This window comes from Aulonocara stuartgranti (assembly GCF_965226115.1).
Source record: "Aulonocara stuartgranti genome assembly, chromosome: 22".
Classification (NCBI taxonomy): domain Eukaryota; kingdom Metazoa; phylum Chordata; class Actinopteri; order Cichliformes; family Cichlidae; genus Aulonocara; species Aulonocara stuartgranti.
Genome location: NC_138957.1, coordinates 31460901 through 31670077, shown reverse-complemented (window position 1 = coordinate 31670077; position 209177 = coordinate 31460901). Strand labels below are relative to the sequence as shown.

The window sequence follows — 209177 nt, the reverse complement described above, 5'->3', positions numbered from 1 at the left end:
TGGCTCTTTCCGGCGTTGTGTGTTAATCAGTGATTGTGTGTGTGTAGGTGTATTGGATCCGGGCGCTGGCTCGCCGGAGACGTCATCTACTTGATCCGACGCCTTAGGTGGTTTGGTGGGGCTGGTCTTAACCCTGCTGGCATGAATCCACTGAGGTTGTCCGTCTGTGAGGATGCTGGTTCTCGTCACTGCAAGTACAGTCTGGGGGCTGGAACACGCGGCCTCCCCGAGTGCCCTTGGTTTTAGCGACTTTACCAATACCGCATCTCCTGGTTTCCACGGATGGGTTGGATCTGTGGAAGGGAGAGGCTGAGAGAGACAAACTTTCTGATAGTTATTATTCAGTGTTTCTACCAGGTTATGAACATAGTCAGACAATGCAGTGTCTATGTCCCCTTCCAATAGCGGTGCCCCTCTGGAGGCTGACCATGGTGTTGGAAACGGTCTTCCCATGATTATTTCAAATGGAGATAATTTGGTTGCTGCGGATGGAGTCATTCTAATCTCGCAGAGGATTTGAGGAAGTAGTTTGATCCAGGTCATTCCTGTTTCTATCATTGCTTTAGTCAGGCGATTTTTTTATGGTCCTATTCATTCTTTCTACAACTCCTGAACTCTGAGGATGGTATGGCACATGATATTTCCAGTCTATTGCTAGAGTTTTAGCACACTTTTGAATTACTTCTGATGTGAATGAAGGTCCTCTATCACTGTTAATTTGGTGAGGTATTCCAAATCTGGGTATTATTTCATTGCACAACTTTTGACAGACTACTTCTGCAGTTTCTTTTGATGTTGGATAAGCTTCTACCCATTTACTAAATTGGTCCACTATTACCAGTAAGTACTTGATGCTTCCTTGTGCTGGCATGTGTGTAAAATCAATTTGTAATGTATGAAATGGGAAATCTGGTTGTGGTAAATGCTGATGTTTTGCTTTTGGTTTTCCTACATTAGTTCGTGCACATGTTAGACAGGTTGCTAATATGCGTTTTACTGCGTGTGATGTTTTCTTGGTTACAAATCTTGATTTTATTGCTCCTATTACCCCTCTTTGTCCGACATGACTCACACCGTGAAAATGGCGGACAAGGATTGGCATCAGGGAATATGGGAGGGCAATCAAACCCTTAAGATTTTGTATAAGCCATCTCTGTCATCTAAGGTACAGTCATTATTCTCCCAACAGGTGTAATCACATGCAGAGGCTTGCTCTTGTATAAATTTTAAATCAACATTTGTCTCTAAATAGTCTGGGAGTGTAACAAGTGGCAGCTGTAGGGGCACAGATAATACTTCCTGCGGAGGTGGGAGCTGCAGCCTTGGCTGTCACGTCTGCTAAGGCATTACCTGTTGCTTCGTCTGTGTCAGCTGTACTGTGTCCTTTCGTTTTTACAACTGCAACGGCCGATGGTAGCTGTATAGCCTGAAAAAGTCTTTGCACAAGATCAGAATTAGCAATTTATTTTCCATCAGCAGATCTAAATCCTCTCTGTCTCCACAATGTGCCAAAGTCATGCACCACACCGAATGCATAACGGCTATCAGTGTAAATTGTTACCCGCTTATCCACATGTAACTCACAGGCGCGTATTAAAGCCATGAGTTCTGCTTTTTGTGCTGAGTGAAATGGTAATGAGTGAGCCTCTAGTATGATGTCAGGCAATGTCACCACCGAATAGCCACAAAGAAATAAGTTGTCATTTGGTTTTGAACAGGACCCGTCCACATAAACAATGACTGAGTCTGGGATTGGTGTCTGCTCTAAGTCTGGGCGTGGTGCTGTGGATTCCTGTATACGTGTCATACAATCATGATCGTCAGGGTCGTCTGAACCATCCTGTCGGTCAGAGGAACACAGCATACGAATGAGTAAGTGTGCTGGCGAATTGGGTGTGCTGCTTGCTTTTATAGTGAGATTTGCTGTTGAAGTCAGTGTAGCTTCATAACCTGAGCGACGTTGTGCGGTCATGTGTTGTGTAGTTATGTTTGCTAGAATGGTCGTGACCTGGTGATTGGTGTGTAGAATAGTGTCATGTGAGAGTGTGAGCTTCTCGCAGTCCCTTATCATGATAGAGCAAGCTGCTACTGCTCTCAGGCAGGCCGGCATTCCCTGAACAATTCAGGCAGCACCTTTGAGTGGCGGAGGTCAGCACTCCCTTTAATGCATTGAAAGAGGCAGTCATTTCTGTGGACCACAGTATTCGAGGAGGCTTGTCTTTTTTACAACAGTCACGCAGAATGTGGTCATGAAAAGAACAGTCTGGTATCCACTGTCTGCAATAGTTCACCATGCCTAGGAAAGACAGCATTTCTTTCTGTGTAGTGGGCTTAGGGACAGAGGTCACAGCTTTGACCCTGTCTGTAGTCATAGAACGTTGTCCGTGAGACAGTGTAAATCCCAAATATTGAACAGAAGTCTGACAGTACTGCATTTTCTTTGCTGATGCTTTGTGGCCAGTCTGTTGGAGGTGCTGGAGTAGCATGTGTGTGGCAGTTTGACATAGTTTTTCACTTTCAGCACAGAGGAGGAGATCATCTACATACTGGATCAGAGTACAGCCCTCTGGAGGAGTGAAGCCGTCCAGGGTAGCACGTACCACCATTGAGAAAGCCGCAGGGCTGTCTACCATGCCTTGGGGTAAGCGAGTCCATGTGTACTGCTTATCTCTATGTGTAAAAGCAAATATCGGCTGTGTGTCCTCATGCACAGGTACTGAGAAAAAGGCGGAGCACAAATCCACCACAGTAAAATGTGTAGCTGTTGCTGGAATAGATGTCAGTATGCTGGGAACATCTGGGACAATAGGTGGCAGAGGCATAATGACTGCATTAACTTGCCTTAAGTCTTGTGTGAAACGCCATATGCCAGGTTTGTTAGGCTTTGGCACAGGATTGACAGGAGTGTTATATGGAGATACTGTGGGCTTTATTACTCCAGCTGTCAATAAATCTCCTATGATGATGTCTAAGGCTGCGGCTTTTTCAGCGGAAATGGGATATTGCTTGACATATACCGGCTTGTTGTTTTTCAGCTGAGCATGATAAGGTGTACAGTCAATAAATCCTACATCATTCTCACCTCTTGACCATAATGTCATGTTTTGATATTCAGCTGGCAATGTGACAGCAGAGATAGTACAGTGTATGGGGTAGGTTAGATCTATGTGTTGACATGGTGCAGTGATGTCATAGCCTATGTCTGAGTTATGTGACAAAACCACTGTTTGGCCTTCACTGGTGTGAGCAGTTATCATGTTGTTGAACAGTGTGAGAGAAACAAATATGTGGCTTCCAGGCATGGGGCTACCTGGTAACGGTGTTTGCACATGTTTTTGACACAGTGTGTGACGTGGGGTACCAGTCAGATGGATATTGAGTTCATTCTCCGCTGAGGCGTCCAGCTGACACAGAGGATGTTCCTTCTCCATGGTGTCGGTGCATAGGGCAGAGAAAACATAGCTGTTATCAGTATCTGCAAACATTTCACCCTTTGTGTTAAATGAAATACACAAGTTCATTTTTGCCATTAAATCTCTGCCTAATAGATTCACAGGCGAGTTTGGAATAATTATGAATGGATGATATGTAATTTCGTCTGGTTTTGGGCCCCAGCGTGTTTTTAGAGAATGAGTTTTGGGGCATTGCACTAGAGTTCCGTTTATTCCCATGGTGTTGATGCACACAGAGGAAACAGGCCCACTATAGAATTTTCCAGACAGTGAACTTTTAGTGGCTCCACTGTCAACTAAAAAAGAATAAATCTTTTCACCTATTTCTATATCTAACATGGGCAAGCTTTCTGTGTTACGGGACAATTGCAAATGCAGCATCGTGTGTAGTGCTTCACACTGTCCCTCATCTTCACCTGGGCCTCCCTATTGTCGGTCCAGTCTTTCGTTATCATGTGGGTGGGGATTAAAATGTGGATTATAAGGTTGCTGCCTAAGTGCAAAGGGGCCATTATTTTGATGTGGTTCCTGTCTGCGTTGCCAGTTACCTTGTCTGTAAGAGCTCTGCTTACGCCTAGTGGCAGGAGCTGGTCCTGTGTTTTGTGGTTGAGACCTATGTGCTGCTGATTTGCATTCCGTCCTCCAGTGTCCTATTTTTCCACAATAAAAACATACGTCTCCATTCCTATCTCTCCTTCTGAAATTTCCCTGCTGCGCTTGTTGAGGGGGCGGGGCCCCTGCATACATCATTTTTTCACTTTCCTCTGAGCCTTCAACATCAAAGTTCAACAACATCTTAACACTTTTAGCCTTCGTGCTGTTGGGAAAAAGATCTGCACCAGCTTTTGTTTTGACAAGTGTGATAAAGTTCTTTATTTTCATGTCATAGAGATTATCAGTGGCAGTCAGCTTCAATAGTTGTGAACATTCTGGATGAATATTGTTTAAGAATGTTGTTATGAAAATCTGATCATTTCCTCCTTCAGGCATGCATGCCTCATTAGTCCAGCAGTGTGTGAAACGTTTCATAAACACTAGAATGGATTCATCTGGCTTTTGCTTACACATGGTTACTGCATTTAAATCAATTTTATCTCTAGACATTGTGAGCAGAAATTTCTTTAGATTTTGAAAAAAGGCTGTGATTTTGTCATCATTTATCCACAAAAACGAGGTGGTGTTGGCTGCTTGGTCATTTTTAGGGTCTAGTTCCTCTACTTCTTCAATAAGCTGAGATTCAGTCACACCTGGGATTCGTTGACATAATATATATCTATAGTCAGGCCCACCCAAGTGGTGGTATCTGGTACTTCTCTGTAATGCAGAAACAAAGGCTGTAGGATTTTGTAGAGGATCGGGAAGTTCTTTAATGGTTGCTGCTAACTCTGAAATTTTAGGGGGTTGAATGCAACACATGTCCCCTATTATCATGAACGGGAGGGAGGTGCTGACGTCATTAAATTGTGATCCCTGCTTTTCTTTATAACGGGTGTTTTTGTGGGGGCCCTCTTGAGTTTTTTCCTCTTTTTTCTGCTTTAAGTAGTTCCTTATTAAATTTCTGGTGTTAGTTATTGCTTTTGGCACAGTTAAACCATTCGCTACTCTAGTGTGGCGCTGAACATGATTATCTATGACAGAAACGGCTTCCTGCAGTTCAGCTTCCGTACGTTCAGTTAAAGGATCTTTCATGATTTCCTCACACTCTGTCATTAACTGTTTTGTTTGCTTTTTATGTTCCTGTAACTCTCTTTCTCGTTCAGTGTATTCTCGTTCCTGTCTTTGATCTAGGTTAAACCAGTCATCTTCTTCTGATTTAGGTGTCATTTCAGTGCCTTCCTCACTCCTTTGGGATTCTGCTGTTAAATCAGGATATACGCGCTGATGACGTGCAGCCGCCGCAGCAGCTATTAATTCTGTTTTTTCATCATAAGGCGGCGGAGCCGTAGGTTGAACGGATGGGCATATAAGGCTAGTTTTTTCTGCAGTGGATTTACTAGAGCCTACACTGGCTTGATTTAAAGCATTTACGTCTGGCTCGGGTCCTTTTTTCCATAGTGGTAGCATGCGATTGGTCACATCACGACATTCTATCATATATTTTTTACAGGACTTTTTAATCAGCCTACTTTCCTTATCACAAATAGTATTTAACATTTCTACTGACCTGTTTTCTGGCGATAATCGTTCGGGATAGGGCTCCGGAAATACATTAGGATGCATTAAAGTTATAGTTCTTAAGTTCGAGACGAAATCAGTCACGTAAGCACTTCCGCATGTTCTGGATACGTAATCATGGAAGTCTTCATTGATTCGCGAGCGTGGGTTAAACGTAACCGGAAGTGGGAGTCGTACTGAGCCGCTATTTGTGATTTTATATTTTATTTTTTTCGGTTTTACAGTTAATTTTGATTTTTTATCGGACCCGTCTAAGGTCTTTGAATTATTCTGACCCATGGTCAGTGATTTCCAGAGGGGTTTAGACGCTTTGAAGGATTTAAGTTAGTTTTTATTTTTGCTGTGGCACACCTGAGGTTACTTGATTTTTTGCTAGCAATTTTATGTTTTTAGTGAGCAACTTCTCACTTTTTAACGAGCAACTTCTCGTTTTATGACCCCAGGCAACTTCCTGTGTCCTTTCTGCTGGTGAGCAACTTCTTAGTTTATGACAGCAGGCAACTTCCTGTGTCCTTTCTGCTTTTATTTACAAAACAACAGGCAACTTCCTGTGTTTCTATGTGGGCCACTAAATAAGGCTCCTCAGTGTATCCCACTTGTTACTATGTGGGCCACTGAAGAAGGCCTCGTCAGCGTATCCCGTTTCTATGTGGATCACTGAGAAAGGCATAACACAGTCTTATAAAATAAAAAGACAAGTGCCTACCTTCGTCAGGATCCCACTTCTCGACACCAAAATTGAAGGAAACTGTTTCCAGGGCCTACTCCGTGGATTGGCTTCCTCCGAGGCGTGGACGTCTATCAGCAGAGAATGTACCTTCACCTATCAGCAGAGAATGTCCCTTAGTCTGTAACACAGTCAAATATATTCTCAAGTAATATTCAAGCATGCCATTCAGCGTGTTAGTACGAGCAGCTCGGGAGCAGCTTGGGAGAACAAGAAAACAGAGACTGCTTTAGATTGTCTTCCCAAAGTGACTCAACTTTATTCACAAGTACAACAGTTTATATAGAGGGTAAAATTCATGAGACAGCAGATTATCAGTTTAAACCAGTACAGACCAAGATAAGGCAGCGTCTTCCTGCCCTTGGGTGAAGAAGCATCCTTTGTGTAGTTTATTAGCTCAGCTACAATTGTGATTATCTCAGCGACATATTTTCAAGGCACAAAACGAAGAGTTCTTACATTAGTGAAATCTGAAACAAACCATTTGGCCTTCAACAGGCGTCTAAAAGATTAAGAAACTAATGTAGCTGAGGGAGTGATCTCTGTGGTATTTCAACCTTGTACCAGCCTGTGATTCTCACACATCAATTCTTGGGTCAAAGAGAAAAATAACTAAAACAAAGGGGCCTTATTGAATGACAGAGTTTTCCTGTATAATGTCACTATAAAACAATATCCAGTAAATGCTACCATGGTACTAAAATACCTAACACTAACCATAACTTTTAAGAAGTATTGCGGATGGGTGAGAGAAAAAGAAGCTAATTTGGGATTGGTGTTCTGCACATGCGCGGCGGCTGCGCAGAAACATTGGGTAGGATGTTTTTTGAGGTAGGATGGATTCCCAGAACACCGGAATTGTGTTGTTTGTGTCACTGTAAGTATAACCCCCTGCACTGTGTCCAAAACATGTCTGTGTGTTCTGCTCCCGTGGTCCACCCGCATCGTGTCATAACAAAGAGACAACTCATTTTAAATTGTATTTTTGAGAAATTTGTTACTAGCAACTTCTCACAAACAAACACATTTGCTGAAATTGTTGAAGTGGACTGAAAATCGGTGGCAACAGGAACGGTAACAAACAAGTCTCACACTCTTGAGTCCAATCAATTAAAATGTCCATGACAGTTTAATCGACAGTTTAATCGTATTCCTGCATAATGTGAATGTGACATAATGTGAATGTGAATATAAACAATAGGTTTTTTTTTTTTAAAGTAATTACATAAACATCGATTAAACTGTCATGGACAGTTTAATCGATTAACTGAGAAATTGTAGAAAAAACAGGAACCTGTAAATATTTGGAGTTTAGTTGGATGAAATACTTTCATCATGATTTAATCATCAAACCTGCTGTTGGTTAATTTTCCTTTGACCATCTAATTGAGTATTTGGTTCAAGACTAAGCCACTGTGGTCAAGGCAAGTTAATACCATCTAAACAAGAGTTTGGACTGTGATCTAAATGACAAATTTTCAATGTACTGCAAAAACAAACAAGAAAACATTGACAGCATGTGTCAGTAAAAACATCAACAAACCTCCAGTTTGGTTGAAGCGCTGCTTTAAATTATTAATGGAGGAAAAAATGCAGTGTTCCTCTCCCAGTGCTGTGTATCTGCTGCAACGTTCATCCACTGCTGTTTGGGTTCAGCTCTCCTGGTGCTGCTGTCATAACGAATCATCTGAACTTCATCAATCATCCCTGTCATGGACTCTGGGGTGTGTTTCATCTGCACTGCTACTGTTCTCTGTCCACATTTGTATGTAGGCAGGTGTGTGTGTGCATGTGTTTTCTGTGGCCTAGTCACAGCCACCTTCAGGCCTGGTGGGTGTGGCCCTGCTAGGGGACTGGCCACACCCGAAGTCCTTGCCACACACCTGCTGCTGATCTGGGCTCGTCGGGGGAGCTATTTAGGAGAGCGATGGAGCTTCCACCGATGTGGGATTATTGCGTTAGACTTCACATCAGTCTTCTAGTTTAGTTTTAAAGTCAGTGAGTGTATGTCTGCTGGGATTAAGTGTTTTATATTGTTTTCCTCAGGAGGAGTGTGGGACGAGAGAGCAGTGAGCATGGGGAGTGCAGAGACACAGGAGCAGAGAGCACTAAACAGGGACTTTTTGGGAAGAAGGCACGACGCGGGAGTAAAGGGAGAGCACGGGGATTTATTGTCATTTTCGCACTGTAAATAAACAAACCACTTGCAGTGAAGAGTCCACCGTTCTTTGTCCTCCTTTCCCCCACATCCCCACGGCTTGCCCTGGCAAACCGTGACAATCCCAAGTGTAGAAATACTTCATAGAGTGGGTCACTGTAAGAAATATTCAATGTAGTGAGAAACAGCTTTAAAAATCAGCACATTTTCAAAATAAAAAAACTATACCCACATAGCAAGCAGGTGTGCCCCGGATCTGGTGTGAAGCCGGCACTGCTGGCTGACTTCTGGCATGATAAGATGTATGTCATCCAGGTATGGGCCAAGCCTGGCATAGATGACACTGTTTATGTGATGGCATGCCACATCTGGCCCGATTGTGGTTTGGTGTATGTGGCCCAGGCTCACAGAAAACGGGTCTGGCCCGGATCCGGCATCAAGCTGGCACTTCTGACTGGTGTCATGGCAAAGTGTATGTCAACCTGATGTGGGTCAGGTCTGGCAATGATGGCACTATTTATGTTCCTATTTTCCTATTTTAGTTAGGAGACCCAAATGCCATGTTGCAATACTATACTGCTGTAGTAGCCAACGTTCCAAATGCAGGTTTGACAGGTTTGTAGTGTACACTATACAAAACCTAGTGACGGTTTACTCATTTTTGCCAGTGGGTGGCTGTAACTCAGGAGGTAGAGCAGGTCACCTACTGCTCAGAAGGTTAGCGGTTTTATCCCTGGCTCCTCCAGTCTGCATGTCAAGAGTGTGAATGTAGTTAGGAAGCACTCAGTTTAGAGAAAGCATGTGGTTGGGTGAATGTGACATGTTGTATAGACCACTTTCAATAATCTGGGAACGTGAAAAGCGTTGTATAAGAATCTGTTCATTCACTGTCTGAACAGAGTTTTGTCATGTTACTTTTGCACTACTATGCACATGTTTTTATTACATGGCTTAATTAAGGTACACATTAGGCTGACATCTGGGGCCAGAGTTGAAACTCTTCTGGGCCAGCAAAGGACCACCAGTGTGTCTGCAACTGGCCTTGTGCTGGCCCATGTGTGGGCCACCTCTGGCGAACCAGATCTGGGCCACTAAAGCGCCGTCATCCTTTGCGGTATGTGGGCCACGTGTAAGCACATTGTGTGGGCCAGATCCAGGCCACACCAATTTTGCTATGTGGGTAGTGTCTCCTCTATAAATACAAAAATAGATTTATGAATCAATGTTTTATCTTTTCAGATTATCTTATATTAAAAACTTACATTTTGTAACTACAATATTGTTTTGTAAAAACTGTTGTTTGTAGGTCATTTTGATTTGGTTATACTTTCATGATGCATCAGTAATGATTTACAGTCCTTATTATGGCATTAACCCGACCATAGGCTGCCAGTAAATTTTTTTTTTTTTTAGTATTGTGCAGATTACAACTGTTTCTTTCCCTTTTTGCTAATATTACACTTCTATACCTTAATAAATAATTTCCCCCAGGGATCAATAAAGTATTCTGATTCTGATTCTTACACCATAAAACATTATGAGCAGCTTAAATTTTTCTTCTACAATTAGAAATTTAATTTCAACAAAAATCATTTGTAAACCAGCACTCATTTAGGTTTTGATGTTTGTAGCTGTTTGTAGGCTTTCTGCAAACAGCTACAAACATCAGGGACCCAAACCAGCCCTCTCACGGCCTGTTCTCACTCCAACATCTGGAAAGAGGTGACAGAGCACCAGCTGCAGAACCAGCAGGATGCTTGAAGACTTTTCACTAACAATCCTTATTTTGGATTTGTTATTACTGTATTTTATTTCTTTTACTGATCATTGTAGCGTAGAGGCTGGTGAGAAGCAACATTTTGTTGAAGCCTTTGTACTTCTGTAAAAAAACAACACCAACAACAACAAAAACAAACAAACTGCGAAATAAAAATAAACTTTGAATCTTGAATATGTGGAAGCCGAGAGTCTGTTTAAAGTAACACCTGAGCCACCTGAGAGCAACACTATCTCTAAAGAACAGTTTCATTTTATGAAGCTTACCTGCAGACACAGACGCTGTCCAGTAAAGAAGCAGCATCATAAACGTCCTCATTTTCAATTCAATTCTCTCAATATAAGAAGAAAAAAATAATACAACCGTTTATTGTTTTAATTTTGCCACAAAATGAAACTACATCCTCTGAGTCCGCACGTGCTGTGACTCCTCTCTGACCAATAGGAATTCAAAGCTGGATGCGCCTCACCAGTAACCAGGCAAAATGAGAGAACCCAGGTTTATTTATTTACTAATTTATTTTGGAAAGTAAAACGCTTCAGGCAGAAACAAAGAGCTAGTAGCGCCTAATCTGTGATTAGAGACCTAAAGTGACGTAGGGATTAAAGACACATACCAATCATGTATATTTGTGTCACAGCTGTTATCACATATTTTCTGGAGTTATTTGTACTTAATCATATTCTTACTAATTTCATTTTAAAAGTAGTTTAAATTATGCTCGTGTTTACACTCATATACAAATAACTTCCCCAAGTAATCCAGATGCAATTATTAATCCGCCCACAAATTCATCTGGAAACCTATTCCAGCAAAATCAGCTGGAATAGCTGTGTGTCCTTCTCTTTCTGCAACGTTGCTGCAATGATAAAATAATGAAACGATCAATTCCTAAAATCAGAAATGTTGAATTTTATTTAAAAAAACAAAAAAAAAACAAATAAAGAGGCAATATTTATGTATTATTGTCTAAACCGAAAGGCTACAGACTGGATATTATGTATTTACATATAAAAATTAAAATATAATGTTGGATTTTAAGACTTTCTGTTAGTTCTGGTAGTCTTTATTAAATAAAGTATGAGTTTACGTGCCAACACATGCCAAAGAACCCAACCCCTCTAAAAGCAGGTGGGCTCCTTTTATACTCTACCTGATTCAGGCGACCATTCTGGAATAGCACAAGTCTATAAAGTGTGAAGGTTGATTCTGTTCATCTGGACGTAGTTTTCAGTGGGAGAAACATTTCGTCACTCATCCAGGTGACTTCTTCAGTCTCAGCTGACTGCAGGTTTCCCATAAACAGTGCATTTGCACAATAGCTGAAACCAGCCCACTGAAGGAACAATGGGCTGTGAGGTCAGTTACTTCATCATATGCAAATTGTCAAGTCTAGTGTTGGTAAACCAAATGAAAAAAATAAACATCCACAAAAGCAAACATCGAACCACAATACGACACACACACACACACACACACACACACACACACACAATACTTTTGTCACAAGGACACTTAATGGACTGGAGCTGGCATCATTACACCTAAGCTTACTGAGCTACTATCACAAGTTAAAGTGTAGCTAATCCATTAATATTTGGGCTGGATTCATGAAACTTTAGCTAAGTGTACATTTTATTTTTAAAAAAAAAAGTCACAGAAATTTGGATTATTTGGGATTTTTGAAAAGCAAAAGTACAAAAAGGAGAAAAAGAGCAATGCAGTTTTACTGATATATAAACAGAGACACACCCACCAATGTGTTAAAAACATAACCCACACAACCCTCCAGAATCTCAACTTGAACTAAACTCTAGAAGAATGAGATTCAATATGTTTTGGACCAGAGAGCAAAGCTTCATATTTTCTGGGAGAAAATTTGCTCCAGGCCCAGGAACATCAGCAGCGCCTGTACAACAGAGGGGCTAGACTCAGTCAAATTTCATCCATTTGGTTTGTACCAATTTGTCACACTTCTGTTTGGATGAGTCCCTGCCACCTTCCAGCACCTTTTAGACTGGGTGCTGCACCCTCACGCTGCATATTCTGTTACTTTTTGGATGATGTCATCATACACAGTGACACCTGGGCAGAGAATGTGGAGCAGGTGCAGTCCTGGAGTCCCTGAGGCAGGCGGGTCTCATGGCCAACCCAAAGAAGTGTTGATGGAGGGAGGTACAGTATCTGGAGCACCACTTAGGAGGCAGGCAGGGCATCCCAAGACCAAAAAGGAGGTGAGTCACTTCTTGGGGTTGGCTGGTCAATACCCCCGGTTTGCTGTATACTGTGCTAGAGACAGCCGCTGCAAAGCTGCACAACCAAAAGAGTGGAGACAAAAAAATATATAAACATTGAACCATCTTGCAACGCTGTGTCCGTGGGGTCCTTTGTCACAAGGACACTTAATGGACCTGAGCTGTCACTATGACACCTGAACTTACTGAGCTACTATCACAAGTTATATTGTATCTAGTCCATTAATATTTAGGCCGTATTTATGAAACTGTAGCTAAGTTTACATTTTATAACAAAAAAGTCACAGCAATTTGGATTATTTGGGACTTTATTGACAACCAAAGTACGAAAAGGAGAGAAAGAGCAATGCCGTTTTACTGATACATATTCTACTAATTAATTTTTTAAAGTTTACAGACAAATGAGGAAAACCTTGAAAAATCCTGAACTATAAGCAGAAACACACCCACCAATGTGTTAAAAACATAACCCACACAACCCTCCAGAATCTCAACTTAAACTAAACTCTAAAATCAAAAAACTCAAAACTTATCTTAAATCAAACAACAGAGAATAAACATCATCTTCATTAATTAAGAAAAAAATTCAGACATACAGAAAAATCTTTTAAGGTCTCCTGGAATTCAACACAAGATTGTCTTTTAAATCAAATTTTACGAAATACACAAGTAAACATGTACAAAATTTGAAAAATATTATGATTCGTTTATCACTGAGAGTGAGGGAATCTCAGCATTCATGAGTGATGCAACAATTTACAAGAAAACCCCAGAAACACTAAACTATTGGATTTTTGAGTTAAGATGAACATACAAAGGCTTAATTATGATTGTACTACAACTGCTGTGATGATTCCATTGTTTCATGTCTCTCCAGGCGGTCACATCTTTGTTAAATCTTTCAAAGAAAGACTTTTTTAAACTGAAAACAACAAATTCAGAATAATTTCGTTTCACCATTATGATGTTTATGTTAAATATTTGCCAGCTCATTTTCAAACTTCTTGATTAACCAGCATCTGCAACTATATTTTAAATTTTTTTTTTAAACAGATTTTATGATGTGAACAATCAATGAATTCTAGTTTATGGAGAAGAATGAGCTGAACCACATCTTCTTTCAGCTCCAAACCTACAGAGATAAAAAGAAACACAATAAATGTTAGGATTGTTCAGATCCACAAATAACCTACTTACAGTTTCATTAAGATCTAAAATTCTGATTCAATCGAGTATTTACTTCATATGTTTCTGAATGGAATTAACACATTTGTTTTAATTTTGTTAAATCATTTCATGAAACGTTATTTTGAAAGCATCTTTCTCTTAATATGATTTAAAGTTATACTAAAGCACTTTTTTTGGATATATTTAAACAGGAGATTTTACTACAGCCACTATTTTACATAAGTTTTAAAAAGAAAGCTAAAACATGAGACACAAATATGAAGTAACTCACTGTGTGCAGAGCTGTTTGTGGTTTAGTCTTGAGGAAGCATTTGCTCCTGGCTCTCTACAGCTATAGGTCAGAAACACAATGTTAGTCCACATCCTGCTCACATCTGTCACTTTTACAACAATCGAACACAACAGGAAACAGCCCTGAAAGACTGTTTAGATTAGAGTACAGAAACCCTTTTTAATTTAGTGTAGACAAGAGATTAGAGAAAAGGGACAAAGTTTAACTTACGAGATGGGGGACGTTTGTCTGAAGTAAAAAGGAAAAAATACATCATTTTAATAATTTGTTATAAATGTTAACACAATTTTTTCACGTATTATACAAGGCGTGAAACATAATTTCATATTTTTATTTTGTAATCTGGACAAAAGCATTAATTTAATTTCTAAAATTAAAAACATAGACACTGGGCTTACTCACTAATGTGTTTATAGATATATTCTGACTTTTCCCACAAAATGTGCTCGTGTTAAATTTATAAGTAAAGCGACTGAAGGTAGAGAACGTACACATTTCTAATGCAGGTAAAGGTGTACCTTAGGATGTGTTTGTTTGGCAGAGTTGATGGTTAAGAAAAGAGAAATAATGTTTGGGTTTCAATAACTGAGTTGGTGGTTATTTTGTTCCCTGACACACAAACTGTAGCTCAGGTGTAAAAAAACAAAACAAAAACAAAAAACAAACAAAACACAAAGACAAAAAGAAAAATGATGCAGAAAAAGTAAATAACAGACAAGAAGAAAAAGTGAAGTAACTGGACAAAAATCTACAAGTGCAGAGAAATGAAGGGGCAAGTTATGAAACACAACGAGCATGATTAATGAATATTGTTGTAATATATTGAGGATTTAAAAGAGTCTGATCATCCTGCTGGCAGAGAAAGTGTTAAAATACTTAAATATTAACCTGAGGACTCAGCTTACACTGCTTTTGGTTGTTACCTGTTTAATCCTGTGTGCATTGTTTTCTTTTGAAAACTGTTAATAATGACTTCAATTAAGTCATATTACTCTTACTATCATTATTATTGTTTGTACTATGTCATCATTGTTGTTTGCATTATACAAGAAAAATCCAGGAAGTTTGTTTCTCACCTGTCCTCTTTTTGTAAAAAATGAATGTGATCACAGCGATGGCAGCAAGAACAACAACAGCAACAACAACAGGGATGATCAGGGAGAAGGAATTTCCTGTGGATCACAGAACAAACAAAAGGTGAGAACAAAAAGTTTCCAATCAGATAACAATCATGTACAAGAGCTTCGTTTATGGTCACTACATGTTTGTCTCACTAATGTTTGTTTTCATTCCAACAATAAAAGTTCTGCCATTTAATTTAATTTCAATACATTGCCAATAAATTTGAACATATGTTTCAAAATATACATTTTCCCCAATTTACTATTTAATCTTCTAAAACTGTCCATTAGTCAGATAATCAGTGGCCACACACGAACATGTTTTATATTCATCAATGTTCAGCAGGAAAAAATGTGGTGGAAAAACACAAGTTGGTCTAAACTGATTTAGGTCTTAAAATTATTCTGACAGAAAGAATATAAAAGCAAACAAACTTTCTCATCCAACATGAACCACAGGGTATTGCAGTAATTCAAGTGTGTGTTTCCCATGTTCATCACTCATCTGATCCTGATTCCAGACTCACTTTCATTGGTCCTGATCTCTGATTTGTCCAGTCTGGTGACGATGTCCTCGTTCACACCAGAGAGCTGAAACACACATCTGTATCTGTGCCAGTCTTCAGGTTTGACTGATGATACATCCAGATCAACACTCATCTGGAAGGTCCCGTCATTGTTGGTGAGAATCTCTCCTTTGTTCACACCCTCATGAAACTCCACTCCATCTTTTTTCCAGACCATCTCGGCTCTGTTAGGATAGAAACCTGTAGCGTGGCAGCTGACTGGAGAGGAGGAAGACTTCTGGAGGAGAGACAGTGAGGGACGAACTGGAGAGATATTAAAATTATCATAAGGAGTGAGAAGGATTAGAAATGAGTATATCAGAGCTAAAACTGTGGAAGATGATCTGCTATGACGACCAGGAGCAACTTTAAAAGATTATTATTATTATTATTATTATTAAAACCATACCAATGTCTTTTGATGTGATGTAGTTTATTAAATTAAATTAAATTTAAAAAATGTATCAAAATGCCACGCGAAGTGCAATTATATTAACCCTTTCACACATAGTGGTCACTACAGTGGACAACTATTCAAAGGCTGTTTTCTTGTATTTGTGTCAGTGTTGATGGTAAACTTGCACATAAACCACTACATTGGACACTGATGTGTCACTCCATAGGCAGGGTTATAGTTGTTATAATTGTTACATATATTGTTATACTGTTATAAAATATTTTTAAAATATATTTTAAAATATATTTTTGTTATATTATAGTTTTTACACAGTGTATATTAATTATTCATTTGTCAAATTCATAAGTCAAAATGTTTGTTGTACAACTAAGTGGACATGTAAAAATACTCTTTGAAAATGAAAAGTACGTTTAAAAAAATGAAGTTCAAAAATCTTTTTTTCATGCCTTATGATGAATAAAAATACTCAAGAAAAAAAAGCCCTGATTGAGGTTTTCATAATTCATGCATATAAAGGTTAATTTAATATCATATTAAGTAATAAACTGAGACATATAACTTTTGGTTAACAATCTAATTCTGGTCATAGATTTTACCTGTTTTCATCAGAGAGCTCCTCCCATAGGTCACATACTTCTTCAGCCACTCAGGACAAATCTGGGTGAGGTAATTCTTATACTGTGTGATCGTAGCTTTGTTACTGTCCCACTTCGTCTTTGTCATGACAGCCTGTTGTTTTGGAGCGACCCACGTCTCTGTCTTCAGGTCAAAGCTTATGAAGTCCTCTCCATCATAGCCGTCTTGGCGATATCCATTCACTTCACCTGTTTCTTCATCCCATTCACAGCCGTACATCCGCTGGACAATGTGAACACCTGAGAGAAACACAGAGACAAAGACTGCAGTGAACCAGAGAGAGGCTGCACTAAAGTCTTACACTGACACAGAGACGTGATCAACATATAGAGGATCTACATTTATGGCTGCTTTTGTCTCAGTGGAAGATTTTTAAAACAAATCATCATTAACAATGTAGATTTTACAGAAAGACACTGGGGAAAAACAGAATTAATTTTCTCCCGTTAGCACATCTACGTCCTGCCTGCAGAGATATCACTGCACAGGTTATCTATGCTGCTGTAGGTGGAGAAACTTCCTGTGAGCTGCAGGATCAGACAAACACACTAAGCTGGATCCTGAGCAGCCGACACAGATCCTGATTCTAGATTTACTTTCCATCCTCTGAAACTCTGCAGCCGTCATCAGCCTGTGAGAAACTAAGCACCAGACTGTCCTGAGGTTTTTCTAGAGGTGTCTGTTTAATATGATCATGTGACATTAATCTAATCTGGAGTTCTACTTACAGCATTTCAGGCTCCAGCAAATGCTTCATGTCATCATTGATGACTATGCAAGAAATAATTTTTGATAAATCAGTTAAGTTCTCTGGTAGCACGGTGGCACAGTGGTTAGCACTGTTGCCGCACAGCAAGAAGGTCCTGAGGTCAATTCCACCATCAGGCCGGGATCTTTCTGTGTGGAGTTTGCATGTTCTCCCCGTGTTTGCGTGCGTTCCCTCCGTGTGCTCCGGCTTCCTCCCAGCGTCCAAAGACATGCAGCTTGTGGTGATAGGTTAATTGGATAATCCAAATTGCCACTAGGTGTGAATGTGAGTGTGAATGGTTGTCTGTCCCTGTGTGTTGTCCCTGCGACGGACTAGCGACCTCGCCTCTCGCCCTATGACAGCTGGGATAGGCTCCAGCGCCCCCCACGACCCTGAAAAGGATAAGTGGAAGCGAATGGATGGACAGTTAATTTCTTGTGCTGTGACCTGACAAAAAGGTGAAAAAGGTTCCTCTAAGATTTTACAACCATGTTGTCATTTTTATTACATTTACTAAGAGCAGAGGACTGAAACAATAACTCAGACCTTGAATTCGACTCCATGCTGGGACACTTTGGTGTTTTTCAGCGCTGTGACCAGATCAGATTTTGCACTAAAAATATTAAAACATTCATGTTAATGATATTATTGGATGTGTAGCACAGAGATCTGTGGGTGTCTTTCAGTAGGAACCTGAGCGCCGCTGATGCTGTGATGAGAGCCGACAGTCTACAGGTGAGAAACACGAGGAGTCATTCCTGCTTTTATAACATCGCTGCTCTCAAAGCCACGAGAAACGCCTCGGTGCATCATCACAGGTATTTTCTTTATATGAACATGTGGAGTTACACACCATCTAGGTTCAAATTCCACACTTTTCCAGCCCGTTTGGTTAATAAATTATATTAAAATTGCTCATCAATAAATCAGGACGCCGTGAATGTCCATGGAAATCTCGCAAAAACACCTCCTTATAGGCGGCAACAAAGTGAATGTGGGATGAGCTGGTGTTGTCTGCACTCCTTTGATTGGAGTGTAGATTAAGTGGAGGAGAAACATGGGGAGGCCCTGCATGAGTCAAGAAAACGCTCACAGCTGTCACTGAGAGAGGTGGGCGGGTCGATCCAAATATCGATAGTATTGATACCAACACTGGTATTGGTTACGGATCAATACTAGCATGACTGGATTGATACTTTGCTTTTATCCTTCAAGTTCAGTATGTAGCCCGCTGAACTGTGTTAATTATTTCTGTAGTGGGGATTCCCTTTGTCCAACCAAACATCCTACAGCTTAAAATTCACAAGCCACTGCTGCACTGTAGTAATGTTTTGTATGCAGGCAAAAGAAGTCCAACTATCAAACTCGAAAGTTGCATTTTATTGTTTATTTTTCCAGTTTGGAAAACAATAACAAAGATCCATCTTTGTTCCTCCCCGCTGCGTCTCCTGCTCTGGTAAAAAACCATAGGCCCACCCCAGTGCATTCTGGTCCTATACCAGTCCCTTTATTTATATATAAAAAAAAAAAAAGACCTTACAGTTCTTCCTGGCTGACTTAGCAAGATAAACAACAAAACAAAACAAAACAAAGCAAATATTAACCTACAAATAAACTTGCAAATAACCCAAAAATATAAACAAACCAACAACAAACACCAACAAATTTTAGAATAACAAAAATAAAGAATAAATAGCTCCAACAATTTCTTTGGAAGAATAAACCTCAAACATGCACTATGAAAAATGTCCAAACCTTTTTGTGTGCTTTAGAGACAGAATTTACATCACAGGTCTCCAAAAAACTGAGTTTCAAAAAGCATGAAAAGCTGAAAAGTGTGTTTTGTTGTGTCAACTAATTATTGTGGAAAGTAACAATCACAGTGATATAGTGGTCATGGCTCACTACTCTCCCCCAATTAGCTGCCTGAATAACTTGAAATTATTGGAGCTGATATCGACAATACTGCCCCTGTTGAAAGTGTGAATGTTGAATGTTTTTGTTGAAATGTCCAGGCAAGTATACACATGTTAAATGACCAGATATACCTGTTCAAATAGCGTCAATTAACTCACAACTATATGATAATTCTTCATAACTAAACAATAAGAACAAGTAGTCTGATGTCCTGTGATCATTATGAAGCTATAATTTGAAATACAATAACACGTTAAGTTTTTGTACAAAGTATCAGTATCGGATCAGTATTGTTGATACCACCCTGAATATTACATCACTAGTCACTGAGCGCCGGAAAAAGCAGCTCAGTGATCCGCCCAGTACGCTGTTATTTTCCGCCGCTCTTAAATGTTGCGTAGATGAGTGACCAAAGCTGTGTTTAATGACCAAAACAACCCGTGGGTTTTTTCACCGCTCATAGGGAGGCTTTCTGGAAGGATTCTTGCTGAATTTTACGGCGTCCTGATTTAACGACACCACCTTAATAATCAACCTTCAGCCAGTTTATGGGAAAAGTGAGACATTTTAACACTTTACTTTCCTTGATTATATTTTCAGGTTGTTGTTTATTAGTAAAAAAAAAAAAACCCATTAAATTTTAAATCTGGGACCAAAAATATTAAACATCGACTGAAACTCATATTTACGGTCTTATTTTTAAATAGGACAAAAATCAGTGTAAAATTTAGAGAAACTGTTAACTGTTAAACGTCTGTCTGTTAGTTTGTGTTTCTTATTTTTGGTCTATCTACTTCTCACCAAACTGTTGTACTATTGAAGTAAAACTAAAAGTTAAATATTTATTTATTTTCCACAGAGTAGCTTTAAGTTTGTCACCGATTTATTTATGGAACCTCTGCTAATGAAAGATAATCCTGAAAACATTTCCTCATGAAAACGGGCTGAATGTTTTATTTTCATGCATTTAGTTAAATTCATTCATAAAGAGGCCGTGGACAGTGAACGGGTCATTCAGCTGTCTCTACTTTCAGCCAGAGGCGGAGGCAGACATATGATACACCCGGGGCTTAGCCCTAAAGGGTAGTATGCATGTGGGATTGGGGGGGGGAGTGTTTAGAAATGACTGAAAGATTAATAGGCTCTGTTTTGAGTTTTGTTCGAAAAAGAATGACTTCATATTGGGAAAAATATATATCACATATACAGGACACCTTAAACTAGTTATTTAATTAAGCAGCAAGGCAGAACAAGGTCAGGGCTGCATCAAGACACAGGGACTAAACCCCAATTCAACCAGACCCAGAACTGATCCGGAATTAAAACAGGACTACAACAGTTCAAAATCAGGACTACTGAGGACTTAACCAAGACAGAACCAGAATCAGAACTAGATGATAGTAGCACTAAAAATCATCATAGACCTGCACTACACTATTTTTTTAATTCTACCAAAGTACACTATTTAGATTAAGAAAAGTTTATATAATTATTTAGCCTTGTTGTGCAAACAAGCCTGCATAACTTAATAAATATAGAATTTGAAAAATAACAAACCTAAAAAGAAACACTAGGTACGAGATACATGAGTACCTATGATACGGTGATACTTTGGTAAACAACCATTTGACTAACATGTGTGTCTCACCTGCTCTTGTTCATCTCTGTTCTGTCCTCATTCTCCCTCTCTGTTCCTCTCTCTCCCTCTTTGTGCTGACAATCATCAAATATACAGTTGAAACCAGATATTTACAAACTCTTCAGATAAAAACACAACACTTTTTTAATTGTAACATCAAATCAGACTAAATGTTTATTTTTTTAGATTGATAAATATAAAAAACATATTTGTTAACTTTAAGAGTAAAGAGAGAAACTATCTGTATTTCTTAATTGTAAATGGCACCAAATTGTATTCAAAATTGAGCCACACTTATGGAGCTCCACAGTTCTTTTTCTTGTGTTTTGGTTGACATCTCTTGATTTTCCCATGTCAAAGAAACAGGCTCTGTGTTTTGCCTTATATGCATCCACAGCTGTGCCACCAGTTTACTCACATGGACTCTACTAACCTATCAGAAGCTTCTTCAGCTCAGAATGGAATCGTCTTGAGTTTTCTTATTAATTAACAATAAACTTAGTGTATATGTACTCCTAAATTTGATGAAAGTGATAAAAAAAATAGACAGCTCTGTCTCTCTTTATTCTGACATTTAACTAATTCAAAAGATATTTCAATATTTATTTATCCAAAACAAAACAAGTTTACTCTAAATTGATGTTGTACAGTAAAAAAATGTTCTTGTGTTTTCCCTAAAGTGTGTGTAAATATCTGGTTACAAATGTGAATATACTGCTGTGTATTGAAGTTCCTCTTGTTTTGCATAGAAATATACTGAACAACATACAAAGCATAATATATAAAATAACATCTACCAGAGTTTTTTCTTTGAAAGAAGCTCCTTATGTCCATTCTTGTATATCAGTGCATTACTGAAACCGATTTATTTAGCCGTGGAGGGAAACAACTAAAAATATGAAATAAACACACATGTAAGCTGAGACTCTCTAAAGAAACAGCATTGTTGTTGTTCGGCTTTTCATTTCGCCATTTGTTGATTCACTTGAAGAGCGAGTAACGTAATATGGGTCAAGTGATCAGTTTGATATCAATCTTTCGTGATTCACCGTCATATTTACATTATTTGTACAGTACAAATGATTTGCTTTGGTACCTGGTCGAACTTCAGTTCTCCTCTGTCTGCCTGGCTCCGTTTCTCCAACAGCGCACTCGCAGGCAGCAGCTCCTCCCGCCCCCTCGCTCAGTCGCTTAGTGTCTGAGCTCGGATCATACCAATATCAGGGGGGATTTACGCACAGTCGTAAATTCCCACAGTGTACACTATGTGCTTCGAATATTGTGTGTAGTTTTTGTTTTATACAGTTGTCAGCCAGGCATCTAACTATGAAAAAATTACACTCCAAAAGACCCCGGGCTTCTGACAAAACAACCCGGGCTTAAGCCCAGTAAGCCACCCGCTCCGCCACTGCTTTCAGCCTGTTACAAAGTCAACCCTATTTGATTCTACTTTTTGTATTAAATATAACATTATTATTATTATTATTATTATTATTATGTGTTTAATGGAATCTGGAAAAACTGTTGTCATAACTGTGACATCACAGCACATTTAACATCTCAGCTAGATGATAAATTATTTCATCCTAAGATGCTGTTGATGGTGTCTGACATATTTTCTTTTTCTATAATTTATTACAACATGTGATTATTTGTGAGGGACGTCTGAACTGAGACACGGAGCGACTTCCTGTGAGCTGCAGGAACAGACAAACACAGTAAGATGGATCCTGAGCAGCAAACTCAGATCCTGATCCTGGGTTTAAGTTTCCATCCTCTGAAACTCTGCAGCCTCCTATTGTTCTAAAAAAAATCGTATAACTGCGGCAAAACTACACACCAGACTATGTTGAGGTCTTTCTAGAAGCTTCCACTGAAGGAGAGTTTCAGTCCAGGATTGTTTTTATTAAAAGTCAAATATTAGTTCACAATAATTGTAAAACAAATACATCTCAGACTGATTATTTAGATCCAGCTGATTTTCTGGAGATTAATTTCTGAATAATCGATTATTAAGAAATTGCAGCAAAAACAACCATCAAGGTTTCAGAGGCAAAAAATCCTAAATATAAACCGAAAACTTCAAATATCATGAATTTATCTTTATTATTTGATTATTGTACTGTAGTTCTACATTCATTATGAATTATTATGTTAATAATTTTAATCTGTAATCTGAATGAAACATTTAATATGTGTGCAAACCTGTTTACTACTGTAAACAAAACACACTGAAAACATTAACAGCAAATATCAGTAAAAATGAAACATGAACAAACCTCCAGTTTGGTTGAAGCGCTGCTTTGCAGTGTCAATGTTGGCTTTGAAAGACTGCTGGGAACCCCAACAGTTTGCAGTCTCTCTCTCCCAGTACTGCTGATCTGTGTTCTTGGCAAACCAGTCCTGTTTGGGCTCAGCTTTCTCCGTGTTGCTGTCATAATAATCAATCTGAACATCATCAACCATCCCAACAACCACAAACTCTGGGAAGTTTGGGACTTGAGAGGATCCAGTAAGGAAATACTTCAGCGAGTGGGTCACTGTAAGAAACAGTTAATGTTGTGAGATCTCAGGAACACAGACTAATAAATTCTTTTATTTTTTAAATAACACAATAAGAAAAACTACAGCACATTAAGGACATCCTGTAATAATCCTGCTGTCCCTTCAATAAACACAAAATAGATTTATGAATAGATATTCAGTGGTTAATGTAATTTTTCTGATCCTCTTTTCTTCAAAACTTCAAATTCTAGTTTGAACCTGATTATTCACAGAAAGTTTTAAAACTGGTGTTTATCCTTCAGTTTGGTTTAATTCAGTTTTCATGATTGATGGTTTGAACTCATTATAGGTTTTAATTTAACTATATTTTTATTTTGTTTTCATTGTTAAACAAAATACATATTATTTTTAATCTGTGACTTCTGAAGTGAGTTGTTCTCTTTTGCATTTCAATTTTTGATATTTCAAATTATATGAATTGATTGAAGCATATCGATGCTTCTTCTTTGTTTATATTATTTTTATAGATTTTTTTAAGCTTAAAATTGTTACAGAAAGTTTTACTTCCAATATCTTTGATCGATAATATTATCAATAAAACCAACGCTAATGTTAGGTAACTATTATTTGGGGAATATTATCTTAGCAATTGTTATTTTATGGTTTATTCTGTAATCAGGTTTTCAGTTGAGTTTTCAGTTATCAAAAGTCAACAATATTTGTTAGTTTAAAACGCTTCTCATTAGCGCTCCCTGGTGGAGATTGTTTATAAATTGCAAAACTTTTCTGGTATTTCTCTATGGAACGCCAGGACTGCCATAATGAATTAATTAAATACACCATTAAATAATTAATTAAATGTGGCAATAATTAATTAAAATTGGAATTAATTAATTAAATAAATAGTTATGACACATGTAATTAATTAATTATTGACACATTTAATTAATTATTTATGTATTTCACATTTTAATTAATTATTGACACATTTAATTAATTATTGACACATTTAATTAATTATTTAATGATATATTTATTTATTTCATTTTGGCAGTCCTGGCGCCTGGCTCTCGTCATGAAATAATTTTATCTGTCAGCCTCACCCATCAAACTCAGGGGGCGGGGTTAACGCTGCCCATGCAGCTTCTCTAACATTTGATTGGTTGCCATGCAAAGTAAGTCAAAACAAGTCGATCCTAGAAAATCGATTGCTTGTGTAGACTTGGGGCAGCCAGTTATCCCAGAATGCAGATCAAATCACAGGCAGCAATGGTGGTGGTGTAGTTTTAAAATACCCCGTTTTTCTGTCACCAGCTACACTTTTAACAGTGTTTTAGCCGCGAATGTCGCGACGTATGTCTGGTCAGGTTGTCAACATAGAACATGTTTGCAAAAGTGCTCAGATGTTTTCAGAGATTTCACTAGCTCTGCTAACAGTTAGCATGCAGAGCGCACCGAGGGGGTTACGTTAACCGGTTTGTTTACATATTCCACTCTCCGTGTTCCACATGTTGCATTCGCAGATTCTCATTTTCACCGAACGATCGTCTCTTTCCGCCTGGTCTTGTGTCTCTGTGCTTCTGTAACATAAAGAACGAGCTGACATTTTTCTCACGAAACCAGCGATCAGCTCAGCAGACCCTCAGTTTACCTGCATGCATCCTCCTCCTCATCTGTCAGCTGTTTAACACCTGCTGCTAATTCAAGAAACACGCCTAGTTACCTGGTGATAGTCACAGTTTAACTGGGCAGCCGGTGCTCGATATAACGCAATGTCAGCGCATTTTTCTGCACAAGATAAGTAAATATAGTGTTTTCCCCGAGCGCAGAGCTGCTGGAGCTCGTTTCCTTACAGAGCACTTTATAGGCGAACAGCTTTATCAGCGGCTGATGTCCAATCACCGGCACACAGCTTTCAAACCTCAGCTGAGTTTTAGCTCTCAGTGGTTAAACGCTGGACTTCATTCACTCAGGTTCTGTCTGTCGGGTCACGTTTACTTCGCTGTTTTATTTACAACTGAGCAAATCGGTTTGGCTGAGGTTAAAGTTTCGTTTCATAACTGCATAGTTTCACAGACGTTTAATGGTTCACTGGCACATGTGTTAGACTGAACTATCATCTAAATATCATCTGTTTTTTAATAGTTATTCAACTGTATTCTAAGCATCAGCTGTCTGTTAGAATGTGATTTTTTTTTCTCTCTCTGTTGGCAGAGGTATAAAAATGCGCAGGAAAATCTGACATGCATGGCGAACTTCACCGACGATATTTGGGGAGGAATAAACACACATCAAACATAAATGAACCATTTGTCTGTCTCCATAATTGAGAGAATTTTCTCTTCTTATGTCAACACTCTCTCTCTTTTTTTTTTCTTTTTTTTTGCTTTTTCGGTCATGTTATGTTTACCTGTCAAAGGCTTGTTACAAACTATGAAACACATTGTGCAGACTTCTGGATGTTAGAAGAAAACTAATACTGCTCATGAATGAGACTAAAGGCAGGAAGGTGTCCTTTAAAACTAAAAATGTTAATAGGACCTCCCTGTTTATATCATAGTTTATGATATAGCACGTGTATTTCAGTAATAGCCTGCTGAGGCCACTATACGTGCTGGCCTCATATCAAATGTGAAGGCAGACTGAGTCTATGTTTGACGTTTTTTATATCTAATCTTCCTTTTCAAACATTTAAACAGCAGCGAGTCTGCAGCTGAGGGAATACAAATTCAAATTGTCGGAACAGGTTTGCTCGTTTCTTGGATTCATTTGGTGATTTATTAAATGTATAACTGTTATTCTAAACTGCTGCTGAGTCTCTTACACTTTTCTTTATGCTGTATATTTTCACGTCTCTGGAATAGTTGGCAGTTAGATAGTCAGCTGGGAAACTTTGTGTTAACTCATGGAGCTGAGGATATCGTGGATATGCTGACCTCGCTGCGTGGTGTACAGAGCGAGGTCAGCATGATTAATATTCACAATAAAAATATTAGCCGAACATCATGAAGTCTGTATGTGTTTCATAGTGTCGAACAACCTTTGTACAGTTAAAGCCAGCAGTTACTACATGACGGAAACACCAACGTTATCTCTTTTATGCGTTTATACACAGGTCACGCTGATTACTGAACAAAAACCCAAAGATCAGATGTTAAACAGATTTATTTGCTCTCTCTCCTCCTTAAACATGTTTTTAATGTTAGTTATAATTCAGAATTGGCGACTGAAACACGTAGGACACATAAGAACATCAGGAAATAAAACACCGATAAATATAACCTCAGTAAAAGAAGTCAGCGGGGGTTACTACAGCTGTGTACCGGGGCCTGCGCTTTGTCGGTGGGATTGCTTGCGAGGCGAGCGGGTCTATCCCACGCTTTGCCGTGAGACTGGGACGACATCTCCGAAATCATCGAAACACTTTTGCAAAGAGGCTGTATCTTGACAAACCGACCAGACACATGAAGATTAAACCACTACATTCTCGGCTAAAAAAATATTAAAACGGTATTTGGTAACACACAAACAGGGTTTTTCAAAGCTCAGTTCTGTTAGCTTCCACATGCCGGTTGTTGTGTGCTAGAAACAATGGCCACCAGGCCAAAGCAATGGTTTTGACTCGATCAGCGTTAACCCCGCCCCCTGAGTTTGATGGGTGAGGCTGACAGATAAAATTATTTCGTGATGAGAGCCAGGCGTCAGGACTGCCAAAATGAAATAAATAAATATATCATTAAATAATTAATTAAATGTGTCAATAATTAATTAAATGTGTCAATAATTAATTAAATGTGTCAATAATTAATTAAAATGTGAAATACATAAATAATTAATTAAATGTGTCAATAATTAATTAATTACATGTGTCATAACTATTTATTTAATTAATTAATTCCAATTTTAATTAATTATTGCCACATTTAATTAATTATTTAATGGTGTATTTAATTAATTCATTATGGCAGTCCTGGCGTTCCATATTTCTCACCTGCAGCTTCTTATTGATCATTCAGCAGTGATACAAAAAATTAGTTCATGATGGTATGTGTAGTGTATTGGCACTTTACATACATAAACTATCTGATATTATTAAGTAATAATGATTTAATTTGCATCTCAATTCAGTTCAATTGAATTCTATTTTATTTTATTTATACACCTCACAACAAAAGTCACCTCATTGCGCTGTTAATTAAGCAATAACGCCAGAAAAACAGTGAACTTTATATCCGGGTGTAACTACTCGTTAGTTACGATATGTGTGCGCATGTTTGTCAAACAGAAAATATTCACAAGCATAACACTGGTGAATAATACTGAAGACAATACAAAGCAGGAGTCTTTTAACTTTTAATAGACTACATCAAATGACATGTGGCTCTTCATATACTGAACAAATAATTTTTAAATAATAGTAAAATAAAAATAATATTTATAAAGATACTTAAATGAACTTTAGTTAACTTTAATAAGCAGCTGTTGTGTGAAAATGTTTTAAACCCTCATGAAAATTAAAATGGTACTTAGTTTTTAAAATAAACGTTTTAATTATTGTTACCAGATTATCATCAGACCTCCTCACTGATGTTTTATTTGTTGGACTGTTTGGAGAGACAGCAGAGTCACAATGCTTAAAAATGCGTCACGAACGGTTTAAACCCGGAAATCATCAAATAGTTTGGGACATAAGTCACCTTGTTTTAATCTTTGCCTTCATCTAAACTTTAATGTTTATTATTAGGTATTGAAGAGATAAACAGACGATTTAATTACCTGTATAATATAATCGATTGTTTCTAAACACTGACATTATCTACACTGTAAAAAAAAAAAAAAAGTAATATAAAAGTATCTTACTGTATATTTTACAGTTTTGTACTGTTTTTCTGGAATATCATTAAATTTACATAAGTAGACTGTGATTTTACATGTCAAATGTAAAATAACATAACATCACTGTAAATGTAATAAAACACAATTTTCTTGTTTTTTAAATATATTTTTTGTACATATGCATTCAGTGGGGCAAAAAAGTATTTAGTCAGCCACCGATTGTGCAAGTTCCCCCACCTAAAATGATGACAGAGGTCAGTAATTTGCACCAGAGGTACACTTCAACTGTGAGAGACAGAATGTGAAAAAAAAAATCCATGAATCCACATGGTAGGATTTGTAAAGAATTTATTCGTAAATCAGGGTGGAAAATAAGTATTTGGTCAATAACAAAAATACAACTCAGTACTTTGTAACATAACCTTTGTTGGCAATAACAGAGGTCAAACGTTTACTATAGGTCTTTACCAGGTTTGCACACACAGTAGCTGGTATTTTGGCCCATTCCTCCATGCAGATCTTCTCGAGAGCAGTGATGTTTTGGGGCTGTCGCCGAGCAACACGGACTTTCAACTCCCGCCACAGATTTTCTATGGGGTTGAGGTCTGGAGACTGGCTAGGCCACTCCAGGACTTTCAAATGCTTCTTACGGAGCCACTCCTTTGTTGCCCGGGCGGTGTGTTTTGGATCATTGTCATGTTGGAAGACCCAGCCTCGTTTCATCTTCAAAGTTCTCACTGATGGAAGGAGGTTTTGGCTCAAAATCTCACGATACATGGCCCCATTCATTCTGTCCTTAACACGGATCAGTCGTCCTGTCCCCTTGGCAGAAAAACAGCCCCATAGCATGATGTTTCCACCCCCATGCTTCACAGTAGGTATGGTGTTCTTGGGATGCAACTCAGTATTCTTCTTCCTCCAAACACGACGAGTTGAGTTTATACCAAAAAGTCCTACTTTGGTTTCATCTGACCACATGACATTCTCCCAATCCTCTGCTGTATCATCCATGTGCTCTCTGGCAAACTTCAGACGGGCCTGGACATGCACTGGCTTCAGCAGCGGAACACGTCTGGCACTGCGGGATTTGATTCCCTGCCGTTGTAGTGTGTTACTGATGGTGACCTTTGTTACTTTGGTCCCAGCTCTCTGCAGGTCATTCACCAGGTCCCCCCGTGTGGTTCTGGGATCTTTGCTCACCGTTCTCATGATCATTTTGACCCCACGGGATGAGATCTTGCGTGGAGCCCCAGATCGAGGGAGATTATCAGTGGTCTTGTATGTCTTCCATTTTCTAATGATTGCTCCCACAGTTGATTTTTTCACACCAAGCTGCTTGCCTATTGTAGATTCACTCTTCCCAGTCTGGTGCAGGTCTACAATACTTTTCCTGGTGTCCTTCGGAAGCTCTTTGGTCTTGGCCATGGCGGAGTTTGGAGTCTGACTGTTTGAGGCTGTGGACAGGTGTCTTTTATACAGATGATGAGTTCAAACAGGTGCCATTCATACAGGTAACGAGTGGGGGACAGAAAAGCGTCTTACAGAAGACGTTACAGGTCTGTGAGAGCCAGAGATTTTCCTTGTTTGAGGTGACCAAATACTTATTTTCCACCCTAATTTACGAATAAATTCTTTACAAATCCTACCATGTGAATTCATGGATTTTTTTTTCACATTCTGTCTCTCACAGTTGAAGTGTACCTCTGGTGCAAATTACTGACCTCTGTCATCATTTTAAGTGGGGGAACTTGCACAATCGGTGGCTGACTAAATACTTTTTTGCCCCACTGTATTTAGATTGTAAAAATACATTCAGAAATGTATCATAATTTCACAAATATTTGTCTGTTATTTGAGAGATTGATCTGTTAAATTCAAATGTAATACTATGGAAAAATATATAAAATGATTGACAATTAATGAGAATAATTAATAATTAAAGGAGTATTTGAATTATAATTTTGCTGAAAATTTCATGTCATCTAGGTCTGTTTCAATAATTCAGAGGTAACAAGTGAAAATATAATTAATAGGAATAAAAACTAAAAAAAACATATAAAACATTGCACGGCCACGCTGTGCTAATTATATATTTAAAAAAATAAATGTAGAGGTAGGAATTGCAATTAATATAAATCTCAAAGTATTCACAACATTCCTGAACAGAAATAGGCCTCTGCACCTGGGGTGAGGGCGTGGCCATGAAAACAATGTTACATGCCATTGGATGTTGGGACACATAATAACATGACGCTAAGCATCGGCCAATGAATGTGAACTAACAACCACAAGGTCGCGGGTATGGCTGTGGAAAGTAGTGATGGTAAACTTGATTATTTTTGCTGAATCGAGTTTGAATGAGTCACTCACCAAAGTGAATCGGGTTTTTTGAGTCATTTGAGTCACTGAGTCAGTTGACCAGAGTGCAAAAAATGTACATTTTCACTCAAACTTAATTTGTTTCTCTTGTCATGTATATCCTACTGCTAAGATGAGTGATTGAAAAAGAAAAACAACTATTTTTATGGAGCAAAAAAGAGCAAAAAGAATTCTAAAGGGAACATTTATTTTTATTTTATTTTAGTAGTATTTTCCTCAAATGTGTCAAATATATATTTTCCCATCTAAATGTCCACTGAGCTGTGAGCCAGGGGGCGGTAATGCGCCTTAACATTGGTTGCCAACCAAGAAGAAGAAGAAGAAGCTGCGAGCCAGGAGGGAGGGGGTGAGTGAGTCCTGAGTGATTCGCTTACGCTATGATTCAGCACAGGAAGGGAGGGGGTGAGTAGCTCAAATGTGTTGTTAGCATGTTAGCAGAGCGATGCTACTGTGAACCGAGGAGCTATTGTCTTGATGTGAGCTTCTACTCAGGGTTTTTTCTTCCAGTTCAGAGCAGAAATGTTTTTGTTAAGAAACTGGCTGTTGTTTTTTTCCCCACAGTTTTAATTATAAGCTAGATATATTTCTACTAATGAAATTAGTTTGCTAACAGCAACAGGGATGAGTCAGTGAGTCAGTTGGGCTTGTGAATCATGATTCACGAGTCAGTAAAGTGATTCTCGAGTATTGAACGATTCATTCATGATTCGCGCATCACTAATGGAAAGCGCGCTGGAAGAGATAGGTTGGTGAAAGATCATCCATGCAGTGCTGCAAGGCAAGTATATCAAACTCAGCTTAGTAGATTTAACTTGGAATTGCTTGACCACTATGAAATCAAATTGTAATAGGCTATACACTGACACTTGTGGTGCTTGCTCTGCAAACACAGTCCCATTCGTTCAGTTATTTTGGTAAAAGTTTGTGTTAAAGTGACAACTTACAACATATCAATACTTATCAGTTAAGTATAATCAGCATAACAATGAGGCTTTTGTTTTACTCGAGTTGTTCTTTGCATATGATTACTTTGCAAATTTCTCCAAGGGAACCCAAATGGCCAGCAGCAGCCCTGAATGTGAGACTTTCAGAAAGCTAGAGCTACTTCTAAACCTGCAGGTTATGTGCCTCAAATATACCCCTTTTCGTTGCTCCAGATGTGGGGAGGCAGATGAACGTTCGAGGTGGCATCGTCCCCTTCTTTTGTGCTCAAATGTGTGTTTGCATTACATTCTTTTTTCTACGTGCTTTTGTTTATGCATAAGTGTTAGTTGTTCTTGGATTGTTCCAGGAAGGGTTATCTTTTTGTCAATAAAATCCATGTTAATGATTGAAACAATGTCTCATGTCTTATAAGTAAAATAAACATCTACAAACTGCTCAAACACAACATATGATCAAGAACTAACATAATCTTGATGTAATTATAATCAGGGGTTTTGTTTAATAAGGGTTCTTTGGGTGTTTTGTGACAGATAAAACCCACAATCTTACAGGGAGCACACTTAATTCAAACTGAAAGTCCAGTAAATATTCAGGAAATTTATGTTAAATTACACTTCAAATCTAAATTTACATGTGATATTATGTAAAATTAACAGTGAATTGTAATTTTAAAGCCAATATCTAGTTTTTTGACATGTTTTGAAAGATAAATCAAATTATTTTGTGCTGTATAATGTAGTATTACATCAAATATAATTGAATATATAACTTTTTTACATCAAATAATGTTATTTAACCCAACTGTTAACTGTATATTTCTGTAAATTTAAGCATTATTATTCATATTGCCACATTCATTGACCTTGTTTATAGGAAATTTCATTGTTTAATCACATTAAAATGTTCCTAATTTAATGTTTAAAAGCACTTGAAAAAGGCAAAATCCCATGTAAAATTAGGGCAACAAATTGTATTTTCATTACTGAAAATAACCGTATTTTTATGAGGAAGTTATTTTCTGTTATTTTACGGTATTATTTTGGCGCCCCAGCTGCCGGAATAGTACTGTTTTTTTAAGATGTTTTTTTAACAGTGTACTAGGATCCATTACAACTAAATGTTTAGCGTATTTCTGGGGAGCAAACAGTCCGTCCATTTGTCTTTCAAATTACATAAATCTGACATATAAAAAGACAGAAATATAACAGTCAAACTGACCTGCTGCTGCCCCCTGTATTCCCAGGAGAAGAAAGAAGATGAAGGCCTTCATCTTCTTTCTTCTTTCTTCATCTTCTACATTGTGACCATAAACATCCAAACCTTTAACAGACTTTATGCGCTCGCTTGTCCAGAAAAAGCTAAAGCTAAAATGGAGAACCAGGAGAAACGTCACCATTAGCCTAGATCAGAGCCAATAGGGATTTACTCTGAGAGTAAACGTCACTTAAATCAACGAAACTGAAAGTAAAATATTTTCATATGAAAAAAAGGTTAGTTTCATCTGGTCTTTATACATTTTTATGTTATGACAGGTGTAGTTCATGTTATGTTGGGTATACACTGTATAATTTATTTTCTATTCAGGGGATAAAACCTTGTTAAGTTTCTCAGTGGAGTGATTTGTATTAATTTTAAACGCATACACTGTAAAAAAAATCAAACTTGCAATTGCTGAGCTTACAGTCATTTCTTTCACAATTCAACAATAAAAGCTGAGTTGCCCCATAAACTCAAATACATTAAGGGTTTCAACTAATCCTTTAACGTTTTGGAGCAAAAGTTGGTCTCAGATGAAATTTATTGCTGGCAAAATGAATGAATTCAAGTTTTACATGAGTTGAAGCTGTTGGCGCCTTTCTGTGCCTGAGCACGCATGCGCATCTCATATTTTTGGATACTACGGGGTCTACTTTGCACTTTTGCAAGGACTGAAAGCCACCTGGCCGTCTGCCTTAATGCGAACACGAGGCTTTTTACACCAGGAGCTGGATGCTAGTGATGGGATTTCTGGCTCTTTTTAGAGAACCGGCTCTTTCGGCTCGGATCACTAAAAAGAGCCGGCTCTTTTGGCTCCGAACCGGCTCCTCAGGTTGTTTTGTTGCTTTAATTAATTTATTATTAACAATAATATAAAATTATGCATAAAAGGAATTACTAATGTAAAAAAAAAAGTGGTTTTATTTATATATGTTTATATATAAATATATGCGGTGGCCCCTAGAAACAAAGCACGTGCAAACTCCAAAACACATTTCTAGTGTTAACTGAACTTCCAAAACAGAGCTACCTAGATCACTTAAATCACACAATTGAAAGCATGTGTGTATTGTGTATTGTTTGTGTATTTATACACAAGCACTCGTAAATATTCAAATAATTTACCTTTTACTACCACACACCAAATCCGGTCGTTGGTACTTCCTGGCTTGTGTAGCCACTACACTGCGCCTAGCATCCTGGAGCACTTCTGTTGTCTTTTGTACGTGTTTTGGAGTTTTTATGTGTTTTGGAGTTTTTACGTGTTTTGGAGTTTGTACGCGCTTTGTCTCTAGGGGCCACCGTAAATATACTTTTATTTATTCGCTCCACATAAAATGTAAGAAATAAATCATATAATACAAAAACCACCTATTTATATTTCAGCTTTTAACTATTTAAATTTTCAGCTTTTTCCTTTTAAACAACACAAAACACTGCAAACCACAACACAATTAAATATAAATTAAAATATGAAAACAAAAAGAAGATGCACATTCTCTGTCATATGGGCCTGCATGAATAAACTTTCTGAATTCTTTATCATCCGCAACTGAAAATAGTTGTGGATGATTACTATACCTTTCAAATGTGATGTTGTTGTCCCTGGCTCTCTTTCTCTCTCTCTCTCCCTCCCGCTCTGTTCCTGTGCTACTGCGAGTGTAACTACCGCCCCTCCCCCCTCTTCCCAGCGCAAAGCACAAGGCTCGCGTGCGGAGTGAAGCGGAAAAAAGGTGCGAGAGAGAGGGTGAGAGAAAGAAAAAAAAAACAACCCCACGGCTCCCAATAAGGAGCCGGTGTTCTGAGAAACCATCCTACTTTGACAAATCGTCCTACCCGTATTATGATTTTACGGTGACTTGTGACTAAACCTAACCCTACCCTTAACCATAACCCTAACCATAACCATAACCTTAAGAAGTATTCCGGATGGGTGACAGAAAAAGAAGTTAATTTGGGTTTGGTGTTGTGCGCATGCGCGGCGTCTGCGCAGAAACATCGGCTAGGATGTTTTTTGAGGTAGGATGGATTCCCAGAACACCGGCTCCTCGTCAGCCCGGGCTAGTAATCAGGTTGTGACAAGTAAGCTCTCCAATTCTCACCCTCTTCCCTCGTATTATCCTTGCTTTTGCTTCCCTGTACACTGACACTAATCTCTACTCTCCTTTTTCCGTAATAAATGCTAATTATTGGGAATTAGCATGAAATGCAGGATTTGTTTGTTTTATGCATTTATGTATTCACCTCACACATGAACAATCCCCAGTTCAAGACCAGGAGGAGACACAAACCCAGACTCAGGGAGTCATGAGAAAGTCTACTCCTTGTTTCAGTCCAAGCAGGAATAAATGGGAGGCTTGTGTCAGGAAGGATATTCAGTGTAAAATCTGTACCAGTTAAAGCATGAAGATCGGTCCACATTGGCGACCGTTTGGGAAATAAGATGAGAAGTACATTAAGGTTATAATATAATTATAATCTACAGGGATTTATTGCAGCGGAAACAGGCTGCAATTCTCTGGGGATCAAATGATGCAGAAAAAGGCTGCCACAAAAAAAAAGACAAAAACATAAAATTCCTAGATAACCTGTCGTCACCTCCTGTATTCCCAGGAGAAGCAGGAACATTAAGACCATCAACATGTAAACGTTTAAGAGACTTTATTAGTTTTATTGTCCACAAAAAGAGACTCAGTGCTTCCTGCTCAGGTGTCAAAGGTCCATCAGAATAAATAGGAATTCATCCTGAGAGCAAACGTCAGTTATATCTGGTTTAAACTCACACATTGAACCGGTTTTTGATGGCATCATAAAATCTGTTCTTTGTGGCTCATGTTGAATTGGAAACAAAAATATCACAAATGAATTCACTGAATTTCTGTCATGTGGCGCTCTGTGGAGGGTAGAGCAATAACTGTGTGATCACAAATTTGTGTAGTTATTGAGTCGTGATATTATATTGATTATATGTAATTATATTGTCGAAAGCATCATATTCTTTTATCCATGTCTTCTGTGGTAGTTATGTGTTAGCATTTTAAGGTACTTATTTAGTTTCAGTACAAGTCTAACGTTGGACCTACTTTCAGCTCAGCCTGCTATCTACTGTTATCATTCTCATGTAACACGCTATTACCTCTGTACTTCTCAGAAGTGAGACCCAAACAAACAAAAGGATAAAGAGTCAAACAATGTTCTTAAACATAAACGTTAGCTCCTGTCAGCTTTTTTCTGCAGCTTCAACACTGAAAACTGTTTGACTGAAGAGAAATTTAAAACCCCTGCAGATGTTTGAACACCTGATGCTGTTCTTTTCATTTCCTTTTTTTCTTGGTACTTTTAATATTTAAGTTCTAGTTACTTCATGGTTTAGTGGTCAACACGTTTTCTTTACACAGAAAACATCAATACTTTTAGACTTGAAGGTGACACAAAAACCAAATCAAACACATGGATCCAAAAACATAGTATAACACAATAGAAATGTGTTTGAACAGACAAATTACAGCCGCTTATAAATTAAAGTGAAAGCAGCATTTAACATAAGAAATGTTGAACAAAGGATAGAAATGAAAGAGCATCGTCCAGCCTGTTTTTAGAAGAGAGCTGTTCCCATAGTTCCAACAGAGGTGGAGCAGCTGCTCTAACAACATTTTTTTTGTTTCCGTTACACTTCATTTTAGTTTTAAAGGCACATTATTTTGGAGTGATCCATGTCAGTGTTTGTATGCAATGCTATGACGTCTTCTCCAACATAACCAGATCATTACTGATAACTGTTAACCTCCTTAGAGACTGCACCAAACCAAGTGAGATTCATCTAAGCTGATATCACATTTTTCCATCATTTTTTTCATGTGAAAAGTCAGATCTCCCCTTTAGTTACATATTTTATAGTTTATAGTTTAGTTTATACAATAGTTTATAATATTAAAGCAAATATTCATGAAACTGTAGCTACAGTCACATAGGAAGAATAAACTCAATGTGGATTCACAACAGGACAAAAATTAAGAATATTGTGGATTTTATTAAAAAGTCATCATAACAAACATAGAAAATAAATTAACAGCAATACTTACATTTATCTAATAAACAAACACCAGATATAAAAAATTGTTTACAAGAGAGAGAAAAACACCCTTAAAGTACTGAAGTACGAGAAGTATTTCATCAGCATTCATTAGTGCTGAAAACACACTTCAGTCTCAAAACATTTGAAATGACATTTGAAAGAAAACTAAACAGGTTTATATAAAAAGGTGATAAATTTGTCCAACAAAATAAGAATAAAGGTAGAAAAAAATAATAAAAACTAGGAAAACCAGACAATACAGGAGGCAAAGTCAGTGAGCACACAGGGAACAAAAGGAATGAAAAATGTGTTCACAGCATTATTGAAAAGCTACTAAACACAGTGACAAAGAACTCCATCCATCCATTTCCTGTCCTGCGTTCTCACTGAGATAAAATAAGACAAGAGTGGAGCCAGTCCTCACACACCAGGGCAGAGACGAAGTAACCTTTATCATCAGATTTACAAGTTAAAAAATAGTTTACTCTAATAAATTCGGTGATTTAAAGTCTCCAGTTAAAAATGTGAAAATCCACAAATGTTACGTTAAGGGAAATAAATCACCAAACCCTGTGAGTATATAAGTGTCATAGATGTAGGTGGACCTGTGTGTTTCTCTTTATGTATATTTACATTTATACAACTGATACTGGAAATATTTAATTTAAATTAAAGTCAACAAGCATGATGGAAAAACAATGATTCACAGTTTAGAGGTAACGAGGTAACAGTCCTCGTTTCAGCGCAAAAATTTACACAGAAATTTAAAAAGAAAAAACAAGAAAACATTATTTTCATTTCTGCAAATCAGCATATTTACATTGTAATACATTAAAGTCATTAAAGCAAAAGAACTGCAAATTGAGAATTTACCCACAATACTGTTAAAGCAAAAACATTTGTTCTAACTTTGTCAGCTTGGTGTTTTTGTAAACATTCTTATTGGTGTAAATATTTATCCAAACTACAGAAGTGAAACATCTGTCCTGTTCTCTTAAAAATCTCACCTAAACTCACATAAAACAGCAACAATTGTAAAACTAAATAAAAAATACCTTGTGATTTTTTAAAATCAAATCACACCAAAAAAAAACAGATAAAAAAAACAGATAAAAAAAAGGGGGGAAAGCGGAACACATTTTATGAAAGCTTTACAGTTTCTGGCCAACAAAAGTCACACTAATGTTTCACTGAACTGCCTTTAACTTCAATGATGGCATGCATTTACTTCATTAAGCTTATACTGTTTCACATATTTATTTAGTGGAATGCACATGTGTGAAAATGATGTTTCATGAACCACTTCAATAGTAACTTGAGCCTGATGACTCCTGGCATCAGGATCTTGGGATATGCCCGTGTCATCAGGGAAGACAAAATGTATTAATGGAAAAATCTGTTCATTCAGTGTAGCCAGGTAGCCAGCTGACCCCACATTGATGAACCTTGACCTCCAATACATTGGAAGGCTGTTACACTACCCAGGAAAAAGTCCATTTAATGTATGAACTCACTGTGAGCAGTGATGTCTGTCATTTAGGCTTCATAAGGAATCATTTTCTCTTGGACCTCATGGTTTTCTACAGCTGTAGGTCGGAAACACATCGTTAGTCCACAACACTTTTACAAACAACTGACAGATCTGAAAAACTTTTTAATCTACAGAGTGCACATATAACTCAAAGAAAACAGATCAGAAACATTTCACTTACGAGATGGAGGTCGTTTGTCTGTAATGAAAGAAAGTAAAAAACAGGGTTTGTTAAACATTATGTATTTAACTCTGTGATCTTGTCTTATTATCCAACAGTCATTCTCAGTAAACTCTGGCTCTGAGCCTTACTGTAATAACTGCTGGATGAAACAGTGTGATAAAGTCATGACAGACTCGACCACATCTGTATGCTTTTCAGCATCATTTTATTCACACGGTTGCTGTTAACACGCGGTTGCGGCTTTCCAGTTGCTTGCGAACATACACACCAACAACAACACTGAAATCCAGGACCCAGCACACTTTTAACCCGGCGAGGCATCTTTGCAGATGCCCTGCAGGTGCGTTCACCTCCCCTGCAGCAGCACCGCCAACCACACCCCGCCACAAAAACTCAAAACTCAAAGTCCTACAAAATCTGCTTTGTCCTCTCACCTGTCTTCTTTTTGTAGATAATGAATACAATCACAGTGATCACAGCAAGAACACCCAGAGTAAGAATCATGTGGATGATCATGAAGAGGGAATTTCCTTTAGATCAAAGAAAAACAAATCAGAACCTGAACAAATGAAACAGGATAGAGAAGATCACCAATCAAAACAGATAACAGCACTGATTATAGACAATATGTCTGTCACTATATGCTTTACCTGTTGTTCATATCTGAATATATTCACTGTGTCTGTGCTTATTTACCCACATTTAACTCTGATGTCTTTGTGTCTTTGTGCCCACTGAACTTCTGAGAATAAAAATATCCTTTTTAATTTAGTCAGTAAACTTGATTCCAAAATCAAATCATTACCTCTACTCGTCTTATAAAACTCTGGAGTAACTATACTCTGTTAACTGTGGCTGCTCATTCACAAGGTAAAACATGATTTGGGAAAAAGCATTAGTGTTTGGTAAAGAGTCTTAAATTCCTTTTATGTTCTTAGTTTGGAAATACAACTCACTTTTATTTTCAGCAGGTTCACATAATTATTTCAAGATAGGAAACATGTCCCAGTCTAGACTTTAAGTGTGAAATAAACTGACAAAATTGTTCTATTTTTAACACATAAAACTGCATGAACTGCTCTTTACTATGCACTATTATATTACAGTAAACTAAATGTGTGCTTCTGACCTTCATCACTTCTGAGTGCAGACTGACCTTCATTGGTTCTGATCACTGCTCTGTCCAGTCTGGTGATGATGTCCTTATTCACACCACAGAGCTGAAACACACAATCGTAGCTCCTCCAGTCCTCAGGTTTGACTGATGAAAGATCCAGATCAGCAGAAATCTGGAGGGTCCCATCATTGTTGGGCAGGATCTCTCCTCTGTTCACACCCTCATGAAGCTCTTTCCCATCTTTCCTCCACAACAGTTTGGCTTTGTGTGGATAGAAACCTGTAGCGTGGCAGGTGATTGGAGAGGAGGAAGACTTCTGGAGGAGAGACACTGAGGGAAGAACTGTTGAAAAAATATAAGTGTTCGTTATTGTTATTATTACAAATTGTATGTTTGTTGACAATCAATCAACCTATAGCTGATTGATTGTCTTTCCAAGTCCAGTTAAAATCCAGTGTTATTGCACCTGTTCTCCTCAGAGAGCTCCCTGAATAGTTCAGATACTTCTTCAGCCACTCGGGACAAATGTGAGTGAAGTAGTTCTTCTGTCTGGCTGAGAGAGCTCTGTCAGAGTCGTACTTCTGTTTAGCGATGACTGCCTGTTGCTTTGGAGCGATCCACGTCTCTGTCTTAAGGTCAAACGCCAAAAAGTCCTCGCCATCGTAACCCAGCTGATCATAGCCGGTCACATTATTTGTTTCAGTATCCCATTCACAACCATACATCTCCTGATAAACATGCACACCTGAAAGACAGAAACAGTACAGTGAACCAGAGCAAAGCTGCAGCACAGTCTCATCTCAATACAGACACATCAACCAATCGACAGTCACTGAAACAGAGGATCTACTGTTTCTCCTGCTGTTTACTGGTTCAGTGGAAACTAATTAAAACAAACTCTCATCAACACAGTTTAAACTTTACAGAGAAAAAACAGAAACAGACTGAGATGCTACACTCTGAGTCCCTATCTAACCTGCACTTCTATAGACATATATAAATAGGACTACAGGTTACACGCCTATATACATAATATATAGGCACATACAGTATTTAAAGCTTAAACTAATCATGACAGCACGGTGGTTAGCACTGTTGCCTCACAACAAGAAGGTCTTGAGTTTAATTCCACCATCAGGCCAGGGTCTTTCTGCATGGAGCTTGCATGTTCTCCCTGTGTTTGCGGGGTTCTGCGGCTTCCTCCCACAGTCCAAAGACATGCAGTTAGTGGGGATAGGTTAATTGGAAACACTAAATTGCCCATAAATTGCCGAATGGTTGTCTTTGTCTATGTGTTAGCCCTGCGACAGACTGGAAACCTGTCTCTTGCCCTAAGAGAGCTGGGACAGGCTCCAGCAGCCCCTGCGACCCTGAAAAGGAGAAGTGAATGGATGGACTAATCGTGCTCTTTATGATTTGAGAGATGGGAGCTGCTGATTGGTTCCCATCATCAAGTGGCCGCTTTAAAAACCCTCTGCAGCAGTTGTTCCCTGGGAGTAACTGACATCAGCAGCAAACCTGTCCTTGGCCTCCAAACCCTTAGCGACAAATTGTCATGTGTGTCTTCAGTGAACTGTTGGGTTTGTATATAGTGTTGTAGATACTCTTTTAGTGAAAGGTACTGCCTGAATGCTAACAGAGGTCTGTGGTCACATCTTGTCATTTTGTCTGTGTCCTGTTTTCCTTCTCTCACCCCAACCGGTCGCAGCAGATGGCCCCGCCCCTCCCTGAGCCTGGTTCTGCCGGAGGTTTCTTCCTGTTAAAAGGGAGTTTGTCTTTCCCACTGTCGCCAAAGTGCTTGCTCATAGGGGGTCATATGATTGTTTTTCTATCTATCTATTATTGTACGATTTACTGTGCAATATAAAACGCCTTGAGGCGACTGTTGTTGTGATTTGGCGCTATATAAATAACATTGAATTGAATTGAATTGAATTGAATTGAATTGAATCTCAGAGCTTACAGTTTATTTGACCAATAGGAGGGGAGCAGAGAAAATCCTCCATCCAACTTTTTGTCTACTAAAAACTGACATGTGAAAATAAAATTGATAACAAACCAAAAACCAAATAATAAGACAGCATCCAAAGTCCTAATCAGGCCCCATCAAATCTGAAAGCCCTCATCATATCATATTATCGTCCTTCTCACACTACAGGCTTACTTGTGGTAGCAGGCCGAGCTTTAACCTCACTACTATAGGAGCGTTCCCAGTTTGGATTGCAGAGAAAGACCTGCTCTACTTTTAAGATTAGACTTCCTCTGTTTTTATAAACCACTTCTGCACCTCATTAAACTGTCTCCTGTGTGTTTGGTCCCTCAAAGTCACTGCTGCTGTCAATTAGTGCTAAACAATTAAATTAGTGTGAATGGAACATTTTTAAGTTTTAGTGGTTGAAAGTTGGATTTTATAGAAACTGAATCACAAAATCCCAGATGTTTCTAAACGCCTGTTCATTACTCACCCCCTGTTTCATTTAGGCGCTGCTTCACAAATTCAATGTTCCCTTTGAAGATCTGCTCATCCGCGATGGATGCCCGAGTCTGTATGTCCCAGTACAGAGCTCCTTCACTCTTTGCCATCCAGTCCTGCTTGGGACTCTCTTTTTTTATTTTACTGTCATAGTACGTGAATGGCTGCCCATCTAACACGCCCACAGTCACAAACTCTGGAAAATTCCTGATGATGCCGTGTAGAAGTACTGCAGCAAATGTGTAACTGTGGCACAAGAAAATAACACACAGAGGAGTATACTGTTAAACATCAGAAACATGATTGTGATTATCATTAGATTTTCCATCATCATAGTTTTTATTAGAAACCTTAAAACTTGCTTTCATTAATACATTTTTGCAAACACCTCACAAATATGCAGATTTATAATAATTTGATCCATTTCAAAATTTCTTTTTATTCACTTTATCTGTGAAATATTATGTAGGTGACTATTAACATATGATGTTCACATCCTGAAATCTCTCAGCCATTATAGCATACTTTGTACAGGTGCACACACATGGTGTAAATGTCATGCTTGTTTTTTGGTTTTGCATGAGTTGTTTTATAATTTTATAGTTCTGTTTTTAATCCCTGTAGTTGTGACAGTCATTGCATTGCACTCAGTTTATATTGCCCAGGACAGCCCCATCCTGCAAGAGTTCATGCCCCAGAAGGACTCTGGCTTTGACCTATCAGGGTGAGCCTTACCAACAATAAGAGAGTGTAGCGGGAGGGATGATGAGCAAGTCATGGGACGGTTATATTTTAAAGAGATCTGGCCATGGGGGCAGCAGAAAATGTAGCAGAATTAAAATATTAGAGTTCTATAAAGATATTTTAGTGCGCTAAAAAAGCTATAATGTAGATACTATAATCATAAAACAGTCATAAATATACTCACAAATGCACCTCTTCATAAATCCTGTTCACTGTGTTAACCAGTTTACCAGCAAAACCAAGACGCTGGCTGTTCCACTCATCTTAAACTAACTTTTATGGTTTGGGATTATAACTTCACCCACAGCTGAATTAGTTTTTTGTTTGTTAAATATAATTTTGATATTTTGTTCTTTTCTTCAATGTTTTGACCGCCTTGGAAGAGGTGTTTACGTATTTGCTGTTAGTTTTTTAAATTGTAAATACATTTTTTTTAAAGTTGTTTGTTTGTTTTTAAACTTGCCTCTGCTTCCTTGGCTACACACTGCTATCCACCTGTTCAGAAGGTTTTTCCCTTCACATAAACACAATGCTGGTTCGGCTGTTATTATAGAAGATAACTACATGGGTCAACTCACCTGCTGCTGCTTCGGATAGTCCAAGAAAAATCACACTCAGAACAAGGAAGGTCTTCATTTTTGCTTAAGAGCTGGTAGATGGACAAATTGGGAATAACTTAGAGCATCGATCTTCCAAGATTAACCTCTACTCATCCAATAACAATCAGGCAGAGCGGAGCGTCACTTAATGCAGAGGGAACGTGTTCAAGAAGATCGTTGATAAAAAATGAAAATGAAAGTAGTTTATAGCTTGTTTTTTTTTTCGTTTTGTGGCCAGAGACAGTTGAGGTGTTATTATCATCTGTGACAATTTGCGCATGTCACACGTTGTAAAATTCTTGGTCTTGTGTTTATCATCATCTCAGTATGTTTACCACAGTTCTGATAAAATATCACATTTCGACATGTACTGAAGTGTGACGTCAGCGATTTCAGTGACTAAATTTGAAAAAAGCTCCACCTCCGCTAAAAACCTGAAGTGCAGTTTCTGGAGGCAAAGCTTATATCAAGGAATTATTTCATTCCCAAGCTCGAGTATTGTTTGGCCCATTTCTACCGTTGGCAAACTGATAATGTTAATCACACGCAAAGAAAGAAAGAAAAAGAAAAAGAGGTGCTGTTGTGTCCAGGTCATTTCAGTTCGTTGCTAGGTGGTTTCCAGGCAACGTGGTGGCGCCATAATGTTTAACATTATTTATGCTTTTTTGGATATTAATTTGACTGTTACTCCCGTGAATTAAAATACGATGTTCAGTAAAACAACAATAACCTAACATCGATCATAGTGTTTTCTGTTGAGAGGTTGCTGGCTGATCTGCAGACATGAAAACATGGTGTTTTCTACTTTTCTGTGTGAAATGTTCATGTAGTTGATGGGAAATCACCTAAACATGACACAATTAACGGGTGCTGAATCAAATTTTTGGGAAAGTGCACTACTGTTTGGTATAATTTTTTTAATTGAAAAATGGACTGAATATGAATGTGTATTATGGGTAGATAGAAAGCACTTAACCAAGTGCTATAGCAGTAAAGCACCTAGTCCATTTAACAAGAACTTAGTCCACTTAACAAAATGTTTCGACTTGTTATTACACTGACATTTGATGCAGTTTTTCCTTGATCACCTCATTCGCTCACATCAGGAACGTCATTCTCTCAGCCTGGGCGTCTATTGTCTTATGTAGTCTGGAAGATGAGTGGATGGTGGGGTGGGTGCAGTTTTCTCTGCGGTGGGGTTGGGTGGACTGTCCCAGGCTCTCTGGGGCCGGGGGGCACTGCTGCACTGGCGGGGTCTGGATGGGCCTGGGGCCATCAGTTTTATGGCCAGAGTGAGTCCAAAAGTCTACAAATCTCACAGATAACAGTTAATCATCTTGACAACCTTGGCAAACTCTGGTTTGAGGTGGGCCACTATATTTGATAAAGAAAGGTTTTTCACAACTTTGGGAGAAAAGAGTCGAGTCTCAGGTGCCTCCTCAGCAGTGCCAAGTTGAATTAACCCTATGTTTGGATGGGATTGGCCATAACACTATCAGAGGTTACTTATTGATCCCAATTATTACATTTCAAACAGTATTCATCAACATGTGCTCATACAACAAGTGGCACAAACTTTATTAATATAAATGTAGATAATATTTGACCTCAATTTATGGGTCTTGTGATTTCGAGCATGTAGGTTAAATGCTTAACACAGTGATTCCAATATATAAAACACTACAGTATAGGTGTGTATGGTGTATACAAATATATGTGATTCCATAGTATATACATGTGAGTATATGTCCAGTGTATACAGGTATATATGTCATAAAAAAATCCACAACATAACTAGATCTTAACACTTCATTTTATGATGTGAATGATGAACAGCTGATGAGGTCACAGTTTATGGGGGAAAATGAGGCTTGTTGATGCTTCTTGTTTCAGTCCAAAATTTGTCCATAAACCTAAAAAGACAAAATAAGATATATTAACATTCCCAGTTCAATCTAGCAATCATCTCTTGTGATTTTGAAGCACAAAAAAGAAGTAAAATAGTAAATGTAGTAATCTCACTGTTTGCAGGGCTGTTTGTCATTTAGGCTTTAGGAATCATTTGCTCTAGAGACTCAGAAAGTCACGTCACAAACACACTGTTAGTCCACATCCTGCTCTGATCTGACATTTTCTCAAGAATGATCCTGAAAAAATTATTTAACATAAAATACAGAAAACATTTTATTCTACGCAGGGCATAGGGGATCAGCGAAAACAGAATAGAAACAAGTTTTACTTATGAGATGGGGGACGTTTTTCTCAATTACAAAGAAAAAATAATTTCAGTTACATTTATAAAATGTTATATATCGTATCTTTTCTCACATTGTCACACAGCTCCTATTCTTATGGAACGGTGACTCTGGCCCTTGTGGAGCTTATTCTGTTTTGGATAAACCATCGAGTAAAAGGGATTTCTGTTTTTGTCTCTCACCTGTTCTCTATTTGTAGTCAATGAAACCAATTACAGCTATCACTGCGAGAACCATTGTTTCATGGTCGCAAAGATCCTGGCGAGGAAATTTCCTATAGATGACACAACAACAAATAAACCATAACCTGAACAAATGAAACACGTTAAAAGAGACAAACTTCAGTTTGGCAATTAAATAAAAATACGGGGAAAAAAGATACTCGCAAATTTAAATAAACAGTGAAAAGACAGCAAAGTGGGCAATAATTTGAATCAGAGTGCTCAAAACTTTAAATGTTAATATTTATTAAGAAATTAACAAATCAGTATCAGTATGAAACACTTAATAAATCTGTATACAAGGGGAGGAATTAAACTTTTCATCAAACTCAAATAAAACCACGTGAACTGCACCATTTTTACAGTAAACTAAATGCGTGTTTCCTACCTTCATCACTTTTACCCTTGTTGGTCCTGATCACTGCTTTGTCCAGTTTGGTGACGATGTCCTCGTTCACACCAGAGAGCTGAAACACACAGTTGTACCTCTCCCAGTCTTCAGGTGTGACTGATGAAAGATCCAGATCAACACTCATCTGGAAGGTCCCGTCATTGTTGGTGAGGATCTCTCCTTTCTCCACACCCTCATGAACCTCCACTCCATCTTTCCTCCAGACCATCTCAGCTCTGTTAGGATAGAAACCTGTAGCGTGGCAGGTGACTGGAGAGGACGGAGTCTTCTGGAGGAGAGACACTGAGGGAAGAACTAAGGAGAGAAGAGAAAGATAGATGCTATATTACTATTATGTACATACTAATGTAATTCCTGTGGGATGTAATGTAATTTCAATGCCTTAGTTAAGGCTTTAAAAAAGCCTATTAGCATGTGTATGTATGATAAAGAAATGGAGGCTGGGAGAGACTGGTTATAAATGTCAGTGTGTAAATGGTGGATAAATTGGGCCAGAGAAAATTGGGGCAAAAGGAAAATATGACAAAAAAAAACAAAAAATAAACAATTGTAATTAATATGTAGGAGTAACAGAGAAATCAGGAGAAAGGTAGAAAGAGGCAAATGTCAATGTGTGAATGGAAATGAGAGAAAGAGAAAATTTAACTGTGATGTTTTTTTGATGGGGCGAGGGTGTCAATGCTTTTATGTTTTAATGGTCAGAAAAAGAAAAATATTAAGATTGTTCTGGCCAAAAAACAGCATGTTATATGATTTCACCTGTTTTCATCAGAGAGCTCCTCCCATAGTTCACATACTTCATCAGCCACTCAGGACACTCCTGGGTGAGGTAGTTCTTCCTCTGTGCGATGAAAGCTCTGTTACTGTCCCACTTGTGTTTGGTGATGACAGCCTGTTGTACAGGAGCGACCCACGTCTCTGTCTTCAGGTAAAAGCTTATAAAGTCCTCTCCATCATAACCAAACTGCTCATATCCGTTCACTTCACCTGTTTCATCATCCCATTCACAGCCGTACATCTGCTGCACAATGTGAACACCTGACAGAAAAAAAAGACTTTACATTAGGAACAACTGTAGAACACAGCATACATTAAGAATTGACAATATCTTTACAAGAAAACACTGATCCACGGTCATTTATTAAGAGAGGATATTAACATCTGTTGTTTTTGGCTCAATGGAAGCCACTTACAGATAATCATCACTGAACAGTGTGAGCATCTTAGGGAGATAAATACTGGGGAAACATTTCTACATACTCTCTTTATCAAAGAAAAACAGCCTCCATAAAGACCAACACACATGTGCCTGTGCCTCGGAGCGACTGAGGGACCCTTTTCTCTTCAAGCAACTCCAAGAGTGTCAGTACTCACTGACTGGCTAGCTGGAGACTCGTGCCAGCCCTCCTGTATGCAGATTGCAGTGTGTCAACCCTCAAAGACAATTGGCTGCCTGGGATCCTGTGATGCTCCAAGAAGCAATGACTGGTTGATTGTACTCACCTGTGGCTGCAAAAGGCTGGAAATCGTTCACTTATTGGCTGCTGCTTAGGACTAAACATGCAGTTTGTCCTTCATGCCTCCCTCTTTGAACTTTGTTTGTTAACCTTTGTACATGGTTCACTTATCCTGATCCTGGGTATTAAGTTTCCATCCATCTGGAGGTTTTTCTAGAAGCTTCCACTGAAGGAGAGTTTCAGTCCAGGATTGTTTTTAATAAAAGTCAAATACTAGTTCACAATAATTGTAAAATATTCAAACCTCAGACTGATTATTCTGATCCTGCAGATTTTCTGGAGATTATTTTCTTATTAATCAATTATTGAGAAATTGTATCAAAAACAATCATCAAGGTTTCAGAGACAAAAAAAATCCTAAATATAAACAGAAAACTGCAAATATCGCAAATTTATCTTAATTATTTTGATCAACTAACCAGTTAATTGACAAATTATATCAGTTCATACAAACATGGTCCTTAAAGCTGTTTGAATTAAATTAAAGCTTCCCAGACTGTAGTTCTACATTCATTATGAATTATTATGTTAATAATTGTAATCTGTAATCTGAATGAAACATTTTCATTTGTATACAAACCTGTTTACTACTGAAAACAAAACACACTGAAAACATTAAGAGCAAGTGTATCATTAAAAAAATTAAACATGAACAAACCTCCAGTTTGGTTGAAGCGATCCTTTACAATCTCAATGTTGGCTTTGAACGTCTGCTGGGAACCCCTGGAGATATCAGTGTTCCTCTCCCAGAATTGTGGGTCTACTGCACCGTTCACCCAGTCCTGTTTGGGCACCTCTCTCTCCGTGTCACTGTCATAATAATTAATCTGAACATCATCAACCATCCCAACAGTCACAAACTCTGGGAAGTTTGGGACTTGAGAGGACGCAGTGTAGAAATACTTCAGAGAGTGGGTCACTGTAAGAAACAGTTAATGTTGTGAGATCTCAGGAACACAGATTTTTTTGATTTTTTTAAAATAACACAATAAGAAAAACTGCAGCACGTTAAAGACATCCTGTAATAATCCTGCTGTCCCTTCAATAAACACAAAATAGATTTATGAATACCCCGCCTCTCCCCCTATGACAGCTGGGATAGGCTCCAGCGTCCCCCGCTGCCCTGGGTGAATGATTTGAACTCATTATAACTTTAATTTGACTATATTTTCATTTTCACTGTTAAAGAAAGTACACATTACTTCTAATCTGTTTTGCTTTTGTTAGCTGCTGAATTAACCATAAACTCGATTAAGTTTCTTCTTTCTTCTGAATAAAGCAGCATGACTTCTAAAGTGAGTTGTTCTCTTTTCTATTTCCATTTTTTATATTACAAATTATAGGAACTGATTTAATTCTTTTGATGTGACTGTCCAGACTTTGTTTTTTTGTTGTTGTTTTTTCAGAATTTCAGTGTTGGGTTTTCTAAATATCAATATCGATGCTTTTCTTTGTTTATTTTATTTCTCATGGATTTTGTTAAAGCTTAAAATTGTTACAGAAAGCTTTAATTCCAATATCTTTGATTGACATTATCAATAAAAAGCTAATGTTAAGTAACTGATATTCTGAGAATATTATCTTAAGCATTTTGGATTTTATCTTTTATTCATTAATTAAGTTTGCAGGTGAGTTTTCAGTTATCAAAAGTACATGGATTTATCTGTTAGTGTTAGTGACCAAGGCACATAGTGAGTTTAAAACTTCTCATTAGCGCTCACTGGTTGAGGTTGAGTGTCTTTAAATTGCAAAACTTTTCTGGCATTTCTCACTTCCAGCTTCTTATTGATCATTCAGCAGTGATACCAACATTAGCTCATGCTGGTATGTAAAGTGTATTGGCACTTTACATACATAAACTGTATTCAATTATAAAGAAATAATTATTTAATTTGTATCTCAATTCAGTTCACTTGAATTCGATTCAATTTTATTTATACACCTAACAACAAAAGTCCCCGCTTGTGGGGATAGGTTAATTGGATAATCCAAATTGTCACTAGGAGTGAATGTGAGTGCGAATGGTTGTCTGTCCCTGTGTGTTAGCCCTGCGACAGACTGGCGACCTGTCCAGGGTGTACCCCGCCTCTCGCCCTATGACAGCTGGGATAGGCTCCAGCGCCCCCCGCGACCCTGAAAAGGAGAAGCGGGAGCGAATGGATGGATGGACAACAAAAGTCACCTCATTGCGCTGTTAATGAAGCAATAACATCAGAAAAAAACATAAAGTATTCACAATAAACTCCATTTAATGACATGTGGCTCTTTATATACAGCTTATGCTGAACAAATAATTAAACATCTAAGTTTTTTACAGATACTTTGTGTCAAATGAACTTTAGTGAACTTTAATGGTGAGCTGTTGTGTGAAAATGTTTTAATTCCTTGTGAAAATTAAAATGGTATTCCGTTTTTAAAATAACAGTTTTGATTATTGTCACCAGATTAGCATCAGGCCTCCTCCCTGATGTTTTATTTGTTAGAGTGCTTGGAGAGACAGAAGAGTAACAACGTTTAAAAATGCGTCATGAACGATTTAAAGACGGGACTCGTCAAACAGTTTTCGACAGAAATCGTCAGTCAAACTGACCTGCCGCTGCTCCCTGTATCCCCAGGATAAGAAAGAAGATGATGACCTTCATTGTGACCATAAACATGCAAACCTTTGACAGACTTTATGTTTCAGTTGTCCAGAAAAAGCTAAAGCTAAAATAGGAGAAAAGGAGGAGAACTAGGGGGTACGTCACCACTGGGCTCCATCTGAGCCAATAAGAATTTACTCTGAGAGTAAACGTCACTTAAATCTGGGGTAAACGCACCCTTTAGGGTTATCAACGAAACTGAAAGTAAAACATCTTCATATGAACCATGAATGATGAAGGGAAGGGTTAAAGTTTGGTTCATCTTATCTTTATTATTTTTTATGTTATGACAGGTGTAGTTATGTTGGGTATACAATGTATAATTTATTTATGTATTTTTAATCTGGGGTTAGCTGTTTGGTACAGATTGCCTCTGGGGTGAGGTTACAGCGTCTTTAAAGGCACAGAACACATTTTAAAATTTGTTTTTGTGCAACTGATGAGGAATACATATCAAATATGATTTCACCGAGCTTCACTGAATCGTGGTGGTTTGGTCTCCCTCCAGTGGATAAAACCTCGTTAAGTTTCTCAGTGGATTGATTGGTATTAATTTTAAATCAATATGTGTGGCGAGGGCCGCCTGTAAGGGGGAAAATGATGAAAACTTTCTATTAGTACGTAAAAAAAGAAGAAAAGAAACCATAAAAAATGCTTCACAAAGTACTTATAAACGTGTTTGTTTCCTAGCATTAGTTTTGTTTTGTTTTTGGCAACACAGAATAATTCCAGTCAGCCTCTGGCCCCGCCCTCATTATTTCACGGTTTGGTTTGGTCCAGGTATACGTTCCCAGCTGATGAGCTGGAGGGGCATGATGGTGGCTGAGTTGAGAGCACAGCTGGACTGGCCATCGGGCTGTGGGCAGACAAACAGAAGAAAAAGGTATTGAGGTGAAAAGGAACACAATTTGTCCCGTACTTCTGCTAGAATGAAAAAAAGACACAAAGCTGGAGTTATTCTGTGTCTTTACGCTGCACAGCTGCCTCTTCTCTCCCCCTCCTGTTGCTAATTCAATCATGAAACTGATCAATGATCAGCTGATCGGCTTTTCTGATGCAAGTCCTGTCTCTCTTGCTTGTTTACCGCCCACTTTGCGCCAGAAAGAGGAAACCAGCGGATGTCGCGCTAAACAACAGCAGCACGTTTAAGCTTGATCAGCTGTTGTTAGAATTTATTTAATATTACTTCTTAGTATCAGCTGATGTTTGCTGGAGCCACAGCTGCAAAAAAGCTGCTGGTCATGATATCGGATTGGATATCTGGTGAGAGGGAAACATGAAGATGAAACCAGGAGATGTCCTTACTGAACCATCAGAGCTGAACAGGTGATGGAGAAACAGGTTTACCTTTTAGGTGACATGGATGAGTTGAAGGGAAGTTATGAACTGTTTCTGAGAGACAAATAACCCCAGGATCCTTTCTACATAGCTGACAACTGGGTGATTCTCTTTTTGCAGCAACATTTCATGTCCTCATATGAATGTGCCAAATATGTAAAACAAAGTAATTCAATTATGTGTTTAAGTGTTTGGCATTATTGAAACATAATTTAAACATAAATAGGTTCAATTCTGTCCCAGACTATTTTCTGCATGTCATCATTCTTTTCCCACTTTCCTCTCACTTTCTGCACTGTCCTATCCACACATTCTATCTACTTTCAACTGAAGGCCAATTTCACTAAAACCACTGACAGTGTGTAACTGGACTTGTTCTTTTACACATAATGCATATGGTTCATACAAAAAGTTTGAATTAATCTGATTGAAAAGACAAAATCCAGTGCTTAACAGTATCTAGGTAAGTGAGAAATCTGCAGTTTTGAGTGACAAAAGTACAAACTGCTTTGATGAGCTGTGACATTCATATGGAAAATTAATTAACACAATAGTGGTGTTTACAAAAACAATGAGAAAGTCTGCTGTGGATGAGGAAATACGTCACTGATTTGAGAACTGCATTAAGAGTGCTGAGTGTGCAGCTGTGTGAAGGCAGGAATAGGACCCAAATGCAAACTCGTGGAGGCGGAACTTAAACTCAAAGACCTCAGCTTTATTGCTGGCATAAGACAAAACAGAAACTAAACTGGGAAGGCTAGAAACTGAGCTTGAAACAGAACACAGAGACAAGTATGAGGGACGACGCGATGATGAACAGGAGCACACGCAAACACTAAATACAGAAGGGGAACGGGCAAAGAGCAAACACCTGGGAGACATGGCTGACACTAATTACAAAGACGAGATGGGGAGGAAGCAAAACAGAATACATTGACCTTCAAAGTAAAACAGGAAACAGTGGGCACAGAACTAAACCTATACTAAACAGAAGGGCACCAGAACAAAACCTAAGAACTAGAATACAAAAACAGAAATCAACACTACAAGTCATATAAAACAGAGAAATCACAGAATAACAACAACAACAACAACAACAACAACAATAATAATAATAATAATAATGATAATAATAATAATAATAATAATACACAAAATACTTGGGTCACCAACCTAGGACTGTGACAAGAACTGCATCAAAACAGTGAAGAAAAATTGTGAACTTCTGTTGCAGCAGAAACTTTTTCTCAGAAGTTCAGTGTTGAAGATTCCTTGGTGAAGTTCACAGGCTCATTCAAACTTTTTCTGTCTTCTGTTCAGATAAAAATCAAATATTTATTAATGAGGAGGGTTTTGAAAATATAAAATACATCATGGAATGAGTGAAACCTACTGGTAAAACTCATTCATCGTGCACATAATTAATGTTTATTTTAAAATCAGTCAATACAGCACAAACCTGACTGAATGCAGTACTTGTATCACTTACCGTTGTCACAGATAATATCTCCAGCAGAATTACCAGGTGTCTTGGACACTAAAGAAAAAAAACGAAAAACATCCAGATGAAGGACTATAAATAAAAGACTGGACAAGATAAATAAATAAAAAGATACAGTTACTTGATCACTAGTAATATGTAACATATATAATGATATACAGGATTCACTTTAAAGCCATGACTCTGACTGCTGTAATGCCTGAGCTTTATGCCAGTACTTCTTAGCAAGATAAGAACTGGCAGCTGGAGAGGTGTCCCTGATGTCTAGAGCTGGTGGGTCAAACCAGTTCCAGTGAAAAATGCAGAAATATTTTTAATTAATATGTATCAAAAAAAAAGATTGCAAAAGCATTCTTAGAAAGATGGCTATATGTAATGTTAACAGTTAATGTGTGAGCAGAGATCAAGTACACTTAATTTTAATAGTTTGTGATTTGCTGTTTATATTTTCTCTAGAAGGATGATCAGAAGAAGTCTTTGAACCTGGGGAGAAAAAGTAAAAGACCACGACTGTTGTTCATGTTTTTATCATGTCAGTGACTTATTGAGGGGCATTAAAACTTTAAAAAAAATGCATTTGGTTAAGTTTCTGTCTTTTACAGGTTAGCTATCCCAGTGGAGGTGATGAGTAACAGATAATAAAACAACGCAAAATTGACATAAATATTTTTGACATGTCAAAAAAAAAAAAAGAGTGACCAATATAGCCACCCTTCTTTTCAATAACTGTCACAAGCCTTGCATTCATGGAGTCTGTCAGTTTCTTGATCTGTAACTTTTTGAGCAGCAGCAACTACAGCCTCCCAGCAGTGGCGGTCCTAGCCCGTTTGGCGCCCTGGGCGAACACTCCCTCACCACAACATAACCTAACAGACCTACACCTTAGTTCACAGATTCACTTTGTCTAAGGTGTATTTCTGGGATTTCACACAACCCAGGATTCAAATCATGAATACATAATGGGCTTGGATTTACAACATTACGAATGAAATGTGCTCTATTTGGAAGCAGCCGCCCCCTCCTCCCCTTTCGACGGGTTGTGTGTGAGACTTTAAATCATCAAACTGTAAATTATAAATTTTAAATTGTTATTGATCCCTTTACCCCTAGTCCTAAAGTGTATATTTATTTTCTTACTCTTCTTATATATATTGTTTGTTTACTTGCACTGCTGTAACTGGAGCCTCGTCGTCTCCTCTCTCTATATACTGGACTGTATGCAGCGGAGATGACAATAAAGTTTACTTTGACTTCAGCAGCGAGCAGGCGCACCGAGGGCTCTCGCGCTCACTTTTCGTGTATAGAATTTCAAAAAAACATCCGTGCAAATTATAAGTCTGTATCATAATGTCTGGTGTTTTTGTGTTTGTTGGTTTGTTTTTATTTTGTTTTATTTTGCGAGTTGGTTATTAGATGCTGCTCCAGCCGGCCAGAGAATCCCCCGCCGCCCTGCCCTCTCCTCCCTGTGCCGCAAGCAGCAGGCGCACCTCGCAAACGGAGGGCGCCCTTACTCCCAGCAAATGGGCGATCGGTGCCTATGCCATTCCCAATATGCGCTGGCTGACGTCGGGGCAGCATGAGTACGAGCAACTTTTTTTTGCCGATGCCAGTGATGCCGCCCCGGGCAACCGCCCGTGTCGCCCGTATCTAAAACCGCTACTGCCTCCCAGACACTGTTCAGAGAGGTGTTCTGTTTTCCTACACTGTAAATCTCCCATTTAAGAGGGCCCATAGTTTCTCAGTAGGGTTTAGGTCAGGTGAGCGAGGGGGCCATGTCATTATTTTTTTTTTATCCTTAAAGCCTTTACTGGCTAGCCATGCAGCTAGTGCTCCATGCATATGATGGAGCATTGTCCTGCATAAAAATCATGGTCTTCTTGAAAGATGCAGATCTTTTCTGGTACCACTGCTTAGAGAAAGTGTCTTCTAAAAACTGGCAGTAGGTGATTTTGAGGCCATCTTCAACCCGAAAAGGTCCAACCAGCTCATCTTTAATAATACCAGCACATACCAGTACCCCACCTCCACCTTGCTGCCGTCTGAGTCAAAGTGGAGCTCTGTGTTCGTTACTGATCCAGCCACAGGGCCCTCCATAAAACCTTTGAAAAATCTGTCTTCAGATATTTCTTGGCCCAGTCTTGACGTTTCAACTTGTGTGTTTTGTTCAGTGGTGGTCGGGTTTCAGCCTTCCTCACCTAGGCCATGTCTCTAAGAACTGAACACCTTGTAAATCTGGACACTCCGGGTAGGCTGCAGTTCTGGAATATGGCAGCAGGAGGATAATGGGTTCCTGGTAGCTTCACGTTTGATTCTTCTCAAATCTTTGGCAGCTAATTTTAGTCTTTTTTTTCTCAAAACGTTTCTTGCGACCCTGTTTGCTATTTGCAACAAAACGATTGATGGTTCTGTGCTCACACCCCAATATCTTATCAATTTCAAGAGTGCTGCATCCCTCTGAAAGACTGAGAAAGAGAAGCTGCCTAACAATTATGCACACCTTTATATAGTGGGTTAATCTCCTTAGGCCACACCCTCACTCATTACGCAAATACACATCACCTGATATCCTTAAATCCAATAAGCACTCAAGTTTATACAGCTTGAAGTTGGAAAATAAGCATAAAAATTATGATATGGCCAAAATTCCGTAAATGGCCTGCATTTGTATAGCGCTTTTCTAGTCCATAGGACCCCAAAGCGCTTTACACTACATTCAGTCATTCACCCATTCACACACACATTCACACACTGGCGATGGCAAGCTACATTGTAGCCACAGCCACCCTGGGGCGCACTGACAGAGGCGAGGCTGCTGGACACTGGCGCCACCGGGCCCTCTGACCACCACCAGTAAACGGACTAGATATTACAATCCTGCATTGCTTTAAGTGGAGAAAATCTTGAGGGATGGCTGTTATTAGGAAAGGCAGCCCAGAAACTTTAACAGCGGATCCCATCGTTGTGTGCCTCAATTTCACAGGCTTGAATTGAGATTTACTCATTACTACAAATCTCATTATAATACGGTCATTAAATTAAGTCAGGTTTTCAAAGAAATTTAAAATGTACTTATAAGTTTGAGGACATTTGGCTGTAAAAACAAGAAAACACATGTCAGCTGTAAATACAGGAATACTGATACCCAATCCTTCCTACACTACTGGTTACCTTTGACCATATAAATAATTATATAATTATGACACTGGTGCCCTAAACATCACTTTTGCTTCGGATGTTGCTGTGTCTGAACCCGAAACTTATTTCAATTTAGAATCTGGACAAATAAGTAAAATGCTTAAGCCATGAACTTTTTTGTCTCACCCGTTTTCTTTCGATAAATAATGTGTCACGGACCCGGCTCTGGAGGACTCGGGGGTCCGTGAGCAGGATGGATTATTATTAGAAAGTGTTAAAATACTTAAATATTAACCTGAAGACTCAGCTTACACTGCTTTTGGTTGTTACCTGTTTAATCCTGTGTGCATTCTTTGTTTTCTTTTGAAAACTGTTAATAATGACTTCAATTAAGTCATATTACTCTTACTATCATTATTATTGTTTGCACTATGTCATCATCATTGTTTGCATTATACAAGAAACATCCAGGAAGTTTGTTTCTCACCTGTCCTCTTTTTGTAAATAATGAATGCGATCACAGCGATGGCAGCAAGAACAACCACAGCAACAACCACAGCAACAACAACAGGGATGATCAGGGAGAAGGAATTTCCTGTGGATCACAGAACAAACAAAATGTGAGAACAAAAAGTTTCCAATCAGATAACAATCGTGTACAAAAGCTTCGTTTATGGTCACTACATATTTGTCTCACTAATGATTGTTTTCATTCCAACAATAAAAGTTCTGCCATTAAATTTAATTTCAATACATTGCTATGTTCAAATTTATTGGCAATGTTTCAAAATATACATTTTCCCCAATTTACTATTTAATCTTCTAAAACTGTCCATTAGTCAGATAATCAGTGGCCACACATGAACATGTTTTATATTCATCAATGTTCAGCAAGGAAAAAATGTGGTGGAAAAACACAACTTGGTCTAAACTGATTTAGGTCTTAAAATTATTCTGACAGAAGCTGACAGAAAGAATATCAAAGCAAACAAACTTTCTCATCCAACATGAACCACAGGGTATTGCAGTAATTCAAGTGTGTGTTTCCCATGTTTATCACTCATCTGATCCTGATTCCAGACTCACCTTCACTGATCTTGATCTCTGATTTGTCCAGTTTGGTGACGATGTCCTCGTTCACACCAGAGAGCTGAAACACACATCTGTATCTGTGCCAGTCTTCAGGTTTGACTGATGAGAGATCCAGGTCAACACTCATCTGGAAGGTCCCGTCATTGTTGGTGAGAATCTCTCCTTTGTTCACACCCTCATGAAGCTCCACTCCATCTTTTTTCCAGACCATCTCGGCTCTGTCAGGATAGAAACCTGTAGCGTGGCAGGTGACTGGAGAGGAGGAAGACTTCTGGAGGAGAGACACTTTGGGGAGATCTGTGGAGTAAAGACAAACAGTTCATTCTTTCTGTATTATTACTATTACTTTTATTTGAGCTGGAGAAGTGCACAGTGCAGACGAGACGTGAAGAAGAGAGTGCAGACAAGGTGGACACGATCAAGAGTGGAAAGGAAGGTTTACAAGATGGCAGTGAGACCTGCTGTGATTTAATATCTGAGGATGGTGGCACTGAGACAAATACAGGAGACAGAACTGATGATATTAAAATTATCATAAGGAGTGAGAAGGATTAGAAATGAGTATATCAGAGCTAAAACTGTGGAAGAAGATCTGCTGTGACGACCAGGAGCAACTTTAAAAGATTATTATTATTATTATTATTATTTAAACCATACCAATTTCTTTTGATGTGATGTAGTTTATAAAATTTAATTTAATTTAAAAATTGTGTCAAAATGCCACGCGAAGTGCAATTTAACCCTTTCACACATAGGGGTCACTACAGTGGACAACTATTCAAAGGCTCTTGTATTTGTGTCAGTGTTGATGGTAAACTTGCACATAAACCACTACATTGGACACTGATGAGTCACTCCATGCCTTGCAGGGTTATAGTTGTTACATATATTGTTATACTGTTATAAAATATTTTTAAAATATATTTAAAAATATATTTGTTATGTTATAGTTTTTACACAGTGTATATTAATTATTCATTTGTCAAATTCATAAGTCAAAATGTTTGTTGTACAACTACGTGGACATGTAAAAATACTCTTTGAAAATGAAAAGCACATGTTTAAAAAAATGAAGTTCAAAAATCTTTTTTTCATGCCTTAAGATGAATAAAAATACTCAAGAAAAAAAAGCTCTGATTGAAGTTTTCATAATTCATGCATGAAAAGGTTAATTTAATATCATATTAAGTAATAAACTGAGACATATAACTTTTGGTTAACAATCTAATTCTGGTCATAGATTTTACCTGTTCTCATCAGAGAGCTCCTCCCATAGTTCACATACTTCTTCAACCACTCAGGACACTCCTGTGTGAGGTAGTTCTTCCACTGTGTGATCGTAGCTCTGTCGCTGTCCAACTTGTTTTTGGTGATCTCAGCCTGTTGTTTTTCAGCAACCCATGTCTCTGTCTTCAGGTCAAAGCTTAAGAAGTCCTCTCCATCATAGCCGTATTGGTTATATCCGTTCACTTCACCTGTTTCTTCATCCCATTCACAGCCGTACGTCTGCTGGTAAATGTGAACACCTGACAGAAAAACAGAGACAAAGACTGCAGTGAACCAGAGAGGCTGCACTAAAGTCTTATACTGACACAGAGACGTGATCAACATATAGAGGATCTACATTTATGGCTGTTTTTGTCTCAGTGGAAGATTTTTAAAACAAATCATCATTAACAATGTAGATTTTACAGAAAGACACTGGGAAAAAAACAGAATTCATTTTCTCCCATTAGCACATCTATGTCCTGCCTGCAGAGATCTATGCTGTTGTAGGTGGAGCAACTTCCTGTGAGCTGCAGGATCAGACAAACACACTAAGCTGGATCCTGAGCAGCCGACACAGATCCTGATTCTAGATTTACTTTCCATCCTCTGAAAGTCTGCAGCTGCTATCAGTCTAACAAAATCTTTCCTGTGAGAAACTAAACACCAGACTGTCCTGAGGTTTTTCTAGAGGTGTCTCTGTTTGTGACCTGACAAAAAGGTGAAAAAGGTTCCTCTAAGATTTTACAACCATGTTGTCATTTTTATTACATTTACTAAGAGCAGAGGACTGAAACAATAATTCAGACCTTGAATTCGACTCCATGCTGGGACACTTTGGTGTTTTTCAGCGCTGTGACCAGATCAGATTTTGCACTAAAAATATTAAAACATTCACATTAATGATATTATTGGATGTGTAGCACAGAGATCTGTGGGTGTCTTTCAGTAGGAACCTGAGCGCCACTGATGCTGTGATGAGAGCCGACAGTCTACAGGTGAGAAACACGAGGAGTCATTCCTGCTTTTATAACATCGCTGCTCTCAAAGCCACGAGAAACGCCTCGGTGCATCATCACAGGTATTTTCTTTATATGAACATGTGGAGTTACACACCATCTAGATTCAAATTCCACACTTTTCCAGCCCGTTTGGTTAATAAATTATATTAAAATTGCTAATCAATAAATCAGGACGCCGTGAATGTCCATGGAAATCTCGCAAAAACACCTTATAGGCGGCAACAAAGTGAATGTGGGATGAGCTGGTGTTGTCTGCACTCCTTTGATTGGAGTGTAGATTAAGTGGAGGAGAAACATGGGGAGGCCCTGCATGAGTCAAGAAAACGCTCACAGCTGTCACTGAGAGAGGTGGGCGGGTTGACCCAAATATCGATAGTATTGATACCAACACTAGTATTGGTTACGGATCAATACTAGCATGACTGGATTGATACTTTGCTTTTATCCTTCATGTTCAGTATGTAGCCGCTGAACTGTGTTAATTATTTCTGTAGTGGGGGTTCCCTTTGTCCAACCAAACATCCTACAGTTTAAAATTCACAAGCCACTGCTGCACTGTAGTAATGTTTTGTATGCAGGCAAAAGAAGTCCAACTATCAAACTCGAAAGTCGCATTTTATTGTTTATTTTTCCAGTTTGGAAAGCATCAGCTCGAGGGTCGTCAGGTCCTGCGCGGACCAACTGTGTGGGGTGATGGAGCACCTCTTCAACCTGAGCCTGAGGTTGGGAAGAGTCCCACAGCTCTGGAAAACCTCCTGTGTCGTACCAGTGCCAAAGACTTCACGCCCCAAGGACCTCAACAGCTACAGGCCGGTGGCTCTGACATCCCACCTGATGAAGACCCTGGAGCGGTTGGTCCTGGCTCAGCTTCGGCGCCTAATAAGCTCATCACTGGACCCACTTCAGTTTGCCTACCAGCCCGGCATTGGAGCGGATGATGCCGTCATTCACCTCCTACATCGTTCCCTCGCTCACCTGGAGACTGCTGGAAGCACTGTGAGAATCATGTTCTTTGATTTCTCCAGTGCCTTCAACACCATTCTTCCCTCGGTTCTAAAGGACAAGCTGGTGAACTCTGGAGTGGACCATCACCTCACTACCTGGATCCTGGACTACCTCACCGACCGACCACAGTATGTGAGGACTCAGGGCTGTGTGTCGGACAGGGTCGTCTGCAGTACGGGGGCCCCACAGGGAACGGTTCTGGCTCCGTTCCTCTTCACCATCTACACTGCAGACTTCTCCCACAATTCCACCCAGTGCTTCCTGCAGAAGTTCTCTGATGACTCTGCAATAGTCGGCCTCATCACTGATGGGGACGACAAGGATTACAGAGGTCTGACCCAAGACTTTGTGGACTGGTGCCAGCTGAACTACCTCCAGATCAACGCCAGTAAAACCAAGGAACTGGTGGTAGACTTCCGCAGGCACAAGCATTCTCCACTGCAACCACTGAACATCCAAGGTATGGACATTGAGGCTGTGGACAGCTACAGGTACCTTGGTGTTCATCTGAACAATAGACTGGACTGGACTCATAACTCAGACGCCCTCTACAGGAAAGGGCAGAGCAGGCTGTACCTGCTGCGGAGACTCAGGTCGTTTGGAGTGGAGGGCCCACTCCTGAAGAAATTCTATGACTCTGTTGTGGCTTCTGCTATCTTTTATGGTGTGGTCTGCTGGGGCGGCAGCATCTCTGCTGGGGACAGGAAGAGACTGAACAGGGTGATCCAAAGGGCCAGCTCTGTTCTAGGATGCCCTCTGGACCCAGTGGAGGTGGTGAGTGACAGGAGAATGGCGGCTAAGCTGTCATCCCTGATGGACAACATCTCCCACCCCATGCAGCAGACTGTGACAGCACTGAGCAGCTCCTTCAGTGGGAGACTGCGGCACCCACGGTGTGGGACGGAGAGATTTCGCAGGTCTTTCCTCCCCACTGCTGTCAGACTCCATAATAAAGACTTTAACTGAACAAACACACACATCCACACATGTGCAATAACACTAAGTGCAATAATCCTTTCTGTCATCGTTGTATTTTTACTCAGTTGTATATAGTATTTGTATTTGTATTCTATTTTTATCTTATTGTATATTTATTTTTATTTTATTCTACTGTATATAGTATTTTATTTTATTCTATTCTGTACAGTTGTGTACTGTATTTATTCTTATTGTATTCTAATTTTTGCGTCATAACTTTTGCACTGTCCACTTCCTGCTGTGACAAAACAAATTTCCCACGTGTGGGACTAATATAGGTTATCTTATCTTATCTTATCTTAATAACAAAGATCCACCTTTGTTCCTACCCGCTGCTTCTCCTGCTCTGGTTAAAAAAAACAAAAAACAACATAGGCCCACCCCAGTGCATTCTGGTCCTATACCAGTCCCTTTGTTTATATATATATAAAAGACTTTACAGTTGTTCCTGGCTGACTTAGCAAGATAAACAACAAAACAAAACAAAGCGAATATTAACCTACAAATAAACTTGTAAATAACCCAAAATATAAACAAACCAACAACAAACCCAACAAATTTCAGAATAACAAAACTAAAGAATAAATAGCTCCAACAATTTCTTTGGAAGAATAAACCTCAAACATGCACTATGAAAAATGTCCAAACCTTTTTGTTTGCTTTAGAGACAGAATTTACATCACAGGTCTCCAAAAAACTGAGTTTCAAAAAGCATGAAAAGCTGAAAAGTGTTTTGTTGTGTCAACTAATTATTGTGGAAAGTAACAATCACAGTGATATAGTGGTCATGGCTCACTACTCTCCCCCAATTAGCTGCCTGAATAACTTAAAATTATTGGAACTGACATCGACAATACTGCACCTGTATTTACTTGGTTGAAAGTGTGAATGTTTTTGTTGAAAGTCCAGGCAAGTATATACATGTTAAATGACAAGATATACGTGTTCAAATGGCGTCAATTAACTCACAACTATATGATAATTCTTCATAACTAAACAATAAGAACAAGTAGTCTGATGTCCTGTGATCATTATGAAGCTATAATTTGAAATACAATAACACGTTAAGTTTTTGTACAAAGTATCAGCATCGGATCAGTATTGTTGATACCACCCTGAATATTACTTCGGGAAAGGAAATCAGTAGTATCGCACATCACTAGTGTTGTGTTTACAAGGTTCTATAATAAGGGAAGAAAATTAGTACATGCTGTTACCCTGTCAGACCAGGGGTGTCGCTAATGAGGCTGGCTAAGAGAAAGAGGAGAAGAAGAAAATAGAGCGCGAGAACAAGATGGAGCTCCGCTGTAAAGCCTAAAATAAAGTGTTGAACCCAGAGGTCGCCTCCGCTGCCTGATTACACACCCAACAACTAGTCACTGAGCGCCGGAAAAAGCAGCTCAGTGACCCGCCCAGAACGCTGTTATTTTCCTCCGCTTTCTGGAAGGGTTTCTGCTGAATTTTACGACGTCCTGATTTAACGACACCACCTTAATAATCAACCTTCAGCCAGTTTATGGGAAAAGTGAGACATTTTAACAATTTACTGTCCTTGATTATATTTTCAGGTTGTTGTGTATTAGTAAAAAAAAAAAAAAAAAAAAAAAACCCCACACACATTAAATTTTAAATCGGGGACCAAAAATATTAAACATAGACTGAAACTCATATTTACTGTCTTATTTACATTTTCTCATGAAAACGGGCTGAATGTCGGCTTCATTTTCACAATGGTTGATGCATTTAGTTAAATCCATTCATAAAGAGGCCGTGGACAGTGAGCGGGTCATTGAGCTGTCTCTACTTTCAGCCTGTTACAAAGTCAACCCTGTTTGATTCTACTTTTTGTATTAAATATAACATAATATTAATATTAATATTATTATGTGTTTAATGGAATCTGGAAAAACTGCTGTCAAAACTGTGACATCACAGCACATTTAACATCTCAGCTAGATGATAAATTATTTCATCCTAAGATGCTGTTGATGGTGTCTGACATATTTTCTTTTTCTATAATTTATTACAACATGTGATTATTTGTGAGGGTCGTCTGAACTGAGACACGGAGCGACTTCCTGTGAGCTGCAGGAACAGACAAACACAGTAAGATGGATTCTGAGCAGCAGACTCAGATCCTGATCCTGGGTTTAAGTTTCCATCCTCTGAAACTCTGCAGCCTCCTATCGTTCTAACAAAAATCGTATAACTGCGGGAAAACTACACACCGGACTGTCCTGAGGTCTTTCTAGAAGCTTCCACTGAAGGAGAGTTTCAGTCCAGGATTGTTTTTATTAAAAGTCAAATAGTGGTTCACAATAATTGTAAAACAAACACACTTCAGACTGATTATTTAGATCCTGCTGATTCTCTGGAGATTATTTTCTGAATAATCGATTATTAAGAAATTGTAGAAAAAACAACCATCAAGGTTTCAGAGGTAAAAAATCCTAAATATAAACCGAAAACTTCAAATATCATGAATTTATCTTTATTATTTGATTATTTTGATCAACTAACCAGTTAACTGAAAAATTATATCAGTTCATACAAACATGATCATTAAAGCTGGTTGGATTAAATGAAAGTTTCACAGACTGTAGTTCTACATTTATTACGAATTATTATGTTAATAATTTTAATCTGTAATCTGAATGAAACATTTAATGTGTGCAAACCTGTTTACTACTGTAAACAAAACACACTGAAAACATTAACAGCAAATATCAGTAAAAATGAAACATGAACAAACCTCCAGTTTGGTTGAAGCGCTGCTTTAAAATCTCAATGTTGGCTTTGAACCACTGCTGCTGATCCCTGGAGATATCAGTCTGACTCTCCCAGTACCGCCGATCTGTGTTCCTGGCAACCCAGTCCTGTTTGGGCACAGCTTTCTCCATGTCGCTGTCATAATAATTAATCTGAACATCATCAACCATCCCAACAGACACAAACTCTGGGAAGTTTGTGACTTCAGAGGATCCAGTGTTGAAATACTTCAGCGAGTGGGTCACTGTAAGAAACAGTTAATGTTGTGAGATCTCAGGAACACAGACTTATAAATTCTTTTATTTTTTAAATAACACAATAAGAAAAACTACAGCACATTAAGGACATCCTGTAATAATCCTGCTGTCCCTTCAATAAACACAGAATAGATTTATGAATAGATATTCAGTGGTTAATGTAATTTTTCTGATCCTCTTTTCTTCAAAACTTCAAATTCTAGTTTGAACCTGATTATTCACAGAAAGTTTTAAAACTGTTGTTTATCCTACAATGGTAGTTTTTAAAATAAACGTTTTAATTATTGTCACCAGATTATCATCAGACCTCCTCACTGATGTTTTATTTGTTGGACTGTTTGGAGAAACAGCAGAGTCACGACGCTTAAAAATGCGTCACGAACGGTTTAATCATCAAATAGTTTGGGACATAAGTCGCCTTGTTTTAATCTCTGCGTTCATCTAAACTTTAATGTTTATTATTAGGTATTGAAAAGATAAACAGACGATTTAATTACCTGTATAATATAATCGATTGTTTCTAAACATTGACATTTTCTACTAGGATCCATTACAACTAAATGTTTAGCGTACAGGAACTTTCTGGGGAGCAAACAGTCCGTCCATTTGTCTTTCAAATTACATAAATCTGACATAGAAAAAGACAAAAATATAACAGTCAAACTGACCTGCCGCTGCCCCCTGTATTCCCAGGAGAAGAAAGAAGATGAAGGCTTTCATCTTCTTCTTCATTGTGACCATAAACATCCAAACCTTTAACAGACTTTGTGTATTCGCTTGTCCAGAAAAAGCTAAAATGGAGAACCAGGAGAAACATCACCATTAGCCTCGATCAGAGCCAAAAGGGATTTACTCTGAGAGTAAACGTCACTGAAATCAACGAAACTGAAAGTAAAATATCTTCATATGAACCAGTTTATCACGAAGGGAAGTTCAGTTTCATCTGGTCTTTATAAATTTTTATGTTATGACAGGTTTAGTTCGTGTTATGTTGGGTATACACTGTATAATTTATTTTCTATTCAGTGGATAAAACCTTGTTAAGTTTCTCAGTGGAGTGATTTGTATTCATTTTAAACGCACACACATACACTGATACACACTCATCCCCCCTCCCTTTCCAAACGCCTTCGATGCTTGTCCCCTCCCGGGACAGATGGCGGGTCGACTGGACCAGCGCAGACATGCAGGACCGGATGCGCTGCCTACACCGGCTCTCTCTCACCCTTTACCCACCCCTGTTACTTGTCTTGTGTTTCTGTGGTGTATTGACTGTCATGTGCTTTTTGTGCTGGGGTGTTTTTTTTCTGTTTTCAAACTGTTCTACCTGTTAACCATTCCTCGCCGTCAGTCCCCTGACCGTAGTCGGGAGACGCGAGGGGAGATGCTTCCTCCAGGGCCGAAGTTTGTCCTCCTTCGGGGTTAACTCCCTTCACTTTTGTGGAGTAGTGAGGCAGACAGAAATCAGCCGAGGCACCGGAGAGTACTGAAGAGATGAGGCTTTAATAACAGTACTGCACACTTCAAAAACACACTGCATAGCCTGTAGCCCGTTAGAACGCTGCTCCCGGTTGCCCTCTCTACCCATGACACACTCTCTCTCTCTTTTTCCTCTTTCGCTCCCCGCGTTTCCTTCACGCGCATGCTCACACACACATCACATACACTCCTTACTGCACCCAGTCACACACAAGACGGCAATTCCTGCAACATACCATTAGGAGCTCAGTCTGAGTGGAGGTTTTTTTCTCCTCCTCTCACCTCATGTTGTGTATTTTTGTTTTTTTGCTTTTTCTATCAGCCTACCTCTCTGACATGTCTCCCCAATGTGATGTTTGTGTAAAGCAGTGGTTCCCAAACTTTTTTTGTTAGGCCCCCCTTTGTTTTACAAGAAAAATCTTCGCCCCCCCCCCCCCACCATTTTTGAAAACGCAGCTGTTTCGTCCACACGTAAACGCAGTTTCAAATCACCGAAAACTGAGATTTTTTTAAAACTCCTTTTTTGCGTTAATGTGTGGACGAGGAATTCACAGTTCATCACACCACGTCAAAGGTATGTGCCTTTTTTCACGTCACGCTGTGCGCCACAAATGCGACCAAATTTTTCAGTGGTGCGACTAAAAAGAATATTTGGTTGCACCTGTGCCACCAACTGTTCGGTAGCAAAAAAAAAAAAAAAAAAAAAAATCTGCAACCTTCCCTGTGGTCAGCAACAGACACACATTATGCCCCTATCGTGGACTAAACCAATCAGAGATAGTAAGGGGTGGGACCTCTCTGATTGGCCGTAGTCCAGTTGAAAGTGCAGGTGGAAGTGGGAGGTGAGTAGCTTGAATAAAGCGATATCAATTAATTAAATCCTGAATCGACTTTTAAATATAACTGTGTTTTGCCAGAAACGCCAGATTCTCAGATTAAATAGAATAGAATAGAATTCAACTTTATTGTCATTGCACATGCACAGGTACAGGGCAACGAAATGCAGTTTGTATCCATCCAGAAGTGCTTTAGTGATATACACTCAACAAAAATATAAACGCAACACCTTTGTTACTGCTCCCATTCCCCATGGGATGGACATAGAGACCTAAAATTCATTCCAGATACACAATATAACCATCCCTCCCAAACAGTGGTCACAAATCAGTCCAAATGTGTGGTAGTGGGCACATCTGCCATATTGAGATAATCCATCCCACCTCACAGGTGTGCCACATCAGGATGCTGATCTGACATCATGAGTAGTGCACAGGTGTACCTCAGACTGCCCACAACAAAAGGCCACCCTGGAATGTGCAGTTTTTTGCGCTATTGGGGGTCTGGGGACCCAGAACCGGTCAGTATCTGGTGTGACCACCATTTGCCTCATGCAGTGCAACACATCGTCGCATGGAGTCTATCAGATTGTCAATTGTGGCCTGTGGAATGTTGGTCCACTCCACTTCAATGGCTGTGCGAGGTTGTTGGATATTCGTGGGAACTGGTACACGCTGTCGTATACGCCGGTCAAGCACATCCCGAACATGCTCAATGGGTGACATGTCCGGTGAGTATGCTGGCCATGCAAGAACTGGGACATTCTCAGCTGCCATCTGCCCTGAACAATGTGAACCATGATTCATCCGTGAAGCGCACACCTCTCCAACGTGCCAGACGCCATCGAATGTGAGCATTTGCCCACACAAGTCTGTTACGGCGACGAGCTGGAGTCAGGTCAAGACCCCGATGAGGACGACGGGCATGCAGTTGAGCGTCCCTGAGACGGTTTCTGACAGTTTGTGCAGAAATTGTTTGGTTGTGCAAACCAATTGTTCCAGCAGCTGTCTGGGTGGCTGGTCTCAGACGAACTTGGAGGTGAACCTGCTGGATGTGGAGGTCCTGGGCTGGTGTGGTTACACGAGGTCTGCGGTTGTGAGGCCGGTTGGATGTGCTGCCATATTCTCTGAAACGCCTGTGGAGACGGCTTATGGTTGAGAAATGAACATTCAATGCACGGGCGACAGATCTGGTTGACATTCCTGCTGTCAGCATGCCAGTTGCACGCTCCCGCATTGCTTGTGGCATCTGTGGCATTTTGCTGTGAGACAAAACTGCACATTCCAGGGTGGCCTTTTGTTGTGGGCAGTCTGAGGTACACCTGTGCACTACTCATGATGTCAGATCTGCATCCTGATGTGGCACACCTGTGAGGTGGGATGGATTATCTCAATATGGCAGATGTGCCCACTACCACACATTTGGACTGATTTGTGACCACTGTTTGGGAGGGATGGTTATATTGTGTATCTGGAATGAATTTTAGGTCTCTACGTCCATCCCATGGGGAATGGGAGCAGTAACAAAGGTGTTGCGTTTATATTTTTGTTGAGTGTATAATCATAGGTAGCACATATGTTTTCATCTATTTCCTTGTGTCTATCAGACAAACCCTGCTGCGGCTTTTCTGGTGTGACTTGGATACAAACAATGAGGAAATCACATCAGTTAAAGGTACAGTGGCAAGCCTCACTAATTCTGTTGGTGGTGTTTTGCAGAAAGATCAGTCACAGTGTTAGAGCGCCACCACTGGACTCAAACGGCACTCCATTTCCACCTCTTTCTGTGAAACCACGTGATCACTCTGTTAAGTTTCGTTTTTGTGTTTATGACACCCGATCTGGTTTGATTTGCAAGCGTTGGCGCACAAACGGAGAACAAAGAATAGGCTGTTATCTAATATATGTGCCAAGACGTTAAGGCTTCTTGTCTGACTTGTTCTGCAACGTTCCTGCAAAAATAAAGAAGTGAAACAATCAATTGACTGAGAACCTTCACAGACAAACAATCAATTATTAACATCAACATTTTAGACAGGTCAGAAGGACATACATTTAAAAATAAAGTGTACAGCTAACTTCTAATCTGTAAAGAACAAGTTACTAAACTCACATAGATTAGTAATTTATGATGAATTCTGTATGCATTAAAAAACATAAATAAAAGAAGAACTTCTATTACTAAAACCAAGGCTTATACACTCAGTATGCTGCTTTTACAATATAAAAACAAAGGTTGTATGTTTAGATTTAAGACTTTTTATTTTTTCTGTTTCTCTTGTCCTCATCTGACCCCTGCCCTCAGACTGGGTTATCTTTCTGATGCCTTGCTGCCACTGACGTAGCACGTTACTCCACAATTTGCCTTTGGTTAATTTTTAGTCAGAGGGCTCCATCTAGCGGCGGGATGGCAGTACTCCTGAATGCAATTTTGAAGACGTATTCTTCTAAGCTACTGTAAAATCTTTGTTTTTAGGCTTCCGGGTACTTTAATTTTTCAGATACACATTCACTCTTATGTCAGCTAATACTGATATATTATAAACTCATGGCGTGTTTTTGTGTTTTTCCTGGATAACTGTCGGACTCGTCTGTATGTGAAAGTGAAACTGAACTTGATCTCGGACTTGAAGGGGAAAACCAGCCAACTAAACCTTGTTTAGTCCGTTTGGTTGCAGCTAGACGAGGGTACCTGACTGTGAAGAAACACGGATAAACATGACGGAATTATCTACCATCTATAAACTGTCTCTGATCGCCGTTACCTGCTTTATTCAAGGTAAGCTAGTCGAGCTCATTGTTGCTCTGCTGGTCTGACAGACAAAAATACATCTATGCATGCTGTGTTACTAATATTATAAACCGTACATGTAAGAAAAACCTTTTTTATATGCATGGAAGTCCTCTATCTGTTCAATAACATATAAAAGTTGAAAAACAGCTGGTCGAAAATGTCCAAAAAAACTTTGACAATAACGTCAAGTTTAACTCTAAACAAACATAGTAAAGTTCATATTTGATGACCCTTTTACAAGCCGAATTTAAAATAAAGCCCAAATGCGTCTTAAAACATGTAAGTGAATGTTATAGGTGGATGCATGATTACGTTTAACAAAAATAACATAAATTTAATACGTTTTTAACATGGAGTTCTGCGTGAAACCCCGAGTGAGTTTAACTTTCTGTTTCAATAATAATTCCTATAAGTGCCTTGTTTATTGGTTGAGCTTGAAAAGACAGTTTGCACAACAATAATTTTCTGAGTGGATGATGTCGAGAAACGTAATGGCATAATATAACGTGGTCTGATATTTACAGAGGTTTTACTACCCATTAATCTCCTGTTAAACTTTTGTCTGAAGCCTGCAGCAGCAGCTGTCCGGTGTTGGAGTGCTGGTTTGTGCAGGAGAAGGCGGGACGAGGAGGAGGTTTAACTGGAGCTACGACCCAAGAAAAATCCCTGCTTCACATCAGAACCGACGGCCAGAATGACGAGTCCCAGCGCGCTCCTAAAGACATCAACCCTGAAAGAGTCTACTCTGTGATCGGTAATGAGTAAAATACAATCCAGCTTAGTTAAATAAGTTCTGCAGCTCGATAAAAGTCATATTTTATCAGAGTTTACGTCCACTTTTTCTTCTCCTCTCTCTTATCTGGATGCATTTACATCTGATTGAGTCCCAGTATGTCTGAACCATGGCTAGCAGATTTTACCGCGGCTAAAGCCTGAGGCAGATACTTAACGTCCAGCATGACAATAAAATTGGCTCAGTTAACAGAAAGAAGTCCATTAGGCATAAAAATGATTGAAAACCATAATTATTTACATGAGAACATTTTAGATGATCTGTTGAAAATAAATGAAATGGTTCGGCCGAAACAGTCACACTAACATTTCATCATCTATGATGGCTCCATTCCTTCGCTGTAGCATCATTTTGATAAGTCACAGCAAAAATCCCACTGATGGGTTGATCACCTGACTATTCAGTAATAGTCAGGTGATCAACTGACCTCATATTCGTGAACACACAGGGTCGCCAAACCTCCAGTACAGGGGAAGGCTCTTACCTGTTTCCTTAGTGAAGTCCAGGTGGTGACTTTCTTTGTCTGGCAGTGTGTAAGAAACATATAGATCAAATGTTCTTCTATAAAAAATCCCAGCTGCTCGTTTTAGTCACGAAAATGTCCTGGTGTTTAAAAGTTACTGCACATAAAGTGTGTATTTAGCACATTAGTCTGGAAAACATGTATTTCCTAGGTTGTTAGTTTGACTCCATCAACATTTCTCTTTGAGAATATTATGTAAATATTATGATTACATAACAATTTAGATAATAAATCTAAACATGTATTCATAGCAGCTCTGCATGTTTCTATATTTTTCTTTTTGTATTTTTATGGATTCCATCATTGGACAAAGCATCTCTTTTTAAGATTTATTTGTTATGTATTTTCAAAATGTGTAGGTTTAAAGGCATATTTGTTTAGGGGCAGGTATGTAACACAAACCACCCTCCACAACATTTACAGCATAAAATAATTTGCCATATCTGTCCCATGTGGGCCTCTGAATAAGCAATACTGAGCAACACGTACAAAAACTATACAAAAAATATAAAATGAAAAGCAAAAGAAGAAAATAAAATTAGGTAAAAATTGTAATTCCGCAAACTGTGTTACTTTGTGGGTTAAATTATTCACTTAAAATTATTTATACACAGCTGTTCATCTTATTTTCTTTTATTTATAAACAGATCGAGTGTCTCAGACATCTTACATGTTGTATAAGCGTGACCTGTGACTCCTGTTTCTCAGACCCAGCTGGCACTCTCTGCCACCGCTCACTCAACCCTCCCAGAGGCTCTGTGACGAAGCCCCAGTGTGAGATCAACCCCTTCCTGCCGCAGCCCTCCAGCCTGGACTGGGTTTCCTCGCTCACAGAGTCTGGCCTCAGCCCCGTGTACCTGCAGGCTGAGTGGTTTTCATCTGCATTTCAGGGCCTCAACGAACAGCTGGGCATCTCTACTATCACCCGCGCCCCCACAGGATCTAAAGAGCACAGTGGTAAAGATTTGATTTTAACCCAACACATTTATATGTGGGGGTTCACAGATCAAAAAATTGATTGGCCGACAATTATAAAAGTTTATTATCTCACGTGTGTCGGTCTGACTCTGTTTCCTCAGTGATCCTGAGCGTGACGACTAAAACGGTCTCAGTAAAGTCCAGACTCGGGGAGCCCGTGCAGCTGGACTGCGGCTTTTGGATCAACCCTTCCTCTCCTCTGTATGGGGCTGGATTCGCCGTCGAATGGCGGTACCAGTTCAGAGGCCGCGGACGGCTGATTCTGGCTTACGATGGGAAGACTGACCGCCTCGCTGACACGCAGGAAGAAGGAGCCACGCTGGACTTTGAGGCTTTGCACGAGAAAGGAAATGCATCCCTGCTCCTGCAGGAGGCTAAAGTGCTTCACTCTGGGACGTACATCTGCACGGTGTATCTGCCACACCTGCTCGCTCAGGTGGCGCTGGACCTTGAGATTGAAGGTGAGGAAAATGTATTTCTGGAGCATTACGCACATGTTTGCCTCACTGAAATAAGCAGATGTGTTTAAAATAAACACTCAGCTCTGTAAAAACTCCAGATTTAACTTTTAACCTCATCTTGTTTTTCTGCTCCTCTCTCCACCCAGAACCGCCATCCCTCTCCATCCACCCCTCCCCCCTGCCCCTCGCTGTTCCAGGTCAGACTATAAACGTCCAGTGTGAAGCGTCCGGCTTTGCGCCCCTCCCCGTGGAGTTCAGCTGGGAGATTAAAGGTGCCGACGGGAAGTCCAAGACCCTGGATTCATTCAGCGTAACGGGCCACAGGCAGGCCTGGGACCGCACCTTCAGCCAGACCTCCCGGCTCGAGATCGACACCTCTAAGCTGGACCTGGGCAGAGGAGGGGAGCTCACCTGTGTAGCCGCCCACGCTGGAGGCACGAGACGGACCAGCGTGACCCTCAATGTCATCGGTAATGTGAAGCAAACCTGGAAGACACGCAAGCAAATTAACAGCTCAGTTTATGTTGAGTTAAAGCAGTTTTTATACAGTTGGAGAAGGTACTAATGATGAAATAGAAAGAAGAAAGGTAGAATAGTATAGAAGTGAAACTGATATAAGAAAAGATATTACCACTAACATAACACTTTCCTTTAAATGTGGCTTATTAGGTTAGTATCACATATAAATGACTAAATATTTAACTAATCTTGAAACACGTTTACCTGGATAACTTTTGAGTTATCGTAGTTTGACACATTCTTAGATTTAAGTAAACAGTTTGAATCACCAGCTTCTGGATTTAAAACAGTTTGATTTTGTTAATCACAAAGTAACCATGTGGTACCATTTATGACCCACTGTGATATTTTATTTCTAAAAAGATTTACTGCATCACAAACCTTCAGACTAACCTGAACTGTTGCATTTAAGTAATATTTAATGGCATTAGAACATTTTAGTATATCTGTTATAGATGAATGAAGCAGCACAGATATGATAAACACCATGAGAGCCATTAAAAATTGACTCCTGTTAGTACCTGAAATGACTCGGTTGGTGAAATAACTCTTAAAGGTTTAATATTGAAGTATATATAATACTGTGCAAACGTTTTAGGCAGCTGTAAACAAAGAATGCTTTTAAAAAAGTGATAATTATCTATTTTTATCAATCAACGAAATGCAGTGAATGAACAAAAGAGAAATTTAAATCAAATCACCTTTGCCTTCTTCTACACTTGCACAGTTTTTGAAGGAACTCGGCTGGTAGGTTGTTCCGAACATCTTGGAGAATTAACCACCGATCTTCTGTGGATGTTGGCTTTCTCACATCTCTCTGTATCTTCATGTAATCCCAGACACACCTGAGTATGTTGCTATCAGGGCTCTGTGGGGACCGGACCATCACTTCCAGCACTTCTTGTTCTTCTTTACACTGAAGATGGTTCTTAATGACTTTGGCTGCATGTTTGGGGTCGTTAACAATAATTGATATTTTTCAAAAGCGTTCTTTGTTTACAGCATTTTTTCACACCTGCCTAAAATGTTTGCACAGTACTGTAATAATAATTTAACTGATATTAACAAACCTGTTCAGATCAGATGAATCCTAACGATCTTTTTTCCTTTTCAGGTTTCAGTTCTCCGTCCATCGAGGACTCTATGGCGATGGTCGGCGTGGCGCTGGTGCTTTATGGGCTCATCAAGTTTGTCTCGTGGACATTTACCAGCTCAGGTAGCAAATATTGATGCAAAAATATCGTCCAACAGTTTTAATGTGTATTGAAGGTTTTTTTTATCATTTCAAGCTGGAGAAAATTTTGTCACCTTTTGGATCAAATAAAAAAGAATGAGTAATATGTTTCAAAAAGTAAGATGTTTATTAAACTCTGTGTCTGACTTTTTGTTTTTTCATTTGTATTTTCTCTGTAAACAGGCTCAGCTGAGGCTGATAAACAAGATAAGGTAATGTCACTGTAATATTTACTGCAGACAAACATATAAATGTGTTTACAGAAATCTCTTATTAACTTATTTACCTACTGTATGTTTCATCACCCTGGACGTGGTGCTTCTTGGTGTTTCCTCTGAATTTAATTTTACAATTTTTTCCCATCACAGAAAGAGAAGTGAAGATGAAAGAAGGCGACTGACCAACAGTGGCATTGATCCACTCAATATGTTTGATGGGATTTCAGGAGGGGCTTTCCACATGTTCATGGGACAGATTTTTTCTTTTTCTTTTGTTTTTTTTACTGCTCTGGTTTGAAGGTAAACTTGTATGTTTTATGCTTGTTTTTAGCAAATTTGTTTATTATAAAATGTTTGGATTCAACTTTTTGTTCTTTAGAAAGGGACAGGGATATCTCGAAGACGCTCAGTTCAAACACGTTTCTTGTGACGTTTCTTTAATCTTTCTTTATAGAGCTGTGTGGTTTTGCCTTCCTCTGTTTATGGTTTATATGTCGTCACAAACACTGGAAAAAAAAACTATGAGAGGAAGTTGGGAGGGATGTGTTGAAACATCAGCTTCTGTTTTTTAAAGGTTAATCCTTCCATTCGATGTTCCCGTCTGTCTAAAAACTCACTCATTAACTCACGCTTTTTGGAACCAGAGATCGGACTGTATTTGTTGGTTTATAAAGAAAAGGAAATGCTGTTTTAATTAAGTAAAAATAATTCAACTAATAATAGACTCATTATTTTAAAAATAATATTTATAATAATAATAATAGACAGTTTAAATTGTCCGTCTTATTTTTGTTATTTTTGTAAATATGGAGATTGTATTTCTGTTTTCATATTATTTTTAGGTGTGTTTGTCTTTTTCTTCATCACATGCTTGCCCGGGATAATAAACATTAAACCTGTGACTGAAATGGAGATTTTACAAACAGAGCACAAAATTCTGCTGTAAGGAAGATTTTAAATTAGCAAATGATTTAAATGGACTCTGAATTTTAATTAAATAAAAAAAATCTCTTGAAACACACCAAATAAGTCCTCTTCTTGTTTAACACTCTGCTCTTATACACGCTTTAAACCACACATTCACTCACACTTACTGGTCACTTCATTAGGTACACCTTAATAATACTGGGTTAAATACTTTTTTGTCCTCAGAGCTGCTTTAATTCTACATGGAATAGATTCAATAAGGTGCTGCAAATATTCTTTGGAGATTCTGGTCCATATTTACATTTAGAATCACACAGTTTCCATGGCATGTCTCTCTCGTTCTGCTACATCCCAGAATTGCTCTATTCGATTGCAACTTGGTGACTGTGGAGGCCATTCATGTACAGTAAACTTATCCTCATGTACAAGAAACCAGTTTGCAATGTTTTGAGCTTTATGACATAGTGCATAAGTCTGCTGGAACCAGCCATTTAAAAATGGGTACACTGGTAACAAAGGGATGGACATGGTTAGCAACAATACTCAGGGAGCCTATGGTGTCTAAACAATACTTTGTAACAAGGGGCCTGAGGTTCATCAGGAAAATTATACCCCATCACCAGCCCGAACTGTAGACAGACAGGATGATCCATACTTTGATGTTGTTTACCCTAAATTCTGATCCTACCATCTGAATGTTACAGCACAAATCAAGATTTGTCAGAGCAGAAAACGTTTTTCCAATCTTCTGCTGTGTAGTTTGGTAAAGCAGTGTGGTAAAATCCAAGCAGATCAGCATTTTCTAAAATATTCAGAGTCAGACTGGCTATAACCCCCTACGACGTCGAAAGTAGCTTAAACCATCTTTCCTCACCATTCTGAATCTCACATTGAACTTAAACACAAAATAACGGTAAATCTGATAAAAGTTCAAAATATAAAAGTACTAAATGTAAAACAATTAAAGAAGCTTTATAAAGTCAATTAGGTACATTCAAAGAAATAATAATAATAGTAATAAAAATTGACATCAACGGTACACGTCAGCAGCTGTCCAATGGGAAATGGCATTACTCATCGTCACGAATCTGTCGTCCAATCAGAGGCGTTGATGTTGAGCGGAGTTTAGCGGGTACATTTTCGATCTCGACTCGATAGCACAGCTAAGTGAAGGGGCATTGTTTTGATGAAGAAGATCCAGTCTGATAAAAACGAACGAGATTAGAGGTTATCTCGGGTTTGTTTACCCGGTTCACGAGGCGATGAGAGCGTAACTCGACTTTTTTTCTGGCAGGTTATTTTTTTACTTAGAAAAGTCCGAATGCTAACTAGCCTCCAGAGCTAACGTCAGCTAAGTAACTGGAGTGTTGTGATGTCCTGCGGCGGTGCAACGTTTTCTTGTTTCGTTGTCAACTCCAGCGGCTCGTAAAGAACAGGTCGGTGTGTATCCTACTGTCGCATTATTACGGTGTGCGTGGGCGTGCTTTATTTAACCTTTTGTCTTAAGTTTTCCACCTGTAATGTGCTGTCTGTGTCATCGTGATTAGTTTCACTTTCATGTGTTTGGAAACTGCTATCCCCTGTTTGTTTTCCTATTTTCCGAGTAAACACAGCGGAACGATAACACTGATCAGCCGGCTTCTGTAGCCCTAAATGAAGCATCAAATTCACAAACTGTCGATGCTTCTGTGTTAATGCTGTAATATGGACGCAGGAGCCTGCCTTCCAGTTATTGAAGTTTAACTGATGATAGAAAATGGTGGCATGCAAATCACAGGTTCACACATCCTCAGGTGAATTGTCTAGGCAACGGGACATTGTTGAAAGCAGTCAACTGACATGACTTTGGAGACTTCTAAGACTTCTGAGGGCCACAGAATGTATTTTAGCAGTTATTCCAGAAATCCATTACCCAGCTTGGGAATTTGAGTGATCATGCCCCTGTTTTAGGAAGCTATTTGCTCAGATTAAACTGTTTTTTTAATCCAGAGGTGCTTCATCTATTATCAGGTAACTATGCTGATCCACAGTAGGTTGTGTTAAAGAAGAGTAGCATACATGTATAAAACCAGTACCTACTGACCAATCAAACCGACCATCATTCTGATGCCCTGGTGAGCATCAGTAAAAAATATGGATTTTTATACTCACCTTTATTCCTGCTTTTTCCCTTTTCACTGCAAGCAATGTTTAAATTATTTCATTCCTTTATATGTGGGTGCAGCTGAAACTGTCTCACACACATCTGCACACTATAGTGTTTATTTTACAAACTAAAAAATTGTAATTATACTTCAGATCCTCCTGTGTCTTTATGGTGGAGCTGTGAAAGTGACAGCTTTGTTAATGCGCACAAATGCATGTGTTCAGCTTTCATTCCTGACTTTAAATTGACTTTTTTGACATTGGAGGACTTTTCCACACATTAATGTAGCACTTTTGAAACATTTCCTCGTACAGACACACAGTAATTTCATCTGGCAGCTGTGGTGCTTTCAGCCTTACTGTGTGTTACTCTTCATTTTGTGTTCTGACATCATAGTTTGTAAAGGTAGCCACTCTGCAGTCATTAGACTTGTCTATGTTTCAGATCTTTCATGTGAATATGACCTGAAACTGGTTCTCTTTGAAACCAGATAAAAATATCCTGGGTTTGTTGAACTCTGTTCACAGAGCAGGTCCCTGCTTTGGTATTTAAATAATCAGAAGTGCCCACATGGCCAGAATTTGTCACCTTTTTTTGTGCCAATGTAAATATTGTACAGATCATGAAAACACTGAAGTTCTGATGCTTGTGTGTCATCCTGTTCTGGTCTCATTCTGCCTGTTTGTATTTTAGAAAGCCGGCGTTTTGAATGGCGGTGGCTCCTGCCTCGATGGCAGATAAAATCATTGTGCTTGATGAGGAAGGCGAAGAAGAAGAGAGTCCTCAGCCCTCCTCCTCTGCCTCCAAATCAAGCCCTGACCTTCAAGCCAAAAATGTCTCGCCGCTCAAAGCTCAGCTGCCAGTGCCCACACACATTACCCAGTCACCCTTCGCTACAGCGAAGAAGACCACGCAGTGTCTGCAGGCAGAGAATCAGAAGTTGTTCACTGAGGTGAGTTTATATGATGTTCCAAAGTTCATGACCAGAACTTAAAATAATGGCATTTATGCAGAAGTATTTCATGTGTATCAGACTTCAGATTGCTCTAAGTGCTCAGTTTTTCTGTCTGGGTGACATTGACTTAAAATCTTATCTGTGTGTTTTTAGGCTAATTGTTGAAACATGATATATTTAAATGTTGACTTTTAAATCAAATTAACAAGTAAGATGATCCATGTTTCCCAAATAATACTGTGGGAAACTCAGTGGTGTCATCAGTTAGTTCCTCATTGAGCAGATCAACTCCACTCTTCTAGACTGCAGCTGGTGGTCTTTACCACACTGGGGGCCTGACCAGCCTGCAGGGGAAACACAGGAAGGTCCACAGTTCGCTGGTCAGCAGTGACTCAGCTTTCAGAATAAGAGGGGATTGTATGGTGTTTAACCTGTTATATGTTGTCTCATAGTGATTCAGTAAATGCAAATTCCTGAGTACCGTCTAGTTTTGCAGAACATCGTTCCATGGAGTTTATCCCAGCATGAGGCGAAGTACATCCTACAGCTCTCCTCCACTGGGTGCAAAACAATTTTATTAAAACAGTCATTAAAAAAAAACACGTTTAGTATTTGAAAGTTGGTAAGACCATTTTTGTATATTTCATTTTGATATATAAAAAACAACAACTATAATAAAATAACAATAAAATAACAAAGAAGAAAAAACTATAATAAAAATAACATTCAATTATTATTTTTAATTTGGCTTGTATGACAGTCTCATTAATAGTGACGGTTTTTTGTGTTTGTTTAAGAAATGAACTGATGGGTGGGTGAGGTTGATTTAGTTGGAGAGTGTACTGTGAGAGGATATACCCACTAGCATTAAATATGTATGTAATATTAAACTTTAGATCTAAACTTCCTCATTTAAATTACCTACTTATTTGAAAATATACAGATACACCCTATAAAGTCAATCCTGGGCCACTTTATACTGCAGATGTGTGTTTGTGTTAAAAAAGCACTGAAACCAGTCTTGTAACATCTGTCTTTTTCACTCCCTTGTTGTTCTCTTTGGTTCCTTATCTGTCATACTTTCTACTTTATCTCATCCTTTTTTTCTGTTTTCTTCCCTCCAGTTTGTGGAGCACTGCAGGCCCCTCACAGAGGACTGCCCGGAGGTCTTGACCTTCCTCCAGACAAAGCACTCAAAGGCCTGCCCGGACTTCCTGTCATCAGTGGAGTTGAGGAACACTTTGGGACGATGTTTGACTCGCACTCAGGCCAACCGCTCTAAAACATTTGTCTACATCAATGAACTGTGTACTGTGCTCAAGCAGCATGCCATCAAGAAGAGGCAAACCCTCTTCAAGGTTGACCCTGGGCCTTCTACCTCAACGTCGAGTGATCTTCAGTCTACCTCCGTCACGCTCAAAAGTACAAGCAAGAGTAAAGGTAACCTGGACGAGGAGGAAGAAGGTGTGCAGCCGGCAGCAGATGAAGAGCAGCCTTCCACCTCAGGACAGCAAGCGAACAGAGAGGCAGACCGAGAAGAGGAGAGAAAAGCTAAAAGAGCCTCCAGGAAGCAGGTTAGTGTGGATTAGGTGTTGCTGTTGAATGAATCTTGGGATTATAATCAAAGTTTTATTTGTATACTGTATATTATATATACAGTTTTATTTGCACAGCACAATTTGCCTCAGTGTTTTTAAAATTACTTCAATACAGTCATTTTAAAAGGGAAAAAGAGTAAAGCAGATCAAAGCACACTGGTTAAGGCAGCCATTAAATATAAACTATTAAAAAAATGAAATATCCCTCCTTTTTTATTTTTCAGCAACAGTAAGGGTTTGACACTTTTGTAGGAAATGATCATTCATGTCTGTCCTGTGTGTTCCTCTCAGATAGCGTACCTGGAGAACCTGCTGAAGGTGTACAACGAGGAGATCTGCCGCCTGCAGCAGGCTGAGCTGAGTCTCACTGACATGGAAGCGGAGGACTCGTTATACATCCAGGAGCACAAACTCAAACGCAAGGTCAGCCTCCAATGTGGTGCAGCTCGGTGGCTTCCACTCTCTAATACAGACATTAAAGCTGTAAAATGTAAATGTTTACGACAGCCTGTGTGGCAGCTGCTCACACCTCCCTAACGTGTCCTCCTCCTTTTTTTCCAGATGATGAAGATTTATGAAAAACTGTGTGAACTAAAGGGCTGCAGCACACTAACAGGCCGAGCCATTGAACAGAGAATCACCTACAAAAGCACTCGTTACCCTGAGATCAACAGGAGGGTGAGCTGCACGTTGTTGGGGCTACTTTCTAACCCGAGGGGTGGATTTTGACGCATCTGCAACAGAACCAGGCTTTTTTTGCATTAACTGCCTCATTGAAACCAAATACAGTTATGATGACTGTGGTTCTAAACTTTGTCTGTTAACTCTGGTTTTACACTTCAGTCTCTGCGCATGCTCACGTTTATGTGCTGCTTTACTCGTAGAAAATTCCATGCAGACATTATCAGCAGAAGGTTAAATGGCCGTAAAGAAATGTTAAAATCAAACAAAAAACATTAAACAGCAAAGGCAATGCCGTGTTTATACACTGTTGAAAAAACATGACAGTAAAAAAGCAAGGGGATGTCCAATAGTCCCGGTATAACACAAAGTCACTAAGGCCTCCTCATGTAACAGCTCGTCTCCCATGATCTCCTCCATACTTGAACCTATGCTGGGAGATGAAGCAAGCCTCCTTATGATTGCATGTGTGGATGTGACATCATGGAGAAGCTGGACTGCCTGTGCAGCCTGAAGGTGCTGCTTCAAGCTGTCACCAGTGACAAAAAGCAAAACTAGAGAAAAGTCATTAAGGATGAGGAGACGGTCTGTGGCACCACGTCCTAAACCCTCACATCTCAGTCAGCGTGTTCAGCAGATTTATTTATACAGCGCCAAATCACAAAGACAACAGACAACCCTAACAATCATATGACCCACTGAGCAAGTGCTTTGGAGACAGTGGGATGAATGCTATAACTCAAGAATGCAGTGACATAGGATTTTAACATTTTTATAATAGGTGAAGTTAATAGGAGGCTGAGTGGGAGCTCTGATGGCGGTTAGTATTTTTCCGATTGCCTGAAAAGATGCCTCTCCAGTCCTCCGGTTGACACTTTCATTTGAAATAAAGCAGTTGAAATGGATTCACATCTGGACTGATTGATATTCCTTAATTTAAATGACTTGATCTTACATTGCAGTGATTCAGTGTTCCCTTCATTCTTTGAACATTTGTTGTTCTGCTCTGTGTGCTCTCAGGACTGCTGTTTATTTTGAGCTCTTCTGAACTCTGTAGCATTTAAACTTGATTCTAATTCAGGTCTGATGCTGTCGTATAATCTAATGAAACATTTGGGTTACATTTTAGTTCGTGACTAATTCAGATTTACTGATAAAATATTTTTGGTTAAACTGATAAGGTTTCTAATTTAACATTAACTGTGAGCATCAGTGTAAAAGATATTAGGCCACAGATCAGGACCAAGCATAAAAACATTATTGGTTTCTTGCTGCTATTAATGGTTTCTGTCTGAGGTTTCTGAACTATTTGAAGTTCTTTATAAAACACAAACTGGCAGAAACACACAGCGATCACACAGAAGAGATTTGTATCTGTGGTTATTTAATTTCATGGAGCTATATTTTCATTCGAGTTTTGTCCTCTGTGTTCCTCCCTTTGTCAGATCGAGCGTTTCATCAACAGTCCCGAGGTACGACAAAACCCTCCTGATTACCAGGACATCCTCCAGCAGGTGTTGCGTGCCAACGATCGCCACAACCTCTGCTTGACCAGGAAGCATATAAACCAGATCGCCCAGGAGGCGTTCAGAGAGACCGGGAGCCGCATACAGGACCGCCGTCACCTGGACCTCGTCTACAACTTTGGCTCTAGCCTCACCGACACCTATAAGCCTGGTAAGATAATAAAGAGAAATGCTGCTGCTCGTGCGGGGCTTCACTGTCTGACTGCACACTGAAGTGTTTCTACTCACAAATCTGATCGTCGATTTGAATTAAAATATGAATATTTGTTCATTAATTTACTTTAACGTTTGCTCCACACTTTCATTTCCTCACTGCTGACATTTTTGCTCTCATCCTCTTGTCTCTCCGCCTCCCTCTTTAGCCACAGACCCGGCTCTGAAGGACCCATCACTACTGAAGAAACTGCGGTTGAACCGAGAAGTTGCTCTAACTAGCCTGGAGGAGGTCATCAAGAAGTACGCTGTGAAACAGGACGACACGGAGGAGAAGGAGAGGAGCAAACGACTGCAAAAAGACAGGAAGGACAAAGAGGTAACAGAGGAACATCATCACAGTGATAGGTTTGTAGCTTAAACCTATTCGCTGGAACGTTGAAGACAATTTAATTACACAGCAAAGTAAGACACGAGTAGGCAAAGTTCTTTATGTTCCTCGTGCACGGGAGAGAACTGGACAAACGCCGTTCCTTCGCTTGACCCCAGTTGCTCTCGTCCGCTCCCCCGTAACACTGCTCTTTTATTGAGGTTACATGAATATACATAGGTTCATTAACATATGACGTCTACCTACACACAAAGAGTACCTTGCCTGTGCGTTGTGTAAGTGTGTGTGTGTGTGTGGGGTCAGAGTGTGACCCGATAAGCGACTTCCCTAAACCTGCTGGTCTGGAAGTCCAGCAGTTCATCTAAACAAAAGGCACTTAGACTAAAACAGACATAGCTACGTTTATCCTACCACAAAACAATAAAAGAAGGTACGACCTCTCCCATGCTCCCAGGATGTGGGTGTGAATGCCAGAGCACTCTGGAATGCACACAAGTCTTTGCAGACTATTAGCTATTAACACTATTAACTATGACATTGATTATAAAACTCTAAGCATATATGAGTAGATATTTATAAGCATAAATGACAATCAACAATATAAACCTAACACACATTTTTATGTGTGAAAACATTAGATTTTATGTCTTTCTGTTTTTCTGAGAGGTCGTTCTCCGTCACGATGGGAAAATATTCCTCTTCTTCTGCCCGTCTCCGCTGTGGTGTGCCCCAGGGCTCGGTACTGGGTCCTGTGTTGTTTTCTCTGTATATGTTGCCCTTGAGCTCCATTTTTGAAAAACACAATGTCTCTTTTCACTGTTACGCTGATGATATTCAAATCTACCTTCACCTGACTGGGGATGCTTTATCCTCACCACATCCTCTGTTTGACTGTCTGAGTGATGTCAAGGACTGGTTATCACGTAACTTTCTTACTTTAAATGGAAAGAAGACAGAAATTATTGTTTTTGACCGAAATATGCCTCTGGGACAATTGACTGACACATTTGGGCCTGTTGCTAACTACCTTACTGATACTGCCAGGAATCTTGGAGTTTTCATGGATAGTTCCTTCAAACTTGACAAACAGGTCTCTACTGTGGTAAAAACTAGCTTTCATCAACTACGCCTAATCTCTAAGGCTAAACCCTACATACCACACAAAGATATGGAGAAACTCATTCATGCTTTCATTACGTCAAGTCTGGACTATTGTAACTCACTCTACTTGGGTCTACAATCTTCTCTTCTGCAGCGTCTGCAGCTGGTCCAGAATGCCGCAGCACGTCTCTTGACCGGCACTAGAAAGTTTGACTCTATCACCCCTGTTCTGAAAAATTTACACTGGCTTCCTATCAAATATCGAATTGATTTTAAAATTCTATTGTTTACTTATAAAATTTTAAACAATATGGCACCTGACTACTTAGCTGATCTCCTCTGTCTGTACAGCCCTCAGAGAGCACTAAGATCATCGGGCCAACTGCTCTTGGTGCAACCTAGGTCTCGGCTGAAGACCAGAGGAGACCGTGCCTTTGCCGTTGCTGCACCCAGGCTATGGAATACTCTCCCTCTTCATATTCGCGCGTCAGATTCCATTCAGTCTTTTAAATCACGTTTAAAAACGTATTTGTTTGATCTGGCATTTAAGGCGAATTAGGGTAATTTACATCTGGCTCTGTATTTAGATTATGTAATTATCTTATATTTTATATATTTGTAATTTATATTTTATTGTGATTTTATTTGTACTGCGATTTTACCGGAAAGCACTTTGGTGTACTTTGGTCTTAAAAATGTGCTATATAAATAAATTTTGATTGATTGATTGAACATCAGTCTGCTTTATTTCTTAAAAAGAATTAAGGTCAAAATTTGTGGTACATCTTGTGTATTGAATAGCAATATATTTTACAGTTTAATCTTATAAAGCAGAGGAAGAAAGTATTTTAATCACACAGGACTGTAAAAGTACCAAAGTAAAGAAGTAAAAATTTAACTCAGGTTTTACCTTTTCTATTTATTTATGTTCTGATGAGGTATGTTGGAGTTAATAAATAAAAAAATTGTCAATGTCAGTAAAATTTGCTGGCTCAGAAATATAAAATACATAGTGGGGAGGAAAAATTGTAATGTGACAAAGAAAAACATTTATAAACCTGTGAGTCGTGTTTGGGGGAAAACAAAGAAACTGGAGTGTTTATTTGTTTCACTTAATCCCAAAAGTTTTGTCTCATATTAATCTGAAATTATGAGACTATAAAAGATTTTAGTTTTGTGCTTGTTTGTGCGATCGTGCCTCAAGAGTTGGCAGTTTGTCTTGTAATCGGAAGGTTGCCGGTTCGAGCCCCGACTCTGTCGTTGTGTCCTTGGGCAAGACACTTCACCCATTGCCTACTGGTGGTGGTCAGAGGGCCCGGTGGCGCCAGTGTCCGGCAGCCTCGCCTCTGTCAGTGCGCCCCAGGGTGGCTGTGGCTACAATGTAGCTGCCATCACCAGTGTGTGAATGTGTGTGTGAATGGGTGGATGACTGGATGTAGTGTAAAGTGATTTGGGGTCCTTAGGGACTAGTAAAGCTCTATACAAGTTCAGGCCTTTTACCATGTGTTTGTGTTCTGAATCTTGTTTAATTTCCTTTGCTGCGTTTCAGGGCCACACGTCAGGAAAAAAAGTGGAAACTGAAGAGATGAATGGCGTGTCTGAGGAGGAGGAGGAAGAGGATGAAGATGATGAATCCTCAGATCCAGACATAGAGGAAGAGATCCAGGCCAGCACTCAGCAGGATGGACCAGGTTAGACCAAATAAATGTGGTTATATTGAAGCAACATATTGGCTGACAAGCATCAAATTAGATATAAATCTAATTTCATTGTTCACCACAAAAGCTGCATGTATGTGTATCTGTTCACACAAATTATTTGTGCCACTCTGAAAACTAGTTCCTGTTGCCCACAAGACAGAGGGGCACATCACAGGCCTGACAACAGGATGTGTATCACTCCTCCTGTTGTCCACCTGGAGACGGTGTTTACATTGAAGGCTGCCTTTGGTGTTTTTTTTTGTCCAGCTGTAGCTGCGTCGTTGTTTTGACAGACACACAGAAAAAACCCCACTTCACTCCAAACGAGCTTAATGCCACAAATCTCAAAAATTGCTGTTCTCGCAGCCATTTTCTCAAAACCTTCGTCTGTTACTAAGCAACCAAATGGTGTGTTGCCATATAATTTTGTGATAGGCTGACAAGGTGAATTTTTCCATGAATAGTAAAGGGCGTTGAAAAGCATGGCGTGAATTATCATAACTCTGGTGTTATTTGGCCTCTCAACACTAAAAACTGGAACGTAGTTGAAGTCTTCACTTTTAACACAAGTTAACAACTGAGGCTCAGCGAGGGTGCGTCTTGTTGCCACATTTTTGCTCTCATCCTCTTGTCTCTCCGCCTCCCTCTTTAGCCACAGACCCGGCTCTGAAGGACCCATCACTACTGAAGAAACTGCGGTCGAACCGAGAAGTTGCTCTAACTAGCCTGGAGGAGGTCATCAAGAAGTACGCTGTGAAACAGGATGACACGGAGGAGAAGGAGAGGAGCAAACGACTGCAAAAAGACAGGAAGGACAAAGAGGTAACAGAGGAACATCATCACAGTGATAGGTTTGTAGCTTAAACCTATTCGCTGGAACGTTGAAGACAATTTAATTACACAGCAAAGTAAGACACGAGTAGGCAAAGTTCTTTATGTTCCTCGTGCACGGGAGAGAACTGGACAAACGCTGTTCCTTCGCTTGACCCCAGTTGCTCTCGTCCGCTCCCCCGTAACACTGCTCTTTTATTGAGGTTACATGAATATACATAGGTTCATTAACATATGACGTCTACCTACACACAAAGAGTACCTTGCCTGTGCGTTGTGTAAGTGTGTGTGTGTGTGTGTGGGGTCAGAGTGTGACCCGATAAGCGACTTCCCTAAACCTGCTGGTCTGGAAGTCCAGCAGTTCATCTAAACAAAAGGCACTTAGACTAAAACAGACATAGCTACGTTTATCCTACCACAAAACAATAAAAGAAGGTACGACCTCCCCCATGCTCCCAGGATGTGGGTGTGAATGCCAGAGCACTCTGGAATGCACACAAGTCTTTGCAGACTATTAGCTATTAACACTATTAACTATGACATTGATTATAAAACTCTAAGCATATATGAGTAGATATTTATAAGCATAAATGACAATCAACAATATAAACCTGACACACAGCTGTTTGGTTTTATTTTTATGTGTGAAAACATTAGATTTTATGTCTTTCTGTTTTTCTGAGAGGTCGTTCTCCGTCACGATGGGAAAATATTCCTCTTCTTCTGCCCGTCTCCGCTGTGGTGTGCCCCAGGGCTCGGTACTGGGTCCTGTGTTGTTTTCTCTGTATATGTTGCCCTTGAGCTCCATTTTTGAAAAACACAATGTCTCTTTTCACTGTTACGCTGATGATATTCAAATCTACCTTCACCTGACTGGGGATGCTTTATCCTCACCACATCCTCTGTTTGACTGTCTGAGTGATGTCAAGGACTGGTTATCACGTAACTTTCTTACTTTAAATGGAAAGAAGACAGAAATTATTGTTTTTGACCGAAATATGCCTCTGGGACAATTGACTGACACATTTGGGCCTGTTGCTAACTACCTTACTGATACTGCCAGGAATCTTGGAGTTTTCATGGATAGTTCCTTCAAACTTGACAAACAGGTCTCTACTGTGGTAAAAACTAGCTTTCATCAACTACGCCTAATCTCTAAGGCTAAACCCTACATACCACACAAAGATATGGAGAAACTCATTCATGCTTTCATTACGTCAAGTCTGGACTATTGTAACTCACTCTACTTGGGTCTACAATCTTCTCTTCTGCAGCGTCTGCAGCTGGTCCAGAATGCCGCAGCACGTCTCTTGACCGGCACTAGAAAGTTTGACTCTATCACCCCTGTTCTGAAAAATTTACACTGGCTTCCTATCAAATATCGAATTGATTTTAAAATTCTATTGTTTACTTATAAAATTTTAAACAATATGGCACCTGACTACTTAGCTGATCTCCTCTGTCTGTACAGCCCTCAGAGAGCACTAAGATCATCGGGCCAACTGCTCTTGGTGCAACCTAGGTCTCGGCTGAAGACCAGAGGAGACCGTGCCTTTGCCGTTGCTGCACCCAGGCTATGGAATACTCTCCCTCTTCATATTCGCGCGTCAGATTCCATTCAGTCTTTTAAATCACGTTTAAAAACGTATTTGTTTGATCTGGCATTTAAGGCGAATTAGGGTAATTTACATCTGGCTCTGTATTTAGATTATGTAATTATCTTATATTTTATATATTTGTAATTTATATTTTATTGTGATTTTATTTGTACTGCGATTTTACCGGAAAGCACTTTGGTGTACTTTGGTCTTAAAAATGTGCTATATAAATAAATTTTGATTGATTGATTGAACATCAGTCTGCTTTATTTCTTAAAAAGAATTAAGGTCAAAATTTGTGGTACATCTTGTGTATTGAATAGCAATATATTTTACAGTTTAATCTTATAAAGCAGAGGAAGAAAGTATTTTAATCACACAGGACTGTAAAAGTACCAAAGTAAAGAAGTAAAAATTTAACTCAGGTTTTACCTTTTCTATTTATTTATGTTCTGATGAGGTATGTTGGAGTTAATAAATAAAAAAATTGTCAATGTCAGTAAAATTTGCTGGCTCAGAAATATAAAATACATAGTGGGGAGGAAAAATTGTAATGTGACAAAGAAAAACATTTATAAACCTGTGAGTCGTGTTTGGGGGAAAACAAAGAAACTGGAGTGTTTATTTGTTTCACTTAATCCCAAAAGTTTTGTCTCATATTAATCTGAAATTATGAGACTATAAAAGATTTTAGTTTTGTGCTTGTTTGTGCGATCGTGCCTCAAGAGTTGGCAGTTTGTCTTGTAATCGGAAGGTTGCCGGTTCGAGCCCCGACTCTGTCGTTGTGTCCTTGGGCAAGACACTTCACCCATTGCCTACTGGTGGTGGTCAGAGGGCCCGGTGGCGCCAGTGTCCGGCAGCCTCGCCTCTGTCAGTGCGCCCCAGGGTGGCTGTGGCTACAATGTAGCTGCCATCACCAGTGTGTGAATGTGTGTGTGAATGGGTGGATGACTGGATGTAGTGTAAAGTGATTTGGGGTCCTTAGGGACTAGTAAAGCTCTATACAAGTTCAGGCCTTTTACCATGTGTTTGTGTTCTGAATCTTGTTTAATTTCCTTTGCTGCGTTTCAGGGCCACACGTCAGGAAAAAAAGTGGAAACTGAAGAGATGAATGGCGTGTCTGAGGAGGAGGAGGAAGAGGATGAAGATGATGAATCCTCAGATCCAGACATAGAGGAAGAGATCCAGGCCAGCACTCAGCAGGATGGACCAGGTTAGACCAAATAAATGTGGTTATATTGAAGCAACATATTGGCTGACAAGCATCAAATTAGATATAAATCTAATTTCATTGTTCACCACAAAAGCTGCATGTATAGAACACAGGAGTTTGCATCTAGGTAACTGCCCTCTGCGGTCTGTACCAGGATCTAAATATTCTTATTTTATGAAAACATAACTGAGTTTCTGAGATTTTAAGACACCGCTAGGACTGCTGCTAAGGTTAGCCACACTGTGCTGATAATGTGTAACGTATGATTTAATCATTGAACAGAATGATTAACAATTTAATGTGACTCATAAACACACAGAGAATTCATACAGACAATGTTTAAACTCATCCGTCAGATTGGGCTCAATTAAAGACTGTTTTTCTTCCCTTTAGGCTGTTATTTAGTCTGTTTTTTTTCTCCCTTTTAAACAACGAATACATTCATACAGTCAAATAAGTGTTATCAGATTTCAAAAACTGTGACCAGATGAAGGGGGCAGAGATAAGAGAAGAAAATATTTATGTGCCTTTTTTGCTTCTTTCTTTAGATGAAGAAGACAACGAGGAAGACGACATTAACGAGGTGGAACAAGCGAGCGAAGGCACCAACAAGGAGGATCAGAACGATGATCAGATTGCACACGTTTCTGCAGGCGAAGAAGGAAGCTTGAAAGATGAGGACGAGCAGGTTACGAGTCCTGCTTCTGATGAGACAAAGTCCCAGATCTCGCCGCTGTCTGATATCCCCTCCCCCGCAGAAAGCCCCAGCCAATCAGAGCCCATGCAGACTGATGACCAGAGGACGTTATCGAATGGTGACCACAAGAGCTTACAGGAACCTGCAGATTCTTCCAGTCATGAGTCAGTCGTCCTGTCAAACTACAACCAAGGCAAAACGGGCCTCACAGCAGCAGCCAATGGGAAAGCATCTCCGTCATCGCCAGAAGACGGCGTGGAAAGGTGCGGCACGCAGACAAGCAATGGCACGTCTCCACCGCCCAGCCCCAGAACCACGAGGAGCCAGAAGAGGAAGTGGGAGGAAAGGAACTCGCAGAGTAGAAAGAACCTAATCATCCACGACAGGTGAGGCTGTCGCTGAGAGGTCAGGAGTCCACGATGAAAATGTGTTTGTGAGATAATTAATAATACAAACAAACAAATAATGACTTATTTCTCAAAGTCAATGTGAATGTATTTGATGCTCTTTAGCTTTGTAACTTTTATAACTGTTCAGAAGGCAGAAGCAGGTGTTATGTGTTTATAGTAATATTTAAAACTGTAGGAGAGCAGCATGGAGGCCTGCTGCTCTCAGGAGGAACAGTTTTACGCCTCCACTGTGAAAAGCTGATGAGGCTTTGTTTCCACTCTGCCGGGCGGCGTGAACACGATAGTTCAAGATCGACGCAACGGAGCATTTTCAATTTGAAACCATCAGTGCGTCTACTGGGACGCTGAGGCCTTTCACCTTTTGAATACGATGAACTTAAATAGTTTTAATAAACAGAATGTGAAAGGTTTAACTAGTTTTTAATTAAATAACCAAATTTGTGTCAGGATGAGAAATTCAGGCTTAATTAAACTTCTTGGTGGTGATTTGACCTCAGAATAAGTGTGGCAGTGTGCAAACACTCATGTTTAATTACCAGTGAGGTAACAGTTGAACTGGAAATTAATAATGGTATCCTAAGACGAGCTCTAAAATCATTTCTCTTGCTTGTATCAAGAGTTACCATCATTTCTGTTGTGTTCATCACTTCATAATCTGAGACTCTCACTGACTGTGTCTAATAGACGAGGCTGCATTGAAATGTGTGACTTCTTTGAAAATGTCCAGTTATCGAAAATCCTGCTCTCATTTAAATTGTAGTTTCAGCTCTTTGAACTTGAGTTCATGGTTTTATTTCTCTGGGTTCATTTATTCTCTGTATGTTTGTTGATCTTGGCTCTTTCATTCTCCTCAGTGATGCGGACATCCCTCTGGATATGGGCGTTGTGACCTGCAACTCTCCAGAGACCACTCGAGCAAACACGCCAACGCAGGAAGTGGTCAGCAGCTCGCAGTCGACACCGCCACCGAAGAAAAACAAGGTGGGGCAAATAGAGTCATACCAGAGGAGCTGAGTTTCAGGATAGAAACGATGCAGTGAGGACGACACTTTGAATAAAACACCTCACGTGTCTGAATTTACAGTTATTTTGTCATTTTGACAAACTGTATCAACACAATGGACCTAAAATAACACACAAAAATAAAACCTCAAAGTGGTGAAAAGTGAAATAGGTTTTGCAAAATATATTTAAATGTTTAACAAATCATTTTTATAGCTTGAAGTCTAAATATACATACATGTAAAAAAAAAATTTTTCTTTTACAAATTTTGTAAACAGGTTTATCCAACTACTTACATTCAGAAGTGTGTATCTGTTCACACAAATTATTTGTGCCACTCTGAAAACTAGTTCCTGTTGCCCACAAGACAGAGGGGCACATCACAGGCCTGACAACAGGATGTGTATCACTCCTCCTGTTGTCCACCTGGAGACGGTGTTTACATTGAAGGCTGCCTTTGGTGTTTTTTTTGTCCAGCTGTGGCTGCGTCGTTGTTTTGACAGACACACAGAAAAAACCCCACTTCACTCCAAACGAGCTTAATGCCACAAATCTCAAAAATTGCTGTTCTCGCAGCCATTTTCTCAAAACCTTCGTCTGTTACTAAGCAACCAAATGGTAAATGGTAAATGGCCTGTATTTATATAGCGCTTTACTAGTCCCTAAGGACCCCAAAGCGCTTTACATATCCAGTCATCCACCCATTCACACACACATTCACACACTGGTGATGGCAAGCTACAAATGGTGTGTTGCCATATAATTTTGTTATAGGCTGACAAGGTGAATTTTTCCATGAATAGTAAAGGGCGTTGAAAAGCATGGTGTGAATTATCATAACTCTGGTGTTATTTGGCCTCTCAACACTAAAAACTGGAACATAGTTGAAGTCTTCACTTTTAACACAAGTTAACAACTGAGGCTCAGCGAGGGTGCGTCTTGTTGCCACGTCACCTTAAATTGGTCATGTGATGTGGGCACACCGGTACGTCTGTCAACAGCATCAACATGTTTTTAAAGATGTTTTTATTCTGCTGATACTCCGAGTGTTTCTCCAGAAGAGTAAATACTTTATGCTGCTGTCTGTGTGATTGCAGGTCAACGTGGCGACACAGTGTGACCCAGATGAGATCATCGTCCTGTCAGACTCAGATTAACCTTTAACCTCAGAACTCTGACTAGAGTCATTTACAGCAGAGGAAGTCTGAGGTTTGAAGCAAATAAAAGCCAACACAACTGTTTTTGTAAAGAACTGGAATGAAATGTTTGTGATTCAATGTGTATAAACGCCAGCTGAGGCAGCAGGTTCTGGGATGCCCCTGCTGTGCACTACAGAATAAAGTTTTCATTTGATCCGAGCAGGGAAACTCGAGCTGACGCTGACCTCGGCTGCTTCTTGCACTTTGGGTACAGAAACTAACCGCCACTCATTGTGTCGCTAAAAATAGTGAAATACATTCTGTTTTTTGACTGCTCTGAAGCTGAAAATACTTCACTGGGATTCTTTTTACTCGACCTGAACGCTGATTTGTGGTTGGTGTGTTTTTAGGTAACAATCAGTGCCTGATTAAAATTGAACTGAGCAGTCAGACGTGAGGCCCAGATGTTGAATTTCACTGGACATGGCTGCTCTGGCAAACTTCCAGTTTGTTTACATTTTTATATTTCAAATCTGTTTTCTTGACAGAGCAGGCAGTGAGGTGATGTTCTCTATTAAAGTCTTTCTATTGATGTTGTTTTATTTGCTGCTATTTATGATCTGAGCGAGCTGTGCCGTGGTTTCAGTTGCAGCAACGACAACAGGAAAACATTTACACTGCTTAGATGTTTCCTCTCACAATTTCGATTCAAAATGAATTCAGTTAAAAGGTTTAAAATAAAGTAATTTACCTACTGAGGCAGGTGCTGGTGAGGCTGCAGGAACAGCTACAGGAACGGAAACGCTGAAAGTTCTCTTAGCAAACCCCACAAAAAAACAATCCCCCACCCCCCCAAAAAACTGCAACAAAGTCTTCCTGCTTAAACATGTTGTTGTGCTGCATCACTTACAGGAGACAAAAGCATTAATCTGAACTAACCAAATCACTTTTGAGTCATTTGTGGGACTTTTGTTGATTTAAAAACTAAAACACACCAGTGAGCCACAATTTTCAACCTTTTGAGGATTTTAAAATAATGCTACACTCACAGAATGTATTAATCCTCGTCTGAAAAGTAGTTCTAAACAAATCCGCTCCTCCTTTTGGGGTAGCGTATGCTGAAAACTACATGCCCAGCTGTTTTAAGAAATAACTGCATATTTATGAGCCTCATTTCCAGCCGTCTCTAATCATAACCAGCAGTAAAGCGCAGGAAGTTATGACGCGTACCGCTTGTCGAGGGGTAAGCAATATAAATAACAGCAGTCTTATCTTTAAAGCGGTCAAATTTCATCCCAAGACAGACGAACTCTACCTCTGCCCGCAAGTGTGCGTAAAAGATGGATGTAGTCGACATCATCCATTTGTTCCTTAAGTCCTGATATGTCGAGCTGAATGTTTTGGCGAGGTCACGCTGAACCCCCTTTAGGTAGTGACCTGTCAATCATGAAGTAGGCCTGTTTTTCACCGGGTGCATTTGTTTGTCCTCGTTTTTCTAACGAGGATCATAATTTACTAAATAAACGTCAAATTCAAGAAGACCCAAAAGCAGCGACTGAGGCCATAAAGTCTTAACAGCTCATAGGTCGATGCAGATTTCTATAGGCTGACATCTTTGCAAGTAATCGCTCCCTGCTGGCCGTTAGAAAGATTACATGGTGCTTCCACGCTGGCTTTACTGTTATTATACAGTAATAACAGTCTGAGCGCCTCTGCGTGATAACCACGTTCTTTCTTCCTGCTGCCAAAGCTCACCTCAGCCAAAACTAAACATGAACACAAAGATCACTGCAGGTCTGTGGACTCTGCGTTTGGGTCCCTTTAGAGATCCTGAACACCTTTAATTATAAATACATTCTGTACTTTATTCAAGGTTTGTTTTGTCTTTTGTGTTTTTGTTCTCGTGTCGGTGCACTGGGCATTGCGGAAAATTGAGAAATACTTTTTAAAAACCTTTGTTGGGTTGTTTTTTTGTTTGCTTTATGCAGGCTTGGAGTTCAATTGTTTTTCTTTCTTTTCTTTTTTTTTCTTTTTTTGTAGTAGCAGATCGCCTCACAGGTGAAACGATGATATTTTGGGGTAAAAGCTCTTTTCAGAGTTAATAAAATGCCTGGAATGTTACCTTTGCTGCGATCTATTAGGCCTCATTTATGCAGAGGAACGTTTCGTCATTCACTGTGAATTTGTTCCTTTTTTTTTCATTTTTGATATTAAAATAAATACTTTTGTCATAAAAGACTCTGCTTCTGATTTTTACTTGTAGAATTAAAATATTTTAATGTCAGTTTTTCAAAAGCTGCAGATTGGTTTGTATGTCTTTCTTTCAGGTACTTTATCAGCTGGTTTATGTCATGGCGTTAGCTCAAACCCACAGATGTTGCTTCATGTTGTTTGCCCCTTGAATAATTTACAAAAATCTGAATGTTTCATTTAGTCTTTAACAGCTTCACTTAATTATGAACGCAGTGCAAATAATTGTTCTGTATAATGTTTCAGAGGAGTGGTGTAATATTCAATGTAAGAAACAAATTATTAAATTATTATTAAATTATTAACGTAAAGCAGCAGAAAAAACATGAAAAGAAAGATCGAGAGACAAACGTCTTCTCCTGGACAGGTGAGCTGCTTCCTTTTCCCATGATGCCTATTGTTACACCCTACTTAAAAGCAAGGTTGTATCTGGGGTGGGGTGTGACACAAAGTGAAAAGAAAACTATTAACTGCCACAAAGTTAACGTGGCAGTTAAAACTATTTCAACACAAACGACCCAATGAGGCCCAAAATCCACTGTGGTTCACAATTATCTCTGTAAAGGCACACCTTTTTTGCCCGAACCACTGTAGCCCACATCCCAGAGAAAAGCAAAGGAAAAGGGGGCGTGGCATTTTGAGGCGGCAGTCTTGATGCAGTGCTGACGAGCTGCACCACATCTCAGCTGCAGCTTGTGAGACAGACCTGGAACACAGAAGGAGGAGAAAGAGCTCTCTCACACGGGGAGACCCCCGGTCAGCGACCAAAACACCTATCAACAAACTTATCTTTGCTGTATGTGGCTAATAGCTTAGCATTCTGCTAACTATGATCACTAGAGTCTCGAGCTTCACTTGTACAGAGACGCCAATAATAAAGTTTTTCCTCAGCTGGTTTCTCACCATGTGGGGAAAATCGATTTAAAACATGAACATGTTGGTGGTGCGCAGAGAACTTCTGTTTCAGATGGAGTTTTGTCCTCACCATCACTGTGAGGAAAAATTATATCTCATAAAGTCAGGACACATACTCACGGAGAGGCAGCTTTTCAGTGGTATGGTCCTCGTCTGTGGAACAGCCTGCCGGAGGAGCTCAGGGCCGCAGAGAACGTACATGTTTTTAAGAACAGGCTCAAGACCCACCTTTTTAATTTAGCTTTTACTTAGCGTTTATTTATTTTATGCTTATTTATTCTATCCTGTTATTCTATTATTAATTTAGGATTTACCTAATATTTGTTTGATTTTATTCTTATTCGTTTTTTAATCTTCTTATTCTATTTATATTTATATTGTATCCTGTTCTTATTTATTTTATCATTTTACCCTATATATATTGTATTGCGTCATATCTCCAGTGTTTCCTCGGAGGGCGCTCTCTGCACCGGGGCTGTTATTGACCGTGGCTGCTGGGTCTCTGGGGTCCTCTCAGCCTGGCTGGGGGGCTCCTTTGCCTCCCTCCTGCTGTGTGCCCAGCCTGGAGGCTGCGGTCTGTGACCGGCTCCCGGTGCAGACGGCTCCCTGTTATAGTGTTTCCTCACTTGGCTCATGCGAGCCCAGCCCAATTTTTACTCTTTAAGTGTGCGCGTGTGTGTATGTGTGTGTGGGTGGGGGGATATATGTGTATTGAGAGTGTGGGGAGTGAGTTGGAGGGTGGGGTGGGCTGCTTTTAACTATGTAAAGCACTTTGTGCTACATTTTCTCTTGTTAAGATTCAATATTGAGGAAGGGTACAAGAGGTGATCGAAGAATAACCACACCGATCCGGCCGGGTAAAGTCAAACGAAGATTTTAATGAATACACGCGTGGGAAGACAACTCTGTACGCAGACAGGAAGTAGTCTTCGACTTAATCAAAGCATGAACAGATATTTTATAGCATCAGGGTTTATTTACTGACGCCCCTTCATACGTCACAGATACATTTTATACATAGATCAGATCAACATCATCATTGACTTTTCACCTAGAAAATCATCTTCTATTTTCATGGCTAGCCCTTCCTGTCTACCTTTCAGTTCTTGTCTTGTTCCTCTTTCTTGCCGAGACACCAAGAAACGGTTCCTCTTTTACCAAGACAATTTTGCAGTTACAGCCAAACATAACTAACCTCTCCTCTAAATAAATCTAATTTAAAATGTGTGTGTGTGTGTGTGTTGACCTCACATGCTCTTTGTGTCACCTCTTCACCTACTGTCTGTGTCTCGTCCTCAAATGCTCTTTCTTAATTCACCTATTGCACTTCTGACCTTTTACCAGACCAGAAGCTCACTGAGACTATGTGTATGTCTTCTACTAAATAAATGTTTTAATCAAGAACCTCTACTAAAACCTTAATATAAAATGATCTGATATATAAGTGTTTTGTAAGCATGTATTGCAATTCCTTCTCTGGCTCCAAGTCACTTGCACAATAGATTGTCCGAACATCGCGCCGAACAAAGCTTCCGACCCCCAATTAATTGACCGAGCTCCAACTCTTTAATAAGCACAGATATGCATTGTGTATAAAATAGTCATAACTGCTTAAGGCCTTCTTAAAGCTATCTGTTACATTGTTAAAGCCTCGTCTTAGCCTGCGGCTCAAAATAACTTCCTGCTTCTTTCTACATACAACTTCCTGTCAGCCTGCAACTCAGTCTTTCTGAAAGAGACACTGTTTAAACCTTGGAATGCAATATCCATGCTGCAGATTATATTATTAATGCAATGACAATTATTTAACAATAGCAGTAAAATAATTTCCCTCCTCGACACTCTGTATGAAAAGTGCTTTATAAATAAAGATTGATTGATTGATTGATTATATCTCAGGATGTGAAAAAATAACACAATTTAGTTTCATCTTTAGGAGAAAAGTGAGGGAGCCGGACCCTAGATAAAGTGTCTCAGGTACATGGATGCAACGAGTCAGTCATACGAGGTAGTGGTGTAGCTGGTGGACGGTTTTGTGTCTATGTTAAAATGAGACCAAACCTACACCCTGTTTAGCTCCTGGTTGATTCGGAGCTTCATCAGTCTGCGGAGCAGCTGATGTTCTTTCCTGTGATAAATGACTTTCTCACGTGAGTCGTCATGTGCTTTTTCACATGTGTGACGTTATAAAATCTTTCCCCACACAGCGAGGAGCTGAAGGCTTTCTCTTCAGCGTGACTCTTCAGATGCTGTTTGAGACTCCTGCTGTGAGTAAATCTTCTCCCACACTTGGAGCAGCTAAAAGCTTTTTGTCCCGTGTGGATCAACATGTGAGAATTGAGGTCGGCGTTGCGGCCGAATGTTTTGCTGCACCTGGAGCAGCTGTAGGGTTTTTCTCCCGTGTGGATGCACAGGTGTTGTTTCAGATTCCCGCTGTGTGTGAACGTTTTACTGCAGAACTTGCAGCTGAATGGTTTCTCCCCCGTGTGAGTCCTCCGGTGGTTTATTAGCGTTGTCTTGTCTTTAAAGCTTCGTCCACACTCAGAGCAGCTGAACGGTTTCTTTTCCGTGTGAATCCCCATGTGTCTCTGCAGGTTTCCACTGTCCACAAATCTTTTTCCACACTGAGAGCAGCTGACAGGTTTCTCTCCTGTGTGGGTTCTCAGGTGTCTGCTCAGATTTCTGCTGTGACCAAATTTTCTCCCACAGACAGAGCAGCTGAATGGTTTCTCATCAGCATCACCTGATGCCCGAGGCGCTGCAGGTTCACGGCTCTGCTCACACTCATCAGAATCACTGACGTCTGTGTCTGAAGAGCCTGAAGTTTTCCCATCAGGCTGTAGATCTGGATCAGGCTCTGGTCCTCCCACAGAGTCACTGACCTCCTCAGTCCGTCTGTGATAAAGCTGTAAGGATTCAGGTTTCTCTTCACCCTCCTCACTCTTCACAGGGGCAGGGCTGGAAGTGAGCTGGGCGATGACAACCTCCTCCTGTTCGTCTTTAATGTCTGGGTCCTCCCGGTCCACACTGGAGCTCCACTCCTGCTCCTCTTTTTCACCAATGACCACTTTTTGGACACCCAGAGGTAAACCTGAAACACAAACATTAATATTGAGTTCATTTTGTCCTGAAACCAGAAAATTTTCACAAAGTGACAGTTACTTTTTGTGGATAATGAACATATTTTTACATGACCATGACAATTAATATGACTTTTAGGGGTATATATATATATATATATATAGCTCGTATTTATTCAGGACTTGTTTTCAGTTGATCAGCTTTTCTCCTGTCTCCTCACCTGCTCTGTGCGCTGGTGGGAGGAGCTAAGTGGAGGTGACATACCATCAGAGAGAAGCTAGCGTCATGCTAGTGTTAGCTTATCATCAGCAGCGAATCTGTTTCCAGCAGCAGCAATAAAACTCACCTTCTTTTCTCGGTTCCAGTTCCATCTTTAAATCAACTTCCGGTGGTTCACAGTGTCGGGCCACCTATATGTGTACTTTTAAGCAAAAAACGACACAGTAGGAGTAGGTATTGATTTATAAATACTACTGTGTTTATAAACTAAGCTGTAGTGTTTGCACAAACCAAACACTAAATAAGAACTCATCACTGTGCAATAGACATTTAGCGGAACCTAGCTAGTTCTATCTAACTGTCTGTATGTCTCTAACTAACTTGGCAGCCTGTTCTCTTTGTCTTGATAATACTTTCTTTAACGATTGAAGACATTTTGGGGTCAACGTAAAAGAAAGGCAGATGTGAAATGTAAAATTTAGGTCAGAGGTTAAATGTGACAAGGTTTCTATTTATTGACAACAAACACTTCCAAGAGTCATAGTTTCTGAGTTATAAGGCTTTTTGTCAGTTGTTTGTCAGTCCTTTAAGAGTCTCTAAAAAAGCCGATGTTTCAAGACTTCCCCCGTGTCTTTAGACATGTTTTAGGTTTCATATCTTTCAATATCAAAACCAATCCTACAATGTCAGTAGGTAATGAATCAGTAAAACATTGTGTCTTTTACAACAGGATAGCAGTGTGTTCACCCTGCAGTGTTTAGTCATAAAGTACATTTTTGTTATGTCCTGTCCAGCTTTTGAAGGACATATTTTGCTCATCATTAGGCAAGATTAATTTATATTTTCTGAGCTATTAACTGGAATTACAGGTTCTAGAACAAAGTTGTAGTTTATTTTGTGAATACAGCAAAGCAAAAATGTGCTCAGTGTCACTCTTCAAAACACCAGGAGGAAATATTTAACAAATTAACCAAGTCAAAAAAGTAAGCTCTGTGCAGTTTGGAAAGGCCCAGAGCCAAAACATTTGTCACTAACTGAGAGAATCATCACACAGATGCTACAGGCAGGACCTTTCAAAATAAAGCTCCAAGTGGCAGCACTACCAGGTAATCCAAACTCAAAGAGATTCTAAGAGTCAGAACAGGTTCATTAAACATTGAAAGAGATTAAATAATTTTAATTATTTTCTATTAAATAAAGAATCAAAAAACCTGATAGTCTGTCATCATCAGTCCACCTGACAGGTGTCTGACTGCAGTTCCTGACCCAAGCGCCCATAAATAACAAGTAAGGAGAGAGAATGTGCTGGTTTCTCAGTGAAAAACTACATTTTTTCAGTAAAATAAATGAATAAAAGCCTCCACCAGGACCTTTGAGCGTGACGAAATATTTTATGGAAGAAAAGAATCTACACCAGGAGACCCCAGAGGAGCGGACACTGAGGAGTACACGCCCTTCACCTTCAGCTACAGGGACTAGCTGCTACTGGCAACTGTTGTCCAGATTCAGTGATTCACCTGCTTATTACTAGGGGTGGGTTTTTATAATCAATTTATCAATTAAAATCGATTCTGGCTTGGATAACGTGAAATCGATTCATTAAAATCCTGAATCGATTTTTTAATATAAATTTATTTTGCCCAAAATGCCAGAATCTCACGTGAAACCTCACAAAATTTCAACAACCACCAAACAGCTAAGACAGTAAATGAGAGCAGAAACACGGATTCTGCACAAAGACGTAAACACACAGCGCGGAATCGTGGATCAAATCGATTCGGGACCTTGTGAATCGGAAACGAATCGATTCTAGAAATGAGTGACGATACCCAGCCCTAGTTATTACTCAGTTATTTGATTACAGGTGCTTCATACGGTCTTGTTAATGTTTTATTTGTTTACATGTTTAGATGCTGTTTGCATGACCTTTGGCCTCTGAGAAAAACATCTTTACAAAAACCGAGTCGCCGTTTGTATTCTTTTTTATTTTTTAATTTAATGCATGTTGATCATTTATTTATTTATTTATTTATTTATTTTTACAAAAAAAAACTCGTCGTATTTAGTCAAGGGTTTTGTTTTTGGCGATCAGCTTTTCTCCTGTCTCCTCACCTGCTCTGCGCGCTGGTGGGAGGAGCTAAGTGGAGGTGACATACCATCAGAGAGGACCTAGCGCGATGCTAGCGTTAGCTTATCAGCATCAGTGACTCCGTTTCCAGTAACGGGGAGTAAACTCACCTTCGTTTCTCGGCTCCAGTTCCGTCTTTAAGTCAACGTCCGGTGGTTGACAGTGTCGGTCCAGCTCAGCTCTGTCCACAGAACCGGACTTTGGAGGACTTTCTGGATCCATCTGCTAACTGAGCGCATAATCAAGTCCACTAAAATAAGCGCTGCCACTTCCGGGAAACATTTCAAAATGAAATGATAACAAGCAGACAGATTTACTTCCGATATGCTCCATCAAAATAATTTTTTTTATTTTGGAGTCAATCCCTTAGGTAAATTACCTTTACCTAAATGTAAAAGTCATATTTGCTCCACTCTAGCATCTACAGTCCTGTCCTATTACACTGCAGTGCTCCACTACCTGGTTTAGTCACTCAGGTAGGTAAATCAGAATCCCTAAATGTTCCTCTGACACAATGAGATAGAGAGTCACACATTTCACCACTCTACCACACACAGAAACCATAATTCAAGTGAAAAATAATATGATTTTTGCAAATGTAATGAAACTTTTTTTGCGTTTGTTAGTGTCCAAGAATAATTCAGAGTGAATAATCAGAGATTTCAATCTAATCCACCCGTTTTAGGGCGAATTCTTTAGTTATCAAACATGAGGCAAAGGCTCGGGCGTTAAAGGAATTAAAAAACAAAGCATCTGTGACAAAGCAGATAAGATGAAAAACATCGAAACATTATTTATTAATTAATATTATTTCAGTGTCTTCATCACATAGAGGCAGCTCACCAATTCATTCAGCCCTTAAAGTAGCATTATTCAGTACACATACTAGAAAATCACATTGCTACTACACCGACCTGCACACAATGCAAACTGGTAATAGAGTTGTTTTGAATGGATCGTTAATATAACACCACTTGACAGCCCCACATGCGTGGCACTGTGTAAAAACTGATAAAAGCAGAGCCATTGCGGTAATGACACAATGAGAAAGTAAAAATTATGTGGGATGTTGTGAAATTGTGATGTGCTCATCATTAAGAAAGATTAATTTATATTTGCTGAGCTTTTAACTGGAATTACAGGTTCTGATAAAATCTAGTTAATGTTTACAAAGTGCTACATCAATCAACTATTCTTAAAATATTTAACCCACATAAAGTGAGTTAAAGAAGAAGCAACATTACTCGTGACTGCAGGATTGAGTGGTTTAACACAACAAGATAGGGAAGAGGAAAACTTTCCTGTGCACCAAAACAACACTGATCTCAGTTGATGATGTTCCAGATGTCTAAGGGTAAGGGGAGAGAGACTGCAGCATTACAAAAGCATCCTGTGAAAGTCTAGAACAAAGTTGTAGTTTATTTTGTGAATACAGCAAAGCAAAAATGTGCTCAGTGTCACTTTTCAAAACACCAGGAGGAAATATTTAACAAATTAACCAAGTCAAAAAAAGCAAGCTCTGTGCAGTTTGGAAAGGCCCAGAGCCAAAACATTTGTCACTAACTGAGAGAATCATCACACAGATGCTACAGGCAGGACCTTTCAAAATAAAGCTCCAAGTGGCAGCACTACCAGTTAATCCAAACTCAAAGAGATTCTAAGAGTCAGAACAGGTTCATTAAACATCGAAAGAGATTAAATAATTTAAATTATTGTCTATTAAAAACAGGATCAGAAGACTTCCTGATAGTCTGTCATCATCAGTCCACCTGACAGGTGTCTGACTGCAGTTCCTGACCCAAGCGCCCATAAATGACGAGTTATTTATAATATTTTGTAGTAAAAAATAAATAAATAATTACCTTAAGATTGAAATCAGGTGTGTCCGGCTGTTTTTCTTCGAATGATCCTGAAATAAAAATAAGCCAAAGTTAGAAACATTGATGTTGATGAAGTAGTTATAGGCAGAGGCGGAGCCAGACATTTGAAACACCCGGGGCTTAGCCCTGAAGGGTAGTATGCATGTGGATTTTTTTTTCTTTTTTTTTGGGGGGGGGGGGGGGGGGGGGGGTGTAGAAATGACTGAAAGATTAATTGGCTCTGTTTTGAGTTTTGTTCAAAAAAGAATGACTTCATATAGGGAAAAGGAGATATCACATATGCAGGACACCTTAAACTAGTTTTTTAATTAAGCAGCAAGGCAGAACAAGGTCAGGGCTGCATCAAGACACAGGGACTAAACCCCAATTCAACCAGACCCAGGTGATCCGGAATTAAAACAGGACTACAACAGTTCAAAATCAGGACTACTGAGGACTTAACCAAGACAGAACCAGAATCAGAACTAGATGATAGTAGCACTAAAAATCATCATAGACCTGCACTACACTTATTTTTTTAATTCTACCAAAGTACAATATTTAGATTCAGAAAAGTTTATATAATTATTCAGCCTTGTTGTGCAAACAAGCCTGCATAACTTAATAAATATAGAATTTGAAAAATAACAAACCTAAAAAGAAACACTAGGTACGAGATACATGAGTACCTATGATACGGTGATACTTTGGTAAACAACCATTTGACTAACATGTGTGTCTCACCTGCTCTTGTTCCATCTCTGTTCTGTCCTCATTCTCCATCTCCCTCTCTGTTCCTCTCTCTCTCTTTGTGCTGACAATCATCAAATATACAGTTGAAACCAGATATTTACACACTCTTCAGATAAAAACACTTTTTTTTTTATTGTAACATCAATGTTTATTTTTTTAGATTGATAAATATAAAAACATATTTGTTAACTTTAAGAGTAAAGAGATAAACTCTTTATTTCTTAATTGCAAATGGCACCAAATTGTATTCAAAACTGAGCCACACTTATGGAGCTCCACAGTTCTTTTCCTGGTGTTTTGGTTGACATCTCTTGATTTTCCCATTTAAAAGAAACAGGCTCTGTGTTTTGCCTTATATGCATCCACAGGTGTGCCACCAATTTACTCACATGGACTCTACGAACCTATCAGAAGCTTCTTCAGCTCAGAATGGAATCGTCTGGTTTTCTCATTAATTAACAATAAACTTAGTGTACATGTACTCCTAAATTTGATGAAAGTGATAAAAAAAATAGACAGCTAACTCTGTCTCTCTTTATTCTGACATTTAACTAATTCAAAAGATATTTCAATATTTATTTATCCAAAACAAAACAAGTTTACTCTAAATTGATGTTGTACAGTAAAAAAATGTTCTTGTGTTTTCCATAAAGTGTATGTAAATATCTGGTTACAAATGTGAATATACTGCTGTGTATTGAAGTTCCTCTTGTTTTGCATAGAAATATACTGAACAACATACAAAGCATAATATATAAAATACTAGCAGAGGTTTTCTTTGAAAGAAGCTCCTTATGTCCATTCTTGTATATCAGTACATTACTGAAACCGATTTATTTAGCCGTGGAGGGAAACAACTGAATATATGAAATAAACACACATGTAAGCTGAGACTCTCTAAAGAAACAGCATTGTTGTTGTTCGGCTTTTCATTTCGCCATTTGTTGATTCACTCGAAGAGCAAGTAACGTAATATGGGTCAGGTGATCAGTTTGATATCAATCTTTCGTGATTCACCGTCATATTTACATTATTTGTACAGTACGAATGATTTGCTTTGTTACCTGGTCAAACTTCAGTTCTCCTCTGTCTGCCTGGCTCCGTTTCAGCGCACTCGCAGGCAGGAGCTGCCCCGCCCCGCTTAGTGTCTGAGCTCGGATCATACCAATATTAGGGGGGATTTACGCACAGTCGTAAATTCCCACAGTGTGCACTATGTGCTTCGAATATTGTGTGTAGTTTTTGTTTTATACAGTTGTCAGCCAGGCATCTAACTATGAAAAAATTACACTCCAAAAGACCCCGGGCTTCTGACAAAACAACCCGGGCTTAAGCCCAGTAAGCCACCCCCGCTCCGCCACTGGTTATAGGTATATTCAAACTTTACCAGCCCTCGTCTCAGGGCACCTGCTTCTGCTGTGCCATAACAGTTCTTTTAAACTCTGTCTTGTCTTTTGGTGTTTTCTTTAATTTAATTGTATTAGCTCGCTTCGTGTTTTCTCTCCTGTCCTAGTTGTACAAAGAATGCAGTCAGACTATTTTATCATAATATTTAGGTATTTTATTTATATTTTTAAATATATTTAAATAGCACAGCAAAATGTAAATTGAGAATTTGCTTAAAATGCCCTTAAATGAAATGTTCATATCTTTTGTGACGCACTTTGGGCACCTCTGGTTTTAAATGTGCTCTACATATAAAGTTGTATTGCATTGTATCTTTAGTGATGTGGAGTGCGCACATTTTTCCCTTTTATAAGTGAGTAATTGACCCATGAAATAAAACCTGTCAGCACTGCAACATTAATGTACACATATATACATACATATTATATTTGTGCTAAGCTGTAGTACTGAGGTACATTCTTGATTTGTATGGTTATAATGACCCAATAACCCCCCTGTAACCGTGGTTACTCGGTCACCATCACCTGTGTCTCAGAGGCCTGATGTGACATCAAAGCAGCGTGCACGATTTCATGTGCACAAATACAGCGCGATGTATTTGGGGGACCTTTGGCTGTCTGGATAACTTAGTTATGAATTTATTTTTCAGGTGAAATGTGAGATGTTTGTGTGGCGAAGGTGTGAATCTCTGACTCTAATTCAGGCATGTCCTGCTCTGCAGCAGCAGCAGAGAGCTCCTTCTCCGCCTCCTTTTTGTCATGCCTTGTGTCTTCTTCATTTTTCTTCTTAGAAACACTTTCATGCCCTTTTTTGGAGTGATTTATCTCACCCAGGTCACCCTGCTTCGCAACTCAGCTGCTGGAGCCCTGCTCATTTTTAAATGAAGTTTTTTGTTACTCCCACCGGATGGATACTGCCCTGTGATTGGCTCTTAAGATTAGGATATGTTGGTCAAACACTGACAGGAGTGTTTCAGATGTGACTGCCGGTGATGAACCGATACCTGAACAATCCTGTCCTGAAATAAATGTTGTTGTTTTTTCTGAGCAATTAAAAAAAAGGTTTAAAAACAGACAAACGGCTCACTTGACTGCAGGTAAGAGATACTTAAGACAGATGTATTTGATAAAAAACAGTGATTTTACATGGTTTTACTCTGGTTTAGGTGTACAAACACTGTTCTCTACTAAAATTGATTCAGACATTTTTGGGGACACCAAAACAGCAAAGGTGAGTAGTGACCACATTAAAGTTTTATTCAAAAAAGTGTTAAATTCTATTTTAATATCTGAATTCTGACATTTTAAGAGTCTCACATCGAGCTTCAGCTGAGGAAAAGTGTCCATGCAAATCAGGGTCAGCTGATGTTAAATCGCTCAGTGGAAGATGTTTTGGTAACAGCCGGTTAAATGTATTTGTGCTCCACAGCAAAAAGCTCTGGGTTTGAATCAGCTGTTGGCTGAGTGAGGGGTTTGTGGAGGTCCTGAGGAAGAAAAGGCGATTTTAACCTTAAAGCTATATTTACATTTAAAAAGACCTCTTTTTCGTGAGAAGACAGCTTTCTTCTTTCACTTTTTAACAAATCTTAGCATTGATTACTAGTCCCTCTATACATTTTTTTTACAAGTTTTTACTGTGTAAATGATAAATGAACTACTGATGGTGTGTACAGAGTAGACCATGAGTGAAGAAAAGCTGCTGTGAGAAACAGCCTGTGTAGATGTCAATAACTCTGCTCTGTTATGAAACTCTGAGTGCAGATGGTTGGTCTCTGGTGGATCACAGTGACGATGGTCTTCTCTCTGTCTGCTGGAAAATTGGCTGAGATAGACTTAGACAAGCTCGCAGGACTTGCAAATCAGATAAGAACAAATATCAAATACGGGTAAGTCAGCATCCTCTAGTCTACAGTCTCTGAAACTAATTATTTTTTTTATCATTTGTTTTTATGGGCAGTCAGAGCTATGAAGGTGATGACATATGGTTACAAGCAGAGTTATTACAGTTAACTAAAAATAAAATAAACAACTAAAACTAGGTGTGGAAAAAACTAGCCATAAAACTAGCAATAAAAATTTAAAACTAGACTTTTTTAATAAAATTTGTTTGTTTTTTTCTTTCTTTCTTTTTTTCTTAAGAAGAAAATGAACAGACACGATTTTGTTTCTCCCACTGAAAACGTCCAGATGAACAGAATCAATTTTGGGGGATTTTCTTACCTGGATGATTGAACATATATCTCTATAACTTTTGTTGCTCTGATTATGATAATTATTCTCTGTCACTTCTTATTTCCTGCTGCTCTTTGTCTTTTCACTTTGCTTTCTCTGAAGGATTTCTGTGTAAATAAATACAGATAGGATAACAGAGCAGTGTAGAGAGGACTACAGCTCCATTACCATCCATCTTGGCTTTGTTTCAGAGGACATGTTGATGACCTCGCCTTTCTTGACTGAAAATAATGATATTATCATGTTTTATGTTCTGAGCAACTGAATTAACTTTTTAGTTTTCCATGGTTATATTTTAACTTTGTGTCAATTCATTCATGTGGTTGTGTGTGTTTCTTTTTTGTGACAGGTACAATATAAATACAATGTATGCCATGGCTGCAAGTATTCCGAAGAATCCAGACCAACTTTCTTATGACCTCACAAAGGTGATGCCAGACCCACAGACAAAATGGAAAGATGGCATCCTCAAGACTTCTAAACTTGTGGTAGCCACAAAGAAAGACGTAACCCCTAGGAAAGGAAATCCATATACTGAACATGCTGAGTGGCGTGTTCTGCAGAATCTACCGCTTTTCCAAATATCTGGTAATTTGTTGGTCTTCTTCTCTTATGCCTCTCCATGTTATGAAAGGTGTGCAAATCCAGATAGTAAATTAAGGATCACTAATGAGCTCAGCAGTCTCTTTAGTCAATCTGGGTGGGGTGCAAAGGCGTTTGTCTTTGACACTTTGTTTAGGCCTCATGGGGAGGACATTAATTCAAACAGGATAGATAAGGCCCTGACAAATATTAGAGCAGCCATTGGTCGCCATAACATATTTCGTTGTTACAGGCCTGATAATGTTAATTTCCGTTGCATCAAATGCTTCCGTACGGATCCGATTGACCCAAACTGTATCTCATAATGCCCCATCTCATTTATGCAACAAGGAACGTTTAAAAAAAAACAAGTGAATAAACAAATGTTTTAGAAGCTGAAGTTTCTACTTGCGCTCTACTTGTTCACTTTCTTTCTCTAACATGGACTTTACTGTCTGAGTGATGACTCAGCCATTTAAGGTCCAGCTAGGCTTATATTTATCTTTGCTAACTGATACAAACCATAAATCGCTATTTTTATTCTCATTTTAAAGTAATGCAGCTCAGTTTAGAGGGAATCGCCCCAAAACCTCTGACGATAATCGTGCTGAAACTGATTTGACTGTAACAAATTTATATCGAATGGCTCGAATCGAATCGAATTTTACTGCTTAAACAGGCAGAGCCATAAATCCCAGTGAACCTGGAGAGCACCATTTATGTGCTTTTTCACTCACTGTTCATGTTTATTTGACTCCCTGAGGATTCGAACAAGCAACTAGAAACTAATTACATACATAAGAATCACCTTCAACATTACACATGTAAACATTATCAAACATAATTTGTTTTGTTAACAGTAGATTATTTACTAAAAGTTAATCACCCATCAGTTTACCATTTATTAAGAATAATTGTTGTGAAGTGTTCCTTTTGAATGTATTTGTTGGTGCTTTTATTTTGAATGTTTTCAGCTTCACTTTGAGTGACACCTGGAACTGAACCTGTAACGTCCATGTTAACTGAAGAGAAAGTTGATAGAAAACTGCAGTCTGTATTTACATCGTTTTAATGGAGAATAGATGTTTTTACATCATTTGTGTCTTTAAAGCCTGATGAAATCTTCTCTGATTAAAGCTTTGCTCAGCAAACATTCACGTCTCAGTGTGTCAGTCATTTCAAACCAGCTTTAACCTTCACGGTGTCACTGAGCCTGTCTTTCTGCAGACTGCTCTTACAACAAGTATGATTAAAAATAATTTTTTAGTGTCTTATTGTTCTGTTATATTTCTAAAAAACACACATGTAGACAGATCATTTTTAAGCATCCAGTACACAACAATGATAGTAAAACCACAGCGTTGCTTCATCGTCCTCCACTTCTCATTTATTTTCTGAACTAAAAATCTCCACCTGCAAATTCAGCTTCTTGATCAAACTTAAATGGTATGAAAATTCAAAATATGCAGCATCAGTAAAATCATAAAAGAAACATAAAATATATTTTAATTAACTAGTAAAGTGTTTTAGTTCATTGTGAAGATGCTGTAGTTGATTATTTGTATGTTCTTTGTCTATTTCACAAAATTTAATGTGAAATGAGGTTTTACTCTGATGGTTTTTGATGGTCAAATTAAAAGAATAAATATTTATTCGAGTCACTGTGGAGACTCTGAGGATCATATACATTAATTCATTAATATTAACATTAAACACTGATGTGTTAAACATTAAAGGATTGTTTACACTTTACAACTGTTTACAGCTGTGTGGCAGGCAGGCAGGAGTGGTGGACCCAAAATGCAGGACTCTTGGAGATGGGATTCAACCTCAAAATGCAGCTTTTACTGCTGGAAAAAACCTTCGATACCTCAAACTCACCAAAACAAAACTCAGAACATCGATACTACAGACTGAATTAGAACAGAGAAACTAAACAGGAACAGGAGACAAAACACACAGCATGTAGAAGGCACGACACAACAGAGAACAAAGGAAAACACAGGGCTTGTATACACAGGGAGTAATCAGAGAATGGGAAACAGGAGGGAGACACAGCTGGGTGAAATTAGGGCTATCGAGACAGGGGGGAAGTAAAACTGAACACACTGACATCAGACATGAACCTTCAAAGTAAAACAGGAAACAATCTACAACGATGTAGACTTGACAGAGAGCGACAGACTTGACAGAAAATACAACCCGTAACAAAAAAATCAAACCAGCACAACTCAAGAATCAGAACATAAATCCTAATCTAGAAAAACACCAAAGCATAAGAAACACAAAAAGCTCGGTCAAAATGACTCAGAACCGTGACAGTTATGAGGGGAATTTAAGATATGCAGCAAAGAAACCTTGCATCACATTATTTTCACAACTGATTAATATTGTGTTTTCTTTTGTTTTACCTCATTGAATTTCTTTAAATATATAACTAGGTGACAAATGAGAGGACAAAGACAAACCTCTGACTCCTTCAGTGAGGCGATAGGATGGCTCTGCTTTATTGTTGAAACAGGCTCGGCTTGTGTTACAGGTGCCAGGTTGCAGCACTGATGGAGTCATGAAAACAAAATGATTAGACATGTTGTGGTGTGCTGTTGTTGAATACTGCATCATTATAAAGGAGGAGCGTGGCGCGTGTGCCTCTGACTGCTACTGTCAGGCCAAAGCTTTAGTGAAATAAAGAGTCTGGATTACTTTGGATTCTTCAGATGATTAAACTGCTCGCTGATAAATTTCTGCGTTCTTCTGAGCAGCTCACAGCACCTACATGCCTGCATATGTATAAAACACTGTAATTGGTTACAGTTTATTCTGCCACAGGATTGTTTGTATCTGCTGAAAAGCCTCTTGGTTTGTAGCTGAGCCACCCGGGGAAGAGGAAGTGCAGCCTGTGGTTTAAGCCTGCCTGAGGTCGTCCATTTAGCAAATGTCTTATCAGCACGCAGCAGAGAGTTCACAAGAAACATAGAGGAAGAAAAAACACTGTGGAAATTCCACTTTGTACACTTCCTCTTTGTGCATGACACAATTTTTATATTATCCGCCTGTAGTGGAATAATCGCAACAATCATCATTGCTACATGTAAGTACACATGACACAGCATGAAAACAGATCAGATGTAGAGTCACTGTGGTAACGAGACAAGAAAAAAAAGAAACCTGAAACCCTGAAATACAGCTGCCTTTAAGAGCAGACATTTCAACACTTGCTCCTTGTTCTTAGACATTTTTAGGTTTCATATCTTGAAACATCAAAATCCGTCCTTGAATATCGACAGATATTGAAATTTGTATAAACAACCACAATCTATTTTCCCTCTTCCTTTTGTTGCAATAAAACAAACCCAAACAGCAATAATAATAATAATACCAATATCTCCTGCTCACGTGTAAACTCAGGCACGACTTCTCTTATAATCTCCAATAAACATAATAAAGTTGGTGGCTTTAAAGAAACCAAAGGAAGGATTCTTAAATGTATGAGAGGAGATTTCCAGACAAAAATACAAAATAAAAACAGACTGATGAAGATGTTGTGACCAAGGTGCTTTGAGAGCCACAAAAATGTCGTTAAATGAACAATAAAAAAGACACACACTAGTAGCAGCTTTTTTCTAAATAAGATCATGAATACCAGAATTAAATGTAATTAAAACATCATGTTAAACAAAGAGGGACGTGTGGTCACGTGAATGAGCAAAGATGGCTGTCTTCCTGTGAGGAGACACTGCACCAGTGTAACGCACACTGTACAGACAATAATGACAAAATTAATATAATTATTAGATGACTCACTCGTGTTTGAAATCAATTAATGCAGCTTTAAATGTTCCATAACAGCAGAAAAGAAAACGACTTAGAAAGGTTGGTGGTGATGCAGCACGTCTGTTTACATGCAGCCTGATGAAAGTCATCAAAGAGGAGTAAAATGATCCGGTCGTCAAACAAAGGTTGTTTTCACCAAATAATTTATTAATCCATCATTTCGTTACATGTTGGAGGACAATACTGATGTACTGTAGTTTAATACATTATTAGTGCCACTCAGGATTTACACGTCATTTTCTGTTATCACTGTTCAACAATCAGCTGGTCAGTCAGAGGACACCAAGGAAGTTTCATGTATGAAAATAACAAAAATACTAAAGTCGGGTTTTCAGCAGCAACTCTGAGATTCTTCCATCGTTTCTTTTCTCTCAGTAAAAATATTTTGAGCTCCTTTTTTTCATGTGATGGAGACTGATGGTTTTTAGTTTCAGTACAGTTTAACGGTGAAAGCTGCAGGAAACAGAATAATAACATCTACACTCATCATTTCAACCCAGGCAGTAAAGGCATCGAGATCTGCTCAGACCCGTCACGCACCGGAGGGTCGAAGCTGATAAATACTGTGAACCATCTTTGGTCTGGAACCTGTTTTGTTTTCAGAGGAAACAAATCTGCATTTAAAGATGTTCAGGTGACAAAAGAAGCTCAAATTATCAGAGCGGTCTGAGCAGCTTTCAGGAACAAACACGTCCATGCAGAAAACATGTTCTTCAGGTTTTATCTTCTTCTTTGTCACATTATGAATTATTTTCAAAGCAGCTTTACCTTTTGTTAAAACACATCTCTTATTTAACACATACTTTATCAGATACACACCCATATTTGACCTTCCTGTATCAGTTTACACCACATGGAAACATTAACTCTGACGTCCTGAACATAATCCAACATCAACGACTCCCGAAGTAAAAATTACCGTCAGTACAAACAGGTTTAAACAGGTTTAGTTTCTGTGAACATAAAACTGGATGAATAAACAAACAAATGAACTACTTGTTTTGGTCACATGACCATCGTGTGTAAAGTGTTCAAATGCATTAATCTCCACATTTAAGCATGAAATCATCATATTTAGACGTCTCTCACACAGTCGCTGAGTTTTCTCTGCAGCCGTTCAGCAGTTGACAAAAACAAACAGGATCAAACCCAAACAACCAAATCTGAGTCATACAGGAAACTCTGGAGGTCAAAGGTCACTGTACAAAAGCCAACAGTCTGCACCGAGTCTGAGCTCCAAACCTGCGTATAAAACATCTAAGCTGAGCCTTCACAGAAGGTAAAACATTCACTCTGAATCTCTTTGAGCTGGAAAACATCTCTAAAGGCTAAATATTCATGAGGTCACCAATAACTGCTCTGTGCTGCACGTCTGATTTTCATAAACACACACAACTATCACACTGCTGCAGATGTGTGTAACAGTAACACCTGTATGACCAGAGGGCGGCACAGCTCTTTGAAAGGAAAGTCACTCAGAAAAGACTGACTTATTGATAAACATAATAACACACCTCCCGTCGTGGAAAACGTTTCTCTTTAATTGCACTCATTTTGTATTTATCACTGTAATTTTCTCTTTTATCTTCACTCTAGCACAGACCTGAAAACCTTTCAAAATAAACTAAACGATCAACAGAATGTGAATAAAAAGCTTCAAAACATCTGGGCCTAAAACATCTGCATACTCATCCTGCAGACTGGGCTGTTCTTCAGTGCAATACCGATTCGTACCACAAGATGGCGCACTGACTCAACATTAACTTTATTTGGGGAGGTAAGCCATAAAGATTCCGTTCTTTTTATAATAGTGGTCAGAAAAAGGTAAAATCTTCGAGGGTAAATGGGATTCAGGCTGAAGAACTGCTCACCTGTGGTTTAATACACCTGTCTGTGTTCTCAGCAGTAATAATTAATCAAATAATTATTTTTTTAATAATTGCATCAAACCAGTTAGTAACATTTAAAAACCACACTGAGGAAAATATCCGAAAATTAAAATGAAAGCACGACTCACTGCAGACCTCTACATTATGTTTTAAATACTATTAGGTTCTTCTACATATAGAGACCCACCAAAGATGTAAAGTAAGTATATATAGATCAGCTTCCTCCCTATGAGCTCAATAACAACTAATATTATTATGTTTTTATGGTAGCCTGTTAACTTTAAGGGTTAAGCAGTACAGCAATGATGTCATTGTTCCCTCATCAATGTGCAACATTTTTAGAATGAAGCTCCAAAATCTAATCGTCTACTCCCAAAAACAAAAATTATTAAATTATGTTTTATAATTGTGCATCTCAGAACATTTGAATATCACGACTATCAAATTTTCATATATTCCATGTTCATATTCATTACACATAAAGTGAAATATTGGAAGCGTGTTTTCAAACTGTGATGATTATTATTAAAGTCCAGGCTGCTTTGCTGGCGCTCTTCAGCTCGTGTGTTTCTCATCTTTCTCTTGATGATTCTCCATTAACGCTAAAGTCAGGTGAGCTCGAGGACCAATCAGAGAACAACGTGGTCAACAAATCACTCGGGGCTGCTCGAAAAGAAAACTGACATCGCCATGAAGCTCTTCATCAGATGGAAGCTGACGGCTGTGTAGATGACAGATGACATCATTCCTGGTAATATGCTTCCATACAGGCATGAAACATTACATGTAATGAATACAGAATATGTGAAGATTTTCCCCATTTGAATTATGAAAAAATAAACTTTTTAATAATATTCTAATTTTTTGAGATGCACTGGTATAACGCAGTCTACTAAAACCTTCGTTTACAAACTTCTGGAACACACTTTCCTTAAAGAACTTTTAAAGAAATTTAAAAAAGGCAGAAAAAGTGTGATGATAATAATAAAAATATAATTAAAGACAGAAATCTCTCTTCATAACAAACAGAATTAAGGATATTTGACTCTCAGTGTGCAGAACAGCTGCTGAAGATGAGGTTCAGTCTTTACCCGCCTCCATAACTTTATCTAAATGTGCTGTGAGACACTCAGAGGAGGTACACTGTGTAGCTTAGATAAGACCTCAGTGAACTAAACATTACTGAACAGATGGCTGCAGGGTAGGAGGGTAGAGAAACTCTCACAGACTTTGTCCTCTGAAAAATCAGATCAAACAACATCTGCATCTAAACGTCGCTCCTGGCCTGATGAGTAGATGACGTATATTTCTATATATTTACAGCAATAAGAATATTTTATACTCCTCAAAGCCCCAAAACTCTGCAAACAACAAAGTAATAAAGTGAAAGCAGCAGCAAAACAGTAAGTTAGTCGCCTCCAGCTATAAAAGCTCCAGAGGGGAAGTGATCAGTTACAGGTAGTGTTTGTGTTTGTGTAGAGCTGAAATAAATTTAGCTTCGACTTTTGAACTTCTACACGCGAACATGTTCGAAAGTCACTTCAGTCAGGCTCGAGCTGTACACGTCAATAAATGAGCAGCCTAACGAAATATTCCTCCCTTCATGCATGACTGAGATCAACGGGCTTCCCTTTGTGACGGCGCGACTGAAGCTTCAGCTAAAATAAAGAACCACGTGTAAATCCAACACAGGCTTAAAGTCCAGTTTGCATTTTGTTGCTACAGACTTAAACTTTAATGGTGTAACTGTGGTTTGTGCTGGATGTTTCAAAGCTTTTATTTTGTAGTGTATTTGCTGATGTTTGCTGAGCTTCAGTTTGAGGCCAGCAGGTGTTTTACACCCTGAGCCCAGTGATCTGCAAACTATGCAAGAGCACAGTTTATTGTTTATTATCATTTATACCAAACGGAAAAGCCCGGGCATGAAATGCAGGTTATTTCAGAGATGGAATAAACATGTCAAGGCCATCCACCCATTTTTTGCTGCCTACCTGGGTCTAAGCTGAGTTCAGTCACCTCCTCAAGCTCATCTGGTTCTGCCCCGAGGCCTCCTCCCAGCTGTTTGAAGCCTGGTACAAAGTTATCTTGCCCTCTATTAATATTTCCCCCTTCATATCAGTTGTACTCCATATAACTCCCTTCATTAGATTTTACAGTCCCAAAGTTCGATGTGTCTCCCTAAACTGACGGTACTGACTGTAGCTTACAGGCCTCACATCATCTGAGTGAACTGTTTGTGAAGCATTTTTAATGGAAGCATCAGAGAATTAAATAATTTATCGTATCTTCAATTATTAGTCTGTTATGAGTCTAACTAGCAGAAATCTGTGCCTATTTATATATACGGTTTCCTCATGTATGGTGTGTTCCATAGTCAGTAGTTGGAGTAGCTAGAACATGTCATGGTGGCTGTGTCCATCTTCTACATACAGTCTATATGCTACACGTGGCTCTTTGTTTTCTCGGAGCTGAATCCTCAGGCTGGGCTTCAAACTGGTGCCAGCAGCATCATCTGAAACAACATGGCAGTGCTGAGTTTGGTCTGTTTTGTGGGTCTGAGGCAGGAAAGACTGCAGGGCTGCTGCTGCTGTGAGGAAAGTTTGAAAAAACACAAATCTGCATTTTTCTTGGTTCAAACAAACGTTTAGCGTCTGATTAAGTCAGCTGAGAGTTTCATGAACCCCGGAGCTTTAAAAAAACACATATTTTTTTCAGGTTCAATTTGTTTTTGCAGATTTATGTTTTTTACTCCAATCGTAGCAAATATATCACAAAACAATATTGCAGAAAGTCACAGCAATTCAGAACAGCCATTTTTCTACTCTACTGAGACTATAATGTCCCCACAGAAGGTAACGGTTAGAGAAGCGCTGTCTTTTAGTTTTTGGTTTCCTCCGGACGCACGCGCATATTCTTCACTCAGAATAAACTAATCGTCTCAGGCGTTTTAAACAAATACTCAGAGACAGAAGGTCCGCTTCTACCAGGCCACGATTCAGAGTATTGTGAACTGCGGACAACAACAAGTTTCACACGTTTGTCTCAGAAACACCACAGCAGATGAGTGGAAGTCAAAGTCTCGTTTCCCTGGAGGTCCTTCAGGTTGTGCGCGTCCAACGGGAGCCTCGCCTGTTTTTTACTCGACCTCTGTTTGAAACCTGTCAGCAGTTAAAAGAGTTTCAGAGTTTCTCACTGAGCTTCTTCTTCTTTTCAGAGCAGCAGCAGGAACCAGCAGCTGTTTGCTTGGAAAGAGGCGCCCGTTGGATTCGACACACATTTTGGTTTAAGTCACGCTACTTTCATTGGCACTGACCTCGCACACGTCTTCCTCACACGCACCCCGACCCAACCCCAGACCGCCAAACATCACAGATCCCTGACCCTGGCTCTGGGAGATCGCCCCGAGGAGCGCCCCTGCAGCAGCGGCCATGTTGTTGCTCAGAGCGGCACTGCTGCTGTTACTCATGCTGCTGTTACCGCCGCCACTTCCTGCGGCTGAGAGGCCGCCGTGCTGCGGGGACAACACTGACGTTCCTCCCCTCGCGCCACCTCCCAGGACGCCTCCCTGCCCACCCTCACCTGCAGACAGGAGGAGGTGAGGGGAGGAAATCAGATCTGGACCATCCTCGCCTCCTCCTCCACCTCTCCTCCCTCCGTCGCTGCCGCTTCCACCTTCGCCGCTCTCTCCCAGCCCGCTGCGCCTCTCACAGTGCGAGCGGTGCCTCATGAAGCTGTCGCGCCACATGAACTTCTTGCCGCAGCCGAGGCAGTCGTACGGCTTCAGGCCCGTGTGGGTCTTCATGTGCTCGGTGAGGTGATGCTTCATCTTGAACTTCTTGGCGCAGACGGGGCAGTGGAAGGGCCGCAGGTCCAGGTGCATGTTAATGTGGCGGTCCCTCATGCTCTTGTGGGTGAACGTCTTCCCGCAGTGACACATGAACACTTTCCCTGAACCCCCAGAGCCGCCGCCACTGTTGCCGCCTCCGCCTCCGATTCCTCCGCTCTCTGCGCCATCCACCCCCAAACCACCCTGCACCGACAGGTGGACCGCACCATGCTCCATACTGGGACCTTTGAAGGACGACCCTCCGATCATACCGCCTGCCATCCCCAGAGGCGGCGCGCTAGCATCCAGCGGGAGTCCGGAGGCCTGGCTGTACAGCAGGATCTGGTTTCCCTGCATGTCCAGTGGGAAGAGCTGAGCCCGGGCCGAGGCTGCAGACTGAACCTGACCCAGCAGCGCCGAAACCGCCCGGTTAGCGTTCTGGTTCTGACCTGCAGCGCCGTCGTGAAGGTGTTGCGCTAAAGTTTGGTCCATGAGACTTCCTTCAAACTTGAGGTAGTCCTCTGAAGACTGGCAGTAGTCGACCTACACACAGGGAAACGTATTAGAGGTTAAGATTATATAAAAATATCTGTCAATCAAGTTTATTTGTAGAGCAGATGCACAAATCAAGAAAGTTTTCAGGTAAAAATTAGGTTTTTTACACATTCTGGTTGCTGTAACTTATTTCAACTAAAGATAGAAATTTCTAAGTTAGAAATTCTTTGTGTGACGTTTTAGCGCCCTCTACTGGTCATATGCAAAACCACCACAGCACCAGCTTACAACAGGTCTGCGTCATTATTTCTACAAAGCAAACCGCCCCTCAGCTACTGTCAGGATAATTAAAGCTGTAATCTGATTACACTACAGTTCCAGCTCACCTGTGACTCCATATCGTTCTCCGCTCTGCCCCCGAGCTCGCCTGAAAGGCTCCTGACGTTTGAGATGTTGAAGTTGCTCCTTTCCCGCTCTCGTGCCAGCTCCATCTCCCTCTCATCCTCATCCTCCTCGTCTTCTCCTCCTTCCTCCCCGGAGACCACGATCAGGTCGTCATCCTCTCTCCGTTCGGTTTTCACCACCACCCACTGCTTGCGAGGCATGATGCTGGGCTGGCTGTAGGTGGGACGCTTCTGCAGCGGCAACGCAGAGTCCTCTCCGTCCTTTTATTGAGATATTTCACATTATGTACAGAAAACACAGGATACAAACAAACAAACTGTAAACACTAACTCGATTATTAAAGTTCAACTTTTCTTTCAAAATAAAAGCTCTTCATACAAATTAAAGGTCGACTATCTTCAGGTTGCTCAGACCTCACCTGATAGGATGAAACCCCAAAGCTGTCGCTGACCCCGACCTCCTGCTCTGACACTGAGCTCATCTTCTTCCTCCTCCCGCTGCCTCCTCCTCCTGTGCTTCCTCGTTTCCTTTGATGGTACAGCACCTCCTCCTCTTCCTCCTCGGCTTCCTCTTCCTCCTCAATAAGGAAGGCTTCTTCGCCTCCTGATGGAGTGCAGTAGCTGGGGGTGTTGTTAGCCCCGCCTCCATCTCCAGAAGCTCCCGTTGCAGCCGCGCCACCTCCCCCAAAGCTGCTCCCATCCCTGGGGCTGAAGTAGTTGGTGCTGCTGGGTGATTGGCTCTCGCTCACCGACGGGCGGCTGGGAGGCTGGGAGGCTCGCGGGGGCTCGTTAGACTCAACAACCTGGACTTGACCAACACTTCCAGCACCAGCAGCTCCATTACCACCACCTGCTCCACCGTCACCATTGCTGCTGCTACAGCCAGAGTTGGCTGATCCTCCAGCTCCACTTATTCCATCCTGCACAGCCCCACCTCCTCCACCTCCGCCGCTCCCTCCTGCCGCCGCGGCTCGGCCCTCCTTCAGTAGCTCCGTGCATTTGTCCACAATGTGCCACATCTGCAGGACGCTGCCCACTGTGAGGTAGTTGACGATGTCATCGCGGAGCATCTGGAGCTGACCCGTGTAGGCGCAGCTCAGCACGCTCTCAAACGCCAGCGGGTCCATCACTGCCGGGATGGAGACCGTGGACATGTTCTTCAGTAGTACCTGGAGGCGGATGGAGATCACAACATCACAGTAATGAAGCTTTTTCATTTTGTAACGATCCCTCCTGCCTCCTCCTCCTCTCCCTCATCACACTGCAACATTACCCACATGGTCAGAGTCCAGCTCCAAGTGATTTTCTGGTGTACACAGGCAGTAAATCTGTCTGCCAGCCCCTCAGACAGGTAACAGGGGTCTGATGAAACCTCCCACCAGTTTCACTAAGCAGATATTTGGCAGATGACTGAGGCTCTCTCGAAAACCAATTATTACAGCATAAAAAAGCACAAGTAACGTGTTTGTGTGAGGCTGCTGTCACACAGTAGGTCTTTATTATCTTCTAACTCTGAGCTCCCTTAAAATTAACCTGCGTGACTGTTCACATCTATTCTGTCTCGCCTCGTTTATTCTGTTTTTCTGAGGTAGAAATAAGAAGCGGCAGATGGCTTCAAACCCAGATTCACATTTTATGTCTCCGGCGTGTCAAAGACACAGATCTTGTGTTAGCAGAAACTGGGAGAAAATGCAAACAAGCTGCTGATTACACAACCGACTGAAAATATCTGTAAGACCAACTAATCCTGTCACCTGTCTGTCTTTCTATAGGCAATCTAATGTTCTAAAGTTTTGCTCAGGCACAAACTGCGACAGCTATTCTTGTCTGACGCTAATAAAGATCCAAGGCTGAGTGAGAGTCAGTGTGTTCATCCACCTGGTCGTGGAAGTAAGGCGAGGACGCAGCCAGGACGCAGCGGTGGGCCTTGAACACTTGTCCCTGGACATGGATGGAGAGGTCGCAGAGGCTGCCGTCCTCTCTCTGCCGGTTCAGGCTGTCCAGCACCGAGGTCTGAGCGCCGGGGAAGCAAACCTGAACCACTGAGCCGCTGCCGCTGCTGCTTCCCACCTCCATGGGCACAGACTGCATCTGTGAGGAAGAAAAACCTTCATGACTCCCACAGCCGGAGGTTAAACTCTGACTTTAGATTCATGGCAGTCCTTCCTGGTTTGTTACTGCTGACTGGCAGGTTGTGGCTTTAAATCTGAGGCTTTAAATTACATGAACAGTGAATCTATTCAAGTATGGAGGAAGCTCTTTGAATGGGTCACATGACTGCACCTCTCAGGTAATTAGGTATCAAATAAAATATCATGTTAAGAAAAACGGCTGTTTTATTTATGAAAACAACCGTGACCGCAGTTTGCAGTTTATTGGGTTACTGGGTTGTTGGAACTAGAGCGGGACAACAGCCCTGCAACAAATCTCCACCTCGCTCACGGCAGAGGGTTCAGATCTTTCTATAAAACGTTTGCAGCTGTGCTGAAACAATCAACAGTTATTTTCCATTTAAACAAATCTTTTTTTTTTTTAATTTAGTTTCTTTCATTTTAATAAATATATAAAGAGAAGAGATTGAAACTTCAAATAATTACAAAAAAATTACAGAAAAGCTGAAAATCCTCAGAGTGGAAACATAATTTTAGCTGTCTCTTTAAAATTACACAAAATTAATGATTAAATAATTGTTACTGATGTAATTTCTGTCAATCAGCTAATCAGCTAATCGCCGAATCTCTGATTAAATTTATGATAATTTTAGAGGTGAAGGGCTTTAAACTCAACTATGCTGGATTTCAAACAAAGTGCATCACAGAGGAATGTGACTGTAGGCAATATAAATGTAAACTTGAAGATATTTATCAGTAATTAAGGTAAACTAAGTAACATGTGATAAAACTTGTAACCTTTATAAAAGTTTTGGTAAACATATTTATGGAAAATTTAAGGAATGACTGCAGACTCACTGATGGTGCTTATACAGCTCAGAGTAACGCTGGTGCAGTCTTACATCATCACCTACACCTGTCAGTCTTTTCTGATGTAATGATATGTAGGGAGGTTATTTAAATAATTACTATAAATTTAACGGTGACGCACTTTCTTTGAGCATCAGAAGTAATATTTTCCTTTAATCTGACCTTTTCATTCCAAAATTAATTACATTTAAATAAATTAAATGGAAAAAAATAATGTTACCTGAAAACTCAAAGCTATATGTTTCAGTTAAAATAGTTTAAGTTTATATATATAATCATGTTGAACTCATTGATGATGACAGAGGCAGAGAAACTGACTTCATTAGAGATGTTAATGCTCTGAAAGGATTTGAATTTTACCTCAGAAACACTGGAAATCTGTCCCGTCATTAAGGAAGCAGATAGCCTCAGTTAGAGGACAGTGACAGCCTGATTTTATCCGCCTGTCTGTGAGCCTGACATCACTGACAGGCTGCACATCACACACAAACTAAACTTTATTAATCCCAAAAGTTACAGCAGCCAAAAACCATCAACACAACCTCTGACAGAAGAACTGCAACCAGAACAGCTCAGTAACATAAACACGATTAAAACCAAAACCAGAACAAGTTAAAAACACACAAAAAAATCAAAAAGTGAAATAAAAATAAATACTAGAGTTCAATAACAAACCTAAACGCCCAGTTATAATCAGCTGCTCAGTTTATGCAGCACATCAAATATTTACTGTAGTTATGACAGCTGACATCATCGGTGTCATTCTGAACTTCACATTAAACTGGAGCAGCACATCTGTGCAGAGCCTCCTTCATTAAACTCATTAATTAATCATCAGAAACCCGCACAGTCCACGCCGGACATAACCGGCAGACTTTATGGGGAGAAAAAAATCAACAGCTGGACTGCACACTTTAACTTTACCGCTACAAAAGCGAAGCTGCTGGTTGGAAATGCAGCTGTGCTCGCGGTGCAGATGTTTTTTCCCCGGTGGCGGTGTTCTCCGTTCAGACGGACAAACGGCGGCATCTGGAAAACCGTCAGAGCTCCGGTCTCCAATCACAGCCGCACAGATGTGACGTTAGCCTGCTAGCTAGCCCCGTCGGGCCGCCGCCGACGTTAAACTCACCGTTTTCAGTTGACACCTGAGCCCGTTACAGTCCGGCCTCTGACCGAGCGGAGGGCGGCGGGTCCTGCCGGTTCATCCAGGCCCTGAAGTTTGGGGAGCATTTTTGAGAAAAAGCTCCTCGCAGCTGATCTCCGCAGCAGCAGACAGCCACACGTCGCCTTTAAGAGCGACCCAGACAGACGAGCCAGACTTTGGCCGACACAAAATAAACTAAAAAAAAAAAGCCTGAAAACACTCAAACATGCTGCTCATACATCACTCCTGCTGAAAACTACCGTGTTACAAACAAACAACTATATCTGACTGCAGGCTGGGTTTAAACTTTAACTATTTAAATACAACACAGAAGAAACTTTAAAAACATTAAGGTTCATTTGAAAGAATAAGAATATGAAGTTCAAATTTACATTTTGTACTGGACACCGAGGAAACCTTAGCCCTTACATATACTTCTGTCGTGCCTTCACAGTATGGACCAGGACACGAATTAGATCATGATTTAAAATTGATAATTTAATATTTAAAATGTATAAATAGCTCACCTATCTAATAAATGGATGATTAATCATATATAACTTCATATAATCATTACAAACGTTATACATCATTAAAAAAAAATCCTCATAGTTAACATTTACAAATATTAATACTGAAGATTACAAAGATCAACATTAAGACCAGTCTGCATTCAAAGCAGTGATAGAAAATAGTGTGGGGCATTTCCCCCACACTCACTGAAATGGCATCCAAGATGCCTTCATAACTTTAAGAAAAGGAAAGAAAAAAGGCAATAAAATGCAACAGCCTTTAAATTTGGTTTTATTTGTAAAGTAGATGTCATAGCATACATGTTAAATAAACATTTAATTAATACATACTAATGATATGGCATCCAAGGAAATGGGTAAAAGAAAACTAAAAATCAGTAAGTGATGTAGACTTGTAAAATAGCCATTATATACAGTATATACACAAACATAATCTAACATTGGTGAAAACACTCAATGTTACTGTCATTCACTTCCAACAGCAGGTAAACACAAGAGTTACATTAGAAACTGACTAATGTCTGAGTTTACCGCTCACTTCATGCTAAAACAGCTGAAAGAGGAGAAAAAAAAAAAACAAACAAAAAAACAAAAAAACAAAAAAACCAGCCCACTTAAAACTCTTAAATGTGTTAAATCTGGAGTGAAAAAAAAATTTTTTTTTTCCTTTTTTCTTTTTATTGAAATGCACGGCAACTCCTTTTGTGGTGAAGCTAGCATTACTACACACAAGTACAGATATATGGAAGGTTTGAAGCATATTAGATTCAGACAAGTTGTTTGAAGTACTAATTAGAAGAAATGACATTTTGAACCTGAGATGAACCTAAAAAGTAGAAAACTCAGGAATTTAAAAAAAAAAATTTCTACTTTTTGTTTGCAGTCGCTGTCCCTATGACGCAGTCGTTCACCTGCGGGGGAGAAAACAAAACAAAATTGTCAAAAATGTTAAAGTTACAGTGAAACTTCAAATCCTTGTACACTTCAGTGGTATTTATACTGTAAACCTAATCCCTATGCTGTAAACTGGCATGTAACTCTAGGAATCACTCATTTCATCCACTTTTGCCACCATTTTCCACATTAATTAGAAGAAAAAATGAAATAAATGAATCGATTAGCTCAAAGAAATTCCACTGCAGACGAGTGTTTGTGGTTAAACTGCAAAGCAAGCCACGCACATGGTGTAGGCCACTTCTGTGGGCTCTATCAGGGATTTATGTGACTAGTCGACTAATTGTCACTAGTCTGTATCAGACTTACCAGTCGTTCAATCTAATTGTTAAAATTTTAATTGATGCCCAATGCTGGTACATTGTGTTCTAAATGTTAGGCAGCGATCTGCCACCAGATGGCGCACTGTTGTTGAGAAACACCATAAATCTATTAATCTACCCTGATCTTCTTGTTAACACTGAGATCGCAGATACACACAGAGGAAATTAGTTTTCTCAAAGGTGGAAAACCTCTCCTTTAGGAGAGCAGTTAAGTCAATGGGAGAGGGGCTCAGAGTAGAGTCACTACTTCACATCAAAAGGTGACAGCCACCTGGGCAAGGTGTTCCAGCTGGGCACGTCCTACCAGGAGGAGGCCCCAGCATCCTTGGTCATGCTAGCCAGTTTACATCTATCAGCTGTGGTCAGGAGTGGTCCTTCCTGCTGCCCCCACAACCTGACTAGAAAGCGGCTGTATAATGTATTACTTTGTTACTAAATTTCTGCTTCTATTGAAAAGGTTGTCATTAATTTTCAGCAGCCTGAATCATTCGCGCCACACTCAGTCGTACTTTTAGATTCTCAAATGATTGTCATATTTTAATAGAACATCTTTTGTAGTAACGCATTTTCATTTGTATTTAACAGAATGTGATAAATGGATAAGATACATCTGCGTCTAGTTTGACAGTTTCTATTAATCAGTTCTGAAAATTAACTCAATATCTGAATGTTCCTTAGTTTTACTTTAGTTGGTTAGTCTAATTATTTCCCCCTCGATTAGTCGACTAGTAAATAAGACGCCAGGAACATCCCTACTCTTCAGACAAAACGTGAATATGAATTACACATAGGGCTGCTCGATTATGGCAAAAATGATAATCACGATTATTTTCACTGAAATTGAGATCACGATTATTTGACGATATTTATTTAACCCTTTAAGACCTACTATAGAACCAAGTCCACCAGAGCTTATATTATTTTATTTTTTTTACATGCTGTAGTGCCATTTGTGGGAGCATTTCAAGTTGCTATACATCAATACAACTGTTATAGCCCATATTTTAATAATATGTATGCATTAAGTGCATAGTAATTACATAAATTGCAAAAAAGTGCAATAAACTACAAAAAAAAATTGAAAATCGCTTTTGTTTTGTTTACATATATTTCTACTTGGAGAAATTTAAGAGGCTTATCCCTCAAAACTTTAAATACAATAAAGTTGCAAAAAATAGTTTACAACAACAGGACATTTATTTTGAGTGTCTTCATAGTTTTATTTTGGAGATACAGCAATTTTTATATACTGCAGGAAAAACAAAAAACAATCCTATGATGCAGATTTGCAAAGAAAACAGCATGTGCATCATTTCACTGTGGGAAGTGTTACGAACAGCTGATAGGAACGGCAAAGCGTGTTTCTGGAATATTATGTTTTTGTTCCTGCAAGCGCTTTTTATGCAATTTTTGCAAAGCTATATGTGGAACGAAACCGTGACCGAGGACAAGCTGATGGCATCAGATGTAAGTACAACTCCTCCGGTTTCATATGCAAAACAAATTATTGCGCTAGCTTACACGGTTCAGGTTCTACAGGGATTTAACAATAGTTACGCAAAACGGAGCATGCAGCTCTGACCGGCTTTAAAGGGTTAACAATGACTTTAAAAAAATAATATAAAATAGTGTGCAACACCACTGAAGTTTTTTTTTTTTTTTTTTTAAACTCTCTTTTCAACCAACGGCAGTCACTCTCCAAATAACTTCTGCTTAGCTTTCCGAGCTTCCCTCGGGTCCTCTTAATCAGCGGTCTCCAACCTTTTTTGCGCCACGGACCGGTTTATGCCCGACAATATTTTCACGGAACGGCCTTTAAGGTGTCGCGGATAAATTAGGGAGGGGCTAATAATCGGCTCAGTCATTTTTAATGATCGTTGAAAGCCCAGATCGTAATCGTGATTAAAATTCGATTAATTGAGCAGCCCTAATTACACACCAAGGTATTAAAATGGATATGGAGTATGGCTTTGGTTTACCATAAACAGCTAATGTAAGGACATCATTAATGTACTCTGTCCAATGAACACTGGAAACAAGACTGCACTGACCTTGCTGGCAAACCTCAATGAGTTTAGAGTTTCCCCAAAGCTGTCGGGCTCCGGGGCGATGTTAACAAACATCAAGCTGCAGATAAAGACATCCAAAATTAGCGCCAAAGAATAAACAGTCACAATCTGAAGTGATGGGATCAAACTCTGTTAAATATTTATTGGGGATAAATTCCTTCAGTTTTATGTATCGTCATTATAAAGATTTGTGATGTCAACAAACTCACGTTTTGCTGTTCCCCCCCAAACATCCCTGCAGGAGGTAGGTGAGCTTCGAGTTCCTGTAGGGAACGTAACTCTCCTGAAACACAAAGGCCAAAAAAATCATTAATACTGTAAACGTAAAGAAAGCAGGTGTGACATCTAAGACTACAGAAACTGCAGCTGCAGACCTTGTTGGCCAGAGCGGCGATAACGATGCCCAGGTTGGACAGCGAGCCGTTGATGGCGGTCATCTCTTTGAAACGGTCACCCTGAGACTGGCTCTTCACCATTCGCTCACTGCCAGCCAAGTCCACCAGGCACAGAGTGGCTACATCGGAGCAGATTTTGCACTGGTTACAGTAACAATAACTAACCAGACTCAATATTATAGATCCAAAAAGAAGAAACCACATTCCTGATGCTGGTACTTCCAGTGGGATTATACTCACATTTGCACTTGACATCCCTGCCGGCATTGACTCCCTCAATATCCAGCTGGAAGACTGAGTGGGAGCGAGACGAGCGGTCATTCTGGGCTGTCTGGGCAGTGGAGCGATTCTGATTGGCCAAAGCAATGAGACCGAGAACCTGAGAGGACGAGGGGACGTTTTAAAACACATAGAGCACTGATAAAAGTTTGGTAACAATTTGTCAGCCGATTTGAAATTAATTTTGTTCTGAGCTACAGATGTCTGTCTGCTGTACCTGATCCTCATTGGAGACCCGCTCATAAGTGAGATTAGTGATTGTCACTTCGTTGCTGGTTGTCTTGCGGATCTCATGCTCCGGTCTCTTGCTGGACTTGCCGGTGTACAGAAGGTCCCTCAGGGTCTCATTGTAAATTTCAACAAAGCTCGCTGTGAACGTGAACTGAAATAAAAACTAAAATGAGCACATTCCCTCATAAACGCACCGCGAGGGCACACAGCAGACTGCAGTGTGAAAGCCCTCTGACGCTGAGGAGCAGAAGCAATTTAACACTAATGTGAGACTTTTGTGGATAAAAAGAAAAGCACAACATTAACAGTGCGGCAGATTAATCATAAAAGCTCCACTCATCTGTATGCTCAAAATCATCTTTGGTGCTTAAGGAAATATGGCCGACTGTGGTAGAAAAGCAGTCTGGTCTTAGATGAACAACCTATAACACTAACTACTCAAGTCTTTCAGATAGTCTGCAGTTTAAAAGCTGCTGCTCTACCACCGTGTAAAGCTGCTACCACTGACCTTCTCTTCAGACATTCAAACACAAACCAAACCAACCTCCCAGCCTTGTTCTCCCAGTTTTCCTGCAGCTTTAAAGATCTGTTGCACAGCTCTGGGAATGACACCTCTGGTCTCGTCAACCTCGTCCCCCTCCATGGTGTACGTCTTCCCGCTGCCGGTCTGACCGTAGGCAAAGCAGCAGACATTGTAGCCGTCCAGTGCTGACTGCACCAGCAGTGAGATCTCCTCAAAGACCTGAAGATAAAGACAAATTTATACATTTCCTCCACGCACAGGCGGGGACCGCAAAATGAAAAACAGTTTATTCTTTGATATACTGTAAAATGTGATATTCACCTCCTGCTGGGAGGCCCGAGGACCAAACACACGGTCGAAGCTGAAGTTGTAATTCTTCTGAGTGTCAGCAGTTTTGCCCGTGTGAGACTGAAAAGCACAAAAACTCAGTTCAGTTGGTTGTTTGTGCTTCCTCTTTGGGTTAGGGTTCATCTACGCTGACACTGAATTACACGTGTTAACTCACACAGAACTCAAATTCTCTGCAGCCAACAGTTTCTTTAAACATGCGTTAAGCGGTCCTCATTCTTACCTCCTCGGTTTTAGCCAGCGTTATCGCTTTATTGTCGCTTGTGGCGAGTTGTACATGTTTGGGAAGGCCTCCACCTACCAGAGGACGCACTCTGCAGAACACTCTGATATTACCCTGCAAGAGATACAAGAGTGAGACTGAAACTTAATATTTTATTGGTTGCAGCAAAATCCGAAGGATGATTGGACAAATGTGACCAGCACACACCAAAAACAACCAAAGAACAGAGAAAACATTCACATTTTGTGCACATGAAGAGGCACTTTTATTGGTAACAGAGGCAAACTTGCCTTGAGCTCTTGTATGGTGTTGTGGAGCCGTCTGCGCTCCATCTCTCCAGCGTAAAGTTCATCCTTCTGCTGGGCCACAGTTTCTTTCAGAGACCGAACCTCCTCCTCGAAGTCTCTGAGGTTTACCTGCACACGGGCCAGAGTCGACTCCTGCACAGAGAGCTTCATCTGGAGCAGAAAGAACAAATGATATTAAGGTTTGGCAGGTCAGCCCATCTGTACGTTTATCTAGTGATAATAAACAAGCACGGCCATTCTCAGCTGCTGTTCAGTCAATCTTTTACCTTCAGAGTCTGCAGCTCCGTCTCTTGGCTGTCTCGGAGAGTCTCCATCACTCTGTATTTCCCCTCCACGTTGGTGAGCTCCTTCTGAAGAAAGTTCTTGTCACTCAAGACTTTCTCCAGCTCATCCTGGACTCCAGCCAACACCTGCAGCTTCATCTCATACTCCCTAAAAATCCCAGAAGATAAAAGCAAAGTCAAGTTGTCAATGGTTAACACGACAATTTCAGGAGTAAAATTCCTAACTGAACGTTTATTTTCCAAATGAAATAGTCCTCATACCCATTCTGGCTCCTCTGTATCTGAAGCTCCTTCTCCACTTCCACAATTTTTCTGTGGCTCTGGGACACAGAGTCTTGGAGAACCCCATTTTGCTGATTCAGAGTCTTAACTTTTATTTGGTAGGTACGGACCTTATCCTCCATGTCGCTGACCTTGCCCTTCAGATCCCAAGGGTTTCGTTTTTGTGTTCCACCTGTACACAAACGCAACATTTTCAATTTGTTTTTTTCCGGTCTGTTAAGAAAAACTATTCTACAGAAGCAACCTTTAAACTTCAACTTCCATTTAGGTGCTTCATGCTTATGGTCGTGTTTGCACAAACTCACTCAGAATCGTGGCTTATTTCAATGTACTGGGTCACTTTTTTCACACTTTGAAACATTTTCAAAAGCATTTAAAATTTATGGAGGGTTATTAACAAATCAAAGCCCCAAAATATAAACGTTTAGTTGTCAGAAGAAAAGAAATGAGCAGAATTCATTTCTCACCTGTTTTTGTGCCGGTGGATGCAACGGGTTGTTTCATGTTGCCTCCCTTTGATGTAGTTGAAGCTACAGACTGCTTAATGACACCTAAACAGTAAATAGATGCATTAAATGATCACATGTTCATCTGGGACCAAACTACGTACAAGATATGACATTGTCCATGAACAAATTTAATTAAACTTTAAAACTGCTTAATCACTGCTCCAGATGAAGGTTTGTGACCACAGTGTCTAAAGTCCTGCCACATATTTAGCATTTCTTACCTCTAGACGGAGCCGCAGCTACAGTGGCAGCTCCTACAGCTCTAAGAGGCCTAGCTGTGTTGGAGAGAGTGAAACAAAGAAGGACATTTTTATCAAAATGATAAGAGGACAGAAGCACAATATACAATGTGAAAACGTGTTTTACTCAATGATTTTTTTAAATAAAGTTAATGCAGTTTTAGTTTTTGACTGGTTTAGTTTGGGGACAGCCTTTTAATGAAGTGCTTTACTGAGATAAAGTAGTTCTCCGACATAAACCAATGTAGTTTGGAGTAAAACAAAAAGATTTCAACACTCAGGATTGAGACGTTACTTACAGATAGGTGCTCGGGTTGCTGCGAGAGCAGGTCGCTTGGTACCAATGACCGTAGCCGCTGGTTTAACCGGATCTGCATCCTTACGGAGTCTCTTCTGCAAAACAAAAGACACCATTAGCATACAGTGAGAACAAACCTGAGTCTTGCGCAGGTTTTCAGCTGTGGTTTACTAGCCTTCTAAGATACCTGCATGTGCATGTGAGGATGACTCACCTCCAGCAAAAATTAAACTCACAAATACTTAACAGTAATCTAAAAGTCAGACAGTAGCAGTAAAAAGGTAAACAGAAGGGTTTACACAAACCTGTGCAGGTGCCAAGTCCTGGGCATTCTCCGCGAGTACCCTCTTACTTGACATTACTGGCAGGCGGGACATGCTCTGTTGTGGGCTAAGAGGTGAATTATTGTTAAAACAGATACAAAGAAAAAAAAAAAAAAAAACTTGTTTCATCATCATGAACAGCCACAGATTGAGTATATAAACCATTATTCTTAAATTGGGCCTTTAGTGGTTGACTACAGCTGTATGCAAGGCAGATCTGTATATAGTAATGGCAGAAATCTGCCTTTTCACACATTTTTTTAAACCCTGTCATGATATTTAAGTTGCACTTTTGTTTTTTCCTAATAATAAAACCAAAAGAAATGTTTTCCTCACTTCAAAGCTGTACTGCCACTCAATAAATCATTTTGCGTTTAAAACCCACTCGACATTTTAACACTCTGTCCTCTGTAGTAGTAATCCTTCGTCAAAGGAGCTTGCAAAGAAAAGCGTCTGGACTTCTTTAAGTTCTTCTTCGTGTTACCCGAGTTGCAGTTGTATTTACCATTAAGCACACCAAGAACAACAACAGTCACTTGCATATCATGTGCCACATTTATTTTGACCAGACAGTAACAACGTGGTAAAGCCAGGTTTTATTAAGTAGCTGTTAAAATAACGTTGGCGTCTCCGATGAGACTTGGGTGTACTAGTAACCAATACAATGGAGACAAACTAGGGTGTTGCACGGTGATCCACACCTGCTTGGACATAACACTCATATAAAAGTGCCTGCTAATAATGAAAATCAATCACACGAAAACGTAATATTTACGTTTACAGTGAAAATCACACGATTTAGCGTTAACTCAACTCAGATAAACTTTTAATAGACCCCTATAACAGAGGTCCGACTTTAGTAACTTACCGAGTATGATGTGAGCCTAAACAAAGCCACTGTGTCCACAGTTTTTAGCATTTACATTAAAAAAAACTTAACTTGCGTAATTATCGAGTTAAACCAAGATAGAAAATCTTACTGGGACACGCTAATTTTTAAATCAGCTTCGATTAAATTACATAAAGACATCACCGACACTAAACCCGTTCGTATGATCGCTAACGTTGACGGCAGATACCCTTAGTACGAAAAGGAACTTCTACATTAAATTACAAAACTTTGCTCTTACGGTTTAAGTCGAGTTCCGCAACACAAACTGCAGATTAAAACACACACTTCACTGTAATATATGAAACAATTACCTTATAAACAATTTCCGTGTCCGCGGGATCTCCGTCCTCGACCGTTTAAATTTGAATTGAACTACCTTGGTGAGCGTCTTGCCGTGATTGGCCGAGATAGCCCGAACCCCGCCCCGTACGTGTGTATGCGTGTTTTGTCTTTCGGAGTTTTCTGCTTGGGCGGGATATACCCTGTTTGAATACTTGTCTCCAGTGCTAAAGGCCAAATTCTAACTGACTTATGATCAAACGAAACAATTAAAAAAAAAAGTCGTATAATTTTAGTATATACGAATCGCTTTCTTTTTCAAGTAGGATTAATTAAATATATATATAATTGTTATAATCAATTTTTTTTAGCTACATTGTTTAAAATAAACATCGTACGGTGGCCCGGAGGTGCAAAAGGCAACTGTTTGGGGGAAAAACGCGCATTGACTTATATTCTTATCATTTCTATTCCAAAGCTTAAAACACAGCTTAAAACGCCTGAAAGAAGTAGTGTAAAACATTAAATTACATGCTTTGATATGGTTTGCTATGTTTACAGAAATATAATCTGTTCTTTTTAATTGTTTTGATAAATAATTGTTATGACAGAAACCTTTGGACTGCTTCTGGTAAGACACACGTACACTCTATAAAAATCCATGTGCAGTTTGTATATGCTTTCCTAGCGAAAGCATTGTTTTTCTATAAATGGAGCTAAAAGAAACACATCACGTTGTAGGTCTTGGTGTAGACAGTCTTCTAAGCATGTGAATCCTTTTCATACCATTGCTAAGCCTTTGCAGCATAGTCCACTGCAATTTCCAAACCACGTGGGGATGGTAGAATCACAGATTCCCTGAACCTGAATCAAAAATTCACCTTCATTAGTTTTGAGAAAAATACCCCCTGATCTTTACCCTGGGTATCTAGGATACACTGACCACGTGGAGCTACATGCTGTAGCAAAAGAGCAGCCAAAACTTTCATTATAAATGTTCATTAATAATATGTACTGTTGATTTTAATAAAATACCAATAAAAAATGTAGTGCTTTCATCATAAACAGGTTTTGAACTTTATTCTCCATAAGGGAAGAAACAGTCTGTTCAGATGAGCAAGAGGTGTAACTGTGCATACAGTATGAAGAGTGTAGCATAAGAGGGCAGTTAACTGTATTATCAGGAGCATTGGTAATAACATTAACAAGAATATTGAGAATGGGTTATTTCTCATAAAAAGACACAATGAAATACAAGGAGTATACATGGAGACAATCAGCCGTCTGTATGGGCATCCTGAACATTTCTGATTGGTTAGAGACGGCGTGTGCGGTGTCCCAGGTCACCAAGGTCACAGCTTCTCATAATCATGCTTTAATTATTTGCAGATGTATCATGGATACGTTAGCTTTAAATATCATATGGTTACAGTATTAACATGGTTCTCTGAGTAATTGAGACCATTTTTTTCCCATAAGTTCAGGAATCAATCCCCAACAGTAAACTTAGCACAACAACACCTGTACAGATGTGGAATTACATATTTTAGCCAAACTGCACCTCTGGGAAGCCTCAGTGGTCCCTGTTTATAATGTATTAGGGATCCACCAATATTGGTACATATTCACCATCAATGTCACTGGGATACTGATAAATATAAGATTTGGCTAATTATCTGTTGTGTTACAATTATATGACTGAGTAATTGGGAATGGGAATAATTTAGGAGACTTGAGAATGCCATTTTAGCTCATTGATAATTAAGTTTTTTTCATTTCCTTAGTACAAAACTTGTTACTTTAAAAATCTGTATAAATTCATCCACACTGTTGCCCCAATTTCCATTAGTCCAGGGAACAATACTCAAGTCCTGCCCTACAGTGAACCTATATAACAAAAGCATAAATGTGGAATTACAGATAGTTTTACCAAAGTGCTTCCCTTATGCCCAAAAATATTTTAAATGACTAATTAAAGTCCCTGCTAATTTTCTTCTTGCATTTCACTGATATTGGTACGATATCTGCGCCGTTGCCTGCCATTGGGATTAAGTTATGAGGACAGACTTTAGAAAAGTATTTATATGATTTAAAAGGCAGAGCTTTAGAGTTCACTGACATCAAAAGGGAACAAATAGATACATCCTAATTCTTTGCCTAATTATCACACATGAGGTTTAGTTGACTCATCTCTGGTTACGTCCTAATTAAGATCAGTTTCACAGTCTGTAGATGGTGGCTGTGGTTGTGATAAAGGAAACAATTATTCTCCTGTCATTTCCTCACTTTGCTGAGCGTGACGATCTCACAGCCCGTCAGCTTTAAAGTTGACCTGGGACACTGCCAGTGATTTGGTACATGTTAATTTGATTTCCTTTAGTTTTCATAGATGCTTTACACAAGACATACTTCCCTTTTACAGATGAAAAAGTCTTTTCTATGTATTTTATGTACAGCATACTGCAATATCATAATGCCTCAGATTGATAATAATGTGGATAACATTTGCAATACAGTTATAATGGAAGTAGTAATAATATGTATGAAAAGTTCTTTAAAAAAAAAGAGATTAATAACAGTACCTGTCAGCCATTTTCATCACACAATCATTATTTTCCCAACAACCATCCTGACAATAACAAACTGGGCTGCCTTAGTCATTCGAGGACAGTAAACAGTTGAATAGCAACAAAAAAAAAGGAAAAAAAAGGGACCAAGACGTTCTGTTAGGACTTTTCTCTCTGTTCCATCACATTCATGCGCTCACGTTGCTTTCTGTTTGATCACACATTTCTCTGTTGGTAGAAAAATACATACATATGATATATAAAAAAAAGGTAAAGGATGAAAAACATAGGCGTGAAGTAAGTTTCATCAAGTGCTTTCGTTATGACCCCTCCCACCCCCGTTTTTCTCTCTTTCTGTCGTGGTTCCTGCTGTGGACTCCTTACATTTAGTGCATTCTCTGACCGATCGCGCTATCTTATTTAATACTTTGGGAAATGTTTCCTCGCTCCTCTGAGAGGAGGTGGGTGTAAATAAGGACATCATGATCTGTGAAATGTACACTTTTGAGATTCGGCTGCAGGGTTTAGCGAGACTTCCCAAACGCACGCTTCATTTTTCTTCCTGCTGCTCTTTCCTTTGTAGCTCCAATTCAGTGTTTCTGATGTAGTCTGTGACACCTGACTGTGCCTTTCAGATGCTGTTTAAACATTTCTGCACCGCTGCTTCAGATGCTCTCATGAATCTCTACAGTCTCCCATCATTCACTCCTTTTTTGTTTTGGCTTGAACTAATAAGTGATGAATGTTCAGATTAATGTGATCTGAATGTCTTCAACATTTACACTATTCTTTGGACCATAACTGCTCAAAGAATAGTGAAATTAGTTTTTTTAATTTTACAGATATTTTACACCTTTATCCTCCAAAGATCCCTCAGTCAGGACTGAGAGATACATGGCAAGTGGGCTCAGGAATCAAGAAGCACACTGTAAAATATCTGTGTAAGTAATTTATGGTTGTACTCAGCATCAAAGCTTCTTAAGTGGGTGAATTCAAATTTACTTCTATCCATGATTGTATTGCATTACCCGACTAACCGCTTTTAAAAAATAATCTCACTGAAAGCTACAGAAGTCTAAACTGAAAACACTAGTGTTTTTACACTTTCAAATTCAGTGATGTGTCAATAAAATAGAAGATCTGAATTATAGAAATTCACCCAATCAGCTGTTTTTCCCCTGATTTTAAGAAGGCTCTAATACTGAATACAGTTCAATTACTTGTACATATGGACCATTTTTACTCGACTAATCCCTCGAGCAGAGCAGGAAGACGCAGCCTATGAGTTCATGTGCTCCACCTGTATGGCTGATGTGGAGACGGTTAGGCAGAGGTCTTTGTGGGTCACTGGCAGGTCTGCCACAGTGACTGGTTTGTACTGGATCTCGCTGGCTGACACTGTCTTGTACTGGTGTAGATCAAATGGGCAGGGGACCACAGATTCTGTGGGTTGCTGTTGTGGCTGGTAGCTGCCTGGGGGTCCGGGGTTTGGGTTCTGGTTGTTGTTAGGGTTCGTCTGGTTTTGGAGCTGGCTCGCTCTGCCCGCACCTCTCCCTCGACCGCGGCCTCGGCCCCTGCCTGGTGTCAGACCCTGGGCCTGCTGAGCAGCTACTGTTGCTGCCACTGTTAATGGGTCGGGGTTGTGCTTCTTCATGTGTTTCATTAGATACGTCTCCTGGAGAACGGATGACAGAAGTAGAACACATGATGTCAGGAAAGAAAAACAGGAACAATGTGTTTTGATTTTTTTTAAACTATTAATATAGCTTTGTGGTTGTATGGCATCACTAACCAGCCATTTAACCCTCTCAAGGCAGGGGTTGCCGATTGGCAACAGTTAAAAACTAACAACCTCATTACCCCACATACATATTTTATGAGTTTTTTTTACTCAGAAGTACCACTGCAGGACTTGGTTGTGCATTAGCAACAAAAAGTTTAATTTGAGCCTGAGAGCGTTAATATTTATAGTGAATGATTTTTGAGTTAATGAGTTTTGCTGCTGGGCAGAAAAGTGCTGCAAAACATCTGGATGTGAAAGTGAAGCTAATCTTTTTTTAGCTTTTGGGTAAATAATTTAATCCACATTAGACATTTGTGCCATCTGAAGACTAAATGAACATTTGTGTTCAATCTGAAGAAATATCCTTCACACACTCCCAAAATATCTATGAACAACTAGGGCTGAGCCATATCATACCGTTCACGGTAATACCGGTATGATGTTGGGCAACTATAAGAAAATGAAATAGTGTCTTTGTTTACATACGCACATGGCGGCGACGGAGAATAAGAAGGGCGAAAGCGGATCGTTGAATGAAACGGATGAACCAGAATTGGTTTGTAAAAATGCTGCAACGTCAGTGGTGTGGAACTGGTTTAGCTTTCGTCCGTCAGATACACAACAAAGCACTATTTTTGGTAGAGCATGCTAGCGGGCCGTCGTTATTACCGTGTTTTTTGGAAAATACGGCACACTTAAAATCAATCCTTGGATTTTTGTGAAAATCGACAGAGCCCCTTATAATCCCGTGTGCCTTATGTATGAATTCTGGTTGTGTTTACTGACCTCGAAACGATTTTATATACACGGCGCTTGAAAATCTGTCAAATGTTTCAGTACGACTTTGCTAAGCTACGAAGCCGCACCGCTTGATGGATTGTCGGAGCATTACGGCTATCGTAGGCAGGAGCCTCGCGGAGTGATACGTGCTGTGCTTCAACATAATATTACGGTATTGTGTGTGTATAACCTCTTTTTAAGTTTTGTGGATATTATACATGGTTATGCTGAGGATATGTCGGCCAGTTTCCACTGGAAATGCCTTTTGGTTAAACTGTCAGCGAGGAATTTGCATTTGCACTGTTAAATTTTTATATAACTTTAATGCACATAAAAAACAGCTGCTTGTTTAAGTGAAAATACATTGATTTTTTTATTATTATTTTTTTGCACAAATAAAGTTGTGGACTTGTAAAGTATTTTGTCTAGTGTCAATTATATCGTCACTTATATCGTTATCGCAAATTTTCAAATGTATATCGTGATAAATATTGTTGGTCATATCGCCCTGCTCTATGAACAACCCAAAGACACAATGCCTGTGCCCATTGATGATGTATGTGCATAATTATATAATTACTAGATACATTAACAGTACCAGCTGCTATACAGCATCTGGCTTAAACTGCGCGAACAATGATTTTGGCAGAGAGGGATGATCAGTGCTTTGCAGTAATAATCATTATATTATTCTATTCTAAGACCTGAGATCAGAACAAAAGGCTCATTAGAGCTCTACATATAATGCATGTCAGACAGACTCATGGATTGTAAACAATAGTGTATTAACAGTAAAGCATCTGCAAACCAGCAGTACAATTCCTGCCAACTCTCTCCTGTTACGTCTTCTCTGTTGCAGTACAACCAAATCTACACTTTCAGTAAACTGCATGTCAGATACCAGAAGTCTTACCGAGGTATAGGATCGGTTGCAGAGGCCACAGGAGAACAGCTTGGCGTGTTTCACGGTGTGTGTGGACAGGTGAACCTCTAGACTGGCAGCATCTGTGTAACCACGGTTACAGTTGTGGCACTTGTACGGCTTGTCTTTGTTATGCTGCCGACGGTGAGACTGTGATGGAAAAATAAATAAATAAAAGAGGCATGTAAAAACTAGTAATATGTAATTTGATCTTGACTACAATAGAAAAGGCAAGAAAATCACTCTTTTCAGACTAGAGTCCAGCTGATATATCAGGCAATATTTGCTAAAATATCAGCATCGGGATTAAAGCTGATAAATGAAAATGAAAAAGGAGACATTAGTAATTCATGACCTGTGACAATAAAACATAATTATTTTTAAACTTCACTGTCCCATTATCTCAGGAAAGCCTGATAATTAACTTCATATAACAATTGTTAGGGAGACCTGTTTGTGCTTTATATGTCTTTCAAAAAAAATATTGGCCAACATGTTGAATTTTTAAATCTCTTTTTAATTATTAACAATGAAAAATGATCCAAAATAAAATTTCTGTGAAAAAAAAGGTAAGCATCAACATATCTACTACTCCATCACACTTGGTTGTACATTTTGTCTACAAAACCCAACCTGTGGAACCTGGATGAGTATGAGAACCACTGGCTTGCAAGTAAATATATGCTAGTAGCACTAGAGCCTTAGTAAAGTAATGATCATGTCAGTGGCAAAGAGAAAACCTGTAGATTCAGTACCTGGAGGTTGGACAACTGAGTGAAAGCTTTTTCACAGCCAGGATGATTACACTTGTACGGCCGGTCACCGGTGTGAATCCTGGGAAATCACAGTCAAAACAAAACAAAGGTGATGTCAAGTTTGACGTACTGACAAAGTTAAGATACTTCTAGATCAGCTCAGCCCCTCGCTTCCTCATGTTGCAGTTTCTCAAACTTCTACTTTCACTTCCTCGAGAAGGAAACGGCTTTGGTAAATTTGAATAGTGTGACCTTTGGTTGCTATTTGTGCACTTTAAAATCACATCCTTTTTTCAGCACATTTTATCATGAAGTGTCTTGATGCATGCTCAATCATCCAGGTAAGAAAATCCCAAAAAGTCGATTCTGTTCATGTGGACGTAGCGTTTTCAGTGGGAGGAATGTTTCGTCACTAATCCAAACAACAAAACGTTTCTCTTTTTTGGGATTTTATGATGAAGCAATAAGCTATGAAATAAAGTTTTATAACAGATAAACTAGGCTGCTAATACATGCCAGTGATCACACATCAACCACATTCTTCTGTCCTTTCAGGTGGTAGTGCCTAGCTTTGTGACAGCCTTTCGCCTTCCATTAGGTTGAGCTAATCTGTGGTTTGATTGTTTCTATCATCCGCTGAAAACTATTTTTTATGGGTCACTCACCCTTAACATTTGAATCTGGTTTACACCTCAGTGTATGTTTGTAGTAAAACATAAATATGGATTATTTTGAACTTTGAGGCATGCTGAGCTACTCCAGTAGCATCTAAGAGTTAAAATATGGAAGTGGGCAGAACAGATCCATCTTATAAAAGAAAAAAAGTACATGTCAGATTTGATAGATACTATAAACACACAATAACTCAAAAAGAAGGACACAAGCACAGTGACATAACTCTCCATGCACCTGCTCCCATACATGCACACATTCAAAACCCGCCCGGCCCAGCCCAGCTCGGCCCAGTACCGTGTGTGCTGCTGTAGGTGACTGAGCTGCCTGAATGTTTTCTGGCAGTAGGAGCAGGTGTAGGGCTTGGCCCCGGTGTGGATGCGGATGTGCTGGGACAGGTAGCTGGAGTTGGCAAACGACTTGGAGCAGTGGGGACACTTGTGGGGCTTGGCCTCAGTGTGGTTTCTAACACGGGAAACCGGGATTGGAGGGTTAAGGGGGTGGGAGGGAGAGAGAAACACAGAGAGAGAGAGAGAAACAGCGAGAGATTTTTAAGCTACAGCATGACCAAACTTCATAATGAGCCGAAGACCAAATCATGCATTTAAGCTAAAAGGATCTGATCGATCAAGTATTGATCACAGATTACTAAGTTTGACAGTGTGCTCTTTGTGCTGTGTCTGAGTTGTGAAAACACAGAACGAAACATACAGCAAGCACAGTCACGCTTTTCTCTTTCTCTCTCTCTCTCTCTCTCTCTCGCAGTCTCTCTCTCCTTTTGGTGTGCACTACTTTGAGTGAAGTGTGAGTGTAGTGTATCTATGAATGTCTGAGTCTGCTGCAGTCAAACCAAAATGTAAATTCAAGATGAGTGCCAGGCCAGCGGAGCACATCTTCCTCTTTAAAATTAATGGCCTGAAACCCACAGAGAAAACCCAGTGCATGGAAATGAGGGAAATGAAAGCATGAAGGTGAATGACAAGGTCAACATAAAATTAACACATTTATCAGAAAGGTGACAGCCTGGATGGGAGATAGATTTATCACTCATATTGTCACAATTAATGAAATATAGTAAAATGAAAACTAATTTTAGTGTCCGATTAGCGCCTTTACCACAGTAAAAAGGGGTGTAAAACATGCAGGTTAAAAACTGTATATCAGGATGTATTTTTTAGGCACAGCACATACAGTTAGTATGCAAAGTGTACTTAGACTTGTATCGTGCATTCTTAAAAAATGTTTTCGTTTTTATCTTGCTGAGAATGAAAGGAAAATGTTTTAATAAAGACATCTGAATAACAGAGACATCTAGAGAAGATGCTGAAACAAAACAAAAAGGGGATGCCTATTTTGGTGAAACCTGAGTGACAGACGGGTGTGTTGGTGAGAAAAGGCATTTAAATATAACTCAATCATCCTGTCTCACTTACTGCTGGAATACTGAGTATCTGAATCTCTACATATATAAGGAAACAAATGACATTAATCTGACTAAAGCCTGGGTTATACTCCAGTTCAGACACGGACAAATGGAGACCTGGTGCCTGGGTGCATTTGAACTTGTTTTTTCTCTTGTTTAAATCACTAGTAAATTACTTGCCAGGGAAAAAAATACTTTGACTGAATGCTGGGAGAATTAAGGAATTTCAGTAGTAGTATGCCATGTGATTGGCTGATTAAATATTTGTGTTAACAAGTGGTTGAACAGGTATATCTAATATAGGAATATGGATATGTTGCCCCCATACCTGATGAACCTCAGGTAGCCATTGTAACTTAATAAATATTGCAGCTGTAAGTGAGACTGTGTAGGAGTTGTATTTAATTACCTTTAGATACTGACTCAGGAAACTGACTTCCCATTCTCACAGTGGGTCCCAGTTTTTAGAAAAGAATGAATGGTCAAAGACAAGTACTTAAAAATAACAGGTTAAGAGGCATGAAATAATTTAAGTTTTGGGGACTTTCAAAGATGATACTTTGACTGTGCAGAAAGAGCTTTACACTGTCAGCACTCCCCAAAACAACCCAGACAAGTCCCAAGCTCACCACTCCTTCTTCCCTTTATCTATCACCACACAGATGTTCACATGCACACATTTTAACACACGCACACACTCAGGCCCAGTACCGTGTGTGCTGCTGTAGGTGACTGAGCTGCCTGAAAGTTTTCTGGCAGTACGTGCAGGTGTAGGGCTTGGCCCCGCTGTGTATACGAATGTGCTGGGACAGGTAGCTGGAGTTGGCAAACGACTTGGAGCAGTGGGGGCACTTGTGGGGCTTGGCCTCGGTGTGGGACTTGGCGTGGATCTGCATGTCTGACTTGCTGAAGAACGTCACTGCGCACATCCGACACCTTGGCAGGCAAGGAATGAGAGGAGAAGAGAAGAAAACAGTTATGATAAACAAAGCACAGAAAAAACTGCAAGTATCTAAAACATCATTAATATTTTCCTAAACTTAACGCACTTTATCCTACCTGTAAGATTTGGGTCCGTCTTTGTTAGTGTGATCATCCTCATCATTTGACAGATCATATGGGTCGCCACCGTGATGCTACAATACAATAATAAAAAAAGTACTTATGGTTGTAAAGGTAAAATGCCTCACAGTTGGTTTTATAAAAGGAAACAAGGAAAAAAGAAAGAACATAGAAAATTCACCTGTCCACCAGCAGCAAGGTGTGCCAGTATTAATGCATCACTTCCTGGAGGGAGGACCCCACCCACTCCAGCCACCCTGCTCATCACCTGTCTGCTTTTCCTGCCTCGTTTTGATGGTGCCGGCATGACAACAGCAGGAGCAATGTCATCCTTCTTATCTAAAAATGAGAGAAAATTAAGAAAGAAAGAAGGGAAAGGAAACAGGGAGTGTTGAGTGAAAACAGGGACAGTTTGGAAAAATTATGATGCACAGCTCAACACCAAACCTTACATAAGACAGATACACAGATGTGTTTGATTGTGTATGGATGTAACAGTGCAATTGCAAGAATGCATTTGGGTGGGAACAGGAATCAAGTGTCTAAAATAAAATGGTAAAAAGAAGCCCTAAGCCTCATCATTTTTTTTTACGTTGAAATTATTAAAATGATGGTGACCTGCACCTGTGTATTACCTGAATTTGAGGGGTGCACTGCAGACACTATCATGGTGGTGGTAGTGGGGTGTCCAGCTACAAAAGACTGCGTGGAGGCGGTGGGGACCAGTGTGCCCTGTGGGGTGGTGATCACTAACCCCGCTAAGAGGAAAAGAAAAACTGTGATCTGGCCGTCCAGATCTCACTCTGTTAGGCTTTTATTCTAACTAACAGTTAATGGATGATGTAGTGATAAAAGAACTTTAATTTTCAACCTTGCAACTTGAAAGCCACACAATATCTTATAAAGGACAAAGCTACAGCACTAACACAAGACTTGCTAAGGTTTATACAAAAGATTTTAACGAATATTTTTATACAAGCTGTGCATAAAAAAGGGATAAAACTGCTAATATTAACACTAAGTACTACTACTAACACCTAAATGGAAACTGAAAAAGAACCCTGTTGAGATTGTGATTAGTAGCCACTGTAGATTAATATGTACAGTGTCATTCACTCCTATGCACATATCTTGTGACACCAACAAATATGGGTAGAGTTCAAAAAGTTCTGGAAAGAGTTCTATAAAAACCAAAAACCTTACCTGGTTTAAATTTGGCTGAACTCCCATTTGAGATCATCTTTTATGGGATCTGCAGACAGCTTCCAACATGGCTGCTCTTTTTGTATTGCTCTCATTCTGATTATTTACACGGTATGCACTGTGTATAACCGCAGGAAATCAAACTGTGTCAGAAAGCAAACATCAGTTTCAAGCTGATGAAGGTACATGCTTGGTGATGAGACCTGGGTCCAAGCAGTCCACAGCTAACCGGTTTTTATACGAGTCCACAGTTCCAAGTATGTCTGATGAGGAGTGAGACCACGAGCAAGCCTGGTGTGTTTTTAAACATACGCACCATGATATCGTTCTCCAGGGTAAGACATGATGAGTGTCTCCACTGTGATGTGTCTGGCACACTTTTAAAGCATTTCAGAAACAACACATTTAGTATGCCTGCTGGGTTTTATTTTAAAAACTGACTAACTTTCAACTCTGTTCCTTTGTCTGTTACTTCCTGCCCTTCTCCTATGCTCTGTGCTGCTACATGTTGCTTCTGTAAATAAAAAAAGAACTGTTCGCATTTTCTAGAGCAACTTCTGATGGAATTGCTACCATTGTCTCGAGTGGGTGTCAGGAAGCAGCCGTGCCTGCTGCACTCCCAGGATGAGTCTGTTAATGTGAAGTTCCAATATGACATCCTGAGGAGTCTGATGAAAAACATAAAAGTGCAAACAACATGATCTGTGGTGCGTGTCATCACGTCATCGCGTACTGTTTGATGGGGCCAGGTTTTGGGCCAGTATTGGGAATCTGAAGAACACCTGCATCCCAAACTTTTTTCAAATGACTGAGCATAACATAGCAGATTTTTGACCGTCTAGCTTCACCTGGGGACATTTACATGTTCTCACTGCCATTTCCTTTTTAAAAGAGGTGCTGTAGTTAATTTTAGCTTCATGTTTCTCACATTAAATGGTAAATGGCCTGTATTTGTATAGCGCTTTACTTAGTCCCTAAGGACCCCAAAGCGCTTTACACTACATTCAGTCATCCACCCATTCACACACACATTCACACACTGGTGATGGCAAGCTATATTGTAGCCACAGCAGCCCTGGGGCGCACTGACAGAGGCGAGGCTGCCGGACACTGGTGCCACCGGGCCCTCTGACCACCACCAGTAGGCAACAGGTGAATTGTCCTGCCCAAGGACACATTAGGACAGCATGATCTCATCTCATATGTTTCCCTTCAAAAACCATGGAGTTAGTAGCTTGTTTTTCTTCTAGTTTTTTTAATAATCACTTACAGACACCTTGAAGGTGCATTCATGCAGTCTTGTAGAATTATATTAAAATACTACCAGTTACTGCCATAAAGTAGGGAAAATATATATTTTAAAATTAAAATACATTTGGATGAGTTTTTCCTTTTTTTTTTCTTTTTTTTTTTTAAATGGTCTTTTAAAAATTCTGTAACACTGAAGCACACATGCAAACAGACATAACAGGGATGCCACCAAGATCAAATAAACATCCAGAGGTGCACAAGAAGATGATCTTGAACAGGAGACTGGCCAAATTTAAATCAGGCAAGTTTTTTTAATAGACCTTTTCAGAGAATTTTTCTTTCACAATTTGCAAAATAAGAAAAAAGACAAACTGAAAAATCATCTACGACTCAGGTTGGTGAAAACATCAGAGCTGCTCACTCACCTGCAGTCATGATACCCGTGGAGGGAACAGGCACAACGGTGACGTTCTGGGAAGTGTGCGACTGGTGCAGGTGTGCCCCCACCGCACTCAGGGGTCCGCTGTTTCCACCACCACCCCCTCCTACATTGCCTCCGCCTCCTTCCTGTTTAGGGATCACACGTACCCCAGCCGCTCCATCCACTGAGCTGGGGATGGCGAGTACGGCCGTGGGGTAGTGGGGGGAGGAAGTGGAAGACGCAGAAGAGTGAGGAAAGGAGGGCGCGCTGGCCTTCTCTGGACCTAGTTGCTCCTTCGCCTTGTTCAGGAACATGGCGTTCTCAATCTAGACAGAAGTGGGGAGTGGAGAGAGGAAAGAAGGAAGGGTGTAGGAATTAGGGGGCAAAGGAGTGTGATACAGTAAGGGTGAAATGTTTCATGACGGTGGAAGGAAAAGGATATGAAAGGAAGGAAGAAAGGGAAGGAGAAAGGAGACTTGCCAGAGATGAAGAAGGCAGATTGAAAGAGGAAATAGGATGAGGGTGTTTGGAAGAAGTTGAAAAAGAAATAAAAATACAAAAGACAGGAAGAAAGAGAAAGATGTGAAGAAGAGTCATATGTTTATGCGGGAAAAAAACAGGATGACCCAGAGATGACACAAGCAGAGTGGCGATAAACGTAGTGTGTGTCATGAAAGGAAAATGGAGAACAAATGAGACAGAAAATGAGAGGTTAACGACAGTAAAAACAGAAGGAATTAAAGAAGAATAAAGGAGGAAGGAATGGGAAGATTGGGGAGAGTGAAGGGTAGGAGTTAATGGGTTAGATAAGAGCAGACAGAGGAAGAGGAAGAAACAATGGAAGAGAAGAGAAAACGAAGGCATGGTGAGATGCAAAAAAAGCAAATGAAAACAGGAACAGAAGATTGAAAAGATGAGAGAGGAGAGGGACAGGAGTGATCATGTGAACCCATCAATAAGTCAAATAACTTCATCAACGTTGCCAGCATTATTTAGTGGTGTTAAAAACAACATGTTCAGGTTGTGATGTGCTTCTGGGTATTTTTTCCAACAGCACAGACCACTATACCATGTGTAATTCAAGACAATTCCAACAATAAGGTTGTGTCTACCTGTCCTTGTACAGTGGGGACGGGAGACCAAAAGTATGATGAGTTGAAATGGGAATCGTCCATTATTTCTGTAATTAAAAAGCAACACACTTAGAAAACACCTGTCCTGCTCCTCCTTTTTTCGTTCCTTTTCTTTTAAATGAGACCATGCATGGCTGTATTTCAGTCATCTTAGTCCAGTTCCTTTCTTTCTCCTCCGCACGCTGACACACCGAACACGTCGGTTTCAGGATCAGCATGCAGCACTAAGACTAAATTTAGTCCACTAAATCGAGCCACTTTTCTACACAGCTAACCTTTGTTTTTAGGGATACCAATCAAGATGTCTGTGACAAATCTGAGCAGTTTAAGCTTACTCTGTTGTGGCTATTTCTTGAAATAATTAAGATTTGTACAGAGGAGGATGTGAAAGGAATCAGGCAAAGATGGTCAATCCCAGAAGGGAACCAGTGGTTCCAAATGCTGTGTCAAAGCATACTGATGTACCCTCTCAGCCCAGTAAACATTATAACTGAAACTGCACAAAAACATAGTAATTGAGATTTAATTTTCTCTATTATTCCACATTAAATACCCTTGGTTTTACAAAAAAGAACTGACAGGCAAGACGATAACATTTAAGAGGAGATAACACTGATCTCTTTACTGTGTGGAATAAGTCAAACAAACTACCTAAAGAAACAAAAACTGTTATTAGAAATTACTTAAAAAACTGTCTGCAATTTGATGCGAGGAGATAAAAAAAATGCTAAAACTGTACCTGCAAACTAAAAATTCCCTTCCTGAAGAAACACCGCCCCCTGTTAAAGAGCTTGGGATCTCAACCATATCCAGTGGGAACATTTGTTTGAATGTATGGAAGTGCCTGGTAAGGCTATGGATCGCTGTTACATGCTTGCTGCAAAGCAACATACACATGCTCAAAAGCACAATTGTCACTGACCTCCTTCCAGATAACCTGTTTTCTGCAAACATAAATACAGGTCTTGAATTTGTCTTGCTTTTTACTTTTCTTTGACCACATAAAGTTTGAGAACCACTGGTGTAGAGGGCAGCAGAAGCAAGAATTAAGAAAACACTAATGATAATCAGTTTTTGAGAATTTAATGATTGTCTGTAACACAGCACATGCACTTGTTTACTACTCCCTAACACAGCATGAACAAATTGCACAATCTTAGAGTGCGTGTTTTATCAGCAGCATGTCAGTGAGGCTAGTTTTGCAACAAAATTGGATGTGGGTGCACCATTAGGTGAAAGTAACACCCTCTTCAAGAGTGCACACACCTTCTTGACAGTTGAAAAAAACCCAAAATAAAAACCCACTGTCAATCTCATGAGTAATCAACCTGTAATCTTCCGTTTCCTGATTATGTCCCACTAACAGAGGCAAAGAAGGAAGTTTCATTGTTCTATGTTGGCATGCATTTGCACTTTATTTTAGCTTTCTGAAACATTTTGAGACCGTGAATGCCATGCATAATCCTGCTCACATACCATTAAAAGCATGCAAGTAATTACATGTTAGTAAAGCCCAACTGCCATTTAATAATTTATAACAACTGATATTCAGTAAGCCCCGCAAAGGAGTATGCGAGGCCCATAAAAAAAAAAATCACAATAACAATTGAGGTAACGCCATATTTCATGCAAAACATTTGCAATGCATAACTCATGAAATGTTTTGCATTGTTTTTCATGAGCCTCCTCTCCCCTCTGCAACTGCAAGGTCTATAAATAAATGAAAAGAAATGCTTTCAATGCAATTTAATCATTTTCCCTGATTCTGCAGCAAAGCATCAGATGCAAGGGGCCGTTATTAGTGCAGTACAAAGTCAATGTTTCAGTGTTCTGAGAGACATTTGTTTCTTCCCCCCCTCTCTTTTTCTTTTGGACGAGAGGGTGCAAGCTGCCTCCAAAAACTGTGGCATGGCTAGCGCCGAGCTAACGTTAGCTGTGCTTTATGAATTATTGCAAAAACAAATTTGCCACAAATCGTTTAAGTCAGGGTGCTTTTTTGGAACTGAGTCTGGACAGATGTGTTAAACTGCACCCAACCGGCTGACAAGAGCGTAATAACATATCTGGGTTATGCACAAACATGGCTAACGTTAGCTGAAAAACGCAACAAGACGAGAGGAGCTAGCTAACTTGCCTCCATTAATTTTCTCCTTTTGTTCGCTGGCTTGCTCTAGCTACAAGGAGGCCTGTATATTCAATATGCTTAACTAGCCCGCCGCTTAGTAAACACAAACATCCGTGCTCTCCCTACGCCTCCATTCCTCACTCCCTGCTCATCTCGCTGAGAGAAAATAAAAAAAGAGAAAAAAAAGTCTCGAATAAAAAAAAAAAACGAAGACAGGAAAAAAAAACGTCGACGCCGTTGCCTCTGTAGGAGACGCAGCTTCATGCAGACTTCCGGCGGTTGGGACGACGGTGCTCTCAGACACACTGAAAAAAACACTTAATTAACAACCGACTAATAAGTCCTGCGTTAATTACCGGTGAACTCGACTCCCCTTCAACCCCCCCGGAGCTTCCTCGGGTCGGGACAGTTGGAAAACTTTGTCCAAATCCGCCCCTCAAACCCCTCAGATATGCCTTTTTTTTCTTCGTTTTTTCCTTTTTTTTCCCTCCAGCTCTTCTCCGAGGAGTCAAGGCAGGCTGAGTTAAACAGCTTCCGGCCACACTCTTCAAAATAAAATCAAAGCGCGATTCTTTTAAAGTATATTTCTTTGTGTATTGCGTTTGATTAAAAGCGTAATAATCGATGTTAACACAATTAACTAAAACTAAACTAAAAGTAGGTGTAAAATATGACATTTTATGCACCGAAATAAAATGATTATTAATTATTTTTTTAATTAAAAAAACGAATTTAAAACAATAGTGTTTAATCACAAAACCAGCAAAAAAGTATATTTATAATTTTATCAAAAACAGCCTAATGAGGTTTTGGTGCTACATGACTTAGAGTCAATTGTCTTCAAAAATAGCTGTTTTGTATAAGAATATTTATTCAGAAACTTATCTTATGTATTTTTCATAATAATAATTAATACTAAACCACAAATAATGCCGAAAACTAATAAAACCGAAGTAAAACCAAACTTACAAAGAACAAATACAATTTAAATCTAATCGACCGAAATCCGCTCTGAAAACTCAGTGAAACTTAAGCGACCTGAAAACAAACGCCATATAATCTAAAAAAGAAAAAAAGGGGTTCCGGTAGGAAAACCTTCTATACACAAGTCAAATAATATAAAACAAGAAAAACAAACTAATAATTGTGCAATAACTAACAGCCATTTACCCATATGTTTGCTCCGCTGAGAGTTTTGAATTAGACTTCCTGTACTGGTTTGGCGTTTTACCAGCTAACTTGACACACCTGCCAGCGTCTATGCAGTATCTTCCGGTGTATTAATTATCCAGTCAGTGAGGACGTCGTATCAGTTTCTATGTATATTTCATTTCTGAATTAGCTGAATGGTTTTCTCATTTTGTACAACAGCTCTCAGGTTATGCGGACATGTGAGGCTATTAAAAGGTAATGAATGCTTGTACTTATAATATCCACGTCACTATAATTATTATCGCCCATTTAGCTTGAACTATGTCCATCATATAAGATGGACCTAAGCTACTTTTGTCAGCATTTATAATGCAAGGAAAGAACTCTAATGTTTGTTGCAAGTTTAATTCCTGGTGCAACATCAGCAATTCATTCTTGGGAAAAGCACCATGTACCATGAGCATTTTATTGAAAGATCAATGACAATAAAATGATGATGAAAACGTTTATTGGGATCCCCTTATGCATGTGAAAATTGTTTATTATGCAGTGACAATTCAAGACCTCACAGATGGAAAAAAAAAATAAAAACTGAAAAAAAAAGAAGCTAAAATCAGATGTGTAAACAGGTGAGTAAAGAAAGACAGCAGTGGAACATTTGATAGCTACAATAAATCTTTTTTCACAAACAGTAAAGATTTAAGTCGTTTCCCCTTTTGCATTTAAATGACAAGGATTTTGTGTATAGAAGAGCAGAACGACGTTTTCCTAAAGTACACGGAAGAAAAATAAAAAGCAAACATCCACTTTGGTCAAACATCACGAATGCAACACAACAGGGTCTGAAACATCACAGAAAACTAATAAACTGGATAAAATACATTTATAATGAATTAGTCAAGCTGTTAGTGGTGATGCAAACAGTGCTCTACACTGATACTGTATCAAATATAAATTGTATAAACACATACACATACATATATATCCATATTTAGTGCTGATCCAGTAACGAAAGCACACTTCCATTTCTATAGCTGGGTAATCTCCTACTTTGGTAACTCCACAGTGAAGCTGCACACGCCTACTGTGTCCTGACTTCAAACATATGCATTTGCAATATTACTTTACAGTGTAAGAGTGACAGGTGTTGATGCATGCATAATAACAGTAGTACTCATATATGAAAGAAATAAAATGTACCCTCAGGACACTTACAGCACGTATGGTTGTGCTGTAATCAGGAGTGCAGAGAAGTCACAAACAGTGTTTAGAGCTGAAGACAAAACTGCTCAGTTAAAACAAAACCATATATCCATCTTCAGTGTTTAAATCCCTTCTGATGTATTAAAACATGTCCATAAAGATATTTTCCTAACTAGCCCCAGAGGGTAATGGTGAGGTAGAGGGATACAGTTTGATTGGGTGGTGACAAAAGGCAAATCAGGATACTTTACAGTTACTACCGTAATACTTTAGAGCTAGTATTACACCTTCAGTGGAATATAAAGCACAAACTACAGCAAGCAAACGTAAAGAAAAAATAAAGAACAGAACAGCAAACACCCCTGCCCTCACTTAACAATTGAAATATTTAGCTTCACATTACGCCAAAGCGTTATATACTAACAAATACTTAATGTTATGAATACACAGGGATATTCTCATTGCTACTATGAAAAGCAAAGCTGTATTTCACACATTTAAATTTAGTCTGACTGGCTACACCTTTATGAGAGCTGCTACATAACTGCTATCACTAGGAACCACTTTACTTAAGATTTGTAATACACATCATGTATTAGTGGACTGCAGGGTGGTACAGACTTAAGGCAGTTGAAGCTCCTGGTTGGGAAAAACAGAATCCCATTTTGTTTCCTGTAGCTGATCTAAAGCTAATATCTCCAAGCCGAGGCTCAACAGGAAAAAAAGAAGATTCACCGGCGCATCAGTTTACAAATAAAGAAATAAAGAATAATTAACTTAATTAACTTATTAAGTACCAAGGATCATAAAATATAAAACAGTAAGAAAAAGAAAGACAACACCTTTTAAAAACCCTATACATATTAACGCTGAAGTTTACAGATAATATCAGAAATATTCACCCTGAACCTTTATACACCAAATTTATTTCAGAAATACATGTCGTTAGCTTCATAGCATAATTGCCTAAGTCATTTGACTAAGTCAATGACTTAGGCACTTATGCTATGAAGCTAACGATGTAGAGAAAAGACTGATGGGTTAAAATGCATGCATTAGTAGGATTAGTAAATGAAGGTTTTGGTTGCATGTTTTAGCACATGCTCATGCTAAGAAGCACTTAAGGTTTGGCAGCAAGGCAGTACGGACACACACACACACACACACACACACACACACACACACACACACACACACACACACACACACACACACACACACACACACACACACACACACACACACACACGTTGTGAAGGAATTATTAATGGTAAACAGGAACACAGACAAAAGTGTGACATATAAACACAGAAAGGGACAAAGACAAAGATCAGTCATGTAAAACTCAAAAAGTAAGAAAGCTCATCAAACCATCATAGAATACATGAAATATGATTATATTATCCTCTGCTTCTTGTTACCTGTGACCCTGAACTGCATAAGCAGAAGGTAATACAAGGATGGATGGAGGCTAAACGAACGCAGTACCGCTAAGCACAAAGTCATAACATGAAATAACATTCGTAACTGTAATCAGACTATTTTCACAACAGAGAAACATCACAAACCAGCTGAACCAGCCACACAGCAGAATGACGCCGTGATGAGAGAATCATGCAGGGAATCCAGACAGCTGATTGGACACTGGGAGGAAGGACTGCCTGGTCATCACATGGCTGATTGTCTTCAGCCTGTATGAGAGGCCATCTACAGAAAGGAGAGATATGATATTATGATGTCAGCAGACTCCAGAGAATACACAGTCCTAGTCTTGTTAGACCTTACCTCAGCCTTCGATACAGTCAACCATACCATCCTGATAAACAGACTGAGAGACCTGGTTGGGATGTCTGGCTCTGTTCTAGACTATTTTTTTTATCTTATATATCTGAAAGAAACTTTAGTGTGTCTGCAAACCAGAATCTACAGAGTTGTTGTGTGGAGTTCCTCAGGGCTCTGTGCTGGGACCTATTCTGTTTTTAATATACATTCTTCCTTTAAGCCAGACAATACAGCAGTTTCCTGAAGTATCTTATCATCGTTTTGCTGATGATATTCAGCTATATTATTCTTTTAAGCCTGCTGAAGCTCATAAGCTCTCCAATCTGATTGACTGTTTAACCAACATTAAACAACGGTTGAACAATAATTGCTTACAGCTAAACCCGGCCAAAACAGAAACTTTCATTATTGCACCAGGCAGTGCAATACCCGATATTAAACGGCGAATGGGTGACTTAGGTTCCTCACAGAAACATAACCTTAGAAACCTGGGTGTTATTTTTGATGAAGCTTTTTCTTTGGAGGGACATTTATATCAGATCATAAGAAGCTGCTTTTTTCACTTGAGGAACATTTCTAAACTTAGATCCATCGTGTCAACAAGTGAACTCGAGATGATAATGCATGCTTTTATCTCTACAAGACTTGACTACTGTAACAGCCTGTTTACTTGTCTAAACATGAAAGGGCTAGCCCGCCTACAGGTTGTTCAAAACTCTGCAGCGAGGCTACTGACCTGCTCGAACAAGGGTTCTCATATGACCCCTGTTTTAAAGTCGCTGCACTGGCCAACAATCACATTCAGGTTCCATTTTAAAATTCTAGTTTTAACTTTTAGAGCATTACAGAGACACCCCCCTCCCCCCTACATTGCTGATTGATTCATACACATACCACCACTCATCCCCTATTTCTACGGGGTTTGGACTCAGTGGAGACCTTCAAAAAGCAGCTAAAGACATTTTTATTTCAAAAAGCTTTTAATTAGACCAGGGTTTTTATGATGTATTTTATGACTGTATTATGCTTTTACCTTGTAAAGCACTTTGTGACATATGTCTGTGAAAGGTGCTATATAAATAAACTTTACTTACTTAGAGAAAGGTGGATGTTTTAAAGTTTTGTTATATTTAATGCTGAATTTAATTATTAATAATTAAATTTGATTGGTAGCAGCTATAAGCTATAGATGCATGAGTGCAGGTAAGTGTAACATAAACCGAGTTACCTGGGAGATGTTCACGCCAGTCATTTTCTCCAGCGCCTCAGGCAGCTGGGTCATGATGTCCAGCACCTCTCCTGAGAGTTTGGCCACGCCCACATCTCCACCTCCGCTGGATACCATGGTAACTTTTTTGGCTTCACACAGAGGCCTGCTGATCTCTTCTGCCATCTGGTGGACAAATGACATTACAGCTGTTAAAATTGTAACAGGTGAATGTAATAATGTAATCCAGAAGTAAATGCACACACAACACTCATGACTAACAGGCTTCAAATTCTGTTTTTTTTTATCAGCACAATTCTAAAAATAAGAGCAGGAGCTAGAAATGCTTGTTATGATGATGTTATCGCTCACCAAAGGCAGTTTCTCCAGCAGCATGTCCACCATGGCGCCCTCCTTGTACTCTTTGAAGGCCTCGGCCTTCTTCACCATCTGCTCAGCCTCAGCACGCCCCTTGGCCTCCACTGCAAATGCTTCAGCCTCACCTTTAACCTGAAGGAGAAATGAGGACGGACTTACTGTACCAGAAAACACTGAATCTCACCTTGTACCTTAATGGTACATAAATTAAAGTGAATTACAAAAGACATTTACAAATGTTACCTCATACAAAGCGATGGTAGTTTGAAATGCCTCCTCTAATATCTTATGGATTTTTCCCTCATCCATATTCCATTCATTTCCGTTTTTTTATTGCTAGATTCAGAATTATAGGCATCATATAAGAGGTCTCACCTGGGCTGCATATTAATACTCTTATTAAAATAAATCATCATGACTGATTTAGCTCTTTGCCTTCTACAGTGGGGCAAAAAAGTATTTAGTCAGCCACCGATTGTGCAAGTTCCCCCACTTAAAATGATGACAGAGGTCAGTAATTTGCACCAGAGGTACACTTCAACTGTGAGAGACAGAATGTGAAAAAAAAAATCCATGAATCCACATGGTAGGATTTGTAAAGAATTTATTCGTAAATCAGGGTGGAAAATAAGTATTTGGTCAATAACAAAAATACAACTCAATACTTTGTAACATAACCTTTGTTGGCAATAACAGAGGTCAAACGTTTACTATAGGTCTTTACCAGGTTTGCACACACAGTAGCTGGTATTTTGGCCCATTCCTCCATGCAGATCTTCTCGAGAGCAGTGATGTTTTGGGGCTGTCGCCGAGCAACACGGAGTTTCAACTCCCGCCACAGATTTTCTATGGGGTTGAGGTCTGGAGACTGGCTAGGCCACTCCAGGACTTTCAAATGCTTCTTACACTCCTTTGTTGCCCGGGCGGTGTGTTTTGGATCATTGTCATGTTGGAAGACCCAGCCTCGTTTCATCTTCAAAGTTCTCACTGATGGAAGGAGGTTTTGGCTCAAAATCTCACGATACATGGCCCCATTCATTCTGTCCTTAACACGGATCAGTCGTCCTGTCCCCTTGGCAGAAAAACAGCCCCATAGCATGATGTTTCCACCCCCATGCTTCACAGTAGGTATGGTGTTCTTGGGATGCAACTCAGTATTCTTCTTCCTCCAAACACGACGAGTTGAGTTTATACCAAAAAGTTCTACTTTGGTTTCATCTGACCACATGACATTCTCCCAATCCTCTGCTGTATCATCCATGTGCTCTCTGGCAAACTTCAGACGGGCCTGGACATGCACTGGCTTCAGCAGCGGAACACGTCTGGCACTGCGGGATTTGATTCCCTGCCGTTGTAGTGTGTTACTGATGGTGACCTTTGTTACTTTGGTCCCAGCTCTCTGCAGGTCATTCACCAGGTCCCCCCGTGTGGTTCTGGGATCTTTGCTCACCGTTCTCATGATCATTTTGACCCCACGGGATGAGATCTTGCGTGGAGCCCCAGATCGAGGGAGATTATCAGTGGTCTTGTATGTCTTCCATTTTCTGATGATTGCTCCCACAGTTGATTTTTTCACACCAAGCTGCTTGCCTATTGTAGATTCACTCTTCCCAGTCTGGTGCAGGTCTACAATACTTTTCCTGGTGTCCTTCGAAAGCTCTTTGGTCTTGGCCATGGCGGAGTTTGGAGTCTGACTGTTTGAGGCTGTGGACAGGTGTCTTTTATACAGATGATGAGTTCAAACAGGTGCCATTCATACAGGTAACGAGTGGGGGACAGAAAAGCGTCTTACAGAAGACGTTACAGGTCTGTGAGAGCCAGAGATTTTCCTTGTTTGAGGTGACCAAATACTTATTTTCCACCCTGATTTACGGATAAATTCTTTACAAATCCTACCATGTGGATTCATGGATTTTTTTTTCACATTCTGTCTCTCACAGTTGATGTGTACCTCTGGTGCAAATTACTGACCTCTGTCATCATTTTAAGTGGGGGAACTTGCACAATCGGTGGCTGACTAAATACTTTTTTGCCCCACTGTATCTCCTTATATCCTCTTCTAATTTGGAGTTCAGAGACCCCAAATTAATACTGCACGAGTGTGACAGATTTTTTTGTATATGTACACCCAAATAATTTACTGAATACTCTGAAGATTAGATTTTTAGATAATATCTTGTATTTAAAAGCAAGGAATTGTATCCTTGATACATTAAGTTGGTAGTCAGATAAAGAGCCATACTGAGCTAGATAATTAATCGGTTTGGAGAGGGATAGGAAAGGCTGCCCAGATAATTCAAGATGACATTTGTGGAAAATGCTTTTGTTTTTTCCCCAGAAACAGCTTTGACTCACTCTTATGGACTCAGCTTCAGCCTCTGCCTCCATGATCAACTTAAGACTGGACAGACAAAAGAAACATAGTCACCTGGTTAGCAGAGGGATAAATGATTTGACCAGTACAAACATGTCAGCCATGCTCTTAAAATATAAAATGATAGCTCAATTGTTATTCTAACATAAAAAGGAGGATTTAAGTGGACGGATGAAAACTTGCCAAATTACAAAAAAAACAAAACAAACACACACACACACACACACACACACACACACACACACACACACACACACACACACACACACACACACACACACACACGAGGGATTTTCCATGTTTCTTCTTCAGACATATAAACAGAGAAAACATACCAGAAAAACCTAACAGACTATCTGCTTACTGTCGTTCCTGCAGTTCAGGAGGTGAAAATGAACCCATAACTCACCGCTCAGCCTCAGCCAGCTTCTCCAGCCGGTATCGCTCAGCCTCTGCAGGTTTCTTCACCTTGGCCTCCAGCTCTTTCTCCTTGCGGGTGATCTCCTGCTCCTGCAGCATGATCTGCTGCGCCCGCTCAACCACCTGCACCTGCATCTTCTCACTCTCAATACACTGCTTCGTCTTCGCTACCTGCCAGAGGAAAACAGATCATACATGTATGTCTGTACACATAATATTCTTCATTTAATATCATGAATTGTAAAAATGTTGTTGATTTGTAATAAGTTTAAAACGTTTGGCCTGCAATTATAATTAAAGAAATGCTGTGCACTGTATTTAAAATATATATTCAGCTTAGAGATCAAATAGCAAAATGAGCTGCTTCCTGTGCACGCCTGTGTACCTGCAGCTGGTAGGCCATCTCTGATTCAGCCCTCTTAGTGTTGACTTCAATGTCATAGGCTGCCTTCTTCAGCTCATAGTCCCTTTGAGCCTTCGCCATGTCAATCTCATTCTTGTACTGAGCCGATATTTTCTCCTGCATGGCATGAGCTTCCTGCAGAGAGAGTGTCAAAGAGGGATGGAGAAAGGATGGAGGTGATCAGGATCAATGGGAACAGATGTCTAAAATAAACAGGATGAAGATGCTAAAAATACAGACAGAGTTTAGACAAATGGCACCAGTGACGAGGCGAAGACACACAGTGAAGTGCTCTGTAAACAACCTTCTAGATGATTTAAATGCAGCTTCTATTATTAGCAAGATAAGTATTTATCCAAGTGTTTCTAAAAATAAAGAAAGATCTTCAAACTACATCAGCAAGCCCCATTGACACCTGTTGCAAAGAGAGATCTGTGTAAAAAAAATAGCTTTATAGTAATACAGTATTAAAAAAAATAAAAACAGCGACAAAGTGACAGATCTCACCCTAATCACAGCATCTCTCTTGTTTTCGGCCTCTCCAATGCGAGCATCTTTCTGAACCTGCGCTGTTCGGCCTTTCCCCAGAGAATGCAGGTAATCCTGTGTGCCAGCAGGAGAAAAAAGATCTGATGTGCGTTTACTGGTTCAATTTTTAATTCCGAGAATCTGCAAAAATGTACTGAGATCATCTATGATATGATTCTTATAGCGCAAAGAGATACCTGGTCATCATGAACATCTTTGAGGGTGTAGCTGACCACGCTGATGCCCATGTTGACCAGGTCAGAGGAAGCCACCTTAAAAACCTGCTCTGAGAACTTCTTGCGGTCCTTGTAGATCTCCTGTAACACAAACACCTTCGCTGTGATGCAGAAGTTCGCTTTTTGAAATGTACTCATCACACTGAGGTTGTGAATACTGAAGGTGTATTCTAATAATACCTGTTCTATAATTCAGTTGGATGGTAAACTCCATTTATTTACTTTAACTCCTTACCTCAACAGTCAGATGGGCGATGATGGCTCGCTGATGACCTTCAAGCGTCTCCAAGGCGATCTGAGCAATTTCAGCCTCTGACTTTCCCATGAACATCTGGCAGGCTGCAGCTAACATCTGTTTATTCTGACCCTGGATCTTCATCTGTAGGAAACAGCTGCTTGTTTATTATTTAGACAAACACTGACATAAACATTGGGTTCATTTCCTCGATGCACAGTGAAAAATAGCAAATCGGGAGCTGGGTTTCACGTGCAACTACATGGCACTGTCAGTGTACCTGACCCTAATATTTACATTGGCCTGCTTTAATTAATCAACAGATACAATAACATGCAAAAATAAATAAACAATGAAGCAGCAACAAAGTTTACTGTAAACAAAAAACACGTAGGAAAAAACATTCTGGTTGCTACGAGTAACTTTATACACCACACAAAATGAATCTTATCTGCTACATGTTAATCTTCTAGTTTACACCTGTCCTTCTGAGAAAGGCCTCCCCTGTTTTGCCAGCAGCAGCACCTGATTCATCTGCAGTGGTGCACACTGACCTGGGCGATCCCGGTGACAGAGATGGGCACTCCGTGGCGTGTGTAGACTTTATCGCTCTTCACATTCAGAGTCAGAGTGTTCAGGGAAATCCTGGAGAGAGGCCACGTGAGAGATATAATGGGACATATGATTATTGATTCATTTTCATTACTCTAATGGTACATTAGGTGTAGCAATTTCCTCCTTGCTTTTGTTACACTGAGTTGCAAACACAGAGTGTATATCAGCGGTCCCCAACCTTTTTTGCGCCACAGATCGGTTTATGCCCGACAATATTTTTCACGGACTGGCCTTTAATGTGTCGCGGATAAATACAACAAAATAAAACTAGTACCGGTATCGAAAAAAAGAAGATTTATTCATAACACACGTAAAAAGACCCAGGAAAACAGAGTTAACGATCAAAACGATAACAAAATAACGCTGAAAACTGATAAAAACCCTGAAAACCAGACATTTCACACCTGAGCCTCAACTCTCGCGGCCCGGTACCAAACAACTCACGGACCGGTACCGGTCCGAGGCCCGGGGGTTGGGGACCGCTGGTGTATATAGTAAAAGGGATTTTTTTTCTTTAATGTTGGTACTAGACCCAAATGTGGCCTGTGTGGAAGCTAATGTCTTAAATTCAACAGGAAGATGGAGAGAAAGGACTTAAAAAGTAACAGTTTATGAACAGCAGCTGGATGCTTTACACACATTTATTACTAATGACACAGATGTATATGCCCTGTGCTTTAAATGTGTCCCCAAAAGAAATCCTTCATTACTATAAAATTAATTTAAAATGAATTTGTTAATCTTTTTTCCCCCTTTTTATCCATTTTTGCTGCTGAAGTGCTGTTTGCCTTCTCATCATGTTATTCAATTTGTCACTTAAAATATAAAATATATCGGCCAAATGTCAACAGTGTTTGCAGAAACATCAGGAAGTAAACTAATGGGATACAGGAGAACATAAATAAACTTTGTGGTTTGTTTACCTCTGTATCTGCTGAACGCAGGGGATGATGAACACTCGGCCTCCGGCTATCATGAGAGGTGGAGAACGGCAGAAACCTGGGAGAGATCAGAGACCGCGCTGAGCATCACAGGGAGAGTTTAAACATTTACTACTTCATGATAAAAACAAATTCAACAAACTTCCATCACAAATCAAGTTCTGGTTTATGTTTGTGTTCAGAACTACAGACCCATTAAAAAAATTTTTCTCTCCTTTGGAGAAGTCTAGGGCACCAGCTAAAGGTTTTGGAACATTTTGTTTGCCTTGATGTGACAGCCATCACATGTGCGTTAATTAATGAAAGGCAACAGTTATGTATTAGTTTGATGTTATAGTTTCTTAAGTTGTTTAGATTTCAACAAAGCAGTACAAGGCATCATTTTACCTGATACCACCATAGCCTCGTTGGGACCACAGGTGTAGAACATGTTTGCTGATCCTCCTTCAGACTAAAAAAAACAACAAAAATGAAAGAATTATTTAACAAAAACACTTTTATAAAGGACTTGTTTAGAAAATCCATCAACAAACGCATAAGGCCGGAATCGTGAAGAGTTATTATACGAAATATAATTTTAAAAACACTTTAAATATTTTATTAGTTTCTTTTCAGAGGCTAAATATGCAAGCATCAGAAATCACAATGATCAGCTCACTCCCAGAAGAAAAGGAGTGGATGTGATGGTGGTGGCCAGACAGAGGAGCAGCAGACCAGCGGAAAAAATCTAATTAGCGCAAACATTGCGCAGTAAAAAGCCCAAGAAAAGCTGCAACAAACGCAAAACCCCGAAGCTCACAAACAAGATCAACAGAGAGATCAAGATTTTAAAATATGTGCAGCAAAACAAATATGAAGTGCAGGCTGTTTATCTGTTAGCTTAACTCAAACAATTTCAGCTACATCTGTGTTTACACTCGATGAATGTGGATACAGAGAAAATATGACGACACACTCACCGATTAGTGTACAAACGACGTGGTTTAGGTGGAGTAGAGTGAAAAGCGATGAATAATTGGCCACTCAGATTAATAAGTTTTCATCCCAGGTGACGTTTTCTCTCGTTGGATACGAAATGATGCGGTTAGTGAATAATAAGGCTGCAGCTCAGTGGCTCCAATAGAGCACGCCCATTCAGCAAACTTTGTGCTTCCGCCATCTAGTGGCGAGGTGGGGAAACGTCATTTTTCAGGTGGAAAGCAACTAAATACATTTATTAAAGTACAGTTAATAGTTCAATTTTCTACAACTTTGAATTTTATTATTAAACACTATTATTATCTTGTATATCTCTCACTTCTGATTTTAATTCATTTCCATGGTGGATTTGCTTGTTTCAATCTAGCTAAAAGGTGCGAGATGGGAATGTATTATTATTATTATTATTATTAATTATTTTTTAAATTATTATTAATTAAAAATATTTTAAAATGCCTCTTCAAATGACAAAAAGCTAAAGTCATTTTCTTGTATGCTTTTATTTTCTTGTAGGCAGTTCTTTAAGTTTTCTTGTTTGTTTTTTATTTTAGTTAACTAAAATGTTTTTACACCAACTAGCTTTGGTATAATGTCGCTTATGCATATGACTCCAAATTATTCAAAAGTACATTTAAGAAAATTTCACTGTCAAAGAAATATAGTTTAAAATATTATCTAACAGTAGCAGCATATATGTGACTCCTCAATCATTGCTGGAAAAGTATAACACTTTAACATTAAATCTTCCTTTCAAAACACAGACTACTGAATTATTCTAACAACTATATCTATATATCATAATAAAATATATATTATTAAACGTGATGCTCTATTGGATTCCGATCCAGTGACTGTAGAGGAGATTTGAGTACAGTGAATTCATTGTCATGTTCTCAAATTCCACCTGAATGCCACAGCAGAAATCAACACTCATCAGACCAGACAACAGTTTCCCAATCTTTTAATGTCCAAATTTGGTGAGCCTGTGCAAATTTTATCCTCGGTTTCCTGTTCTTAGATGACAGATGGCACCCAGTGTGATCTTCTGCTTCAGTTTGATGAGCTGTTACATTCAGAGATGCTCTTCTGCATACCCTGATTATTTAAGCTACCATTGCCTGCCCAGCTTGAAGCAGTCTGGCCTCTGATCTTTGAAATCAAGACACTCTCCCCTAGAGAGCTGCTGCTCACTGGAACATCAGCAGACTGTCTTGATCATGTTTATATTCCTAAATGCACTCAGTTGCTGTTGTGGTTGACTAATTAGATATTTTGAATTTCTCAGTTGAACAGGTGTACCTATCAAAGTGGCTGGTGAGTGTATATATTTGTGTTCATACTATTAAAAACGTCAGGACCTTACATTTAATGTGACGCTAACGCCTGGGTCCATTATCTCCTTTATTCTAACTGGATGATGGATGCTGCTGATTATGGTGTAGAAGGTGTAACTTTTTACTCTTCATATACAGGCTTTAAAATTCACATTAATGTTCTGATGAAATATTTCCTTCTGAAAACGTAGAGGAGCAGAAAAAGGAAATACTCGAGTAAAGCATCTGAAACCCACTACTTCGTTACTTTCCAGCTTTTGTTTGGAGTTCCAACGAGGCAGTGATGACAACACCCGGCACTCCTTCTCCTCTTCCGGTCCTTGCCTCAGAGGGAAGGAAACCCCTTTGGGGAAAAAAAGCTCAACCTTCAGCCAATCAGCTCCAAAGCCGCAGACAGAATAACCAATCATTAGCCTGGACTAAGCTATGCCCCACCCCCCGAAGCCAGCTGGACTCAGCGCTGCCACAAACTCTCCACAGTCAGTAGGTCAGCAGCCTTCACTTACTTCCAGCGCTCTCTGCTCCATCACCAACTGTCCATCCATCATGAGGGAAATCGTGCACATCCAGGCCGGCCAGTGCGGGAACCAGATTGGTGCTAAGGTAAGAAAAGCTAGTGATGAAAAAAAAAAACCCCACCTTTTCTCTTCTTTTTTGTCGTTATTTATTTATTTACCAGTTTAATAAAATCATTAAAATCATTTAAATTGCTGCTCTTTTTGTACAGTTTCAATACATACTTACTCTGTATTAAATCACGAAATTACATGGAAATAAACTGATTAATTCCTGTAATTTACTAAGAGGACTTTTGTTTTTTATTTTTTTAAATGTACAAACCTTTAACTGGACCCAGAACAATTGAGAGTTCCATTGTTTTCCCCCACTCCCCCTCCCCCTGACCATTTAAAAGTTACAGTATTCTTTTATACTTTAGCTAACCTCTTTGTAACCTACTTTCATCTAAAGGGGAATGTGCATATTTTGTGTTTTTATCATATGTTACATGAGTCTTGGATTTTTTTAGGTAAAAGATTGACAGAGCTGATCTAATCCTTTTATTAATAGATTGAAGCACTCTTAGGCAGAAACAATAAATCAGTGTAACAATAACTTTGCTATTACATATGATAATTTTTAATGAAGTATTATGAAGCTGTAGGATCTGACAAAAGAATGTAATACATGGCATATTAATTACAGCAATATAATAAGACTTCTGTCTAGCAGTAGTCTTTCATGCTTTCTCTGCACATGAATACAGTAACATTTGCAGATTTGTAACTGCAGGCAAAACAGTGACTCCAGTCACTGAGCTGTGATTAATGAAGCTGGGCAGACCGGAGCCGACTCACAGGGCCAGCTGCTGCCTTGGCTGCCTGTTGAGCTCGAGTCTTTGTCATCGAGGAGAAAGAAAAAAACAAGAGAAAAAAGGGTGAAAAGAAAGGAGAAATTTGCTGAGGCAGAGGAGAGGAACGCGGCAGGAGGAGGGTGAAGGGGGAGGAAGATAACAAGTGGTTCAGTGTCTACGCTGAATGCACAGATGAGGTCATTTAAATGGCTGCCTTTTCCAGGCAGTGTGACACATGCGCACGCCCCAGACCCCCCAAACCAGCAGTCCTCATCCCTGTTTACCCATGGGTAATAGTAAGGGTTCTCTATTTATCTGCATTTTGTTGGAACAGTTTAAAGGATTTCTTGGAAATCTACAGCTACTTACCTCAAGCTGCAGCAGTTAGTGGATCAGTCAAGGGATGCAAAATGAATCCAGTGAAATACGGTTGTAAAAATCCCCCCAAACCACAGTTCAAAACATGATTTTTAGGCCACGGTTTCAGAACATATTTCAGTTTTTCTTCAGACGGATTAAAAGAAAGAGAAAAGACAAATGCTTCGAGATTTGTCCTGGATGCTCTTTGATCAGAAAAAAAACCTTTATAAATGCTGGTCCAAGGAGAAGAATAAACTCCATTATTCTCCTTTTCGCATTAACTAAAAACACTCAGACATTACAGCTTTTAACAGCATGCTCTAACTCTGCATTAATATTTCAAGCTGCAACCACAGTATCATTTAATTTGTAAGGTTATTCTGCCTCCTTTATGGAAGTGTCCCAGTAAATTAATTCAGCAATGAATTGTTTCAGCTATATAAAGGAGACGTTTTCTTTAAAAACAAGCATGCAACCCTTGCTTTCCTTAGAAATTATGGATATTTTTTACTTTTTTGGAGATTTTATTGACTGATTAGTTAATTAAGAAGATAATACACAAGGTAAAGCTTTAAAATATTGTACATGCAGCCATACAGTCACAGTTTTATCAACTAGATTTTTAGTAAACTCTACAATTAAATAAGAATGAATCACTTATACAAGAACTACTTTAGATATCATAAAACAGCTTAAACATTGCGTGCTATGTAGCAGCATAACAGCCACCAGGTCATGTGATTTTAAGAATGTGATTCTATATATAACTTGAATTTTATTCGTACATTTGGCCTGTTCTGCCCTCGTACAGCTCAGCACAACAGCGGGTGGGGCAGCAGCATATGGGCTGACTTAGTCTCTGCTACTCAAAGGTCCTGATCGGTGAAGACAAGTGTATTTACAGCGGACTTAGTGAGGCTGAGGTCATTTCACAATGGATTAACTGTGCCTGAATTCACCCGCTTACCCAATCCGACCCAAATCTGCTGAGCTTTCCCACGTTTCTGGATAACTTCTCATAGATACGACTGAACAGAGGCTTAGGTTTTCAAATATTGACTTCAAACCTGCCAGCTCACATGTGGTTTGCAGTTTCAGAAATCCTGAAGTGTATGTTTTTGCCTTGGACAAACCAACCTTTCCCCTGCTTATCTCTTTCCCTTAGACACACACACGCACTCTCACAGATTAGGGTCACTTGACTGAGCTGGTGTGACAGTCTGTTGATGTTTCAACCCGTGAAACACAAAATCCTCTGAGAGAGTCCTGACCCTCTGACAGCAAATAGAACAAAAAGTTTTACTACTTCAAGCTGTGGGCAACTTTTTATGAGTCTGTGTGTGATTCACTGAACCAGCTGGAAAAATCCAGGTGGGGGTAATTACATGACTTCCTCCCTGCCTTTCCTTTCTAAACTCAAATCATAGCTGAACTACAGAGTAGAGCTGAAGATAAGAATGTCCAGTTTTCAATTTTAAAGAGACACATTTATTCCCACATGACACTATAATTTATACGTTTAAATTTCTGTCTCTCAAGCAGATCCAGTGAAGGCTTCATCCAATGAAAGACAGATTTCTTTCTTTTCTAAAAAACACATTAAAATATTTTCATTCAGCCAGATTAATGTGCTGTTAGCCTTTTAAATAGCCGCAAAACTTTAAACTTCAGGGTAAAAACAGCTCATAAAAAGAACATTATCTGGTATCAGTTTATCTTTGAAGTCTTTTTTTAAGCAAACATGTTAGCTCTAGCTTTCAGATATAAATATTTGTTGCCTTTTTCGCAGTTTTCTATCATTAAACTCACTGAACTGTATCGGAAGTTGTGAATTTCTCAGCATTTTTAATCTAAATGACAGATTATGTATTCATCACGTGACTGCGTGATTAAAATAATTCTGAGCTGCCGTGTGTGCTCGCTCTTGTTTGCTTCTTTTATGCTCGTTTCTCATCAGCCTCCTGTACTTCCTCCTGTTTTCCTGTCCAGGTGTCAAAGCTTTGAAACTGCTTTGGCTTGTGCTTCTTCCAGGAAGTTTCACTCAGAGCAGAAACCAAATATATCCACAAGACGTACCTTTGATTATTTACTGGCATGAGACATAAAAGCACTGAGTGTATTTTGTTACAGTCAGACCAGCTGTGGCAGACCCAGAGTTTGTCTTCATATCCATCTATTTTCTTCACCACTTATACTGTTGGGAGTGTTTGTAAAACATGTTTTTACAGGGAGTTTCCTTGAAATCAAAAGAGGGCTGTTTGCACTGTTATCAGATTGTCTCGTCCACCCTCTCCATGTGATTTGCAACGTTTGCAAACTTGAGTCACATGCAGGCATCTTCTTTACTGTTTCTACACTGTGTTCACACTCAGAGACTTAAGCTGAAAAAACTCTGTAGCCTGACATCTTCTGTGTAGGAGATTTATTGAGGGACTCAATAAGAAATCTGAGCTATAAGTGAGAATCAATACTGCCACTGATATTGAGACATTATTAAAAGCATTTATGTCTAATCTAAGAGCTCCACAGCATGTTCAGCCAAAATTAGTTTAATGGTTGGAATGGAACCACGAGGTGACTGTTTGTCGCAGGAAATCCTTCCTGCGGTCTTACAGAACACGTCGCTGTTTTTAGGTGATCTTGTGAATGCTAACTGTGATCATATGTCAGTGAGTCTTTGGGAAGCACGGAGGTCAGAAGACTCTTGTTTTTCTTCTAAATTTGTTTGCAGTTATGTCCTAAATAACACCACAAAGACACCTCTTTGTGAGATGTTTCCTAACTTTGAAAAACCTTATTGAGCACTCTGTTAGCTCTTTAGTTATGATGACACATGGATGGTACAGGGGTTAAAAAAAGTGCTTAGTATTATGCTTGCTTCACATCATTAAGTGTATAAAACACTGACATGTGGATGCTTTCTGTATTAGTTCTTGCAGTAACAGCTTGTCCACCTTTATTTAGTTCTGGGAGGTGATCAGCGACGAGCACGGCATCGACCCGACAGGCACCTACCACGGAGACAGCGACCTGCAGCTGGACAGGATCAGCGTGTACTACAATGAAGCCACAGGTGAGTTCATCCCGACTACAGCGAGGTCTGTGTTTGATAAAATGAAAGAAGACATCTCCTCCCTGTGGAGACACCGGCTCACTGCAGCAGAGAAGCAGAAGATGCAGATAAAAATAAAGCAATGAAGCACTAATTTTTGGTTCGCTGGTTTCACATTGTTACAGGTGAGGATGTGTTATCTTCACCTGTTCTCATGATGACGTTTATTAGGGGGGCATGTTGCCTTAAAATGCCAGAAACACTAAACAAGCATGCATTAAACAAAGGTAGTTTATCCTGAAAAACATTTGTACCAAACTCTGTTTGACACAGTGATAGTGGACTATGTCAGCCTTAATTATTCCCAGTCAGAGCCTCAAATGTAGCCCAGGAGCCAGAAGGAGCCTGCCAAAGGCTTCATCCCACTGCTCTGGATGGCTTTAAACATTGCAGTGGAGTCAGTAATTACTCATTTAGTTTCAGTAGCATACATTTTCATGGCGTGGTGATGCCAGCATTGGCTTACTACTACCAGTAAAAAAAAAAATAGAGAAAGTTAAAAGTATTTCTGGAACCAGACGAGTTGTTCAAAACATAAAAACATAAAATACTGTTTCTGTTTGGTTCTGAAAACTTAACGTCTGCCTTTTACTTTGGTTTAAAAATGATATTGAACATGTTACGCTCTCTTAAAAAGGTCCTAAAAAGTAACAACAGGGGTCCAGGTTGAAAAAGGAGACAAGGAAGCAAAACTGTTAAATTAAAGGGTTTTATTAATGTTTCTACTACTAACTAAACTAAAAGAGACGAACAAGCCGACATCACCTTAATTAAATTAAATTAGTTTTTCACATCCTTGCTTGTTTTTTGTTTTCCTAGTTTAGATTGTTGTTAGTTGTTTGCTTGCTGTAGTGCTGTCTCAACAGGACCTCATAACATAGTTTTATTCCCTCTTGTGCTTCTTGTCTCCTTTCTGAACAGCAATAAATCTCTTGAACCTCGAAAACCTCTGAGGGCTGTTTGTTGTAAATATAACTTGTTATGCAGAGGTTTAACTTGTCCACCCTCTTGAGATCAAACTCGACTGTTTGCGGCCCGTGAACTAAAACGAGTTTGACACTTCTGCCTTCAGTTGTTGCATAAACCTAATTTAACCTGACAGCCTAAAGCAGCCTAAAGTAAAGCTGAAAAATCACAGGTTGACTCAGGAGCTAAGAAACTAAATAAAATGGGCATTTTATTTTAATGAATGAAAATGAGCTGGATAAGCTTAGCGGAAAGCTCACAGGAGTAAACGGTCTGTTAAATATGCAGTTTAGCCTCAGTGTGTTGAGTCTAGACATCCTGTAACTTTGCAGTAAATGTCTCCATCTACTGGCTACATGAGATACTACAATCATCGTTCAGCTTTCTTTCTTTTTACACTTACAGCTCCTACAGGTTTACATACTTTTTGTTAATCTTTTATTTCATCTCTCTTTGTGTCTATTTTAATATATGCAGGTGGGAAGTACGTGCCCAGGGCCATCCTAGTTGACCTGGAGCCAGGAACCATGGACTCAGTCCGTTCTGGACCCTTTGGGCAAATCTTCAGACCCGACAACTTTGTCTTTGGTAAGAACACCACCTACTGAACAGGATGGGCTGCACTTGCTGAACACATGAACTGTTTACACATGAACTTTGGTCAGTTTCGGGACAATCAGGTCAGATTTTCCACTGTTTTTTTCCTCACATGTAGCACGCAGCAGGTACTGGTCTGCTCCACATGCACTCACATCACCGACTGTGTTATTAAAGTGAAGGAGCTGCCTGGATAGAGTGGGCAGGAGGGAGCACATTTGACTCCCACTCACTAACTGGGCAGGTAGCTGCTCTATGGGCACATCATCACAATCAACAGTCACTTGGACGTGTAGAGTGGGGAGCTGGGCGGTTAAAAACCAGCTCATGTTTGACCGGACAGCACTGGACATTTGCATTATCACATGCGCCTCTTTCAGGTCATCTCTAGAAAAGTTCAAGCCTGTGGTGCATGTGTGAAAACAGCTATAAAGTTAAAAATTATCAGATGGTCTGGAGCTGTCAGGGTTTGGACTCCTGATGAGTATCTGTGCTGCTCTATTTTGTGGCTAAAGTCACATCGAGTCCATCGGTCAAATTTAGCTCAACAGACTGTCCTACATGGCACAAACAAGCTCACTCCTGCCATAAAATCCCAGCATGAAACCCTCTGGGACCTGAGCTGACTGATTCTGACTCAGTACGATGCTTCAAAGCCAGGCTCACTTTCCTTTGTTGCTCTTTCCTTTCGCAAACACTGGGAAAAATGTTTTCTTAAACAGTTTGACTAAAAACTGAAACAGTATAATCAGCTTCACTTTTGTTTCCCAGGTCAAAGTGGGGCAGGAAACAACTGGGCTAAAGGTCACTACACGGAGGGGGCCGAGCTGGTGGATTCAGTCCTGGACGTGGTGAGGAAAGAGGCCGAGAGCTGCGAGTGCCTGCAGGGTTTCCAGCTCACGCACTCTCTGGGAGGAGGCACCGGCTCCGGCATGGGAACCCTGCTCATCAGCAAGATCAGAGAGGAGTACCCCGACCGCATCATGAACACCTTCAGTGTGGTGCCCTCCCCTAAGGTAGAGCATTGCCCCACAGGATGCACTTTTTAAAAATGACCTTTCAGTGCTTACTTATGGTAGTTTTAGAAGTCTGAGCAAAGGCTGCACAATAAAAGATCAGAAAAGTGAAGCCGTAAATCTGTGTTCGCTCTAATAATCAGCACGAGGCAAAGTCTGTAAGACCTCAGCACCTCAGTAAACACTTTCTTGATGACTTTGTGTTTTCAGTTGCTAGTTTTAAGTCATTTTGAAAATAATATAATGTCCATTTTTTAAATTATGTCCCAACAACGGTCAGAAATGAAGATAAAGCTGAGTATGAGTGACAGGTTGGCATATTTCAGTGCCCATATATCTGTGTTCAGCACTTTGAACTATGGGAAATAAATCTACTGCACAATAAATCGCCTGTTTGTTTATAATAAATGTTTATGCTATTTCTGCATCAGCCATGAGTATCGACGTTTCCTCTCGCTCTGTCTTCAGGTATCAGACACGGTGGTGGAGCCCTACAACGCCACGCTGTCCGTTCACCAGCTGGTAGAAAACACCGATGAGACCTACTGCATTGACAACGAAGCTCTTTATGACATTTGCTTCCGCACCCTCAAGCTCACTACGCCCACCTACGGCGACCTGAACCACCTGGTTTCGGCCACCATGAGCGGCGTGACCACCTGTCTGCGTTTCCCCGGGCAGCTGAACGCCGATCTGAGGAAGCTGGCCGTCAACATGGTGCCCTTCCCTCGTCTCCACTTCTTCATGCCCGGCTTCGCCCCTCTCACCAGCCGGGGGAGCCAGCAGTACCGCGCCCTCACCGTGCCAGAGCTCACCCAGCAGGTGTTCGACGCCAAAAACATGATGGCGGCTTGCGACCCTCGCCACGGACGCTACCTGACGGTGGCCGCCGTGTTCCGTGGGCGCATGTCCATGAAGGAGGTGGATGAGCAGATGCTGAACGTCCAAAACAAGAACAGCAGCTACTTTGTGGAGTGGATCCCCAACAACGTCAAGACGGCCGTCTGCGACATCCCGCCGCGAGGCCTCAAGATGGCCGTCACCTTCATCGGCAACAGCACGGCCATTCAGGAGCTGTTCAAGCGCATCTCCGAGCAGTTCACGGCCATGTTCCGCCGCAAGGCCTTCCTCCACTGGTACACCGGCGAGGGCATGGATGAGATGGAGTTCACCGAGGCAGAGAGCAACATGAACGACCTGGTGTCAGAGTACCAGCAGTACCAGGACGCCACCGCCGAGGAGGAGGGGGAGTTTGAGGAGGAGGTGGAGGAAGATGCCTAAGTGAAAGCAAGAAAAAATGATAAAAGGAGGGAAAAGTTAATAATCAAAAACAAACAAAAACATAGAAAAAAATAAAAAATGATGTGAAATGAAGGAATGTAGGAGAGCAGATGAGGAAGGTCAGAGGAGGGTGGAGGTCTGAATCGGTTAATAGGACAGAAGAAGAGCGGAGAATGTAGACAGCAGGAAAGATGATGTCATGACCAAATTAATGTGCCATGGTTTACTGTTTCGCGTGACGCCACGTAAGCTGGTTTGATCAAAACTAGTCTCCCAAAATCTTTGTTTTTAACTCTAAGTGCAACAGACGCACTTCTAACACTTTTTATTTCATTACATTCAAGGATTTTCTTTACTGTGAAGGATTCAGCTGCTGTTACACTGAGGTTAAACCAAACCCTGCTCCTACATTCAATCAAACAAGCTTAGTGTTTGAGCTGCGATCAAAAACACACTTTCAGCCTCAGTGGAAAAATCATCTTCGGACTTCTTTGCTGATTTTGTGCAGAAGAGGTGGAAAGTGTATCTGTGACGCCTGATTCAAAACAAATAACTGAGCTGTGCAGTCGCACTGGGCGGCCTCTTCATGTTTGGCATCAGCTGATTGTTGGTTTTGGTCTTTTCATTGAGTTTGTTGAACAAAATTAGAAAATCATGTCGGCGTAATCAAGGTTATCACATTGAGTGTTGAGATAGTTTCAGGTGTGTAACCTTGTAGTCAGTTTAAGTAATAATAAATCATTCTGTTATCAGTGTTAATGCCTTTTATCAGTGTTATTTACCGTTTTGTCTCAGCTTTCAAGATCAACTTTCAGTGATAAATGTGATTTTGGGCAGCAGGTGAGAAAACGTTATCAGTATTTCTTCTTCTGAGGCAGATATGCTTAATTAGCTGGATAATCTCTCATTTTTGACGCTTTTGTCGCAACCTTTTTAAGACTGCATGAGATAAAGAGTCCTGTGTGAGTCAGTCTTACGCTTGCAGAATATATTTTTTCTTTTCCGGACATCAGGGTTTGCACCTTTGTGTAAACGTCTCTCCAGCCTCTGTGAACTCAGAGAGTTGTTTTTCTACAGCGTCGTGCTGTCATTAGCTTTTGTGGGGAAGAGGCATTCTGGTCTTACTAGACTGAAGGGAGCCATCAGTTATAATCAGGCCATTAATCTTTTCTTTTTCTTTTTTTAAAATCAAAGCACAAGATTGAAAGTTAATGTCAAAGACGGGAACATCTGTTATCTTCTAGTAAATACAGATTCTTGGACGTGGTTAACCACAACAAAAGTCACATTTAGTAAAACGTCAAAGAAAATGATTTGCTTTCCTGTGATATATACATTGGCAGAGCGTTCATAGCAGCAGGATTTTTCTCAGACGCCAGCCAACGTTTTGAGGAGAAACACACTGCACATGCTCAGTGTCCATTATACTAGTAAGTACAGATCCCTTGAAGTGATTAGCCACAACAAAAGTCCCATTCAGTGAATTTCCAAGAAACAAATTCATTTTTAGATATATATTTATTACCAACCAATGTTAGAGGAGAAGCGCACTGCACATAACAACTGCTCTGTTTTCCTTTCATACCACATCTCAGGCTAACAGAGCCTTCAGCTCCTCTGTGTTAAAAGCATGTCGGCTGTTGTTGGATTAACCAATTCAACGGGACATTTTCCAATAAAAAAAAAAGTATTTAAATTCAAGCAAAGAAACATAAATCTGAGTGTTTAAAAAGTCAGAGTGACAGGAAAGATCAGCGTCTTTGAATTGTTAACGTTGTGGATAAAAGTTGAAAACTTCCCTCACTATTATTATAACCTCACTATTCAGGCCAACATCTGAAGATCTGAAGTCTAACCTTAACATTTCCTGAAACATGTTTTAAAAATAAAATGGCCAGGTGCTTTTATTTTGAAAGACAAACCCCCCAGCTGCTTTGCAGTTTTATATTTCGTCCTTTAACATATTAATTTAATTTTTCATTCTCCTAAATCTTTTCACACTGAGCCACTACAGTATTCACGTGAACTTCAGCCATGTTTTCTTTGTGTTTCCTCTGTGCTTCATGTTGTTTGTACTTTTTTTTATTTTGAAGCTCGTTTGAAACTGTTTCATTTGGTATCCTGTTGACTGTGAAACATTTGGGAGAAATAAAAACACATTTATAGGAAAAAAATCGCCTGCCGTGTCAGTCATTATTAATGATCAGCTTTTAGTCTGCTTGTAAACAGCTTTCAGCGTCAGCTTTCAGGAAGTCGGTACAATATTATAACAGCAATAAACCGAGTGAGAGCTGCAGGCAGAAGCAAACATCCAAAACATATTTTCCCATCAAAGCAAAGTTAGATTTCTTGAGCTGAAAAGTGTTTTTAATCTCATTTTTTATTTATCTCGGTATTTCTTTAAGATTAAGTTAGTATTGAGTTTATAACATGTAAGGAAATTATGAAAGATTTTAATCTGATTTCCACAATAACTTAAAGTCGTCTTCCCAACAAGCTAAAACATAAATATCATACGTTTGCTATAGTAACTCATTGTGTTTAACAGATGGCTATTTTATTATACAGCAAGGTTTTAGGTATCAAAGTGGGGATGCTTTCAGAAGTTTTTAGCTATATTTATTAGTTAATATGAAATAAGCAGGAACTGTGAGTGGATAGGATAGTGGGGGTGAGAGCTGATCAGTTTTAAACAAGCAGGTCTGAGAGCATTTGCTACTTAGACAAGAGTAGACTTTAAATTTTGGGCAGAAGGTGGTTTCCAGAAGATTTGGGACGTGTTTCCCAACGTGAGGGACATAGCAGAAACCACATAGTCTCTCAGTCTTTCCTCATTTCCTCATGGTGTAACATGTGGGAAACTGGAAATCAGAGAACAATCCAACAGGAGTGGGTGAGAGTGAGCCAGCCAGACTTTCTGATTGGTTTAAGGTGAAAGGGGAAATTGGAGAATATAATGAAGTGCAGGGCAGAAGTAACAAATTAGCAAACCAGAAGATACTGTGGCTTGAACAGGAGGAGCAGGGCCAGGTTTAAAGATCTCCCATCTATACTTAAACTCCTGTTTTTCCTTTCACCTTACACCAATCAGAAAGTCTGGCTGGCCCACTCTCACCCACTCCTGGTGAGAGTGTGTCTGCCAGAGAGCTCCAGAGAACAGGGAAGAAAAAAGGGACAGAGGAGGCCATAACAGCTACACAGGTAAGAAACAAGGGATTAAATACAAATAACCAAAACATAGTCAAACAGGGTTAAAGTTGATCCTGTTTTCTGCTAATGTACATCTTAAATCGGGGTACCTATACTGTATACACTGCAGGTGCATATACTTAAAACATGACACATCAGTAAATACATAGATCAATAAGCACAAACACAACTGACTCAATAAAAATTAGCAGGAGTGATCCCTTTCACTCTGTGGGGGGAGGAGGTTACCATCTGCTGCAGTGCTCGTTGCTCTTTGAAGATTTTCATTATAACTCCTCTGTGTGTTTGGGGTCGCTGTGCTGCTGCAGAGCAAATCTGAGGCCCATCAGAGGCTCCCCTAGTGATGAATGAGCATCTAAACATCTTCAGCACGTATGCACGTCAAGTCTGGACAACTAATTCAAGTATAATAATGTCCAGACTCCACAAATAGGCAGATAAATAGCACTTCTACAGGGCCTGCACCTCCGGCAGGTCGAGGCTGTGATTCAGTCGAAGGCAGTGACGCTGGGGGCTGGCATAAATCAGGACCTTGGACAGCATCAACAGAGAAGTACAAGTCAGGAAATCGGGATCTTGGTCAGCACCTCCTCAGTAAGCCGGGAAGATGAAAGACCGCACTAATTTACATCCAACATAGATCTCTTGTTGATTTATTGCTAACAGTGTAAAACAGAAATGACCCTCTGGGTCAGTCCAGATTTTTGCATCCATTCTAAGACAAATAAATAAATAAATAAAGTAGAATAGTACAGTGCATTAGACTATGAAAATGTTTCAATAAAGTAAAGTCTTTTTCTCACATAAATGAAATGTGATGAGTCAAAGTGGGTCAGTTAATATTTTTTTTAATAAAATTAAAATATAATATTGTAAAACAATTATTTTTAGAAACTGACAACAAATGTGTTCAATCTAGTAAAATGCAATAAAAAAACAGAGATTCTAAAATTGGAGAAGAGTGCTGTCAATCATTCTCTGGCACAATGACAAGAGCTGTTCCAGTACTGCTTTTACTACTTTTCTGCTTGTGTTAAGATGCTGGTGCAGTAACATTAAGCACTGCTGCTTGTAAACAGTTGTTCCACACTAAAATGAATTTAAAAACACCTACAAACAACCATGACTGATGAGCACCTGTGGCCTGGTATACAGAGGTCTAGTATACCTCCAAATTACATCGATGAGTTTATTCTACTATTTAGCAGCAAACAAAAAGAGAACAGCTGTTTTTTAAAATGCTGTTTTAAAGCAGAGCTCACCCAGCTGGGTGATGGCTTAGAATGGGAAGAAAGGATGCATATTAAGTTACTCCCACCTCATGTATGCTTTTCTAGCTGTTGATCACACATGTATGCAATAAATTAATCTGATGAAACACAGAAGCACAGTCTAACAACTTGTTGTTATTTGGCTACACATCTGCAGGGAGTTATTTTCAATACTTTTGTGATTTTAGACTAAAAAGAGATAACTATACACAGTTAGAAGTTGCTATGGTAACTTGCCAGCCCCTTACGTTACAGCTCAATAAAAACTGGAAATTGGGTCTTTGCACCTCATACTGACATTACTCTCTGCGAATACATGATCAGACTTTATTACAGGATGCCAGCTTAAACTGAGAAACTTGATCTGATTTGCACCAGCTCTCTTATATTAATAACTAATATACCAATCTGCTTTCTATTTTTGTCTGCCCTACATCCATTGGTTAATAATTTTCTGCCTTTGCAATGCACATTAGCATCATGTTATCTGTAGATCTTTAGGATATCTGTTGAATTTACTGTAGATATGCAGCATATTAATGCAAATGCTGAATATTTGCATTAATACACAACAGAGGAACTTTTATTATTGCAGCACTGGAGCTCTATGTGTGCACTGTGACAGTTAACAGTACGAAGCTGCCTAATGTCTTCATTAGAACATAATGCAAATCTTTTTGCCTACTCAGTCTAGCAAAATGCGTTTTAATGACACTGCAAAAGCTTCTGCATGTTTTATACAGCTTAAGGGGTTTTCTTTTTTTTTTGCAGCGTGTTAATCACATTGCCCTTGTGATTAACAGGAGACCATTCACATGCCACTTATTGATTTTAAAAGGTGTGCCTGTCACTTCCTGTAATTGGCTTTCTTCATTTTTGATTTGTAGTTATCTACCACTTCATGGGTTAAATATGTCTGTGTTTTTATGTAAATCTTGTTGATTGCAAAGGAACAAAGCGCTTTAATGTAACTGAAAAAATAAGAGACGAGCACATGCTGTTAGAAATAAATACTATAAAATAATAATTATGTAAATGTACGAAAAACGACAATGCAAAAAAATATAAACATAAACATAAAATAGTTTTCGATGGTAATTTTGAACAACAGGCTGGAGAAAGCGTGCATGTGTGATGGTGGCCTGAGGTTAAACTGCAGAGCGGTTTCTTGTGGCTCCGAGCCAGAATCGACGCTTTCTACCGAAGCTTTCCGAGCAAGGCCGAAATGAAATGGTCCACAAACCCGACATCAACCGAAAGTCCTCAGCCCACTCCCGAATCGGCCTCATTGAAGTCTCTAGTTGTCGAGTTGGGGGGTGATGGGGTGGACGAGATTGGTGAGATAAAGAAGGAAAAACATTTCCACCACTCCTGAGCCCCTCCCTGTCCAGTGATTTTCGGATCTGAGGCTTGACAAAGGTAATTACCCTCATCCATTTATAATTGCATATTACAACGACTGGTCTTTTTTTCCTCGTGATTTCGCTCAGTCAGGGAGGTAGTGGGTTAAATTCTGCAGTTTTTCTTCGCTGTTTTGACTATTTGCTTGTGTTGAGCGCTCGCACCGGTGATGTAGGGCGTGTAACCACCGGCGACAACAGTTACAGGGATTTCCTTCACACAATAATAAAGCAATTAACGCTACATTAGGGGCAAACTTTCTGAATTTCCCGGGAAAATTGCAAATTTCACAGCATTCAGGCAGAAATCAAAGCGCTGCGTTTGTTTGCATGGTGCCACTGCGCACAGTGGCCTCCTCCATTCTCCTAATTTTGGCTTAATTCTGTAAATTCATTCGTGTTTCTGCTGACGGCACTGAAAAAGCAGAGTCTTTGCACTCATGCTGATAATCAGATCGCCAAGTGGTTTAACGCTCGATATGCTGTATAGCGTATGATCCCGTGCTGCCCCTGGCTGTGGTGCATTATCGTGTGCTGTGTTCGGGAAATACCCGTCTGAAAACAGGGTATTTTCCAGGCAGAAACCGTTATGCAATGCACTATAGCACACACCACAGCCTCCCGCTGAAGGGCTGAAGTATTGGTCACTGAAAAGTCATTTACATTTTATTAAGAAAATGGATGGATGAATAAGTGCTGTGGTGAACTGTGAGAAGCCTTGCTTTTATTTTGTGGTAAGTACATGAACCAAGCCACCGGTCTGTGCGTCATATTTATGAAAAATGCTTCTTATTAGGGTTCGTTTTGCTACAAATCTCCTCTAAGTGACGTGCCAATATTCGATTACTCTTTACTTAAACCATAAATTGATGGTTTACTGTTACTCCTCTGACATCTGTGAATTAATGAAACAAAGAGAGTCTCCATTCATGTTCACTCTGTCCCTTTACTCCCCTCCATTTTATCTGGACATCGACAAATTGGGACCGGCCCATTCATGCTGGTGTTGGTCGTGACACACCCTTGGCTGCACCAGCTGCTGCTTCTGGCTTTGTGAGCTGTATAAGGAGGGGTTAAAGGGGGGATGGGGGTGGAGGTGCAGAAGAGAGTACATGCAAGTCCACAGAGTGGAGCCAATCTTGAAGGTGCAGCATCTTTAGATTTGAAGCTCCACTGCTGATCACTCTGACTGGAAAATGGACACAAGGGAGAAGCTTTGGATTAGCATTCTGAACATCAGTGATGTTCAGCATTTTCAGGTGGTGCAGAAGGGACCAGGTACCACTTAGGTGTGGCAGGTAGGAAATAGGAAAATGCTTCTAGGAAAAAATAGCACTTGAAAATTGAAAAGTCATCGAGTTATAACCATCACAGCTGACCTCCATAAACATGCATTACCAGCATTGTCAGTATAAAACATGCATGCAGCCACCATCACTCATTAGTAAGGGAAGTGTCAGTTAAGCATTTTCTCTGTTCCCATCTTGGTGTTTTGAAAGTGGATGTCAGGAGTGCACATCAACTTTTACCTCTAATAATGACCAAAGCTTAAAAAAAACCCCAAACTTCAAGTTTCACTCAGTATGACCTGAAACCACTGAGAGAGCCTATGAAGTCATCAGGAAAATGTCTACTGAGATTGTGGAGCAAGCTAACAGAGAGCTGTTTTTACAAAGCCTTCTTTGGAAGTTTAGATGAGTCGCCCCCTGCTGGCCATTAAAAGTAATTCAGGTTTAAGGCTTTTCTGCACTTCTGTGGAAGCTACTTTTATCTTTTATAGCATCTTAAGTTAATTTCTTGCAAAGTAAAGGAGTTGGAGAATAGTAGATCATAGATCAACCCCCCCCCCCCCCCCCACCCCCACCCCACCCCACCAATCACCACCTTACAGCAGTGAAAGGGGGTTGACGCCATCAGGGGTAGGGTTATAGCAAATTGGTCTCAGGGGAGGAATCAGACAAAGAGCGATGGAAAACCCTAACAGAACAGCGTTCTCTGAGTTGGTTAACCTTGGCTGGAAGTGGGAAATTGGGGCTCTCTCTCTCAGAGCCAGGCCTGTAAGAGGTGTCTGGTGACCAGGTCAGTGTAGATGGGGCCTGTTTGGGCACAGCCAAAAAAAGATAACGTGGTTTAGCCCCCCTGTGGACCCACCACTTGTGTCGGCGGGCACTGGGGTTCGAGCATGTGGACCCTCAGCATCACAGACTGGTTTCTGGAACACTGTGAGGCATATGAAGTTGATTTATCGTCTCAAATTCATATTTAAAGGTTTCAGTGCATATGATTATATTACTTTTTATTATATAGTTATATATGATGCAGTGTGGAGGACAACACTGTGTCCACCTCTTATTTCCACCTGTGCTTGCACTCGTGCGACAACACAGTTTTTGAGAGTCGAGGTACCCCAAACCTTCACTTCTTCTGATGTTATTGAGAAACTGTCACTGCTGTCTCAGTACAGGTGGAGGATATTTGACATTAGTGCGCTATCATCACAGCTTATGAGTCAGACTAACCTTGAAAGGAATCAGAAGGATAATTAATGAGAGAGAAGACAAAGAAGGGAAAGTGTTTGAAGAGAAGATTAGAAGTACAGAAAGACAAACAGGAAACCAGAATCAGATTGAAGGTGGGAGATGAGAGAGCTGATACTGAAACAGGAGGAGGATGGAGGCATGATGCTGCTGCCCTCCGTCTTGTGTGGGAGAGCAGCGATGAGGTGGAAAAGGCTCTTAAATCCGTCAGTCACGATTGATGTCAGACTGATGAGATCAGCCGGGAAGATGTACCCTCCGAGCCTCTCACCGCGGGGCGGCTGCTGGACGTGTCATACGCACTTCACTAAATGCTATGCCTTGTATAGTTTGATTGATCCTTTTAGTTATAATAGGAGACATGAGAGCTATGACCCCATTTAGACTCAGCCTCTATAAATGGACACGAGAGACTCAGCCAAAGGACAACGATTACATCTGTATAACAGGCCTCTTAGCTTATTATGACTTTCCTCTGACGCAGCGAGTGAGATGTTTAGAAAACCAGAAACTCTGGAAAATGCATCATCATACCTGCACTTGAAGAAATCCAAACCGGTGGTGTCAGGTGTGAGTTTTGTTTCATGCACAGCCACTACTCCCACCGCACTTCACTGAATAGATATTCCATGTTTTTAAAGTGGAGGTGTACATTTATGTAATCAGCAGCAGCCTGTCATTTTCCCGTCAGATGCATGCTTCCTCTCAATCAATGAATCAAACCTGTGATTTATGTCTTTGCTGCAGCCCAGCATGAGCACTCACATATGCAATGAACTAATGCCACTGTAGAAGATTAAAGTGAGATGATTTAAACCTGCTTCAAAAGGGCGGCGATTAGAAAATATGCTATGATTACTGTGTTTTCTGCAAAGGACTAAGAGCCTCTGGAACAGTTTTCCTGCCCACAGTAATGCTAGGGTGTCATTTTGAAATGTCCTCACATGTGTTGATGTGCTGAAGGAAAGTGCATGGGCTGTCACCTCTTTTTTTCTTTCTTTAAATAGCACTCTAATCCCTCATCTGAAGGAGCTGGCAGAAACGCAGTGGCATTTTATTGTTCTCTCAGTCTGAAGATGCCGTGATTCCCTCTTTTCCACCATCCTGAACTGGATCCAGGCAGGAAAATAAATTATACTTCCAAATATGCTGCAGAGCTCTGAAACCTGCTTTAAATTTAATAACCTTTTGCAGGCTGAAATCTGTAATCAGCAGGAAGAACCACTTTATTTGAATAAAAACTGAATTATCAGCAGGTATTTGGCATTCCTGTTCATTTCGTCTTTGTTGTTCAGAGTTATGTGGAAGGTTCAGTAAGTTTCAAATTAAAAGCGGACATATTTAGCCCACGCCTGTTTGTGTGTTTTGTTTTGCTGAGCAGGCGTTTTGAAGTCGGTTGTGTCAGCCGCCCCATTAGAGCAGCGCTGTCGAAACAATGCCAAGGATGGAAGCAGGTGGATTGATTATTGTCATCCAAGTGTCAGCCTGATTGCAGGTGTAGTGTTAGGACAGTGGATTTGTGTTGTAGATGAATGCAAGTCTTTGATGTGAATCTGCAGTTAATTTAATACTTCGACAGTATGTCAGTCTTTTACACCCACATGTCGTCGTGTTCCCCGACAGGATTATTACTAGCTTTTATAACAGGGTTGTGCATATAAGATGGACACAGACGGCTGTAGACACGAAGAAAATGAAGTAGTGACTCCTGTAATGCTTCTTTGACGTTCTCCTGAATACTGCATGTGTAGCTGGAGCTCATAGTGCAGCACCTACCTCTTGTCTGTGAGGGGCATTTAGTTAGAAGAACGGTGGCTTAAATGAAGTTTGGTCTTAAAATTAAAGAAGCTGAAGCAGCTGGTTTTAGACAGTGAATATAATGGGGCGCTACACCAGCATAAGATGATAAAGGATTATTTTGACCTGTGAATAATGTAAGGGATGTTGCTTGTTTTTGGACTCCACTCGAATTTAAAAAATGAGTATAAGGTGCTGGAAATGAGCATTCAGACCTACTTTAACGACAGCTACTCTGAGTACTTGACTACTGTTTTTTAGCATTGATTTACAATAATGGGGGCCTGCTCAACTGGTCAGTAATACTTGTAGTAGTCCATGTGGAGATCAGAGTATACACCTCAGTGGCCACATCATTAGTCACACCTTACTGTATCAGGTTAGACTCATTTTTACGTTCACAACTGCCTGTATTATTTGTAGCAAACATTCAACAAGGTGCTGGAAAGATTCCTCAGAGATTTTGATCTGTGTTGGCATGAAAGCATCACACAGTTGCTCCTGACTTGTTGACCGCACATCCATGATGTGATCCTCCCATTTCAATACACCCCAAAGGGAAAGATTGAGATCTGGCGACTGTGGAGGCCATTTAAGTAGAGTGAGCTGGTTGTCATGTCAGTTTTGTGACATGGTGCATTCTCTGGCTGGTAGATGGGTACACTGTGCTTGTAAGAGATGGACATAGTCAGAAACAATACTCAGGGAGGCTGATAAGGCTGATAAGAAACTATAATCCCCACCACCACCCTGAACCACAGATAAAAGACACGATGGAAACCGTGGTTTCATGTTGTTCATGCAAAATGCTGAAGCGAGCCGACTGTTCTTCTTCATTCTGATTCTCAGTTTAAGCTTCAGTAAGTCGTCTTGATCGTCTCTACATCCCTAAATGTTCATTCGATTTTTGCATGAACCAGTTTAAGTTGTTAATCTTTCTACTCCTTTTTGTTTCTAGCTGTTTCATCGTGTCTGTCTTAATCTTTCATCTAATTATCCCACCTTAATAACTATGCTACTACTGCTTAGTGTAAGCCGGTGCAGTTGCAGCTAAATGTCAGTCCCCTCGTGCCAGCTGGCTCCTGTCCAGCTCATCATCCCAAAGTAGTGGCTGTGCACTCTTGCATTTAAATATCTCCTACTTTCTCTTCATTTACTCTTCATCTTTTTTCTCCTCTTGATTCCTCCCCTCGTCCTCCGTTGCAGTTTGTGATCCTGTGTCGTGAGTGGAAAGCCGATTATCTCCCAGCACCACGGGAGACACGAGGAGCCGCTGTTCAGCTCGCGCAGCACAACATCACGTTTTTGTCTTGAAGACACTTTATCTATAAAACTTGACTTAATAATATATTTGACTTTGCAACAGCACTATAGGTTTTCTTGCCAAAGAGTGTTGGCGGAAGTCTACTCTTAGATATTTAACGAGCTAATTTGCGAAAAGCTCCTCAATGCCGCACAACGGTGTAGAGAATTTAGGGGTGGGCGGGGTTGGGTGCTTCTCCTCAACTTGAGGACAAAAATTGAAGTTGACATGCTTCTACCTTAGCGAGGGGTTTCTAAATTAAACACAGAAGCTAATAAATATATCTTGTCAAATAAAATTACCATATGGGAAATGTTGCTTTTTTTAAAAACCTGGAGCCACGATCCTGCTATAAAAAGCCTTTTTTAATTTGTTTTGTATTGTCTGTGGGTTTCTCTTCTCTTTTGTACACAGATCAACTGTTCAAGATGAAAGTAATCGGCGCCGCAGTGCTCAGCGTCCTGTTCTGCACGGGTAAGCAAGAACATAATCAGTCACCAGGGAGAGAGTTTAGATAGATGAACTGTTGAAACAGACTTCCTGCAAAACCACATTTGTTTTAACTGGGTGATTAGCATGGATGCTGTGAAAGCCTCACCAAAGAAGCTAAAACACATTGTGATCTAGTTAATTTCCACTTATTTCCTTTCATTTCGCCTGTAATGAAGAATCTGGCTCTTTGTTTTTGCATCCAGTCTATTGTTAGCTGTCATTATTGGCGGCATTTACATTTCAAATGCTTTAATGCTTTCTGCGGAAGCTGTGTGGTTTTTCACTTGGAACAAAGGAAATGATTTAAAGGTTTTTGTATAATCCAGCAGACTAAAAAAAGATGCACATTAAAATAAACTCATTTTAAACTAATCTTTTGTTGTTTTTCCACAGTCCTGCCAGCATCTGCAAAAGGTAAAAATGGTTGTTTGGATGTTAATGCACGCCTGAGAACGCTCTTTGAGGATTATTATATTATATACATGACAAAGACAGAGTGTTTGTGCTTTCAGGTTAAAGCCAAGTCTAAAAACTAACAAAAAGAGTAATTCAACATATCTAATAAAAACATCTTGATTGCTTCTACCAGTAAAAACAGAACACAGGACAGCTTTCTTTGGCGAGGACGTCCACATCGATGTCCCACGCGGGAATGGCAGCGAGGTCATCTTTAAATCTGCGACCAGCGAGTCCTACGACATGCCGCTGATCACAGCGGGGAAAGTGGTGAATCACAACATTTCCTATTCCAACGCTTTGGGCTACCTGGTGCTGGAAGACGTGCAGGAGCAGAACGAGGGCACGTACATCATCAAGGACACAAACAATCCGAACACTGAAAGGCACTTCAAACTCATCGTCAAGGGTAAGCCTCCCTCTGTCTTCTTCATGTGCTTTAAGTTAGATTTTTTAAAATGTGGTTTGGAAACAGGAAAAATGCTGGACACAAGAGATACGAAATATGAAAGAGACATTCTGTGCAGGCCGGCAGTATAACCGTGAAAGAAATTATAAATGTCCTCTATGATCGGTCTTGATTTTTTAAATTTCACCTGTCTTACAGCAAAGATTGTTCAACTCAAACACACAAAGAAGACCAGGTTTTACTTGCAGGAAGCCAGAAAATACAAATTAGTCACCATCTTAAAAGGAAACGCAACACGTCATGTTAGATGACTCAAAAGTGCTTTGGGGCATCTCATTTTTAAAAATGTGCTTTGTAAATAAAAATGACTTTACTTGACATAAGCTTGATAAGATACACACTGTGCTTTACGTACATGAAGATACAGGACCCATGTTGACAATAGTGCAGAAGAGAGGCGAGAAGAGAGCGCTGACAGGGTGGAGTGAAGGGTGAAGACGAGTGTCAGGAGTGATTATGACTAAAGGATAGCAGCAAGAGTGAAGATGATAGCGAGAGGTGGTGTGTTTGCTGGGTTTTGTTTGGAGCTGACAAAAAGACAAAAGCCAGAGGTGGAGGTGGCACAGATGGAGATCAGTGGAACAGCTCAGGTTAAGCAGGTGGAGACAAAGTCAGAGAAACAAGAGATGGTTTGTACACGTGCAGAAGTCAGATAGTAGATATGCTGGACAGACAATGGTAAAGATGGAGCTGCCAGGCAGGAGGAAAAGAGGAAGATGACACCGAGCATTCATGGATGTAGTGAAGGAGGACATGAGAGGGTTGGGCTCACTGAGATTTCTCCTGAGAGTTTAATATTTACACTGAGGTGACTTTTGCCACAACATGACAAATTTCTCATCTTTGACTGTTTGTTCTGTGTGTCGATGATCAGACTGCGCTTTGGAGCAAATTGTCAAATACGGAGAAACCTACTACATCCATCTTAGCAACATTAAAGGACCCATCACCCTGGAGTTCAGGTATGGTCATCAGAGTGAATCAGTACCAAAGCTGGAATCATTTTCTTTACAGATTGTTTGAATGTTTTGAATGTGTGATGAGAAGATCCTGGAAATGGTTAAAAACAAAAGCCATAAAATCTAGAAAAAGGGAACACAAAGCAGAAATCTAGAGATAACAGATGGGTGGGTGACAAAGGCCAAAGGGCTGTATACACAGAGGACTGATCACACATTAGGAAACAGGTGGGAACATCCAGGGAAACATTAAGTAAAAGCACAGAAGACATACAAAGAAAAACAGTTACCAAAAATAAACCAGAAAGACACACATGACAGAGAGAGGGGACGACTAGAAACACACAAAGGAATAACAATAAAACACATACAGAGGCTGCTCTCCAGCTCCTTCTGTGTTACATCTATTGCGTGTTGAAATAAGCCAGAAATGAATTAATAAAGAGAAGAAGAAACAGGGCGGTTAACATCTCTGGAAACATCCTTAATCGCAGTCACTGTGTTACTTTATCTGTTCTGTATTATTCTGATTTTTCACAATTTTTAGGCCCAGTCCGTCTCAACTTAATCAGTCAGAGACGCAGTACACAACCGAGCCTCCACCTGTGGTGCTGTACGACCAGACGGGTGTGTTGGCAGAAGAATACATGAAACGCCTCAGCGTGTCGGAGAAGCGTGTGGTGCTGCACTCGGTCAGGATGACAGATGAAGGCAGCTTTACAGTAAAAGACAGCGAGGGCAAAGTCAAGATTCGGACCTGCCTGAATGTCAGAGGTAAGTGAAGATCTGAGCTTTACAGCATCCTGTCGGCTTTAATCGATCACTCGGTGTTAAAGTGAGTCATTCTGTGTGCGTGCAGATGCTTTGTGCCTCTGACTTCCTGTCAGTCAGTAGCTCTTTTCTTTGTATTTTACTTAAATTCTACCACAGCTCTTGTTTATTTTCCCCGAACGTATTTACACTTCATGTATTATTTTTTCTGCTTGGCCCACCTGCAGTGACTCTGCCCCCAACTGGGGTTTGTGTGTGTAGTTCTTAACCACACAAGCCTAAGGCTACACTTATAAAATTTTGCCTGAGGAGAAAAAAATCCAATTTAGTCAATAAAATAAAGTGTCAGGTAAAAATAAGTAACCTTGGGCTCTATGCAAGAAAAAAACTGTTGATGCACAGTAAGGCTAATTTTAAATATTGGTAGTTCAGAGTGTGATTTGAAATAGAGATTATAAAGTTTTTGCAATATTTTTCTACCTAATCAAAAGTGACAAAAAAGCCACGAGACAATCATTCAGCTGGTGTTACTGAACCTGCTTTTAATCAAGTCTTAACTTCAGCTCTTCTGATATGTTCCTGAGGAAATAAAAAGCACTCAATCCTGTGTTTACTGCAGTCACAGTAGTAACAGATGGCCTCCTCAGTTATTGTGTTGTGATTGGCAGTCTCCAATTTTCTCTTAATAAATATGTCCTGGAACCAGAAAAAGGGTCTCTAGAGGTTAAGTAGCTGAGTAGCTCGATGTGCCCGTCATTTATTAAAGCCTCCATAGTTTTTAATAAGTGATTTGCTTTTTGTGCTTTTCAGGTTTTCCTAGATTTTTGCTAAATGGTCATGTTGGCTGAGTGCCACTGTCTTAAAATCCTTAATCTCAGAAAAGGTCAAAGTCTTTATTAAATATATTAAAAAAGGTTAAACCCACCTATAGGGATTCTGAGCTCAATCAAAAACACATTTACTTTGGTGAAGGTTACAGAGCCAAAATATTACAACTGAAGACTGATAAATATCACTGAAATTAAAACACCGCTGAGTTTCTACAGCAACACAAGAGCTTCTGTGAGGCTGGTCTTTGAGCTAAATGCCAACATTTGCATACTTTCATGCAGATAATGTAGTTATGTACCATTTTAATGAACTAGTATTATAACAATATACGGCTAAGCTTCGTGGGAGACTTTATTATGAGTAATATAGATGTTCTTTTTCATAACTGTGTGGTTTTGTGTTTCAATGTCATGAGTAATTTATCTCATTGGGAGGATGAATGTCCACCAAATTTCATTAACCAAACTCATTAACCTCTAATCAGTTCATCCCATGTTTCAGTCCAGCCTCAGTGCAGCAGACTCATTGAATGAATGATTGATATGTTGCTTCATACTCAATAGTTTCTCCGTGCTCCACCAAGTCAGAGTGGGGTCCTTCCTGCCCACTGCTGTTTGTCGGGGGTGTGAAAGAGAACTGAAACGCAGGACTCACAGACACAAAATAATAAAGTGAAAACAAATTTTTTTATTTGGAGGAATGTCATAGTTCATAAATGAGGCTCAAAATGCAAAACAGATGTTCAACACACTCAATTGCAGGAACCTAAGAGGGAAAATTAACAGTTGCTGATACAAAGGACGAAGGGAAACTGGGGCTATATAAACACAGACACTGAGGGTTAATCAGGGAGTTAGACACAGCTGAGCCTCAAAGCACAGGTGAAAGTAATCAGGAGAACGACACAAGTGAAGTAAAACTAAATTTAAAACACAACTAACTAACTAAAACAGAAAGGAACTAAACTGGGAAACTGAAGACACAACAGTAAACTCAAAATGAGAAGTCAACAAAAGAAGAACCCGAGGAAACTAATACTTTTGTACGAGCAGTAACTGTAACTAAACGTAAGAAACAAAAAGATAATGTAAGACATAAAGACTCAAACAGAAAACCAAACAGATATTAATCTCTGGCTCTCTGCCACTGCATGTCTTTTATCCTGTCTTCCTTCTCTCATCCCATGCAGCAGATGGCCACGCCCCTCCCTGAGCCTGGTTCTACCGGAGGTTTCTTCCTATTAAAAGGGAGTTTTTCCTTCCCACTGTCGCCAAAGTGCTTGCTCGTAGGGGGTCATCGTTGTTTTTTTCTCTGTACGTATTACTGTAAGGTCTGCCTTACTGTAATAGGTACAGCGCCTTGAGGCGACTGTTGTTGTGATTTGGTGCTGTATAAATAAAATTGAATTTAATTGAACTGAATATTGTTTAATAAGATTTTAAAAAGTCCAAAAGACATACAACCCTGGGTCTCACTGGCCTAAAGATAATCTGGGAAAACATCCCTGTTTTATTATTATTAAACATTTCCACATGTTTACGTGTAATTTTCACCAGTGCAGCACAATGGTCTGTTTTAAAGACAACTATTTTGCTGACCCCTTGTCTTGGGTTAGGACAGCAGGGCATCCACAGACCCCCACTAATGCAGGCTGGCTTAGAATCATATGATTACGTTTGTGGTGACACATTTATATCCTGTGTTTATGCTATTGTGGTGAGCAGCATCACATTTAAGTTTTATATTTGCTGCATTTAGAAAAATTAGTCTTCCAACAGGTTAAATCAAGTTTAAATTTCTCTGAACACACACACAGAACTATGTGTGTTTTTTGGTCTGCCACAGATCACCTGTATTTCAAGCACCTCGCTTATGGAGACAACTTCAACATGCAGCTCCACCTGCCCTACTCCAGCGTCAACGTCGTCTTCAAGCCCAAATCAGACAGTCGGGGCCGAGCCATCGTGGACGAGGGGGTTGTGGTGACGCCGATGGACCCGCTGCTGGAGGGCAGGGTGAACGTGGAGGGTTCACATCTCACCTTGAAGAAGGTCCAAGTGTCTGACTCGGGCGTCTTCAGTGTGACAGACCTGGCTGGGCATCTTGTAGCTGCTGTCTACATAGATGTAGCCCGTAAGTGAAAAAACACATTTAAATGAACAACATGCTCTGTATTGCTGTTGGCTAACAAGCATAATAAACTAATTAGCATAATTTTTGTATTGTAAAAATGCAAATAAAGACACAGAGAGGGCTGCTAGCATGTTTGCAAGTCAGTGTAATACAACATGAACTACATGAACAAAGGCTGGAAGCAAAGAGAGACAGAGCACCGGGCTTACCATCAAACTTTTATCGTATTCAAACTCACGCTGAGAAGTTGGAGCATCAGAATCAATACAGAGAGAGGAAAGTGCCTCTGACTGATAAATGAAGGACAAATGATGCCTGAAATCATTTCCAGCTTTTTTGCAGCTAATGGGACCGTAGATTACAAAAGAACCTCGTGTTGTATTAAATAAGACTTGAAGCTAGCATTTCAAATCAAAAATTCATTAGGAAAGTGTTTGCTGAGTCATAGATGAACTGAGCTGTGAGATAGTTTCCTCAGCCAGAGGAGTCGCCCCCTGCTGGAAATGAAAAAAGCATTTTTTTCTGCATTTTTTGCAGCTTAGCATTTCAGGTCCAGAGGCTACATACAGCTGTTATACATTCATTTCTGATTTTCCCTTTTTTAAAGAGCAGACACTGAAGCTGGTCTTTCTGTGTCACAGTGTAGTCATAAATATTAATAATTTAAGCAATAACATGCTGAAGGATGTACAACACTGCAGGCTGCTGACATTTATGTGCCTGCGTGCCCTCGATGTATTTCTATTTTTATATAAAGTGTAATACAAAGGGAGTCAGAAGAGCAGAAACCAATGAATAATAAATAAATTAGTGACATTTTACTTTAATACTTCCAGTTTAACATTTGTGAGTAATATTTATAAATATAATAAATGCAAGTGGATAAGAGCACCTTAAATCCCCACATCGGATCGTTTAATTCCTGCTGAGGAGAAAACGCATGATATTTATCATGGCTCTGCAATTGTGTTTTTCTGTATTATAGTTCACGATGTTAAATGCTTATTTATTTCTTATCAGTTTTATGCGGGCGATGTTGCCGGCACATGTGCACGGATGACTGACGTGTTAACAGCAGAAAATGATGAGATTTAAAGGAGGCAGAGATGAAAGCTGATATCTGTTCTTTCAGGGTTTTGAAGCATCATTCCTGTTGTCACAGAAGACTCATTATTACTCGCCATGGTTGTTTTTTCCTTACCCGTCCTCGTCTGTCTCGCTCAGCTTACAAGCTGCCTCCCCTGACTCTGGCCATCCTCGCGCTGCTGGGCCTGGTTGCCCTCATGCTGCTGGCGTGCCTGCTGTCCTGCATCTATAAAGTACATAAGAGGAACGAGAAGAACAAGAAGTTGACGCTTATTGCTCAGCAGGCTGGCAAGAGTGACGGCGAGGCTTTCAGACAGGTAACCCCCATCTTTAGTTCTTTATTTCTCTTGGTGGTGTAAAAGAAAGTGAGCAGCAGGACAGTGATGTCTGTGATGGGAGGGAGAGGCAGACGGTCCTGCTCCTGCTGTGGGAGTGAAGATGGTCAGCTGGTCAGCTTCCTCCCCTCCAGTGCTGCACCAGGCAAACATGTTCACACCCAAATTAAACAGATCACCGTTGCTGAGGACGACTCAGTGGAATTGAACTACAAAGGAACATTCCCAAAACTGATATCCAGGGATGCTGACACAGACAAAAGGACCCCGAATTTAAATAACATAGAAAAAAACATGCACACCTTTTTTATAAACATAAATACACATACACACAAAAACTAGTTTTGATAAATTAAGACATACATAAAGACATCGGACCATGTATACATATGATTTTGGAGCAAGTAGCAAGTCAAGCCTGATACTGCAAAACTGTGATTTTTACTTCCATTTCTTGTTATCATACGATTCTTATTCTTATTCACTGATGAATTCTGGGTACTACACACAGCTGTAGCTTACATACTTACCGACCTCTGCCAGAGTCCTTTGCTCTGAACTGCACAGTTGCAGAAGTGAGACCAGTGAATCCACATCTCCTTTTCTCCACCTCTTCTTCTTCAAATGATTTTTTAATTGCTTCATTAATAGCTCGAGGTGCAAAGAGTGACTTTTATATGTTAATGATGAATTTATTGCTAAAGACCAGAACCAAAATGAGGCTTGTGCATGTGCATAACATTTCATAATGACTAAGAATGTAAAAGAGCACAGATGCCTTTATAAATATGCTTTTCTGCTGTGGGCATTCACACAGTTTTATTTGTGAGTCTGCACAGAGTTTTATGCCTCTGGGCTGTGGTATTTTTTTAGAGACTGCACTGTGCAGGATACTCATGATTAGTTTCATTTTAATAATTAAAAAAAAAAGACAAATCCATAATAAATGTCTCTTAATTGGAGCAGAAATTGTTTAGAACCCACCAGGTAAAAAAACTTGATTTTCAGTTGATTTGTTCATGATTTATAGTAATTTAGTGCCATTAATCAGCCTTTAGAGAGTCTGTGTTGTTTTTAAAAAGTAGTTATAACACAAAGCCTTTTTGAGCTGTGGTTATTATTTTGTTTCTCATTCTTGAAATGTCAATTTTGAATAAAATATATTTTAATTATGCTGAGCCTGCAGAGACAAAAACAAACTGGTGACTGTTTTCCAATCAGCTCTTTAAAATCCTCGCTTTCTTTGATTCACCTGCTCATTACCGGCTGATCAACTGACGGATTGGATGATTTAGAAGAGTTGACAGTTAACCCCGGCTGCTCACCCGGCGTCCCCAGGAGGCGGTTTGTTAACCAAGTGAATTTATGGATTCCCATTAAAACCCCATTACACACCAAACAGATGACTCGCCTATAGAAAGCACCTAAACATCACGCTCAGAAATTGATCGCTGTGCCGAGGGGACGCCGGTTCGATATGAGCAACCAAACTGTTTGAGGAAAATGTTCAGATCAATTTTATGAGCATTTAATAGAAAAGGCAGTGAATGCTTAAATCAGTCTGCCTGATAAATGAAGAAATAAGAATTCAGTCTTTTGATGTAATTAAAAATAGTTGGCAGGGATAATCGTTCAGCTTCAAACTAATTTAGACAGAAAATAACAGTTTTTCACTGTTTTAACTAAAAGCTGACTGTGAGGTCATTAAAACTAGTAGAGCGTTAACACTTTGCTGCCCAGAATCCCCATTAAATGATCCTTTACACCGATTGGACCAATTAAAAACCTGCTGCAGGCAGATGGCTCACTCATTGTAAACAAACCAGCTACAGCCACAGAGACTGATGGCCCTGCAGATCCTATTAGAGGATACCAAATGTTTACAATAACAATATGTCACATTAATTACTTAATGGAAAGGCTAAATTCACAGTTGTGTCACGATGGATGGATAATTAATGTTTCGGATTTTGCATTTTAAGCTGGATTCTCATCAAAAATCTAAATGTTTTATGGCTTAATCTTAGTGCTGCTTCACATTTCAGTTACTTTTTTTATTTGTAGATTAGGTGACATGTCTTTAGCCCATGTAGGCGGGGTTTTTTTGCATTTACTGCACGATCCCCAATCCACAAATACATTTTAGCTTTACTAACCAATGACAATGTGACAAAAATAAAAATATGAGGTATCTTCCAGTCATCACAGAAACATAAATGCACGCACTGGTTTTTATGCTCTCTGTGTTTTTTAAAATATTTAAGATGTTAGATTGAAAACTGTTATGGTGCATTAATGTTGTTTATCTTGCTTCAGCTTCATGAGTGTTTAGTGAATTGAAAGTATGAGCGTGAATAGAGGCCTTCATGCTCTCAGCTGGATGTCTCTGATTTCTTGGCCCGGCTAACGCTGATGCATGTGCGTTGCGTTTTCTCCCTCTTACTTTAAGGAGCCTCACACGGAGCCTCTTCTTGGTGAGAGAATTGCGTTCTGGCCTCTTTTACTGCTGCTCTCCCTTCTTCGTTTTGGTGTCTGAACAGATGTGTTGCTTTTGTGGCAAATAAGTTCCTTGATCAACTGGCTTTTGTGCGACCCGACCATTGGTGACAGTTTCAAAAACGATGTGTTCAGTGTGTTTGAGATTGTATGAAGCCATTAAAGATATTGAGCACTGGCACACTCGATAAATCCTGGACACGAGAGAAACTGCTATCAATCCTAATGAACAAGCAGAGGTTGATCGAAGACCTAATTTGACAAAAAGTCGATAAATTACCGTAAGTGGATCTGGCTCTACGACTTGGAACAAACTGTTTCTGTGATCCTTGCAGACTTTCAGTAGTCATGTGACTGAGCTGCATCCTTTTTAATTCACTTTATAAGGTTATTATGTGGATGGAGTTTGATTGCTCTACATTAATGGGGTAAAGAATGCAATATTCCACAGTGGTCCTACAAAATTAGGCAGTTCCTCTGTTTTTACTTTCAAAAACTGAGATTTGAATTAAGAAAATCAGTTTAGATGTTATATCATATTCAGGTTTCACAGCTCAGCCAACTTTAGGAATTGTCTTGCAGGATTTCAGTCACAGTTTTGAGCCAGGTCGGGGTGCAAACACCAGAAAGGCCCATTTTAACAAGTCATTTAATCCATTATTAAGTCTCAAGTTTTTTAAAACAAGTAATAATCTCAGTTGATGAAGAGGAGGGCTGTTTCTGCTTGGCTCCATCTGAGTTTGGGAACAACAGAAACAGCTTTACTTGCTTTAACCAAAAAAACTTTGATTTTTTTAAAGTTTCCCTCCACTCAGAAATTTTATTTTCACTAGTGGCTCTGCCTCCAGTGTTCAAAGTTTGTCTGGAAATATAACTTTAAGGTGTTCAAGCAGGAATGATGATGCTACACTAGAAGTTAGCTGTGGTTCAATAGATGACTTTCACTACCATGATGTGGAAACTTGAGGTTTGATTTGCACATATATTGAAAATAACCCTTCAGTGGTGTATAGGAGACACCTTATAGGCCAAAAGTATTACAATTTTGAAGCGGAAGACATTTGCGTATTCATAAATTCAGGATTTCCCATTAAGACGGAGGGCGACTATGTCATTAGGCATTTCCAGGAGGCTAATTAACCTTTTTTTAAGGGAAAAACTCGGACTCGAATCATTCTTTTAAACAGAGTCTGCACACATGTCTGGAGGGGATCTTTAAACTTCAGTATAGTGATTGAATGACCTGTTGAGATGGCTTTAACCTCCTCAATATTGGCGTAACTTCAGCTGGGAATTTCTAACTTTGAGAAAGTCACGCTGATATCACGTGTGGCGCTTTGGTTCCAGCATCAGTGAAATATTCCCGCTCCTTCCCTCCGCTTCTTCTCTCCCCCACTGCTGGTAAAACCTCAGAGCACTGCAGTTACTCATAAACAGTGTGGTTATGATAACTGCTCATACTGAAGCTTCACTGCTAGTGTAAAACCCAGCCAGCTAAGCGTGCACACGTTTCTTCTTCTTCGGTGGTGTTTTATAGTGTGGCGTGAATCACAAGGTAAATATGCAGTGTAATATTTGTGGGTGTACGTGCTGTTTGTGTGTTTTAGTCGCTAACAGAAAGGCAGTGTTGAAGAGTTGTGTGCATTGTATGTGTATTTTGTTTGTTTGTTGTTGTGTAGAGAATTTTACCTGTGCAGCCAAACAGCCCAGAAAGTGTGTGTGTGTGTGTGTGTCAGTTGTTTCCTTTTAATGTGTGCGTGTTTATCTGCATTCAGTGTTATGTGTTCATTTTTCTCGAGTGATGCAAAGTAATAAATTAAAATGTGACATGATGTGAGACACCCCCCATTTATTTGCTGCTTTTACATTTACTCCTTAATGACACCAGTCATGAAAAATTAGTCTATCACTTGATGCCCGGTCGTTATTCTTCCAGTTGCTTACCGTACATTATTCACAAGTAAGTTTTTTATTTTCACATTAAACTGTTGTTATAATTTGGCTTTGACTTTTGTTTTTCATTATAAAATATTAAATAATCCATAACACTTCTTACTAATAGAGCTCGGTCTTATACATACATTTTCTTAACTGCTCTGGTCTGTGGGCGGCTGGAGCTGATCCCAGCTGTCACAGAAGTTTTTTTTTTAAACTTTATGGTAAATGGCCTGTATTTGTATAGCACATTACTAGTCCCCAAGGACCCCAAAGCGCTTTACACATCCAGCCATCCACCCATTCACACACATATTCACACACTGTTGATCGCAAGCTACATTGTAGCCACAGCTGCCCTGAGGCGCACTGACAGAGGCGAGGCTGGCGGACACTGGCGCCACCGGGCCCTCTGACCACCACCAGTAGGCAACGGGTGAAGCGTCTTGCCCAAGGACACAATGTCCAAGCCGGGGCTCGAACCGGCAACCTTCCGATTAAAAGGCGAACTCCCAACTCTTGAACCACGATCGCCCAATATTTATATTTTTACGTAGTGAAAATGGAGGCTGCTCATAAAGGTAACCCAGTAGCTCTAACACATAAATCAAACCAAAAAGTGACAGAAAAGGTTAAATGAAAGAGTTCTTTCTATCCCCTCAACTCCTTCTGGAGACCCTGCCTTGGTGCTGTCTCCTGCCTCTCTCCTGATGCAGTTTTTTTCTTATAATTCCCTGTGCATCGGAAAAATCTCAACAATCATATTTGCCCTGGTTAAAAGTTCAATAAAAAATGGATTCCTGTATCAGGATGTGACAAGCTGTAAATTAGAAAGTGTTTTCAAAGAGACACAAAACTGCAATACAGTGAAAAAGTCTGTAATTTTCCAGGTCACAGGTAAATCAAGTTAAGCATGTGTTTGTGTGCTTATTGGGTAATCTATCAGGTTTGTAAAGTGATCTGATTTAAAGTCTTATTAAAAAACATTGTTTTATTGTGTAACATTCTGCTCATTTATTTATGTATAACAAGTTTAAAAATGGTTAAATGCTGTGTTCTGGATCCTGTCGGGGGAATTCCTCCTTAGAAAGAAAGAAAGAAATCTTACAAGCGTGAATCAGGTCAAGACTTTTCCTTTATCACATATTTTACATGCACAGGAAATGTGATTGTAACAGGATTTCACACAAAAAACCACAGCTGTGATTCTCGGTCTTTCTACAGTCTTACTCCTCTTTATAAGTTCAGGCTATGCCTCGAAGCCAAGCTCCTAAAAGGATTAACTCTCCCCTGGTTTTAACAGATAAATAGCAGGCTGCTGGCCTGAACCCTCCATTTTCCAAGAAACAAATTATGTGGAACATTCAATTATGATTTATTATCTAACATCTAACAATCCTTCCAAGAAATGTTCTCATGTAAAACTGTTTCAAGTCTCAATTTAGGCTTAAAACAGTAAAGTTATGCATTAAAAGAACATAGGTTTTCTAAAAATATGCTACATATTACAAAAACTCACTCTCTTTATGAAGCAATATGTAATTTCAACTAGAATATGTTGGACACTTTTTTCATCCAAATTGGGGAAACTCGTTTCCCTCCAATTCAAAAAACAAGAAATAGTTTCGACGCTGTTCACAGTTACAACTTAAAGCTGCAAAAAGTCATTTGAGACTTTACAGATTTAAGGCGCTATGGAGCAATATCACTTCTTAAAGTGTTAATTAAAAAAATCTGTCAGCTGCTTGGACAAAAGCTCTGAAGTTGCTCACCAAAGATGGCTAAAAATACCGCGTCATGGATGCTTTTCAAAATAAAAAAACATCCTTAATTTAGCCTTAATTAAGTTTCCATCAAAGGGTGATTCTTCTCACTCTGTTTATTTTAACTACATTTACACTACAGTCACTGTTACAGCTCACTACTGTTAAATAAATATCAGCTGCTGTTGCTTCAGTTTTAATCAGGACGTTAAAAATTTGAGTTGCTTTTGAGTTTGGATTTCTTTGCTTTCCTTGTGTTTGACGTTTTTGATTTTTGTGATTGTGTTGTTGTGTTTGTGGTTTATGACTTGATGATGTTATCGGTATTTCCCTGCTCTTTCCTTTCCCTCAGTTTTGTCTGTGTCTTCAAGCCTTCTGGGTTTCCCTCTGTCTCGTTCATTCAAGTTTAGAATATTATTTCAAAGTTTTAGCGTTAGTTTTTTATTTTCTATTTATCTTCACCTGTATCTTATCTCTGTACTTATATAGTCGTGCCCTCCCTTTAGTCTTTATCTCAGCCCCTCTCCCCTGATGTGCTCTCCTGGCCGTCCTGCATTTATTTCCCTGCACCTTTTCTAACAAATATTTACCAATAAAACACATCCTGACCTGTGATTATTTCAATTTTTCATGATTACTGATGATTGTGGGAGAAATGTTAAAGCAGCAGAGCCTTCCAGCCCTCACTGTATTTGTCTCTGTGCGGTTACTTTTTCTGAGTGTATGTTTGTGAGTCCTAACGTTTTGTTTGTGATCACCAGTGATGTACTGTACATTTGTGTTAATCTCTAATGTGTGTTAAAGCTGTGGTGTTGTGTGTGAGCTTGATGTGTGTTTGCGTGTTGACAGCCGAGGTTGAGATGACAGCAGGCGGCCTCGCTGTTATGGATTTTCTTGTAGCTGTTAGATCTCAGACGTGCGTGAGAGGATGTCAGCAACCTTTCGAGACTTAACCCAAGAGACCGACATGAAGCTCAGATCAATCACGCCTGACTCATCACCTCACCTGACCGCCTGTCTCATCCTTTGCATTTTATTACATCCATCTCACCGTCCTGCTCTCCTCTCTACATCTTCACTATCTGCTGATTATTTCTTCCACTTTAAGTCTCTTCTGTCACATTTACTGACGTTTATCTTACTCCTGCTTGCTGTCTGTCAAATACCATGTTTATCTTTCCAGCCCCCTCCTCCCCCTCTATTTGTACTACTTCTTTGCTTCCCTCGCTGGTAAAAAGACATCAGATATGGAACTTCTTGCTAACATATCAGCTGCATTTATTCAAAAAAAGTTAAAAAAAAGTCAAAGTTTTCATCCTTTTTATGTTTAGCGGATATTTTAATGGAATTTTTTTTTTAAATTTTGTAAACTGGAGACAAGCAGTGTGCTCCTTCAATCATTTACCCTTCAAACACCACAGAACAAACAACAGTAAATTTCCATGCATGATAAAAAAGTTCTGCGAGTCCAACCATAACAGTAACTTTTAAAGCAATAAAATTTCTTTATACTCTTGAAGGTCATGTTCTCATACATTTCTAAACTGTTTCGATGAACCATGAATTCCTCGAGTCACACTGTGCCACGTCACGTCATTGCTGACACACAGCGCAATAACAAGGTGGAAATGTTTAGTCCTCCATGTTTAGCCCGCCCATTGCTCTTGGCAGATTTGGCTTTTTGCAGCTTTGCATCCGTCTCCCAGATTTTATTAGAAGAGATACGGTGCACACTATAAAACCACAAGTTGAAGTGATCAGAACAGGTGTTCCTGTGGGAGCTGAAAAAATAAGCAAAAGAGTACCAGCTTTACCAGAAAGACTACCTTGAAGTGGATGCCAACCAAGTTTTAATCAAGTATGATTTTATTTAATTAATAAAGGATCTTGAAGTTAATCTTTTTTATCTGCACAGCCTCCTCAGCAGGATTCTCTCTCTAAGCACAAAGTCAGTCGTTTGCTTAATGCCGACTGTAATCCACACCGTTCCCTGTCTGTGTCCTTATCCCTCCACTGTGCTGACTAATGGACAGTTTATTTAAAATGCACAGACCTCTCCTGTTTACGCCTTCACACTTTTCTTGTACACATCTCCACTCATCCCGATTTTTCTTGCTTTACCTTCTTTTTTAGCACATCCATCTGGCTCTTTCTTGTCCTTTTTAAAACTTTCAGAGTGCACCTTGAGCCCATCTACTGTATCTTCAATCTGCCCCCATGCTGTCTTCCCTGCAGTTGAAGTGAATAGGCACTTGTGAAATATTGTAACTCCCCCCTGGGCTCTGTTTCCTCTCAACCTCCATCCCTGACATGAAGACAAAGAAGTGCTCTCTGTCATGTCACACAAGGATCCTTTTTAATCTGTTTAGGAGCTTTCTGTGCAGTTAAATGTAGCCTGTGTATGTGTGTCATTGTCCTGTAGTAATGTAAAACATGTATGATGAAACGATGTGTAAACAGCTGCTGTTGAGGGTCGATTTTTACATGCATCCTGCATGTTTGTATGTGTCTTTCTGTGTGTGTGTCTGCAGGTGGTTCGTGAGGCTTACAGCAGGTTCACCGAGGAATCGCTGACACAGTCGATGTGTGATAAACCCATGGAGAGCACAGAGGTCACCATCAAGGTCAGTGGTGGAAACAAAAAGCCATTAAAATGCAAAAACATGTTAAAATGATAAATAAAACATAGCAGAAATTAAAAGATCACAGCTTCAAACTTGGTTTTTTAGCTGCAAATTCATAGATATTTTAATAACCATGCATCAACATAGTAACACATAATCTGAAAGACAGATGAAGAGAAAGATGATTCACATCTTGGCTTTCAATGGGCAAGTTTGTTGCACAGCTGAGCTTTATTCACTCTCATGGTTCTTACGTGCTCATAAAACTGTACAATCCCCACGACCAGCTGGAGAACTTTGTGGCGTGTTAACTTTTTAACTTTCGTATTCAAAGTTTGAGCTATATTAGATTTTATAGACCAACACTATAAAAAAAATATATATGAGACATTTAACATGATGGTCTGTGGATGTGAAGCAAGCAGTCAGCCATCTGTGCAGTGCACAAGTGTAAGGATTAGCTGCTAAGGAATTGCTCTGCATTCCTGGGTATAGCCTGCAGCTGTGCAGTGGTCATTGGTTGTGGCTGCCAGTGATGATTACATCGACCCTGAGTATCTCGGGCCTTTTCTGCTCTGACAGTGTTTCCAGATTTTCCTGGGATGCAGCTGTATGGCTGGCAGAGAGGTACAGGTTGGAGCAGCTGATCTTTGTCTCGTCACATTTTCACCAAGTTCAGACGTGGTGCTCTCAGGGTCATGTAAGGCTGCAGCAACAGTTCAGACCTGCACACCGGCATCTGGCATGCAAATAAACTGGCCTGGAGCAGCTTTGTCATTTGCAGCATGATGACACTGATCACAGTGTTGTGCACACACTGATTATTTGTATTTTTGAGACCACTGGCATAATAATGTAGTAAACTGAACCTTTTCTAAGGAGTTGAAGTGAGCGTATTTGTACTCGGTAAACAAATTACGGCCCTGCCATTGACTAAAATCAACAGGAACCAACAACTACTCAAGTTTGTGTTATGTAAGGGTTTAAAATTATATGCTGAGAAATGGATTAAAACAAAGACGGAGAACATATTCAAATATTCATGATATAAAACTCATGTTGCTTTTTTGACTAGTGTAAACCTAAAACTAGATGCATTTTTGTTCAGCTAATAAAGGATAATAAGAATACTGGTGTGTAGCCAGATGAATAAGCATTTTTGGGCTCCAGCTTCTTATCTTTGTGCGATGTTGTTTGGTCCTGGTGTGAAAATCAGGCTAATAGGTCAACAGAAGAAGAGTTTCACCATCAGCTTGTATAGGTTACATAATTGTTAGTGATAAGAGCTGTAGATACAAGAACGATTAGAGCAATATCGTCTGAGACTGAAGTCTTGATCTTGATTATGAGAACAATCTGAAGCTTAATAATGTCCAACACCTGGTGTACTTTTGGAAAAGTTTGCGCTCAAAGTAATATATTAATCAAAAAAAGATTAAAAAAGATTTAAAGACAGAAACATCATTGCCCATCTTTGTGTTTGAGATTGCTCAGAAACTACCTGCTATAAAATGTCACCTCAGTGCCAAGAGTAATTAAAATGCAATCGACCTTACACGCTGCACTCGGCAGTGGAACAAATTAGACTCAAGTTTATAACTGCAATAAAGGAGTAAAGAAAGTGAAGTGGTCAAGGTTCAGGGAGTCCTTTAAAACGGTTGATTCAAGCTCCCGCAGGAATTCTTGCTCTCCAACGTGGAATATCACAATAAAACTACAGTTCTTTTCTAAATTTGTTGTTTCAAAAATCAACGCAGCAGCATCTGGATAAAATTTAAATAAAATTTAGTCTATTGTTACAAACATGTCTTACAGTTAATGTTAAATTGAGTTTTGTTGTCTTACATCAACATGCATGTGACAACAGAGAGCTTTGAATCTCAGGAACAACAACAATGAAAATGTGATTTCTACATTTAACACTGAAAGCAGGTGTAGCCCACATCTTACAGGCCAAACATTTAGTATAACTCTGATTTGATCTATTCGGGTGTTTTCTTTATCATTTTGCTGCACCTCTTTGTTTGTGTCCATGTAACATAAGAGTAGGGATGGCTGCAGGAGATGGTGAGGTAAGTCTATAAATACGGTTGGAGAAATGTACATAAATTATTCACTTTTTTCCTCTGACCTAAATTTTAACCACTTGTTTTTCTTCCGTTCTTCGATCCTATATCACCTCCTTCCTTCGTCTCCTACGCCCTGTTGGGGGTATCTGTTTTGTACTCGCTTCGACTCCTGCTTCTTTTGTCTTTTCATCTCAGCCCTCTGTCCTTGTATAATATTTTCCTCTTTACCCTTCTACCTGGCTTTCTTTTGCTTTATCGCCTCTCTACTTTCTAGTTGTTGTTTTTTTCAACTTTACTTTGTCTTACTTTCATCTTTTGTTGGGTCCTACTTTCTCCTCTTTTACTCTTCTTTTCCTCCTTTATCTTTCCTTTCATCTTACTTTGCATCCTAACTCTTCTGAATTGTATATTTATCTTGCCTTTCATCTTCTTCTGCCTCTTTTTATGCAGGGCCTCGAGGTGTCCAAACCAGGCCGCTACCACACTCTCAACTCAGATAACTTTTTGGAGATGAGTGACTCCGGAGTCGAGTTCACCAGCTCTGGCCTCCCACTGGACAGCGACACAGATGCTGCGATGACCTACGCTTCCCACAAGCCCCTGCTGAATGCCGCTTCCCCTCCAGCCATCTCTGAAGGATCGCACTCCGAGGGCTTGGAGGCCACTGTGGTCCCTGATGGCGACCTCAGCGCTAGCCAAACCCCTGACTCTGCCTTGAGCCCCATCTCTAATCCTCACTCGCTCGCAGCTGCGACCCCTGATGGAAGCCTCCGTGGTGCTGCATCGCCGGGAACCGCCTCCAGAGGCACTGCTGAGTCAGATACGGCCAAGTCGGAGGGAGGGGCTGAGAGTGGAGAAGGTGAGCAGAAGGAGGAAACGGCCCAGAGCACCTGAGAGGGAGTACCAGGGTGTATTTTTTTTTAAGCTCACCTCTCCCAACATATCCACAGTCGTCTGGCAGGAACTTATCATATCTCACACCATCAAGTCCTTCGTCACTGCATTTGAAGCAACATCACAGACAAACGTTAAAGCTTGGATCCAGATGTCTAGCCTAGCCTAAAAATAACTAAAGCAGCAGATGCTCAAAACGCACAATGCAAAATTTAAAGCTCTGAAAAATGAAAGGTAAAAATAGAACCCCCCGAGCTGTATCAAAAGCAGCTCCGTGCATCTGGAAAATGCATGCATTTAAATTAAACATTAGAGTAGCTATCATAGTTCAGATCTACAGGACATTGCTGACATTAGAGTAGACTGCATGCCTGCTAAAGAAGCATAGGCTCACAAAAGAAGCTGTGATGACACGAAAAGGGTAAAAAACATTCATCACTTTTAGGGAAACGGCTGAAGGGGATCAAATGATTATGATTCCTGTGAAAACTGGTCAAAAAAAGGCGACAGCAGTGTGACAATTTGACAGGTAGAGCCAGCGCGCGTCAAGGAATCAGACATTATTTTCTAGGACCAAGCCTACTAACGACAATAACAGCAGAGAGCGTCTCCCTTTCCAATGGCGAATCTCAATGCGTTGCCTCTGACAGCACTTTTGTCTGCTCTCACTGCATCAGACAAACACAGTGATGATTGCATTTCAGCCCACCCACACGCAGCCTCTCTATTATTAACAGTACAAGCATGTCGGAGAGCGCCTCCACATCTCTGACAAAAGTGCTTGTTCCAGCAGTCATTTACCCAGAGAAAAATCTACTCGAGGTATTATTTCTCAAAAACCTGCAAAGTGAAACAAGCTAGATTAGATTGAGTACCCTACTACTAGATGGCTGTTTCCCTTTCTCTTATATCCAGTGTGTCAAATCTGCCAAATTCAAGGCATCATCTGGAGAAAACCGCCTAAACGTCCACTTCATCTCACTCGCACTAATGATAAAAGCTAAAAAAAAGAGGGGAAAAACACCCAAAAGAGCAACAACTAACTGCAGAAACTGTCCTCATCTGTTTTACCCACCCAAGGGAGTTGTCACAAACCCTGTCAGAGGAAAATAAAATCCAGAGACTAGCGTTCAACACGTCTGGGGCTTTTGGAACGGCTCCTGAGAACATAATTGGATTCTCGGTCTCTTTGCAGACGGACCAATTCACGGACACCGTCGAGTGAGGAGCGGTGATAAAAGAGACGACAGAGATGGAACAGTGTTCTATTCGGCGAACAGATAAATGACTTGCATGATTTAAAGCCCCCTATTTTCATCTCAGCCCCAATCCATCTCACGGTGCTCCAATTATTGTAGCCCGGTTGTTTGCCAAAATGAAGTGAGTGGAAAGGCACAGTTTGGATCAGTCTGCGATAACGATGCAGCCCGCAGCCTCAACAGAAGGAGACTGAATAAGTCGTGAGAAGTGTAAATGTGTGTGTGTGTGGAGGGGGTGGTTCGTGTAAACCGAAACAACATTATTAGACACTCAGTGCTTCGTATGGAGGAATGAGTCAATTCAACCCATTAAAAACAGGAAATTAAAAAGAGGAGAAGATACAAATCACAAATTAAGAGTTAAACTTGTTGCTTGTGCTTTATGAATCCCAACTTATCACATAATTCACTATATGATAGTCCAGTGTTGTTGACTTAGCTGTTACAATGTTACAATGTTACAAAGGCATCGCTCAAAATCTGTTCAATCACTGAAGTAAGAGCAATATTTAAGTTTAAGTGCTGCACGGCCACCTTTCATCCATTCAAGGGCATTCGAATTGTGAAATCGTGCTGCAGATTTGAGCTTAAAAAGTGTGATTTTAAAAAGAGGCCACAGAATGGGCTGGAGATGTAGTCAAATCTCTTTTAAATTACATCCTTGAATAAAATCAGCTTTTTCTTCTTCTTTTGAAGGGACTTCTTTTCACATGAGGAGGTTTGGTAAATTAGCGGTCACTTAAGAGCAATCAAAACATTTTGTGGGAGAACACACACAGACGCTACAGGTGAGAAATGGAATAAGTGACGGCAGATAAAAAGTTTTTTAAAAGAAGCATGAACAGAGTCAATTAGATTAAGCTCTCTCCATCCTAACAGCTGCTTCTGACTAATTGGTTCCCCTTCCTCGCTGTGAAAGGAGCTCGTGGGCTAATCCAGGTCACTGGAAGCTGATTTACACCGCAGTACGAGGCATCTCACGGCGCTGACGAAACGGCGTCCAGGCATGTCCTGTCCTCCGCAGGGCCTGACAGTCCGTGATACCACCAGGGTTGTGTCACGGAAACATCAGGCACACGCTCCACCCTCTGAATCACACCCGAACCACGCTTATCTTCATCATCGAGTCCACATTTCGATATCACTATTATGGCTGCCATTGACAGCTGTTAGCAGTACGGCTACCTCATGCTGTAACCGAATCAATGTCAACTGGAAAAGAGAGATTTACGATCCAAACCTCCCAGGGTGACTAATAGCGGTCAGACAGGTGCAGATAATCGATGCCTGGCAAAGAAAAGCACAAAATTTAACAAGTAATCTCTTTTTTTAAATGTTAAAAAGGGTCCATACTGTATTTAAAAAGGGTAAAAGATAAGAAGCAGCTATTGTAAATACAGTAAGGTGATTAGCAAACACATAGACTTTTTATTAGCTCGTTCCCTTCTTATTCAGGAAAACTTAGTTTGAGTTGCGTATTTCAGTGTCATGTGTTTACAATGACTTGTGTGCCCTACATTAATGTGACTGAATGATTTTATATGGCTGTTTTCTATGGATGTGCTTTTGCTCATGTGTAAACTGAGGGGCTTCCAAAACTCTTGTTAGGTGAGCAAATTGATGGTCAGTGGAGTTTCAATTAATTCTAAAGCAATATTAGTATTATAGCACTTACACATTACTATCACCCACAGGAAAGAGGAATCAGGCGTAGCACATCCTAACATGATCATGTTCACTTAGGTATCCTTTTTTCACAGTTGTAAATATACAGATATGTGATCTGCATGTGTATAGTGTGAAAATACTAACATATTTCTTACTGCAAGGCTTATGCAAGATTTTATACTATTAAAACGCTGCATTTATCCTTTAACCACACATCGACAGTAAGCAGAAAACTATGCCTTTAGCTGGGAAGACTCGTAGCTCATGCCATGTTTGTGTGTTTGGGCCTCGGTCGTGATCTGTGAAGTCCTTTCATCAAAGCTGATGTCAGCAGAGACTCTGCCGCCTCTGGGGTGCAAAGCATCAAGAGCGCTGTTGATTTAACCTCGCACTGCCTCCGAGACCGGGGCAGGAATGTCGGATTCACATAAAGTTCCAGAAATCCAACCAAATGCAGGCCAGTAGGATATAGTTACAGGATAATAAATTGATGATATGTAAAGAAACGCATCTGTTTCTCATAAATACGCGCACGCTTCTTTGGTTTCTTGCCCAAATTTGTAACTCCAGGAAAGTCCCAGGTGATTCTGGTCGTGCCTGAAATCATTCACTCATTCGTTATAAGCTGATGCCTGTAAAGGAAGTTCTGTGTAGACAGCTGTCTGTGATCAAACCTTCTAATATCAGTCAGGTGACTCTCTGCTGCTGTCACAGAGTTAAAACATAACAGCATCAGCTTAATAAACTGGCAGTATTTTGGGTATTAATGCTGATTTTCTCAGTGTCATAAACAGAACATTTTACCTTTCAGCACAGCGTGCGATGGCATCTTTTGTAGTAGTTGTACTTACACTATTTAGTAGAGCATTGTGGTATATTTTAAGTGCACGATAGGGAAAAAGGATACCAGACACTTAGACGTAGCATATATATTCACTATATATACACAATTCACTATATTCATATATATGGAGAGAGAGAGACATAAAATTGTGAATGATTTCTGATGCATCGTTTGCTTGCATGTTTTATATAATTATTAACTAGTAGCAGAGTTGGGATTTTTTTTCTAAGTTACAGAGTGTCTGAAGGTTTGTGATAAGGTAACATGAAGTGCATCCTGTACCAAGGCCAGGGCTTATCAACTTTAAAGCATCAGATACACGTTCCTCTTGTGATCATGCTGCACGTAACCACCAAGATTCAGATAATTCAGCCTGTTAATTTACAGGCTAACCTTCCTTAGAGACAGCTTAAGCCATTTATCTGGCATCTGCAAAGCTAGCAGCTAGATGGAAACGATGCATCTTAACTAGGATGCTGTTCTTGTCGTGCTGCCAGACGTGTTGCAGTTTTACTGTGGCACAAGAAACATAATTAGCTTATTATTCAAAATGTTGCTGTATGCTAAGTCGAATTTTTAAAAAAAGCTCCATTTAACCACAGCGGGGTATATCTGCTGCACAGGCTGCCAAGATATTCAGCAGATATATGGAGTCCTTTGTGGAGCCCCAGATACTGCTCAAGACAAATATCTGCCTGCTATGCTTACTGTTCGGTCTGAGCTGTTATGAAGTTATCACATCAGAATATCTGAGATGCATTCATCAGGAAGATTTAACATTTACGTGCAGATATTTCAGATCCTGGTTGACGTTTTATTTTGTGTACTTCAATTTTGAGAGCAGCATACTTTCTCAAATGCGTTTTACTTCATAAAGATGAAAGGTTTCAGATCGAACATGCATCGTAAAGCCTCTTTTGGAGGGCACTTTGTGCTTGGCAGGGTGAAAGGACACCGCCCTCCTTTGGATCGCAGCCTGTGCCTGCTGGAATAATAAAACTTTAGGTTCAGGCAATCACGGCTGACATAGGCTTTATGAAAGGATTTCACTTGCTGTCATTCATCCTCAGTCTGATGTTTTCTCTTTCATTACACATCTGAGCTGCTATTCACAAAGCCTCTCAGAACAGAAGTGTTGATCCGTGTGTGGGTAGGGGGAGATTTAATAAAATGTTCTTTCAGTTCTGGTAGATTCGCTCTCCTTTTAATCTACTATTCTCTGTAAATCCAAAGAATGTAATAAAAAAAAACACGAAATGATGTCTGCAGTGTGGCAGTGCGCTAATACCTCTGATCATAACAGAAATACGCTCTCGCACGAAATATCCACACTACTGTTCACTGCAGCTTCTGACTCTCACATCAATTAAATTTAATTCACTCCAGTTCAAATCAGTGGCTTTTGTGATTGAATTTAGTCTCATCTCTGATTCATGACGGATAATTGGAGAAACTAATTGGAAAGCACTTATCACTCCGTCACTCTGAGTGCAATATTTTACCACGCTAATGTTGCCGGTAATCTTTTGGACAAACTGATCCCGGTTCGGCAGCACTTTGGCTCTGAGCAGCATTGTGAATTATTCAGAAATGCGGTGTACCATTTTCTGCTTGAAATCTGTTTTGTAGTCAAACTTCTGACCTATCGCGAGCCTCCCAGCACCTGCGGATGTTTTTCATGTAAGAAAAGGTTAATAAATGTACATATGAAAAAAAATCATATAATAAATGTCTTTACTTTGAAATAAATGTACTTGATCTCAGAGGAGAGAAGTGGATATGCTTAAAAACTCACCTCCTTTGAATGAATGACTTTCATTGTCTGGGCTTTTTATAGCATCACATTGAGCACCAAAAAACTAGTCTATCTGTGCTTAGTATTTCTCCTTACTCTGATATTATAGCCTATACCCGCTGTCCGAGTATACCTAAGAGTTAGTGTAACTGCAGCATGCCGACCAGTAGATTGCTTGTGGGACAGCAGACGTGACCTAATATTGATAATAATAATGTGAACTGCACTTTTCTGTACAGCCGGCCACCAGAGTTCACTGTGAACTCGTGGCTGTTGTTTCCCATGATCCTCCTTAACCTTACAAAACAAAGTCACCTTTCACTGCAGGGATTCAGCTGCGAGTGTGAGTTGAGGATGAATATCAGTGCTTTTTCACATGTACTTTTCTGCCATATGTTCATAAAATAGATTTTCCTTCAGAAGTGGATGTTTGTTGCATTTATTAACACCCAGTATGAAATAAATGATAAACGTGTGAAATATTGAAGAATTTTGCCTTTATTTGATTTAGTCTTGAAATGTGTTTTTATCATATTTAACTTTTTCATTTTTGACAAAAATAAAATGGCATGCATTAAAATGAGATTGCCTTTGATCTGGTGTTCTCCTTTAACACACAGCTGAATGTGCATAGACTGAAATTCTTAATTGTCAAGTTGATGTCTATTTCAAATCTGAAATGCATGATCTGACTCTAAGTGGCATTAAAATTTGTATTACAGATGTTTAGTTTATGTGACTGGATATTACACTGATACTGGGTGCACCTTGCATCATGCCCGGTCTGTTTATTAAGTCTATCTGTGCGTTCATCTCCTTGGCTTAAAAGGATCAGGTAGTCAGGGTGGTTCTTGAAGCTTAACTGGATCCTCCTTGTTGTTTTAGCCCATCAGAAGTATTGTCATTGTCGATATTACCGTAGCTTTTTCTGCAAAAACACATCTCTAATGTTTTATTTAGGACTGTGTTTGAAGTTGTTGTTTTTTTAGCGTGCTGGGATCGTTTCACTTTCTCTTTCAGTTTGATCGCCCCGTGATCTTTTGTCTCCGTGGACTTTACACTAAAAGCTAGAAGGTGACTGTTTTTTATCAGCTGATTTGAAAGTGAAGTGTCTCTCTTTATGCTGAGCAGTGGGGTTAAACGGAAAAAGTAATTGAATGGCAAGCCTCTAATGTCTGATGCAAAACAGTCTTTAAGCAGGTTAACTTTTTTAGCCTGCATTTTGGAGGAAAATGTGAGAAATATGCAGGTTGTGCTGAGTTCTGACTAATTTTGTGAAGAAAAAACACTGAAACATAGAAATCTGTGTTAATATTGTGAGTCTAGGTCACAGGAAGTGAGACAGAACGATTCAAGGAGACATGATTGTACCTGTTTGAATGATACCAGGAATTCTGGTCCGATTGCTTTCCTCTGTTTTTTCTTTTCTGATGAACATCTTGCTTTAATTTGAAAAACAAATCAGGTCTTTCAGGTCTCACATGTAGTCATTGACTCTAACAATACTTCAGTGTACTGCCATAAACAAGCCTGGTTTGCTTGAAGGAACAACAACATGTGCTTATTTGTATTACCTTTGAGACCTTTTGGCATAATGGCACATACTTTTGTAAAGCTCCTCTTTTTTTCTGTAATGAATGAATAATTCCAATTAAATGAATTTTCAACCCAGAGCGAATCACGAGATTTATATTTTTGTCTCGCTGCTTTTTTAGGTACTCTTTCCGTTTCCTTCATTCAACTCAAGTATTTTTCATTTGAACTTCAATAAAGGATTAGCACGCATTTCCAAAACATATCAGAAAAGCCACATTATATATAAATGGTTTTAATCTGTAAAAGAAGGTAACTATTTTCCCGAGAAAGCACAGAGCACATTTTGAATTCTTTAAGTTC

General features: G+C 39.8%; 11 protein-coding genes and 4 long non-coding RNA genes across 29 annotated transcripts; 5 read left to right on the top strand and 10 right to left on the bottom strand.

Moving 5' to 3' along the window:
• Window positions 1-8502: 8502 nt before the first annotated feature.
• LOC309699270 lies at window positions 8503-9979 on the bottom strand. The gene is made up of 2 exons (XR_014274288.1): window positions 8745-9979; window positions 8503-8668 (listed from the first exon to the last, which is right to left on the bottom strand). It is a non-coding gene; the product is annotated as an uncharacterized lncRNA (long non-coding RNA).
• A 2855-nt stretch (window positions 9980-12834) lies between these two features.
• Window positions 12835-34819, bottom strand: LOC309699204 (class I histocompatibility antigen, F10 alpha chain-like). 2 transcript variants are annotated; one of them, XM_082522125.1, is made up of 8 exons: window positions 34573-34819; window positions 23349-23609; window positions 16726-17004; window positions 15673-15975; window positions 15101-15196; window positions 14235-14252; window positions 14004-14063; window positions 12835-13676 (listed from the first exon to the last, which is right to left on the bottom strand). In XM_082522125.1, the coding sequence occupies exons 1-7, from the start codon at window positions 34802-34804 to the stop codon at window positions 14026-14028; spliced, it is 1227 nt and encodes a 408-aa protein (XP_082378251.1). In that variant the 5' UTR covers window positions 34805-34819; the 3' UTR covers window positions 12835-13676; window positions 14004-14025. The 2 variants fall into 2 exon arrangements, with proteins under 2 accessions (XP_082378251.1, XP_082378252.1); XM_082522126.1 differs by lacking the exon at window positions 34573-34819 and adding an exon at window positions 32953-33145.
• LOC309699269 lies at window positions 17011-22503 on the bottom strand. Its single transcript, XR_014274287.1, has 4 exons — window positions 22166-22503; window positions 21079-21143; window positions 18060-18126; window positions 17011-17905 (listed from the first exon to the last, which is right to left on the bottom strand). It is a non-coding gene; the product is annotated as an uncharacterized lncRNA (long non-coding RNA).
• Window positions 34820-38179: 3360 nt separating the features above from the next.
• On the bottom strand, window positions 38180-65987 carry LOC309699075 (uncharacterized protein). The gene is made up of 11 exons (XM_082521930.1): window positions 65793-65987; window positions 48778-49038; window positions 47362-47640; window positions 46579-46896; window positions 43694-43790; window positions 42364-42617; window positions 40365-40643; window positions 39938-40240; window positions 39216-39311; window positions 38779-38796; window positions 38180-38652 (listed from the first exon to the last, which is right to left on the bottom strand). Exons 1-11 carry the CDS (start codon window positions 65869-65871, stop codon window positions 38603-38605), a joined length of 2034 nt encoding a protein of 677 aa, XP_082378056.1. The 5' UTR covers window positions 65872-65987; the 3' UTR covers window positions 38180-38602.
• Window positions 65988-69820: 3833 nt separating this feature from the next.
• On the top strand, window positions 69821-75990 carry tapbp.1 (TAP binding protein (tapasin), tandem duplicate 1). 2 transcript variants are annotated; one of them, XM_082522117.1, is made up of 9 exons: window positions 69851-69923; window positions 70044-70218; window positions 70802-70987; window positions 72258-72506; window positions 72629-72988; window positions 73135-73458; window positions 74622-74723; window positions 74925-74953; window positions 75110-75990. In XM_082522117.1, the coding sequence occupies exons 2-9, from the start codon at window positions 70158-70160 to the stop codon at window positions 75119-75121; spliced, it is 1323 nt and encodes a 440-aa protein (XP_082378243.1). In that variant the 5' UTR covers window positions 69851-69923; window positions 70044-70157; the 3' UTR covers window positions 75122-75990. The 2 variants fall into 2 exon arrangements, with proteins under 2 accessions (XP_082378242.1, XP_082378243.1); XM_082522116.1 differs by having other exon boundaries at window positions 69821-70218.
• Window positions 75991-76984: 994 nt separating this feature from the next.
• daxx (death-domain associated protein) lies at window positions 76985-93620 on the top strand. The gene is made up of 13 exons (XM_082520390.1): window positions 76985-77322; window positions 78726-78984; window positions 80112-80561; window positions 80877-81008; window positions 81147-81263; window positions 82712-82943; window positions 83155-83324; window positions 85987-86128; window positions 86790-86959; window positions 89638-89779; window positions 90328-90862; window positions 91741-91867; window positions 92987-93620. The coding sequence occupies exons 2-13, from the start codon at window positions 78742-78744 to the stop codon at window positions 93044-93046; spliced, it is 2520 nt and encodes an 839-aa protein (XP_082376516.1). The 5' UTR covers window positions 76985-77322; window positions 78726-78741; the 3' UTR covers window positions 93047-93620.
• A 3431-nt stretch (window positions 93621-97051) lies between these two features.
• LOC309698776 lies at window positions 97052-98030 on the bottom strand. The gene is made up of 2 exons (XR_014274177.1): window positions 97512-98030; window positions 97052-97460 (listed from the first exon to the last, which is right to left on the bottom strand). It is a non-coding gene; the product is annotated as an uncharacterized lncRNA (long non-coding RNA).
• Window positions 98031-98086: 56 nt separating this feature from the next.
• LOC309699387 (uncharacterized protein) lies at window positions 98087-105369 on the bottom strand. 8 transcript variants are annotated; one of them, XM_082522399.1, is made up of 6 exons: window positions 105298-105369; window positions 104225-104294; window positions 103484-103530; window positions 101732-102969; window positions 99621-99695; window positions 98087-99284 (listed from the first exon to the last, which is right to left on the bottom strand). In XM_082522399.1, the coding sequence occupies exons 5-6, from the start codon at window positions 99643-99645 to the stop codon at window positions 98293-98295; spliced, it is 1017 nt and encodes a 338-aa protein (XP_082378525.1). In that variant the 5' UTR covers window positions 99646-99695; window positions 101732-102969; window positions 103484-103530; window positions 104225-104294; window positions 105298-105369; the 3' UTR covers window positions 98087-98292. The 8 variants fall into 8 exon arrangements, with proteins under 8 accessions (XP_082378525.1, XP_082378520.1, XP_082378519.1 ...); XM_082522394.1 differs by lacking the exon at window positions 99621-99695 and having other exon boundaries at window positions 101732-101846; window positions 102926-102969; XM_082522393.1 differs by lacking the exon at window positions 99621-99695 and having other exon boundaries at window positions 101732-103021.
• A 1226-nt stretch (window positions 105370-106595) lies between these two features.
• LOC309698134 lies at window positions 106596-109606 on the top strand. Its single transcript, XR_014274014.1, has 4 exons — window positions 106596-106736; window positions 106806-106870; window positions 107401-107525; window positions 108221-109606. It is a non-coding gene; the product is annotated as an uncharacterized lncRNA (long non-coding RNA).
• Window positions 109607-112413: 2807 nt separating this feature from the next.
• On the bottom strand, window positions 112414-123420 carry zbtb22b (zinc finger and BTB domain containing 22b). Of its 2 annotated transcripts, XM_082521444.1 has the most exons (6): window positions 123012-123420; window positions 120780-120992; window positions 119321-120070; window positions 118884-119162; window positions 117756-118545; window positions 112414-116688 (listed from the first exon to the last, which is right to left on the bottom strand). In XM_082521444.1, exons 2-6 carry the CDS (start codon window positions 120990-120992, stop codon window positions 116567-116569), a joined length of 2154 nt encoding a protein of 717 aa, XP_082377570.1. In that variant the 5' UTR covers window positions 123012-123420; the 3' UTR covers window positions 112414-116566. The 2 variants fall into 2 exon arrangements, with proteins under 2 accessions (XP_082377570.1, XP_082377569.1); XM_082521443.1 differs by having other exon boundaries at window positions 116588-118545; window positions 123012-123419.
• Window positions 123421-123807: 387 nt separating this feature from the next.
• On the bottom strand, window positions 123808-132470 carry kifc1 (kinesin family member C1). 2 transcript variants are annotated; one of them, XM_082521332.1, is made up of 17 exons: window positions 132351-132470; window positions 131130-131214; window positions 130826-130919; window positions 130509-130562; window positions 130246-130329; window positions 129758-129950; window positions 129479-129644; window positions 129195-129362; window positions 128905-129018; window positions 128655-128741; window positions 128355-128552; window positions 127797-127961; window positions 127541-127679; window positions 127280-127419; window positions 127115-127188; window positions 126888-126963; window positions 123808-124470 (listed from the first exon to the last, which is right to left on the bottom strand). In XM_082521332.1, exons 2-17 carry the CDS (start codon window positions 131199-131201, stop codon window positions 124426-124428), a joined length of 1869 nt encoding a protein of 622 aa, XP_082377458.1. In that variant the 5' UTR covers window positions 131202-131214; window positions 132351-132470; the 3' UTR covers window positions 123808-124425. The 2 variants fall into 2 exon arrangements, with proteins under 2 accessions (XP_082377458.1, XP_082377459.1); XM_082521333.1 differs by lacking the exon at window positions 132351-132470 and adding an exon at window positions 132278-132333.
• An 895-nt stretch (window positions 132471-133365) lies between these two features.
• On the bottom strand, window positions 133366-148881 carry znf384a (zinc finger protein 384 a). Of its 3 annotated transcripts, none has more exons than XM_082520621.1 (11): window positions 148772-148881; window positions 146270-146337; window positions 145162-145483; window positions 142918-143040; window positions 142464-142621; window positions 142280-142356; window positions 141932-142156; window positions 140095-140262; window positions 139126-139204; window positions 138362-138520; window positions 133366-136560 (listed from the first exon to the last, which is right to left on the bottom strand). In XM_082520621.1, the coding sequence occupies exons 2-11, from the start codon at window positions 146330-146332 to the stop codon at window positions 136165-136167; spliced, it is 1770 nt and encodes a 589-aa protein (XP_082376747.1). In that variant the 5' UTR covers window positions 146333-146337; window positions 148772-148881; the 3' UTR covers window positions 133366-136164. The 3 variants fall into 3 exon arrangements, with proteins under 3 accessions (XP_082376747.1, XP_082376748.1, XP_082376749.1); XM_082520622.1 differs by lacking the exon at window positions 148772-148881 and adding an exon at window positions 148425-148758; XM_082520623.1 differs by lacking the exon at window positions 140095-140262.
• Window positions 148882-151806: 2925 nt separating this feature from the next.
• Window positions 151807-161037, bottom strand: flot1a (flotillin 1a). Of its 2 annotated transcripts, XM_082522735.1 has the most exons (13): window positions 160849-161037; window positions 160277-160340; window positions 159872-159947; window positions 158888-158978; window positions 158334-158477; window positions 158060-158179; window positions 157842-157937; window positions 157317-157469; window positions 156921-157102; window positions 156493-156538; window positions 154132-154269; window positions 153781-153945; window positions 151808-152477 (listed from the first exon to the last, which is right to left on the bottom strand). In XM_082522735.1, exons 2-13 carry the CDS (start codon window positions 160317-160319, stop codon window positions 152457-152459), a joined length of 1275 nt encoding a protein of 424 aa, XP_082378861.1. In that variant the 5' UTR covers window positions 160320-160340; window positions 160849-161037; the 3' UTR covers window positions 151808-152456. The 2 variants fall into 2 exon arrangements, with proteins under 2 accessions (XP_082378862.1, XP_082378861.1); XM_082522736.1 differs by lacking the exon at window positions 160849-161037 and having other exon boundaries at window positions 151807-152477.
• A 1556-nt stretch (window positions 161038-162593) lies between these two features.
• On the top strand, window positions 162594-172996 carry LOC309699629 (tubulin beta chain-like). Its single transcript, XM_082522734.1, has 5 exons — window positions 162594-162804; window positions 166877-166985; window positions 168468-168578; window positions 169359-169603; window positions 170072-172996. The coding sequence occupies exons 1-5, from the start codon at window positions 162628-162630 to the stop codon at window positions 170882-170884; spliced, it is 1455 nt and encodes a 484-aa protein (XP_082378860.1). The 5' UTR covers window positions 162594-162627; the 3' UTR covers window positions 170885-172996.
• Window positions 172997-176493: 3497 nt separating this feature from the next.
• Window positions 176494-208893, top strand: LOC309698697 (uncharacterized protein). The gene is made up of 10 exons (XM_082521327.1): window positions 176494-176784; window positions 182817-182876; window positions 183288-183308; window positions 183484-183759; window positions 184694-184781; window positions 185326-185552; window positions 188226-188513; window positions 189738-189916; window positions 198660-198752; window positions 201272-208893. The coding sequence occupies exons 2-10, from the start codon at window positions 182831-182833 to the stop codon at window positions 201713-201715; spliced, it is 1662 nt and encodes a 553-aa protein (XP_082377453.1). The 5' UTR covers window positions 176494-176784; window positions 182817-182830; the 3' UTR covers window positions 201716-208893.
• The last annotated feature ends 284 nt before the right edge of the window (window positions 208894-209177 follow it).

Excerpts from the sequence above, each read along its gene's own strand:
- LOC309699075 (XM_082521930.1), bottom strand. The coding sequence starts at position 65,871 with ATGTTTATGGTCACAATGAAGAAGAAGATGAAAGCCTTCATCTTCTTT. Across the intron at positions 43,791-46,578 it reads CAAGGGTAAAAGTGATGAAG|TTATTCCCAATTTGTCCATC; the intron begins GTAGGAAACACG and ends CGATGCTCTAAG. Across the intron at positions 42,618-43,693 it reads ACTATCCGAAGCAGCAGCAG|TTACACATTTGCTGCAGTAC; the intron begins GTGAGTTGACCC and ends CTTGTGCCACAG.
- kifc1 (XM_082521332.1), bottom strand. The coding sequence starts at position 131,201 with ATGTCCCGCCTGCCAGTAATGTCAAGTAAGAGGGTACTCGCGGAGAAT. Across the intron at positions 130,330-130,508 it reads AGCTGCGGCTCCGTCTAGAG|GTGTCATTAAGCAGTCTGTA; the intron begins GTAAGAAATGCT and ends TTTACTGTTTAG. Across the intron at positions 128,553-128,654 it reads CTCGGGCCTCCCAGCAGGAG|GTCTTTGAGGAGATCTCACT; the intron begins GTGAATATCACA and ends CTTTATCTTCAG.
- znf384a (XM_082520621.1), bottom strand. The coding sequence starts at position 146,332 with ATGGACGATTCCCATTTCAACTCATCATACTTTTGGTCTCCCGTCCCC. Across the intron at positions 142,622-142,917 it reads AGTGCACCCCTCAAATTCAG|ATAAGAAGGATGACATTGCT; the intron begins GTAATACACAGG and ends TCTCATTTTTAG. Across the intron at positions 142,357-142,463 it reads ACCTTGCTGCTGGTGGACAG|CATCACGGTGGCGACCCATA; the intron begins GTGAATTTTCTA and ends ATTGTATTGTAG.
- LOC309699629 (XM_082522734.1), top strand. The coding sequence starts at position 162,628 with ATGCCCCACCCCCCGAAGCCAGCTGGACTCAGCGCTGCCACAAACTCT. Across the intron at positions 166,986-168,467 it reads GTACTACAATGAAGCCACAG|GTGGGAAGTACGTGCCCAGG; the intron begins GTGAGTTCATCC and ends TAATATATGCAG. Across the intron at positions 168,579-169,358 it reads ACCCGACAACTTTGTCTTTG|GTCAAAGTGGGGCAGGAAAC; the intron begins GTAAGAACACCA and ends TTTGTTTCCCAG.
- tapbp.1 (XM_082522116.1), top strand. The coding sequence starts at position 70,158 with ATGACGGAATTATCTACCATCTATAAACTGTCTCTGATCGCCGTTACC. Across the intron at positions 72,989-73,134 it reads GCTGGACCTTGAGATTGAAG|AACCGCCATCCCTCTCCATC; the intron begins GTGAGGAAAATG and ends CTCTCCACCCAG. Across the intron at positions 73,459-74,621 it reads CGTGACCCTCAATGTCATCG|GTTTCAGTTCTCCGTCCATC; the intron begins GTAATGTGAAGC and ends TTTCCTTTTCAG.
- LOC309699204 (XM_082522125.1), bottom strand. The coding sequence starts at position 34,804 with ATGGTTTCTCAGAACACCGGCTCCTTATTGGGAGCCGTGGGGTTGTTT. Across the intron at positions 17,005-23,348 it reads GCGCTTCAACCAAACTGGAG|GTGTTCACATTGTCCAGCGG; the intron begins GTTTGTTCATGT and ends TGTTTCTCTCAG. Across the intron at positions 15,976-16,725 it reads GAGCTCTCTGATGAAAACAG|TTCGTCCCTCACTGTCTCTC; the intron begins GTAAAATCTATG and ends ATATCTCTCCAG.
- LOC309698697 (XM_082521327.1), top strand. The coding sequence starts at position 182,831 with ATGAAAGTAATCGGCGCCGCAGTGCTCAGCGTCCTGTTCTGCACGG. Across the intron at positions 184,782-185,325 it reads CCCATCACCCTGGAGTTCAG|GCCCAGTCCGTCTCAACTTA; the intron begins GTATGGTCATCA and ends CACAATTTTTAG. Across the intron at positions 189,917-198,659 it reads ACGGCGAGGCTTTCAGACAG|GTGGTTCGTGAGGCTTACAG; the intron begins GTAACCCCCATC and ends GTGTGTCTGCAG.
- flot1a (XM_082522735.1), bottom strand. The coding sequence starts at position 160,319 with ATGTTCTACACCTGTGGTCCCAACGAGGCTATGGTGGTATCAG. Across the intron at positions 159,948-160,276 it reads CGAGGCTATGGTGGTATCAG|GTTTCTGCCGTTCTCCACCT; the intron begins GTAAAATGATGC and ends GATCTCTCCCAG. Across the intron at positions 157,938-158,059 it reads AAGATGTTCATGATGACCAG|GATTACCTGCATTCTCTGGG; the intron begins GTATCTCTTTGC and ends GCTGGCACACAG.
- LOC309699387 (XM_082522393.1), bottom strand. The coding sequence starts at position 101,843 with ATGGATCCAGAAAGTCCTCCAAAGTCCGGTTCTGTGGACAGAGCTGAG. Across the intron at positions 99,285-101,731 it reads ACTGGAGCCGAGAAACGAAG|GTTTACCTCTGGGTGTCCAA; the intron begins GTGAGTTTACTC and ends TTTGTGTTTCAG.
- daxx (XM_082520390.1), top strand. The coding sequence starts at position 78,742 with ATGGCGGTGGCTCCTGCCTCGATGGCAGATAAAATCATTGTGCTTGAT. Across the intron at positions 82,944-83,154 it reads CACCGACACCTATAAGCCTG|CCACAGACCCGGCTCTGAAG; the intron begins GTAAGATAATAA and ends CTCCCTCTTTAG. Across the intron at positions 89,780-90,327 it reads CACTCAGCAGGATGGACCAG|ATGAAGAAGACAACGAGGAA; the intron begins GTTAGACCAAAT and ends TTCTTTCTTTAG.
- zbtb22b (XM_082521443.1), bottom strand. The coding sequence starts at position 120,992 with ATGCAGTCTGTGCCCATGGAGGTGGGAAGCAGCAGCGGCAGCGGCTCA. Across the intron at positions 120,071-120,779 it reads CGCCTTACTTCCACGACCAG|GTACTACTGAAGAACATGTC; the intron begins GTGGATGAACAC and ends ATCCGCCTCCAG. Across the intron at positions 119,163-119,320 it reads TTGGGGTTTCATCCTATCAG|GACGGAGAGGACTCTGCGTT; the intron begins GTGAGGTCTGAG and ends TCTCAATAAAAG.